The following is a 260,119-nucleotide window of genomic DNA, read 5'->3' as shown; positions in this document are numbered from 1 at the left end:
TAATTCATGCAAACGGTAATCACTTGTTAATGAATCATGATTTTGTTTTCATATAAGCCTATAAATACTAGCCTATGCAATAGTTTCCAAAAAGCTCCTTAGCATGTTCATCAAATTAACTAGCTAGCTTTAGCTATAAATAATAATAAAATAATTTTATATATATATATATATATATATATATATATATATATATATATATATATATATATATATATATATATATATATATTTTCTGAACATCCTTGCTAGCTGCTGTTGCTAATACTCTAAGTACATTATATTCACATTTAGCTACAATAAAACAACCTCTTTTTTTTTTTTTTTCCTTAATGAGGCTCCTAAGTTGCCTGCTAGTTACACCATTTGTATGAACTGAATTAAGAGCTGGTGGTATGTTCAGCTGCATCAGTAGTTAATGTTAGGTGGATAATTTAGTTACACACAGCTCTATAGAGGAAAAGTCTGGAGCATCTGTGTCCGACCTTAATGCAAGTTTAACTCACAGTGCTTTTCAAGAGTGCCAGGATCTTTGGTTGGCTGCTTCATGTGCTCCTTAGCTACTTACAAGTAGCCTAGCTAATTTAATTTCTCTGGCAGTTTGAAAGCCCACTGGTTAGGTGAGGCAAACTCTACTATTGTTATGAAAAGTGATATTTGAAAAAAACTTTCATATAGTCGCTATGAAAATACAAATTAGAAAACTTTTCAATATGGATTTGAATATTTTGATAGTATATTTACATTACGTATTTATATGCTGCTCCCTGTTTAATACCCTCAATTTGTATTGTATGTATTTTTGATTCCAATAAACATCTATTTAATTAAAAAAAACTGATTAAAACTATACATCCCTTTTAACAAATAAAGCATTAAGATGAAAGTCAGATAAGAAAAACCTTTGTTTCTCTCAGAAGCAATAGCACTGTAAATTATAAACTAAACGAGTTTGAAATGAGATAAGAAATGAAAAAGTAAGAAACACATTCCGTAATCAAACTTGTTTAAATGTGATCACTGAATGGAAGTCACAACATCTGCTCTAGTAGATGATCCTGCTCATGAGGACCCTGAATCCTTCTGCAGGATTTAAGGCTTCCATGTGTCAAACCATTCATATGGGCTCTTGTATTCCCCTGTGTCCGACAGTAAGTAATTATTTATTTGAAGAATTTTTAAACTATAGCTCTTCTCAGAAAAGAAACGGTTTTGTGATGTCATGAGCAGAAAGCTGATATGATGCGTCTGATAAATGTGTCTTCGTGGCAATATGTCTGTAACAACGTGAGGACATCGGGGGGAATAGAGCCATACAGTGGGGCAAAAAAGTATTTAGTCAGCCACCGATTGTGCAAGTTCCCCCACCTAAAATGATGACAGAGGTCAGTAATTTGCACCAGAGGTACACTTCAACTGTGAGAGACAGAATGTGAAAAAAAAATCCATGAATCCACATGGTAGGATTTGTAAAGAATTTATTCGTAAATCAGGGTGGAAAATGAGTATTTGGTCACCTCAAACAAGGAAAATCTCTGGCTCTCACAGACCTGTAACGTCTTCTGTAAGAAGCTTTTCTGTCCCCCACTCGTTACCTGTATGAATGGCACCTGTTTGAACTCATCATCTGTATAAAAGACACCTGTCCACAGCCTCAAACAGTCAGACTCCAAACTCCGCCATGGCCAAGACCAAAGAGCTTTCGAAGGACACCAGGAAAAGTATTGTAGACCTGCACCAGACTGGGAAGAGTGAATCTACAATAGGCAAGCAGCTTGGTGTGAAAAAATCAACTGTGGGAGCAATCATCAGAAAATGGAAGACATACAAGACCACTGATAATCTCCCTCGATCTGGGGCTCCACGCAAGATCTCATCCCGTGGGGTCAAAATGATCATGAGAACGGTGAGCAAAGATCCCAGAACCACACGGGGGGACCTGGTGAATGACCTGCAGAGAGCTGGGACCAAAGTAACAAAGGTCACCATCAGTAACACACTACAACGGCAGGGAATCAAATCCCGCAGTGCCAGACGTGTTCCGCTGCTGAAGCCAGTGCATGTCCAGGCCCGTCTGAAGTTTGCCAGAGAGCACATGGATGATACAGCAGAGGATTGGGAGAATGTCATGTGGTCAGATGAAACCAAAGTAGAACTTTTTGGTATAAACTCAACTCGTCGTGTTTGGAGGAAGGAGAATACTGAGTTGCATCCCAAGAACACCATACCTACTGTGAAGCATGGGGGTGGAAACATCATGCTATGGGGCTGTTTTCCTGCCAAGGGGACAGGACGACTGATCCGTGTTAAGGACAGAATGAATGGGGCCATGTATCGTGAGATTTTGAGCCAAAACCTCCTTCCATCAGTGAGAACTTTGAAGATGAAACGAGGCTGGGTCTTCCAACATGACAATGATCCAAAACACACCGCCCGGGCAACAAAGGAGTGGCACCGTAAGAAGCATTTGAAAGTCCTGGAGTGGCCTAGCCAGTCTCCAGACCTCAACCCCATAGAAAATCTGTGGCGGGAGTTGAAAGTCCGTGCTGCTCAGCGACAGCCCCAAAACATCACTGCTCTCGAGAAGATCTGCATGGAGGAATGGGCCAAAATACCAGCTACTGTGTGTGCAAACCTGGTAAAGACCTATAGTAAACGTTATTGCCAACAAAGGTTATGTTACAAAGTATTGGGTTGTATTTTTGTTATTGACCAAATACTTATTTTCCACCCTGATTTACGAATAAATTCTTTACAAATCCCACCATGTGGATTCATGGATTTTATTTTCACATTCTGTCTCTCACAGTTGAAGTGTACCTCTGGTGCAAATTACTGACCTCTGTCATCATTTTAGGTGGGGGAACTTGCACAATCGGTGGCTGACTAAATACTTTTTTGCCCCACTGTATATCAAACAGTTTCATTCAGTGGCTTTCTCCTCAGAGCTGTGAGACCACCGCTCACAGCTGTGATAGGATTTGGGAAGGAGGATTGTGAGGCCAGGTTGCAGCTCAAGCTGTGAGTAACAATGACATATGATTCACCCTCTCATCTGAACGGCTGCTATTTGTCAATGTCATCGCTTATGCAACGCAGTTAGGCTGCTTTTTTCTTAGATGCAGCCTAAATTAGACACAAATTTTGAGCTCGTTGTCTCTTTTTAATATAACAAATGTGTTTCATAAAGATACAAATTAGTGGGATGTGGAGGGTGCAGCTGTCGCCGAATTTCCTAAAATTGGCCCTCCAGGGACATAAAACAAAAGTGCGCAGTCTGGTTTATGCATACATGCTTTGGTGTATATTCAGGGCTGTGTATGAGAGACCTTTGTGTCTGCATCTCATGGATACTCTTCTCTGATGAAAGAAGACCCAATGGGGGGGCATTATGCTGGAGAGAGAGAAATAGAGGGAGAGAGGGAATTGGTGGGGGCGTTAAAGGAGAAAGGTGGCGTGTGTAGGGCTTGAATAAGAGGTTTAAAATCTGGGGGCTGTAGCTGTCTCCAGGTTTCATTGGGTTAAAAACTTCAGCACTGTTCAAAGATGCACTTGAAAGGGCGATCCATGATTTATTCATCAATGCAGCATCTCGTGGATAGAAGTCGAGATGCTCAATATGCTCTCAATTACTTGTCTGTCGAGGTACGGTGTGTACGTGAATCTGCTGACATAAAACAATGCTGGAATAAAAAAAAGGTTTTACAAAGGTGCAGCAGAGTATTTCAAGCAGACAAGTGTCGTGAGGGGGAAAAAAGACACCCATTCAGTGACATCTGTTTATATGCAGACATTTGGTTGTCATTTGGCAGAGAATAACAACAGAATACAGCACAACATCTGTGCTGAGAAAAAGTGAGACACATCACAGCAGCAGTTGGAGGAATAGCGAGGCGAGGAGGAAAGTGTGTAACACACTGGAAACCGCATCCACTCTAATAGTGACTAGATGTAAAGTGTAGTCCCTGCTGTCTTTGCTCATGTTAGTGATGAGTCAAAATGATGCTTTAAAGCAGGGTTTCCATCCATTCCCAATCTCCACCTCGGGCTGAGTTGTCCTCAGCGTGTAGTATTCCCTGGTAGAGCTCTGAGGTTGTGCAGCAGAGCTGTGATACACTGCCCTCATCTGGTTGGATGCAGTAAACATCCAGCCCTAGCCCACCCCTCCACCCCCTCCCCACCCAATGAATGGGAATTTCCATTTCATGTTAGCAGAGGGCAAACTGCTGTGTCACGTACTGGCATATTCTACCACTGCAAGGCCATGTCATAAACTTTACACTTATATTATATCACAGCGGAGGAAGGATCGAACAGATCCTTAACTGAAAGGGTCACATAACAGCAGCATGTCATAGGATTCTGCAGCGAGGCCAGATGAGAAATTTTGCTGGAGGTGAACAAAAAGGAATTCTAAAGTCACAGCAAAGCATGGGAGTATCACCGTTCTCTGCATTGTGTGTCACAGGCTGGGTCTCTGACCCAGCGCTCTGAGTTCATGTTTGTATTTGTCTCATTTTGTTATGTGATTTAGTTTGTGTTATTTCCTATCTGCCTTTAGTTTAGGCAGTTATTGTTCCTGGGTTTTCTATGTTTTGGGGTTTTGTATTTATTCATCACATATTAGGTCTGTTAAGTTGTGTTGTCATGTTTTAGTATTTCCTGTTTTATTCTGACAATGTCATGTGTTCTTTGTTTATTGTATTTAGCTTTCCTCTCCTGGTCCTGTCATTAGGTTTATGTCTGTCAGCTGTTTTCCCCCATGTGTCGCCACTTCCCCTGATCACCTCATGTCTGTATTTAAGCCTTTTGTTTTCTTCATGCCATTGTCAGGTCGTCTGCTCATCCATGTCTCATCTCCAGGTACCCATGTCAGTTCACTATGGTTAAGGTTTTTCATGTTTTGTTATTAGTTCACCCAGTTTAGGTTATTGTTTAGTTTTCACCGATGCCCTATTATTTTGTACCCTCGTTGCCAACCTCAAACGGCTTGTTTTGTTAATCCACACCACATTTTGGTCTGCGTTTGAGTCCTCCTCTGCAACACATACGGTCTGCCCCAGTCAGACCGTGACAGTACGACCTGACCACTATGGACTCAGCAGACCGCGAGCTTTACGAGCGTCGGGAGGCAGCCTTCGCCCAGCTGGAGGAGGAGCTCCGCTGGAAGCCGTGGCGTACCCCCGACTACGAGCGCATTTTCCACGGGACTCGGCTAGCTCTCGGAGGTCCCAAGAGCTGCCGAAAGTCCCCGCCTGTTGCGCTGCCTGCATCTAAGCCTCGCTCGCTTCAGGTGGGAGTCCTCCGTGTGGCTTCAGGCGCTCACGCTCCAGCCTCGGTGTCACCATTCTGTGCACCAGGGGCTCAGTCGCTCGCTCCGCCAGCTTCCTCTGTTCGCAGGAAGCGGCGCGCACGCCGCCATAAACCGGACATCGCTGAGCAGCTCACGGTGGTGAGTGAAAATGACTTTTATTCTCACGTCCCGTCTGACATTAACAACAATCGGCTCACTTCCGATCCATGGGGAATTTCCCTTATGGATGACGACGTGGACTGGGAGGATCCGTTTTGTTTTACTCCCTCTACGCAGGGAGGGATGAAAGACAATTCCCGCTCGCTTAAGTCTGCACATGCGGTTAAAGGAAAAACTGTTAACACTTCTACCAGGTCTACAACACTCAGTTCAGGTTTTGTTAAGTCTGGTTCAATCATCCCCAAGTCAGCTCACTCTAAGACCGTTAACCCAAGGACTGCTAATACTAAGACTGCTAAACATGAAGTGGACGGCGGATTCATTTTTGCTTGGTCTGTTTTTGTCGACCCAATACATATTAACCCTAAGCCTGCCGTTTCTAAGACTGTTTTTTCTGAGCCTGCTCCTTTGCCTGTTCGTGTTTCTGCTGCCAGGGCAGCTCGGGCCCAGCGTACCCCTGCACCCGTACCAGTTCCTCGGGTGAGGGAGTCTGAGGCCCAGCTGGTCCCTGCTCTGGTTTCCAGGCCAGCTGAGGCTCTGTCCGTTTCTGCACCCGTACCAGCTCCTCGGGTGGGAAGGGCAGTTGCCCAGCCGTTGCCGGTGCCTGTTCCGGCTTCCGGGGTGAGGGGGGCTGTGAACCAGTCCACCCCTGCACCCATGCCGGTCCCCAGGGTGAGGTCAGCCAGGATACAGCCCGTCTCCGCACCCGTACCTACTCCTCGGGTGGGAGTGGCTAGTGTCCAGCAGGTGCCTGCACCCGTTCCTGTTTCTACTGAAGGCTCAGGAGAATTCAGTCCGCAACCAACACCACCATCACTACTGCATGCTTTTCAGTCTATAGCTCAGTCATTAGCTCTGTTAGCAGCCCAGTCAATAGTTCATTTTCCTGTGTTTCCGTTAGCTCAGCCCTTAGCCCACTGTGCAGCTCAGCCAGCTCCCCATTGTTCAGCTCAGTTATTTGCTCAATCACCTGCTCAGCCTTTTGTTCAGCCAGTAGTCTCGGCACCTACTGGTCCTGCCACTGCTTCTGCTGGAGGGCCCGAGGAGCCCGTCCAGCCTCAAGCCTCGTCTGCTGGGGGGCCCGAGGAGCCCGTCCAGCCTCAAGCCTCGTCTGCTGGGGGGCCCGAGGAGCCCGTCCAGCCTCAAGCCACGTCAGCTGAAGGGCCCGAGGAGCCCGTCCAGCCACCTTCAGATTCTGCTTCTGTTTCGCCTGCTGCAGCTCCAGCCTGTGCTTCGCCTGCTGCAGCTCCAGCCTGTGCTTCGCCTGCTGCAGCTCCAGCCTGTGCTTCGCCTGGTGCGGCTTCGTCAGAGCCTTCGTCTTCGCCTGGTGCGGCTTCGTCAGAGCCTTCGTCTTCGCCTGGTGCGGCTTCGTCAGAGCCTTCGTCTACGCCTGGTCCGGCCTCTGCTCCTGCCTCGCCTGGTTCGGCCTCATCCGAGTCTTCCTCGGCTTCTGCTTCTGCCTCGCCTGGTCCGGCCTCTGCTACGCCTGGTCCAGCCTCTGCTTCAGCGTCGCCTGGTCCTACGGCTGTTATGCCGCCGCCCAAGCCTCGCTCTGCACCTGGGAATCTTCGGCCACCTGCTGGACGTCACCGCCGTCGAGGTCGGCCGCCTGAACTGTTTCTACGCCGTTGCCGTCCGCACGGACGGCCCCCGGAACTGTTCGACCATGGACTTCTGTGCCGTCGGCCTCCGGGCCGGCCCCCTGATCACTTGAACTATGATTTTCTGGACCGTCACCCTCCGGGTCGGCCCCCTGAGGAGTCATGAACTGTTCCCTGCGCTCCTGTGATTTTTGATGGACATTTTGGTTTTTTTTTTGTTTTTTTGGCCTTGTTTCTGGCCCTCCGTCCTGGACCCCCACCGCCCGCCCTTGGTGGGTTGTTTTTGGTTTTGTTTTTCGTGGTTTTGGGCGTCTGGAATCCGCCCTTGAGGGGGGGGCTCTGTCACAGGCTGGGTCTCTGACCCAGCGCTCTGAGTTCATGTTTGTATTTGTCTCATTTTGTTATGTGATTTAGTTTGTGTTATTTCCTATCTGCCTTTAGTTTAGGCAGTTATTGTTCCTGGGTTTTCTATGTTTTGGGGTTTTGTATTTATTCATCACATATTAGGTCTGTTAAGTTGTGTTGTCATGTTTTAGTATTTCCTGTTTTATTCTGACAATGTCATGTGTTCTTTGTTTATTGTATTTAGCTTTCCTCTCCTGGTCCTGTCATTAGGTTTATGTCTGTCAGCTGTTTTCCCCCATGTGTCGCCACTTCCCCTGATCACCTCATGTCTGTATTTAAGCCTTTTGTTTTCTTCATGCCATTGTCAGGTCGTCTGCTCATCCATGTCTCATCTCCAGGTACCCATGTCAGTTCACTATGGTTAAGGTTTTTCATGTTTTGTTATTAGTTCACCCAGTTTAGGTTATTGTTTAGTTTTCACCGATGCCCTATTATTTTGTACCCTCGTTGCCAACCTCAAACGGCTTGTTTTGTTAATCCACACCACATTTTGGTCTGCGTTTGAGTCCTCCTCTGCAACACATACGGTCTGCCCCAGTCAGACCATGACATTGTGCTTCCAAATGAAACAGAATATGTGGGTCAGTTATGGTTAGGAGAGGGATCTCAATCAAATCCTTTAAATCTCACTTAAAGACACACACACGTACACAAAAACAAACGCTTCGCTTATCTGTGGTTTGAGATCAGGGCTTGAAGGACAAAGGATAAATAAATAAATTACACCCGATACTCGTTTTTGAAATTTGAATATACTCAAACGTAAAGAGCCAAATATGTACCTCTGACCCAGGACATTTCACTATCAGCCGACCCTAATCCATAGTTCACTGTATACATTTTAGCATGTGACGTCGAGTTCAGTATCACTGTGACCCTTACAGAAAGAGCAAACAGACAAGAATGATGGTGTTAAACACACAGAAGACAAAGATAATCTGTCACTTTCAAAATATTCTAACACTTCTTCATTTATCTGTCAGTAATATCCCAGCCTATCCGGATCTTATCTTGGGTCGCATAATACAAACCCTTTTCTAAACATGTTCTAAACATCTGTAACATGTAAATAAAAACAGAGTGCAATGATTTGCAAATCTCATAAACCCGTTCCTCACAATGGAACACATAAAACGTATCAAAAGTAAATTGAGGAAATGTAACTTTTTCAGAAAAATATTAGCTCGTTTTGAATGAACAACACATCTCTGAAAAGTTGGGACAGGGCCTGGTTTACACTGCGGAGCATCTGTTTTTTCTTAAACATCTGGGAACTGAGGAGACCACTTTCTGGATTTTTGGGAGAGGAATGTTTGTCTGATATAAGATTCTAGCTACTCAACAGTCCTGGGCCTTATTGGTTGTATATATATATTTTTTATTTTAAATGATTAATTTATTTGTTTGCTTTATGATGGGCCAAATGTATTCAGTATGGACCGCAAGTGGGTCAGTTCAGCACCCAGCCTCTTCCACTTTGTAGCTGCAGTATGCAGATTGGCATCGTCTTGCTGAAATATGCAAGACCTTGCTTGAAAATGCCATTATCTGAGAGCATATGTTGCTCTCTTTGAGTATTGATGATGGCTTTCCAGATGTGCAAGCTGCCAGTTCCATATGTACTAAGGTACTGCCAGACCATCAAAGATGCAGGCTTTTAAACTGAGCCCTGATAACAAGCTGGATGGTCCCACTGTGAATGATGTGCAGTCCATGTTTTCCAAAAGGAATTTCATATTTTGATTTGTCGGACAACACAGAAGTTTTCCCCTTTGCCATCTAGTACTGATTCTGAGCCGTGTCCCTTGCACACAGAGATTTCTCTGCACGCATTATACCCTAGATCAGGGGTGCCCAATCCCGGTCCTCGAGAGCTACCGTCCTGCAGCTTTTAGATGCATCCTTGTTCCCACACACCTGAATCAAATGAATGGCTTGTTATCAGGCCTTTGCCAAACATGATGGCATGCTGAAGAGATCAAACCATTTGATTCAGCTGTGTTGGAGTAGGGATGCATCTAAAAGCTGCAGGATAGTAGCTCTCGAGGACCGGGATTGGGCACCCCTGCCCTAGATGAACATTTATTTAGTCTTTGGTGAGGAACATTATTCTGAAATTGTTAAAATGTTTCAATGCAGTCTTTTCAAGATTGGTGAACTTCTGCCTGTTTTCACTTCTCTCTAAGACGCTCTTTTTTTACCCAGTCATGATGCCGACCTGTTACAGGTTAACTTAATTATCTGCAAAATGTGCCTGCAGCTGTTTCTTTTCAGTAACACTTACTTTTCTTGCCTTTTGTAGCCCTCGTCCCAACTTTTGTGAGACACATTGTTTGCATCAAATTCAAAATGACCTTTTCTTAAAATATTAAAATGGCTGACTTTAAACATGAGTAATTACATTTTACACTTTTTGGAATTGGGTTGGTAAATAACATAGGATGGGGGGTGCTTAAAACTATTCAAGAGAAGAAAATCGCTGACTAGGGCGCAACTGTCAATTTATGTTTAATTTAACATACTGGGAGATATCAGTTAGGGAAAACTCATCTCAAAAGGGCCCTCGTTTTTTTTTTGTTTGTTTTTTTTAAAGTAGTATTATTGTATAAAATATGAATTTGAAAATCACATGAGGTTCAGATAGGAAAGACTTGCCATGACACCATTTCATCTAGAGTGTTTTGGTACAGATTTTGGATAACAACATTAGGACAAAGTGAATCATTAGTACTGTTCCAGTTCTGATTTGTGGAGATGAGATGGCAGGATGCCTGTGAGTGTAGGTGTCGATTTCAGGGGAAATCATGAATACTGCTTCATAGGAATAAGTCTTTTTTTTTTTACTTCCAAAATATAAACACAAACTCATACTGGTTTGTGGTAAATGTAATTACCGTAACCATAGAGGAACTGGAAGAAAAATGGAGCTTATTCAAAGAAAATGATATCTGTCCTTCTTTTCGTGAAGCCTCAGTTACATAAAATGTCACGAACAGCTCACCGTCCAGACAAGGAAAGAAGGCTGGGCAGACATTTCTGAATATAAATAAATCCACCAATATTTTTTATGAAATAAAACGTACACTGGAGAGCTGTGGATCAGGGACACAATCCACAAGTATTCACTCAGTCATCCAAATGATTGAATTCAAGTGTTCCCATCACTTCCATGGCCACATGTGTATAAAATCAATCACCTATGCATCCAGACTGCTTCTACAAACATTTGTGAAAGAATGGGTGGCTCAGTTAATTCTAGTGCAACAAGTTTAGTTGTGAAATTTCCTCACTGCTAAATATTCTACAGTCAACTGTTAGTGGTATACCAAAGTGCAAGTGATTGGGAACAACAGCAGCTCTGCCGCAAAGTTGTAGGCTGTGTAAAATCACGGCATGGGGTCAGCGTATGCCTAGATGCATAGTGCACAGAGGTCACCAACTTTCTGCAGAGCCAATCGCTACAGACCTCCAAACTTCATATGGCCTTCAGATTAGATGAAGAACAGTGTGTAGAGAGCTATGGGATGGGTTACCGATCCCAGCAGCTGCATTCAGTTCTCAGATCATCAAGAGCAATGCAAAGCTTCAGATGCAGTGATGTAAAGCAAGTCACCACCGGACTCTACAGCGATGCAGATGTTTCCTAAAGTGATTAATCACACTTCTCCATCTGGAAGGGTCTCGGTTTGGTGGTTGCCAGGAGAGCAGCACTTGTCTGACTGCATTGCACCAAGTGTAAAGTTGGGTGGTGGGGGGATTATGGAGCAATAAGGTTGTTTTTCAGGAGTTGGGCTCAGCTCCTTAGTTTACGATACCAAGATATTTTATTCTCCCAACTTTGTGGGAACAGTTTGGGGATGGCCCCTTCCTGTTCTGCACACCAGTGCACAAAGCTAGGTCCATAAAAACATGTATTAGCGAGTTTGGTGTGGAACAACTTGACTGGCCTGCACAGAGTCGAAGCCTCATCCTGTTAGAACACCTTTCAGATGAATTAGAGCGGGGTCTATGAGCCAGGCCTTCTGTCCAACTTCAGTGTCTGACCTCAAACATGTACTAGTGGAAGAATGGTCAGAAATTTTCAGAAACACTCCTTGTGGAAAGCCTTCCCAGACAAGTCCAAGCTGTTAAAGCTGCAAAGGCTCATATTAATCATATTTAAACCTATGGATTAAGAATGGGATGGAACTCAAGTTCATATGCATGTGACAAGCAAATACTTTTGGCAATAAAGTGTATATTAGACAAGTACTGAAAGTATGGCTACATGTACTGTAAATGGATCCATACAGTACCTTCTCGCTAGCAGTCCTCTTCAAAAAAGGGTGAAGAAATTACAGGAGGTCTAAGATCTGAGCACATGCAGTGAGTGGCATGAACAAGAAGACACGATGAAAGAGGAGAGGCTTGAAGAGAGGAGTGAATAAGTCTGGCATTTTGTTGATCTGCAGTAAACTTCCATTAAAGTAAGAAGATTTCTTACCTGTCTGAAATGTAGGTGAGAAGAAGTAGTCACTTAAATAAGCTAAACACTGCCTGAATGACACTATTTAAGTAATTAGATTATGTCCACTCCTGCTATCACCGCAGCGTTTTTACAAGTGCACTTTACGGTTTGACTCTCATCTATTTTTAGTGTTTCCCAGAGGAAAACATTTGAGTTGACCTTCACAGCAATGACTCTGCTTGAAACAACTGATTCCACAGCAGCCAGTTGCTAAATGGGCTCACATACAGATTGAGAGGGAGTGTTAAACAGCTGGCTGTATGGAGACAGCTTAACATCAGCGTCATTCCACCAGAGGCTACACTCTGCTTTGTCAGGGTTCCTGCTGTTACAACACTTCATTTTGTCTGATTCCTGTCTTTCTTGCGTTTACGCCTGAAGAGGAACAAAAAAAGGGGGGGTAGACAGTGAGCCAGTGAACTATTAGCAGGAACATGGAGGATCACTTTTAAGACCGGAGAGTGGATAACAGCATGAGCTGAGCTCTTTGGCTTTCTGTTTCATGGCTCTACTGATCTGTTAATGTCACACGCCAAAAAAGCTGAAAAGAATATCGATTGGACAGGACGCCTAAAGGGCTCCACCGTCCTTTTTCCAGACATCTTTGAGGTCTTAGATGTATTAAAACAGCCAAGATTTAACACCATGCCAGAATAGGAGGTAGGTGAGACCTTCACTTGAATAAATTTCTGCCAGGATGCTCGCGTTGGGGTTTAACCGTTTATTGCAACTCACTCTCAATCACTCTTTTTGGCTCTGCTCCTGATGTTCTCCAGGAGCAAATTATAAAAGGTCCTCTCTGAGTTCAAAGCCCCTCGGGCTGAGCCCAAAGCATTCATAGGAACAGGAATCGACAGAGGAAATACATCCTAGAAAAAATACATACACGAATCTAAATGCTAATGCAGGACAAGAGAGTATCAGGTGGTACAGCTGCATGGCCCAGGAGTGTGTGCAGAGGAAATTACTTTAACCAGAAGGCTGTGGTCATATATGCCTGTACACAAAGTGCTCAGCAAGATTAGTTCCTTCCCGTTTGTAACATTGTGTTTTTTCTTAGTGCAAATAACAAGGAAATATTGACATTAGCAACTATTTTTATTGTGATTTTAATAAACAAAATGCACTTTATTGTTTTTTTTTTTAATTTACTGTTTGTTTGTTTTTTGCTGTAAGCTCATCCACAAATCTTAAACTGCTGCCTTTTTTTCTGAATGATTACAACTCGACCAGCATTATGTCACTTAATGTTGACATGCTATGCTCATTTCCAACTTGGTATTTTTTGGGAAGATCTCTCTTAGGCTAGCTTTCAACATACCGAATAATCCTTATTTTTTTTATTAATTTTTGTTAATCCTTATTGTCTGCCCCCATTTATTTATCTGTTAGCCTCTTTGCTATTAGGTCAGTCCCCTTTTTCATCTTCTTCTGGCCGTATTAATTAAATGCAGTCATGTGAATTTAGTCCTGTGAAAAAGTACACTCTTAATTTTCCATAGGAATTAAGTCAGTCATTAAGAAGTCAGGTGCAGTTGATTAACTGGTTATCAGCAAGTGAGACCACCTCTATAAATGCAGACATTTTGGCAGTCAAACTGCAATAAACCCAGATATGTAAATGCATTGACAAAAGTGACATCTACCCATAAGTGTATCGGGTCACTGTCAAATGCCTGGCATACCAGATTATCAGTCCAGTCCAGCCACAACAGCTAAAGCTTGAAGAAGACAATGGTACCGTGAAGGCCTGGGTGTTTGAAGGTTCCTACATGCACTCTTCTGGACAAAGACCTGTGCCTGGAATCTGCTGGAGCCGCTCTTTCACTTTGTGTGTGTTAGAAATGAAAGGATGCCATATGATTTGAGTGAAATTAAAATGATCAACCAACAGCTTGCTGAATTCAAAGACAGTGAAAATGAAAGTGAAAAAGATGATGCAGCAGGCTAGTAAACTATTCCAAAATTTCCTTGGAGCAACTCCAAATGGTAATCTGCTTGTATGCCTGACATACATCAGGCATGCTCCTAATGAGACCACAGATGGTCTCCTAGGGGAGCTCCTCCTAGATCTGGACCAGCGCATCACTGAGCTCCTGGAAAGTCTGAAATGAAACCTGGTGTTGTCGAATGGAACAAAACATATTGTCCCAGAAGTGTTCTATTGGATTTAGGTCAGATGAACTTTGGGGCCAGTCATTGGTATCATTTCCTTCATCCTCCAGGAATTCCCTGCATGTTCCTGTCTCAAAGGCCGGGCATTGCCAGTAACCAGGACCCACTGCACCAGTGTAGGATCTGAAAGTGGGTTTCAACCCGATACTTAATAGTGGGAATGGTGCCATTGCCTAGCCTGTAGAGGTATATCTGACCCACCACCAAACCAGTCATGCTGAACAATGTTACAGGCAGCATAATATTATCTACGGCTTCTCCAGGCGCTTTCATGTCTGTCACATGTGCTCAGGCTGAACCTGCTTACATCTGTGAAAAGCACAGGGCACCAGTGGTGGACCTGACAATTCTGGCATTCTATGGCAAATGCCAATCAGGCTCCACAGTGCTAAGGAGTGAGCACAGGGCCCACTAGAGGAGGTCGGGCCCTTGGGCCACCGTCATGAAGTCTGTTTCTGATTGTTTGATCAGAGACATTCACACTAGTGTCCTGCTGGAGGTCATTTTGTAGCACTGGGAGTGCTCATCCTGTTCCTCCTTGCACAAAGGAGCAGATACCAGTCCTGCTAATGGGTTAAGGATCTTCTACAGTTCTGATAAGTTCTCCTAGAGTAACTACCTGTCTTCTAAAATCTCTTCCATGCCATTGAGATGGAGGAGACACAGCAAAACTTCTGGCGATGGAATGTATTGATGTGCCGTCGTGGAAGAGTTGGACTACATGTGCAACCTCTGTAGGGCTCAGGTATCCCCTCATGCTACCAGGGGTCACCCTGACCCTAGCCAAAAGCAAAACTAGTGAAAAACAGCCCCTCTGGTGCACCTGTTGTTAATCCATTAACGCCAAAGCAGCTGAAACTGAAACAACCCCCTCTGATACTTAACTGACCAGTTCAATGCCCCACAAGTTTAACAGATTAATGCTGTGCTCTGATTAAAAGCGTTTCTTTCACGTGTATATGGATATACACTGAGAACATGATAGGTCACCTTCAGAGCTGATGATTGTCCAAATGTATTTTCATGAAGGTTTTCTTGTTAAGAAATACTGAATCGATTAAGTTCTCTCCCAGAAAAACAAGGTAACACGTCTTCATACAGGCTAATAACATATATTGTTCAAAGTGACACATTCAACAGGCAGGGCACAGAAAACCTCTGCAGTACTGCGAAATTAGAAAAAGTGTCATGGGATGCACAAACCCTCAAGGCCCCCTTTCAGTCTTTATGTAACAAAAAAGCCACCTAATGACAAATCTATTGATTTTTGGGCAAACATTAGCCGCATCCTCTCAAAGAGGTTCAATAATACTGCTGAGTAAATCTCTAGTCCTTGCGTTTTATATCAGCTGAGTTCAGCGACAGAAGGAGTGCAGGCTTTTTCACTTGACCAAACAGCAGCCAGACTGAAACGGCCTCCACACCACAAGTGACTGCAGATTTACCGTCCCGTGGATCGATTGGCCGTATTCAGGAGCCAGCAGATGGTCACACGTTAAAGTCTTGTTTTTATAGAAGTTGTTATTATTGATTGGATAATTCAGGTGTTAAACCAGATAAACAGCTTGCCATCTGAGATTAAATACAGCCCATACAAAAATAAGGTTTTTCTTTATGATTTATCTTACAGAGACATTTCATCGCTTCTCTCCATCTGTGTTTGTTGTCTTTTTTGGAGATCAACATATTCTGAAAGTTAACGGCCACATTGGCAGGAAATCTGTTGTGTACATCCACACTCCCACCCAGAGTCAGCATCACCAGGCTGCACACTGGGTACCCTTAAATATATTAGTATGATAACATAGTCATACGGCCAACTGTGAAACCTATTAGACATTAGTTACATCAGCAGTTACATCATACAAAAAATCAATGTGTCTAATTAGACACCATCTATGGTGTCTAATAGAGTCATATAAAATTCTGTTATTATTAAAGCAGGATATATGAAAATGTGCGGATTAAGATCATCATTAAAAACATTTGTGGACACGAGAGAAAAATATTTATCAACATAAATTACATTAACAAAGATATTGTAAAGTTCCACTACAAAAAACAAAAATCCTGTAATTGAATCACAATGGCAGATTACAAATTTATACAATTTTCACCAGCATCACAAACTGGCTGGATAAAAAGACAACCATCTCTTTATCCAGGTTCAGCTACTTAAGTTACACGTTAATAAGTACTCTCTGCCCGTAATCGTTTTAAAAAGTCAATTCAGGCTGTGTTCAAGCATCAGCTTTATGGCCAGGGAGACGAAAGCATAGGATCTGCATGCACGTGTTTAAGGCTAAGAACTTAAGGGTTACATAACCCAAGCACAGTCTGTTTGATTCAACAGCATGCTTTTGAAACAGCTGAAGTGGAAGAGTGGGCAAATGTTTGCACATTAAATCTATAGCTGTGTGTGCAGGAGGCGTCGCAGCACTTGCTGCTCATTCTAATGATCGCCCTGTCTACCTTACAAGGGAGATTACTACTTTTGCAGTATTAGTAAAAATTTAGTTAGTTCTGTTTTCTTGGATAACATTTGTTAACACCTGAAGTGCAAAGGCTGGCTGGTTCCATCATCAATATTCTCTGCATAGCATAAGGCATGAAATATTTCAGTGAATGACACTGTGAGTGACCAGGAATACTCATATATCCACTGGCATGAGCCTCATTATTACAAATGAATGAACAGCCACTTCTAATTAAAACATTCAACATTATTCTTGTTTTTTTTAATGTGGCAAAGACATACCCAATAAATTTGATACTAAAGACATTTAAAATGATTAGTCTGAGCACATCATTCTCTCTACATTTTCAACCTCAAATGAATAGAAGATTTTGAAGTTATTAAATTGTAAAAATTCTGAGATTGAATGAAATGAATCTAATCAAAGACAAAGTCATAAAGAAAACCAGTATTCTTAAGAATCTGGTTACTAGTGAGCAGCTTAGTCAAGCATACCTGCAGATCCTTACTCACTCAGTCATTAATTTTCTTCGCCCATCTGTTCCCTCTCTGGGGCTGGTGGGGAGGGGGCTGGAATCTCCCCCAGCTTGGGAGGAAAGCATGACCAGAAAAGAGTCCTGTTAGCAGAAAATAATCTTAAGAAAAAGCAGCCAGTTCATTTTGACTCGATTGTGGGAACAAACATTATTCTTATCACATCAGGCTAAACATTAAATTATGAATGAAGCCTTGTTAATGCAGTTTGACTCTCTGCGGATCTGGAGATGAATTCTGAGCATGGAAATTAAGTAGCACAGAGATGAAAACTCAATTTGGTGTATAAATGCCAAATGAAAGCTATTTACTCTATTTCACTAAACAGAGCAGCTGCAGTGGGTCTCTTGACACAGTGAGACTTTTGATCTAGACAGCAGCTGTCACAAAGGCAGCTTACACTTGCAAATGTTGTCATTTACAGCATGGAGAGTTTTATGAATAATGCGCCTTTATAATGGAAATACTCAAGTACGAGTATCACAAAAATATGCTGAGTGATATTTCTGTACTCTGTAGCCATCTGTAGCCTTTCTGCACAGAAACCGGCTGAATACTGTTGTTGTACTGCTGTTTGAGTAATTCGGTTAAGTCAGCGAGTGCCTTTACAAATAATATCTTTAAAGATAGTAATTGAAAAGAGCAAACAAACGAACAAACAGACGTGAAGTAAAATGCTTACAATTATAAAGTTGTGGCAAAAGATCATTCTGTGTCATTACTCGAGTTTAAAGGTTTAAAAATTAGACAACAAACAATAAAAACAAATGAGATTCAGTTACCTTTTTACTTAAACATGTAGTCTAGACTGTCCAGCCTCTAATATATCTCTGGACAGTTTGTCACAAAAGAATGGTCTGCTGGCGTTGTAATACAGTGTGCATGTCTTTAAAATGCACTGATTTTTGCCCACTAGGTGGCAGGACTACTCCAAAGCAAAGTGACACATGAAGGGCACCTGATTCATCTGAGAGGTGGGTTAGTGCATAAACACCCTCGCCCCCACTCTGAATACTCTGGTCGTCTTAAATGGGTAAATACTGATCGCTTAAAATGCCTGGAAAAGATGCTTTTAGGAAAATGCTCTTAAAAACGCTGTGTTATGATTCCTGTTGATTGATGATGCAGAGGCAATCTCTTAAAATGAATGTAATGATTAAAACAATAGGTGAATGTGAGCTGTACTTACCTATCAAAATGATGATGAAAAAACTTTCATGTTATGTAGTTTGAGAGTAAAAAAAAAACCCTGAAATATTCCCTGAAGATGCAAAACCTTCAAAGGCAGCAGAGTAGACAAAGACAATACAAAAGACGGCACAGAACATCACATGCACGCCAAGAAATACGTTCAAAATGAAACAGGAAACTAAAAAATAAACGAATTTTCACTGTTATCCAAAGCAGACATCATGGCATCAGTGTGCTACAAACAGAGAACAGAGGGATAAAGCTGCAGACTTTGGTGATCATTTTTGAGTTTTATTCTACAAGCACACTATATGCAGTTTATTATCAGTATTAACAACATACACTGCATGCTTCAACTGGATATTCATGTCTAGCCTGTAGATATGTGTGGTTTGTTGATGGGGTGCTTTTGAATTAGAAATCTTTGAGGTCAGCTGAATGGCACTGGATCATTTTATTAAGAGAGAAGCTCAGTGAAGCCTTGCCAGGCTCGCTGGTTACACCATAATACCAATGTGACATGTTTTTTTGAAAATGGTATTCGGTGCAATCTGCTGGACACATCACTAATTTGGTCCTCATCCTCCATTAGAGATGAACCTGCGGTCCTCTATTCCTGTATGAGCCGGAACAAAAAGAAATAACATTACAGATACAATAGCACTGTGCACCACAAAGCTGGAGGTTACAAACGGAATGCTTGCACATACTCGCCATCATGGCTATCACTATATTTGGGGATATCCACGTCCCTACTGGGGTCAGTAAGGTGTGAGTTTTACTTATAATAGAAAACAATGAACCAAACCTTTTTTTCCACCCCTCAGATCTGCAGGCGGTAGATTTCTCTAACTATGACACATAATAAATCCATATAGCAGTGCCAGCTGTGGGAGCCATCTGGAGATGTTAAAATGTACAAAATCAGTGGTTTTTTCACTTTTACTGCTAAAACAGGCTATTTATCTTTGGCTATGAAAAAAAAAGCTGATGAAAATGAAACCTTGTACATCACAGTGGAACAGATGATAGAAGCACATTTGCCCATTTAACAAAATTAGTTTCTGAAACATGCAACACTTTACAAGTTCAAAGTCGTGGCAACCCTTATTTTTTCTGCAGGCCAAGCTGAGAGAGAATGGCTAACAGTGTAACAGAGCTGCCATTCTGCAAGTATGCTGTGTGCATTCTTCAGAATTTTAAATCACTTTAGTCTACAAATCTTTTCACGAGTTCAGAAATCTGCCATTCGCTTACAAAAAAGTTCAAACAGAGCTCATCGCACCAAAGACCCAACTGTCTACTTCTAAATTACTTCACTCAAGTGGAAATAAAGGTCTCGGAACAAGCTCGTATACACTGAGAGTGGATTTTTCTCACCATTTTTCTCAGGGGTGTTTTAGGCTTTAATCAGGATTAATGATTTATGAAGGTGAAGATTTATATGCAGCTCACTTCCCAGCTTTTCTGAGGAACGTCAAAAGGTTAGAGGATTGGTAGTTTGGCACGCAATATATCACCCCTGTTTCAGGATATTTTTTATTTTTAAATAAGCAGGGTACTCGAAACTCTGCCTGAGCTTTTTTTGTTTGTTTGTTTGTTTGTTTGTGGGGTTTTGTCGTTCGAAACAGCTGGACCTTATGATATCTTGTAGTAAATGCACGGGTTGAACGTGGAGTCACTAATCGATCACAGGCTCCAAGTCAAATTACTTTTCAATAACCAGCGGGCAGCACAACAAACAGAGGAGGAATTGTTCTCTTAGGCTTTGTGCAAGTGACAAATGTCCTCTCCTTTTTATTTTAAGTCTTTGACTTTAGAAAGCGAGGGAAGAAAGAGAGGAATTTTGAAAAAAAAGAATCACTGAAGTGTCTTAACAATGACAACAAAAGACCAAAATCTATCTAAAGTTTTATATAACCTTTTTTTTTTTTCAGTTATTCAAAGATTGCCTTTCTCAAGGACACTCTTTTGAGGGAAGAGTTCATATTTCAGCTTAATTCAAAATGTTTTCAGCACAAGGGTTTTGTGAAATGAATCAGGATAATTACTTCTTACCTTGGAACTTATGTAAAAACACAAAAATAAGCTAATTAATTCTTCCTGGATTGTGTGCATCTGTATATGTTATCTGTGTGTCTCTGTACCTGTGACTAATCCTCTATTTAATTGTAGTCATAAATAGGATGCTGTACTAATTGCAAGTTAGAGGGCATGGATGAGTACCAGATCGGATGATTTATGTCAGTGTCCTCAAATGTACAAAAACGCTTATAGGTGTTGCTAGTGGTATCAAAACAGAACCGTGTCTTCTTTATTGTCAGACCAAAAGGGAGTACATTTCAGAAATGACAGATAGCATATGACAGCAGAAGAAAAAGGTGAAGCTGAAAGAGTGGCAAAGAGAATTCATCATTAAATGATAGGATTCCTGCATCCTTGAATTATAGTTCCATTGAATTGACACCAAGTCAAAACAACAGTCACCTCAAGGAGTCTCATATTGTAAAGTAAAGACCCTGCAATAATAGAGAGAAAAACAACAACAATCAGATGACCCCTGTAAACAAGCACTTGGTGACAGTGGGAAGGAACAACTCCCTTTTAACATAAAGTGACCTACAGAAGGTAGAACGGTAGCACAGCGTTACCTCACAGCAAGAAGGTTCTGGGTTCAAATCCCAATCTGCTGTGTTTGAGTTTGCATGTTCTCTCTGGGTGCTCTGGCTTTTTTCCATAGCTCAGAGACTTGCAGTCAGTGGGGTTAGCTTAACTGGTGACTCTAAATTGCCCATAATTGTGAGTGTGAATTGTTGTCTGTCTCTCTGTGTTAGCCCTGTCATAGATTAGGGACCTCTCCAGGGTGTATCTTGCTGGAGTAGGCACTAGCCCCGAATTAGATAAGCAGAAGAAAATGAATGGATGGATGGAGGAATAGATTTGTTTCTAATGGGGACACAGAGTGCATTAGAGTATGTGATTCTATTAACAACATCTGAATCTATTGAGGGAGGGTAAAGCCTAAATAAATGGTTACACTTCTCAAAAATCCAAAAATAACCACAGCAGTTTGTAAAGAAAATGATTGTAAAAAAAAAGTTGTTGCTTTTTAAAATAAAAATATAGAATACAGATTAAATTCTGAGTCTGCAGCAGGTTTTCTAACAAGATGCCTTGAATTGACTCTAGCTGGTTGACAGTGTCATACAGCTTCTGATTCCTTCCAGCTGTAATGTGTTTGCTTTTGACCCTCAGAAGTCACGATGACTATTTTTCAGCAAATGCCAGAATTTTGTCTGTGTTGAGTGACATTTTTATAAAGGGGCATTTTGTTGCCCTGAAGGCTGCAGGAATGAACGTGAGGTGTCTAAAACAGAAATGTGTTTATCCTCTAGGGACCATCCAATTGTATAATACGATACTCCCTAGAGCATCAATGTGTAACATTCTTGAGGGGGAAACTGTTGACATATGTCATTACAGGCTAAAGCTTTGGGTGGAGGTAGTTTTTCACCTGATAGTGTTAAAAATGAAAGGTTACTAAGAATCATCTGCTGGGGAAATATCATTTTCCAGTAAATGAAAATATTACCTGGGAGTTCTAAAGACCCCTTGAAATGACTTTACAAATATTAAGGTAAACTATCCAGTGGGGTCTGGGATAGGATGACTGGCCTACTATGTTACTGAAGGAAATAGGGTTCATGAAAGATTAAGCCTCATCCTCTGGGAGCCATTGAAAATATAGATTTATCAAAAGAAAATAAATTATGTATGTATCTACTGTGCACTAGAGGGGCAACAATGAGACAACTAAAACAAGAATGTTTTTACAGGTGGGGGACACTGACATTTTCCCTCTTCATTTTTATGGCTGTTTTTCACTAGTTTTGCATCTGGCCAGGGTCAGTGTCACTGATGGTAACATGAGGTGTGTTGAGAAATCAGTTTTACCCCGGTTCTTTTTATTCCTCGAGCATCCAGAGATGGCACCGGACTCAGTAGTCATTTTCACAAAACTTTTATTCATCTTTACTCATCTTCATTTACTCATCTTCATTTAAGCATGCACTTCTAGAAGGGAAGACGAGGCCGGTGTCCCTCTGCAAAAATCTTCACCCCTTTGTTAGTTACAGCCAGCTTTATAGAAGTGACCCCATCATAAAACCCCCACGGTGTGCTGCAAACTCTGTCTGTGTCTATGCGAGTGCTCGTGTGAGTGTGGATGTGTGTGCGTGACAGTTAAAATACTGTGGGTGTAGGTAACTCCCTAGAGGTCATAAAACCCCTCTCCCTTCCAAACCACAGGTATCCAGTTACAATGTTGAGACCCCCACCCATACATCCTCTGGGGAATTTCCACTCAGCATTAACTCTTCTCTGTTTTACTTTCACAGCTCAAGTGGGGGAGGGGTCTCCTACAATCTAAGTTCACGACACAATCAGCCTTTATTATATTGAGGGCAGTGTCAGTGTCTCTACAACAGTTCTACATTCTATGATAACACATTTCTAAACTCTAAATCAGCTAAATATTCTACAAGTCCCCCTTTTTTATCTGCTCTATGGCAGATAAAACTAAACTAAATCCCTCACCATAATGTTTTCATACTGTGACTCCCCATTTCCCAAAAGTGCCATCATGGTGTCGGCCTTTGTATCAGATTCTCCCACAGCACGATTGATGAGTCTTACAATCAAAGCTCTGATACAAGGCACACAACAACACCCACATGTCACTAATACTGCAATAAAACAAACAAAGAAACCATAATTGACATAATGAAACCTTTCCATTGCCCAAAGACAGAGGTCATCCACGCTTCCAGCAGGCCATCTAATCCCGAATGCCCATACATTGCGGTGGACGTCTTTAGGCCTTCCAGAACTCGGGTCACAGAGCCATGGGGAACTGTGTTATTTGGAATGAAAGTACAATACATATCCCCAAACATCGCGCAAACGCCCCCTTTTTCTCCCAACAACATATCTAATGCCATCCGTTTTTAGTACTGCCATTAAAGACGTTGGACTCAACTGTTCAGCAAGCCCTTGCATTTAATGACAGCACAAAGATCAAATGTATACGAGATTGTGGACCCTTTAACGTAGTCCAACTCTATACCGCCATAATAATCAAAACACTCATCTGATTTACCTGTTTCACTACGTTTGGTTCGCTTCACCGTGGCCTGTGATGGTGGAGTCGCTGGAATGGATTCAGGTCTGTCTCTGGGCAATTCACTTGTAAGAAAAATCACAGTTACAATAACAACAGTCACACCTAACACCACCGTGTCTCTCCAATTCCCCCTCAACCAGCCTAAAAAAGTTGACATGATTTAAATGTAGATAAAAGGCTCGTCTGTTTACATCTCTCCCTCGCAGAAGGCTTCTCTGCAGAGCATCAAATCTGCATGGCAGAGTGACACACTTTAGGTGATCTTCATCCTTGGGAAAAGTGGTGTCAACTGTTTCCCAGTCTCCTAGTATTTGTGCCTCACACAGAATCACAATTCCATCGCTGGACTTCCTCTGCGCTGTCACTTTTAGAGCTTGGCACGCTCTCTCCATCCCTCAGGTTCTCATGTTCCAACGCTGCTGAAGATTTAAGGCAGAGCACGTCGTACACCTTAGTTGTCTTCCTTAACGTCAACGTCGAAACTCTTTCATCTTATTTAAGATCTTGCTGTGGGAAGTCTCCTCTTGATCTCCTGGAAGCTCAGTAGCACAGCTCTCTGTGTGATGTCTGCTGTGCTGAAGATGATCTCTGATCCTCCTGAAGCCTCTCTCCTGGCCTCAGCTCCCATCTTGTGGACGATCCTCTCAGCCACTCCTTCTCGTCATGGCACCTCACGACATCTACAAATTCAACAATGACACTCCTCTTGCCACACGGCTTTCGCCACGTGTCAACTCCCCAATGAGACATGCACAAGAATATTGCACAGTCTCCCTAAAACAATCTCCAGGGTTTCCCACTTGGAGCAGCCATACTCCAACCTGTAACCCTGTGTAAAAACATTAATCAGCAGTTACATGTTAAGCTTGTTTAACTCCCAGCTCCACCTGGAGCCTGTAACCTGGAAGACAAATCTGTTAAATCCAACTTCACATTTGCAACCAACTATAGATCATGAGAGTGATAAAGTACTCAGCATAACAGACAAGTATCATGTGCAGGTTTTCTCCAATCATTAAATCACTATTATTACCATAATTTGTCCCAAATCATGAATCATCCCAATTTATTCCACAATTTAATCTGTAACTTTCCTTAAACAATGTCACTCCACCCATTTTATCACTATGAGCTCAATAGCCCATCTTCAACTATTCCATAAACACTGCATCCCTTATTTGTTTTTCTCATGTCACTTGTCCGCTTCTGCTGAATCCTCCACATGAACTCTTAAAGAAAGCAAACATTAATAACACACATGGATCGTGTGCTGGGCAGGCGTCGGCCATCCACATTCCAGAGGTGCCATAAAAACACCATAAAGTTAGCCATCCATAGCTGTGGAAAGAAGTGACACTAGTTTTCAACACAGAAAATTTCTCACATGTTATTCACATCGTTAAAGTAACCTTCAACATTTTCCCAACAACACAGTGTAACAGCATCACCAACTCATAACCTGCAGTAGAGAAACAAACATCCACCAATTGTTCTGTTAGAAATCACATCATCAAATCACATGAAGAACTGTAATGCTGTAGAAAAGAGAATGCAAATGTTAGCGCTGCGCAGGTGTGTACACACTTTCTCACAGTAACTTCTGTGAGCAACACAAGCCCATGAATAACACACCCCTGATAGATTCACAAACACAGAAAATAGCATTTAAAACGTTAAACCATCACGCAACCTCGGATGTTGCTGTCATCTTTCTGCTCCTGTAAAAGGAAACACATAAATTCATCTGCACCTTTGTCAGGTGGGGTTAACTTCGCACAGTCGTGTTACATCAGTAAAGTCTTGTCAGCTTTTACCAGTCAGTCAGTTTGTTTTTATTTCCATTCATTCATTCATTCATTCATTCATTCATTCTTTCTTTCTTTGCTGATAGTGGAACCTGTCGTCGCATTTAGTTTCCACTCTCAGCAAAATGACGTAATTTCAAAAGAAAAAGAAGAACTTTAGATCGGATTACCTCGCTGAATCCTTTTTAGGCTGGGACTCTTACTTTCTAATTGTCCCAAATAAGTGGCTTTCTCCTGAGCCCATTTTAATGTGGAGAAACTCACTTGCAACAATTTTCTCAACGACGTGTAGCGCTTTTAATTCCCAACGTGCAGATCTGCTTAAAGAAAAGAAATTCACAAACAAAAATCAGTGCACTGTTCAAAAAAAATAAAATAAAATAAAAAATGACAAATAAAACTGAAAAACAAAAGAAAAAGAAAAAATACAGAAGCCCGGTCTTAGGACTTGTCACAAAATATTCTCTCTCTTATAGGTGAGAAAACACCCATACTTCAGAAACAAAAACAAAACAAAAAACAAAACAAAACAAAACAAAACAAAAATCTGCTAGTTTCACTCATTTAAACTCTGGCTGCAGGATTCTGTTCACCCCTGCTATCATGTTCTCCAAAATAATACTAATTCAGTCGACTATGTATCAGTTCTCAACCCACTCAATAAACCAGACAGGATGATGGTAACAGTATTGCCTACTTAAAATTGTGTTTGATTTTCATTACGTGTGTGTGTGTTAGTCGGGTTAATACATATCCTTTTATGTACCTTCCCCCTTTTTTCTGAAACAAAACTCCGTTCACTCCAAATTTTGTTTCAGAAACATCTAAATGAAAAACTCTGTCATAGTCAGGCACAGCTAAACCCCAAATGCTTGCAGGTTACCATAGGCAACCACACTGAGTGTTGTTAACCCCTTCTACAAATGCCCTCTTTTAATGTGTAACACTTTGTGTATGATTTTTGTTATCTCTGGTGCATATTATGTGCGTGTGTGGTGTCACCTTCCCATTTTTTAACAGTACACTTGCACACCTCAGTGCTTGTCTTCCTCCCCCTTTTGTGGTGGTCTGGACACTGTGTCAATCCTGCACTTCCAGGCAGTCGTTTGTCTCCCCGGATTCCTTAACCTAATTTGATTCCCCACACTAAAACAGCCGCCTCAGCCCTCTTCTGCTCCTTTTCTTCTCTCCCACTTGTCAGTCCAATGGCAGTCAGTTCTCTTCAGCTTTGTCCCGTGTATCTCTTTGTCCCACTGTCTCTTTCATTGCCATCTCGCTCCAAACATGGCAAATGTCATGCTCAGACAGTCTTCTCAAAAGTCCTTCACACACAGTGAGGTTGCAGCTTGCTGGAAACGCATCTCCATCCATCCAATCTAGATGGTGGTTCTTCTCTTTCTGATGCCGTTTGCCCACAGTGCTGCTGGACCTCTCTGCTCCGAACTCTGGTATTGTCTCTTGGACTGCTGTCCACTGTTGATGTTCATGCTCGTGCTTCTGGAACTGCACTCGGTGTCTTCAGGGAGAGATTAGCTTCCTTGGAGCTTACTTGTTCAGGACGAGGACGAGAAGCTGCAAAACAATTCAGCCAAAAAATTCTGGCTGGGTGTTTCTATTTTTTTCTAAGGATTTTAACCTATAATTTCCTTCCGACTGCTGCCCATGGAGAATTGATCCAGGTCCGTTCACCACCTGTAAACGACAGACTGAGAGACTTTCATTATTCACTGTGACTGCATATGTTTTCATCACTCCGAAAGCAACACATCTCTACTTATTTTGTTTTGACCTCTACTGACTTTAAACCCCAAAAATGAAAATTTTATTTTGTCTTAACCGCAAACACAAAAATCTTCTTGATGTTGTTGTTAATTATTTTCATCCACCACACTCCAAATTATGTTGTCTTTTGTGTCCAGCAGGGGAAGAAGGTGACCTGTAGCATCACTGCTTCCCCCAGTTGGAGACAATTTCCCACTCACACTTCCCCACTTTTTATTTTCTTTGTTTTCATGATTTTTCTTTCTCTTTTTTTTATTACCCCATTGTTTTACACCCACACATTAACCTGTTAACTCACTCCTCCAACCTCATCTTCCTTTCACCCCAACAGCTCTCATACAGTCAGCAATCAAATTCTCCATTCATCCTTGAGTACTTGATCACCTTTACATGTCACTGTTAATTTTATCAATTTATTTATCATTAGTTTAACACTAATCCACTGTTTATTTTTTAATTACTTTAGTTCATTTTCTCCTATTTGATCACTACGATTTCTTGACTATTTATTATTTCACAAAAAATCAACTAATCTACTTTGTCTCCCTCTTTGTCATCAAGGAATTCACACACACACTCACAGGCTGGTCACTCGCCCCCACCTTTTCTTTCTCTCTCACACACACGCACATTTTACTCTTCGTTCGTTCCACCTGTGAACCCGCCCCTCGAGGCTGGCTCACACACACCTCATGCTTCTCGCAGTCCCATTCAAACTTTCTGCGAGACACTTCTGCTGATTCAGGACAACGCCCTAATCAGCACACAGAGCGGGTGCCGTCCGCTCTCGTACACTTCACAAATCATTCAAACTGCGCCACAGACTCGATACCGCGGCTACTCTTCCCCAAAAAATATAAAACCAAATTAAACCCCCAAATGACTTCACAGCTTGCAATAATTCGCGACACGGCCTCCTGCCGCGATTTCTACACACCACAAACACACACTTTTAGACACGAATTCTTTTTGTTACTTTAATTGACTCCCGTACTTCAGACGAGACGCCGACTCTAACGGCGCTTTCACACACACTACACCGTCCTCCTTCTGCATCAGGCACTGGTTCAACTCAGCTCGGAATCTAACCGGCGAAAGCAACCGATCCTGCTTTTATGCATACTTCAGACTGTGACAGGGACCTCTCCCCGACTTAGTTATTTAAGGAGCCACGAATCCCCAGGTCACCACCCTGGATCTCCTGCCCTCACAGGTCCTAGCCCCGCGTCCGAGACTAGGTGGGGTAACCAAACCGGTGACACGCGCAGCGCTCAGCTGGCAACAAAGCCTTTGAGCCCCGCTTTCTAACTAATAGTAACACGTTTCCTGCTTTAACGCACGAGGACGGATCACCGCCACTTTTTCCTAATAACTAAGACGGATCAAACACCGCCGAGGATGAAACACCGATTCTATTAATCCGTAACAAACATCTCCTGCTTTAACGCACTGAGATTTTCTTACGGGGCGCTAAACATCAACTTGGAGTTCTTAAAAAAGTCTCTTGCTTTAACGCACTGAGACGGACGCTAGCCGCCTTTTTTTCTACTGAGTGAATTTACACTGCGATACGTTCAACTTAGCGAACAGATAATTTAGGCTTTAAACAATATGCACGGTTCGAAAATAAACAGGTCGTGCTTACCTTTTAATCATGTGAGCTAGCTCTCTGTTCGCCTCGTTTCACGATCTCAGCTCTGCCAATTCATCTCTGCGCCTCGAGCGAATCCGGGTCACGGCACCAAAACTGTTGAGAAATCAGTTTTACCCCGGTTCTTTTTATTCCTCGAGCATCCAGAGATGGCACCGGACTCAGTAGTCATTTTCACAAAACTTTTATTCATCTTTACTCATCTTCATTTACTCATCTTCATTTAAGCATGCACTTCTAGAAGGGAAGACGAGGCCGGTGTCCCTCTGCAAAAATCTTCACCCCTTTGTTAGTTACAGCCAGCTTTATAGAAGTGACCCCATCATAAAACCCCCACGGTGTGCTGCAAACTCTGTCTGTGTCTATGCGAGTGCTCGTGTGAGTGTGGATGTGTGTGCGTGACAGTTAAAATACTGTGGGTGTAGGTAACTCCCTAGAGGTCATAAAACCCCTCTCCCTTCCAAACCACAGGTATCCAGTTACAATGTTGAGACCCCCACCCATACATCCTCTGGGGAATTTCCACTCAGCATTAACTCTTCTCTGTTTTATTTTCACAGCTCAAGTGGGGGAGGGGTCTCCTACAATCTAAGTTCACAACACAATCAGCCTTTATTATATTGAGGGCAGTGTCAGTGTCTCTACAACAGTTCTACATTCTATGATAACACATTTCTAAACTCTAAATCAGCTAAATATTCTACAGGTGATACCTGGATCCTACAGAGGTTGCACAGGTAGTCCAACTCTTCCACAATGCACATCAATATATGCCATTGCCAGAAGGTTTGCTGTGTCTCCTCCATCTTAAGGGTATGGACAACATTTCAGGAGATGTGCAGTTACTCTAGGAGAGCTGGATTTTAGTTGTAGTCTCAATAATTTCATTTTACAGAGTTTATAAGCAGTGATTATCTTGTTAAAATTGTTTGCTAAATTTCAAAAGGAAGAGATTTTAGTATTCAGGTAATGTACTTTTGAGTTATTTTTGTATCTTTTAACATTTCACAAAGTAAACTTGTTTTGTATTATGAACACATGTTTTTGTTGGCTGGTTTGAGTTGCATGGATCACAGACATATCAGTTTTTTGTGAATATAAGCTGCTGTCGGATGAGCAGAATTTTCAGCTTGGAACATTAGTGCTCATCAGTTAATCGTGAAACACATTTAGTGCTTCTAACAATGTTTCCTCAATCAGTATATTGTTATCTATCCATTATGACTGTGTCTGTACATGTCAGTCATTAAATGCTTCTAAAATTCAATTAACACAGTTACACAGTTCTCACCCTGTTGTACATAGTGGGAATCAAATGGAAATTGTATCAATCATTTGTCCATTGTGTGAATTCAACAGGTGGTTGCTGATAAAAGTCTTCTGTGTCGTTGAAGGACACATCCACAGATTGTCCATTCATAACTGTCACCACTGGACTAATGTGTATTTCTCAAATGCCTGTTGATAGACTCTATAGACTATGTGTCACGATCTGTGTGCAGGCAGGAAAGGACCCAAACGCAGACTCATACACGGAGGCGAAACCAAAACTCAAAAAGCAGCTTTATTGCTGGACACTAGGAAAAACTTCACTAAACTTGAAGATACAAAATAAACAAGGCAGGCTTGGCAGGCAGAACACACAGACAGGTATGAGGGAGATCGCAACGCCGGACAGAAGAAAGCAAAAGACTTAAATACACAGGGAATGACGAGGGAACAGGAAACTCATGGGGAACACAGCTGGGGGCAAATTACACACAACGAGACAGAGGATGCAAAGCTAAACATAACCGATGAGACAAGGTACCTTCAAAGTAAGAGAAGCAAAGCAAAACATAGCACACACAGACAGGAGACTACCAAAGTAAAACAGGAAGTAATGGAAACACGGGCACACAGAGGTGCAGACAGACACACAGAGACATGACTGAGGAAACATGGATAACATGACAGGCAGGGAGGAACAGAATGAAATACAAGGGAGGCGAGACACAAGAACTCACAACAAAGATAACCACAGCCACAAAGAGGAAGACACAGACGGCAGATCTAAAATTCAAAAAGCTAAACAGAATAACCTAGGTAATATAGGACAAATCCTTAGGATCACAAAGTGGACTTCAATATAAATCACAATGCAAAATGATATCAAAACACAAGAAACTCAAAATGCTGGGTCAAATGACTCAGGATTGTGACACTATGACTATACAAAACATGGCCAACAGTTTGTTGGAGATATTCTCACTGTTGATACGTCTTGTGAAAGAATCTATCATCACAAGGAGGCCATTTACATGAAAAGGGAAAGACCATCTGTGAATCGAGGAGGAGGCCTAAGGGTACATCTTTCACCATCTTACGATGCTGTGATTGCAGCCATTCCCCAACTCTCTGTGAATGGGACTCATGGCCATTGATCAGTGGTCTTTGATCAGTGGGTTTTGGTCAGTGGTTGTTGATCAATGGTCATGAGAATTTGCATAATTAAGATTAAGGAACTGACCTTCCAGCCCATTGTTCCTTCAGTGGGCTGGTTTCAGTCATTATGCAAATATGCTGTTTATAAGATTGGGGAAACCTGCAGTCAGCTGAGACTGAAGAAGTCACTTGGATGAGAGACGAAACGTTTCTCCCATAAAACGCTACGTCCAGATGAACCGAATCAACTTTTTGGAGAATCTATCATCACTGTTGACGAGGATGATTAAGTAATCAGTGGTGTACTAACTGTAGAAGCTATAATGGAAAGTAATGTCTTTGTCAGACATTGATGCAAACACAGAAAATATAAATTTTGATCACTGATTTGGGGGATTAAAAATTGGAAATGGAACTTATACTGTCTTTGAAAACAGTGTAACATAGATTATATGAAGATGGATTAACATCAGTTCATTGGTGTATTCTCTTTTCTTTTTTAATAGGAAATGGCAGCTCGGACTACTCGTCCTACTTCATGTCCATACCTCCCAAGACATTGTGAAAAATGACGTTATCTTCACATCCACAGTTAGTGGATGAGTTGTGTCAGAAGCAAGTGTAATTTTGGGAACATTTTCTTCATACCAAATAAAATATTCCCAGAAACATTTGACTGCAAGCACAACAGATGTCTATTGTGCTGTTCATAAGAGATATGTTTTCTGCAAAAGGGACATTATAAACTTAATATTATTATCATTAAAAATATTAAAATGTAATATTCAACGGGCGCTGCTGCTCACTCAGTGGAGGCAGCATCAACAATTATCAATGAGATCGTAACAGTTGGGGATTTTGATCACAGATGTATATGACAACTCAGGTTTGTGGCATTAAATTTGTATTCTAATTTTAAAAATGTAATACATATACATATAATACAATTTATAATAGACACCTTTCAAAACATAGCCTACACCTGATTCTTATACCTGCATTAGTTTACTGATAATGTTGAAATTGTGGGGGGAAAAGCAGATCAGCAAATCTGTAGCTGCCAGCTCCCCTCTAGGCTTCACCTCTGCAAAAGCTGTGTCTCTGAACTGGACCTCAACAGTGTTTGTGGTCTCATAAGGTCTACTGTCAATTTTAGTTTGCATACTTGGATTGTTCAAATATATTATGCTAAATATAGACAGATTTTTCCACAATGGATATGATAGTAAGAGTTAGTAAACCTCTATTAAAGTCTCCCTCTGCAGCCTGTTGTTTCTTAGATTCAGCAATGAAACAAAACATAGATGACATTCTGTCGCCTCGGCAACCACCAAGATCCCACTTCCTACAGACATTCAGTAACTCTCATTGGATAGTGTCAATAAATATCTTTCACTAAATATGAAAGTTTTCTACTTGTCCTTGTTTAAATTATGAAAGAAGTTATTATGTGTGAGAATCTGTTGAATGTCGAATACGTTTCCACTAAACAGTTGTCTTTTACTTTGGTTAGGTTTTTTTTTAACAACCATTTAAAAAACATATTTTGCTTTTGTTTTATTTTTTACTGCAATTCCTGTAGAGTAGCTTTTATAGTGTTAATTCAGAATGTGCTACAAAATAAAAGCCTTTTCTTTTACCGTAGGTTTGTGGGTATTTTATTTTGAATTGTTCCAATCATGGCACTTCAAAAGAACAGCCTGTGATGTCGTAGTGCACATTCTACTGGAAAAACCCTTAAATAGGGGAGACATTCAAACAACTTTAGTGGATCTCGGATGGCAGAAACACAAAAAAACCTGGTTGTTATAACAAAGACAAGGCAGACGCAGAGAAACGCAGACGCAAACGCTGACGCATCTATAATGGCAGAAGCAAAATTAGAAATGGTCATCACACCTGAGCTTGAAAAAGCCGCACAACCAAATCCTGAAAAGTCTCCTGTGGCACAACCACAAAAGGAAATGGTTGTGAAACCAAAGAAACAAAAAAAGCAAAAACAGAAAAGAGTGGCTGAAGAACCAAGAAGACCAATTACTCGGGCATATGCTCGGGCTCTTCTTGAAGCTCAAAACAGCCCGAAAAATCAAGAAATGCAAGAAAACACTGAAGCTGCTTCTGAAAGGGAAAAAGCTGAATCCCTCCCCATTTCAAATGTAAAGGTGGACATGGAGAGAGAGGGAAATGTGAAGAACCCCAGCAGACCAAACCCTGGGCCTAATGGAGGGACTTGGCAATATCAACCCAATCCCACATTTAGACCCCATCAGGGCAGTGTCCAGTTTAATCCCTGGCACGAGATTGCTGCTCTCAGACAGCAACTGGAAGCCTCCCAATACCATCAGAACTACCTTTACGGGAAAATGGTAGGTGCAAACAAGAGGGCCTCTTATCACCAGTTTCAGGTGAACAAACTTCATGAACAAATGCACGAGAACAAGAGAAATCATGAGGAAACAATTAAAGACCTCATAGAGCAGCTAGAGGAGGCTTCTGGTAATAAGCCCAATGACATCAGTGAGACAGAGGCTCTCACAAATGCCAATGAAGCTATTGTCATACTGGATGAAGTGATGGTTACCCTGCAGGACCAAATCAGCCACCCTACCACAGAGCAGTGTGTGGAGTCTGCCACTCCAACCACAGAGGCTTCACACACTGACTCTGTAGGACTGATGTCCTCTAAGGAGGCTGAATTTGAGGTCCAATGTAGGATTCAGCAAGAGCAGATTGAGATGCTCCAGAAACAGCTCCTAGCAGCTCAAAATCAGCTGGAAGAGCAGGCCGTTAAACATAGGCAGGAGCAGGAGACACTCAACCTGGAAATCAGTGACCTGAAATCCCAGCTCTGCTCCAACAAGGCCCTTCATGATTTGAAGGTTGAGGAGCCAGAAGAACAAAATTCCACCAATGCAAATGAAATGCATAATTGTGAGCCTCTGAAAGAAAACCAGACTGGAGAACAGGAGAAGATGGAAAAAGAGGACTCACTGCCATCCACTGCAATGTCTCTGCAGGAGCCTCAGAAAGAAAAAGACACCACAGAACAACAGAAGATAGAAAAAGAGGACTCGCCTGCATTGTCTGTGCAGGAATCTTTGCAAAGTCTACCTGAAAAACAGAAAATGCTCACTGTGAAGGTGGCTGACCTCGAGACTGAAGTTAAGAGCCTGCCAGAGGTTCCGCTGAGTGAGAAGAAGAAGAAGAAGAAGAAGAAGAAGAAGAAGAAGAAGAAGAAGAAGAAGAAGAAGAAGAAGAAGAAGAAGAAGCGGAACTGTCTGCATCCCCAATTTCACATAATTGGTCTCAACATCACATCCTAAAAAATCATATTTATATACAACTAAATTGTCAGTGAACATTTGAACCCCACTCGGTCAAGACAGAAGGCCACCCCTTCCTGAGCCCGGTTCTGTCAGAGGTTTCTCCCCCATTAAGAGGGAGTTTTTCCTCATCACTGTCGCCAAGTGCTTGCTCATGGGGGATTTGGGGGCTTTTTAAACACCAACCACTGATAAGCTCACTGACATCAAATTTAAGACTCAGCAAATATATAAATGGATGAGGAATCATCCATTTAAAACATGTTTGCTGAGTCATATTTAGTTGTATATAAATATGATTTCTGGGACACTAAGGCCAATCACAGACTAATTTGGATAATTGGTAAAAAGAAAAATTGGAAAAATTAAAAAAAAAATTGATGTGTCATTGTTTCATATAGATTTCAAATAACATGCCATTTGATGTCAAAAATGTTTTTGTTACATATGCAGTGCTTGTGGTCTTATATTCTTATAATTCTGTTCATTTGATGAGTAAATCCTTCTGCCTTGCTTCACATATTTACTGCTGCTTGGCTAGCTTTAGTCATGCTAGCATCAGCACAGGTAGAAACAGATACACATCAGAGACATCACATGTAGCTTGTGTTCATGTTCAGAGTGCCATCTGATAAAAGCAGGGAGCAAAGCACTGAGCAGCATATCAGTCAGCACAGAAAACAAATGCCATAAATGTCAACAATTAGGCTGGAATAATTTGCTTGCAGTGGGTTGTATTGTAAGTGCTTTACATTTCAGCATGACATCCTGTGTCCTACACTGAGGACATTCTAAGAAAAGCTGGTCATTTTCTTAGAACGGAGCTAAAGATAAAAACAAAACAAAACCAAACTTTCATAAGAAATCTTTATTCTGCAGTAAGGGACATTAAAACCCTAAAAATGTTATCATTAAAAATATTAAAATATGAAGTAATCATAATTTTTGCACAAAATCAAAAGAATCTGTTTATGCAATACCAGGTGCTGTAACCTTTTCCACTCTGTTATGCTCAATCGCTGCATCTTCATGTAAGACACGTTTGTTTGTGTGATCTTTAAAGCAGTTCTTCTAAAAAGTTATGAAATCTAGGATTTGGAATGCTGATTTCTTCAAGCTGAAGCAAAATGTATGTTTGATACATTCAGTCATGAGTACTTTATACTGTTATTATTCCTGTTAAGAGTATCTGGAATATGCACTTCTTACAGTGGCCATGTTACACAGTACCCTGCTCAAATGTAGGTAATGTTAGACATGAGTCTCCTGGAATTAGACCTCAGTACTGTTAAAGTTGAGTTACTGACCTGTTGCTGTGTCAATAAAAGTGCAAAAAATAAGAGTGCTTCTGGTGTCTTGCTTTAAGATAAAGTCCCATGTTTTTTGTAGCTTTTTGAACAGATGGTGTCTTATTCTCAGCAATTTTTTCTAATTATTGTTCTCAGTTGAGATTTAATTCTTATATTTAACTCAATCAAGAAAGAAACAATTTAGTCTCTTTCCTTGTAATAAGTCAAATTTTCTTCAATTAAGCATAAATTTTAGACAGTTTTGTCTAAGGCATAGATTCATTTGCTAGTTTTAACTATTCTATTCAAGCAACTTTTGCTCACCCCATTTTTTCTCAAAACAAGAAACTATTGTCAGATTTAAGACTATTTGGCTTGTTTCAGGTATAACTATACCTGAACGATCCCAAATGGCATTTGTGGGATCCTGAAACGCTGGTCTGCCCTCAAAATGAGTCACAGGTGAAAATGCTGGAGCAGACGTATAGCCTTTCATTCATTTTTATGTGACTGTGATTACTTGGTCAAGTGATGTCCTGGGTCAGTTCTTCAGGATTTACGACCTCCGGGTTTTTTCCCTTATTTCTTGATGCCTAAAAAGTAGCACAACGCTTGTGTTAATATGTATCCAGAGTAAGTCATTATTTATTATTTTCTTTCACTGAAGGAGCAAGTTGAAATCCATGTGGGACATGCTGCTGTCCTCTGGTCTCCGTCCTATCTGCCAGTCTTGTCATTACATGCTGTATGCTGCTTTAAAAGCACAGCATGGGAGAATAACACAAACCTAAACATCATGTGACTGCAGATCCTTTAATATGTTTAGATTTTTGCCCTAAAAATGTAAGACTTGATATCTTTATGATTTAGTTGATCCCTCATTTAGGATCAACTAAACCTCACATAAGTGAAAGATTTTGTACACCTGCGACATGCATGTGTTTTTTTTCTTTTTGTAAGTATTGATCCATCAAAGAGATGAGATCACATGATTGTGATTATGTTTGATAGCCAACTTTTAACTGCGTCCAGATTTATTTCTCAGCCTCAGTTTCTCTCAGTTTGACGATCCTGACATTGCTGACATGCCACTCGAGCTCCTCTCAGTAAATGGAAATTCAGCAGATGCCACATTCTTCTGCCCAGAGAGGACAGCAGTTGTAGTTGAGGGTAACATCGTCATTAATCTCCCCACACTGTCTGAAGCATTTGCATTGCTTTTTGCATTGATTTATGCGCTGCGTCTTAGTTACCCAAAGCCGGCCGACACGTTTGACACATTTGTCCAAAACATCATCGTGGGTCTGGAGTAGGGATGGGTATCGAAAACCGGTTCTTGTTGAGAACCGGTTCCCACTGTTTCAATTCCTTGGAATTGTTTGCCATTTTTACAAACGATTCCCTTATCGATTCCAGTCGCCCCGAATGACGTCACCACGTTGCGGAGCGTCATTTACCTGGCCTAAGCGGCTCAAACGCTCAAAAGTTTGGTTATACTTTACGAGAACGGATGACAACAGGACAACTTGCAATACTTGAAAAGTAGATATTTCATTTAAGGGAGGAAACACTACGAATATGCAAAAGCATTTGCTCACAAAACACGTGATAACCTTAAATGAATGTCGTGTTTTTAATTCCGCTCCGGACTCGTGAATCTCAACCCAGCAGCAGCGATAACGTTTGCACGTCCTCTCCCGTTAATGCGGCAGGTAAATAATCAACTAACAGTGCATATTATGTTAGCTGCCTTATTACAAAACCTGCTATTACTGTGCATTTAGGTGACCATGATGAGAGAGACAGAGTCTGGCTCAGATGCTGGCAGTTGTCGCTGCAGTCTACCGGTAGCGTCTCCTTTCAGGCCAGGATAGACGAATGTCACCGAGCAGTGACTAAGTTTGTGGTCAAAGGCTTGCACCCATTTGCCACAGCAGATGATTTTCGGTAAGTGAATGTGTTTAATTGTAGGCAGGGACATTACTGGATATTCTTGTGTAATTGCTACAGAATAATTTATGTTATACTTTGTTATTGCTACAGAAGAATATTTATTTTATTATTTTACATTTACAATTTTTTTTCCTGGGGACCCTGTGACACCCCATCGAAGAGCCGTAGGCTGTGGATCTCTTAAAATCTCTCTGCTGGGTTTTGTAAGGCCATGTTACTCCTAAATTTCTATCTTGTTCAAAGAGAAGATATAAAACAAAGTTCTAAGCTAATCGACCTTAGTGTTCTCCTTTTTTTAAAAGAATCGATAAGAGAATCGATAAAGAATCGAATCGTTAAACAGAATCGAAAATGGAATCGGAATCGTGAAAATCTTATCAATACCCATCCCTAGTCTGGAGGATGGGAAATTGAGGCCCAGCGGGTTGAGTCTCTTGGCAGTTGAACCTCTGTCAGAAGTAGGGATCTGTCATGGTCCTGGGTCATTTGACCCAGCATTTTGAGTTTTCTTGTATTTTGATGTCATTTTGTATTATGGTTTATTTTTAAGTTCATTTTGTTAGTCTTGAGTTTATTCTATATTACCTAGGTTGTCCTGTTTAGCTCCTTGGTAATTAGGATATTAGTGTATGGTGTCTTTGTGTGTTCTTTCCCTTTTCTGCACTGGAGTACACAGATTAGTCCTTGCAACACATGTTAGGCTATTGAAATGGTGCTCATGCTCAATTTTGAAATAATGATTAGAAATGAAAAAAAAAAACCTAATAAATAAACATGTGATAATTAGGGATTTAAAACATTTCATTTCTAGTGGACCATTTGGAATTCACCCAAGGATCCTGAGTGTTCCCCTTTCACCACTTTCAGAGGAAACACTTTTAAGTATCCACTTTCAAATGATTTATTGTCGCCCTAATTATGGACCAATAGCTCCGTTTTGATTCATCGGTGCCATCTCTTCTTTTAAAGTCTCCGCGAGCCCATTAAGGATTTCCTCCTTCCATGCCCTTAATTTCATTGACAGCCATGTCTTCCCATCCTTCAAGGCAGCTATCAAAAAAGCAGCTGTGGTCTATATTTTCCACCTCTGCATCAGCAGGGGACTGAAGAAAGCGATCAAAAGGAAAGGACTCAAGACAGCTGGGTTATAAAACCCACTGAGTCTGTAAGTCTGTAAAATTTATTAAATTGTTATCTTGAGACCAAATGCGGTATTGTTTCTCATTCGTAAGCTCAGGCTTTTTGTGATGAAGTCTCTCATAGGAGTTTATCTTGACCTCTTGTAGCTGCTACTCGATGGGGAATTGGGCCTAATAATAGAGAATGGGAAAATGCAATTATTGTGCCCTGGAGTTGGAGAAAAGCGAATGGAATACAAACAGCTATGAGAAAAGCTGCCAACCCCAAAATCTATTGTGCATGCAGTGGAAACACTTCATTTTTTCATTATCGATGCATTAAGCACCTTCTTAGAGACACGCCTTTAGAGTCAAAGTGATATTTTTGTTCCAAGACGAAGTCAGCAATTTATTTGATTTGTTTCAATTTTCACTTTTTGATCTTCAGCACACGCACCCTGAAAAATGGGAGGAAGCTTTTCTCTTGCAGGGAGAGCAGTCTTTCGGCATGCCGCGGTTTATGTTATTTGGCACCACGTCTTTTGTCTGATTGCTAAAGAAAGCAGGCGGACACAGGCTGGGAGTAGAGCAGACTGATGGACAGCGGATGAAAGAGGATGCTCACTGACCTGGAGGCATTCCAGGCAAGATGTCAGGGAGACATAATAACCCCTGGTGTGCACAGAAATCAGTGAGTGATGGTGGAAAGCACTGTATACAGTCTATACGATGAAAGTGCACAAAGCCCAACTCTATGAAGATAGAGGACATCTAATACACCGGAGCAGTTTGGTTGTTGTTGTAATATGGAAAGACTAGAGGATAAAGCGAGTAATACCCCAGTAAGTATTTTAATAATATTGAGAAAATCTGATTCACTTTTGGAAAACTTGTGTGTAGCTGAAGATTATAGCAGTCTGTCACTGCCTTCTTGCTTAAGCCACATTTAATCAGGATGCTGTAAAAACAAAAGAAATCGTTATTGAAAGATTTAAAGGACTGTCGTCGAAATGAAAACCAACGTCAAGAAGCACTTCTGTTATAAAGGCTGGAATGAAATGGCAATAAAGTTTCACACTGTCATATAGTCTCCATGTCTTTTCAAGCAGCACTAACTCTGACTCTAACTACTAAGATGAAATGGGGTAAAATATACGCCCAAGTCAAGTTTAGGGCTCACATGTAAACATATTTGGAAGAGCAATGATACAGTTTGTGTGAAATGGAGAGGTTGTTTCTACCCACTGGGTTTTTAGATGAAAATGCCCATTTATGAGAGCATTAGCATGCCATTTGTTGAGTAGTCTGGTGGGATGAGCCGGAAGCTCTAATGGTGTTAAGACTTCAGGCTGAGCCAATAATAAAGCCACAGCGTTATGTAACTTGTGGAAGGAAAAGCTTTTTAAACCTTAAACTGGGACAAAGTCTGCGAACAAGTGTTTCTCTTCGATCAGATTTAACTTGCTGCAGTGATGATCTTTTTATTAATTTCTTTATTTATTGAAATGCCAAGGGTTTTTTTTTTTTTGGTTTGTTTCTTTAGTTTATATTTCTTACACATTACACATTTTATTACCTCAGTCGAGCAGGTTATGTAGCGTTTGCCTGCCCGTGTGTCATTCTGTCTGTTAACAAAACAGCTCCGAAAGTTTCCACTGAATTCTGATAAAGCTGTGGAGCAGTGTAGAGTGACAGTAATCAAGGTCTTCAAGGCCAGTCTAATGATTTATTGATCAAGCTTTATAATTTAGAAGCTATGATTCTTACACTTGTGGTGTGTATTGTTTGATCATACCATAAAAAGACTCATAATATCATTTTTTCTTTCAAGTTGACCCCAAATTGGGTTCTACCTTTGATGCACTGTCAACATAAAGAGAACGAGCTGTCTAGTAGTAAGTAAGTTAAATAATATTATTTAATAAACTCCAGTCATTCATATGCAGTTATTTGCAGATCAATACCTATTACCTAGTCCTATATACTGTTTGTGTAATCAAAGTAAACATCTGGCATGCTACTCTTATCTGATTTTTACTGCACTACAAGCTTAAAAAGATCAAAGAAAAGAAAATGAATATCTAGAAAATACAATACCATCCCCTTAAAAGTAAATGCTACCCAGAAGGTGAGCTGCTTCTTCTTGTTCTTTATTTTACTTACACAATACACATTTATTTCAATAACATATTCGACTCAGTCAAATGACTGTTCTGTTTAGAACTAAATGTGTGAATGCACATCCATCTATCAATCTATCAATGAATCGATCATGATACTGGGTCTGTGATACAGTGTTTCTAAGTTTCTGGACATTATACTGTTTATTTTTGAATATTCTGTGATTCTTAGACTTGTGGTTATTTTTATGTCTTATATTTAGTATTTTTCGGTTTTGGTTCTTTGTGATTTTTGAGTTTTTCCTCCCCCAGTGTCTAGTCTTCTCCTGTGTTTAATCAGTCTTGTTTTCATGTTAGTCTTAGTCTTCATCTCTGTGTTTATCACACTTCCTGTTTTGTTTTGACAGTCTCTTGTCCTCTGTACAGTTTGTTCAGTATTGCTTTTCCTGTCCTGTTGGTCTGTATTACTTCCTGCTGTGTTCCCACCTGTTGCCCATTCTCTGGTCATCTGGTGTTAGTATTTAAGTCCTCAGTTTCCCTGTGTTCCATGTTGAGGATGATGTGTCCTTATTTGTTGTGTTTCCTAGTTCCTAGTTCCCTGGCGTCCACCAGGCATGGGTTTTTTGTCTTTATCTTTTAGTTCTGAGTATTTTGTTACAGCGATAAAGCTGCCTCTTTCAGTTCATCCCTTTGTGTTTGGGTCCTGCCTTACCTACCACACAGCCATACATGACTGTCTATCTCTCTGTCTGTCATGTTGTGACTCTTTTCTTATTCTCTTAGTCACCTTTCTCACTCACTATGTGTTAGTAGACCTGTCTGGACTGAATCATATTTGTTATTAACCTCTGTCTCTCTTCCACAGCATGTCTTTTATCCTGTCTTCCTTCTCTCACCCCAACCAGTCGCAGCAGATGGCCACGCCCCTCCCTGAGCCTGGTTCTGCCGGAGGTTTCTTCCTGTTAAAAGGGAGTTTTTCCTTCCTACTGTCATCAAAGCACTTGCTCATAGGGGTTCATATGATTTTTTTTTTCTGCATGTATTATTGTAGGGTCTGCCTTACAATATAAAGCGCCTTGAGGCGACTGCTCTTGTGATTTGGCGCTGTATAAATGAAATTGAATTGAATTGAAATGAATATTCATTTGAATAGCGGTTTCAGCATATCTGCCTAAATAAATACCCAAAGGCGGCTCCTGAGAGTCAAGAATTGTTTCTAGAAGGACTTAAAATGTTTAAAAATGGGGCTATTTTTTGATTATTCCTGTGGGATTTTGAACAAAGCAAAGAACAATTAAACAAACTGACAGAATCAAAGGAAGAAATGCTAAAATGGCTACATTTTACACTGAGCCTGTTATTATGTTCGAGTATTTTGGTTTTCATGATCAGATCCAGAAAAAGCTTTTTTCTTTCTTAAATTCCACAAAGCACACAAAGCTGCTTTGTAAGAAAACCATGTACTCAAAGTAGCGTTCTCACAGAATTCCCTTGTATGTGTTGGATTTGGAATAAACATAACCTTGTTCGCTGATGTGTTTTTTAGGAAGAACGTGTTCCTATTACATTAGATTTTAAAGAAAGACGGTGAAACGTGCACAGTGTTCTTTCAGTCAGCAGCAAGAGCAGGATTCGTTTCCCCACAAAACTTTGGCATTTCTTGAGTGGCTTGATTTTATGAACTTTTACCTTTAGTTACCTTGAGTTCAGAGACTGCTGCGCCGTAAGCTTAAAGATGCAAACAGCAAATAGTGGTCTAAAAACAGAAAGCAAACCCACAAATTCTTCTAATTGCAATTATGAAGTAAATCCCCGCAAAACAGCCTTCCTCAAAATGATCTCGCAGCTATAATCCCTGCCCTCGCATTTGATTTGATTAATGCAATAAGTCATTTAAATAGATATTCACTCAAATTTTAATTTAGTATATCGGTAAGGCAAAGACATTCTGGAGCCTAAAACTCCTGCTGTGTTAATCTCCCAACACGAAGGTCTCATTCCTCCTGTAAGCTTTTACACTTCGAGGTTTGTGTGAGATTTTTCTCTCTCTTTTTTTTTTTTCTCAAATTCCAAGGACAAGCTGGTCAGGAAGAGTGCAGAATTTTAATCGACTGCAAGTGTGAATATGAATGATAGTCTGCAGAAGTGAGTTGGCCCTGTAATGAGCAGATGATCTGTGAAGGGTGTTCCCTCTGTGGATTGTGGAATATGCATCAGAAAAGACCAGAATGAATAAAAGCAATGCTCGTTATTCCAGCAGGTGGCAGCAGACACAAACCAAAGCACGCATGCTGTACCTCACAGAGCTGGCTGAGCATGTTTGTGTCAGACTGGTTTGAGATGTTTTTGGTCTCAGTCAGACTCTGTGGTTGTTCCAGCATCATCCTCTACATTTATACAACATGGTAGATTAGAGATGTTTCATGAATGTAGCCTGTCTGACCTTATGCTTGTTGTTTTGCTGATGATTCACAGTGTCATGTTTTGATCATTCATATTCTGATTTCTTATGTGTGAGCAGGGTTTGTTTGGCCCCCTTGGACCTTTTCAATCCCGCAGACAATTGCTGTGTGATCAGTTACAGTAAAGTTCAATTCTGAAAGACTTCTAGCGACTTCAGCGAGCATAAACATCACGCAAGCCGGGGAGTAAGTAGCTCAGTCGTATGGCTTCAGTCACGAACTGGAAGAGCTGATGCACAATATGTAGCAGCATAAATCAGAGTAAAGGAAAACGATTTTAGCAAGTGTAAAGCAGCTTGATGGTTAATTGAAAGGAAACTGAATCTTAAGGATTAGTGAAGCACGTGATTAAAATAAATCTTTCACTTAGGAAGCGGGTTTTACTTGATCACTCTATTTTTTTTTAAAAACCTGCACAATTCCTTGTAAATATTTAAAATATTATATTACTGCATCGTACTGTATATCGTAATGTAATTGATAACAAGTAATCCTATGAGCAGAAACACTGACTACAGCAGTCCACGAGAAGAAAAGTAAAACTGACAAGTCAGCAAAAACCAAAATAAGTGCAGGTCTTGGAAGAAATAGAGAATTAGCTGTAAAACAAGTGAAGTAATAGGCAGTGTGTTACTTTACCAGCAGCAGGGAGGGCTTGACTCCAGGCAGCTTTATTTCCTGCTCTACATTATTAAAGCATCTGGGCATAAATGAGTCCAGATAAAAAGGAGGAGTAGATTTTTAGGCAGAAAATAAACAGGAAATATGGACAGTAATATGGGGAAGAAAGCTGAATTTTTTCTAAGTCACTCGGTCGCTTGCTAAAGATGTGATGTCTGGACTGTACCCCGCACTACATATATATCAATTGACTGTGCAACTTGTGTACTGTGTGTACTTAGATGGGCAGATGTGTTTATTTAGCCGAGGTCCAGTGCTGCCTCGCAAAAATTCTCTCAGACGACAAGGGATTTATTAATGGCCACACACACCGCTTGAGAGTCTGTTGGTATTTAGCGAGCGGGCAGTGGCCTAACACTGGATCTGCCGTTTGTGCAGCCTTCAGCTCTTAGACTTGCTCCATGATCTATGTAGGACAATAAAAGGCACAGCTGATGAGAATAAATCCCCGTGAACATTTCACCAAAGGCATAACATCCACCCCCTCAACTTATTATTCTGCTCACTTCATTGAACAATTAACCAATCTGACACAAAGGGCCAATGAACGTACTTAACTCTCTCTCTCTCTCTCTCTCTCCGTCTCTGTGTTTGTGTGTCTGTAATTGGTTATCTTGTTCTCCATTTTTTCTTTTTGCTAATGATCAGCTGCGTAAACAGAGTCTGTCACCTCCCATAACACAGGCACACACACACACACACACACCCATCCACAGATTCCTCTCCTGAATCTTCAGCCACCGTGACAACATTACTGCAGATATGATCACCCCTGCTTGAAGCAGTCAACCAGCACAGCTCCCAGGAAACTGTGCGGAGCAGATAAATAAAACCAAGGTCCAGACACTATCTGCTGTCCTCACCATTTAGAAATATTCTGTGGTCGTGTGTATCTGTATGTCCTCTGCAAATAAAGAAGCGCCTGGACAACTAGACAAATGATCTACCCCACAGGGACATATACAGTCTCACTCGGGCTATGTGTGGCTGTGCTCCTTTGCTGTGGACTTCCTGTCACAGGATTAGATCCTGGGCAAGTCCAGCTCGTCTGCTTTCCCTCAGGCAAAATCTCTCTTCCTCAGCTCATTGCTCGCAGAAAGGGGGGCTGCACAGGTGATTTTGATGGTTTCAGATAGGATGTGGCTAACTACAACAGAACTACAGCACAATCCCCCTCCCCCAAAAACACAACAATTACCAACAAAGTTAAAAGGAAGCGCTTAACAAGAAAGGCAACTTCCCCACTTTCATTTTAGGAACATAATGCTTGTTTTAATTGCGCTCCGACATTATTGTTTCATTTACTAACCAATCCGCGACACGCAGCCCCTGAATAGGGTGCTGTAGTATGTAAATGTGGATAAGAGAGACTGCGTGCTTAGCAGTGTCTTTGAATGATTACTGTCTGGTATTAGGGAAATGCTCTCCTGCTTATGGAAGCATGATAAGGGATTATGCCACCTCAAGTTACAGCATGTCACCAAAAAACAAGACAAGACACAATTCAATTGAAGATTTCTGACTAACAGTGCCCTCCCTATACCCCTCTGCCTCCAAGCCTCCGAGTGCTATTGAGCGCTAGTTCACCAGCTTTGCAGAATCAAGAACTGCACCTTTACCACAGCACACATCTGGGACTATCATCGCACTGTCCACCATCAACCAGCAGGTCGCTTTAATTATCCATCCACCCCTCCTGTAAAGTGTAAATACCTCTCGCGTAATTTACCCTGAAGTTCCCATTCACTAATTACCCCCCACAAAAGCACCCCTCAATCCTCCCCACCGCCACTGTTTTACTGAAACCAACTCTAGCTCCAGGTCTTTCCCGCGTTGCACTATAGATTCTCTGTCGCCTCACTATGGGGAGATCGAACTCTAATTAAGATTGTTAATGAAGATTTAATTTTCCACTTCAAATGAGCCACTGAACTCTGTGAGCGTTCCGAGCAGAACGGATGAGCAACGAGAGCAGGAGGGGAAAAAGAAACGCGCGCACGCACTCATAAAAAAAGAAAAACGGAGGGACAGGTGGAGTTAAAAGCTACTTGTTAGACATTTAACTGCAGGGTAATGTGTTGTCGAGTCCAAAAAGTTGCACTGCCTTGTCGAAAGACTCTGCAGTCTCTTGCACTCTGGATGCTGCCTTTTAAAGCACACTTGAAATGCAAAGATGCACAAGTGCAGAAGCGCGTGCACACATACACACACAAGCGTGCACACTGTGCTGAATAGCCAGAGGGATTGTGAGTGTCAGTAAGGTTCAAACAGAATGAGGAATCTCAATGTACTTGACTACACACACCAGCACACACTAACTTGTGAGTTTTGTGACGCAATCATGCAGCACTTTGAGTTTGCACCACTCCAGCACATACAGTGCTTAGTGGTTCCCAGGTGTATGCCTTTAACAGGGTCCATTTTATCTCCAGCTCTGCTATTATGCCACGATCAATTATGCATGCTGTAATTATTGACAGTGCAATGACAGTGCATCTCACCTAGCATACTGCATTGCGGTGTTGATGCTGGAGGGAGACTGATATATATTTATATAGGACTTGTAAATCGATAAGGGTGCTGTGTTAGTTACATGTTGATGTGTTTTATCAGTTTTGTGGAGGGGGGTTAAAGCGAGTCAAAGCTCTGTTTTGCCTCCAACTGATTTCACATCCTCTTTAGATACAGGGTGCTGCTTCCGCAGGGAGTGAGTCAGCCTTGTGAGTCTCATAATTATGGGAAGGAAGGCAAGGACTTTTTCTTTAGCAGGCAGCGGAATAATCTCTAACCCAATCAAAAATGCAATTTTATGTAATGCAACAGACTTGCATATTAACCGTTAATATGGTTCGCTCCATCCCTTCTCTCTCCCTCTGCTTCTCTCCCTTTCCTGACTTGAGGCGGGTATTATCATTGTAATCAAGCGAGGACCCGGCTAACACGATCATTCTCTAAACCATCATGTAGAAATAATCCCCTCCTTCATATTTGATTATTGTAATAAATCTTTTTAACCAGCAATTCAGTCACACGGCAATGGCGCACATCTCCCCGATCCATCATTCAGCAGGACAAACGCAGAATTCAGAAGAGCTGCAAAGGTTGGCTAAGGGGCCCGCATTATTTGGTCGCAGCTGTCAGGTCTGCTCTATTTGCTACAGCTCCTGAGTTCAAAATGCGCTTTTTTCTCTCTCTTTCCTTTCACCAACAAACAGAGAACTCTCCCCCTCTGTCTGATAGTGTGATTACTCTGCAGAACTCTCCGTCTGTCCTCTATTACTGACCTCACATCCCCCCATCGGGGTGGATCAAACCAGACAAGGTGTTCCTTCATCCTGCAGTCAGACGCACACGTATCCCCAGAAAAAAAAAACACACACGCACACACATTGTCTGTGGTTTGGAAATTTCAAGGGGCCAATTTGACAAGGCACACCCACCTACTCACAACAAGACACATGCTCACAAGGTGTGCACACATTTGTATGCACTGCACAGCTCGTCTCTCAATAGCTCTCTCCTTCTGTCTCGTTCTCCCTTAGACACACTTTTACGCACACACACACACACACACACATATACAAACACCACACACACACACAAACAGAAAGCACACCCATCAACAGAAGTCTGATTATCCTGAAATTCTGGAAAGTGCAGAAAGGAGCACAGAGCAGGTCTGACTCATCTGTTTGAAATAGTTCCTTTTTTATTCAAATTTACAAAAAGAAAAAGTACAACAGAAATAAATACACTTTGTTCAGCACGCAATTGTGGAATTGTATCAACATCGTGCAGGAGCAATGAAGTCACGGGGGGAAGGTGGGTGCAGAACCAGTGAGGGTCGATCTGTTTAGAGTCAGAGGCCAGAGGTCATGACCTTTACTCTGCATCTTTGAGCTACATACATTAACTAGATACTAAGGTATCTGTGCCCGTCCTTTAAGTGGAGCTTCACTGTCCTAAGTATCGAGGCTCATTCAGGGGAAGATGTGATAAATGGACCGCTTTCCTCTGTTGGTGCACCTAAGCTGGCTAAAAGAGTGAAAAAAAGAGCCACGCAGTGCTGTGGAGACTTCAGGCTTTTATTCTATTTAAAACAACTGATTCAACTAATCACGCTTTTGATTGAACCAATTTGCCGGGCTCAGGAGGTGGGATAATCAGCTCTGTCAAGTGGTTTAGTCGGCACAGCACTCCAGAACTCTGAAATAAGACAAATCAGGAGAATCATCACTTTGATTTTGACCAATCAGCCAAAGCAAAGCTTTGAATCAGCAGAGATGAGACACCTGGAGCCAATCAAGACAGAGGAATAGACCATATAATTAGAACGGTGCACAGGGTCACTTATTGGTATAGCATGCTAATTGCTTATAAAATGTCTGCCTAAAACGATACTGCTCTGAAAATATGGCGACTGTTAATACATGTGTTCTGGGGAAAAGCGGCTCAGAAAGTTTGCACATTAGAGATAAATGCTAGGGAGAACACAGCGCATATAATTTAGTAATTCTCATTCCTAAACTGGTTCAAGTCATTTTAGGTGCACCGGAGAAATAATCATTCGAGACTTTTTATTCCGCCCGAATGATAAATAAAGGATATCTCTGGTTTTGTTTGTTTTAGAAATGGCTGTTGTAAATTGTAACTGTAATTTTGACCATTATTTCAGCTCACTGTGCTCACCTAACATGCAACGAAGTCAAAACCAGCAGGTTAGGAAGATTAGTTGAAGGCAAATCGGAAAGGAATGCGTGCTTTTGATTGAATCAGTTCTCATTTCCACTTCTACACCCAAAAAGATTCGACCTCATAAAAGAAGCAATCATTTTGAGTAAAATGCAACTGAAATATATAAAATCGAATATGTATTTCCTTATTCAGATAATTAATTATTAAGGAAGATATGCTTAGTATAAACTGAATATATGCCAATCAGGCAGATTTCATCTGACTAGACTTGATTAAATTTAACATTTTACATTATACTCCCTCCTCCTTATGTAATCAAATTACACTGGAAGGAATACATGTAATCAAATTACTTAAAGTCGGTGTTTTGGGTATAAACGGAATGTGTGTTTTTGTATTCATTGGCTAAATGCAAATCAGATCCATCCTACTGCACCTTACAGAGGACTGTAATGCACTTGAAGCTGCTTAGTCACCTCCAAAAATGAGTCAGAAGAACATTAGTGCTTCGTTCACACGGCTCGCTAGGATACGATAAACAAAGTGAAGTTCTTTCACCCACATTGATCTTTCAAAATACAAACAGAACAGTGAGCCTTCTTTACGTTTGAGTTCAAATTACTAGAGAAGCCTCTCTGTGTTATTTTGATGCAACATGTTTGTCAAGAGGCCCTCTTGAGAGCTTCTCAGATGCATTAACTCTTAATTAATATAAATGACGTGAATGACTGAAGAAACTGGCAAGGTTCAGTGTTTTTAGCAAAAACTTTCCACCTCCTAGGTCTTTGAAACTAACTTACTACCTGAAGAACAGATATTACTGATGATATAGCAGAAATGAAGACATGTTGTAAAAAACACAACTCAGTCCTCTGAGTGTCTAAAAGTCCAAATATGTTTTGCTAAAATAGCAGGTGAAAGTTTTTGGAGGTACAGTTCATCATCCAAATGAATCCCAAATCAGCTCTCCCTGAGGTTCTGCACCCCCCTCCCTGTCTTCTCTGGTCATTGTGCAGTATATTGGTCCCCACACTGTCCAGTCTGCACAGTGGCACTGTATGGAAAAGTCTGTGGCTCGGGTAAAGGGTAGAGAGACACATATGGATTTTGTTTCATGTCACCGGCTTCTCGACCGGTTAACAAAATGCTGCAGAAGACCTTGACAACAAGATTATGGTGGACCAAACTGGCGGACACTAGCGAAGCTGGCAGCCTGGTGTGACTTTACAAAGAATGAAACAATGACACTTCTGTGATGGTGCGCCAAAGACGTCCATACATTCAAGTTGTGGCTATATTCCTCTCTGGACTAAAGTAACTTTTAGGCTTAGTCTATGGTGGCCCTGAAAGCCCAAACGCACTGCAACTTGAGGAAACACAAGCAGATAGAAAAATGACACAAAAGCACACAAAACAGAATGGAAGTGAATAAAACAGAAATTTAAAAAACATTATGAAAGGTTAAGAAATTAAAAAAACCTCCAAAATAAAAAGACGTAACTCACAAAAGACAATGTCAGTGTTTTTGGGGAGACAATGTCATGACAGAACAGCTAACGTGACAAGCTAACAGTAAACGGCTACTAGCAAACCTGAATCTACGGTATTATGTGAATCTTCTGCTTCTTTTAAACGTGTCTTACTTCATCAGCAGCTGTTTCGTTACGTTGCTGTCGCCCCAAAAACACTTGTTTTTTTCTGGGGTTTTTTTTTTGTTTTTTTTTTACTTTTCTTGTCATTTGTGAATTTTTGTAGAGTTTTTCTACTTGCTGGTGTTTCCTTAAGTTGCAGCACATCTGACCTCTCAGGGCCACCGTAGCAATAAATACATTATAGAGCTAAGTTGTTCTTTCACGCAAGAAAATTTGCTTATGTAGACCATAATGCATCAGTAATTTGGCATTTGAATTGCATTGCCTGAAATGCACACAAGACACTTTTCCTTAATGTAGTGTTTGTCATATTTTTCAAGAGAAGCAACTATCTATAAAACCTCCACATCTCTCAGGCAGTGTAAAATTTATTATAAATTCTAGATTATTCCACTTTTGCAGGCTATTAATTCAGATTTTAGGGAACACTGACTTTTTTAAATTTTGTTTTGTATACCCATTAGGGGGATTTCTCCTCACTTCACTGGATTTTCATCAAATGGATCTTCACTGGAACAGGTTAGCTCACAGGCTTCCTGTAACTAATATTTTGCACAACAAACTTCTGCCAGAGGCCACATGTATAATTGAATCCTTGGCTTGTCCATCTCAGACAAAGAGCTAGCACACAGCAAACCCAAACACAGATGTTGAATACATGGTGTTGTTTTGAGTCCAGGAGGCAGTCCAGCGCAGTTAATCCATTTCTAATCTACAGTACATACAGGTAATCCCAACAGTGCTCCATTTTCAACATCTAAGTTCTGTTCTAGACATTTTTTATTTTATTTTTTTTTACACATTTTAAATTTTATATACTCTCTTTTAGCAGTAATACTTAGTGGTATTTACAAATGTTTTTTTTTTACATACAGTCAAACATGATATCTTCGTTTAGCTGACATCTTATAAAAGAACTGTAATTTTCGACATGATTCGTTATCTATTATTGAACATCACACAGTATAAAAGTGCATTCCAGCTGAAATCTCCAGCACATTTGCATCCTGACCTTTTAACAAGAAATAAAATGAAAACGAAAAAGCCTGTCTCTGTGGTTGTGTTTCACTACAATTTCATTAGAGATCTGTGGAAATGTTCCATTGGGCCGTACAAGCGTTTGGAGTGGAAACTGATTTTGTGGGGTTTTTTTTATTGTTGTTGTTGTAAAATCATGCATGTGAGACTGGGGAAGTGGGGTGGGCAAATTAGAAAAAAGCAGACTTCTTTCATAAAAAAGACACATTTATGCCATCAATAACAGAGTCCTCAGAATACTCATGGATTATGTAATTTACTGTAGTACAATCAAAGCCTTGTGGTGTTAATCAGTTCTTTTGTGTCGCCGCGTGTTTGTGTGTGAATCTTTGTAAACATACCAACACTCAACTACAAAATAGCTGGGGGGGATGGGAGGGGGGGGCGAAGAACTGAGAGGGTTCGGGGGAGGGGGGGGGGGGATCATATCCCTAAACCATTTAAATTTTTCACAATGTCTGTTTTTCCTCGTGGGCTGAGAGGAGGAAGAATCTTTTGCAGGATTTAAATGATTCATCATTTTCATTTGGAATGGAGTAGCAAGCTGAATAATTCACTTTTTCTGCCACTGCAGATGGAATAAAAAGCAACAGTTTCTGTACAATCATCTCACTTCCAAGACCATTTCTCTCTCTATACATCCTTGCCGCCCATTCCCTTTATAGTCAAACATCACTTTCTCCCCCTCCCCTGTGTCTTATCCTACTTTCTAAACTTCGTTGTTAAGTGTTTTTCCCTGCCTCGTCGTCCTGAAAGCTAATGTTGCGGCATTACGCAGCATTAGTCATCAGTCTCATCTCAAAAATTGTCTCTGGGTATTTCGATTTCCCCCTGCCACTCTCTTTTGCTCCATCTCTGTTAAATATGCACGCGTACGGCACGCGCTCGGTTGCGCACGTGTTCTCACGCACTTTTCACTGACTTTTCTCGCACACAAACACGCAGACACTGGGATCAGATCGGCGCACCAGACGTCTTCCTTCTCGCCTCCTGCTGTTTCTCATTCCATACGTGAGAGCTGAATTTAATCGAGTCTTGGATGTTTGAGTTGTTTTTCTCTGTCCAAAGCGTTTAACAAATTGTTGCTGCCCCGAGCAGAAGCAGGCTCTGCATTGTCTCAGTATCTGTGCTCAACCATATCAGCGTTTCAACACTTATTGCTATAAATTACATCAATCACTCCCTCCCCTGCCCTCGCATTCTCCATCCTCCCTAGGCTCATTTTTCTCTGTCTCTTTTTATTACTTTGCCTCTTCATCTTTCTCCCCTTTAACTTCTCTTCACATTATTCGAACTCAAGTTGCCTTTTCATCATCCTTCTTTTCCTCCCCTCTCTCTTACCCCCTTTTGCCCCTATTTGTTTCATTTATATCCTTCCTCAATCTTTCCCCTCTTCTCCAGCCCGCACTCCATCTTTTTTCACTTTCTTCTCAGGCTCCTCATTCATTTCTTTCTCTTTTTTGGCACCCTCGTCAACCTTTTCCTTATCTTCCCTCTCTTTCTCCCTGTCTTTGAAGAGCTGGGCTAATTTCTGGAATTGGGGACCCCACTCTTCCAGCCCTGCCCCCCAATCCTCCTTCTCTGAATCCTTCTCCCCTTCGCTCTCCAGTGAGCTGAGGGATCCAGCCCTGGACCCTGTTCCCTCCAGCCCATACACCTGCACAGAGTCGTATGGCGGCTGTGAGGGATCAAAGGTGACCTGGGCAAGGCGCAGACGTAGGAACTCACCCACTCGCAGTGCCAAGGAGGGACCCCCGTGCCCTGGTCCCCCTCTGGCTGCCTCCATTCCTGGAACCCAGTTGGCCCCAAAGCCCATCACACTGCCATATGTTGCCCGAGGCTGCCCGGGGAAGGGCAAAAGCTGAGGGGTCATATCCCTCCTGCCCAAAACATACCCTCCCATACCTACTCGATCGCGCCAGTCCCCAATAAAGCCAGGTGCTTCTGGGTAGACAGATGGAGTCCCGGTCAGTGATACTCCTCCACTTTCTCTGTCTGGCCTTGCCACCACAAAGTTGCTTCCCATCTCCAGTCCTCCTCTCCCCAGAGTGCCAGCGTAGTCCCTCTGCCCAGATACTTCCCCCTGCAGGACAGTGGCATAGTTGCGTCCACTGGCAGGTGGTTGTTGTTGTCCATCAGTGGAGGTGGTCCCATTTCCATTTCCACCTCCACCTCCTCCTCCACTCCCCCCTCCTCCTCCTCCTCCTCCTCCTCCACCAGAGTCAGATTCAGCCAGACTGCCACATGTGCGTTTGGGGGACATGCCGGTACGAGAGGCCCTGCGTCCTGCCATGGGGAGGGTAGCCGAGTCACACACCCAGCCTCCTACGCCGTGACCCTGACCAATCAGGGAGCCGGATCGGGTCATGACAAGGTTGTGCTCCCTGGGCAATGTCTCCGACTGCACCTGGAGGGAATGTAGGCGAGCACGAGTGGTTTCAGTTCGGGGCTGGGGTTGGGTGTTAGGTTTGGTTACAGTAACATAAAATGGGATGAGACAATTTGCCCAAGGAGGAAGGGGAAATTTAATAACAGGTATATTAAACGTAGAAAGATAAGGAAAAGTGATGACATATTGCCCACGTGAAGGAAAAAAACAGGAGATGATGATGATGATAAAAAGTGATTCACGTGAAGGAGAGACAGACAGACAGACAGTGAGCAGAGGAGAGCGGAGGGAAAGCAGAGTTGGAAGAAGACATAGACATTAATTGATCACTAGAATGAGCTAACAGTGCACTGTGATAGGGAGATGGAAAGGGAAGAGATAGAGAGATAAAATATTTGAAAATTAAATAAAGCTAGGGCCAAGGAGCCGTGCCATGGCCCTAATAAATGAAAGCATAAGAACAAAAAGTAAGAATAAAGCAGGATATGATGTGCTGATAATGTCTTTATTGTCATCATCCCCCAACAACGTCCAGGACATTTCTGTGACTGTGCAGAGACTAAAAGTGTGGCAGTGCTTTAATCACTGCAGTAGTTCAGTATATTAGTTTGATTTCAAAACCTTATAATGATTTTATATTTGCTTAATGACTTTCTCACGTTTTCGTTTGCGTATTTAATTGAATAATTAAGTCATTGATTCAGCTTTAATGATGTCTTCAATGTGGCCATCTACTGCTAATTGACTAATTTATTCAGTTATAATTAACGATTCACGGCAACGGCTACCGCTTTTTACATCTTATTGAAATATTTATTCCCCCATCAATCTATGTTTTAAGCTGTGTTGCAGAATGAGTTCCTGTGCTGCATTCAACACAAATATGCAAGTGTGCGTTTGAATGATGTAGATGTAAGGACATCAAAATTCTACCAAACAGGAATCTTGGGTTCTCTGGGCATCACTGCTAAATAGTGGCATTATGTTTGAGACCCTAGTGTCCTTCATCGTCTCTCCGTTTCTCTTGCACATTTATTTAAGCTCATGTGTGTTTAGCATGCGTTTAGTGTGAAGCTCACTGTCATCCTTACCCAGTCCACATTTTGACTGAGGTTAACTTTGTCCTCACTGCTCCCTTCTGTACAGTTGCTTGCGGTTCCTGTTCCTCCTCCTCTGTCGTGGCTGTCGCTGGTTCTCGGTGTCCCTCCATCGGACGTGCTCACCCCGCTCTGGGGTGCGGTCCCGTCGCGGCTTTCCGTCCGACTCCCCGTTCGACTTCCTGTGCTGAGATCCGTTGGAGCTATGTACACCGCCCCAGACTCCATCGGCCCGACCACGGCCCCTTGGTTCTGGATAACCAGGGAATGGTCTGGCTGGCCTCCAGGAAAGCGGTACGCCAGCTCCGCCAAGCCTGGCTCGAACGTTCCTCCTGGGGCGCGACGGAGAATGGGTAACGTGTGACTGCTGTAGCAGAGACGACCGTAAAGGGGTCCTGCTGGTCCTGAGTAGTTGTGATCCACACCTGGATTCTGAGCCCAGCTATAAGTGCGAGATTTGTCTTGAGCACGATGTGAGTAACGACTGCAAGACAAAAAAAGGGCATATGATTGGGCTAAATCTGAACATGTTATGCCTGTTTTTGAATACTGCTTGCTGCTCAGGAAATATCTTTGGTCATTTTTTAAACAGTTTTTTCTTTTAAACCACGACTTGTGGTTTTGTGTTGCACTCTATATTCACACTGCAAGATATTCTGCTGAGACATTTGTCCACCTTGGGGTGGGAAAAAATAACCAGGTGAGAAATATGAAGGGTGTACTGTGTGATTTTGTTTGGACTGAAAACTTGTGATTCCATGGATGGAATTTCAAAAGAAAAAAAAAAAGTGATCCAGTGCAGCTACAGCCAAAATAACCTCTGTTTTAATACAACGTTTCTTTCATAATGAACGCTCCAAATCTTACAGTTCACTCCAAGAAGAACAAGCTACAGCAGCGCTCGACTCAACTATGCGCTCCTTTGTTACATGGCGCCAACAGAAATTAGAAATTAAAAGTCTCACAGAGGTAGTTAATATTGCAGGAATATTGCACTGGATTGCATTAGATTTAGACAGTTTTTCATGTTGCTGTCCCCACCTCCAAAAACTGTGAGAAGCAATTTTCGATCAACTAAAAGCAGCCTTTGTACTTGTTTATGGCCTCTCCATATGGCTTGCATGAATCCGGGAGCTAATTATTAGTCCAAAGCCAATAACAATGTTTCACAGGAACATCAAAGTGGGTGCAAACAACTCTCTGATGTAGCAGAACATAAATGAGTTTTAGCAAAATGAGCACAACAAAGTGGCCTCCTAGGACTGCCAGGCTTGATAGCCTTCTGTTTGAGTGTTTTGATTGGTGGCTGATTATGACCTGGGAGTTGTGGCTTAAACAGTTACTTAAGTGGATCAGTTAAGAGCTGGACTGCGACGAATGGTTTCACTCTGAAGGCGTAAATAATATTTTCTTTTCAGCATGTAATGAAAGGTCCGCTGTGATGGTTTGATTAAATTAAAAACAGACCCATTTATATATATATGCATCACCACATGCAAACAAACCCTCCCACACACCCCTCCGCCTGCTTACACGTTCCTGCTGTCCAGCGTGCGATAGCCGCGTGAGCGCGAGCTGTGCGGGGCACTCTGCAGGGCGGCAATGTCGAAGGCAGCTGTGTCGGCCTCGCCTCCGCCCTCGTCGTCATACGTTATGATGTTCTCGCGTACGTCGTCCTCCTCCAGCGGTGACAGCGAGTCGCGCTTCTGACGCCGCAGCGACAATGACAGGGCACTCACCGCTGCCGAGGGGTGGCAACGGGAATAACGGATATTGAGGCATAGGAGAGAAATTGGAAAAAGAGTGATGAACAAGGGAGAAGGGGAGGGGGCAGAAGTCACAGGGGAAATAAAGGAAAGGAGGAAGAGATGTGTGTGTGTGAGCAAGGGAGAAAAACTCAAGCAGACAAAGAGGTGAAACACACAGAGACAAAACGAATACAGAGAGTCCTTGGGTTAGAGGGCTGGTATATCATATCAGCAGACTGTATGCCTCCACTAGGTAATTGACTTTGAGCTCCAGCCAGCCAAATGGATGCTTTATTGTCCCATGACTCCATGACTCTTATTGCATATTCCCAATATCGAGAGCTAAATTTCACCCTGGACTGTGGCAACGAACCAAATGATGCCTTTGTGACTTTTAACAGGTTTGCAAACACAACATTAGCATTGGGCAGTAGAATCAGCCTTCCCATACCCACTGACATCAAACTCTGGGAACAGTGGCTTTTTTTTTTTTTTTTCATTTCAATTTTCCAGGGGAAAGGCACAGACGCAGGTCTAGATTAGGTTCCTGCACTAGGATCGAGTTGGTAGAAAAACAGATATTGGACACCTATGATAATAGCTTTAGTATGCTTATTAAGTGGGGGAAATCCTATTCTTGCATGTGCTGAACTTTCTGGATGCAAATAGGGAGAAAATGAGAACCAAGCTGAAAAGTAAATTTAAAAAAAAGTGCATAAATATTCAGGAAGGCACCCGATCCAAATAAGACCTCAGTCAGAAATCAGAGACAAGAAGAATTGAGCATCCGGTTAAAGTTGCTGCTGGTACACCTGTGGAAGGTGACACCTTTACCAATAATTTCTCTCATTATTGGCTTTCCAGTTCATTTGTACATTTCAAGGATGCAATTTTTTTTTCCACTCCAATGTAGAATTTCTGAGTGGACAAGTTGATCAACTCTCTGAATTTGGACCCTCACAGGTTACGAGAAGGCTAGTTAGTTGATCGACTGACATTGCCCATATTTTTTTCTTAATATATTCCACTCACTCGCTCTTAGACAGCTCTCCCTATCATTTGGACAAACTGCTTTGGTATTTATAGAAATCCAAACCGTGCTGAATCTGCTCGGGTGCTTATTTATATTTGCAGTGTATGATTTGATTTAACAAACACTAATGTGCTTGTGTTTCCATACGGCTGTATCGCAGGAGGTTAAGCTGCCGCGGTAAGTAAATCTACAGCCTTAATATAGTTGGAGGCCACATTATTTGATTTCTATGGAACTAATTCAATGATCCCTAAATGGAGTGGGAAAACTCTAACCTTTTATAACGGTTTGAGGAATAACCTTTATAGCGTGGTGTGTGTATATTTATCTGTTAAAGACAGCCTCTATCCACAGGGCAAAGTTGCCAAATGGCTCAATGGCTACCTCGTGTAAACCCCGCTCCTTTTTAATAACTGATGGAGGTGATGACAGAGGTTCTTTAAGGACGTTTGGCATTCTGTGGAAGGCCCTGTTATTATAGTGTTTAGAAATAGAAAAAGCAGAATTATACTCCCGCCCACGATCATGCCATTATCACTTAGCGAACTAAATTCTTAACTCCACTAAATCCACTGAGCACGATCACCTTCACGCCATGTCGCGTCTCCCACTTGATTGAACTGGCCCCTTCCAGAATGATAATGCCTTTATCAACAAGGCACGAGTGATTTCAACAGACTCAATAGAAATGACAATGATGCTGGCTATCAGCCAGTCTCCTCAGCAACTAGGCATTATCCAATTGAGCATTTGAGTTTCTGCAAAGGTGGCTGTGACATTTTATTATGCTGCTATCAAAAACCGAAGGGCCCAGATAATCACTCAAAATTGTTATTTTAGCTGTGATTAGAGCTGACCTTGCCAAGGGAAATAACTGGACCAAAATTGCGAGGAAAAGCAAACCTGTATCGAGCAGCTGTGACTAAGAGAAATATTTACGCTGCTGCTTTCATTATTTTCATATGCAGATTAAGCATCCAGGGATGTAGTTGAAGGTACACAAGCCCTAAACGCTATTTACTCAACTTTCTATTTGTAGAATGGCATTAAATGCATTTCTAGGGAGTAAATATTTATGATATAACTTCATATTATATCATAATGTACATAACACTAAGTGCTGTTATAAAAGCCATCATGTAAGTTATATAAACAAGGGCCTTTCACCATTTTACTTTTGCTTTTGGCATTATCTTAAGCCAAGCCCAGATTTAATCTCTCTCAAGCTTTATGAGCTATTAAGTATTTACCCAGTAATGTAGCAACACAAGCCAGGATAGCCAGCAAGGCAGCTGTACTGAGCCCAGGGGAGGGCAGTGTGGACTGCTGAGGAAGACACACCGCTTCTTTCTCCCAGTCCCATTCGCCCTCGGTCTGTTTGTCCTTGTCTTTCTCCCCAGCTCGTGCCCCTCCTTTCAGGCAGGGACAGACGGACACAGTGACCGTCCCAGTGCTGGTGAGGCCAGACGTCCCATCCCTCAGGACGAGCGGCACGTAGAGGGTCAAGGTGGAGGATGAGGAACGGGACAGTGGCTGGATCTGGGACAGCAACACCAAGCTGGCTGTGGGGCCTGAAGGAGAGTTGACAGATAGGAAGAAACTTTGAGTCCACTGTTAACCGCATGCTACAGTGTTGTTTGCAGAATGGAGGCAGGACGTTCCAATTTGGAAATTATGCCCAGAAATGAATGTCCTCATGTTTGCAAATGTGCGACTGCAGTCAGCTGGTGACGGGTTTGTACCACAAAGGAATTGAGCAGGAAAAAATATTTAGCCTCTCTTTTATTTTTACTATTTTCGTTCACTTCCCTTCTAATTTGAGCTACAGCGTTCCACAGCAGAATAACAGTGATACTAATTTTACAGGATGAATCTACTAGAGTGTTACAAATTGGACAGACAGTATATTTTTCGCTGCCGCAGCCAGACGCTTCATGATTTATGACTCCAGATAGGCTGTAAAACTTAAACATAAATTCTAATATACTTTCATGTTTAAAATTATTGTTTGAATAATGTGGTGCCATTAGATCCATCTGTATGATCCTTTTCAAAGACTCCCACACTTGTCCTGGTTAATGACACAACAAAGTATGTACAGAAGAAAGCCTGTACATCCAAAGCACTGACTTTTAGAACACACTTGTATGAAAGGAATACATCACAAGCCCTTTTTTTTTTTTAAAGATATTATAATGGACATCAGTGATGAGAGGCTCACATACAGCAATTTAAAAGGACAGAGAGCAGCAATAACAAAAGAGGTAACGGCCTGTATTGATCTGACTCTCACTTTTGAGAAAAAGAACTGCGGAGGATCTGTGTGGGAGACGTTTTTAGAATTACACACACAAGGCCACAAAAATATAGCCGCTGACACGAAAGCAGGTTTTCATTAGCATGAATGGCACTGGGAATGAAAACATGACAAACGCGATTATCAAAAAGATCTTCAGCGATCCAAAAGATAGATCAAATCATTGTCTTTTTAAACAAAGAAAGTAATGTAGCATTTTGTCAGACAAGCTGTCCACACGGGAGCTGAGGATGCTCTTATTGTCTCTCTGTTCTACTGTTGGATGACACATCAAAGAGGTCTTTGATTTCACATGTCACTGAGTTTATAATACTCATCCATGATCTGGCGAGTTAACTTGGTTTTGTCTGGTTTAGGAAGAGTTGGGAGTTTGGTCACCAGTTTGGTAGTAAAATTAGTCAAAGAGTAATTTTATCTTCAGCTGCTGACGAATGTAAGCACATATCTTCATCTGGCAGGGGTGGGGAACTCCAGGCCTCAAGGGCCGGTGTCCTGCAGGTTTTAGATATCACCCATACCAGGCCTCTGGAGAACTTCAAGACATGTTGAGGAGGTAATTTAGCAACACAGCTGATTTATCAGCTGTGTTGCTAGATGCGTCCTTGATCCAACACAGCTGATAAATCAGCTGTGTTGGATCAAGGACGCATCTAAGACCTGCAGGACTCTTAGATGCGTGTTAGGACGCATCTAAGGAATCTAAATACACTGACTGGAGGTGGTGTTAGGAAGCTGAAGTTCCCCCACCCCTGTCTTAAGTTCTATATTTAGCATATTTTAGCTAATACAGCTAACTTAGTAGACAATCAAAGCATTTTGCAGCTAAAATGCAGTTTTTTTGGTCAGAATTAATGGAGAACAAAACAAAGTACTATGACGTAAAATGAGAGTAAATGTTATCCTGTGTTTGCTGGATTTTCAATTGGATGTTTTCAAATTCCCCGTATTTGCCATATTGTGTTTACTGATGAAGTCAAGGCTGAGAAATTTGTTGCCAAGCTACACTCACAGACCACTCGATTAGTTACATCATGCTACCTTTCCCTCCAGAACTGCCTTTATTCTTCATGGCATAGATTCAACGAGGTGCTGGAAGCATTTCCACCGAGATTTTGTTCCATATTAAAATGACAGCAGCAAACAGCTGCTGCACATTTGTCAGCTGCACCCACGATGTGAATCTCCTGTTCCATCGCATCCCAGAAGTGCTCTTTTTGATTTAGATTTGGTGACTTTCATGTTGTTTACGCCAAATTTTTACCCGACTACCTGGATTTTGCAGCAGAACTTGAGACTCATCACACTAAGCAAAGTTTTCTTTTTAATCTTTTATTGCCCAATTTTGTAGAGTCTGTGAAAGCTGTAGTCTCAGTTTCTTGTTCTTAGCTGACAGGAGAGGCACCTGGGTTGGTGTGGTAGCCCATCTGCTTCAAGGCTGACCGTGTTGTGCATTCAGAGACGCTCTTCTGCATACCTTGGTTTTAACAGTGCTTGGGAGTTACTGTTGCTTTCCAATCATCTTGAAGGAGTCTGGCCTTTCTTCTAAGGCCTCAACAAAGCAACCCTCACTATTTTCTCTTTTTCAGGTGGGGGGATTCAGATTTTGTTGCATTATTTCAGTACATCAGAGTTCTCTGCCGCATTCAAAGTTACTTAAATCACCTTTTTTCCCCATTTTGACACTCGGTTTGAATTTCATGTCAACACTGAATGTTGCATGATCATCAGAATACATGATCATGCTGATCATGTATTCTGATCAGCATGAGGCTGATCAGAATACATGTGTGTTAATGAGCACTTGAACAGGTATACCTACAACTAGTACACATGTTCATATGTCCAAGGCGTGCACATGGAATACTATATTATACACTTCAATATGCTACTGACATCTTTAGCTAATATGACGCACAAATCAAACTTTCAAGTGGAGAGAGATGAGCTGTGTGCAGAATGCATAAGCACACATGAAAGTATTCTGTGGAGTTTTTATCCGCTAGTGGTGCAATGTTTTGATTTGCATTACTGTCCTCAACTGCAACCGTGCAGCACATACCAACTGAAGAGCTTCATGCTGTTCCACAACAGTTATTGTGTCAAAGGAAAAAAATGTAGCAATGCAGAAGCAAAGACGTGAAAAGAAAAAAGAATGCCAGCTGATGTAATCAGGCCTGCACTCTTCAAAATATTGAAAAATGTCACTTTTGCAAATGTTTTATCTTTTATTCAGCACGCCGTTAAGGCTTCAAGGAAGCAAACACTGTGTTTTTGCACTGACTCAAAGTATGTGTTTACACGAAAACTCCACAGGTGACACATAATTGCAAAAAAATGTATTTGTGAGCCAATTAACTTGTTTTTGTGTAGAGAAATGTAAATGTGAGCTAAGACAAAAAAATTCTTGTGGATCCAATTTTAGGAGACTACATATTTGCTCAAGGATGCAAAAATATCCCCACACATACACAGCTTGATGTGAACAGTTACACAGAACCGGCAGCACATTGCATCCCTGAATTAAAATAGTCATGTAAAGTGTAGAAGTAAATTTAAATCTATTTTGATATACAAAGAGGTGTTTACAAAGGTTATAAAGCTAGTTATGTAGCTATTTGGTGGTTACGTGTTTTGATATTTACATGTTTACATGTTTGAATGTTTAGACATGCATGTTCAAACCAGTAATAAGTATGTGTTATATCTACCTGGTTGTTTTCCCTGTTTTGATCTGAGTATAAGATTTCCTGGCTTCTGAGAGGCCAGTGAAGTATTCATGAGGGCGGCACACAGGAAGTGTGGGTTGTTGTTGCAAGGTGCTAAAAGTAAAGAGGCTGCTAAAAAGTTATCCGTCTCCGTCTTGCTGTTCCTAATTATTCAGAGAGATTCCAAACCATCTAGTGAACCCTCACGTTACATCTGGTGGCAGCGGTGGGATTTATTTTCTTGATGGATCTGTGTATTTGGTGAGTTTTACTCCCAAGCTGCGGATAAGATCGTTTTTTTTCCCCGCTGGGATTTATCCCTCTCTGTGAACAGCTGATGAACTGAAAATAATAATAGTAATAATTTTTGGAGATAGGAAGGATTGTTGCAGCTTTTCTCTCTGTTTTTGTGATTTTTTTTTTTTTTTGAGCTGGATATTTGTTGGGAACATGTCGGCTGACGAGAGTGAATCTATGCATGAGCTGCGCTCTTCTCCTGTGCCACATTCGAGGTCAGTGGATGCAATGCGGACTGTTGCTGCTCCCGCCCACCATACCGTTTCCAGTGCCCTGACAATAGATCTTCCACCTGTTTTTAAAGGAGATGGGACTGAATCTTTTACTAGTTGGTCTCGTCGCTTTGAAGTGGCAGTGCAAGCTATGACTCCACCTGAGGTAGATTTGCCAACTGTGATGTCCTCTGTTCTGCCTACTCGTCTAGCAGATGCTGCATTTTTGTACTGGGACAGTTTGCCTTCATCAGCCCAGAAAGACTATGATCTAGTGAAGGATAAGCTGAAAGAGGTTTTCGGTCCAAAATATTCTCTGCCATTCTTCCAGACACATGTGAATGCTCGCCCCCGGAAACCAGGTGAAAGTTTAGATGTGTACAGCGCGGATATTACCCGTCTTGTGCTTGAAGCTTTCCCTAACTATGACTACAATGCCTTGGAAGGTGAAAAATTTCGCCGTTTTGTTGCTGGGTTGGACCCCACCTTGCAATCTAAGATTCATGAGATGGGTGCAGAGGATCTCGACGGAGCCCTGCGCATTGCCAGCCGTTGTGAGAGAGCACGGGCAGCATTGCAACTTACAGCTGCAGGATCCTCTCATATTCCGTCTTCAGAACAGGTTGCTATGATACGTCCTCAGCCTACTGATGCTAAACTTCTTCAAGCGGTTGAGGAGCTCACGCTTACTGTAACCAGCCTGAAACATGAAGTACAGCAGTTACGGGAGAAACAGAGTTACCTTGCCCAACGTTTGGACTCCAGTCGTGATAGATCCTCCTCTTCCAATGTTCAGTACAGCACCCGCAGTGCGTCCCCGTCGCCTTATCATGCCAGACAACATTCCAGAGACTATTGCTCGCCTGAGAGGCGTTATCATCGTGATCCAGAGTCTCACCGTGAACGTCCTTCTTCCCCTGTTCCCCAGAGGTTCAATGAGTGGGACAAATGTGAGAAACACGATCAACGCACATACCCTTCCCAACAGCCCCCCCAGTATTCCAGGTACAATTACCCTGACAATAACAGATACCGACGCAGTCCCAGTCCTGCTCCACGTAGAGTTAGAGATGCTGCGTCCTACAGTAGGACCGGTGTTCGTTTCCAGTCCCCGGAAAGGCCTGCACATTTCACCTCCGGCCCACAGGGAAACTTTCATTAGCTGCTGTTGAGGGGCAAACATCAGCTACAGTATCAGGGCCCCAAAACCACATCCCCCAGTTCCCCTCAGAATCTGATGGATCAGTCTCCTCTAACGTCTTGGCTATTGTCGAGGGCATTGAAGTGTGTGCTCTAATTGACTCTGGTTCCTTTGTCTCCCTTGTGAGTGAAGATTTTCGAAACGCTCATCCAGCTTTGAAAAAACGGCCTATGGTAGCATCCTCTGTGCCAGCTCGTTCGGTCAATGGAGAACGTCTGGAAATCTTAGGCAAGTTAACCGTTGGTATTAGGCTTGGGACTCAGGTATGGCAGCAGGACTTTGAAGTCCTCAGAGGTGCTTACCAGCCAGTCATTCTAGGTTGGGATTTTCTGCAGAGGCACCATGCTCTTCTCGACCTCAAAAACAAAGTGCTGCAACTGTGGGACATGAAAATTCCCCTGTTGCCCAAAGGACATGAGGTGGCTGCCTGCTGTAATGTTTCCGTGTTAGCGCCAACCAAAATTCCAGCTATGAGCGAAACTCTGATCACAGCCTGTGTGTCAGCAGCCACACCGGCTTCTCCTGTTCCAACAGACTACTATGGTGTCTTGATCCCTAATCCAACATGTGACATTGTTGTGGCTCACACTCTCAGTGAAGTTCAGAATGGTACTACAGTGGTTCGAATGCTTAATCCCTCCAGTGATGAAATCGAACTGTACCCTGGACAGCATCTTGGTGAGTTTCATTCAGGCTCATCTGTTGATATCATTCCACTGGAGCAGACATGTTGTGCTACTTCACCTGTGTATGATTCGACTCTGCCGGTAGAAATAGATGAAACAAACTTGTCACACTCCCAGGTTCAGTCCCTGAAATCACTTCTCCAGAAGTATTCAGGAATCTTCAGTAAGCACTCAGAGGACAGAGGTCACACAGGCATAATTAAGCATCATATTCACACAGGTGATGCTACACCGATTAAACAAAGAGCCTATAGAGTGACACCTGAACAGAGAGCTGAAATACAGACTCAAGTTGACAACCTTTTAAAGGCAGGTGTCATTGAAGAAAGCTACAGCCCATGGGCCGCCCCAGTTGTTCTGGTGCGAAAGAAAAATGGTACGTGGCGTTTCTGTCTCGACTATAGGAAACTCAATGCAGTGACAATCAAAGACTCTCATCCTCTTCCAAGGGTTGATGATGCACTGGATGCGCTGTCAGGTTCTGCCTGGTTCTCCACAATGGACCTTCAACATGGCTATTGGCAGGTTGAACTGGAAGAGAAGGATCGTGAGAAAACTGCTTTCACAACCGGCAGTGGACTTTACCACTTCACTGTTATGCCCATGGGACTCACAAACGCTCCAGCCACATGTCAGCGGTTAATGGAGATGGTACTTCGTGGCCTTCCCTGGAAAACCTGCTTAGTGTATTTGGATGATGTCCTCATTTACAGCCGCTCTTTCGCAGAACATCTCCAGCATCTGGAAGAAATTTTCGGCAGATTCCAGGCAAGTGGCTTGAAGCTAAACCCCTCAAAATGCTGTTTTGCCAAAGATCAGGTACAATTTCTGGGCCACATTGTATCAAAACATGGCATCCAGCCTGACCCCAGAAATGTGAACAGTGTGCAAGCCTGGCCTATTCCACAAACAGCGACAGAAGTAAGGTCATTCCTTGGACTTTGTTCATATTATCGCAAGTTTATTCAAAACTTTGCGCACCACAGTGTCCCCCTACATGCTCTCACTGAGAAGCATGCAACTTTTCAATGGACTTCTCAGTGCCAGGATGCATTCATGTATCTGAAACATGCCCTCTCAAACCCTCCAGTGGTTTCATTCCCTGACTTCACATTGCCATTTTCTCTGTATACTGATGCTTCTAGCACAGCTATTGGCAGTGTACTGGCTCAAAAACAGGGACAGCAAGAGAAAGTCATTGCCTATGCTAGCCATGCGCTTACAAAGGCAGAAAGAAAGTGGTCGACTTATGATCGAGAACTCTGGGCCATTGTTTGGGCAGTTAGACATTTTCGGCACTACCTCTACAAGCAGCCATTTGTTATTGTCACGGATCACAAGCCCCTCCTGGGTCTTCGGAAAATACCCATTGACAGTGATAGAACTGGTCGCCGTGCTCGCTGGGCTCTTGAACTTGATCCTTTTGAGTGGACTGTGATTCATAAAGATGGCCACCGCCACCTCAATGCGGACGCACTGTCACGTCGCCCTGTCACTGGTGAAACCGTAGAGCAGGACACAGTCTGCACTGCTTCTGCTACCTTGAAACCTGAAGAGAGGTGCGTGGGTCCTGCAGGCCCGCCCAACCATAGTCCCTGCAGTACTGACCAAAAACACATTCCATGCAATGACCTTCCTGATCCACGACTGCAGTGTGCAGCGCTATCTGTTTCATCCACATTTGTGCTTGAGCTGCCTGAAGATGATCTCAAAAGTGAACAACAAAAAGATCCTGTACTGTCAGAAGTCATTGGCTGGAAAGCTAAGGGTCAGAAACCACCCTACTGGCGTATGAAAAAATGCCCACCTCAGGAAAAAGTGCTATGGCATGAGTACTCTAGACTTACCTTTCACAATGGCTTACTCTGTCGTAAAGCTTTCAACCCGTCCCAAAAGTCAGTGTTGCATCAGTTGGTTGTTCCTGAATCTTTAAAAGACACTGTCCTACAGCTGCTGCATGGCAACCCAGTGTCCGGTCACCTATCAGCAGATAAGGTCCTGAAACGTGCTCAGCAGCTATATTACTGGCCATTCATGTCACGTGACATCAGAATATGGTGCACACAATGCACTCCATGTGATGCCAGACGGAATCCCACACCTCATCACAGAGCTCCAATGAAAACAATTGTTGCTGCAGAGCCATTTCAAAAGGTGGCAGCTGACATACTTGAACTCCCCATTACGAGTCGTGGCAACAGGTACGTGCTCGTTGTTCAAGACTATTTCTCGAAATATGTCAATCTCTATGCTATCGCAGACCAACGTGCCACAACAGTTGCAAAATGCCTGTTTGACAACTTCATCTGTCAGCACGGCGTCCCTGAAATGCTACACACGGACCAAGGACGTCAGTTTGAATCTGACCTGGTGAAACATCTGTGTCAGCTGCTAGGCATCCAGAAGACACGGACCAGCCCATATCACCCTCAATGCGACGGGATGGTCGAGAGGTTCAATCGAACACTTATTGACCAGTTAGCTAAGTTACTCCTTCAGCAGCCTGGCGAATGGGATGACTGCCTCAATCAAGTTGCTTTGGCTTACAACACCAGTCCTCACTCTACCACGGGGTTTACGCCATTTTTTCTCACACATGGACATGAGGCACGGATGCCTGCTAATATGCTGTTGCCTACCAACATGTCAGCATCATCTACTTCTGTTTCTCCTGCTGACTACGTCACCCAGTTGACTCAGAGACTTCAGTCTGCCTTCAGCACTGCTGCATGGAACAGAGATTGTGCCCACAACCAGCAGAAACAATTGTACGATAGGGGCATCAAACACACTCCTTATGTTCCGGGTGACTTGGTGTGGTTAAATGACCCCACTACAGCAAAGCAGAAACTTGCTCCACATTGGAAGGGCCCCTTTGAGATATTGGAGTGCCTTGGAACAGATGGAGAAAACCCTGGTGTCACGTACAGGATTCGCTACCTCCTGGACCAATCAGACAAGACTCAAATTGTTCACTACAATCGTCTCAGGCCGTACAAAGCACCTGTTCCTAAAGGTGGAACCAACTCACCTGCTGGTGACATACCTGTACAGCCCCAGATTCCACAGTTGACTGCATTATCAGGTGCGTTGCCCTTCACAGCTTCAAAATCTGCAGCTGAAGGGAGCTGGAATGTTCAGGGCCGCAGCCCTGCAACCTCATCAGACCCTCAGGTTTGTCAGCCACCACCTCTAAACCAGTCACGACCCCATTCCCACTCTCCTTTGTCCCCTTCTCCTCGGTCTGAGACTGTAACGACTTCTCCCTCTGGCCATGTGGTGATACACCAATCAGACATTGTCCCTTCAACTCCTCATCGAGTATCTGGTGTTTCACGGTGATGTGGGAGACGTCAAGTTGTGCCTCCCAGATACCTCAAGGACTATGTTTTGAACTGAACTTGTTTTTGGTTTTGCTGTTGTGTTATTGTTGTCCCCTTTGCTTGCAGCATGTTGGGGGGTTTTTTTCTCTTCCTTTTCTGTAGGGAAACGGGGACGTTTCTTATGTGAGGGGGGGAGGAAAATGTAAAGTGTAGAAGTAAATTTAAATCTATTTTGATATACAAAGAGGTGTTTACAAAGGTTATAAAGCTAGTTATGTAGCTATTTGGTGGTTACGTGTTTTGATATTTACATGTTTACATGTTTGAATGTTTAGACATGCATGTTCAAACCAGTAATAAGTATGTGTTATATCTACCTGGTTGTTTTCCCTGTTTTGATCTGAGTATAAGATTTCCTGGCTTCTGAGAGGCCAGTGAAGTATTCATGAGGGCGGCACACAGGAAGTGTGGGTTGTTGTTGCAGGGTGCTAAAAGTAAAGAGGCTGCTAAAAAGTTATCCGTCTCCGTCTTGCTGTTCCTAATTATTCAGAGAGATTCCCAACCATCTAGTGAACCCTCACGTTACAGTCATATCAAATTTATGTTTGCATGATATTAAAGGACTATACGTGTGTAATTGTGCAAAACAAAGAGCGAGGACACGAAGTGTTCAGGGGGAAAAATGCACAGAAAACAAACAAGTAGCTAAATTAGATTCAGTTGACGCTAATTAAACGAAGCAGCTTTGATTTCTTCAAAAGCTTCTCAGTGGAAATACTAAGTTTACATGGTCGTGGGGAAGAAGATGGATGTAGAGGATACAACAAGAGGGACGATACAAAAGAGGGGAGGATAACAAAGCAAAACAATGGGGCCACCAGACATGGGAGATGGATGGTAGGAGACAGAGGGAGGGACAGAAAAAGGGAAGGCGACTCAGAGAGGGAGTGGTTTTGAGAGGAACGGGAAAGAGAGAATAGAAGGAAAGATGAAGATGGGAAGAGAAAGGCAGAAAAAAAAATATATGTGGGATTAAGGGCCTTAGAAAAGTGGGGGGAGAAACAGTCTATCTGCCAAGGGAGGAGCAGACAAACAAGAATTAAGAGAACTACACAGAGAAGGAAAGATTGAGTGCCTACCACCGCTGTCCCTGACGCTGAAGTTGAGGGCAGCGCTGGACTCTGGAGGGATGCTGAAATACACGGTGCTGTCATTCCCACCCTCATCTCTATCAATCGCCCGCAACACCTGCACCACCTGAAACACAGAGATAGAGAGCAAGGGAGACCGGGTGAGGGGAGGGCGTGAATGAATGTGTGTGAGTGCGTGTGTGTTTGTGTGTTTTGAGGAAAAGCATAGAGAGAGAACAGAAAAGGAGGAAGAAAAAACACTTACACAGAGAGAGCTTTTAGCTACATAAACAAAAAAACATTAGCCGACACTGGCAGAATGAAAACAAGTCAAACAATTAGCATAGTGACATAAGTGAACTGTGTTTGATACTCACACCAAAAATATAACCGTGTGTGTGTGTGTGTGTGTGTGTGTGTGTGTGTGTGTGTGTGTGTGTGTGCGAATCCCCTTTTTTGTAAATACAGTGCCGTGCAGCTTTCGGTGTTGTAAAGGCATGTACGCAAGTCCTCATTGGCAATCTTAACTAAATTAATCTTAAAGAAATCTCCCGCAGACTGAGCTGATGGGTAATTTCTTTTTAATGAAACTCTCTGTTCGTCATTATGCAGGGCGCTCTTTCAGGAACGCTTTCGAGTGCTCGATACGAGACTCAATGCGGGGATGAAGGGTGCAGCGTGCTCTTTGAGTTAGTCGATGTCTGTAGGCCTTGAGAAGATTTGCTAAGAACAGTTGCATTATGTTATCCGATGCTGTGGGTGAATATTCAAACAGGCTTTGCCTAATGGCGTGTCATACAGAGATGTGCATATACTATCCCAAACACACTGGGAAGACATCATAGCCTTTCTTTAATGAACTGCGTGCCGCTCACTCAAATTGCAGCATGCACAAACATGAACATCACAGGCAAAAACAAATCAACGTCGTTGCCATAGAATCACAGATTTCGTGGTGACACAACAAAGGCATGAGCAGAGCAATGAAAGCACCAGTGGAAACAAAAAAAAAAAAAAAACCCACACACAACAGATGGGCCACGACACCAAAATGATAGTGACAGAGCCAGCATGGAAAACGGAATATGGAGGCAAAGAAAGGAGAGCTAAGCAGGGTTTCCAAGGGGAGGCTGAAGAGCAAAGGGATGATTTCTATAATTGAGATAGGATCGAGTGAGAAAAACATGATGCAGAGAAACAGACAAGAACACAAATAAAGCAGGAAGGAGGGAGGCAGCCTGAGAGGAGGCTCGAGTTTAATTACAATGCAAATAACTGCTGCGTTCTGATAACAGGCCATGGAGGATTCACCTGGCTCCATGGTGAATGAGTATGCTGTAGCTACATGTGGCCATATCTGAAGGGACACAGCTTTGTTCTGCCACACTCTATATGCTCCAAGCTGAATACTCGTTGACTGTTTGTGTTGTAATTATATGACTGTACATGAACATTAAATACAAAGTTTGCATATGTTTTGCATATGACATAGTAACACTAATTTATTATGAATATGTGTATAATTAGTGCAAAATGTGGCGTGTAGTGGGCTGTATGGCTCAAGGAAGGCTTCAGCCAATATAAAGAAGAGCGCAAGGTAACGTTAACATTTACTGAAATAGTGTAGCAATCGAGCTAAGTGACACATTGTCAAGATAGTTATTTAATGGGAAGCTAACTAACCAGGTTTTGTGTTTATGGTATGAAATTTGGGGCTTTGAATGCAAACCTAAAAATTGTAACTTCTAAAATATGTATGTAAAGTAAGCATTATTTATTATTTTATTAATTATTATTAATTATTACATTGATTATCAATATTGTTTGATTTTTGGATGATTAAAGTTCATCCAGCCACAGCTTCTCAGGCTTCAGATAAAACTGGTTTTGAAGCTTCTGCTCATATGTATACATAAAAAAGTCAGTCTTATCTTATCTTATCTTATCTTATCTTATCTTATCTTATCTTATCTTAATATAAAATAAAAAGGTGAAAACAATGAATATGCTGAAAATGTTAGCTTCTTAAGGTTAATAACGCTAGCAGTTTGGCCACAAACCAATGGCCACTGGTTAGTGACTGTAACCATGTGATCAGTTATGTGACTTTATTCAAACCAACGATATGTCAAATTTGACTGAAACATGTGAGACTATAGTATTAGCAGTGTGTCTAAAAAGCGTTTTCAGTCATGCATTTTGCATGTCTGACAGAACAGCTTCTTTTTCAGTCAGTCCAGATGTCTACTCTGGCTTTTACATTCTGATTGCGTTATACCCCTGCCACTCTATTTGTAAGCTTTTACCCATGCAACTGCAGTGATTGTGTGTTGGGCTCTGACACCTCGAAAAACCACGAGTGCCACACATGTAGACACAAAGACAACACAGCTGCTGCTGCTGCTGTGTAGTCATCACTTAAAGTCTTTTCACATCTTCTTGAAAAATTACAGTCTTTAGCACTGCTGGCAGTCCAAGTACCTAAACTGAGAAATGTGTAGTGCCAGAATGTAGTTCCAGTAATAACCCGGGCTTGTTTCCTTAACATGTGTTTTAGTGTCTTTCCATGTCTTTAAAATGAACATTTTATATACACTGGAATGGAAATAAAGACCTCAAGTAGTTTAAACACATACTGACCTGTCCGATGGAGGAGGAGTCACACATGGCTGTGTTGTACTGCCTGTCCAGCTCAGGTGCATTGTCATTCAGATCTAAGGTCTCTATTGCAACTAGAACTCTGGAGACTTGGCTGGGATTGTCTGAAAGAGCCAGAGAAAAGCATATTAGAACGTAGCCTCCAAAAACACGCGCACACACAGCTGTATAAACTAAATAATATGAAGACAATGTTAAAACGGCAAAAGACACTATTGAGTACAATACAAATACAGTGGTGCAAGTCATCGGTCCATTAATCCCATGCAGTCGTCCTCATAGGCATAATCAAGTATTTCAAGACTTTGTCCAAAAACTTCACATTACATCACATTAGTGAGCGTACAATTGGCTAAATAAACAGCAGTGCATTTGGTTTCATTTGGCTTGTGTTACAGCTCGCAGGCTCCCAGCTGGAGTATGACTGATGCTTCCATATCAGTTAAAATTTTCCTCATCAAACTGTTCTTTTCATAGCCAGCACTTCTCGCAGCATAAAGTGTGTGTGTGTGTTTGTGTTTTCTCAATAAAGAGAGAGAAAAGGCAGAAGAGGGGTGCAGAAGGCAGCGAATCTGCATGCAGTTACACAAGAGCGCAGTTTAAATGGATTGGCATAAGGTCCCCTACACCCCATTCACTCGGCTATACGCACACTTGAACATGAAGTTCTCACAAGCCGCGCTCGAAACACATGAAGTTAGCATTCTGAACACTCATCATTACATTTTAGGCAGCTATGACACAACCCAGGCTCACCAGCACACATCCTTTATCTAGGCAGGCAACCGTGAAACACATTGGACTACACTTTCTGTAAACCGAGCCACACACACACACACACACACACACACACACACACACACACACACACACACACACACACACACACACACACACACACACACACACACTCACAACAATCCCACACCATGTTTTTTTAAACCAACAGCAGTAACACTGTGTCATGGATGACAGCAACTGGTTCCCATCGCTGAAAAGCTGAAAATGAGCTCTTGCTGTAATGCCACAGGGTGAGCTGGCCTGCCTGTGGCCATGGCAGGGCTCCTACTGTGCTTTATGTCAACACAGTCTCCAACAGTCTGTTTATTAGATAGAGCTCATTATTCAAGACAGGCACTCAGTGTGCTGCCGCCACAGTCCTACCAACACATTGCTGCCACAAGGAACCCTGAGTAGATTTTAAGTAAAGATTAAGTTTGTCCAGAACAAAACTTGGCAGCAAAACAACTTCTTTTTCCTTGAGCACAGCAGACATTGGATGGAATTCTCCAACAATACTTCTACTTATAAACAAACCAGTTGGATTATTTTTGAGTGCTTTTATGACTTGTCATCTGCCAGACACAGCTACTGGAGCAAAGCCAGGATTTAACAGGATGCTGGTATTAATTGTAATACGTCCGTCCAGCAAACTGAACAAGAAAACAGGTTGTCACTGACTTCTAAAAATACATAAATGTAGAGAGAGAAAAAGTCAAATCAGTGACATCAAAGAAAAGAAAGAAATGCTTGCATAATTACATTAAATTATCCAGTCCTTAATGCATTTGGTTTGTCCAAAACACAAGACGTTGTGTTGTTTTTTTCCACTAACAAAATATCTTCGCAAGTGCATCCCCACAACATGCAATATTGTGCTCAGCTTGCTCTTTTTGGGAGCTGTGACACCAAGAGTGCAATGGGCTGCGTAAATAAAGATATGTGTTCAGAGTGATACTCTGAGTTAAAGAAGTATGAAGTTGCCCTCTCTACAGTAATTAATAGATGAAAAAAGCATTTATAGATTAATAGATGAAAAAAAAATGAGTGAATTTGTTTAAATTAGGTAGCTATATTAAAATACTTAATTAAAAGTAGAATTTTACTATAATACACAAAATCTCAATGTCTTGGTTTGTCTGCAAATGTGAACAGAAGTTGAACAACCAAAGTTGGCATACAGATACAACTTAAACCCATAAAGGTTCTTCTCTATATCATTTATTATGTTATCATGTTGCCTAACAGCTGAACACTAACCAAAAATACCCTTTTTTTTTAACATTTATGCATCTATAACACTTTATAAAAGCATCATATTGTTTTCATTTCACAACAATATGATTTAATTTATTCTAGATTATTAAATATATTGTGATGATTACAGTATCAATGTGATTATATGATTTGACAAGCCAAATTTACTGTAAAATGGATATGTTCCAGTTACAATAATGTGTTACAAAGTTTATTGAATTATACCCTCAAATGGAAATTCATTCTTCTCATCAATATTATGTTTAAGGTTAATGTCTGGATTCATTTAAAACTGATAAATATTTGGGTTACAATAAAATAACTTTATTGTAGAGTTTGTCATATACATTAAAATCAGAAAATGTCACAACACTACTTCATTTGGTGCTTCTAATAGACATATTTCTCAGGGTCATAGTTTGTGAAGCCGAAAGCTTAAGTAAGCTTTAAAATAAATTATTTACATTTAAATAAGCTGCGAAGGCTGTGCCATCCATTAACTAACCTGGCTGAAGAGCATTTTAAGAAAAGCTGATGTGGTGTTATTTACTATTTTTCTTGTCAAGAAATCGAATGAAAAAATAACATATTCTTTAACGATGTATCCTTGTACTAAAATAAGAATAAAAAAATAATAAATTAACTGCAAGTTTGGAACTGGATGATATGTTCCGTCATGGCAGTGAAGGCTGTCACATACACACAGTGATAAATACTATACTGCATGTATATTAATACATACACAATAAAAGCCAGCTAATGCATTCCTATTTACTCCTGTTTGAGTATGTTTGAGTCTCCCTCCATAAAGGGATGGAGAGGTCAGTAACAATACTCAGTTAGCTGTGGCATTTAAACGATGCTCAGTTGAGTGATCTAAAGCGTAGAGTGTAAAGAAAATAACCTCCACACCTGCTTACAGTTGATAAAAGGTAGGATGGATTTGTTGAGCCTGTGTGAATTGCAGCCACAGTTTCCTGTTCTTTGCTGACAGGAGTGGAGGCCTGTGTGATCGTCTGCTGCTGAAGCCCATCTGCTTCAAGGTTTGACCTGTTATGCATTCAGAAATGTTCTTCTGTGTACTTTGGTCGTAGTGAGTGGTTACAACCAAAGTCTGCCATTCTCCTCAGACCTCTGATGTCAACAAGGCATATTCTCCACGAAAACTGCTACTCGCTGGATATTTTCTCTTTTTCTAATAAAGCTGTTCTCACTAGAGAAGGTTGTATAGCAAAGTCTGAGTTTCTGAAAAGCTCAGTCTAGACCAACAACCATGTCACATTCAAATTTACTTAAACCACCTTTTTCTTGCCAGTGTCTCAGTTTGAATTTCAGCAGGTTTTCTTGATATCTCCATGTCTGAATGCACTGCTGTCATATGATTGGGTGATTAATAAGTGTTGGAGCTGGTGTACCTACTGAAGTGGCTGGTATCCTGCTACCTGATGGATGAACACGTATCTTTAACACATTTATATCTGACAGCAATTTTAAGCTAGATGTTCTGGAACATCTGTTATTGTTGCCAAGCCTCCACGTGAGCAAGCAACGAGACTTAAAGTGTGTTATTAGAGGATGTAGGGGCTGAGCTGTAATTGGGCCTACTGGACTATAATTGGCTTTACTTCTGCCGATGTGAATACATTTATGAAAGAATCAACAGCACATTAAATATATACTCATTAAATCAAAATTCATTATTAATTAAATTGCACAAATGACAAGAGACAGTTAGATAACCTTAATCATGACTGAAAGCTTGAGAGCAGCTACTAGTGGAACCTACTGATGATCTTGCCCCTGGCATTTTCTATTTATCATTTTTTTACTGAGGGAACATGTATAACTTGAACTTAACTGTCTTGTTGCTTGACATCCTACATACTTGGAAACAGAAAGATATTTACCGATCCCCTGTGCTATCATGTTCTGTCGGCAAATCAAGGCCTGAGTTCGATTTGTTGCTTTAATTCAGTGTTTCCAGTTGAATCCTTACGAGAACAGATCTATTGCGGCATCAGATAACTTGCACAATACGGATCAATTGATTCTCTGACGCGCTGTAACAAACTGTTCATGGCGCCAAACAGCATTTCTCTCATGGTTTGATGACTTGAGAGCTAAGCCGCTTAGTAAACTGCATCATACAGTGGATACTGTGCCTTTCAGATAGCGTAAAAAACACAGTTTCTAGTCTCTTAAACCTCTTACTCATCAGTGGTTAAGGTGTCAGAGGTGGGGAAAATGCTAGCTTCGTTGTCAAGGGTTAGCTCTAATAAAATAAATAATCCAATGAACGACTTCTAACGATGTCTCCGGATTAAGTGTTGTAAGAAGAGTGACCTCTGACCTCTCTGGGTGGCGATGACTGTAATGTTGTGCCAGTGCTCACGCTCCCGGTCCAGCTCCATCGCTGTGGTGATGAGACCGGTCTCTGGTGTGATACGAAACAGAGCCTCTGGGTCTGACTGAGGATCAATGGAGAACCTGAAGAAGAGAAAGTTGGGTTTGAGGATATAGACGGGTGAAATGAGGAGAGGGCAGGGAGAAATATCGAAAGAATGAGTGAAAGGAAGATGCAAGCGGGGAAGGCAGTGGGGTGCGGAGCGAAAGAAGCAGACAGGGCAAGTGTGTGAGGGAGCGATAAGGAAGTCGGCATTCAAATGGCCAAAGAATTAATATAGTGAGATTATCACAGCTGATAAGAGTTCTTTTGAAGTGCTACCGATTATCTAAATATCTCCATGAATATACCAGCTATCATTCCTCCCCACATACTCGCTTTTAGCACTTCTGCTTTTAATTGGGACACGGTTTTCTGTGGTTTTTACAGACAAATCGCTTGCTTCCCTCCTCATACTATTTGAGACAAAACCCACCGCAAACACAAGCGAAGCACTGGAAGCTGCAAGCGTCTGTGGTTTCTGTCTGGCTCGTGGGAACACTGTGTGGGCATTTGGTTGGCTTATTTTTATTTGGTTAGCTCTTATTGTTGTGTCTTGTTTCTTTTAGCTGAAGAGCCTGCTGTGAATTTAATTCAAAAAGCCTGGCTATCCCTTGCTTGTGGCTGGACAGTAAAACAAATGAAGATATATATAAGTCCCAGCACCATTAAATGCTTGATTTGTCTTTCAGCAATAAAACTCCTGTAAAGCTGTTTTGTTATGAGTTCATAAACAGCAAATACTGAGAGGAACATTTTGAGAAATGGGCTTATTTGCTTTCTTCCTGGGTGGCAGATGATAAAACTGATACCAGTGTCATGTTTTACACCAAAGATTAAGTTACAGCTACTATCTCAGCATGAAAACTGGAAAGACTAGCTTTTAAAAAAAATAAATAAAAAAAAACCTGTTCAAAAGGAGCCCAGGTAGGCTGTTTGCTATCTCAACAGTGAAAAGTAACAACCTAAATGTATAGGAAGACTACATGTCCTGCTGAAATGCAGAGGCTTTGTACTCTACCTGATATTATTGGTCAGACCAGTATCGGGGTCTACTGCACTGACTCGGCCCACTGTGCAGGCCGGCGGGCAGTTCTCTGAAACATCCATGTGATATCTGGCCCGAGAGAACCTCGGTGGCTCGTCCGCATCCAGGACTGCAACTCGGATTGAAGCCCGATCTTTAAAGGGGCCTCGACGTAGGAAGCGGGGGTCCACTATCGGGTTAAGGACCTCAACAGAGAAGGAATAGGAGCTCCGACTCTCATAGTCTACGGCCTGTGGAGGAGAGAAGAACGAGGTAAGCTTTACAGTTGTGTAAAATGAAAGGGTTTTTCTGCGTAGTATAATCATCTAAGGTTTATGCATTTACATATTTTGAAATGAGCAATAGAGACATTTTTTAAAAGCGAGAAATTATGCAAATGTAACTGTTACAAACATCAGATCCAAAAGCCTTTTTTTTAACGTGCCTTCATTTGGTCTATTTCTCACACTAAATTTTCCACAAATGTCTGCTAAATTACATATCTAAAGCCGAGAGATGGAAAATAATGAATTCTTCCAACAGATAAGAGCTCGCGCAGGCTAGAGAACGGTCACATCCTAAAGCATCTAAGAATAATTTAGAGTGAATAATATTCTGGTTACCTTACATGTTGTGACGTTTGGATTTTTTGAAGCGATATTTTGAAGGATGTTGTGGGTGGATGCTTAGATGGTGGGTTTTGTGTGAAGTTGGAAAAGACATTCATGAGGCGTTGATGTTACAGCATTGCCAATGAGACTCCGGATGCTCAAAAAAAGTTGAAAGGCTTCTTCACAGCTTCAACACCGAGGTAACTACTTGTTTGGATGTTGGTTTGGCATTTCTGGAGTTGATGTTTGGATAATGTTGACATGCTAAGAATGGATGATGTATATCTGTAGAGTTTGAATACTGTGTTGGTGAGACTTAAAAGTAAAAATACAGAATATTTTGTATTGCAATGTAGTGTTTTTTTGGTGAATAAAGCTAAATACTTTACCCTACTTTAAGTAAAAAAATCTGTATTAACAGCAAACTGAAGCCCTTTTGGTTTAATCCAGCAATTTTACTTGGGACTCACAGAAATGTAAATGGTCTGCTTCCAAGGTTTTAGGTAGCTTTAAATAGTTGTATAAGCCAAACTATGTCAACAAGTGTGATAGCAATGGAACAATTATTATACAATAAATCTTCAATTCTGTACAGCACAGAAAGATTTTTTACAGTACACGAATAATTACAGTGGGCACACTGTAAAAATTGTCTTCATTTATTCTATTTTAAAAAGTACATTTGTTACAGTGTAGTGTTGCTATGTGCATGCAGACTCGTGCTACACTGAGTAGTTGCTATGACCATTTTATCTAGCTCATATGGTACTGCAGTGTTAGCAAAAACAGTGGGAAGTGTGTTGGTGGGTACCTGGCAGGTTGTATATTGTGTTACAATGTTGCAAACATGCTGGTTGGCATAGTTTCAGACCCTGTAAAGTGTATGAAACTTGCTTTTGTGCGCATATGTTCATTAGGAGTACAAATGGTTTGGGCTGTATGGCTCTATAAAGAATATATTTTCATGATAAGACCCCCCCTCCCTCACATTTTTCATAAAAATGCTTCCATTGTTTTGAACGCCATCTCTTTATCACTATAGCGACTCTGCTATCACCATGGAGACTCGTACCTGACTCGGGGGAGCATTAAAAATTCCTTTGTATCCTTGCATCTACACAGGTGCGAGAGATTTCATTTGGGATAGGGGCTCAGGCCCCAGTGATTGTTTGTTACAGAGAAGTTATGAAGCCTATTTGTCTGAGGTGTCTTTGTGATTGCGCGTCGCTCTCCCGCCAGCGTGGCGCCTCTGAAGCGAAGAGATAGCCTCTGATCTGGTTTGCTGAGATGATTGTTAGTGAGGGCACGGGCACACACAAGCAATCACATACATCCACTGTCTCACACACGCACCCTGACATACACCTGCTGTTGATTAAATTTCAGAAAACGAACACGTTTGGGTCTAGTTCAAAATACCTGTTTGAGGTAATGGCAGGTGTGTGTGTGTGGACTTGTGCGTGGAAGTACAAGTGGTTCTTTGAGCCTGTGTATCCTCAGATCCTCTGTGAGTATCTGAGTGTCCTTAAAAGCAAGTACGCATATAATTCATCTCAGTGTGATTGGCACGGGGAACTATGTTGGACAGGGGATAAATGGGCTCTCCAGCTATGCAGAATTTTCGCTGTCAGATTCAAACAGGAGCTGAGAAGAAAATCATTGTGAGGATCCCACCGGCAGTGGGAATATTGATATCCTCCCTCTCCTTCCTTTCTGATCTCTCGTTTGCTATTTTTCCTTCGCTTTTCTTCTCGCTCTCTGAGCTGTAAACCAGCGTAAACTGCTTGACAATCAGCGGTCTCAGAACGAGGTGCAGATTGATTAAAAATTATGCAGAGAATGGGGGGAATTGAAATGCACAGAAATGTAGCCAATTTGTGGACATATCTGGGCAGATAGAAGAAAATAAATACAGAAGAAAAATTGTTACAGAGTGTGTGAGAGAGAGAGAGACATGGGAATGGTGACAAAGTGTGTGTGCAGAAGGGGGGTAGATGGAGGGAAAAGGTTCTCTAACGGGGTCCCCATTACAGGGAGAGAGAGACAATCTGTCTGAGGAGGAGAGGTGTCACTTACACTGTGAGCACACACTCATCACCCTCCGCCCTCCCTCCACCCAGCACTCCATCACTCCGCTCCCCCTCCTCTGCTGCCTCACACACTCCATCACCTAGTCCCCGACTTACCCGCCCACACCTATCTTTTTTCCCTCCCTGGTGTGCGCGCGACAGGGCACCGGCTCTGACAAACCACAACACACACTCATCCTTCTCCTTCCTACACCCTTACAGTAAGGACACAGCGACCCCACTGTTCGTCTACCTTTTTACTTTTTGACATCATAAAAAAAAAAAATCCTCACTCATGTATTCACATCTACTTGTAAGACACTTGTACACATACATACACATGTCATGTTGGAGGACCTGTGAGGTTCCACATGCAGTTGTTGCAAATGTCCTCTCACAAGGAACAAAGGTTCAAATTCTGGTCTATTTCAAGCCAAAGAAAGCTCATATTTAAAATGGTTTTCCTGAAATTTGACAGAGCATTTTTGCTGTGGATTGCTGACATTAGCTACATAAGCAGCGTAGCCACCAACTGATTGCATGTCACTTGCACAAACCCCAGGCGTCTTCCTTACGCGCCGAATAAAAAAGCAGTAACGCTGACTTCATTTACCCTTGGCTCACCACCTTCACTGAAGGCTGAGACTGTGATTTAGAGCAGCTTGAACTCTTAGCTTAACATTAATTTAAGAAGGCTGTTGCAGAGGTAGTGGAGACCAAAAGAAGAGGAGATGGGGCTGAGTGATACACTGTAACAAATTTCCCTGTAAAATTACAGTAAAGTACTGTCAGCCAGATTAGCTAGCATGAAACTGTGATTATACAGTGGACCTACAGCAATCTAGAGAGTTTCTTACTGCAAAAAAAATCTTATAGTGCAGTGCTGGATAGAATATGAGCATTACAGCATAATACTGCCAGCCGTTTGGTTGCCATTATACTGTTGTTTTAGTGAGCTTAATGTAAAAGTAAAATACTGTACATCTAAGGCTGAACCAGGTCTTAATCTTCATATTCTGGTCCATGAATTCAGTTTCTTACCTTTCTTGAACCGCTGACAAGATATCACATTTTGTCACGATCCCCCTGCAGCTTGTACTTCACGGTAATGGCAATCTTGCTGCATTTAACAATTTCACTGTATGCTAAATGAGTTAGTGGGACTTCACACAATGTGAATTTTCTCAATAAGGTATGGGCAGACTGCAGTAACAGAGGGAAAATCAAGTCTGACTTGATGAAGAGAAAGAAAAAATACTACTTGCACATTGCAATCCATCCATTCCTCCATCGGTCATCAGTCTTTTGGAAGGCCAGCACAGAGAGACAGACAACCATTCACACTCACATTCACACCTACTGGCTGGTAATCTAATATGTATGTCTTTAGACTGTGGGAGCAAGTCCATGCAAGCACAGGAAGAACATCCCCACACAGACGGCACCAGCCTTCAGGTGGTTCGGACCAGGAATCATCTTATTATGATGAGGTGCTAAACCACTGTTACTAATACTTTCTTCCTTAAAAGTGTCAACATTTAAAGCGGGGATGTCAAACTCATATTTGTGGTCTCATTAGAGGTTAAATCCCCGATATATCCTAATATTAGAGAAAAAAGTGCAATGTAAAAAATAAAAATTTCTATAGCAGATAATAAAGTAATACTCTTTCTGTCATTTAATTGTTTATCTATTACTTACTTAGATGTAGTATGAATGTTTTAAGGAGGTCTTTATCAGTAAAAAAAAAAAAAAAAAGCTTAAAAAACAAATGAAAATACAGTTACAAGTCCAAAATTTGTGCTCTTAACATTTTCCAAAGCCATCCCATGGGCCATACTGGAGTGTTTTCAGGGTCAATTCTGGCCCCCGAGCCTTATGTTGTTTAATTCTACTTCCTGCCTGCACCTTTGAGAGCTGCTTACTGCATGAAATACAGAATTTTAAAAAAGAAAAGGTTTGGATACCTTTGAAATAATGCCATAAAGTTGCCTTTTCTTACAGAATGCAAACCAAATGAATATTTAATGTGACCACCCTTTGCCCTGAGAAAAGCACCGGTCCTCTGGATGCCCATGCACAGGTTTTGCTTGGCAGGTAGGCTGTTGGAAGCATGTCAGAGAAGGTGCCACAGTTCTCCTGTGACCTTAGGCTTTCTCGGTGTCTTCTGTCTCTTCATGTAATCCTAGACAGACTCCATAATGTTGACACCAGGGCTGCGGGCTCTACCATCTGTTCTTGTCACTGTAGATAGTTCTTTATGACTCTGGCTGCATGTTTGGGGTTGTTGCACTGCTGCAGAATGAATTTAGGACCAATCAAATGCCTTTTTTTCCCCAGTAGATTTCCTTCATTTTATATCACTGAAAATTGACGAATCTCTCCGTCCTACACTGTTTAAATAAAACAAGCAGTTTCAAAACTCAATACTAGGCTTGATTTCCTGACCTTTACAGATATTCACCCAGAAAAGTCAACAAACTGAAAATAATCATTAAATCAGCATCACACACATACATACTTTCTCACTCCTAGTTAGCACTCCCCTCTGCTTCCCCGCCCACACGCTCTACAAGTGTAACCTCGTGTCCTGTGATGCGGCGCTCCAATGGTCTGTTTTGAAATTCAAATTCTATACCTTTTAAAATTTGCTTCACAGTTAGCAGAAATTAATTAGCTAACCTGCATGCAAGACTGGCAATACATAATACATCTCTCCTCAAAGAGGCCGAGCCATAGGCCTGCACGCTTGACTGAGAAAGTGCGCGGTAGTGTGCACGCGCACATTGAGCGTACTGTACAATAACTGCACATTAATGGGCGGCTGAGGCTTCTAATCCCTGAGGAGGTGATTCTCCCTGCCTTCACCGTAGTAGATGTTAAATAAAAAAAGGTTATGGAAGCCTGTGTGATTCAGGGTGAACACACATGCGAGTGGGTGTACGCAGCACAGTGTGTATATATATGGTCTCAGCACCCCGCTGTCCTTGGCAGATTGAGTTCCTTTTTGATTTTGTGCATTCTAAATCAAGATCATACATCACATTTGTCTGATGACAAACTCAGCTTTGGACATTTCTGCCAACAAGCACTACTGCAGAGTTGAGAGAACAAAGACTCTCCTAAATCTCCCTTTTGACTTTGTTCTTCCTCTGCTGCCTCCCCATCCCTCTGTCACTTGTCTCGTCTTCTGTCTTATTTCACTCTCAGAGGTCTCGTGTCTTCCCTTTTTCAATTTTTTCTTTTTGTTAAGAAAACTTACAAGCAATACACTGGTCTCTCTTCTTCTTTTCTTTTCCTCCATCTCTCTTTCCCTCTCTCTCTCTTTCCCTGTGAGGAGATTAACACAATCTCTCCTCCGCGTGAGAAAACAAACACAGATAATCCTGGGCACGCTGCTGGCGTGTGACCGAGGATTAGCCAGCCGTTTTAAGTGAGAGCATATGGAAATAATAACTGCAAACTGACACACGCGTGAGCTTGCTTGTCCCCCAGGTAAGGAGGAAATGAAAAGCGCGCAAATAGCAGGCTTACACAGCTCACAGCACCCCCCCGTAAACATACCTCAAAAGGAACCTCCTGAATTGGGATGCCGCCAGATTCTTCTTAATGATGTTGTGACATGTTTAGTGTTGCGTCAAGTGATCCCACTTTGTTATACAGATGCTGCTTAATTCAGTATATGTGTAATGAGGTATTTTGAAAACGGGCTATTATGTTATGTTTGTGTTCAGAGTCTCTGGTTTTTTAATGTGTGACCTCAGCTTGCCAGACACACTAGACCCTTTATCACCTGTCTGATTTGCATGTAAAGCACCTCTGCCTATTAGCTGAGTCTTTCTCTTTTCTACTTCTTGCTCCAGTTAATTTCATTCTGATTAGTGGATTGAAAATTCAAGGAAGCTTTAACCAGCAGGCGACCCCCCCGTGAATGTTATCCGCTAGCCATTAGGGGGCACTGCTGCAGAGCAATGTCAAGCAATTCCTAATTCTGAAATTACCTGCTCCTTAGTCTGTGGCCTCACTCGCATGCTGTATCAAAAATCTATTAGCAGGAATGTGTACGTTCATTAGAATCGATGCGTGTGTAAATAGCTGCAGCAAAGCAGTGCTGACCAGCCAGGGAGCAGAGAGGAATAGAATACAGACTATAGAAGAAGAGGAAACTGGAAAGAGGAAATTAGTTTCAAAAAGAGTGAATGGGTTGTTGATGTGTGTATTAGCCTGTGCCTGTTTGCGTCTGGAAATGTGTGTTTCCATGTGTGAATGCAAATGAGGCAGACCTAGGCTGAGTCAGAGCCACAAACAGCACACACTGTCTGACATGGCCTCCAGACACAAAACAGAGCGAGGACGAGGTGAGGGAGCAAGGCAGATATTGGGTGGGGGAGGGCGTGTGTGTGTGTTTGCATGTGAGCTTGTGTGTCTCCCGTGCACTGCATTTTCTTTGGACATGTATGGAGATCAGACGGGGAGAGTAACAAGATGCAGAAAGAGGGGGGGGGGGGGGCTGATGATGATGGGAGGAGGAAGAGGAGAGGGGCGACGGGAAGAGTGGAAATAGAGGAGGAGGGAAATCTTTTTATTGCTAGGGGGTGTCTCTGTGGGACTGACAGTAAATAAGCGATGATAAGCAGCTTCAGTCGTCACCCAGACTTACAGGCTGTTAATGACCCAGCTTTCTATGGCGTGTCCCCGCCTAACCCTCGCCCTTTCACAGGGATGTTCTCCTCCTCTCTATTCAAAGGGGCGCCATCCAGAGTCTGATTCTTTGTCCGCGTCCTTCGTTTACGCTCTCTCTCTCTCTCTCTGTCTTATTTTACACACCCCAAATCTCTTCTCCCGTCTCTTTTGACCCCGTTTCCTTCTAATCTGCTGTTAACCCTCCTGCCGCTCCGACCCACCTACCATCATTCTGAGGTAAAGACGCAGCCCTCCCCACCCTCAGATAAGCGATCATTTCTCTGTGTAGCTCTTTTTCTTCAATCTCCAAAGTTTAAACAGGGAGCTGCGAGGTCAAGTGTGTAATATTGATGCATGCCTGTATATCTATATATATGTGTGTGGTTTATTGGTGCTTGTGCAGATGTGCGTGTTCGTTTCTCCGTATCTCTGCCTGTGAGAGAATGCACGCCGTAGATCAGCGGTTAAAGAGATTCAGCCCACAGCAGCGAGATGACCAGCGAGGTCAAGGCCGGCTCTGTGGCAACACAAATTGTTCCACTTGGAAATCCTTCCTTCTCCGGAGGCGCACAGATCATCTCACTCCTCTGTTTAAATTCTTCACACTGTGAAAGCCTTATGACTCTGGGAAACGGACAGCAGGGCATATGAGTCATTATTAACGCAACCCAAACATACGCACGCTTGAAAACACACACACACACACACACACACACACACACACACACACACATTTTGTTTTATTTATTTTTGTTTGTTTCATGAAGTATAAACTGAGGGGGAGCTTAGCGCTAATTTTATGCTTTGTTTGTTTAATTCTATTAATCGTAGCCAATCATACATGATTTCCATTAGTTATGCATGAATTCCCTGAAAGGCTAAATCCTTTTAACCTACTGAAGTCAGATTATTTTAAATTCACATACAGTTTGTGTAACACACCCACCTTTACCCCCCACCTAAATCCCAATACTGCTGGGGCTACAGCTTGTTGTAAATACTCAGGAAATTGTGCCTTGCAGCATCTGTAAATATTCAATATATGTTCCACTTTGTAAGCATTCAGAATTGATCCACATGTAACCTGTGATTATCCAGTTTTATTTAACTGGAACAGCAAGCCTGCTCTAATCTATTCTAAACTTCTTAATAGCAATGAACTGGTCTGCATTGGTGCATCATATCTTTATTCTCTTCCCCCTCCTGCCCCCCCCCCTCTTTCTTAAATAGATAACTATCATATCTGATATCATGTCTCACAGTACAATAATATTGAATGGGTTGCATTGTTGTATTTTGTCATGTTTCTCAGGTCTTTGTCTGAATTTCTACGAACATTATTGCTAAGGATTGTCTTATTGCATTGGAGTCACACTGGGTTAAATATGTACACTTGGGTTTTAAGGGGTATTTATTATTTTCTTCTTTTTTTTGGGTTGTATGGAAGCCCCAAACGCAATTTCATTGTTCTTGACAATGACAATAAATAAATAAATACTAATCTATTTCTCTGGTGCCTTTGCAGAGAGAGTAAAGCAGCGCAGAGGAGGCCATGTTGAAATATTAATTGTACTTTTTTTGCCTTGCGTCTGTGGCTGAATCCAGCGCAGCTAATGCTGGAGGTGGGAGGTCTTTAGTGTAATTGTTTACATGTGATTTTCACCATTCACCACATGCTGATGCTCACCTATTCTCCCCAACTCTTCTTCAGTCTGTCTTATTGTCGCCATGCTGTCTCCCCCTCTCCTAATAACTGTACCTCTCTTTTTTATTATTTATTTTTTTCAGCTTTTTTTGTCTGCTTGTCTCTCCGGATGGGTATTTCTAACCTCCTGTGCTTCGCAGCCTATAGCTGAGCTAATTTCTCCATGGCTGTCACTGTGTCTCTCTCCCTGTCTCTTTGCGCATCTCTCTCGGTCGCTTCTTACTCTAACCCCCTTGTTATACCGCACTCTCTGCTGTCACCGCCTCGCAGGACCTCAATTTAACATTCCTCCTTCAGCTCTCCCATCGTTTCTTTCCTTCTTCACCCGCACTCTTTCGCCTTGTTCCCAGGTCCTTGGCTTAGATTTCTTTCTCTTGCACCTCTCACCGTATCCAGTCCTTGCTCTACCTCGGCGCGTCTCTTCAAAGGAACTTGGAAATCCTGCTCTACACGCCACCTCTGGGTGCGGATTGTTTTTAACGAATCCTGCAAACCCAAGGCTGAGAACTGACACAATGATAAATTCACAGAAATTTCAAGTGTTTACATGCGCATGCATACACCGGTATGCACACCTGCATGGCTTCCAGTACACCAACCAAAGCATTTGTGCAGTCAGGCACTCACCAGCAAAAATAAAAACAACATCAATTTTTGAATACAAATAGCTTTTTTTTCTGTTTTGTTGTTGTTTTTTCTGCAGATTTAGCCAGATTTCAGTTTGCATTTCCCAAAAACGACGTGAAAAGGTTTCAGAAGCTTCGTGTGCATTTGCAAAGATTTTTCATGGAATTTAATGGCACAAAGTGTGCAGACTTTTACATCCAGTTATCTAAAATATAAAAATTCTAATTTACTCCCAGCAAATACAAACCAAGCTCCCATAAGGGAACTTCCCAAAGGGATACAGTGGAATAACTGGCCAAGTATTATGAGCCCACTCTCACGCATCCTCCAATATCCTCGAGAGGATTAAAAGTTGGTCCAGCAATTCACGACCAGAAAGAAAACCGCATTGTCCAGCTAAAAGATGGATTCTCCTCTCCAGCACTCTGGCATAGAACTCACCAGGTTGGCTGAGGAGTGTGACAAATTTTGAAGAAATAGCTTTAGCGCTACCATAAAGTCAAACATGCTACAACCAAACAAAAACCTCATCCTGGTGACGGGGGTTCTCACAGACCCCAGAGGCAAAATGTCTGTCACATCTTAGAAATGCTTTGATCTATTGCTCCAGTTTGTCACTATTTGGCCAATCAGTTTGTGACTCATTGTTTCCTGCTATCTGCTGTGACTAGTGCTTTTTTAAACATTCAAATGTACTGGGGTCCTGGGGGATCGCAGTCAAAAGCACCCATTTCTGCCTATGCAGTTTTAATAGATGGAACTAATTGAGCCCTATTTAGTGTAGAAGTGCTCTGTCAGTCATTCTGAAAGAGAGACACACAGACAGTCTGAGCATACAATGAGCCATAGCATGTACTATAGCTGCCTGTATATGGCATTTGTTTTGCATTATGTACAATTAAAAAGAGCATTGCTGTTTGTATTATTATTAGTAGTAATTTAATTTCTTTACTAAATAGTAAACTACTGAGATCATCTTCTGCGTACCTTGGTTATTTGAGTTACTGATGCCTTCCTATCAGCTTGAAGCAGTCTGGCCATTCGCCTCTGGCCTCTCTCTCACTGGATCAGCAGTTACTCAGACACGCTGATATATCAGCAGAAGTGAGCTGTTTGTTGATATATCTGTGTCAGCCTTTTTAATGGACAGTAAATAAAAATTTTAAGACAGATGGGAGAAACACCCTTCAACCATGTGGTAGTGTTGATGTTGAATAGTGCCAGAGGGAACTGCAACCGTCCCAGTTGCCAATACATGCTTGGAAATCCATAAACACAGGACAATAAAAAGTATATTTTTAAAATGCATATGGCAAGTTGCTGCCACATGATTGGCTTATTAGAGTGCCGTGAGAAATGATCAGATGTGATGTAGAAGATTGTCTGGTTCCACCTGATCAGTACTCTAAGCGACCAGCCTGAGTAACGGGCAGAACAATTACATTGTCTTCCACTAGAGGGCAGTACAACTACCTGCTCTAATTAAATGGGTTGCCAACTGCTAGTAAAACAGAAGAAGATGAAAAAGAAATTACATAATAGTCTGAAAAAGTAGTCAATCTGACCTGAGTCCTGTAGAAACTTCGGACGCAGATGAAGGCCCTAGCATGAGTAGTGCTCAGAAGAAAGCAGGAAAGGTATACTGGGGACAAACCGAGCCAATTCTGCTGTATCTGGTCCGCTGGGAAAAATAATCAATATGCTGTTTGTGACATTTTTGTTTGGTGGTGTGCTGTGCGATTTTTCTAATGTGAAATATGTGACGTGGCTCCAAAGGGTTGGGAAACACTGGCTTATTAGATTTCTAAATTAATGAGCAGTTGTACAGGTGTGTTCCAGCAAGGTGGCTGGAAATATTCCATATTTTTCTCTGTATTGCCAGTAAATTCAATTGGACTAATATGTTAGTCCAAATCTCAATGCTTTCTATGGAGGGTGTGTATTTTGTAGGTCCAGGGTTAGCTCCTAATAAAAAAATGTATAAAAGTAAATGAAAAACAAAAAGAATTTTCGCATTAGTACACTCATTATTGTAAACAGACTAACTAATGTCCTGAAGTTTTCGCTGAATTCCCAGCAGCAGATCTGGTGTGCTAGCTGTGGTATTTTTCATTTTTGCATCAGGACTTTGTATGTGGGCTTGTGTGAAAGAACGTCTACAATATGTGCTTGTTTTTGCGAGTGGACACATGGCCTTGTGCGGTGTGCCGCTCATTGATACGATTTTAATACTCATCGTGCGCAATCGAGCTCAATCGCAGAGGAAGAATGTGTTACGCTGGTAACACAGGTGATTGATCATATTACATGTGATCACGAGCACACGCAAAATTATGCTTTCTCTTTTGTTGCAGCTTCATGGGTATGACACCTGGCAGTATAACACAGGTGGCACAACACGTGCTGAAGCACACGCTCTCTGACTGAGTGACTGATATCACACGTCAGACAAACGGCTAACAACAATAAAGGCGACTCATATGTGTTTCGACACTTCTGAAGAGCTCATTTAAAATCAAAGCACCATAGCTCATATTAGCCTCCCACAGCCCTGCTCATATGCACACTACACATGAGCATGAGTGATTCCTCTCCTCATACGGATACAAGGCACACTGGCAGTCATCACTTCCACAATGCCCATACACCTGTGCAAAAAGGTGATCAGTCAGCATGGCAGGCAGCTTGGGGAATGACAGAAACCAAAAATTCTAGCTTTACACTAAAGGGATATATCCATCTGCAGCCTGCATTAAAAAAAAACATCTGGGAAGGATTCTTGCTGGGGTTAAAAAGGAGACTGTATATAAAGAATAGATGTAACAACTGCAACCTCTCATTTTAAAGCCTCAACTTGAGCATTTTTGGCTGTTGCAATCCCATTTTTATTAAAGCAGACATGAACCATGAATCCCTGAGTGAGAGATGGTTCTGACTGATAAACCAAAGACAGCATGTTCATACAGTGATGTCTAGACAATCACAAGCTAACCATCCGCTAAGGCAAACCCTGCTTTATTATCTAATTTATTCTGTAAATAAGACCATCATTTACAAAAATGAACACCAGCATCAACTTAAGTTGATGAATGGCGTCTATGTAGACAACTGGGTTCCTTTTTGTTAATAAAATTAAATATCTCTTTTTTCAAATGTATCTGTGGCATCGCTGTGGCTTAATTTCATGTAACCAATCAAAAATCAGATGTGGTAGGATTCACGCTGGTTACACGACTCATCACCCTGATAACCAAGAAAATGAAGGAGAGGCTTGTGCTGTGATATGCAGTTAATACAGCTATTTTAACACAAACCATGATTTTTTATAGTATATCACAATATACATCCATCCATTCTCTTCCGATTATCCAGTTTTAGGGTCGGCGGTGGGCTGGAGCACATCCCAGCTGTCACAGGGCAAGATATTTAAATGACATCCATATAGACTGCATTTGCATGGCTAATGATCTGTTCTATCATTTGTGCATGATAGCATTTTTCCAACTGAACTCAAAATAGAAAGCCAGAGCCTTATTGATTCTCTTGTACATGCAAATGCTCTGCAATTCATGCAAGGATGTGCTAAAAGGCCGGAGACAAACCGCCTCGAAAAAATGACACTCAACTCTGCCACTGCAAGCATTTGCATTTGGATGTGTCACGCTTTGGATTGAGTTTTGCGGAGATATTTCATTATGTTTGCTTTAAACAGATGGACGTGCTGATAAAAAGAGGCTGATTCGCAGTGAGTGGAATCAAGCTGGAGATTCATTTGTCAAAAAACCCAACAATACACTCTTCCTCGACGGGAGACAAATAAGGAAAACAGGTAAGAAGAATGCAGCTCAGCTGTATTAAAGTCCTCGCTGAAAGGGCTGTTCAGTGATGAATTGTGTGAGTTTATATAGCATTATTGTTTAGTTCCCGGTAATTCCAGGTTAATAGGCTTAGGCAGCATGTTGTTAGCTGTGCTTCGACTCATAGGCAAAACAAAACTGTTCTCCACAGACCGGCCTACACTACCCGTGTCATCGTCTGTCCTCCCCCTCATCATCTGTTTCCTGTCTCCTTTGCTGCCTTTTACCTTTACAAAATGACTCCATATGTGCGCTCTTTTACTGCTCATTCTTCTAGCTCTGGTTTTCTCCTCCTCAGCCACTATCTGTGGTAACCTTTACGAAACCCTTCCCTCCTCTCCTGCCCACTCTTTCATCAATATCTCCCTCCATCTGTCCACCCCTCATTCTCTGTCATCCTTCATTCACCTTGTTGAGCGTGATGACCGCCTCTTGGTTCAGTCCGGTGATATTGAACGTGTCCCCGCTCTCCCCCTCCAGGATGGTATATTCCAGCTTGGCGTTCTCACCCAGGTCAGCGTCCATTGCGGAGATGCGTCCTATCTCAGCGCCCGGGATGGCCAGCTCGGAAACGGAGAAGGACCACATACCTGGGGAGAGACACGCAACGGCACATATTAGAGGAGCACTGTCATTTCATTAGCTCTGATACGCTTCATTTGTCAGTTAAACATTTAATTTTGTCTTTTGAAGTGTATTCAAATTGCTGTTCCCCACCTGCGCTGAGCCAATATTTACAACATTTTGCTGCGATAAGGCAGCGTTTAAATTAAAAGAAGTGAGAGAATGAAGGAGAGAGATAAAAGCAGAGTGTGCATTTGAGCGCTCCGCACAGATATTATTAAAAGACAGGTAGAATATGGCCAGAAAACCTACTGTTAAAAAAAAACTAAATTAAAAGAGCCTAAGATTTAAAAAAACAGAAGGGTTTAAGGAGATAAAGAAAAAGAAAAGATTAAGAGACGGTTAAGAGAAGCTGCTCTGGCTCTCCGAGTTGTCCATTCATTCCTTCTGCTGAGACATATTAATCAAGATAACAGGCTCGTTCATGTGTGCTGGTTTATGTTTAGCTGTCAGCCCATTAAAGCAGTACATTATCAGTCCTTTTGCTGGCTTTGCAGTTTACATAATATGTTCCTCTTCTCATCCATCGGGCACACCTACCGGTATGTGATAAAAGCATGGAGGACCCAAAAAACTGATATTTCTATAGAAAAAGCAGACGCACATGCACTTAAATTCAAATAGCACCTTTGTCCTAGCACGCACACAGTGGCCACCGACAAGAATAAGTGAGGTAGGGGAGATAGAAAGTGAGTGAAGGGAAAAGGTAAGATATCACCATTTGGCACACAACAGAGCTGTTATCAGCTCAGCTAAAGCTAAAGGAATCAGATAGACCTGTAAATGTGAGCGAGAACAACATCACACAAACACACCGGCTGACGGAATAAAAGATAGCCCACCCCTGACAAGTGTCTGGTCCCACAACACGCAATCTGAAGAATTCGGCAAATTTGACAACATCACAGTGAGACAAACTTGTGAGGTTATGTGACTTTGTGGATCGGGATTACAGACATCAAAGTCTTTTATCCATGGAAACCAACGTTATTTCTCACCGTGTTTGTTGTCTTTCCAAGTCTCTTAATATCAAATCTGTAATGTGGGCTTCCGTACTAGTAATTGCAGTACTCTCCCTCCAACAAGTCCTCCAAGTTAAAGTCAGATAAAACAGGCTTGTGAAACCTCAACAACAAAGCTTCTCTGAGATAAGTTGATGCAAATATAACAAGGTTTAAGTTGGTTTTATAACAACAGCAACAACAACAAACTTTATTCATATAGCACATTTAAAACCAATGGTGTACCAAAGTGCTTAATAATAATGATGGATTGGATTTATATAGCGCTTTTCAAGGCACCCAAAGCGCTTTACAATGCCACTATTCATTCACTCTCAGATTCACACACTGGTGGAAGCAGCTACAGTTGTAGCCACAGCTGCCCTGGGGCAGACTGACAGAAGCGAGGTTGCCATATCGCGCCATCGTCCCCTCTGGCCAACACCAGTAGGCGGTAGGGTAAAGTGTCTTGCCCAAGGACACAACAACCAGGACAGAGAGCCCAGGGATCGAACCGGCGACCTTCCGGTTACAGATACGCTTCCCAACCCCCTGAGCCACGGTCGCCCCATAGCCACAGTCGCCCCTTAACATGTAAGAGGGTAAGATGAAGTAAGAGGGAAGGCTGAGGGCTACGGCAAGGTACCAAAACATGCTAGCAGGTTAGATGGCATTAAAAAACAAAAGCAAAAGAAATGCATATAAAAGCATAAAAGAGCAATAAGTGTAAGGGATAAAACAGTCAAAAATTTTAAAATGATTAAAAATAATTAAGAATAAACCAAAGATAAGAATAAGCATTAAGCTAACTAACAAGCAAGCTTTAACTGGTAGAAAAGGCGAGGCTAAATAAGTGGGTTTTTAACCGCGATTTGAAGGATTGAATGGAATCGGACTTGCGTATAGCGATGGGGAGGTTATTCCATAGATCGGGTGCAGCCAAGGCAAACGTGCGGTCACCTCTAGTCTTCAGCCGGGGTCTCGGCAGTACCAAGAGTGACTGGGAAGATGATCTTAGTGCTCTAGTAGGGGTGTATAGTAGCTCAATGAGGTAGCTTGGCGCTATATTGTTAATAATTCAGAAGGTGAGCAGCAGGATTTTGAATTGAATGCGATACTTAACGGGAAGCCAATGCAGATCAGCAAGGACAGGGGTAATAGAGACACGCCGCTCAGTAAGGAGACGAGCAGCTGCATTCATTATCAATCCTAAGACACTCTTAAAATATTTAATTTTATATATATATATATATATATATATATATATATATATATATATATATATATATATATATATATATATATATATATATATATTACTTGTTCAGTTATTCAGGTTTTCCCAAGGCAATTTCAAGACACTGTTACAGAAACAGCAATCTTAAATCTGAAGGTACACTGTGTTTTCAGAACATTTCAGTTAACACCATGATGTTGCTAATTTAATAACAGATTAACATTGTCATTTTTGAAGAAACTAGTTTTGGCAGGAGATGATATGACAAATGCTACTGAAACAGCAGACAGATGCATTATGTGCTGCATGTGCGGCCTCTAAATGTTTGCTTTACTTTTCTTCTGTAAAGATATCGTAGAGCTATTCTCACATCAACTGTTCTCACAGTACAAACCAATTTGAACTAATGGTATCAAGCTGAGAGAACATTTATTCAAGACTTCGCACAAGTTTTTTGCAAAATGCAGAGATTTCCATCCAGTGTTCATGCTTTGTTAGTTCTTAGTCGCCCTCAGAATGCTTCTATTCTTCCAGCATTGGGATTTACTGCCCATGGAAGAAGAGGTAGGGATGGCACAGGCATACCCTCAGAAAGACAACAAGAAACATCACAAGACACTCGTGGACCTGGAGCCCACAAGAATTTGTCACTGGCCTATGCTGCAAGGAGGGCAAAGGGCCCTGAGAGCTACATGAAACATGTAGCTTGTCACCTTTTTCAGGTAACACAAATCTTAAGACCTCCTGGGAGGCATTGAGAGGAAAACACATTCTTTCGCTGCCACAAGCCTGATTCAAGGATTCAAATTTTTGAGCAGCATTAGAAAAAAAATGATGCAATTCTTAAATTCTTAAAATGTTTTGAACTGCACATTGTTACAGAAGCACAGGATATTTTTATTCCTATATGTATCCTGTATCTGAGTAACTGATGCATGAGAAGGATAGCTAATTTGTCCTTCCGTGGGCTTTACAGTAGGTAAAAAAAACCAATTCATCACAAATAGTTCTCATTTTCTTTACTTGTATTTTATTTTTCATGGGTTTATGATTATCACCTTGGGGTACACCACAGGCTGGGTCTTGATGGTGCTTTGATAAGGTTTACACCCTCAAATGTTTTGGAAGGGCCGAGCAAAGCCACAGGCTGAAGCATTTCTGTCTCGCTGTGCCGCTATGAAACATTAAAAGCAATAAATAGTTAATTGCGAGTGCTTATGGTTTCATTCAACTATAAGCACGGCGGTTAGCACACGTCACACTTTTTTTAAGTATAATTTTTTCACTTCATTCAAGCACATTTTCATTTACTGACCCTTTTGAATTTGAACATTTGCAAGAGAAAGCACATTTTTAAGAGAGCTGTCATGTAGCTGTGGCTGCATCATGTATGTAAGCTCCTTGGCTCTGACTACTAACTTTCGTTGCCTTTGTTGTGGTGCAACTGGTGCATTTGTCTAGGTTATGTTTTCTTTTCTTTTTAACTTAGTTAGGCCCCCAGTCACACAGACATAGGGATAAGTTGGAAACCACCTGGCAACAACTGGTTGTCAAGGAAAAATGAGTATCCCCTTGCTTGTTAGTCAGGGGTTGCAAGAGGTTGCTTGCTGTCACTAGGTGAAACTAGCCATTGTGACATATGCGGTGCTGCACTGAGAGCCTCCTATGGCTGCTAGCATAGCCTCAGTTGTGCCTGTTTTTTAAGGAACACACAAACTTGTCTGCAAGCACTATTTGCCAAGTGGTAGTGAAACTGTCAAGAGTGGGATGGAAAACCACACACCACTCATCTACAAAGTAAAAGCTGTGTCCTTTAAAACATGTTAGTGGTAAGGCACAACTTTTACTTTGAAGGTGAACATTCCCCATCTCCAGTTTGTGTTGCATTTTTTTTTTTGAGTGGTTATTTAGTGAGTGTTTGCAGACAAGTCAGTTTTTTCTATGCAAACCACGGGCAACTATGCGCAGTACTGCCAATTTTGGTACTGATCCGATACCAAGTAAATAGAGGTCCAGTATACAGACACCAATTACATTACATAGGTAGCATATAATTGGAAATCAGTGTGTCATCATTTATAAGAAACATGAAAATCAATATAAGTTTGCATATTCTGAACACATTTTAATGACCGCTAAATCACTGTGATTTTACTTTTGACAATAATTAGTTAACACAATAAAAAAGGACCAGTTTTTCTTGTGTTTTGAAACTGTGTGTGTTCTTGAAGCCCCGGACTATAACTGTACCTATCTCTAAAGCACTTTTAAGTGCTATGAGATATTAAAAAATAGATGTGACGGTCGATACTATCTGTCAACACTGACATTTTTCATAGTGTATGTCTGTGGTGTATTTTCATCAAAAAACAAAACAGAAGACAGAAACAAAGTATTGATCCTATTGAGGTTGTATCAGTCCCACAACAGTACCAGCATTGGTATTAGTACTATCGATATTTCGATCAATCCACCCTCCTCTCAACCAACCAAGTTACAGTTACACTGAGGTTTTTGGTGCCCCACCCTCTTTATTATTCACTTCACCCAGAGCAACGAACACTGCATTATTTCCTTAGTGATTGAAGTTCGCAGGAAGTTATTCTTTCACTGTCATTGTGAAAAACACACAATAAAATTATTTGCTGTCCCAGTCAGTGCAAAGAAAGCAATCTAACTATTCTGGAAAAAATACAAATAAAAAGAATTACCTGTAAACGCAGTACAAACAGTACAAAAATATAAACAAATAGATATGTACAGCTATCTATCTGTGTGTGTGTGTGTGTGTGTGTGTGCGCGTGCTTGAACCATTACTAAATGCACAAGCTGAAGATTGTACAGGTTAGTGAAAAGGTGACATACCAATGTCATCTATTGTTTATTATGAATTATTGCAACAGCCCTGGGATATCTGCTGTTCTTCAGTCTGTTTGTTTTAGTGTTTGTTGTTCTGTACCACCTTCCTGAGGGCAACATCTGGAACAGGCGCCATGCTGGGTGGGATGCGTCCTTCACATCACCTGTTCCAGCTGTCACCCTCAGGAACGCAGTAAGGGACTGCAAAAGCTCAAAACTGAGGCTGTAATTGTTGCTTTTTTTCTTTGTATTTGTGGTCCTTTGTATTTATTTAGGTCCACACTCAGAACATTATTACTGTTGCAACAACAATATAGGTAAAAAGTAAAAACTATCCAAATGCTTGTCCAGCAGTAATGCATGCAATATATTTTCATCACTTAAATGTGGATGATTTACTAAATAACTGAAGTTGTGTGGATTTATAACAGTTGGTTCATATACAAAATGCCTTTGACTAATTTCCTTTTTGTCTTGACGTTGCTCCCACTTCACTACTTTGTTGTCTGAAGGGACAGATGGAAACTCTTTTCTGCATAAAATGAACAGCGCTGCAAATTAGCAGTGACAGAACAAGAAGTCACCCTCTCTGTGTCATCTATCTGCGAGATAAGTTATTCAGGGCTGTTTCAGACTCAACTCAATCAGTCAGGGGAAATGTAACCTTAGATCACATATTAAAATATTTAAAGCTACAGATTCGGCAGGGGTAAAATAAAAAAATTAAATTAATGACCCTGTCATTTGACAAAGAGTTGTCAAATTAAGACTCAACATTGTAAAGCCACAGTAACACAGAGAGGAAAGAAATTCTCTAAAAACACAGCAGCCAAGATGGATTTGATGAGATTAGAGCAAACTCTTTCTTGATCAAGATGAAACCACAGTGAATCAAACACTTTCCCATTTTTCACTGAGCTGCCTTTCAAAGTAATATATTTTTTTCTTAGCTATGATCTCCACACCTACCTGGTTAGACCGTGTTAATTCCTTTTCACTGTCTGATTGGAATCCTGCACCTCGACGGCACTCGTTTAATATTAGCTTATTTGCGCAGTTCTTCTGCGCCCGCTGCTGTAATGGTCTGGGAGATTCTCAGTGGAGATTATATAACGGCACAAATGAAACAGCTTCACAGAAATTCAAAAGGAAGTTGGTTTTTTTTCATGGTTAAATAGTGGTTAGCTGTTAGCTAGCACCACAGACTTTTCTCTGCACACATAACAAGCAGTAAATGTGACAGACGCATTAAGCTCACTGCTGGCCTTATGGCTCTAAAGGGCCATGAACTGGCCCCATTGCCATATGCTGCTCTCCAAGCTGCTCTTTACCCACTTTTATACTTTCCTTCATTTACCTCCCGGTGAACAATTGCTTCCTCTGCCTCTCTCTCTCCATCTTCCAGAGTTTACTCAAGATTCTTTCAAGGAGTGCTTCACACAGCTGATATCTGTGATATACCTGATGTGATAGCTCTTTCCAATGTACTTACTATAATATATAGACTAACAGCTTTGTTATAGAAAAAATAAATAGTCGATTGATTTAAGATCAATTTAAAGTGCTAAAAAGAACTCCCAGTTACATGACCTCCCACAGTGTCTTAATACGCATCACTCTTTACATACCAGAATGTAACTATGTCTACATGACTACGCAGTCATTTTTCTCTCCCAAATTCCCTACATTATTTTATTTTGAAAATTAAATGGATCTTCATTGTCGAAAGCAATGAAGTGCAAACGATTCAAATCATGTAAAAGGAAACTTTTCTCGCAACTCCGTCTCATCAAAATGACATTTACACTCTGAATGGAAAGAGCAAACATGTTCTGAGAGGGGAAAACGCAGTTCTGCCCTTATTTTGTTTCATCAACATAACTGAGAGACACTGTTAATTAGTATTTCCGCCTCAAAAAGTCTCAAAATGCTGAAACATGTTTCTCTTTCATTTATTGCTTTTGTGTTGATTATATTTGTCACAGTTGCACAAACAGCCTGTTTAGGTTTAGGGAAAGATCGTTGTTGTGGTTTGTTACTGAAAAAGTCAACAGTGACATATGAAGCGTGAAACAGGGTGTTGTTCGATGTTCTGATAATGAGCATTTGATTAGCATACATATATATATATATACATATTATTAGAAAGGAACAAAAAACCTGTGAAAGAAGTAGCTTGTTCTGAGGAACCTCCTGCATCTCTGCATGCAGAGATTTTAGCCTCTGTTTACTGTAATTTTACTGTAATTTTACTGCTTTGGTTCACTCTTACTGCTCTCACTGTTCCTTTTTAGGAGTTAAAATATAAAAAAGTAAAATCATTACCTGTGTTGGCAAGGACAAAGAGTCAAACTGCTGACCTTGGCATCAAAAAAAAAAGAAGTGTTTTCCAGCCCAGGCCACCATCGCTAATGCAATTTCTGCTCTCTGTGTTGGCAAATTAAGGTTATTTTCGAGATGTGGACCAAAAGTGTTACATGACAAGTAGGTAGCTTAAAATGCATTGACGTGACAGGCAGGCAAAACGTCCCTTCAAGCGGTGCGCGATGATTTAAACGTCAAGCTTCCTGTTGCTTAATAACACAAAAACGAAACGGCGGGCCAATAATTCAACAAATTCAAATTGGAGCTGTCCTCTCCTATGATGAAGAAGAAAGAACGTGATCAGGTTAACGTTTTTACAAAAAAGATTTATCTTGGATTTTAAAAACCCAACTCATTTCAAATTTAAGTGCCTATGTCGTTTTGGAGTTAAATCACCACCCTGCAGCAACCACGTCACTATTTGTGGAGGAATGTTATGAATTTCTCTTTTAAATCTGTGAGTTTCTGGCTGGACTCTCACTGTGAGTACTTTATGTGTATTTCTGTGTATATATTTGGAATGTCATCAGAAATAGGTTGCATGTAATTGCCAATTTGACTCCTTCAATCACAAACTGATGGCAGACCGACTCTGTCTTGTTGCTGTTTTGTCATCTTAATGCACCAAAGTCTCTTTGAAGATGGTGGCTGACCGTGAGTAGTTGCAAACCTGGTCCCCATCTTCAAAGGAGCCATTCAGAGGTAACAAGACTGCAAGAAGTAGCTGAGGTCAGGACTCTTTCCCATCAACCTGTGAAGATTCTTTCTGTATAGACCCCCCTTTGTGCACGAGGGCACTGATGTGTTGAAACAAGAAACATGGAGCCTTCCCAAAATGTTGCAAGAAAGTTGGATTCAGAAAAAAAACCCTGCACACAACAAACCTGTAGTCGCAGTAATTTTGGCAGTGTCCAACCATTGTTTTTACCTGTTTTTACCTACTGTGGTTGAAGCATTAGGCTGTTAATCAAAGTTTGAGCTAGGTAGGTTTCCTTAACAAAGCAAGTTTTCATATCACATCATAACTAGGGATGGGTACCGGTATCCGGTGCCAGACATAAACGGTAGTAACCAGACCGAAAACCAGCGCACATTTCGGTGCTTTATTTCGGTGCTTTTTTTCCTGAAATGTCATACACTTTAGATTCTAGCCAATCATTTTACCTTTCCAAGGATAGTAGGCGGGCCCAGGTACGTACGTTCTTTTAGAGCAGAGCTACAGATTAAAAATGCCCAAGGCAAAGCGGTCAAATCTGGCTGTACTTCACAGCAAAAGATGCAAACTCAGCAGCCTGTAACAAGTGCTTTAAGGTGAAACGGTGCAAAAGAGGTAACTCCTCGAATCTGATGAAACACCTGGCGACGTATAGCATTTTGTTAAAAGCCGAGAAATGCGCTGTGTTTGATAGCTTGCTGCAAGACCTCACACCAGGCACATCTACTGCGGGTGGGTTGCCTGTTATCGGACCCGGAGTTAGCAACACCCCCCAATAACCCGAAGAGTAGAGTCCTGGCCCCTAGCCCTGCCAGTGTAGCAGAAATGATGAGGATGATGATGGCAGCAGCAGCCGTTCTTTTCTGCGTGAGTAGCTTAATGTTGTCCGTGTGTAATTTACGTTGAGTAGGCTAACCACGTTATTAAATTAATGCATGTAAGGTGAACTAGCAAACACCGTCGTAGTCACATGCGGCTGTCTTCTTGTTTGATGGCAGATGCTCCCTTCACCCTGGGCAAAAAGGCTAAAATGACCAAAGAAAAAGTGGAAAACAGTTAAACATGAGAGGTTTTTGGACAAAGTTTGTGTTTTTTCCATTGTTTAAGCACTGCTTCCAGCCAAGAGTGATACCATATATTCCCTATAGCTGCAGAAAAGGCTAACATTGTTATCTTTTTACAAAAAAACAGCTGAACATGAGAGGTTTTTGGACCAATTTTGTGTTCTCCATTCTTTAAGCACTGGTTCGAGCACCGTTTAAGCACCGGCACCGTTTCAAAAGTACAGATTTGGTACTGGTATCGGATAAAACCTAAACAATACCCATCCCTAATCATAACATACTATTTTTGCAACAGTTTGAGAAAGCTCCATGTTTCTCCTTTCAATGCAGAGGTGCCTTTCTGCACAGGCAGGTCCATAAAGAAAGAATTTTCCCAGGTTGATGGGAAAGAGTCCTGACCTCAGCACCTTCCAGCATAGGATGAATTAGAGCACTGACTGTGGGTCAGGCCTTATCAAAAACCATCAGTGCCTGACCTCACTAATGCAGTTGTGGCTGAATGGGAGCAATTTCCTGCAGCCAGGTTCCTCAGTTTGGCTGAAAGCCTTGCTTGAGGAGCGGAGGATGTTACAGCAGGGTGATAAAGCTCGCACATACTGTACAGTTGTTCTATTAGGTGTTTACTTGTTGAATAACCTGCAACAGTGAAACATTCCCGAGCCCTAACGTGTGCATATTAAACTAGGAAACAGCGATTTAAAAAAAAAAAAAATCTGCCGTTAACAGAGTAAGGCTACTCCCACGTGGCCCTGCAGGGGTCTGCCCACTAAAAGGGACAGCGTGTGCCAATGAATCAATGCTAAATGCCAGTTTATGTGGTGTGACTACCATGCCTACCATCTGGGACTGACACCAGAAGGCTGAGACGAAGACAACTCGAACATAAACAGGCCTGTTGCTAATGAGACAGCAAATTAGGGAAGTTATTTACAAGTCAGAGACGGTCTTTTCTATTGATCGGGTTTTTGTACAGCAAAGCTGTGTACGGCAGTCCCTTTTGCACACATACACACCAGCAGTCCCCCAGCCTTGCTCTTTCTCATGCACACTTGTCACACACAGGGAGCGCTCCAGAGGAGAGTGACAAAAGGGGTGTGATGCCAGTAAAGTAGGCTAGACCAAGTCATTATCAGCTTTCTGCTCACACAGGAGAGCATCTGGCAACACTAGTCATACATCATTTCCACCTGTGATGGACTGGGAGAAAAGAAAGAAAGAGGCGATTCAGCAGGGGAGAGGGAGAAGAAAGAAATGGTGAGTGGCAGGGAGAGATTCCCAGCTCATTCCTCACATAAAGAACCTCAAAAAGCAGCACAGGTTTCCTGATAAAAATCACACGTCGGATCGAAATGGAGAGGGGCTGTGCCCCGTCCTCTGCCTTTGTTCGCGCAGGTAAAGTCATTAGAGTGGGCTGCGAGCAAACAGCGTGGTCACGCCGGTTCAATGCATCATGTCTCACTAATATAGATGCGTCCCACTGAGCTGGCCATAATTGTGCCTGGGAGAGAAGGATCGAAAGCCCTCCTGTGCTGTATTTTGGGCACTCCTTCACAGATAAGACCACACTCTTTTCACATCTCTTTCTCACCTACGCGGCTGCTCTGTTTCCCCATGACTGCTGTCAAACGGGAGTTCGGTGAGAGATGTTACAGTCGTCTGGGGACTGCCACTTTTTTTGCAGCTGATTGGATGAATTAGGATCATGCTGGCATGGGGGATTATGTGGAAATGAAGCAAAATGACAGGCGGTGAGAGTTAATTAGAGTGGTTGTAGTTTAATATAGGTTTAAAGGTGCAGGAAAAGTGCTTAAATTGACGTACCGCTGGATGGTGAGAGGAGGGGGAAGGGGAAGAGCTGGTGACTGTAAGGAGGACAGGCACACATGAAATGGAAGATGCAACACGAGAGGGACAGAGGGGGTGGGAAGAGAGGGGAATGAAGAGGGTGAAAACCCAGCAGGGAAGCACTTTTTGAAGACAAGCGCGGATCGGGGGCCTGTGCTGGAAAAGCACAGAGGGGAGAGTGAAGGAGCCAGGGGGTTGAGTGGGAATAAAAAATAAGAGGATGTGACTCCACCGCATCTTATCTAAAGCAGAGGGTTGTTTCTTGTGGTGGAGGTGGTGGTGGTGGTGCAAAGAGTCGAGTTAGGGGAGTCATTAAAAAAATGTCTAGCTGGCTAAACTGCATGGACTGGTTTTGGAAATAGCCTGAATAAAATCTGCATCCATTTAAGGGGGTGGAGGGAGTCCATCATGCAGGCACTTATACCCAAGAGGGCTTAAGGCAAAAAGGCCAAAGAGAGACGGAAGGCAGGATCAAGGCACGCAGAGGGTAATTTAAGCGCGATCACGACACGTGATAGCTCACGCAGGGATGAAGAGACGAAAACAGAGCCGCATCTGCTGCCTAGGCAAAAATTTTTATTCTTTCCGATCCACTAGGGGGTTAAATTAAACTGCAAGTGGCAGCGGAGAAAGTGAAAGTGGCACCTTCTATCTCAGTGCTAATGGGGTTAATAATGAAACGGATCTCTTTGGTTACAGGCTGCAGGGGTATAAGCGCGGCATGTTGCTGCTTAACTTGCCTTGCGCAGAGAGGTAGGCCATTAGCCATTACTGAGCTCTGTTCGAATGCCATATGCAGCAGGAGGAAAAGGCAGGGTGTGCCTGAGCGTGTGTCCATTAATCCATTAGTATGTGAATGCCTGTGCTTCCATGCCAGCGTGGGCGCACCCAGGTGCCTAAGTGCATTCACTGCTAAACAATGTTGACTCCCAGCACCTTGCATCAATCCCACAATGATGCCTTTTTTATGTTGACGCAGGAAGAAGCCATACGAACAATTCACCAAGTGTTCTGCAGCAACTTTCTTTAAGTATTGCTCAAAGTCACCTGCTCTGTATTCATTTTAAATGAATTCCACTTTGAAGGTTATAAAGAGAAAGCAAGCGCCAGCTGCGGCCCAGCCAGGATATCAGGTGGCTAAAAAGCTTTACATTGACTCTTGAGCGCCACTGACAAAATGATAAAACGACAAAGTGCAAGCAGGCTCTCTAGTTGGTTGGCTGGATGAATGAACGATGTGACTGAGAGATGGGAAAGTAGAGTGTGCAGTTAGACTCACTGCTGACATTTGCCGCCACCTACAAGATACTGTGAGAGACGGGAGATACCGGAAAATGTACGGCAAGAGCTAAAGCGAAGGAAAAAAACAGAGTGAAAGGAAACAAAGGAGGGCTGCGAGTGAGGAGGTGAAAAAGAGAGAGAGACAAAGATAGAGAGGGAGAGAGATGTGACTGAGAGCTATGTTTCCAGCAGTGATTTTACTGTCTATTGAAGCAGAAAGCACTGAACTTTAGATGAAATATTAATACAGAGCAAAAGAAATAGAGGGATAGAGAAAATAAAAGGATAAAAAGCACGCTGGTATTAGCCACCTCCATTTTAATTAGTTTCTCCTTTCATTTCATTTCCTCCGTCTCTTATTTTAGGCTCTGAAGATGTAAAACTTAATTAGGGACTAACAATTATTGGAAATTATTGCCTATTACCTAATTGTTTATGTTATCGGTGCAATCATTATTACTCTTCTGCAAATACAAGCGCGCATTAGAGCTACGAAATTAGTTAAAGTTGTTGGGGGTTTTTCAGTCGTGATATACCAGTGAAGAGCAGGCAAATGCAGAGGTCAGCTTTAATGAATACACAGTGTTGTCCCAGCCTGGAGGCAGGCTGCAGGCTGGACATAGATTTGCTTAGATGAGAAATGCTTCCTCTTGAGACAAGAAGCATCCATTTGTGAGTCCGCGGAGAAGAAGACCCACAAAACAGCTGTCAGCACCTAAATTAAACACTGTAGATTATTGTTTCTGCAAATTAATTTACTGTGATTGAATGCATTAAGTAATGTCAGCAGGGCTGGGAAATGCACGTAACTTATTTGTTATGCACGTAACGACGAAGAAACGGGACTTCCTTACACCTCTTGTGAGAGGCACTTATGATGATTATTGGCCTGAGAGGCAACCTGGTTCCTGGCATAAGCACAAAGACAGACAACCATCCATCCAGGGTTACATTTTGTAAACTGCTTATCTAATTCTGGGTCACAGGTTGGTGGCAGTTGACCCTGGGTGAGAGGATGGATGCACCTTGGACAGTATGCCAGTTCATCACAGGGCTAACACATGCCTTTGCTTGCATCAGTTCTAGAGCTATAATCACCACAGTTTTCTCTGTGACTAAGAGGACGGTCCCCCCAAAAAAGGTTCTCTCATTTCAATTGGGAATAGCACATCTTCTAAAAGGTTTAAACTGTAAATTTGGCAGTATGTGCTATTTTAATACTTTAATCATGTGATGAAGCACATGATAAATAGTGGACCAATGGCCACCCCCAAAGGGATTAAAGACCTGGGACCCCCTAAGCTTTTGTTTGCAGAACTGAAGAAGCTTCCAGAAACTTAAATAAGTCCAGTCACCTTCTCTCTAAAGCTCTTAAGGCAACCATGATCTGGATGACTGAGAACCTAACACAGACGTTACTGTAAATGGTAAATGGCCTGCATTTGTATAGCGCTTTTCTAGTCCATAGGACCCCAAAGCGCTTTACACTACATTCAGTCATTCACCCATTCACACACACATTCACACACTGGCGATAGCAAGCTACATGTACAACAACATCTGCTCATCTTTCTTATATAAGGACCTGTACAAACAATTACAGACTATTTTCCAATTAAAAAGTTGGCTATGGCATTCTCATAGTGTTGCCCAGTTACATTTGGCCACTTGCCATCAAGCTGCAACGTTTGCATTTCTGTGGAAGAAATATGTGTTTGCTTTTGTATCCTGCAAAATTAAAAAATGAGAAATATTTAACACAACTTGCAATCTTTAGAATCTTAACATCATTAACAAATATCTCTGATTCCACTGTACACGTGTACATATGTCTGTCTAGACACCATCAGCAAGTACCTCCTAATACAAAGAGAAGAGAAGCAGACGGTGAATTCCACCTGGTGTTTTTATCGTAATTATCATTGTTTTACACTTATTAATAATGGTGCTGGCAGATGTTGCCTCAATTAAAATAAATGTGTATACTGAGAACAAAAAAAAAAACTGTCATTCACAACAATATAGAAAATATGTTTTTAAAGAGTTTATGAGACTACTTTTGAGAAATATTTTCCCTCCTGTTTAGCACACTCTATGAAAAGCAGTTTACTCTGCACTGTTGCAAAATGAGCCTGATGAGAATTGAACCCTTAATTGCAAGTGCAGCAGTTACAACACACGGGCTAAACCACACGGGAGTTCTCGTACAGTTGTGCAATAACTATGACTGCGCAGATGCACAGCTTCAACGATGTCTGGCACAAATTAACCGACAAATGTACGGTTAACTGCCAATACATTTGGAAATGTCAAACTTAAAGTTTTACACATCCAGTTGAAGAAGAGTTTAATTTGGGAATGGGTTTAATTGTCCATCTGACAGGGCTGTGGGGGTATGTTGGATGAAAAAGGTTGGGAACCACTGATGTACATCAAACAATAAGAAACTCCTATCTATCTGTAACCCATTCAAACAGCGGGAAGCTGCAGATTTCAGCAAGGCCCCGCAGGGTCCATCTTGGCATCACGTCTGTCTCCTGCATCCTACAAAGTTTACTTTGTATCCCTTCTGCTCACAGACTGATCATCTGTTTACCCAATATGGCGAGGTATATTTATGATTTATAAGAATGCCGTAAACCGTCTCGGGAGAGCTTAGTTTGGCCTTGCCTGCCTTTATGTATAAGGGATGAGAATGCAGGACTGAGGCGATTCGTTTTGCACCCCTGAGGCAGAGTAGTTTACCCACCGCCGTTTTTCTGACACAGACCGTATAGTAGATGGAGCCACTTATCATATCTTGGGGGAGATGACTTGCTGGCCCATTTCCAGCTGTGTTTTTGAGGATCCCAGGGAGAATAGGGTCAAGAGTGTGGTGAGGGCAGGAGAGGGTGGCAAAAAAAAAAAACCTCAGGGAGCATGTTCACTTGGCTGCTCAGGGATCCTCAAAGGGTTAGGGTGGGGATTGTAAATGTTCAGCCAAGTGGACATCAATGTAGTTCTGCAGTAGCGGGGGAAAAGGGATTTTAAGAGACTGTGGAAGAGTGCTCTTATCTGTCCAATTCATTTCCAAGAATCCATTTTTATGGCCTAGAGTTTGAGGCAGGATTTGCCCATGTATACCACAGGAGGCAGGGTAAATGAAAGAAAAAAACAAAGAGAAACACACACACACTCGCATTAATGTGAGATAGCTAGCAATGGCCTGCCACACCCTGTTGAGGATGTAGCACTCACAGTCCAGCGACTCCATTCATCAAGCTCGACAGAGAGAAAAAGAGTGCTGCAGAGGGAACGAAGAAAGAAGTAAACAGGGACTGGGAGGTGAAAGGTACCTTTGCAAGACACAACGACTGAGCGCACAGGAACGACAGCAGGTAAAGCCAGGTAAGCACAAAGCAGACGGCAAGCGAGGAAGCACTGATGGAAGGAAAGGAAAGAAGGGAAAGGTTTAGACGCTGCTGAGAAGGTTCCCATTAACATGGAAATCACTTCCTCTTCTCCGGCTCTCCATGGCTCACTGATGGCTCGGCAAAAAGAGAATGGCTTTAGCTCCTATTATTCTGCGTGAGGGGGCACACTGCCAGGTCAGATGAAAAAGTAATGCAGAAAATAAAAAAATAAAAAAAACTGTCAAGGCAGTCTCTTTGCGTCCTGTCGCCTTGCATTTTTTGTGCTTTCCCTGCGAGCAAAGGGCCCGGGAGTTGCTGGAAAAGGTGTGATGGATTCACCTAATTTCCACAGAAGCCAGAGCTGATACACAAACTAACAAAAAGGAAGCAGGGACAGGAAAAGGCCCTGTTTGGGGAGTTTAATTAAGTTTTAAATTTCCAAGTTTCTCCTCTTGCGATGGCAGGAAAAGTGTGGAGAATGTAAGAGCCTCTCGGGCCGGATTGCCTACATGTAGGTCTTTTGGAAACCTCGTGTTGTATAGGATGATTACTGCGCAATGAATCTCTGCTCAGAGGCTCTGTTGGCTGCACGGGATTGCTTCAGAAAAGCTCATCAGGGGGAAGCTCTGCCTGCTGATTCCTCACAGGAGCAGCCAATTTGATGTGGTTCTAATGTCAGCGTAAAGCCTCATTTGCTGTGCATGTATATGTGAGGAAGAACAAGAGAGTGCAAGAGAGGGGAAAAAAGGGGGGTAAAATGAAAAAAAAGAAAGCCACTACCAACAAGGCCAGCTGACCCTGATACTTTAACGCTCACGCAAACTGCTGGGCGCATGGCACGCACACGCATGAACACGTAACGTGCAGGCGATGCGGTTAGTGGGCTGCAGCAGAATTCATACCCACGCAGGGTGAAAGCCTAGAGGAATCTATCCAAGCAGAGCTCTGTACTGTGCCACCATTGACTCCAGGGCACTGCAATGGCAGGCCTAATTGTGCGTTGTGATATGAGGGAGCCATTTCAGGAAAAGGCTTTTCATGTCTCGGCGCTATCTCACGCCTCTGAGCTGGCTGCATATACGGAGTGTTTTTTCTTTTTTTTTTTGCTTAAGCGCTGCACTGCATGTGCCATTGTACGTGTTAGTGAGCAAGTGCGTACGTGTGAATTCTCCAAGAAGGTCTTAAAACACATATAATCAGCTAAAAACAGGGTTCCCCCTCGTATCTTCCACCCAAATCCAGCTGAATCAGGCGCCTCGCAGCTCGAGGACAGCGAAGCCTCCAGAGGACAAGAAACAACGGAGAAAAAAAAGATGCTGAGAGCTTCTTGTGCAAACAGACTAATGTTTCATCACTGCTCTTTATATCAGTCCATGGGCACACAATAGTATTTCCAACTTAGTCTCAACAATTAAAAGCTGTGAGTTAAAGGCCGCTTCAGTACGCACAGCTTTCAACAAAATCCAGTAATCCAGCCCTAAACTCGTCATATAAACTGCAGAGAAACGCACATGTGTACGTTAACAGCTGCAGGCACATCTGTGTGTCTGCATCGCAGCTCCTAAACACATCAGTGAAAACCTGCTTCATTTCATTTCCCAGCATCGCTTCTGCTCTGCGTGAGCTGAAGGGATTTTTAGTTAGCCTGATTATCACTGTCGCCACAAAACCATTTGCTTTTACGCCCCTCTTTCCTCTCCCCGTCTCCATCCCTCCGTTCTGTCGTCTCCCTCCTCCCTCCTTCACGCTTTGGTGAACTTGCCCCCAGGACTTGCTTTCATGCATTCTAAAGAGTGGCGGCTTCGTGTCTTTATCGTCCCAGTCCAAACAATGGGAGACGTCAGCACGTGGGTGGCGATCATTGGACAGTGCGACGGGGACGGGGGCGGCCGCGTTGGACCGGATTGGCCTGCGCGTGTGTCCCCTAACTCTGATGAGCCCATTACTAGTCCACAAAATGCACATTAGTCATGGCATTTAACTAAATTCATTATCGATGCCCTATTGAAGGGGACGTGTGTTATTTTCGATATGCATTAGATTGCGCTGAATGTGATTGGACTGCTAAGAAGATAAGAAGAGAAAATGATGTTGGCTCATGCCAGCTGGTTTCACTGTTACATACAAATCACAAATTCTAACCTGCACCACCCTCCCTCATGTTCTCCTTATGTTATTTTTTAAAGATTAATACTGCGCGAATAATTCTTCATGATTAAACTTTGATGACCAACATTAACCCCAGGCGAGGAATTTATTGCTTGGTGGGGACGGCAAATGTTCATTAACAGTAGCCACAGTACCGGTAGTTTACGGTGGGACTGTGAAAGTGAATGGTTTGACGAGTGGGATTTCTCAGCACAGACACTTTCTGCCACAATGACTAAAAATGATTGTGCGCTGAGGGTGTTTTAAAACAGGAACAGATGGGAGAGTGTGTGATAAGGGACACAAGGGTACCGGGTGTGTGAAGAGCACACACTGAGAGCGAGTGGGAGTCAGGAGTGTGTCCGTATGCGTGCGCGCGTGCGCCTGTGTGTGTCTGCGTGCGCTGGCAGGCAGGGATGTGTGCACGTCTCTGGGTCTGACAGGAGATGACAACGTCTGTCACTTGTGTGCGATCCCGTCTCCTAACCTCTGACTGATCGCGCAAGCGCGTGGGCGCGTGCACAAACACGAGCGCAGGTATCAGAGGCCGAAAAGCATTAACAACTGCAGGAGGAGCTCGAGCCACAGATAAAGAACACACGCACAGGTTAAGCCATTGTGTCAATCTGTGTGTACACGTTTAGCTCGCCCACTCATCCCCCTTTGTTGTCCTTACGCCTCTTTTTTGGTTTTTGCGCGTCTCATTCTCACTAAAGGACATAATACCCTTTTTAATGCCTACCGATTCCCTCCATTTCAATTACACCCCCGCGCCCGTACTTGCACATTTGTCTCCTTGTCTCCTCAGCCTCTCTGTGGTTTCCTCTACATTCTCTGAGCCATTTCTCACCCACTCCCCGTTCGCTCCCTCCTGTTGTCTCACTCCTTTGACAACTTTATCGCACCTTCCTCAGCGTCTCCATCTTTCTCTTTTTCTCCTCTCTTTCAGGAAAAAAAGGGTGCTCTTGAACATATACACACACCGAGTTTTGTATTCACTCGCACACACACACCTCCCTGTTCTCTCTTTCTGTCTCCTCCCATTCACACTCTCTCTATTACATCCGAGCTCTCCAGGGAAATGAATTAGTAATATTTATGATGAAGCCTTCTCCGAACTACTCCCTCTATCGCTCCTTCTCCCTCTGTCTCTTCTCCCCGGTGCATAAAATGACACTGATCTTATTGGCGCTACCTATGTAGTCATCTGTCAGCTCATCTATCTTTCCATCCATCAAACTGCTGGGAGAGTGATGGCTCCCTCAACGTTTTTATGTGGCACCGTTGGCAAGCCAAGGTTGTTTGGAAACCACATAAAAACAGGAAAGCGGCACCTGAGCCTCCGTCTGTGGAGTTGTCACCGTGCAGAGTTGTAGCTGCTCATGCCCAGTACATTTCAGCAAGCACAAGTTATGCGTCTCCGGACGCATTTGGGAATTCTATGAGTCTGCTGCTCCAACCGTTACAAGATTCTGAATCAATGTTTTGCCCTTTGACAGCCGACAGACGTATTCGAGGTGGTAGAATTGGTGTACAGATAGGATTGGGCCAGATCAAATGAAATGCTGACATTTCACCGAGAAGACGCATACACAGAGTGACATTTCACTTTCAGTTTTTTTAAGTGGTCCTGATTTCAAATGTGGTTTTGAATCATTTTTGATGTCGATCACTTAATAAAGTAGATTTTGATTATTTGCCCCACTCTTTGACATGCTTTAATTGTTCTCAATCTGCTTTTAAAGCCCTGGCTCTGAAATGCAAGCCCCTTTCTTTTAGCCCACAGTGCTATACGCACATTTTAAAGTGTTTATCTATTCAATAGCTTTAGCACTACGTTTGCATGAAATGTTATAGTACGGCGTAACATAATTACAACAGCTAGGACCAATAAGGACTACGACAGAGTTTCTTATCGTGATCTCATAATTCTAAATTAGTATGATGAGGACAAATTAAAGCAATGTGAGGAAAGCGATTAGGCTTTGTGAAAAGCCCGAGGACTTTACTGAATGTATTTCATTAACAAGAAATGCGCAGACCCAAGAGGAACCTTCCTATGTTATGTTTGAGGATGTTTTTTAAAAAGAGTTTAAAAAAAAGTTAAGAGGTGACCAATCAAACCTTTTTTTTTTAAACAGTACAGTATTCATTAGTTAAGATTTCTCTAAAGCAAGGTCTCTTACTGGCTTTCACAATATGTTTCCACTATACTGTTTAATGTTTTATCACAGGGCTCAGCTTTTTATTCATATTCTCTCCTTTTTGATTTCTTTATCGATATATATAACTGGAGTAAAAAATGTAGTCAATTCCATCTGCTGGCAAGGATTTTGTGATTAATTGTTGAAGCCTCCTGAAGAGCTTTTAGTAAATTCAGGATGGGGGGGTGAGAGATTTCTCAAATGACTTTATCCAAGGTCAAAAATGAGATCTCAAGCTTAAACTCAACCCAGCACAAGTGAGACATCCAGACGCTTGCAAGTGGACCTTGAATTGTGTATATATTGTCAATATATCCTATATAATTCCATAAATAATCACAGGGAACCTGAGGCTACCTTCCACTTCCATTTCAAATACACAAGTTAGTTGATAAAAATTTAGCAGGTGAGATCAAAGTGCAGAGCTCCCAAAGCTGCATTTGTGCCGGGAAGATAAACGTTACATCTTATACAGTGTAATGTGCACCTATAAATACTTTACGCACATACATGACCAAGTTACATGAATACAGTAAAACAGTGTCCTCAGCTAACATTATGGCAGAAGTCTGATCTGTCAAAAGCACAAAGGCCGTGTTAGTGTATAACACTCTGATCTTAACTGGGTCGCTGCTAATATTAAGTCCATCAATATGTGATTATTATAATGAAATGAAATGATCCCCGTTTTCCATCTAACATTCATCTCTGTGTTTTCTAATACACTGCAGTTTTCTAATGCAACAGGCAGAACTGGGTCATGTTTATTTTTGGGTTCTTGAGATGTCAGGTGTTTGCACATCTTTGCTTTCCTTTTCTTTGTTCTGTCTTTTATGTGTCATTTTCTCAGGTGTAGAAAATGCTACAGGGCGATATTAGCATTTAATTTTGATAGCGTGTGTGAAAGGTTTTTTAAAACAAAATGAGGTTGAAAAGGTAAAGGTTGGATGATTTTGATAAAGTTTTAAAAGTTTAATATTTTTTTTAAAGGCTTTAAGAAAAAAAAGGGCATCTTAAAATTTTAACCATGTTTCCCTCCCTTATCGAGCGGTAGGACTTAATATGTGTTACGTGTTAATAAATAAAGTGGTCATCTTATTTTTAGGTACTCTTCCAGCCGTTGAGCTAGCCTCTTTTTCAATTTATCCTAGGGAGAATTCAGCTTGGAGTACACACAGCCATAAATTATTCAGCTATAGTAAACATGGGAAAACATGTCTGAATAAATGACTACATGGAAACAAGGGTATGAAATTTCAAATCAGCCCTCAAACAACACCACTATGGTCCTGCTACAAATTATATGAAGCTGTGAAAGCCCTATCGTCTTTGCCGGATTTCCAGAAGAGTAGAAAGTCATTTACTATAGCAGTCCTGATGCGGGGTGACAGATAGTTAATTATTTGCGTTTGATACCCAGTACCCATGTTTACTTTCACACAATTACTCATCCATGTATTCCACTTTGCACCGGCATAATTAACAGCTTAATCAGGAAAGCTCTTTTCCTGATTAAGCTGTTAATTATGCCGGAATGTGAAATGAGACAGTAACAGACAGCCGTCTGGCTTGTTAACGACGCGTCGCTGAAAACAAACATTTTTCAGTTTACTTGTGTCATAAAAAGCAGACCCGCTGAGAAGCGGGTATTCCCAGTATTAACACTTCTAAGTGGAATCATGTTTCTGGGATAAAACTTCTATAACTCTGAATTTGTGTCAGGAGGCTACAGAAAACGATTTCTCGCTGCTTTTGCGTTGTTGCCGTACACAGCTGTTCAAAAAGCGCTTTTTCTTTAACAATTTGATATGGATGGGTCTAAAATTAAAAGCCTTCCCTGCACCAAAGAACTAAAATCTAACAGAAACAAGGTCCTGTCCAAATACATTTGGAGCACAATGCATGCCATTTGATAAAGAGTGTTTAGAGCGTTATGTTTGCCAGTGAAGCATCTGAAAATATCCCACAATCTCCACTAATCATTTAGACAAAAAACCTCCAATCTGCACCGTAGCCTACTTTCCCTTTGCTATACTGCCTCCTCCGGGCACAAGAAATCCCCCGATGGCTTTCAAAACTGAACACACAACAAACCCACTTAGTTCCTAAAATCATGTTTTGGATAGTGAGAAATTCAAGGGCTCTGTGAAGAGACGAGCCCACAAAGCAGGCTGGTTTTTTTCCTTCTTGTTAAGGCTATAATGTACAGCCAATACCTGGTTCATACGTACCAGTGTAATCCTCTCCCTTTGCTAAATGCCACAAGGAATAAGCAGTGTTGACCTTGGGAGACGCGGGAGCTGGATTTGAGGGTGTCTTTTTAAAAGCCTGGGTGTGTAATTGAGTAGAGCGGCGGGGTGGCAGGCTTTGATGGTGTTCGCGCAAGCACAAGAGAGCATGAGTGCGTGAGGGGGAAGAAAAAAAAGGCAAGCAGAGGCTCAGGGATACACAGAGACATACAGAAAAACGTAGGAATATGTGGACTGTTTGCACACCGAGACACACACACAAATTCTCTAGGTTACGTGTAGGTTAACATCAGTGCATTCAGCAAAGCAAACTCATACAGGGAGTCATCAGAAGAACATGAGGAGGTAACAGCCAACAGATTTTGGTGTACGGTGAAGGTTTAAAGGCACTACCAGCACCGTGAGACTCCTCATCACCCACAAAGATCAAAACAGGGCCCAGCTTTCCTCCAAGAAGCCCTCCAGGCCTCAGGTCCAAAACACCATCCTTGATGGAGGTTCAGCTCAGTTAGCAAATCTGCTACTCCAGTACATCATTACCCCAATTTTGGCAAAGCTTTTATCAAATAGCACATCACCCTGTGCAAGTAATGCATGTGGAACGTAGACTGATCCAACAGTTGCACAGGTTGTGGGAGTAGTGCTGCAGTTTGTTTCTATTGTTTTAACTTGCTGCTTACCCTTGGTTTCATTCACCGGTTAGATTCAGCCACTAAAAACTAACTGATTAACTTCGAAACAGGTCGTTGTTTAGGTTAAAACATGTCTTTGTACACTGAAAAATTGCATTTACCAAATGGGTTTGGATGTGAGACCAAGGAGTACTTTAAAGTGTTCATATTTGATGAGATATTTGATGGCTGTCACAAAAGAGAAGTATTTGAGACTCCAGCAGGGAGACCTGGCTAAAGGGACAGGTGCGTGTCACTGCTCTACATTCACTAAGAACATATTGTGGATTTACTCACTGCTCATTAAAAAAAGAAGACCAGGTGGTGCTATAACAGAGGCTGTTACACAGCTTAGAACGTGCTACTTGGGAAGCATATGAGTAAGCCATCAGTTATTCTACATTACCTCAAATGACACTGAAGCTAACGTAGCAAGCTAAGCTACAAAAGCCTTTCAAAAATATTACATTTTAAGCTACGTTTAAAACAAATTACTTTAAATGAACCAAATTGGTGAATAAAAGTATCAGTGAAACAGATCTGCAGTTCATTTAAATTCTGAATTTAACAAGAGGTGCTCTCACAGCTCCAAAACCTTGGCAATTTGGCAACAAAAACAATGAAACTCATGAATTTTTCAAAGCACAGTCATGGCACAGACCAAGTCTCAAGCTCCTGAGTCTGTTTTCCTTTGCTCCCGTGTTAGACCTCATTCCAAGAATTGGTACATGATGTCACTGTCAAATGGAAGCGGTTCTGTCGGCTTTACCTGCATAACCGTATTCGGTGATGGAGTCATGCATGCATCTCGAGTTTTCCATCAGATTTTAGCTGAAAGCTTCCCTGTGCTTGAGCATCGGAAATGCTCTACAGCTCCTGTGGTTTCTGATACACTACAGCACTTTCACCCCATGCTGTTTGATTTAGAAAACAGTGACTTTTTCAGCACAGCACAGAGAAATGCAAACTAGTTATACTGCTACTAAGATTGTAACTCCATCTAAACTCTAAACACACTGTTATGATCAGCATACATATCGACAGCTGTTATTGATAAATAAAATGTCTAAATATTACCAGGAAATATTAAAATCCCACTACCATGTGAGCTAAAATCCTTATTCTGACAACGAAATTATATGAAATCCGTTTAATTATAAGTTTCTGACTCAGTGACTTGTATGAAAACTGGGAGAAGCTCAACAACAAGCAATTGCTGTATCTTTCAAACTTAATGTCTGAGTACGCTTGGTTCAGTCACACATTTAAAATGACTTTGCCTTGAATTTCATTTATAGAAAAGAATTTCAAATTGTAGTCGCGCCTATTTTACAACAGCCTTCAGATCACACCAAAGCTCCAAAGTTCTAATGAAAAGAAAAAACGTGTAAGAATGCAATTGCTATGCCACAGATGCTTTATGCTGTTATTTTTTATCTATCTATCTATCTATCTATCTATCTATCTATCTATCTATCTATCTATCTATCTATCTATCTATCTATCTATCTATCTATCTATTGCTAAGAAAATGGGAAATATGGATCAACCGAAGGCCAAGATGCATCTCTCAGTCCTTGTTTCAGGTCTTTGCTGAATTTTTTAATACCTCTTAAGGACATGACTGTCACATACAGTTGATCTGTTTTAGATCGATTCTTTTGTCCTCCACTTGAGCAGTTCCTTCTGATTTTTTTATTTACATAATGCACACTATGCTGAGATACGCCAAGTATTCAGCTAATAGTTCGTGTTACCAAAATACTGCTTTATATTTGTCAAACTATGATAGATTCTTGGTACATTTTTATAGATGCAACTGAAGAAACTGTTACACATTAAATGCTTTTATTAGAGGCTAAGAGTAACAGAGTGCCTAAAGATCCATCATCTATCCTACAGATACAATTTAAAATGGGTTCTTTGCCAAGTTGTCTTTGATGTATAGACAGAAAACTGGCTCACTACTTGAGTGATGTTTCTTTTTTCAGGCTTTGATGATTCATATCTCAGCATTATAAGTGATAGCACATATTATTAAATAAATACATAAACCTTCTAAAAATGGTCAGTATAAGGACTGGACTGAAAATGAGTGGAAATCAGCAAATATCCAAAGAAAAACTTTGAAAGACCCTCAGAAAGCTGAAGGGCTACTGATCAAGACCATTTTAAAAAATTGTAAGAAAGTCAAAGTCCTTGGAAGTAAACTATGCATAGTACTGTATGGTTCCTACCAGCTCCTCTACAGCAGTCATACAAAAGTGATTTCCCAACTCCTGTCCTCGTCACTTTAATTGGAAGAAGGTCAGCAATTAAACTGGAGGAGACGGAGCTGCTTAGAGGAGAAATGGCAGAAAGGACGACCTTAAGTAAAATACAAGGAGAACCCTGGCGACCAAGGCCACATGATTCTCTTGATCATTCACAGGAGGCCTAACTAGCTTGTCCTTTCGAGGGTATGAAAGAACACACCTACCATTCTTTTGGTGACATACCAAAGAAGAGAATTAATTAATCCCAGCCTGTCTTATTCACATCAGTCTAGTACATGAAGAAGAAGATCTGCCTCCTATTTGGAAGAATGATTAACATTATAATCGCCAACAGGACAATATCTAATAATCCGTCTTGATTACATCATCTTCACCATTATGCCAACCGCTAATTTGGTTTATATTTTGTTTAATCCACAAGAGTAAATTTTAATTTGATTTCATTTATCAAAAACATATTTCATAGACTGCAAGTGCGAAAGACCTATCACATCTATGATTTTTACTAAAACGATGTCATGATTGCAAACAGTGTAATTCAATTAACCATATTCAAAGTTATTAGGAAGCCAATTAGGGTTTCCTACATTGACGTGCTGTCAGATATAATCTGACAGTGTAGCTGCTGTTGGAAATAGCAGCCGATCTATCATAGCAGAGGCAAGCTAAATCCATGGCTGAATGTTTGATGAGGTACTTTGCAGCCCTGCAGGAATCTCCTCTGCCTGACTGCTGCTGTGAAAATCCTGACAGGACCTGCAGGTCAGAAAGGTCCAACAACTCTTCTGCCTTCTGGTGCAAAACAAACATGGTGTTTATGCTGTTATGCAGCTCAGTGTTTGTTTTCTCTTCATCCCTTCCCTATATCGGAAGCTAGAAACTTTACACAGGCATAACAAAATGGTTAAAAGTACACACAGTTATTTTACACTGGCTGATGGCTCCACTGTTCTTGCACGGCGTGTGCTCTCGTGAGCAGTGGGCAGTATGTACAGTTAGCGTGCATGTATGTGGGATGTGATGCACTCTCTGCAGCAGTAATTTTCCCCAGACTGCTGCCTCTCTATTCCTGTTCTATATTTTATTTGGTAGCGGTATAAGCTGCTGAGTTACTCACTCTGTGTGAAGCGTGGTGGGTTGTCATTAACATCGGTAAGCCTGACGGTTACAGTGGTGGTCCCAGATAATCCTCCTAGGTGCCCCCCCATGTCTTTAGCCTGAAGCACCACCAGGTACTGGTCATGGGTCTCCCTGTCCATATCGGGTACAGCTGTTCGTAGAATACCTGGAGAAAACACACACATAGGGTAGCATCACAAGGACCATGAACCTTGGTTTCTACCACTTGGCAACAAATGATCACAATACATCTGCGTGAGACTGAAACTCTTTTGTGATCAATATTTATAACTTTATGATTAACTGAACTTTCTGGCTTTAAAAATATACTTTCTGGCCTGCGCTCTGTTTTGGAAGAAAATCTCTCTGCACAGCAGGACCTCATCCTGCTCTCTTCACATCTATAACTTCCTTACAATCTTCTTACTCTCAGATAAAATATTGCAGTCACACCTTTGGTATGTGGATCTATCTGTTACACATTTGAAGGTACCACTTTCTAATTAGGCACAGCTTTCCGAGTTTACAGTTAATTTGACTGTTTGCAGTAAAATCCACATGCTGTGATCAGTCTTTAAGAATTGCATTAATGTAATAAGTCTTTATTGACGACTGAGTCAGAACCGCCAATAGATCTGACAAGAACTAAATGTCCTATGAAGTGGTAAATTAATAAACAGACACCGTAACCTTTTATTAATGACTTATTAACATTTATAACAACAGATCTGACTTCCCGTTATGAACTGAGAAAGTCATGACCCTTTATTAAAGACTTCATCAGCACCGCAGTTACACATGTGAGGAAGTCATTAATGAAAGGTCATTCTTGATTTCCAGTATGCCATTTAGCCTTCAGGTATAAATGTTAACAAGTTGTTATATAACACAGTTTGGTCCTGATGGTCTGCAACCCTTATTTATAAATCTAAGTACTGGTTATTCCATTAGAGTCACATAAAAACTAATTAGCAGTGTTGCCAGTTTTGAAAAGTACACATTCCCGCAAACTTAAACAATGTACATGCAAAATGAAACAAATGTATCACAAAAAGGTCACAAGCCAGCAGAAAAATACCACTCAGTTGATTTTATTGCAAAAGAATGTCCACTTGTTAACAGGTCATACATAACACCCAAAAATAAAACAACCCACTTTTTATGTGAAAGGGCAAGAATGTCAGCTCTGGCTTTCTATAAAATGCTTGGTCACAGTGATGTATTCCTCAGGCTCAGATATGTGAGATTTATCCATGATGACGTCGCCCTGTGAGCACGACACAACCACAGTCCTGTTGCACGAGCACTGAAAAAAATGTCAAGTGTGTGCCGCCTGAGGAATGCACTGCCTGTATATTCCTTCACAGCAGTCAAGATGAAATAAAATGGGTTGGGAATTGTCAAATGTTGCTCACTTGTAGCAGAGAATGACAAAATCAACACTCACTTTCTTCCTTTACAGCCGCTAATCATTTGTAGTTTTATGTAGTTAGCTATAAAAAATAGTATTACAGTAAATGGACCGCTTGAATCCCCCATGCAAATATTAATGCAGGCAAACTACCATCAGGCCTCTGCAAAATATAGGTAACGTGCTAGATTAATTACTAATTTCTGAATTATTCATGCACCCTCTGTAAATCAGGTGGGCTAACCCGTGCAAGTTTATTTTGTATATTTTGCAGATAAATACAGTCATGTGAAAACAATGTTTTCATAGGACTCTATGCAGTCCTGTGAAAAACATCATCAGAGCTTCCATAGAAATTAAGAGGGTAAGTAACAGCTTGGTGCTGCTAATCAAATGAACATTGGTAACTAATCATTGGCACCTCTGTAACTGTTTTGGCAGTTTGCTGGTCTGGAGCATTGAGCTTAATGCAATGCTACAATCTTCCCAGGAGTGTCTGCTGGACAGATGAGATCAAAGCAGAGCCTTTTGGCCAAGACACACAGGACTGCACTTGGAGCAAACCAAGCATTGCATATCAACACAAACACTTGTTAAGCATGGTGGTGGAGGGTTGATGATTTGGGCTTGTTTTCCAACCACAGGACCTGGGCACCTTTTGGTCATTGAGTTAACCATGAACTACTCTTTATATCAAAGTATTCTGGAGCCAAATGTTGTCCAAAACTGGGTCATGCAATCAGGCAATGATCCCAAGCGAAGCAGTAAATCTAAAACAGAATAGCATTAAGGTGTTGCAATGAGCCGGTCAAAGTTTGGATCTTAATCTGACTGAAATGTTGCAGTGGGACTTTAAGCTGTGCATAAACAAATAATGCTGCAAAGAGGAGTGGGCCAAAATGTCTCCACAATGATCTGTGAGACAGATAAAATCATCCAGCTGTTTTACAAACTATTGAATCACAAGCCGTATTTAATTTCTCACAGGACTGCACAGAGCCCTATGAAAACATTCTTTTCACTTGACTGTATGTGTAACTATTCTCATAAATGATTAATTTAAAAGTCCTGACATCCACCAATCAAGTTACTTTTACAATGCACTGAAATCAATTGGGTAAGGTTCTGTTATGTGTGTAGAAGGTTTAGACACCAACAAGTGAGCTTTAAAACAAATAAGGTAAAAAAAACAAAACAATAAAAAAGTAGAGGAAAGCACAAAGAACAACCTGGGAACATGAGGAGAAGTGGAGGGCAAACAGATGGACGGACAACTGACCGAGGGAGAGAGAAAACTGTCAAGCGCACAAAAAAGTAAAAGATATCAAAGCAAAACAAACAAAAAAAAACTATGAAAGTACGAAAAACTAACACGGAGACAAACAGGAGGGCAGAGACAGAGGAGCATGGCCGACACGGTGAAAGGAAAACATCAGGAAACACAAGAAATGATATCAAATTCATTCAAACTTTACACAAACAGCATGGCAGCACCTTCAACAAATAAACTTGCTTTAATTTTAGATGGTGGCATCTCTGTTGGTACGGTGGTTTACTCATCCTTCCCATGACAACAGAACTGTAATTTTACTGGTGTACTTAAACAACAGACCAGTTTATGGCGTATAAAATTCAGCTTACGACACAATAAACTGTAAAGTTACCACTTATAGCAGTTGTTTTATCATTTCCAAAGCAATCCTCAATTTGTTTCTGTGTTAAAAGCCCGTAATTTGAGTTTAATCGGAGTGTTTTTAAAGTTCTGCTTTGCCCTTTCACAGCCTATTGGACGATATCGACGTGCGCCGTCACCGAGCTGCTTTTCCTGACAATGTGGCAGTTTTTCTGACATTTTGGAGACACTCACTTTCCATTTGACAGCTACAATATATAACTTAATGTCCCGTTGAAGGCGCACAGAAACACACGTACATAAACAGATATGTGAAAAGGGGGCTCATCTGGAAAAGACAAATCACCACGCTGCAGCAGATAGACATGCTGACAGAGCATAAAATCACGTTCTGTGTCTCATGCTCTTTAGCGGCACACAAAGACGAATCATTTACTCGTGTTCGACATCGATCACCTCCCCCGTGCAAATGACCTCATTCTGCTACATGTGATTGGATGTTGCACATCAAATTCTGCCCGCTCTCGCCAAGCATCAACCAAAAAACACCGGCCTGGATGACTTGGCAGCTCAAGGTGAATCACATTCAGCCTGGGCTGCTTTTGAATGCTAACGAACGAACAGGCAGAAATATGTCGAGCTTTCTGAGCAGAATTCATAAACAAACAAAGTAAATGTATGAGCGAACACGCTCGCCTCCGAGTGCACATTCTGAAAAAGACCCTCGGTGATGGAACCGACGAGAAATGGGGGGTGATTGAAAAGAGGGAGATAGGGAGTCGAGAAGAGGAGAGCGGACATGTTCGGAATGCTGAAGCTCTTCTGAAAGCACAGTGTCACGGCTAATACACACTGTGTGGAATTAGGCTTATATTTCAAAGAGTCCTGCAGCTCCCTTTGGTTATTTGAGAGGTCCTCACGTGCCGAGGCAATCAATTACCAGGCATTGACATTCAATGAGCAAAACACGAGTGCTGGCCACCTGTGACTGTGTGGGCAAAATAAACGCTCACATGGAGGCTCTCACTTCTACAGGCAGACAGAAAACAAAAATCTGAAAAAGTTAATAGATATGGAGTTTTACTGTGAAACTTAATGTCTCTTCAATGCGCGCTGCCTATCAAAACAGCACCTACAACATCAAGACAGTCAGTGCTCCATTTCTGACTAAACAGAGCTAAAAGTCCCCTCCAAGGTAGACTGCTAAAAAAGTAATCATCATAAAGTTAAATAAATAAATTAATAAATAAAGCGCCCTCCTCCGCCCTCAACCCCTAAACGCTCGACAATAAAACTTTTTGCCCTCAGGTGACGTGTGCGAGACTCCGACACGGTGACAACAGGCACGCCAGACGCCTTCTTGAAGCCCTTTTGTAATCTGCCCTGCATCAGAGATCATAAGCCTTCGCTGACGTGTGTCTTTAAACGTGTCTTTTTCGCTTTTGCTTCACCCAGAAATAATAATATTAGGCTGTTGTTCGGCACACGCAGCCTGGCAGCGTGAATACATTTCTGCCAGCTCATGCTGGAGCGAACCGCAGAGGGGGAAAGAGGTGGAGGTGGGGGGAGGGGGGGTGTGCTTGAAAGAGCAAGTGTGTATGTGTTTGATGGGGCACAAGTGGGAAAAGGGGAAGAGAGAAAGATGGATGACTAAGTGTGACAAGAGAATGGGAGTTGCACTGGGGGGGAAGTGTTGCTTTCAGTGTGTGTGTGTGTGAGAAAGTCAGAGACATGTTTCTGTACTCATGCATGCAGGTCCACGGGTTCCCCAGTGTTTCACTCCACCTGTGTCTCACACACACGTGTGCGTCTCCTTAGGCCGTCACACAGCACAGACATGTCGGGTACTGTGAAGACCGAGCTCAGCTGTTCGCTCCTGAACATCTTGCACGTATGTCGCTTTCCTGCTGCATGCGTGCGTGTTTGCCTTCTGAGATCTGCGCATCTTTTACATTCGTCCGCCCACGTGTGTTACACGCAAACGCACATAAGCACGCTCACCTGTCTGGGGATCGACAGAGAAGTACTGCTGGCCCTGCACCAGTGTGTACACGAGCTTGGCGCTGTTCCCATACGTCGGGTCATCAGCATCTGTCGCCGTCACCTGGATTATAGACGTGCCTGCGGGGAGGGCAGACGAGGAAGGAAGGACAAAAGGGAAATAAAGAAAAGGAGGAAAAAAAGAAGAAGAGAAAGGAAATAAGCAACAAAACAAGCCAGAGCTGGAGCTAAGTAGACAGACTACAGCGGTACTTTAAGAGCATAAGAAAGCATTATATCAAGACAACCTCCACTCTTCTCTCCCACTCCTTCTTTTTCAATCTCTCTCCGTCAGCAGCGTGACAAATAGTTTATCCTTCCCCCCCACCCACCCACACACACACACACACACACACACACACACACCCACCCACACACACACACACACACACTCTCTCTCCTTCATCTCTCTTGTCGCTCACCTTCCCCCCCCCCCCCCAATTCCCTCTGTCTCACTTCATTTCTCTTCATCTCTGTCTCCAATTCCCGTTTGCTTCCTCTCTCAATCGGACTGTCTGTCCCTTCAACAGGCCTCTCTCCCTCTCTCACCCTCTCCTAAATCTTCTTTCTACGGCTGTTGCTGAGTCAATTTGCCAGGAAATTTTTTGTGGGGTATATTTTCAACAAAAAATGAAACTATATGAATATATGAAGCGTAAACACTTTTCATATATCATGTATTTGTATGGTGCATGTCTGTATTTATACAGAAGTGTATGGGGAATGACTTCTTCCAACGGTACTCAGAGGCAGATGAGATGGAGGAGGAAGACGTGGATTTGAGGGAGCAGCTTCTATTCTATATTTGATCAAAGCCTTGAGAGAATCACTATGGAAGAAAAAAAAACAAAAGCCAACCACCACCACCAACAGCAACAACAACAAACGTGCAGTTTAAAGTACGCGTGTGCTTGCGTAGGGAGAGCAGAAAGGGGGCATGAGATCAACCGGTTACTGATCCATTGTGGGTAGTTAAGAATCAGAGCGGTTATTGACAGAAAGCAGATGTAAAGCACGTAAGCGCTGCACCTCAGAGAGCCAAAGACTGATGGGAGAGAGGTTTTGTTTGTTTCAAAGAAGACTTGGTGTGGATTCAGTTCGTCATGCAGTCGCACATGTAAAAACAAAAGATCATTTTAGTTTGTTACAACTAGGATCTCATTTTATAGCTCTTTTCATCTATAGTAGAAAGCAACGAAGTACATGTACATTTGACATATTTTACTGATGCTTATGCTTTGTCATATTAGCAAAGCTCAAGCTTGGCTGGATGTGTCTTACTTTCTACTTGACTGAACTGGTTTCACAGCAAGAAAATAACATAACATGAGCTTTGAACATACTGCCACAGCATCTCGTGTTTATGGACTTTATAGTTTTGCTTTATTTTGAGTATTTTCTGGTGATTGTATTACTTACTTTCCTGGTTATAGTTCTGTTCATATTGCTGGTTTGTTCCATTTTCAGTTCCTGTTTCTTTAGAGTTTATTTTTCATCCTCTTGTGTCAGTAAATTCGTGTTTGTTTTTCAATTCAGTTATCATGTTTCACTTCCTTCTTTATTTTGATAGTTATTTGTTCTTTGTGCCTTCTTTGAGGTTTCCCCTAGTCTCATTTTCCCTGACTTTACGCACCTGTGTGTCCAACCTGGTGTTTAAGTCTGACATAATTAGCCATTTCTGGGTCCAAACTCCGCTTTAAAGTTAAACAAACACTGCGGCATCACCGAGAGTTAAAAACTGTCTAAATCCTTTCATCTTTAATAAAATGATCAGCGTTGCTGCTTTACCAGGTGTAACAATTAAGTTTAACATCCAGGCATCCATGAAAAGAGGATTTATGAAATTTAACAGAGTTAGAAGTTAGCAGGAAGTTAACTTGCTAGCTTCCATCTAAAGATGACACACCATGTTCTGACTGAGAGATTTCTGAAAAATTAAAACGTACAGCTCTGCTATCACTTCCAAAATAAATGAAGACAGAAAACTAAACAGCAGCGATGTTTGTAGTGCTACTGATGTTGGGCTAGCTGGTATATAACGATGTGCTACGTGGTGGCGGGCTACAGAGCTATGGTTAGCATAATATAAACACAGTGAACAATTGAGATAATTCATCCACAATATGAAGTTAGTCATTAATATACTGCTGCATGGGCTGGGCTGTAGTTACATTGTAAGGTTTTAAAAACAGAGCTTTAAATTGAACAGTGGTAATAAAAACCAAGAGAGCCCAACAGTGATCATTGCCTTTTTTTCATGGGATGTGTTCAGATTAAATAGAACAAGATACCGAGCATTATAATATGTTAAAATCCCAGTAGCCTTAATAAATGCAGAGTAGTTTGGACCCGGAAGCAGGGTTCATACGTTATCACTTAAAGACCAGATTCCCATTATTTTCTTTCTTTAGGATTATTTCTACAGACTAGCATTAAAGGTTCGCTTGAGTTGTGCCCCCCACCCGCCAGAATTTGAGAACCACTGGGCTCAAGTGGAAGCTTCTGGAGGTAAATAAACAAACACGCTTTCAAAGGGCTTCAGACAAAGTTTCGAGTGCATTGATTCAAAAGATTCAAGACCGTTGTTGCCCTCCACAGAAGAGATCACAGCAAGAGCAAGGTATAGTGTGGGAGGTCAGTGATTATGCAAAGGTAGCCTGTAACCAGCTAAAGGTCTTTCTCACATTGGCTAATGTTCATATTCATGAGTTCAAGAGAGCACTGAAATCTGAATCTGTGCATAGCTTGGCTGCAGTGAGAAAGATTCTGCTCTCAAAAAGAGAAGCTGCTGCCTGTCTGTTGTTTTCCAAAGATCACGAGAACAAACCTGAAGGCTTTTGGAATAATGCAACAAATTTTGGTTTAAATAAGACACTTCATGTTTGGAGAAAGAAAGACACAATAATCCAGCATAAGAACCTTATCCCACCTGCAGTTACTGTCATCTGTATCAGTATGATGGTTTAGGTCTGTTTTTCTCCATTTGTGCCAGGTTAGCTTACCTTCAAAAGGGGAAGCAATGAATTCTGAATTCCACCAGCGATTTCTTAAAGAAAATGTCAGGACATTTCCCTGCGAACTGAATTTCAAGAGAAAGTGAGTCATGCAGTAAGACCATGACCCACAGCCAAAGATTAGTGAAAGAAGAATAAAGCCAATGGTTTGGAACGACCAAGTCAAAGTCCTGACCTTAATCCTATAGAAATGTTTTGGAATGAGCTGAAGGAAGCAGGAAACCCGCCAACATCAAACGCTGAAGCTTTTGTTAGAGGAGACGAAATCTCCTCTAAGTACTGATCGATAGTTACCAGAAACATTTAGTGGCGACTACAATTTCTACACAAGGGGTTCACACAAAGATGCTTTTACTTATCACAAATATATCTTATTGTATCATTTTTAGCAAAAAACTAAAAGACAACTGGTTCGTCTCAATGCATTTTTAAATTTTAAAGGGGTTTGAAGTGAAGCCACACATTACAACCACAATAATAACATAAACTGCTCAGAAAATGAAACAAACAAAGGGAACAGCTTTTATCAGCATCAAGTCATTTAAACTTGTGGGATATTGATCTGGTCAGTTAAGTATCAGAGGGGGGTTGTTAACAAGTTTCATCTGCTTTCGTGTTAATGACATTAACAACAAGTGCACTAGAGGGGCAACAATGAGACAAGCCCCAAAACAGGAATGTTTGTACAGGTAGAGGACACTGACATTTTCCCTCCTGATATTTTTGGGCTGTTTTTCACTAGTTTTGCATTTGGCTAGAGTCAGTGTCACTACTGGTAGCATGAGGTGATACCTGGACCCTACAGAGGTTGCACAGGTAGTCCAACTTCTCCAGGATAGCACATGAATACGTGCCATAGCCAACAGGTTTGCTATGTCTCCCGCACAGTCTCAAAAACATGGAGGAGATTACAGGACCGGTATCTGCTCCTTTGTGCAGGGAGGAACAGGATGAGCGCTGCCTGAGCTACAAAATGACCTCCAGCAGGACACTGGTGTGAATGTCTCTGATCAAACAATCAGGAACAGACTTCATGAGGGTGGCCTGAGGGCCTGACATCCTGACTGCTTCTAACATATCGTTTTTGTACTCTCTAGCTTGCCACATCATTATTTTCACTTTGATTTTCTGTGTTTCTGTGAATTCAGCCCTCTGTATGTTGATTTCATTTCCAGTCATCAGTATCCAGCACGACTGTCTTTTCTCACTGAAATCTGATGTGTTTCCAAAGTGTTCCTTTGATTTTTTTTTGACCAGTGCACAAAAATACCAAAAACATCATTTACAGGAACACATTTTATGCTGAATGAGTAGTTTTCTCTGACAAATAGATGTCATTAGATTTTATTTGCAAGCAAACAATCAATAATGTCACTCACAAACCTTCACCGAGTCAGTCGAATGGATTAACGATGTTTACAAGAGACGCTTCCGCTAAATACATTTGACAGTTCTGATGTGTTTGTCTAATCAGCTGGACCACTTTTTCCTCTTTCTCCATCTCATCTGGACAGTTATCTTGACAAGTATAATTTTACAGTAAACAGAAATGACTGTGAAGCCGGCAAAAATAACAACCGAGATTAAAGAAACTGGAGTTATACCCGAGAGTTGGCGCGCATTCTAGCAAATGCTTGATTTTTGAGTGTGTTATTTATGTGCTCTACTGTCTTACAATGCAATGCCCAAAGGAAATGAAGTGGCTGCTCAGAGCGGCAAAACATTAAACAAACTGCGCGGAAGTCTGATCTTGGAAATAAGAAAAAAAATGAATTAAATGAAAACCCAACTGTATTTATTTATTTATCCATCTCAGAGTACGGCTCACCCTGCTGTGGCATTTCAAACTCTGTGGGTTGTGATTGACGCCTGCTGGCGGGTGCAGTGCAACTACATGGTAAATATATCTATATATCTATGGTTTACCTACATCTGCTTTTAGTTTTAGTAAAAAGCCTGTAGTGTGTGTATTTTATTTGAGGGACTGAGACACAGTAAAAGAGCAGAACAGGAGAGGAATATTTTTCTGGACCCATGTTTTCAGATGTTTGGCCATTAATTTAATCCATTCTCAGTTTTGATTTCTCTCTCCACTTCTCCCATCTTCCTGCGAGCTTGAACGTAAATTATTACAGCGCTATGTGCACTTTATGTTTCAGTTCAAAGCACTCTACTATTGCAGCTTCGCTCCCAGACTACAAAGTATCTGCGTCTGAATGTCTTTATGTTTTTGGCTTTCTTTTTTCATATAGATATTGCAGATAAATGCAGAAGCACATAAGGAGCTAAGTAGACCAAAATGTTTCTTTTGACAGCAGTAAAATAAAAAATAAAAAACTAATCAAACTCAGGGATCAAACAATATACTTCTGAGGTTGATGCAACAAGTGCTAGGCGGAGGCGAAGCTATTGGCATGCACCCTTCCAACCGTGCTCCATGTATACAGCCACACTCCACAAGGATCCAATATTCACAGTGCTGTGCATCCAGCTAAAAGGAGCAGACCTACAGTAGTGTAAGACATCTGTCCTCTGGGGCAACAGGAACAAGACTCATTCCCCCAGCTATATATGTCTAAGAATATTGTTTTTTAAAATATTTATACTGAAGGTTAAACTTTAAATGTGAGTCATTCTCTTGCAATGCTGATACACATCTGACAAGATGTGTGTAACCAGTCGAGTGAATCCGACACAAAACGGGAACACGTTTCGAGCAGCGGATCAGGCTCGGTTCCAGCACACCTTGCATCAGCGTCTCGTTGCAATAGATGAGACATCCTCCATCCTCTCCTCCTCCCTCCCAATCTCACCCTTAAATGCGTGATGTAACGAGTGTTTGATAGGATCCTCGCCGCTGCATTCCTCAGTCACGCGTGCTGCAAAGCGCCTCGGTAAATATTGAATCGTCAAGTAAATATTGAATCTGTGATTGACTTCGATGCTTGTTTCCTGAAGGGGCAGCACGGCGGGTCTGTGTGCCGCGCTGGAATGGTAGCGCTGTGCAGGGTGGCTGCTGTGTTCGCTTCGGATTACTCCTCAACCCCCACCCACCCCTGTGGCTTGTCATGTCTTCACAATGTTGTGCTGTGGACATTTATGTGCTTCTTGTGCAGAGGAGTTTTTTTGTTTCCTGTTCTCATGCTGTCCTACCATGGAAGCATAGCATGAGTAGGGGTCTCTTTTTTTCCTCTTGTACTTTCCCCAGTGTAGTGTACATTTCAATGTTTTTTTCTGATTCTACCAATCTCTGACCTGTATCCCCATGTAATGTTTGTGCTATATGTGTAAGGTCGGGGGGGGGGGGTCCTATTTCACTGCAGGGCAACCTGCATGTGACGAATAAAGCTTTGATTGATTGATTGATTGATTGATTGACTGAACAACTCAATCTGAAGACGGAGCTGCTGTGCTGTGCCGGCAGGATGCTGGCGGGGTCATTATTCTAATCTGAATTAAACAATTCAGCGCAAGAGGGACCTTGATGTTTTGGAAAACCCTCTAAGAGGCAGATGGTGAGGACATCAGGCCAAATTTGCAGAACTTTTCTAAACAAACCAGTTTAGGGGTGAATTATTTCAAATAATACCCACTTTTCTGGCAAATTCTAAAGTTTTCCTGAAAGTAATTCTGCTCACTTTAAGAGGGAAGAGTGCCCCTTAAAGTAGAATTCATTTTCAAGGGTCTGAGCAGAGTTTAAATGGAGATTAGAGTACTTTTTGTACATACAAACTATTTCCTACAAGCCCTCTGCAGTCATGCTTTGAATTACAATCTTAGACACTTATTGTCACTCTGAGATCTCACTGCAATATGAGCGCAAAAATCCCCGACCGCCCCTCCTAATCTCTGCCCTCTCCTCGTATTTCATTCCTATTCCACGCATCCCAATCACCTTACATCTTTTTCGGCGGTCACAGAAATGTTATCGGGTCGCCGTGGCTGTGACATGAACTCTATCACCATGTTTCAAGTGAAAATGAAATAATTTTTTGGAATGAGGCAGATCAGGTTAGAACGTATTTTCATTTTCTGGATTTCCAGTTTCATTTAAATGTCGGTTTCGGGGCTTTAAAAAAAACCCTCCTCTCTATCCTCATGAATTCAGATGAAGTGTGCTGTTTTTTTTCCTGAGATAAACAGTGTCCCTCACATGGATGAAAAAGAAACAAAAACAGGAATTTCAAAATTGTGCTTTTAGATTGCGCAGCTGGTCCCCGCCGGCTGAGGTATTCGCGATTGATTTCTAATGGATTTAAAGGTGTTTGCCACGGAAACCTACTTTTTATTGCCTTTCCACGAATGGCTGCATGTATTCATTTTTGGGAGAAATCCATCCATCCTTTATGTCACAGCAAAAGCATTTCACAACACTTTGCTTCACAAACTGGGGCTCAATTTTCCCAAAAACCTCGTGCGAGTGCAATCACAGGGTACGAGCCCGGGTGGGTGTGACCAAGTAATTCTTGCCATTTTGATTCACAGTGCAGTGTGGGGAAAGAGGCTGGAGCAGTATGCATACATAATTAAGAGGCGGAATAGATTATTCACAGTTGGAGTCGAGACATGGTTTCAGTTATGGACAGTCACATCAGCTCATCATCCCGTTTTAAAGTGGATGTCAGTTTCCAAATGAGCTGAGAGGAAAGTTCAGGCTGGTAGAAAACTGAGTCCCAAAGCAGCAGCGCAGAATACGCGACTCGAGTATGAATAGACGGCCTCCCTAATAGGCAGATTATCCTCCTTTTTTTTATGTTGCTCCCTAAAATGTGTTTCTATTTGTACATTTGCTCGAGCGATTAAATGCTCTGTATTCAGTTACATACGGCATATTTGGTCCACATTTATATGCACACAATCAAGACCCAGCTGCATATGCTAAAACAAAAACAAGTCTGTTTAAGTCATTTACATGATTGCATAAGCTGGAGCTCCCATAATAATAATAACAGCTGTATGATCTTTCTAATAGCCCACACGGTTTGACCTTTGCATAATTATATGCTGCACATCTTTTAAATCAGCAAAGACGAAACATATGTAGTGTCTCAGTCCTGCCGCTGTGTGATGGCCACAGGTATTTAATCAACAAAAGGGAAAGGCCTCATACATCCTGCAAGCAGCTCTGGTGACAGTGTCATTAAAAATCAGCTATTAATCTAACTTATTACAGATTCTGCAAGCTTCCCATTTAAAATGAGTTCGTATTTGCATCTGACTTTTTAGATTTTGAAGAGGTTTGTGTGACTCTGTGTGTGTGTGTGTGTGTGTGTGTGTGTGTGTGTGTGTGTGTGTGTGTGTGTGTGTGTGTGTGTGTGTGTGTGTGTGTGTGTGTGCGCGCGTGTGCATATCTACTGGCTGCAGCCATGAAAATTTCTGTGTCTGGTGTGAGCAGGCAGAAACAGAGATGCAATTTCATGCCAAAAAGAGTAATAAAATTGAACAGCATCAGTTGACCTGTTCACTCCTGATAGAAAAAACTGGGAGCGAACGTGAGCACTTAACAGAAAAGTTTCACAAAAATCAAATCGAGTACTTTAAAACCACGACTTCGTGTTTTATATATTCTAGTTCCACTTCATGCATTATTGAAAACTCCGTTAAAGAAAGGTAAAGCCTCTATGTCCCATATGCTTTAATGGGATTTTAGCAGGACAAACGCCCTTCATCGCCTGGCCCTCGAGAAACTAGATCTAGGTGTTAGAATCTGAGAAGGGCACCAGTGAGTCCCCGGATCTTTGTATCCGGCTACATGAATACAAAGCTCTGCTGGAACAGCACAGAGAATATTCTCCTCCCAGCGGTCAATCAGGAGAGCAGATTTATAACACAAGTACATGTTTGTGCTGCTGTTTTAACAGTGCTTTTTGACTTTGAAGAGGTATAAAGCAATGATAGACACCCCATTAACATGTCATATGCATCACTGAGTTGAACATTCATTAGAAACAGAACAGGTTGTTTTTACTTAATTATTTTTCAGTCTTTTAAGTGTGATAATTTGTCATTTGCTTGAGGCTTAATTCGCTGCCAGTTCTGAATAGAATATCAGTTCGAGTGCACAAAAAGAAACTGTCAGGACTAATATTTAAATCATCTGACTATTCAAACCTTCATACCAAACCTCCAGTCCTCTGACGTTTAAAGAGCATGCAGGACCCAAGCTTTGACCACAAGACTGGACTTGTTTTCTGATGACTTTCACTTTGCCTTGAGATGTGCAGCTTGGTCTGTTGCTGATTATTATTTTCAGTCGCCAATTCCGATTTGTCTAACTTTCTTTACTCTGCAATTGCCCCTCCCTCCAAAATGCTGGCAGTAAGACGTCTGCGCTGCAGTGTTGAATCGCTTTGATTTCTTTCAACAAATTGTGACTGAAACTGAGTCGTGTTGGAGCTGGAGCTAATATTGAACAACAGCTACTTTTACTGAAATTACTGCAATCCAAAAAAAAAGAGAGAAGCTGTTGGAATCGGCTGTCTGTACGTGGCTTAGCACAGCTATGAAAATGGGGAAATGGGAGATGGATAGTTGGATACAATGACAACTTACCACTTTTTGTTTCAGAAAGGCAATGTGCAAATCAATAACCAGTCACAGTGGCTGTCATCTGCATCAAAATGCAGCCTGTTTAGATTTCTGTGCATGGCTGTCTTGTAGGCTAATTTGATGGGGACAGAATTGGATATCTCAATATCTCTTCATATTTCTGGTGATATCTATGTGTTGCTGATTTTAGGCACAAACACTACTTGGTTTGAGTTAACCGTGAAAATTTATTGGTTAGGGTTAGAAATAAACCCACCATGGTTTGACTTTCATGATGGTACCAGGGTCCAGAGTTCCCCTAAATCTAGAGGTGATGACACCAGGACAGATTTGATGTGCATTTATTCAAACAGCTTCTAGAGGTTGCTTAACTTTAAAATACAAGGGTAGGTCATTACAAGAGCTTGCGCAAACAACTAATGGAGTCGCTTCTTTGGGAAAGGGCAGTCTCTCTGAATTTTACTGTATGCAAACCAGCCTGAATGTGTGTCCCTTTAATTTCACAGAAGAAACTTCACCCTGTGCATAACTTAACCTTGAAGACAAGCCGGGGTGCTCTTAATGAAAATGTGCTTGGTGCTTTATTCTTAGCAATCTTTACAACTGTGATAATTTACCTTGAAACCCAGCACATGAAATGTAATTTCTAGCACTTGACATGAGTGTTAATGTATCTATTTATGCAGCACTGGTGCATTCACAAACATAGCTTCAATATCTCTCTATGCTCAGTGTAGTTATATATTATTTGGGCTTTTGATTCAAATCTGGTTCAAGCAGAATTAACCGGCAGCACCCAAAGACGCCATAAATGTTCAGTGCTCGTGATCAAAAATCCCCCCGACGTGAAACAGGTTTGGCAGAAATCTCATCGTGTGGGACTCGAGGGCATTTTTAAGGACCTTTTCTGTTTTGAATTTGAATCTGATCACGGAAATAAATGTTTTTATGCACATTTATTAAGAAGTAGTCCAATAATTGTGGCCTGGCAAGAAGAGCAGGTCCATTTTTGCGAGAGACAAAAAAAACACACTCTGATAAAACATTATGCAAATGTGGACCAGTGACATCAGCATGCAGATTTCTGCTTTCTTCTTGTGGACACAGTCAGGTGATATGCAGTGCGTATTAAAAAAAACAACAGCTTTCCAGATTCTTTTTAGAAGCTTTACTAAGCTGCATTTAATGTAAAGGCATTAAATGCAGGATTCAGACTGTGTCCTCAGTTGTAAATAAATCCTGAGCCCGCTTACTTTACTAAAAACTATCCACACACTGAACGTGTGCATTTAACCACAGCAGGTTTTCTCACAAACAATACCCATTTGAGACTTCATCGTGATGAAGGCTAAAAGGTCTGTGCACAAAACGGTGATTCAAAGTGAACAGCATCCCTGCAGGCACTAATGTTGTGGCCGCTGAACTGTATAAAGACTGTATGGCTGCAGCTGTCAAAATCCTCAAAAAGACTCCTCTGGCTACATTAATATGCTTATTATATTTCAATTATTAGCTCATGCTCACAAGGAAGTGATTTTCATAATTGGTGTTTATAATACATTGGATCTAACAGAGGTTTTAAATTTCGGTCTTTAGTGTTCAATTTAAAGACAATAACTGATAAAATCTCACTTTTTCATTGCATAATTGGCATATCTTTGCAGGGCCATACACACCACAAATTCTAGGCTGTTGACTAAAATTCCTTCCGACGATTCAGCCCCGGGAGATACAACTAATAAAACATACTGTCTAGCTTTGGTCAAGTGGGACATCCATCATTTAAGAGCCTGACAGCAGTCACTGGCTGCTACAATATTCTGATTAAACAGTAAACCAATAAAATGCTTCAGCCTCTGTTTGTATACAGAATGTAAGTTCAATAGCCCGATCTATCAAGTTTTATCTTATTCCTGCTCTTGATATTATTTATGATTTCATATTTGCTATTATTACTCCATCAGTCTGGAGAAAGGACATGAAAGACGAGAAAAAGGAATATGTGTGACGCGATGAAGTTTCCAGATACAATTTAAACCTGTGGAAATCAATATATGTTACCTCATGTTTGCAACGAGGTTCGCCTGTTAAACTAACAACTGCATAGGGTCCGTGCTGTCTTGTAGATAGTCAGCGGATTGCAGGCGGCTACTGAGCAAACCAAAGACATCAGAGAGTTGAGGTAATGAAATTAGAGGGCAGTTTTGAGCAGCTTTCCTTGTCTGTGAACACAAAAACTATGAGGAGCTGGTGAATAAGAGCAACAACAAGTAGCTACTAGGGGTGCAACGATACTCGTATCGATATTGAACAGTGCTTTCGGTTCGGTACGCATATGTATCGAACAATACAAAATTTTTAATTTATTTTATCAACTTTCCTTCTGACGATGCTGTCTGTGTTGAGCGCTCAGTGGATCTGCGCTCGACAGTGCAGCCTAGGCGGAGTAGTCGAACACAGATTCACTGAGCGCAGGGGGGCAAGCTAGCGAGACAGAAGTTAAGCTCTCCTTGCAACATGGCAAATTGAACCTCGCCCACCCTAATTCAGATCTGGCGTTTGGAACTATTTTGGTTTTCATGTGACGTATGACCCTGAAGGTAAGCACGTCATGGACAAAAGTAAAACGGTATGTCGGTTGTGCCACGCAATGCTCAATTACATTGGTGGGAACTAGTATGTTAGCACAGTTAGCTCGTTAACGTGTTGGCCGTCCAGCCCCACGCACAGGGCGATCCGCGGTAGCTCGTTAACGGAGATTTGCCGTGTTGTGACGTTAACGTCATTTCAGATTAACGCTGACAGCACTAGTGGGAACACAACGAATATGACTGCACATTTACTCCGACATCATCCTAGTGCAAAGACAAGTGGAAGCACACAAAAACAACAAGCACGCATGCTACAAACTTTACCCGAGTCATTTAGACAGCCGTTAGCACATGATTCTCCTTACGGGGACCTGATATGTTTAATATGCTGCTGAGAATATAGCCCAGAAGAAGCGAATAGTATAGCTTTTAGTTTGGAAAGAGCCATTTTTCTGTAATAAACTCTCTTTTCCAAAGATGAGTGATTTCTCGATCAGATAGATTTATTTTTTTATTACTTTGTTATTTCAGCAACATTAAATTTAAAAACTGTACTTTTGAGTTAAAATATATATTTATAATTTTAATAAATGACAAATTAAAAAGGCATGAACATTTTTTTTGTATCGAAAAACTATCGAACCGAACCGTGAATTTTGTGTATCGTTGCACCCCTAGTAGCTACATGTGGCAACAGTACTTTTAGACCGAGCACAGCTGGTGACAACAACATTATCATGAAAAGTATTGTGAGTTACAAAGTTTTGTATTAGTTTTACTAGTTAATTAATGTTAATTAATTGGGGCGACCGTGGCTTAGGGGGCTGGGAAGCGCATCTGTAACCGGAAGGTCGCCAGTTTGATTCCCGGGGTCTCTGTCCTGGTCGTTGTGTCCTTGGGCAAGACACTTGCCCAAGGACACAACGACCGCCTACTGGTGTTGGTCAGAGAGGCCGATGGCGCAATATGGCAGCCTCGCTTCTGTCAGTCTGCCCCAGGGCAGCTGTGGCTACAACTGTAGCTTGCCTCCAGCAGTGTGTGAATGTGAGAGTGAATGAATAGTGGCATTGTAAAGCACTTTGAGTGCCTTATAGCGCTATATAAATCCAATCCATTATTATTATTATTAATTGGTTCATATATTTTGTTACATGCTTTTGGACCAGAGCAACTTTTCCAAAGTTCTAGATTCTTCTCCTTGTTTGTGCGCTGGCACGCCCGATCTGATATCCCCGTGTTAGTGTTTTTAATAATGAAGTTGTCTGAGCATTCACCTAGCATTACCCAAGAAGTTAGCTAATGCTTTTAAAAAGGATCACTAGCAAACAAACATGAGTTACCTAAATTTGGCTACTGTAACAGCAGACCTTTAACTTGATAAAAATAGTTATTATATTGTATAAATTAATAATAGAAAGAAAAGCGCTTGAAATGCTTACAGTTTGTTCCAGAAGAGTTTGCATAAAGGTATTTCTTTCCCCCACACTGCAAAGCTATGACAATGCAACAATATGATTGGTCAGTTGCAATGGACCAACACTATTATGCTACTGCAGGAACAAGACAGACACGGGATATCAGATACACCTACTACAGGATCCTTGTTGAAAGATCAAAGTTAATAGAACGTGCTTTCTGGGGTAAGTTTTAGCTTGAGTGACAGTATTGTGACTTTAAAAAGTCTGTGTAAACAATAGCAGAGGAACTATAGAAAGACGTTAGTGGCATAAATTATAGACTGCTTCAAAAATGAAACAAAACAGTGGTAAATGAGCCGACAGCAGAGTTGTCAAAAAAATGTATAGCAAAAAAAAAATAAAAAATGAAAGATTATGTACTCATTTGCTACAGTACTTTTAGCAGTTATCTGATAGCCACATTAAATGTCTATTGTTATCTTTGAGGTGCTATAGCTAATAATAAGATGGTGATATTAATGTTGTTATCATTGCTACTGTGTGTAACATTAACAGACGGCGTTAATTCATCAGGATAACACAACTATTTGTGTCTTAAAAGCATTATCTTGATAAAAGTCTACCAGCAGCTACACAGAAGCTGTGGCAGCTTACCCTACCAACTCTATTTCATGGGCCATGTCAGCAGTAGCACACCATTACTTGAGACGACCTAAAAATATTCTTTTGTTTGCTTGTTGCACAGTTGTCTCTATAGTTGTCTATTATAGGTTTTTTACTCAATGGCAGATCTGCAACGCAATTCTAATTTGTTAAAGCTAGCTGCTAGCTTTTCCCCTAAACTTGCTACCTGGTCATACGGACACCATAAATGAAAGATAATATAAAAAAGCCAAAAGAGGATTGCATTAACATTAAAGTACCACATATTGGGTCTGAATTGGTGTGGTTTATTGGAAGCTATCCTTGGTCACAGAACAGCATTTGCTGCTAATGAGGGCACAAAGGATTAGTTAGTCTGACTTTTAGCTATCATTACCACCACCAGGAGCTGTAGTCTGCCAGAGAAAGCCTCTCTGGATGCTTTGTGTCTCCTTGCATACTTAATATAAAAACAATAATATCTGGTAATGTTACATTTTATAACTTAAAAGACCACAAAATGGGTTTTCTCAACTACACATCTCCCTTATAACTGCATTATTATTGCAAAACCCACTTCACACAATATGACACACACTGCTTTGATTAAGGTGTTTCGAACTGACTGCCAACTGGCATCATCTTACTGTTCCTATTGGCTTTGTGAAATAGAAAAAAAGCCATTAAAGGTAAGTAACCCCCTTGGGTAGTTACCCTCAATGAGTCACTAAAACTGTTTGGTCAAAGGCACCTGTTCATTTATTTATCTCATATCATTCACTGTGAAGCACAGCACACTGTTTAATCCTTACCCCCAAACTAACTCTAAACTAACCCTCCACCCGCCCAGTACCTATATTTGCCATCTCAGGTACGGTGGCGCTGTAGGGGCCTTCATCAAAGACAGGCGGGTTGTCGTTGATGTCCTGCACCCGAATTATGAACTGTGACGAGGGCTCCAGAGCACGGTCGGTCTGCCTGTCGGTGGCCGTGGCGATGAGACGATACTCGTCCTTCTCCTCACGGTCCAGCGGCTTGGTGACATGGATGTTACCCGTTTTCTCGTCTATCACAAAGACCGAGCCTGCCCCTTCGCCTCGCAGGACATACTTTGTGCGTCCATCATTCCTGTCCATGTCAGTGTGGAGCTGAGTGAGGACGGACAGAAATGGGAAAAAAGAAAGACAGGGAAAAATGGAAGCAAAGAGGAAGGAAACGGGTGGAAATGGTAAGGAAACAGTGGGGAAGAAAGACAAGAGTAAACACCAGTTAAAAATTAAGTTTGTTTTTTTGAGCCAGTCAGTGAAGACAAAAAACAAGCAGATTATCTTCTGCATGCCTCTAGGATATAATGAATTTGAAAAGAAGCAGACAAAAGAAATAGGCACAATACCCCCCTCTCTCACACAGACACACTTTCCTGCCATTGTGCTGTGTCTCATCTTTCTATTCCTGCAGTATGAGCAGTTATGAACCTGGATCTCCTTAATCTTAAAGCTATCCAGAACACATGCTCAAGTACTCACGCTTAAAGCCCCCATTCAGTTCCCAGCAGCTGTGGAAGAGGAGAGTTTACTAGTCTGTGCACATGCAACGCCTTGGCTATTTAATGAAAGCACCAAATCAAAGGAATAATAAACAGTAGGCCTATCAATTATTCTGTAACTAATAGGTGTGTATAAGTGAGGGTGGAGTTTGTGTGGCAATGGGACACGCAGTATCGATCGCAGCCCTGTTTTGAGGTTTATTGGATCAGCGCCTAGCGGGATGGCAGAGCAGCAGAGCGACCGGCATCCTCTCATGCAGGGAGAGGTAATATCAGGGAAGGCTCCACACTGTCCTCCGCGACTGACGAGAGACAAGCCAGCGGGATGTGGTGAGCACATCAAGATTCAATCTCATTACCCCCAAACCTACGTGGATCGAATAGAAACTGTGACCAAAAAAAGGAGCGCTAAAGTAGGCCCCGCTCGCAAGAAAGTGTGACATTGTGACTTTAGATGGAAAGGAGAGAGCAGAGAGGCGACTGGGGAGGGGATGGGTGGGTTTAGCTCAGGAAAGCATTGTTGCGTGGCAACAGCTAAGCACATTTGCTAAATGAAATGAGAATGGATACTGCGAATCGAAATGTTCATCTACTTTAAGGCTTGCTATTTTTCAAGTGGGGGGGGGGGGGGGGGGGGGGGGGGAATGGCGTGGATGTGCCAGCTTCATGGGGGGTAAACGATAAGCACGTGACAAGGCTTATTCATAAATAAGATGGCAGTCATAAGTCTAGACTGTCAGTTAAAAGTTAAAGCTAATTAAACAGCATGGCACAAAGTTAAACAGCACTTCACCTTCAGAAGATCTGTGTATTTTAATGACAACGTAAATTGGAAAATCTAAAGGCACACCCACCAACATGAGAGAGTGTTGCGTGAGCAGAATGCACAAGCTAGACATAGATGCACTGCTCTCCTGAATGTTTTTCTTTTCATGGACCTATAAATGAAAATGCAAGGCCTTCAATAACTAGCTTAAAAATCTTCATGTTAGCTTAGTTCCTCTAAGCTACTTTAGTTATCACATAGGAGACGTGCTCCTTTATGTATGACCCTCTCTGCACGTTGATCGCCTTGGGCAAACGGATTGACAGACAAGACAGATCAACATTCACGTCTGTCACATTTGCATGTCCAGCTGACTATTTATGTTCAGAGTTTATAATTGTCTTCATTGTCTCTGGGGGCCCAGCACATTTTCTCCTTCTACCTCCAGTCAAATGCCTGGTTGACTGGAAACATGTATATGTATGGGTTCTTGCAACTCTTTGAAATTGGATGACCAGTCATTTGTGACAGGACATGATGGAAAAGGATCACTTCCGACATATTTCTCTCATATGTCCTTGTTGGGGTTTAGAATTTACATTACAAATAACATGTAGCCCCTGTAGCCAAGACCACCTTGGCAAGTAATCTGAGTAATTTTGATGCAATTGTCCAAGAGACCAAGTGTAAGGAGTGGCAGCTGCTCAGGCTGAGAAAAGAAACAAAAAAACCCCAAACTGAACATAGCATTAGCTGAAGCACACTATGAAGAAACATCAGCTGACCTCAGTGCTAGACTACATGATCTGATACCAACTGATACCATTCAGTTGGCAGGCTTTATTTAAGCTGCTTTAACCTGTCTATAGGTGATGAACATCTGCAAGCTGCTTTGCAACCCACCTCTACATTTCAGTTCCATGTTGTGTATGATTTGATTTGGTCATATTACTGCCATATCTGTTGTCAAGGATCCCTGCTTCCATTTGTCATGGCCTCTTACCAATGCCTCCCTACTTTTGGCTTTCTGTCTGTGCACGTGGATGAGTAGGGTCCCAAAACAGAGACATTTAGGAGGCAAGTTGATTATGATGCAACTCGCTGCTGACATTTTCCACTGCAAAAATTTAGTGAGTGTTTAATATTCTTAACATCTCAATAATGAATCATCATGTTACTTTTATTAATTAGTTTCTCTTTTACCCACTTTCACTTCCCACCACTAACCTTCATTGAATGGGCCTCTTTCACAGCAGACTCTGAGTAGTCACAGCATGAAAAGCTCAAGAGCTGCTAATATCTAGTATCTCAATGAGTTACAGTATGAAGGAAGCCACAGTCTCACGACTCTGAAAAAAAGGTGTTAAAATGAATCAGGCCATAATTAATGCTTTTTTATATATATATTTTTTTACACCTTTTACTACACCTATACTATTGTGAAGAAAGCTGTTCCCAAGTTATATGACTAGCCTGTCACTCCCCCTAATCAGTTCAGCCACTCCTTATCTCTACCTGCCCATAAGCACAAACTCTTTACCAGTCTTTCACTACAATGCTTGTCCCTGGGCTACCGCCTGATTTTACCTTTGCTTTAGAACCTGGTTCCTCACTGCCTGTCTGCTTTTGAGCTCACAAAACACCTACATAAACTCTGACAAGGCACATTATTTACAACCCAATTAGGACCTGACCGTGCAAATTCAATTATGGCATGTCTCATTTCTGTCGAACACACTCCATACATGGCATCCATATGGATGAACTTCCAGCCACCACTTGAGATCAGATTTCCCAACTCAAATATATGTTATTGCACCACCTATAGTAATAAAGCAGATAAATGGTCTCTCCATGTACCTCATACCCTCGGTACAATATAGCAACCCTATTAGAGGCAGTGTTGTAAACATTCAGGCAAACTGGTGCACACCTCACTTTCAGTGTATTTCAAAATGACACGCGGAAATTGTGCAAAGCACCAATGAGGCAAAAAATTTATTAGAAAGACACTTTACTAATCACTGTCTTTTAAAAAAATCTGCATCCACACAGCTGACAATGGGCCAAGACATTGTTGTGGCACTGGTTTATATGCAAACTAATTTTCTCTTCACTTGTTTTCCAGATCTAATTATTTGTTTTAGTCCATCACCAGTGCAAATTTGCAGGTTCAAAAGGTTTTGATATTTGAACAAATTAAGTATTTTTGCAGTCAGGGTCTCAAAAGTTCATTAAAAAGTATTTAAATTATGACCTACACAGTATTTAGGTTTCCTCTCATCTTCTAAGCAGGCCAACTGGGGCCAATTGGCCAAAACACCCGGCTGGTCGGGACCACCACGGGAGCCCGGTTCCTCACTCCCCTTAACGAAGAGCCATTAACAATCAAAGTCTTAACGGCCCTGCAGCTTAACGAGGGGACTTAACGAGCTTCTTAATGAAGCCCCAGCCATCATTACCACAGTGAGTGGTGGCAGCACTGATTGAAAGCACTGCTCAGAGTCATTCTGAAGCAGGAGAGACCAGCCTAAGGAAACCAAATCCATTTAAGGCTGACCTCTCACCCTTATCTGTTCTTCCAAGATTAATAGGAAAGTATAATAAGGGAATGCATTTAACCACATAATGGCTATGGGTAATTTATGGCTACAGAAACGTGTGAAAATAACCAAACAATTTTATATATAACACAACTGGCTATCACCATATTTCACATCAGAATGATATGACATCTCATAACTCGTACATTTCATATCCCTCTGATATACCATCAAATATATCAAGAGCCAAACAATATGAAGCCACTGGCCACAAAAGCCAAATTTACTGTTGTGTCACCTCTGCTTGCAGAATGATTTCAGCCTGATAAGCTGCCATTCCCATTTTCTTCACCGCCTCTTGTGTATGCAACACCCAGCCTCCCCAGACTCCTAAATCTCTTCAATTACTTATATTATCATAAGGTAATATGCTTATACTCATATACTCAATTTCACATTTTTGCAATAACCATAAATCATGAAGCGAGGAGGAAAAGTACTCTCTGCCAACCTCTAAATCACTTAAATAACTAATATCTCGTATACACAATTTCACATTTCTGCTGCACAATAAATCATAAAAACACCAGGAAAATGTGTTTTTTCCACAGCTGTGCATTAGCCTAATGAATGTGGATGTTATTCCCTACAACTTCAGTGTGTGTGTGTGCGTCTGATGTGCTTGTGTGCTTTGAGGCTAAGATGGTGGTTAGGTTACAGTAATAGAAAAAAAAAAAGATAAAGTGCGGTAAATCAGGTGGCGGCTCACGTGAAATGCCGATAGGCGTACACCACCGAGCCCTGTGATTGGCAGTGGGGTTTGTTAGATTTGTATTGTTGATTGTCATTTATGCTTAGAAATATTTACTTATATATGCTTAGAGTTTTGTAATTAGTTGTAGATTGGTAGAGGTTTTGATCCTTGATAGTCTGCAAACTTTGTGTGTATTAGACAGCACTTTGGGAGCATGAGAGGTCATACCGTGTCTTATTGTTTTATGGTAGGATTAACGTAGTTGCGTCACCATCATTTTAAACACGGGGGCCCCGCAGGGATGTGTGCTGAGCCCCCTCCTCTTCACTCTGCTGACCCATGACTGCACTCCATCACACAGCTCCAACCTCTTCATCAAGTTTGCGGACGACACAACGGTGGTGGGTCTCATTAGCAACAGGGATGAGACCGACTACAGAAGTGAGGTGAGACGCCTGGCCACGTGGTGTGCTGACAACAATCTCTCTCTGAATGTGGAGAAGACGAAGGAGATTGTTGTGGACTTCAGGAGAATGCACACCCAACATGCTCCTCTGACCATTGACGGAGCGTCTGTGGAGAGAGTGAGCAGCACCAAGTTCTTGGGTGTGCACATCACAGAGGATCTCTCCTGGACGTACAACACCACAGCACTGGCCAAGAAATCACAGCAGCGTCTCTTCTTTCTCCGCAAACTAAGAAGAGCAGGAGCTCCAGCCCCCATCATGTACACTTTCTACAGAGGCACCATCGAGAGCATCCTGTCGAGCTGCATCACTGTGTGGTTTGGAGCCTGCAATGCGTCCTGCCATAGAACCCTCCAACGCATAGTGAGAGCTGCAGAGAGGATCATTGGTGTCTCTCTCCCCTCCCTCCAGGACATTTACAGCACCCGTCTCACTAAAAAAGCCCTTTGCATAGCGGCTGATCCCACGCACCCAATGCAAAGCTTCTTCAAGCTGCTGCCGTCAGGGAGGAGACTGCGGAGTCTCCAGGCCAGGACCAGCAGACTGAAGGACAGCTTCATCCATCAGGCTGTCAGGAAGCTAAACTCCCTCCCGATTCTGCCCCCCTCTCCCCTCTTCTCCACCACGGTCTCACTGAACTCTGTCACACACACACACACACTCACTCTCTGACGCACTCACTGGCCTGCTCCAGTCACTTTGTGGAGCATTGGACTGCTTAAGCATTGGACCTCATAAGACTTTGTTGTTACACTATCTCTTACCGTACACTACTAAATCCCCATTTGCACTATTTGCCTATTTTGCACCACTATGCCTTCTTACTTGAATATTGTATATTGTATATTGCATAGCTTTTTTTTGTTATACGTAAAATTGTATTGTATTTATTTAAATTTTTACTTTTTAATTATTTTATTTGCATTTTTCTAATCACTAGGGTTTGAGAGTAACGCAATTTCTATTCTGTGTATGTCCTGTACATGTGGCAGAATTGACAAATAAAGTTGACTTGACTTGACTTGACTTGACTAGTCTAAGTGCTCTTTGTTTAGATGAACTGCAGGACTTCCTCACCGTGTTATCTAGGATGAACCATCTAGGGGGAGGGGGAGGCTACCCTCTTCCTGACCAAGGATGTTTGACCCTTTGATCAGCAGTCCACACACACACACACACACACACACACACACACACACACACACACACACACACACACACACACACACAGGCAAGGTACTCTTTGTGTGTATGTAGACGTCATATGTTAATGAACTTATGCATATTCATGTAACCTCAATAAAAGAACAGTGGTACGGGAGAACGGACGAGAGCAACTGGGGTCAAGCGAAGGAACGGTGCCTGTCCGGTTCTCTCCCATGCACGAGAAACATGAAGAAGCTTGCCTACTTGTGTCTTGCTTTGCAGTGTAATTATATTGCCTTCAACGTTCCAGCGGATGGGTTCAAGCTACAAACCTATCAGGGTTCAATTCCCAAACACATCAGGAAACGTCTGCAAGGTCACGCAGGCAGGTGTGAGAATACCGACCCGTCTCCTGTTGAAGCTGTAAGAGGGGAAGCTATTCATCTTGTGCATGGTGACTTCAAGAGAGCCAGAGGTCTATGGGACCACCACCAGCTCCAGCAGTCAAATTCTGCAGCAAGGCTGGGTGAGGGTAAAAAGGGAGGGGTTACCGTTGGTGGGTGAGTGGGGAGGGGGGCAGCTGAGGCTGAGCCAGCTCCGTCATATCAGCCGGGGAGTGTCAAGCAGGGCAGAGGGTAGAGGGTCAGCCAATCGATTTGGAGCAGGCCCACCGATTCGGAGAGATGTCTAAAGAAACGGGCCGATCAGGGAAAACGTCAGGAAAATTAATTTGGGACAGAGCCCACATGAGTTCAGAGAGCCCGTTTGAAATGAAACTATGCCTTGTGGCCAGCTTACCTACCACCGCAATATCATTAGTTTTGCTTGAGGGTATGTGTAAGCATTTATGTGTGCACGCAACTGTGCATGTGTGTCTTACTATACGTGACCGTTTTAACAACAGGCCTTCCAGGTGAGTATGTGAGTGTGCCGGCCCCAGTAACTTTAAAGAAAGAGGTGTAATGACTGCGAGTCTCCTTGTGCCCTGGCTGAACCTCCACTTGGCACAGTTCTAGCACAGAGTGGACAGCGAGCCAAGGCTTGACTGAGAAAATGTGTGTGTGTGTGTGTGTGTGTGTGTGTCTGAGTCTGTGTTTGTGTGCCACTGAGAGCCTGTGGTGACTGACCTGGAGAGAGAAGAAACCATTGAGGGAAGGCCAGGAAGTGTGGGAAGGTTACTAAAGCACAGCGCAGGGCTAAGGCCAGCATCTGCAAAGCACTAATAACTAAAATCAGTAAGCGTTGATGGCTCTGCCATCATCAGGTGTCTTAGCTGTCAGTCCCAAGAGGAGAGGAATGCAACTCCATCTCTGCTTGTGAGACGACAAAGGAGAGCAAAGCCTAAGTAAACCAAAACAATAAAATACATTCAGAGCACAAACTGCATGTGAACACCTGGCCTGGTCTGTCCTATTCAATCCTCTGTGATACACAGAAAAATAAAAATTAGCCTTTGAGTTATTTATATAGGTAATATTATTCTTTAAAAGCTCTCTTTAATATGAATGCTTCTGTTTTGCGTAATTGCCCACTAGTCTGCAGCATCGGTGTGCAGAACTCTCTTAAAACTCCTTGAGCTGCAGGATATTTGGTATTTAAATCTGTAAAGTATTGACCGGACCAGCCCATAACACCACATTTTTTTCTTTTTGAGCCTTGTCTTGGTGCAGTTACTTGTGCATTTTGGATCATTATCCCATTGAAAGGTTCCACTTCTTGCTCGGCTTCAACTTTCAGACAGATGGCCTCACATAATCTTCAGGCGCTCAATCATATGATGGAGAATTCATAGTAGGATCAATGACTGCAAGCTGCCCAGTCCCGGAGGCAGCAAAGCAACCCCCAAAACCATCCCATTTCCACCATCATGCTTCACAGTTGGCACGAGCCGCTTCTCCTGAAAAGCTGTCTTTGATCTGTGCCAGACATGTCTTCTGTTACTGTGGCCAAACAGCTCAATTTTGAATGTGGCCATCCAGAGCGCTTTATACCAAAAGGCCTGGTCTTTGCTTTAATGTTCACTGGCAAACATTTTGTTTAGCTTTCTTCTGGCGCACCTCCCATGCAGGTTAAATTATGTGCGATAGGGTTCGTGCAAACTACAGTGTGCTCGTGTGTTGAATCTGAATCAAGAATCCACATTTCCAATTTGATTCAAATTTAACAGATCTGAAGATGTATTATGTGGGACACACTAGGCCATGTTTTTTTAATCTATTTAAAGTTGCAGTAAATAGAAATTTAAGGAAGGGAAGCAAAACACCAAAAAGAAAATTGAAAATGGATAGCCCTACTTCTGCAGCTGCCCCCTCTAACGTGTTTGTTCTAAGCCCCACCACATATGGGCATGTTTGTCTTTGCTTTATACGTGCTAAAGTATGTCAGCGCTTACAGCTGGTGTGCAGGAAGTCTTTTTCTGTTTTTTTGTACAGTGACATCAAACAATCATGTGGCCTACACCGGCTTTAATTTATGAAAATGTAATTTTTATGTGTAATCTGATGACTGCACCACTGAGGACCAAGTAAGGATAAGTGGCAATGTATTTAATGACTCTGAATTTATGAATAATTCCAAGTTTTGTGAGGGAAATCCTTAGGGGGTATCTTTACGATTGATTGGTTCAACCAATTTCATTTAATAAAAGCCTCTAAATTCAGGACCGTGTTGTCTCTTGTTGTTGACGTCTAAATTATTGTGGGTTTTTCCTGCTAATCCATAATAAAATAAGCCATCACCACATCATCACCCACTAAAATGTGTTTTTACACCAGCAGCATTTAAATGCACAGTTGTTACCAGCGTCACACACAGACAAATCAGATTCAAAATGATAAACATAAGAATGAATTATGTCAGATTATGTTGTCCCTGATCAGATTAGATCAGGCTACAACAGATCAGATATGCAGTATAGCGTCATAACTAGCTAAACAAACACATGATGCCCTAGTTGTATAACTGGGCATTAGTGGATTCAAACGGGATGTAATAATTCCTTAATAATCCCTAATAAATCACTGACCGTATTAAAATAAACCAAATAGACATTTCTGTGTTATATTTAAGTTAATAATAACACTGTATTGTAAATGCAGGCACGTAGAAGGTGCCAGAGGAAGGAACACAACTATCACCTAGTCCACATGCCTCACAGTGGATTGAGGGGGGATTATTACCAAACTGGGGGGGATTACATAATCTGGCAAAAAATGCTTTTTTATTGTAATTCGGTCATATCACCTGACAAGACAACTGCTTGTGCCTTGCCCCGTCACATTTGCAGCAATTATTTTGTGAGTCTTAACCAAACAATAACAAAAATAAGACAAGTTAATTATCCATAACTGTAAGCCAGAATCCCCACAAAGCCAATAATTGTCATGATGAGAAAACACCCGCTACTAGTCTCAAGCAAACCATTAGAACAGCATAAAACAACCGCAGCCACAACAAGAACGCAGGCAGTGTTTCACCCGGTGGGCCTCGCACACACACACACGCGCGTGCATGCCGATTTACACAGCGCTCTTTCGGCTGTCCTGCTCTCCACTCTAATCAATGCAGACACACATAAGAACACCTTCCAATTATGCAGAGGCACTCAAACACAAGACCCAGCCCGCTCCCCAGAAATGTGAGCAGCATACAGCGAGACCCTCAGGAGCACTTGCGACTTCAGAAGGCGAAACCTTCGCATGGAGACGGGTTTGAAATTCCGGCTGAACTTTCAATCAAATCCGTGGAAATTCTCCATTTTTTGTTCGACGCTCTAAGGAAACATGTCAGACGGTATTGAAACGAGTCCCCTCTGGCTCCCTGTCTGTTTGTCTTGCGCCGAAATGAGGTTCAAACACGTCATGAGAAGCCGCAGTTAATTGTTTAGCATCGATCCGCCATCGATTGTGCATAGAAGTTTGGTTAGTGTCAGTCGGCGCGTTAATTCGGTTGTGGTGTGGACACGCTGTCCTGTTCCCGTTTGATCTAATATAATCTGTCTCTGGAGGGCATGCTGTGTGGCCTCGAAGAACGCAAAACAGTCCTCTGTCACACACACACACTTCCTCCTGCTCGCACACTTCCTAACAGAGCATTTATTATTCATCATTATTAGACTTTTCCTTTAGCACGATAAGCTCCTCAATGCATCTCGCCACTGTTGTCTTCCTCCGCAATACATTATTCAGGACAAAACTGTGCTTTTAGCCTCGGAGTATGCAAATCCCACTTTTGATTATCATAATCAGCTGATGTATGAGAGCGAGAGTGTGTGTATGTGAGTGTGTGTGGCGGCTAGTCAGATGATTGTTTGTGTTTTATTGCTTCAGTGCTCCACTCTAGTGTTGTATACTTCACATCATATTTTTTAGCCGAGGGAGACGAGCTTGGAAAAGGCCACTGGAGGCTTAACTCACTGCTGTACATTTAAAGGGCAAATCGCCCACATATATGCCACCGCGTGCCACTGCCAAGAGGAATGGCTTTTACCAACTTGGAACCAAGGAGCCTGCGTGCATTTGTGTGTGCGTAAAGTGGGCAATAATGAAGGGAATTTTCAAGCTCTGTTTATCATCCTGTTTGTTGCAGTTACTGGTGTCGAGCTGAAGGATTGCCTGAGGAATGGCTGACAACGTCTTACATGTCAATAGAGAATATATTACAAGAAAACTTGAATAAGTTGAATCATAGTTTTACTATATTGATAGCTCCCTGCGTTTTTCTCTGAGATACAGATGGTGTATCTACACCACGAGAATCAGGTGTTAGTCAAGTGTTAGTTTACTCAATATACATAGAAAGCATAATTTCTTTCAAGAATAATACATGATGTTCTCACAATTGCTCTTAAGATATACCAGTAACAGAAACAGGAGATACAATATAGCTTCTAAAGTGTATGTGTTGTTTGGGATGTAACCAGCTAGTTGACCAGTTAGATTAAAAGGTTTCCAGTTCAAAGGCGTACTGGCATATTTTAAGACATCTAAGAAGTCAAATCACCAGTTAACCTAACCCCACTAGCTGCATGTCTTTAGGGAAGACCTGGGGGAGAAAATGCCCGTTTGTTCAGGCTTGCTACTCAGGATGCATTAAAAAAAAAAGTAACATGAGTGCCCCTGTGTGATTCTATCCTCATCCTCGTTCACCTCTGTTCCCCTCTCCCATCTGTGGCCAGCTCCAACCAGCTCCCTCTGCCCTCCCTCCCACGGCCTCCTGCGTATCTCACGCCGACCTTAATCTCATCTCCTGACGTGCCCTCGCCATGCACCCCCTCACCTTTGTAACCGAGCCTTTTGCCTGCCTCACAGCCTTTTCACACCAGCTGTGCGTCAATAAAGAGGAAGTATTCAAAGAAATGCACATGGAGATCTGTTTTTTGTTTGCTCACAAATCACATAAATACAGTTTTTATCATAAATTTTAGTTTTCAAGCCTTAAATTAACTGAATCTTAGTTGTTTGTGTAGGTTCTCAGTCACTGAGGTCATGGTAATCTAAGGTAATCTTTCCAAACACGTTAGACAAATCTTAATTGCTATTACCTACAATTCTCTGTGTAGCTATAAGAAAATCTTGTTTTGAAGTCTCAAAGTTCAGCATTTCTGCCACTGCCACAATGTCTTTTGAAAGACATTAGGTCACAAGTGATGTGTGGATTCAACTAAATAAATTAAGTCACAATTGAACCATGCAGCAGAGAAACCACACCCCACAGTGTAACCTTTTTATGTTTTATGTTTTTCTCTAAAACTGACTATACTTTCCAAAAACAAGCATCATGCTTTATTAAAAAGACCTGGAACTAGCAATTTAGACCATAAATTTATTAGGAGTGAGCTTACTGAGATGGAAAAATCAATTTCCCAGAATTTCTTGGGAATTTTTTTCTTGTTGTTTTTTGTCCAATGTTAGTCATTAAAGCTCATACATGTTTAACCTCCTAAGACCCGAACTCTTCCACGGCATGCATTTTCAATTTCTCTTTGATATTTGGGCTGATTGGGGCCCGATGTTTGTAAAAACAAAGAATTACCAGATTATTTTTTTACCTTATTTTTGTTTTTAAGAAAAATAAGAGCCACATATGAGGATATTTGTTTAAAATTTTGATAGAACAGTAGCAGTATAATGTCCTCGTAAGTGGATATCAGGCCCATGTGGGGCAAAATTGAGTATTTTGGTCTAAATAACCCAAAATGTGATGTCCACATATGTGGACGCCAGGTCCTAGGAGGTTAAAGCACTTTAAACTGGTTTGACTTTTCAGACCCAGAAGCTGCTCCCATCTTCTTTATACAGTGTATATAAGTCTTAAACATATCATGGACCCACATTTTACAACTCTTGCAGTCTATCTTCTTTACAGACCAACAGCGCTGCTTGAGTAGCTGTGGGCTTGTTTGGCACACGATAAAAGTGATTTATTTTCTTTTTAGGTCAACAAAACCTGACTGGAGTAGACTCATGTGTGGCCAGTTACTGTATATGACTGAGCAGAAATGAATGTCCTGATTATGAGGAAATGTGTAAGACATTTTGGGGATGGCAGCTTTGCTGCTTTAACAGTAACGTGGCCGTCTAGGCTAAGGAAGCTAAAATTCAGTGCTCATGCAACAACCTCATTTACAAACAGCATTAATGTTCACATGAATAGAGAAGTGCTTTTTTAATTTAATGCTTTAATATTAGTAATGTGTTAATGTTACGGGTTTACAGGTACAAAAATCAAATTTGAGCAGCCAACAGGTTCACAGCAGGATGACTTCTGTCACTGTAACTACCTCCTGTTCTTTTCTCTCACTCAGTTCCTTTCAGTCATGTGTCGTCTCCTCTTCTTTAGCCTCCTCTGCCCTCCACTGTTGCCCATGCCCTCAGCTCTCTGACTCATGGGCTCCTTCAGGGCCACGGGGAGAAGTGGAGCGCACAGTCTAGCATAAATATTAGCTCAAGGTCACGGTCACAGAGCTCACACTGGGCTATGCATAATCATGAATTCAGCTCCTGCACAGCCTTCTTCCCTTCATACTCCACCACTTAAACTCTCACTGTATTTCTCACCATTGACACCGACTAACCTTGTAGGGTTAACCTCAGGTAATGGAGCATCCCCGGCTCTAATTTTTTGCTTTATTTTAGGCCGTTACACTCCTTTACGGGTTGTTAAGGTTACACAAATGCTAGCCGATATTTCTGGGGTTACCTCCAAATGTATTTTTATATTAAGTTAAAAATGTTCTGGATGTATTCTAAAGGGGGCTCATACACTCCCTGAGATAAAATACTGCCATCTTCACATCCGGGAGAATGATGCTTTAAATTCAGATACTTGCTTTGCTGATTTGTTCGACATTATCCCGAGATGAAACAGGGGCTATAAAGGGAGCAGGGAGATTGGAAGTAAAAGAAGAGAACGGCGGGCTGTGTTTCCTTTGAATTCCATCTTTAATAGACTCCACAGCTTCTCCTCTTTTCTTCCTCTTCTTTCCCCTCGTAGCCTTGTTCCTTCCCTCCTCCTGTCTATTATTTTCTCTATGTGATCCTGCACCCACTCAGCACTGAGACACATTTAAATCTGGCCTCCACAGGGGCTTGCAATAAAATGGTATTTAACTGCATCCTCAATTCCCTCCTCTCTCTCTCCTGCTCTCTTGTATTTTCCTCGTTGTAAACCCTGCACGTCCCTGCACTGATGCCCTGCCTCTTTTCATAACCCTCTCCTCGTCTCCCCGGCCCGTCTTCCTTCCTCCGACTCGCTTCAGGCCTCGACGGGCTGCGAGGTCAGCTTCAGAGATGTGTGGTCCTTCCCCCTCCTCTCTTTTTCCTTTAACTGTCTCACACGTTCTTCCTATCTACCAATTGTCAGCCATTAACCTTTCCTCACTTTCCACCACTTACATTTTTCCCCTCCCTCCCTCTGCTCCATATATCCTCACGCCATTAACGCCGCCGTACGTCCCCCTCTCTGTAGTCTCTCTTACTTTTCCCCTGCACATCATCCCCTCTTTGTCCTGCATGGTAATCTTGCTCTGCTCTCCCTCGTTGTCTCACCCTCCCCTCTTCCCTCCCTCCCTGCACTGTAGTCACTCTCTAATTGCTGTCTCACCCCTGCTGTGCTTGGACCCGGAGGCTAAATGATTTCTACAGGGAGAGTGGAAGCACAGGAAAACACCGAGTCCTTTTTTTAATAACTATTGATGAGTGTCTTGTCAGGAGGCATGTGTGTGTGTGTGTGTGTTTACAGTTACAATTGGCCCTCCTATTGGCACCATCACACGCTCTTCTCATCTTTTGTCTGCCTCTCCATGCCTCTTTCCTCTCTCATTCCTCCAGACTCATGAGAGAGCCTTTTATCTGCACACTTTTATTTATAACTTTGAAGCATGGCTCACGAGTTTTCTGTGTGATGTGTTTCTGCAGCGACGGAGTGTGTTTTACCTATTCTTGATACAAATGTGTATTTAGAATCTACAAGTGTGCGCGTGTTTGTCTATTCCACAACTTCTATGCATGTCAGGGATGGAACGAAGTGTCTGTTTACTGCAGAAGTAGTGAAGCTTTCACTTCAGGCACACATATCACATGTGCAGTAGAGTTCATTAAGTAGGACCCAGTTGTTGACACAAAGAGAAACTTTTGTTCGACGTTGATTTAACAAAAATCAACTACTGAAATCCAAAAGCAGAGAGACAGCAGAAGGAAAACAAGGAATACAAGCCACCACAACCTGACAAAAGACCAAGACTGACACACACACACACACACACACACACACACACACACACACACACACACACACACACACACACACACAAAGCGAGGGATAACAAGGCACAGGTGAACTCATTTGAGACACGGAAAGAGAGGATTGAAGTAAAAACAGAAAACCACATGACGAAGTAAACTTTAAAAAAAAGAAGCTAACACTAACAGAGATACCGAGAATAAACTCAGACAATGTGAAATGCAGAAAAAGAGCACACAGGAGGCACACGGAGAAGAAAGACGCATAGGAGGAGCAAAATAAGAACTGAGCTTTACGATAATAAGCAAGGATCAAAAACAGACGGTGGTGAAATGCAGGAATAGTACAGTGAGAAGTATTGCGTCACATATAAAATTACAGTTAAGATTCGAACATTTCAGGCCAAATTTGATCCAATGAAATGTTTCCCATGAGTCCACGCCTACGCTACCTGAATCCATTAGCAGTAAAATACATACTATCTATATATTTGTTTGCCTTGTGTTTGTATGTAGAGCCTGTGAGATACCCAGTTACTAAAGCTGTGAAATACACTGCTGAAAAAAGATGAAAGGAACACTTTTTAATCAGAGTGTAGCATCGACTCATTTAAACTTGTGAGATATTGATCTGGTCAGTTAAGTATCAGAGGGGGTTGTTAATCAGTTTCAGCTGCTTTGATGTTAATGAAATAACAACAGGTGCACTACTACACTACTGGTAGCATGAGGTGATACCCGGACCCTACAGAGGTTGCACGGGTAGCCCAACTCCTACAGGATGGCGCATCAATACGTGCCATAGCCGGAAGGTTTGCTGTGTCTCCCAGCACTGTCTCAGGAGCATGGAGATTTCTGGAGACAGGTAGTTACTCGAGGAGTACTGGACAGGGCCGTAGAAGGTCCTTAACCAATCAGCAGGACAGGTATCTGCTCCTTTGTGCCTTTTGTAGCACTGCCAGAGCTACAAAATGACCTCCAGCAGATCACTGATGTGAATGTCTCTGACCAAGCAATCAGAAACAGACATCATGAGTGTGGCGTGAGGATCCGACATCCTCTAGTGCGCCCTGTGCTCACTGCCCAGCACCGTGGTGCCAGATTAGGATTTACAGAATACCAGAATTCTCAGCCCACCACTGGCAAACTGTGTTTTTCACAGATCAGAGCAGGTTCATGCGACAGATGTGAAAGGGTCTGGAGAAGCCAGGGAAAATGTTTTGCTGCCTGTTACTTTGTCCCTGGAGTGACACAAAGACTAGGTAGGCTAGGCAACGGCAACATGACTGCCATTAGGTATCAGAATGAGATGCATGACCCTACCCTGCCCGGCCTCATGTATGCCAGCAAATCCTGGAGGATGAAGGAACTGATACCTCGACTGGCCCCTGGTTCGGTCCGTCTAACGCCACCAGGTTGCATCTCAGACCGTCTAGGAGCTCAGTGATGCCCTGATCCAGAACTGGGACAAGATCTCCCAGGTCACCATCAGTTGTCTCGGCAAGGCCACACAAACCATTTTGAGTTGGTGCAATGCAATTTTGGTAAAATGGACTAAATTGTTTCATTTTTTCACTTGAATTCTTTTGTTTCTAACACATTACTTAGTCTATATCGGCATAGATATCCAGCATGATTGTTCTATGGAGAAATAAAGTGCTTTCAAAATGTTCCTTTCATTTTTTTGAGCAGTATAGTTTTATCATAAAAGAGAAATACTGCATGCAGCTGAATAAATGTACTTGTAGCTAATGAGGAACAAGCTTTGCAAGAGTGAAAATTAGAGAAAAAGCATGCATACTAAGAATTAACTTCGTCTGACAACCTCATTCTCACCATTGCATCACACCGAGGATTTCCTACAAGCACTTCTCCAATATCTCGTGTGCGCATGTTGCACCCAGAGGCTCAGGTCTTATCATTAGCAGGACAGTCGGTAACTAACTGTTTTATTTATATATCTTAAGATGCCCCGAGGCAGGGGGAATCTTTTAAATGCACTTTGCAGAGCAATTTTTAGTAGTGAATGTTAATGATTCAATATAATGATGAGAAATGACTGGTATTGTTCAGCATGTCAGGAGCTAAAAGTATCTAATTACTATTTCCCACTGATGCCTACATGTTATAGATTCCTGCCATGCCCTAGTGTGAGCGCCATGTATAGTACAGACAGCAATGTTAATTGCGTATTACCAGCATATTTCACTAACTATGAATTATGTATGCTCATGATGATGTAAATGATATGCTAATGAGGACGATAGCCTAAGTCCACTTCCTGTTGCGCTGGTGAATTATATATGCACGTTCACCAACACACCAGGTCTCACATATGCTTACGCTGTTATCGGGGTGAAGACGGGGCAAGAAGGAATTTCCTAACAGAGAGGAAGAAGCTGCTGTATATGTCACGTTTTCCCCCCGCATGAGGTGTTAGGGAGTTTGCATTTCAGCAGCGAGAGAGTAAGGGGAGAAGAAAAGCTAATCAGAAAAGGGGCGTTTTTTTTTTTTTTAATCCCAGCTCTGCTGAGGCGCCTTTTCTCCTCAAGAAAAATCTGTGTTTCTTTCACACAGCCTCTGCAATCACTTGAAACCCCATTACAGACCATGTGACAGCATCAATTAAATTCACAATTATCATGGGGCAGAGACACTCCACTGTGAGGAAATATAGTAACATGGCAGCGTCTGCAAGTGTGCACACGTGTTTTTGTGTGCCTGTGCATGCCCGTGTGTGTGTGTGCAGGGCTCTGCATGGGTGTAAGAGAGACATAAAGAGCGAAAGGGTGTTTGTAGAGAGCAGAAAACTGACTCAGACAGACCGCTGAAAACCTCTTGCCCTTTTAGGCAACTCTAGTGAACCTGAACAACTCTCCAAAAGCAATATGCTACAGTAAACAAAAACTTGCATCTCTGAGAGTGCAGAGATATTTCAAGCAACAGCTGATGGATAGTGGAAGGCTCAGAGACTGCTTCATTTTATATTCTCTTTAGATTGATGAACAGATTAGCACTTTTTGTGACAGAGCTTCTGAAAGTTTGAAATCAGAGGAAGTGCTCATAAATGTCCTTTCAAAACTGCGCCCAGCGCTGTGTCCACAGAGTTGCCCCCTCCACCCCCTCCACACCACCAATTCATTATCAGTTTAGCAGCAGGGCCTTTGTCTCCTATTGACATCACAGATTAGACTCTTGGCTCTAGTTTCCAGCTTTAGTAGAGATTTATTTGGAACAAACTGTCCAAGATCACACAAAAATCCAGCATGAATCAATGTCACAAGGCGTATTTTAAAACAAGCCCGCAGAAAAACACCTTCACATGACCACGATTTGCGTAAGGACAGTATAGTTGGTTTTAGGTGAGATGCGTTGTTTTGAAACAGAGGCAACAGTATTTGCAGCTGACTGAGCCTGATTTTGGACTGGGCTAGGTCTGGCAGGTGGAGCTGTTTTGGCCTGCACAGTCAATTTCTTCACACTTCTCCATTAAAACACAATCAGGCCCTCAATAGGGTAAAAAAAAACACAAAAAAACCCCCGACAAGCGCGCATTGATCTCTCTACCTATAGAGCTGGCCTACACTGGGCCAGAGCGGGAGATTAAAAATTCATAAGCGTATTAAGATCTATAAGAGCATTATACATGTGTGCCGCCACTTGTCTCATACAGTAGGGAACTAATCATACGCATCTCTAACCCAGTACACACAGATACACAGTCACAATAGTGCTCTGGGTGTACTCCAAGTGTCAGCACTATCATATGGGCGTGTGTGTGTGTGTGTGTGTGTGTGTGTGTGTGTGTGTGTGTGTGTGTGTGTGTGTGTGTGTGTGTGTGTGTGTGTGTGTGTGTGTGTGTGTGTGTGTGTGGCCTGGCGTTGTTCCCTCCTTGAGTGCCATACAATGTGCTGGCATAAATACCTGCTTGACACAGCAGATTGGCACTAATGGCTTTACACGCAGTGCCATCTGTAAGCTGGACCATTGGCTCTTACATCTTCTCCAGTGCTTCCCAGCATTCCACTCAGACCTTCATCAGTCACAGCACAAAGCAAAAGGAGCCACATTAAATATTAGCTAAACATCAGGGAGGCTTGCGCACAAAGCCCGCGAGGTCCTGCCCATCTGCCTGCACCTGGATATTAAAACCTAAAGATGCAATGTGATGTGGGTCTTTTCAGTTCAACGCACCTCCCACTGAGCTGAAGCTCTGAACTTGAAGCGCTCACACACACAAACACGCACACCGGCTTCTCACAGCCTACAGCAGTCACACGGGGATCATTACTATTCATTTGCTCAGCAAACTGGCCACACAGGCTTATAAATTAGCTCATCTACCGCAGCTGGGTACTGAGACAGTTGGCGCATGCTGAGGACTGAGAGCGCAGCCATTACAGTGCAGGGCTCCGAGACACCTTCTGTCCACTCGACGTGACCTCTTCCACGCTCGTCTGCTCACTCTTTAAAAAAAGGGAGAGGGGAGGTGTGTGTGTGTGTACTGGGCAAGACACAGTCAGTCAGTGATCTAAATAAATTGCAGACCTGAGCAATAGGACTGTGCTGAGGGCGAATGCGGTGATAAATCCTGTCAAAGCAAGTATAAATCAGTCTGAATGAAATAGCATTAGGAGGATCTTGCAGGCCTGAGACCAAGAGCGAGGATAGCTGACAGGACTGACCTACAGGGAAATGAGGGAACACTTGGACTACTCTCTTGCTCTCTGCCTTCCGGGGAGGATCAATGGTGGAAGGAAAAAGTAAAGCTATTAATTCGCCTGGATATGTCAATTCCCATTGGCTGCTGTAGATTGGTTGTGATCATGACGAGCCCCCTGGGCTCACCGGATCGGGGGCTTTTGTCCCGCCTCGGTACTTCATAGATTCATTGGCGTTTTTACAGCTACCTGGAAGGTACCATATTGGAGGAAAGTAAATCAATTCCAATTGCGAGATTATAACGATGCACAAAAAAAAAAAAAAAAAAAAAAAAAACTTGGAGCGTGACTATGGGGCTAAAGTATGCTAATGATTTCTTGTATGAGATGTGTAACTGAAACGAGGACCTTGGGTTAAATAAGCCATGTAAGAGACTTGTAACAGTGTCTTAAATATCCATAAAACATTCATAAAACAGTTCACAGCCCTTGTAAATGATGAATGAAGTTTTTTCCTTACCCGGCCAATGAGCACAGGTTCCGGCCCGGCGTATTCTTCAATCACAAAGAACTGGTTCCAGATCCAGCTCCTCCTGCTGCGAGACCGTGACCCCTTCACCTCCATGCGATCGCGCTCCTCCTCTTCCACCTCTGACTCTGCTTCTTCAAATACGAGGCCCTTTGCGTTTTTGGGATCCGCGCCGTGCATCTTGGCATCTTCCCCGACGCGGCTCCATTCGTGAGCAGGGTGGAGCCTCAGGACATGACTGCTGTTGACAAGTTTGTTGTCTTCATCTGCGGAGTACTGAGCTGTGCTGAGATCTGTTTGAGCAGTGTGAGCTGACTCTGTTAATGGGTCTCCACGGGACTCTGCTGCTCTGTTCCCCGGTCTCACTCCCAGGGGTTGCATTGTCAGCACAGATGGAGGAGACTCATTTGTTTCAGAGGGAACGTACAGCGGGAGATGTTTTGTCGATGTGAATGGCCGTTCTGTTTGGCTGATCATTACTTCCTTCTCAGGGCTCAAACTGACCTCGCTGCGAGGTGTTGACAGGAAACGAGCAAAGTGTTTGCTCTTGCTATCGCCGCTATCTGAACCCTGTTTTCCCAAGTTGTCCTGCCCTTTACTTAAAGCTGGCTTGACTTCACTTAGCGGATTAATACGAGTGTCAGGGCCCCGGTCCCGATTAAGATCTGTAGTGGCGACTGGGCTGGCATAAGGAAATGCAGTCTGATTATCATATCCCACATGAGACTGAGTGACAGCTATATCTTGTCTCGGCACTTTCTGAGGCTCTAGCTGTCCGTGATTAACGTCAATCAAATCTCGCTTCCTGCTCCGACTGCCCTTGCTCGGAAAGCTCAAGCTGGGAACGCTCTGCATTTGGGAATTGACAATCCTAACCAGGTTGTCTTTTGAGAGCAGCTTCAGCACCCCGTAACTGCCAGTGAGGTTCAGCTTTCGGCTCGAGTCTATGCTGAAACCTTTCCCTGGCACGCCCGTAGTATGGACGCTGAAATCAGGCCTGCCTTTGGACCTGGAGCCAGATTTAAACTTGGTTTTATTAGAGTGAATATCTGGCTTATGATGAACTGTGAAAGTTTTCTCTGACCTCCCTGTTTTGGAAGAGTCAGCATTCTTGGTGTTGTTTTTGACTTTCTTCCCATCCTGGGTAAACTCCTTGCTAGCGGCCAATGTGCGCGGGGCCACAGAGTCAACCTCGCGCTTGGGCTTGAAAGTTTGTCTCTCCTTATTAGCTACAGATGGGGCAGGATGATTCTGCAACATCTTGGAGTAAGAAAAAGATCTGGCGTCGCTCGCCTGCTCGTGGCTAATCAGGTTTCGAAGAGTAACCACGGGCATTGCATTCGAATCCACGTTCGCGTCCATAGAAAGGCTCTCCCCCAGCTTCACCACGTGCGATCCGCCCACTCCTCTCCTCCGTAAAATTTTACTGGCTGAGGCACCTCTCGCAAGCCCCTCCCACAGACACAAGGACACCAAGAAGAGAAAATTTCTCGTAATCATCTTGTCTTGTGGTGAGATGTCCTAATTGGAGACAGGTTTGCTTTGAGGCAGGCCTTGTTTTCCGGTTGTCTTCATTCTCTCCTCTCCTTTCCCTCTCCTCATGCCCTTCCTCTCACTCTCCCATTATATGCCCTTCACACCGAGCTGGAGGGCAGGTGTCAGTCACTCCTCTCCTTTTTGTTTTTTTTTCCAGCTGCCTGATATCTCCCTCTATCTCACCAAGTTTCTCTCCGCTGCTTTTTTTCCCTCCACTCCTCTCGTCAAGTGTCTCATTCAGTTTCCCGCCGAGGGTTGAACACCCTGAGAGAAAAGATAAAGATAATTAAGTTAAAACTTTAATCATTGCACTGTGTTAATTAAAAGTGGAGAGGCACAGACAGGTAAAAGAAGTCACTGACAGGCAGGACAGACCTTTTAACAGTGCAGCAATCACAATTTCACAAAGGCCTTTTTTAGGGCAAGAACGCAATTCAATTTATAGCTTCATAATCACTGAAATGTTTTACGCGAGACAGACAGGGACAAAGCTATCACCGCGGTATTGTATATGGAAAGGTGATAGAGTAACTCTTATTAGATATTGCTCTGGGCATTTATTAATGGGAACAACTGTCAAGGATTTCAGATTGCACTGGAAGGAGACCAGCTATGACATGAAGTTAGATTCATGTTATATTAAAGTGTGATTAATTACCCCGATTGATACTGTCTTTTGATCAGTCAGTTAACATTTCAATTCAGATGCAAGCCGTAGACGTGGATGCACTTTGTTGCATGTCGGGCCCCGAGCGATCTAAAAGGTTGGTAAACATCTGAATCTCAGCATGTCTCTCAAGCACTCAAGCCTCAAATGGAAATCCTACGCCAAATCAAAATGTCAGATATCAATCAGTGTGCTTGTTTAAAGATAAGAGCAGGAGCCCTTCAGTAGTGTTTCAGTAACATCAGCCCACACATCTGACAAGTCAATAATGTGACTATTTCCCAGATTGCATTAACATAAAAACCTTTTTATTGCTACTACGCGTGCAAAGGCAGACGACCATGTGTACGGTGTAATTCAACTCCAAATGCCAGTGATTCGCTAAAACACTTTCAAGATGTTGGAGAAATCGCGTGAGATAGAATAACGGTCAAAACCAAAGCAGCGGGGAGCGATGTAACATTTTAGTTGCTGGTATGCCGCTCTGACACAGCAATTCAGTCGTGTCAATTCAATAGGCATCTTTGATTAATAAATCCCATAGACTGTAGATAAAAGATCGGCGCAGTTGTGTCACTTTAGCATTATTATTGTTTGATTGTCTTTTTGTTTTGTGTGTGTGTGTGTGTGTGTGTGTGTGTGTGTGTGTGGGGGGGGGGGGGGGGGGGTATTAGTTATTAGCCAATGTTAGGAAGATTAGCAAGCTGGATCCATAAATCCATATTTGATTCACACAAACACAAACAAATTATTAAAACACTTCTAAATATTTGACTTTCTCTAACCAATAATTGGAGCTAAAACTTCTATCACTTTATAACTGGATTAATTATACATTAACAATAACAGACAAAGAGGCATAAACAGAGCGAATTGGTCCAACTCGGACATTAAAGACAGGGCTACAAAGACCAAGACTGCATTAAAGAATGGACGTTTGAACATGTGAGTCTATGGGGACACCCCACGTGGACATCACGGCCACATTTCACGGCTTCTTGGTAAAATTCTCACATCTTTCAAACACTTGATCCCAAGTTCTTAACATCATTCTCGAGGTCATTTTCTTTCTTCGGGATCATGGAAGACAAACTACAACAATTTTAAATCATGAATAGTAATCTCAGTAAACACGGAACAGACTGTGGAAAGCGTGTCCTTTGCAGTGATGTTGTCCTGTGGGCTAATCCAGCAAATGCTACAAAACTGCATTTAAAGCTTACACATGCTGTGTATGCTGTGTGTTGTGGATTAAGCAGTGGCAGTTTCCTCTTGCCCTGTGCAGTGTGTTGTGGTGTGTCTGCGTGTATGACACTTGCTCCGCTGTGGCACAGACAGACCCTGTCAGCACATTCACTGGGGCATGACTGAAGTTGGGATGTTCCTCCTGGAATAGTTTTCACCCTTTTCCTCTCTCATCTTCCTCTCAGCTTCCTGTCTCCCAGCACTCTCTTTCTCTAAGTAAACCTTTTTGATGAACTGTAGAGAGCACCCTCCCCCCCATCCCCCACCCACCCACCCAGTCCTCTGCTTTTTTCCCACCTCTCCCACTCGCCACCTGTCTCTTCTACGGCCTATCTGTAAATCTCCCTCTATCCACTCTCTTAACCTGCTATTGTTTTAGTATCCCGTCCTCTCCTCGCTCCCTTCCATCATCTCCTCCTCTCTCTCATTTGTGTCAATCACAGTGCTGTCACTGTGTCCCTCACCCTCACTGCACTCAGGCTTCAATCATTCAGCCAATCTCATTCTTGGGCCTTGCAACATTGGAAGTGACAGGTGTCTCGCCGGATACCATGTTGATGACAGGCTACAACACCGTAATTGTGCATATAAATCCTGTCAACAAATTATCAAATGCAGCGAATAATATACATCCCGCACTTACACAAAGTAGCTGCAAAATGCTGGGGGGATTTTTACAGAATAATTCATATATAAAGCGCTCGTTACCAAGGATGCGAGGCCGGGTATGGCCGAGCGTTATCTCAAATGTACAGCATGAGGAGGTGATCAGGGGTGAATTCAATGACAGAGCTCCGCTTCTCCCAGAGGAACTTATCAGCTGGGAGTTTGATGGCCAGGCAATCATTGCCACGGGCACCTTGTTAACAAGCCCGGGGCAGGTGGCGGGATGAGGGGCAGAATATCAACATGGCGCTCGCCAGCTGAGCACAAATTTAAAACATTTTCGCGTGGGAGGTTCTGTCAATGTGACGTTTTCCTTTGAAGCACCACTTTCATTCTTTCATTCTTTTATCTTTTTACAGCATTTTCAGAAGGAGAGAATTCCCCAGAACCGAGTCGACGCACTGATATAATGTATTGATCTATGTCACAGCCTTTCACATTGTGCTGAGCACCTTGGGGAGAGCTTCTGTTATGCCATTAACCTGGGTGTATCAGCCTGTGCAGCTGTAAGTAAGGATAATTGGGTGCTGCAGTTTGAATCACAAGGGAGCTCATATTTCCTCATTAGAGTTTTATAATGTAATATGGCGAAACTGCTGTTTTCATCCTTGTGAAACCAGCATGGATCAGGACGGGGATCTCAACCATAGCCTCTACTAGGATTTCAGGAGTAAATAAGGATGATAAGGTCATACTGCTCGCTGCTTCAGGGAGCTCTGGCTTCCTAATTAGAGTTTTAGAAAATATATAGTTGAGGTACATTCTCAGAGTTTCCAACTGTACTGTATTCCTGCAGCAAGTTTCTCAGTGAACTGATTAATTGAGGCCATAAATATCTTAATTATTTTCCCTCTACTGGTCCCAGCCCACCTAAAACTCCAATGATCTTTTAGTTCGTTAGTATTGGAGGCAGATTCTTGCCATCGATTGCAAGCTGTCACCAACTTAACAAGACTGAAAATTTTAATTACAATTCCCCCTCTTGCTTTCTGTCTATCCTCTTTTTCTCCCAGTAGCCCCTGGAGAGGTAGAACACCACCACAGGAGCAACACGGCCATCAAGCCTTCTCCACAACCATGAGCAAACCCAGACATGCCAAGCCCTATTGACTAAACATTCTTTTTAAAAAACTTACTCATTTACATGCACGCACAAACCTCACAAAGCCTTATTCATCCACACTGAATTCTCCCTGAAAACACAGTATATATCTGGGCAAGTGTGAAAAATAAAGAAAGCTCTGGGGACTCCCTGTCTGGACACAATAAAGTCAAAGAGAAGAAAGGGAGCGCTCTTTCACCAGGAGGGAAGAGAAAACGCACCCATCCCCAAAAGAATTATGCATAGAGTAACAAAGGCTAACTCTAGGGGGAGGAGGGCAAAAATGAAGGAAAAATAGGAATGTTTGGTGGAATGGTGGAGCGCGTGTAAGCATCTGCGTGAGAAGAGGATGCGAGGTGCTGATGGGTGGCTGCTGCAGGGAAGCGGGGCCCTCCTTGGAAGACTAACCAGGTAGTTTTGAAGTGCAAAGCGCCATAAAGCAGCTCTGTCCTCGCCTTGAGCTTTGGCAGATAAAAGCAGACCTGTCAGAGTGTGAGGAGGTGAAAAGCAACAGAAGCTTTCATCTGTTAATGTATGAATATCTTTTTCGCTTGTGTCCCCAGCCTTGTCTCTATCGCACCCTTACTGATATACTGACAGCAGGTGCTAACCTCTCATGGGGGGTGTACAGCACGAGCCTACGGACACAAAAACGCTCCAGAGGCTATTTTATGGAGTGCAAAGAAGGAAACAAGTGCAAGGCAAACAATGTGACAACCCTATTTTTTTGTTTTCTTTTTGTTCCTTTTTTTGCAATAAAAAGCAATGCTATGAATTTACAGTTTTGCATGGCTTCAAGAGCTGTGAAATTCAGTCCACTTAGGGGTGGCTGTTTGCCTGTTGGTGAGATTAAGACTAAAAATACTCAGTATAAGAGAGCGGCAGCAGGGGTTTTTGGATTTGCTAGGCTTTCAGCTAGATCAATGGGGTTACAATGAAAGGCAAGAGTCAGAGCTTGTAGAACATAAAGCAAGAATGCGGCTATTTAAAATACAGAACATGCAGCGAAAACAGCAAACACGAGACGTGAGCGTTCGCTCGTGTTGAATTATCTTTACAATAATGCACAGAAACGTCTGGAAGCAGCTTCTCATAAATCCATCTGTGATTCGTGCTTAGTAACTGGGTCCACTTGTCACCTTGGCACTTTGTATGTCGCTGTTCTCGCTTGCACACACTTGTTCCCTGAGAAGGCAAATACGAAAAGCACAATTCTAACCTGTAATCCAGGAGCGGTGTGCAAACCAAATACTGTATTTGCACAGTGTACCAATTCAGGAGGTGGAGAACACAAAAAGAAATTTGTTTTCACAGGAGGTAGAGAAACTCCACCCCCACCCCACCTCCAAAAAAAAAACAACAAAAAGAAAAAAATTAAAGATCCAAACTGCTGCTGCATTACAGGTAAGTATTGTACTGCAGTCTTGTGCTGAGAAGGAGCTGACATTAAGAGCACTGAGGTCAGCTACCAGCGATGTGGCCCGCTGTGTTTGAAGGAAGAGAAAAGTTGAGTATGACCTAAAGAAGGACAGAGGTGGAAACATTATTCTTTGTGGCACAGGGTACAGGAAATCTTTGAACCTCCATCTTTCAGACAGAACACTGATGTGGATTGTGGATGGAGCTTCCAGCATGACAATGACCCAAAACATACCGCCAAGTCAAGAAAGGAATGGCCAAAGAAGAAGCACATTAAAGTCATGGAGTCTGTCTCCAGACCTCAGTCCTATAGAAAATCTGTGGAGGGATCTGAAGCTTTGAGTTGTCAAAGGATTTAGAGTAAAGAGAAGTGGGCTAAAATCCCTCCTGAGATGTGTGCAAACTTGGTGACCAATTACAAAAAACATCTTACTGCTGTGCTTGCCAACAAGGGTTGAAAAATAGTGCCAAAGTAAATGTTATATCCACATCAGGAAACTTTATCTAGCTGCCCTGGAAGTCTTTTTTTCTCCATCAGATCACAGTGATGTTGGGTTAGGGAAACACCACTGTTGTTTCAGAAGTGGGAGTTTTGCTGTTTTGCTGGAATAAGTTTGATTTTAAACCCCCACACATGAACTGTAAAGCAATTTTACTCCAAACTGCAACTTTCATCATGTGATGCGCACAAGTATTTCATATATAATTAATCATTGCAAAAATAGCAGCTGCAAAATGATCTTTCATGCTCTGTGGAACCAAAAACAAGGAAGTGAGAGGAATCCAGGGTAAGCTTTAGCAACTTTAATAGGATTGTATGGAGCAGCATCTTTAGACATATATTATTCAATTTTCATCCTTTACATCTGCATTTAATTTAGCTATACAACAGTTAAGGCAGCCGGCATCTTTGTGCGAATATTCAATATTCTCTACACAAATACTGCAACCAGTTTCAATTTAGAGATGTAAATATTTACACGGGTACAAACAGATCGAGCTCTACTGAGCACAGAAAATGTGAGGCCCGCTGCTGCTATTGCTGCTGCTGCTTTATCTTAAGCTACAGTATATAAACTGTGAGAGGTGCAATAAAGATCAAATAAATCTTGACAGGAGACAGTCCAGAGAATCACAGTGCCAGGAGACGTGCCAGTAGGGTCATGACAGGGACAACATTTGTGGCCTATATTTTACTGCTTTGGCAATGGTTCAAGTAGTTCTAAGTCTGATTTGTCTGGCCATAAGGTAAAGTGCTGGCTAAGAGCTTGTGGATATACCAACAGTGACAGCACTGACCCACTGAAGGACTCTGATTTACTGCTAAATTCTGCTCACCGTTCAGGCCTTTTAAAACTATAAATTATGCATAAAAAGCAGACTGTGTGCATTATTGCTAAAAAGGCCAAAATTAACACTGTGCCAAATGCTTTATTTTATTCGCGTCTCTCCCAGCTCTTTGAAAAACGTTGACACCCATCCATTCCATACCCCCACACCCCACCCGACCCCACCACTCTATGGCCTTAATGCGGACGTACTTGTGACTGTCATGTCTAGATTCTGCATGTGCATACTACTGCATACTTCCTAATGCTTCCTCTGTGTGTGTGTGCATGTTAGGTGTTTTATAATTCATCTAAAGTTAGCTGGTAATATAGTTAAAGTTAGTTAGTGACAATTATTTTCTGGTTTATGAATCAGCACCAAAGTAAAACCTTAACTAACATATTCAGCTCTTGTCAGGGTGGGTGATACTGCTGTCCGCATCATATGGCTGCAACAAATTATTATTGTGTCACTGGACTATAACAGCATCTGACATCTACCTTTAGGCCTTTCCGCTGTTTCGCTGCTGAGTAGTTGAAGGTGCAGATCAGCTCCAATGATCTTCATGCACAAAGGTCAGGGGATGTTTTGGGTTTTTGTGTGTGTGTGTGTGTGTGTGTGTGTGTGTGTGTGTGTGTGTGTGTGTGTGTGTGTGTGTGTGTGTGTGTGTGTGTGTGTGTGTCAGGCAGCTCATCTGACTTCAGCCAATCTCTCTTTAGGTTGGTGCTCTGTCTGCGTCTTCTGAATGGTGAGTCATCAGCTGCCAAAGCAGTTACCAAAATTACACCTGATGCCTATCAGCCCTGTCTCTCGTCCTCTTCTGCCTGACTGCATGCGCAACATCAAAAAGCTATCTGATCCTTTCAACACACTGGCACTGACATTTCAGCAGAAGTCCTCGGGAATTGCAGATGGACTTTATCTCCCCAAAGTTGCGTGCATGTGCAAACAGTATGTGCATTAAGATGTGTGTGTGTGTGTGTGTGTGTGTGGGTGTGTGTGTGTGCGTGTGAGAATTTTGAAAAAAGCGACACGTTTGCAGGCTTTTAGAGAAAAAGGTGGATGAAAATTACCCACTGAAAGAGCTGATTTGCATTGACTCTGTTTATTCCCACCTGTCATCTTTGTGAGCTGCAGAGCATGATAGCTTAGGTCAATAAAGGTAGTCATCATTAGAAACGTAGCTGCTTCACTGCAAAGTGCTTGAAGACGTTTACGGCCAGGTTTAATTCACAACATCTTTTTCTCATTCCGTCTGCCGTTCGCCTTTCAAGGGTGTTCCTTTCAGAAGGCTTAGAGGTTGGACAAGGCAGCGTAGAGGACACGGTAAGGTGGGAGAGGGTCGTTTCAGAGATTAATAAGCACAACACGTGCAAGGTTGTCTGTGATTATATGTGATGCATTGGAAAGGTGATGGCACATTTTAGAAGAGCACCAAGGCTACCGACCAATGAGGCGAGTGAATAATGACACTCCATCTTCCACCTTAATCGGCACAAATCTCTTTTCAGCTTACAGTTAAAGATCGTTTTCATGTTTATCTCCCACCCAGGCGGGGAGAGAGTGAAAAGAGGAAAGATCGAGCAGCCTTACTTTTAATGTCCTCTGATGCAATCAATAAGCTTCTGCTGCGCACTGAAATTTTTTTCTTTGAGTGTGTTCTCCACAGGTGTTCAGGGTTTTGGCTTCCACTAATATTCTCTGGTGGGGCTTGCTGGAGAAACAGGTGTGTAATATTTTGATGATGAAAGAGTGTTTGTTCAGTTTGTAATGGCCCCTCTGGGATGATTCTCAATCACAGAACATGTTTGCTTTAGATTTCGTGTTAATGCCTACATGCTGTGGGGTTTTTGGGGGGAAGGTGGTATAGTTCTGAAATTTATACTTTGACTGACTACAAATGAATATCTGTTTGCAGCTGCAAATATGTAAAAAGTCTAGAGCCACAGTAATTCCGTGCTTAAGGCATCACAACGCTTTAGTGCTTATTAGCTTGTCAACCAGTGTCTGAAAGTGTCATGGTCCCCGTGCCTGCCCAGCCGGCCTCACAAGGCTACACTTGTGTTTTTTTTCTCTTTCTCCCCCTATCTCTCTGCCTGGGCGGAGCTCACAGCTGGCTCCCGCCCTTGGCTCTCACAGCTGTTGGCGATCAGCTGATTATCCGTCTTCTATTTGAGGCTGGGTCACAGATCCTCTCATCGCGGGATGATTGCGCTACTGACGTTAGTCTACCTTTCCAGCTCCCATGGTCTTACACCTTTATGCCTTCGTGATTTGTGAGTGATGTCTCCCTTTCCCTGTTCCAGCTTATCTTCCCGGACCTGTGACCTCCCCGCGGTACGAACGTGTGTGAGGACGTGAGCGAGCGTGAGAGAGAGAGAGCCTTCCCCTAATCCCCTGGAACCCTGAATTTCCCGTCACTGTATATATTATTGCACGGGTGTGTAAATAAATCGTGTTCTGAGACATCAACCTGCTCTGCGCTTGAGTCCCTGCTTTCAGCTCGTGACAGAAAGCACCCACACTTTTTAACACTGGAATTTTGGGTGGGTTGTAAATGATATTTTTTTTTGTTTGCAAACTGACAAAAACGTCCCCTTCATGTAGCACATATTTGTTACTTAGCACTTAACACTAAGTATAGCTGACACTAATAGGAATAACTATTTCTGCAGGTTTAGTCATGGACAGATTAGAATTTCCACTAAATTCTATGTGCAGAACATAAATGTCAATGCCAAATTTGAAAGCAGTTCATTCAATAGAGGGTAAATATGTCAACCTGCAGCTGGTAATATAGTAAATTCTACCATATCATAAAAATATGTCGATATTGCTGCAGCCTTTGTTATTATGTTATAGTTACATCAGTCGCATTTGAGCAGGCTGTGGTTGCCACTATCTCTGGCAGATAGTAATGTGGAGCCAATTTGGAAAGAGCCACAAACACTGCACAAAATGTGATCATGAAATCATCATCTATCAGTGACCTGGAAAAGAAATCACATTTATTAAATTATTTATAAAAAATTAACTTATGGTAAATCGATCAGTTTAAAGAACCAGAAGTTTGGGCCCAGAAATCCAAGAATACACTGAAAGCTCGAGTGTTCCCAAAGGATAAACCATCAGATGAAACTCAGTAGGGAAATCACTAGGACAGGTGTTCTGCTCCAAAAGTCAATGCACGCCATGAAAGTCAATGGTTCATTCTCAGGAGGCAATGTATGTCTATTCCAATTTTCATGCTTATTCATCAGTTACTTGTCAAAATACGTTATTGTGGAGGCAAACATACAGACTACACCCCTCGAGAAGTAACTGACAGCAGCAGTGACCTCCAGTACGGGAACTGGGGAAAACTTGAGATATCTCAAATGTGTTTTGATGCATTTACTGTGACTGAAATGTGAGTCGCAAATAGCCGAGATGTAATGACACTGCTGCCTGTGACTGCCACATCCAACTATAATTTTTACGGATATCCCTGGTTCCAACTTTAAGACCCTGGAAGCACCTGTCCCGGATTGACCGCTTTACCAAATCAACAACACAACGTGGTACTAATCTTTCTGATATCTATTCAGCACCGACTTGTATCTGCATTTTGTCAGAACCATCTATCCCAAGGATGTTGTTGTGTCCTGCTCCCTTATCGTAGCCTGCTGCATTCACGCCTCGGCTCCGCTGGTTGAACAGGCCTGGAAGCTTGTTCTGTCACAGCTTCTAATCCTCCCTCGTTGAAGTCAATAAGTCCCAGCCTCATTAGCATATATCTCCCTCCCCTCCTCTCCGTGTATGACTTTCATGCTCCCTAGGTCTTTTCCTGCTATATTTTTGTAATTCTAATGACATCGAGCCAATCTCAGATTCATTTCGCTTTTGTCGCTCTCCATTTGGGTCAGTTCGCTGTTGTGTTTACTTTCGAGCGGCTCAGGGAGACAAAGCAGATTGCGACACGTTTAAGTCGGTATCTCTGGCAGGTTATAATGCGGGGCCACCTTGGGTGAGGATCGGATAAAGGATGTGAAAATTAAAACTGCAGAGTGCTTTGTGCAGCAAGATGTTGCACAGCATCCAGCGAAGCATCAGCGATGCGGCGGTTGTTTCGCTCTCCTGCAAGGCAGTCGTCAGCCTCTGCTATGTGGGCACACTAACCCCTTTTTACTTTCCAATATTTGTGGCAGCATTGTATTTATTGGGACCTTTCTCTGTGCTAGTTCAAAGAAGTACAACAAGGCTGTGGGTGTATGTTGAGGGAAGATTTCCAAGCTGCGTTTGCCCGTTTCAGTGGTGTGTAGCAGGGCGATGGAGGAGATCAAAGTTTGGCAGAGTTGTATTTTCAGGGCGATTTTTTCCCTGCGGGGCGCATTCATGCTGTGTAATGTTTGGAATGATGTTCTGGCATCATTCCAGCACAGCAACTATAAATTCTGTTTAAGATGTGAGGGGCAGATCTCTCTCAAACACACACGAGACACATGCAAGGAAAAAATATTTCTTCAAATGCATAAGATCACCTCCTACCAATCCCAGCTTCAAAGAGGAACAAAGCTATGAGCCTTTTGTCACATTCCAAGGTCACTTCTGCCTCAGGATAGGTGCAGTAACAATCACACCTCCAGTGCGTGAGGGCACAGAGGTGAGAATCAAGGTCACTCCTAAGCTGTTCCCTGGAAATCCCACAGTGCATCAAGGATGCTCAATCAGTCCTCAGAGATAGCAGCCATCAGGCAGCAAAGATCGCAGGGGAGGAAGAAGCCTCATGGCCCTCCTCCACCCTCTGCTTTTGTTTCTAATATGAAGCAAGGATAGGAGGGCCTACTGCATTTAGAAAAGCCTTGTGTTTCTTCCATAAAACCGTATCTATGGCCGTGGAGAAGCTTACACTGTAATCCTGCATGACGGATTGAGTCTGCCACTGCAGCACTCTCCCTCTCTTTTCCCCTCTCTTTCCTTGCTTCCTCATTTCCTACAGAAAACTTCTGTGGCAGCAGGCATGTGTTCCAGCATGAGGACACACACATTTGTCAACCACAACATAAGATATATACACACACACACACACACACACACACACACATTTATATATATGCGCGTGCGTGCATGTGTGCAAGCACATATACATCCACGCACCTGTGTCTACCCATGTGTTATGCATTCGCCCCATCACCCCTTTCCTCCTGAAAACATGCATGGCAGCCTATAGCTGTTCAAATTTTTGCACCAACAGTCAAGAGAGAGAATAAATAGATGTCAGTGGCAGGGAATGGAAAATAGGCTTCCCTTTTTGCAAGTAAAAGAGAACAGAGTGTAAAAGATACCGCCACACAGACCGGCTCAGTACAGGAGAATGAATCCCAATGGGAAGACTCAGTGAACGCGAATGCTGGAGAGGTATATAGATGACCTGGATTTTGCATCTACACTCCCATGACATGAATTAGAACACACTCCTAGAAACGGACTCGGCTATAAAGACATTTATAATATCAGGGATCACGACTGTTAGGACCCCTCTGAGCCTGATTTGCTTCCGTCTTTATCTATCGGTTCTCTTGTCACTCTGGCTTTTTGTCTTTCTCTCTTCCCCAGCTCATTCACTTTGTATGTTGTTTTTTTACCTCTTATTATGTTTCATAATCTCCCCGTCTCACACACTCTTTTTCTGTCGCTCTCTCTCTCTCTGGGTATTAGGCATTCAAAGATCTTTCTGTGGCATGTGGTAGAAGTTATCACCCCATCTTTCTCCCTACCTCACTCTATCTCTCTAATCTTCCTTAATCTTCCAGCCCAGAGTGAAGTGAGAATTAGTTTCTCACTCTCCCTCATCAATCTCTTGCACCTCCCTCTTCTTCAGCTTCCACCTCCTTTCTCTCTTATTTCTCTCTTTCTTTCTCTCTCTCCTTCTCTCCTCCCAGACTCTCCTCTGGATCATCCTCACCAGCTGCTTTCTTAATCCTCCTTGCTCAGTTTGTCTCCCTTCTTTTCCCTCATCTCTCCTCTTATTCTGCTTCATGTCATCAACAGAACTGCAGAGGTCATTTCTGCTTCGCCCTCACAGCTCTCCCTCCATCTCCTTCTCTTTCCATTTCCACCTCTCACACTCAGATATTTTTTTCTCGCTCTCTCTTCAAAGGGCTCTTGGGACTTTTGCATTCAACCCAGCCCGTTAACCCTGAGCAGTGTCCTTACCTGCTCGCCGCACTCCGTGGGTACAAACTCACCATAACACTTCCAGTCTGACACATCCAAACACTTCAAGAAATCGGTAAGCACATTAAAAAAAGAAACACAGCCTCATGAAAGGATTACACCTAAATGTGCATTTTTGCACCTTGTTTTTCAAAAGCAGTTTTCAAATTTTTACCTTTTCAGAGTTTGCGATTTGATGACTTTTGCTAGTTGTACTGGATTACACTCATTCTCCCTCTCTGCCCTTCAGGGTTCTGAAAGCACTTATCACAACCATCAACAGAATCAAAAGTGTAGACTGTTGGCTGGCAAAAGCACCACAGAGAGGAATTAATAAATTGAAAAGCTAAAGTGGAAACCCTAACCTCTGACTCAACACCTTGAAAATACATAAAGAAAATAATAAAATAATGCTATTTTCATCTCAGCTTCTTTTGGTCAAATGCAGCACAAAAGCATGTTATGATAGGAAATATATTATGTTCGTGGTGGTGTGTGTGTGTGTGTGTGTGTGTGGTGTGTGTGGGGGGGTGCACTTGTCTTGTCCAATGCACACCTGATGGTTATTTTCAACTTCAAAACCCCAGCGTAGCATTTGAGTTAAAAGCACAGGCTGAGCTGAGGAGAAGTACAGCAACAAACGCAATGCATGAGCAACCAGCAGTATAATTAGGTGCACTTTTAAAAATCCAAATATGTTCCTTTTTGTCCAAGTTGTGCCAATAAAAGTCATTTGTGACTCAGAGAAAAAAAAAAGAAAATCTCCCCCACTTAATTAGCAAAAGCCTTGGCCACAAGCGCTACGATGGGAAAATAACATCCCTGCGCACTAAATGCTCTTCATGTTGGATCTCTGCAGTTTTCCAGTCTTCTAGATTTCACTGTTAACTACACTGCTACACTTAACAACTACAAAGGCCATGTTCAGCTAAATATACAGTTGACTAACTCACTTTGTTTCAAAGAAGTGTCGCACGAGGTCTCCTTGAATCACACTTTGATTCCACTGAAACACAGTAAAGCCTTCCCATTTACATTTTAGGCTCCCAGCGGATGGGGAGGGACAATGAATGTTAATTCCACTGTGTTTCATTATCGGGGCGGCGTAATCATGATGAATGTTGTACTGCGTCAAGTGAGCCTTCGAATGAGAAAAACAAAACACAATACAGTAGCTCCCGGTGGAAAAACTACCTTTAGAAATATGTACACATGCACAGAAAAAGCGAGGGACGAAACGCTCCTTTTCTCTTCTGACACAAACTCTAAAAAAAGGCGTTTTACTCAGACACACACCGACAGCTGCGGACAACAGGAACACATGGCTGCTCTAATTACACTACTTTCTAGTCTACTTGGTTGAAGCAGTTATCCCTGTGTGCGTGTGTGTGTCTGTGTGTATTGATGTGTTTGTTAAACTTTATTTTTAACTAACAACGTAACAGAGGAATTTTCCCTACTATGAGAGAAATCTTATTTTATGTTGTGTCCACTTAATAGATATAAGATCTTAATTTTCAAAACTTTTAGATTACTAATATTAAACTTTAATTCTAGTGGCGTCTAAGAGTACAGATGGTACATTATGTTATGGGTTGCTGGTCTCAAACTGCTTAAGAACCCTTCTCCTTGTGAATGTGCAGATATTACAGTGAGACTGACTGCTCTACTTTGAGCTTTAAGATTATTATAAGACTGAGAGGACCTATGCAAATATAATCTCTATTCCCAATGAGTTTGGATGTACAATGCAAATAAAAACACAATGCAATGATAAGCAAATCTCATAAACCTGTATTTTAGTCACAAAAGAACACAAAAACACACACAAAATGTTTAAAGTGAGATGTTTTACTATGTCCTGAATAATATTAGCTCATTTCGAATTTGATAGGAGAAAAACATTTCAAATAAGTTAGGGGAACAAAAAGCTGGAACCATTTGTGGTACTAAAGAGAAACAGCTGCGGGAACATTTAGCAACTAATTAGATTACCTGCAAACAGGTCAGAAACATGATAGGCCATAAAAAGAACATGTTAGAAAGCCAGAGTTCACCAATCTGCAAAAAAGTCCATCTATGAAGTCCAGAACAATTTCTAAACAGTGTTCCTCAATTACTAAACAATGTTTCATTAGCAATGCATGATATCATTAAAAGATTCAGAGAATCTGGAGAAGGTGTGCACAAGGAACAAGGCCAAAAATCAATGCCGAATTCCTGTGATCACAAACAGGCATGATCCTGGAAATCACTGCAGGGCTTCACTTTCAGAAATCTATGTCCAATCACAAATGCAGGCTAAAGTTCTATCACAGAAACAAGGAATCGTATGTGAAACACTACTATCTGCTTTGGGCTAAAGCTCAAGTGCAAAACTGTTCTGCGGTCGAGCAGAAATTTTATATTCTTTTCAGTCTCCTCTTTATTACTACTATTAGTATTAGAATTATTTATCCCTGTGAAATTGGCAGTGTGCACATCTAGAAATGCAACATCAGTGATGACAAGTGTTAGAGCTACATGCTCCCATCCAGGTGACTCATTTCATAGAAGGCCTAGCATAGTTCAAGAAGACAAAGCTAAACCAAATGCTGCATCTATAACAGCAGCATGGCTCTGCAGTGGAAGAAAGAAAGAAGTCATGAAATAATAAAAGATGACAAAGAAGACGTGATCAGATCAGATCAGAGAAGAATGGGACACCATTCCTCTCCACAAAGTTCAACTCATTACTAGTCAGTTAGGGGGCTGTAAGCATCTGTGCACAATTTCACTACAATCTATGTGAAATTTGATATTTTATTTAAAAATAATAATAACAAAAACATAGGGATGGTGCTAAAAATATAGCATGGGCATAAGAGGTTGCAGCTATAGCAGAACAGGCTGCTTGGTTTCTTGAATACATATATAGTGCAATAATCTCCTCACAATAATAGCACATGTCCCTCTACTCAGATAAACATTCCAAATCCTGTTTGTGTAATAAAATTGTCCCCAGAGACCTTAATACTTGATGCCGCCATAAACTACTAGCCAAAATGCATCTCTTAGTTTCTATGCACTCAGTCTACTGCATAAAGAACTTGCTTTATGTAGAACTGAAGAGAAACCTTGAGCAAAACCAAGGTACACGAGAGTGGGAGACATTAAGAGTCAGATAAAGGCAACAAAAGGCATTAATGCGGAGAGCACGGGATAGAAGCGGGTAAAAAAGGAAAAAAAAATGAAGATTAGCGAGAGTGGGATAAACAGATAAGGAGAGCGCCCACGTGATGAGATGAGAAGCAACAAAGTTAAAAAGGTGGAGGGATGAGGGGAGAGATTGACGTATGGTAATCCCAGCTCCTCCTCCTCTTTTCTGCTGTTTGAAATCGGGGGTGGGGGGTTAAGGGAAGAGAGAAAGACGGATGAAAGATGAGAATCACACTGAGCTAAAATTGATAAGCGCTGATTCCAGTGTAGATGAATGCTGGGTCAGGTTGTTGTCTTAATCAGCAGTGGATTTGCCGGCTGCACTGCATGTATTAATACAGTGCAGCTCGAGGAGTTAATTCGGTGCCAGATGAGTGTTTCGAGGGAGAGCTGTGGAGAGTTTGCGCTGCTGAAATGAGAAGCGAGCTGGGGCGCTCGTCATTAGCATGCATGCAACAAAGCATGAGAAATCACATTAATCGCGGGGAATGCTAATGACAGTGATTGGCGTAATCACAGCAACACGGGCGGAAGGGGTGAGACAACAGGAGGTCAGCCATTTCTCTAGTTCTATTCTTTCATGTTATTCCACCCCTGATGATGAGGCTCCTCAAAAAAACAAAAAAACAGCAGCTCTTTGTCTCACATCCCGCTGCTTCTGATGGAAGTTATACCGCCAACCCATTAATCCTGGTGATTGGCAAATATTGTGCTCTTATATTCTAATTTTAACAACTTCATCGGTATTTGAATCAGCCGACGGCATCATGAGTCAACATCCCATGTCACTGCTGCTTCTCAGCTGCTACTACTTTTCAGTCACCCCCCCTATTTATGTAAGAACTACACTGCCAAAAGAGGCGTGCGCCAACAGGCACGACTGTTAACAGCTACCGCAATAACAAAGGAACTGCAGGCTGCACTCCCAGTGGTATGGTGGGGCTATATCCACAATCGAGGCAATTAACCTGTATATGTCTGCTGGGATCTCCAGCTGTGGGTGGGGGAGATGGAGTTTAACACTGTAACCTACCAAAGTTTAGTTGGTAGAGGGCATCTGTTCGACAAATCAGCAAAGCTACAGTATGTAATCACTTTTCACGCCATGCTAATCACTTCAGCCTAATTTATCACTGCTATGAAAACAATCTTATGCGCTATTAGGGGAGAACAGATGAGGAGGAAGGGAGATGGAGAGGCAAAGGGAGGAGAAGCTGGCGAGGCTGTAAGAGGATGAGACGGAAAGAGAAGGGTGGAAAATGGAGGAGGCAACGTTGCGAACATGTCCAAAAGGGTTCTGATTCGTCTAAAGCTCTTTAATTCAATCTTGGAAATCCGATGGAGTGACTGAGCCATCCCCCCTTGCCCCCGCCACCACCTCCACCGCCCTACCTCCAACCCACTCCCGCTTCTCCTTCCCACCCAGGCCTCATCTTTACCATTTGAGAGCAGAGCGCTCAAAGTCCCTAATCCGGCTTCTGATAGCAACACCCCGTAAGACGGGCAGAAATCAACACCATGCAGGGGTGGAGTGAGAGCAAAATGAGTGGCAGAAGATGGAGGGCTGCAAAACCGAGGAGAAGATGAGCAGATAGACGACAACGGCCAGGGGAGAATAACGGGGGATTGTGCGGCAACTGAACTCAGTCTGTTGGTCGCATCAAATTCCTCTTTAATTAAAAGTCTAAATCCTTCTCACTTTTAAAGCCCCTACTTTATAATTAACACTCTGATCTTGACACCCCACCCCCCACCCCCACCCCCCTCCTTCCACCAGTGGAAAAGAAAAACAATTAAAAACTTTTGCGATTTTTACTTCAAAAGCCATTAATTAAAAATGGCCAATGAACAATGGTGCAATATTGAGGCAGACCCCCGCTTTGCTCATTAGCCGCTGGTTAATTGATCCTAACGGCAATGTTTACCAAAGGGATGCTAAAGACGAAAACATTATCATTTTACCTCGTCTAATTGCTCCTTTTAAACGTGAGGGGGGAGGGGGTGCATGTGGGAATTTGAATGTTTGAGATCCTAGGGAAAGTCGATCTCAGAGGCTCCTGTGTGGTTTTGCAGTTGTTTTATAGAACTTATAAAAGGTTATGGGGTATTCAATATTGCACACCTAAACAATTTAGCGAGAGGATTAAACATGTTGGCTGTAGACCACCAGAAGCAGGGGATGCTGCAATATCTGATGGCGAGAAATCAGTGGGTGAAATCAGTGGTACTTGCCCTCAATTCAGACCCCGGGACCGGCCAGACACCGCGCATCCATCAAAACTCCATTACCCAAAATCCATCAGAACAGCTCCCAAGAACAGCCAAAAATGGGACGCTTTTATTTTTCAGAAGACCATAAATACACTTGCAGCTTTCCCTTTCTTTTTGGCCCCCTTTCTCAAAACAATTTCAACTCTTATTTCCTCCTGACTTCATCTGGCCACTGCTCTCACCTCGGGTTGGAAGAAGGCTAATGAAAGACTGCTCTCAGAGGAACATGGGTGAGGCATATCATGCTGTCTCTCTCAGCTATCTCGCCATGAAGCCGACTATAAAAAATTCAGGCCAGCTACTGCTGCTACCACCAGAGAGCTTCCCTTTGTCATTAAGCCATTTCACAGGTGCAGCCTGATGTGCCTGCCTTTCTTTTTCGGCTGCTCTTGTTTGGTGTCCCATTCTGTATTCTCAGACATTATCGCTATGTTATCAATATTAAGACCCCGGCGTCTGGTCTCTCCTCAGCTCCCTGTATCAGAGCTCTATTGTACTTACTCTCCTACCTTTCCCTTTTTCCCCCCCACTTGCCTTTTTTTCTTTTTTCTTAAGCAGAGTGTGATTTGACCGTGATTACTGTATTAATGTATTCCTTCTCCCACAACGAAGTAGAAACAAGGTACAAATGCAAAAATTGATTTTCCCTCAGTTGTTTTCCCCCCCGATCTTTTTAATGCTGTCAGAAAGAGAAAGGGCATTTGAAAAGCCTGTGGCATTATTAATATGAGTGATGATGTTATTACCCTCACCCGTGGACCTGTCTCACCACATTGTTAGCATGTTTGTGGGGTGCTGTGACAGTTTGATTAGCAGGTTTGGATATGGAGCCGTAGCACTACCAAATCTGTCAGAGAGGCCAAAGCACAGATTGAGTGTCATCTCATGCTGAGTCACAAAGTCACGGTGATAAAAACAGAGCCATTAGCTGCGTGACACCAACACATAAGCTACCTGCAAAAACAAGTACTGAATGTGCTCTGATCAGAGTATGAAATTTTCCTTCAACAAAAAAAACACACTGGGTACTGTGGGTACTGTGACAACACCCAGTTGCTTGTGGACTAACATCAAAACCTTGACTTCAGGGTGGTTAATTTCCTTGTTTGCTTGCTTTTTTTGTTTTGTTGGTAGCGCTTCATAATAATGTCACACTATTAAGCCTTATTAAGGTGTTAGTAAGGTATTAGAAAGCGCTTAATTCATCATTTATATAGCATTACTACTCCATTTATAAATACCGATATATTATTATGACTGTTATTATAAAGAGCAGCATTGTAGTAGCAGTGATAGCTGTACATGTAACAGATGAATAAACATATCTGTATTTTTAAATTACATACTAAGGAGGAGTAATGGTACATAAATGATGAATTAAGCCCTTATTAATACCTTACTAATGTATAATAATGCTAGTGTGACATTATTATCGAGCGTTATTTGTTTTGTTTTGGTTTTTTTGTTGCTGGTTAATTTGGTGGAGACAAAAGTTATCAATTATTGCTTAGTAGGGATTTCTTCTTCAGCGGTAAATCTACAGCATAACCTCCGGCATAACCCCAGATCCCTCAGAACCCTACACCGTAACTGACAATGTGGACCAGCCTGCAATAAATGGGTTGTTCAGAACCATCGATTCCTCCTGTGCATTTTGGCTGCAGTTTTTAAATTAATCAGTAGTGATGTGCAGATCGATACTGAAATATCGATTCCTCCGATACCAGTCATTTATGTTCTAGAATCGATTCTGAGATTAAAATGTCGATATTTTAGTAATTTAGGGTAAATTTGTAAGTTTATCATCTACAGGAACACAGTGGAAAGAAACTAGATCATTTGGATTGGCTACATTGGCAACATTGTTGTGGCAACACTACTAAACTCCTGAAGCACCTCAGAGTAAATCATATCACAGAATATGACGAACTTATGTTGAGGGGAACTGAAGAGGAGGAGAGGAGAGGGACAGGCGTCTCTCACGGAGTCCTTTAGTGCTGTAGGCAGGCAAGGTGTTCAAATAGCGCACAACTTCAGTTTTTTTTTTTCTATATGATAATTGTGCATTATTAAGCGATACAAACAAGTAATCTGATGCCCTGTAATCATTATGAAGCTATAATTTGAGATACAATAAAAGATACAATAAATAAAATAGGTTTTTCTACAAAGTATCGGTATCGGGTCAGTATCGTCGATACCACCCTGAATTTTACTTGGTATCGGAAAGGAAATCAGTGGTATCACATCACTATTAATCAGTAAGAGAATAACAATCATCATATCAATATAAGGAATAATAATTGTAGCATCGATAGAGTCAGCAAATTCCTGAAGAGAGATCTTTGGAACTATCGGAATGTGAGGGAATATACAAAGTGGAAAAACACGGGTGCAAACATGTGACTGCCCTAAAATACACTGATCAGAAGAAACTTTGGGGACCCAGGAGGAAAAAGCCCCAGTATTTTATTTCTTTGTATTGGATTGCATCGATACAAAACCGGAATACAACCACATGCTGTATAAGACATAACGTCCATGTATAAATACCAGCAACAACATTGGCCATTTATGAAGATTACATCAGGTTACATGATATTCTCATGTTGGTATTGTTGTTAATAATGTTGGTTCAACATCAGCATCGCAACTGACCAGTTAGGTTGTCTGCCAAAAATTAGCTAATGGGTTTAAAAGCTATCACTAGCAAACCAACATGAGTGACCTATGTTTGCCTAACAGCAAACCTAATAATAAATTGATCATATTCTACAAATGAGTAAAGAAAATTATTGAAATGCTTACTTTTTGTTTTGAGTTTTATCTGAACCAAGGCATGTTGTCCCCCACATTGCAATTCTATGACATCACAACAACACAATTGGTCAGTTGCAATCTTGATCCTGGAAAAAATTTTTTATGATGACGCAACAACACCAACACACAGATATCAGATACACCTCTGCCAAGACTCACTGCAGAAGTTTGAATCAGGGCTTTGAAGCTTTTAAGTAAAATGCATTCATACTTTATATTGTATGGGTGCATCATACAGACAGACACAGACATCAGATGCCGATCCATATTATCACAGTAGTAAAACGTCAGAATTTAATTCCCCACAACCGACCGAAACATCAGTAACGGAAAAACCGATGAAAGATTTTGTTCAGTGGCTCAAATATGCTAGGTCACGCTTCGCAGTGTAAGATGAGTCACCTGTGTTGGTATCCACCTGTCACTTAAAGTGACCACAACCCTAATAATAAAAATAATGCAAACTTTAAACCTTACACTGACAATAGAGACCAAAATGGTTTTTGCCTATATGTAAACATGTGGCCAACTGAGGAACTGCACTGTTTAAACGTTTTGGAACTCCAGAGGTTTTATCTTGTTTATACACTATAAATACATCTTAAAATTAAACATGTTATTAGTGATCATGTGGTTATATGTTTGATGGTGTTTCCACCCCACTGTTAACCCAGAAAATGTGACTTTCTTTGGGTAAACAATGAATAAAAAAGGAACTTTAAAAAATGGTGTAATATATGTTTGTGCCAGCGCAACCCCATGAGCTTCCTAATGTATATCATAATCCTTTTAGAAATGCTTACATGGCTCATTAAATACTTTATGCATCAAATCGCTTGGGGATTGGGACAGGAACAGCATCCGGTATAAAAATGTGCCAAAACAAACATGGGGAGCTACCCGCTGTGGTGACCCCTTGTGAATATGGGAGCAGCTGAAAAAGGCTACAAAACAAAGAACTGATGTGATCATTTAGTCACTGTGTGTGTGTGTGTGTGTGTGTGTGTGTGTGTGTGTGTGTGTGTGTGTGTGTGTGTGTGTGTGTGTGTGTGTGTTGTCCAGTACACACAGTGTTCTTGAACAGTAGTTTAAGCATATGTTTTTTGCTGATTTTCCTTGTAAAAAATAAATAAAAAGTTCTGTTATGACATATCGCCTTTATAAATGTCCAAGCTACAAAGTTTTCATTTATCAGACTTCATTAACTCTTCACTTTCCCTTTTCTAAAATTAAGCAAAATTCTTTCTTAGCTTTGGTTTTGTGAGCCAAGGTTTTGATATTTCTTTTGCCTTCACTGCAGCACAATGGATGATAATTGAGTTGTGTTCACGGTGCTCACAGCAACGTGCCTCCCTCTGTCCTTGTTTGACGCCCTAATCCACAGACATCACTGTGAACTGTTCCTCTTCGTACATAAAATAATAATAATTCTGATGAAAATGTTTTTTTCACCTGGGTTTTGTGGATTATAACAAGCAAAGCCCATCCCCCATTTCAAATTTTGCACCAGTTGCAGCATTTTCCACAATCGGCTGCAAGTAAATCTGGATATATTTAGTCTGTTATTCAACTTTCGTGAAGTTTGACACGTGAACTGCTGACCAATATCTGTCTTGACAGCATTGACCTCAGAAGTGGAGAGCCAGAGAGTTCAAAATGTGCCAAGCTCATTAGAAGTGTTTTTCCATCAGTTTTTATTCAGCCCTCCACTGCCTGAGTATAAACTGCTCTGCTAAACATAAGTGGTTTGTATACAGTTAATGTGACAAGAGTCAAAGGTAAAAACATGTTTTCTGGATAAACTGGGTGAAATTAGTATGCAGTTAAGGTGCAAAGCCTACACAAAAAGAAGAAAGAGAACTTCTATCTTCTCTTTCACCTCACCCTCGAACTGGCCACAGCAGATGGTTGCCCCTCCTAGAGCCTGGTTCTGCCAGCAATCTCTTGTTACAAGTGCTAGCTCACAGGGACTTGTTAGACAGTTGGAGTTCCAGGAATCCTGCTCCATTTAAAAAAATCAAAACTAGTGCTTTTATGATTTCAGTAAATTAAAAAAAAAACAAGCCTCAACAATGTTTTGGTGAACAAGCCATATTAGAGAAATAAGTCCAATAATCCCAACGCAATTTTGATGCTTTACGTCCCCACGCCGCATTTTGATTTTAGCTTACCATTAGTTATTTTATATTTGAGTAACATTCAAGTCCTTAAAGGCCAACTGCTGCTAAATACCTACATCAATGAATGTGTGTAATAATGAAAGGTTTTTACAAGGCTGAGCAAGTGATTTTTAAACTGACAACTTTTAAAACTGATTTTCTCTTAGAATGTATTTAATAGGTTATTTAATTTACTTTTCTTTATATTATGTTCAGACTTTTTAATGACCTGGGAAACCTGGTTTCTCTCTCTTGTAAGATGTAGGATGCTTCCATGACAACACGGTGCTCCATGAGTTACTTTGAACTGTTTCTGCATAAATAAAATTAAGCTACGTTGATTAGCACAAGCCCTGTGCTAGACTGGTGACTAGCACAGGGACTGGTCTACCCCAACCTAACTCCCACTTCACCTTACCTCACAGCGGGGATAGGCTCCAGCACCATGAACTCCATAAGCAGTTAAGAAAATGCAACAACTATTAGCATTAGAATGCTATCATGTTAGCTATCACGTTTAGCGACCATGCTAGCTACACACTTGCTGTGTTATCACGTTTGTTAGCTAGTGGCACCACATAGTGACTCTTCTGTAACTCTTCCGTGCTTTCTGGTGTGACAGGTCCTCATATATGTCACTTTTTTCAAATTTTCCAACAATATCTTTTTTTTCAAAAATGTTTCCTATCATATTTTTGCCCTCGAAGAACTACTTACCACACGATTCACTTTCAAAAGATTTGAAATAAACAGTTGCATTTTTAATGCTATGTGAACACAAAAATCCAGTTCTATCCATTTCCACATATGTGGTGCACAAATTATAAAAAACCTTCAAGCCAAAGAGAAAATGTGACCAACCCTTTAAAATCAATATCATTTCAGTCAATAGTTTCTCCCTTTTCCTATGTTTACCTCTACTCTTCCCTCTCCTCTCATGTTCCTTCTGTGCTTTATAACCTTCGCTTTTCTCTTCTTCCCCACTCAAACAGACTGTGGTCAATTATTTATTCATTTCTCTGCTCAATAAAAGTGTCCTAATTGTCCACGCTTCTCTCACATCGCTCGTCACGCTTCTTCCCGAGCACTCTCCTGGCTGCTGCCTTTCACACTTTCCACTTCACCTCATGTATCTCAGCTTTATTCCTCCTCTGAGTTGCGCTTCTGTGCCTGTTTCCCTCTTTTCTTTTTCCACTCTGCCACTGTCTTTCTTCCCGTCTACCTCACCATCACCTCAGCCCCATCTTTGTCCATCTCTTTCTTTCTCAACTCTCCCACCCACCTCCAGATTATAATGCTGACTGCCACGGGCTTTTTTCATTCAATTAAGACCACAGCATTGCTGTTATTGTTACCAGTACTGCTAATAATGAAGCCTCTACGTCTAGCTTGCTGCCAGGCTGTCACAGGCACGATCATCAATAGGCGACATCCCTCATCTCCATCTCCGGCAATCACCGGCCTTATTACTATCATCTGAGAAGAGAGGAGGGCACACGCGCACTGGGAAACAAATATAGGCAGTGGTGTGTGTGTGAGCGTGTGTGTGTTCAGACAGTATGAGACAAGAAGGGGGTGGATGGATGGATGGAGAGCCTGAGGAGAAAAGAGTGAGAGAAATGGAATTGGAAGACAGCGGAGGGAAGTGACAGAGGAGGTGTGTGTGTGTGTGTGTGTGTGTGTGTGTGTGTGTGTGTGTGTGTGTGTGTGTGTGTGTGTGTGTGTGTGTGTGTGTGTGAGTGGATGCTGGGTGGGAATGCGTGTGGCTGGCTGGTAGGTGCGTGTGCGCGTTAGTGTGTGCGTGAGTGGCAAAAACAGACAAAGCTAGAGGGAGTGATGAGATTATTATGTGCACGAGTGTGATATTCGCATACTATGTTTGTCTATGCGTGTGTGTGTGTGTGTGTACGTGTGAGAAAGAGAGCGTGTGTGTGAAGAATGCTGGAGTGGCAGGGATGTTGAGCGTGTACCAGGAGAGTGAAGGCCCCTCGAGGCTATTGTTGCATTTTGAATCCAGGACGCACGCTGACATGAATGTAATTGGTGGAAACTAGCTCGGTTTGTGGTTCCGTGGAAATGGAGACATGGTAGCCCCCTTAGTCTTTGTCGCTCCCGCCTCATCCATGCATCACCTTCCATCCCACTTTACTTCCATCCCCTTTCTGGCTTTTTATTCTACTCTTCCCTCTTGTTGATTTTGCTTTATATTTTACTCATGTGTAAGACAAATTCCCTTTGGAGCAATTAGCGTACTTTTTACTCGCTCCCTTATTCGCAGCTCCGCCTCCTTTCCTCTCTTTTCCCTTCTTTTTTTCAACCTAACCTTCTTTTCTGTTTTGGTCCTTGTGGTCTTGAATATTTTCATAGCTTAAAACGAGGCAAATATGAATTCTAATACCTTCCCTTTAACCTGAGGCCTACTATGTATAAGGGCTGAACGATATATCGCATTTGCGATAATATCGCGACATGATCAAGTGCAATTTTCTAACCGCAAAGGCTGCGATTATACTCTGGACATGTCCAAATTCATGGGCTGCATCCTCCTGAGGCCGCATTTGTAGACCGATTACGTCACAGCGACGCGCCGAAGGCTGTCCAAATTACTACCATATCCCAGAATTCATAGCGCGGCCCAGCCAAACTCCAGTTTCCAGCAATGGCGGCCGCTACTAAGTTTTAAAATTACTCATACTAATCTTTCTGGGTCACAAAATAAACTTTTAACATATTTTCAGGCGAGAAAGTAGTTGTGTAAACATCAAATATCTGCTCGGTTTATCAAGATATCCCATATTTGCAAAAGTGCTTCGACGTTTTCAGAGGCGTCTGCTACCCACCAGCTCGACAGCTAGCCGGGAGCTCGAGGGTTACTGATGCGGCCGAGAACGGCACAACTCCCGGCACATCATTTTCAGATCACCGCGGAGTTTCGCTGCTCGGGTTAAACGTAATATATAAGTCACTTAGACAACCTAAAAATGTTATTGTTGGGCTTTTTTCAGTGTTTTGTTTGTTCGTGAGTAAATCGGTTTGGCTGAGATTAAAGTTATTAGATTAGATAAAATAAAACTTTATTAATCCCCCGGGTGGGTTCCTCCTTGGTTTTCACACAGCTGACTAAACGTCAAACAGAAAACTTATTAAACAGAAGTATGAGACAGTCGAGAATTTACACCAGTGTCTGGTTATATTTTAGATAGCAAGAAGCAGACGGCCGAGTTTATTAAACTCCACCGAGACAGCGGTGACGCTAATCAGAACTAGCCTTCTGATTCAGAAGGCTAGACCGTCCAGTTTCACGCCTTTAAATTTTAAAGGCGTGTTTGTGTGTGTGTTTATACAATTGCTATTATGTTTGCACTTTATGTGTAATGTTACTGACTGCAGAGATCAGTAAGATGTGTGTATTTTTTATTTATTAGTTTTATTTATTTAATTTATTTTTTTAATTGAATGACTGTCTAGTAGTTCACAGATGTCGAAAAACTGAGTGTGGTAAAGCCACTGATTTTTTTTATGTATATTTCTGCAATCTGCACATTGTACTGACTTTCATTTTAATGTTTACACCAGGGTTCCTTGTCAGCACTTTATGCTCAGATGTTTGTAAGCTAAAAATAAACTATTGTGTATGTTCAAATATACTGTTGTGATTGAAGAAGTTAAATAAAAATGTCAGTCATCAATTCATGCATCACCTCATGTCATCATAACAGAGGTCTGTCTTCCAGGAAAGAACAGTTTAAAATTAATGTAATATAGTATTGGCCATACTATATGATGTATTGCTTGTCTTTGTTTAATAATACAGAAGACAAAGACCTTAAAAAATAATCGCATATCGCATCGCAATCGCAATATTGGGGCAAAAAATCGCAATTAGATTATTTTCCATAATCGTTCAGCCCTACTATGTATGCTTTACTCCTTTGGCAGGTCCATGTGATCTTGACCTGCCTCATCAGTACACTCTGAAAGGAAAAGAGTGGCACGGGCTTTCGGTTCGTCTCCATTGGGACAACCATTCACACTCCCTGCACAACCGTCTTTCGTGAATAAAAATAAATATAAAGAGATTTGGAGGGAAAAAAGAAGAAGAGCTGAAATGCTTACAGAATACTGAAAAGATCCTGACCTTAACATGTTAAATCTATATCTGCTTTTCCCCTGTCAGATTCAATGCTGTAATAAAAATAAAAAAACAGCTGAAAAATGAATTTCAAGTCAAGTCTGCTGCACCAAATGTCAGCCTGCTGGATCATCATGGACAAGACGAGATTAAATCCAACATCTGTGCTTTTTTTCCTGTTTTGTTTTGGGTTTTGTTTTGTTTTTTTGTATTTTCACATCTCCTCACTGCTGCCTGACTTCTTCAAAATAATGAAATCTCCCTACAACAGTGAAATATGCAGGGAAAAAACAACAAACCCCAATGAAGAGTTGGTGCCATTTTCTGTTGTTTTCAGAAAAGAACTCGAGTAAGCACCCAGTTGGCTTCCTAACTGTGGGTAATAAGACAGCTCCATTGCTCACGCAGGAAGGTGCTGAGTTTTTTTGTGCTCCCCACCTGTCAGTCACGATAAATAGCAATGAACTGAGTCGAACTATCACTCACAGGCCCCAAACTCAAAATATTTCTAGACCTGCAAAAAAAGCCCCAAAACCTCTTCTTGCCTCGTACAGTAGCCTGGCCTCTTTGCCACATCTTGGCTGAGAGAGCAGCAGTGCAAGGGTTAATCCCTGTGCTAAACTGTGCACTGTTGCTTCTACATTCAATTACCTCTGGTTAATACCTCTGCTCAACCCTCCATGTGAGTGTGAGGAGGGAAGCCATTTCCCTCTTAATTCTGTTCAAAGGAGTGTGTCTTTCGAGGAGAGCCAGGTATAAAAGGCTCGACAGATTTCGGAGACCGGTGGGGCAATAGAAAATTATTTCGTTTCATAAACATGTTACGCACAGCGGATTCACCCTGATTGGTGTCAAGCTGATTGATGGAGTGGGAGGGCAAGTTAATATATGGAGCCAAAAGAAGGCATGCTGCGAAGAGCACAAATTGCATAAAAAGCTGCAGCGTGAGGGTGTCTACTATTTGAACGTTTTGAATGTTTTTGTGGGTATGTGTGCGCACACGCGCGAGCACGCAAACACGGGCGATGTAAACTGTGTGTGCCCCTTACAACAATGCATGCATGCATTTGCATCTCTAGTTCAAATAATCTATCTTTCTCTCTTTCTGTCACACACATACACAAAAACACTACAACTTGCCACTTCTGTGTGTTTGCGGGCTGTGTCTCTGTGAAAAGCGATAGGTCCCTGTCTAAGCCCGAATGAGCCCAGAGATATAAATACACGCCGGGAAATATATCCCAGAAATAAAGCGCCGATACGGAGGCAAGTGAAACTGTGCAACACTTCCATTTATTGCTAAACTTCCTTTCAGTGTTTACGCTGCCAGGCCACAGGATCTCAGAACCCTCTTTAAAGTCATTCACTTGTTGGAAAAGAAGTCAGTGCCCGCCTGGGAAGGATAACAGGCTGTCTGGCGGCTGACCGCATGACCTATCAATAGATTCTGATTTTATACGACACAATCTGGAGCGATGACAACAGCTTCTGACCCTCTTTTATTTATCCAGGCTGGGTTTTTTGCTGAGCGTGCATGCTCTTTTTTAGTAATGCCCTGCTTCACATTCATACAATTCCATATATTCACGCCTGAAAGCTGCCCAGCACAACCACAGACATTCACTGTTGGCCACTCAGCAGCTTCACCGGAGAATTACTCATTCACTCGCCCTTCTTTGCTGGCTCACCAATAGGCTTTCATTCACTACGGATTTCTCTATTTCAAAAACCATCTTGTTCACATTCAAAACTTGTGAGGCAGTCATACATCAAGTGGGTGCACTGGCTTATTGGGCCAATTGCGCATTGCGGCTTCACAGAGTCGCTGTGTATCACAACGGCAGTTCCATTAATTGGAAAAGTGTCTCCTATTCGAGGGCATGATTAAAATGTGGTGTGCTGTGTTTTTGCGATAAAGACTCAGTGAGATGGAGAGATATAAGGGGAGCGCGCTCAGAGGAAGGAATAGAGAGGAGAAGCCCGGAGGCCAGGCTTGCTGGGTGACAATCCTGCATCTGCGGGGGGTCACCGGCAGGAGGCGGAGCATCATCTGGCTGCATAAAAGCCTGTTTTTGAGTTTTGTTTCTCGGGCCTGTGAGAAACAGGACCACAAAATCAGTATGGAGAAGGTGGCTTGCAAATTTAGCCTATAGTTAAAGGATTGGCATTTCCAGCTACACTGGAGCAAATGTTCTGACACTGATATCCTGTTTCACAGCAGTGAGGACATAAAAACAAAAATCTCAGCTGCTCCTTTGAGATCTTTCGCTGCTTCTCCTCCACGCCGCCGCTCACCAGATGATGAATATTTATACTGTTCACACTTTAACATAGTCTAATCCCAGCTTTGCCATTTTACTGCTGCTGATACTCCACATGTGAACAAGAGAATAAAGTTATGGAGATGGAACGAAAGAGTGTGTGGGGGTTTTTGTACTCTCCCAACTTCCTGTCCTTGATTCCATGGTTTGATGGTGTGACAGGCCTTGGGGTATATAGTGCCGGTGTGAAAACAGGCTTGGCTGACTGTGCTGGCTCTACTCCCTATTCCATACCTCCAGGGGGCTATTGCTCCCCCTCTCCCATGCTACTCATTTCACCTCGAGGTGGGCTTTAGCCCTGGATAGTTATCCATCTATGCTTTACAGCTCCCGGGTCCCTCAAAGCCAGGCTGGCTACACAGTGGGGCCAAGCCCAAGCTGCTTCGGGGAGGGAAGAAGCAGAGCCGTGCTGGAGGTCCTCCCCTGGGATGCTCAGCAGGAGTGGAAATGGAGCTACGTGGTGTGGATAGATCACTGGTAACCACAGGGTTGGTTAGAGACACACAAGCTTCAGGCAGAGCACAGCCAGACATCCCTGCATGTCTTCCTCATCTTCAGCTCTGTGCAATCAGCTGCACACCTCAGCTGCCATTGTCAAAATAAAAATGGGTTCTATTTTCGCTGTAACTTTGTTCAGGAGCAGTGAGCTGAACAGAAGAGGTAGAGTAATTATAGGAGCCACAATGTGTACTCTGATTGCAAAGTAATGTTTCAGGGAAACAATTTATAGCAATAAGTAACAGCAGGAAAGAGAAAGGCACTGTGGGAACTTTCTTGGCAAAAAAAGAGAAGCAAATTTAGAGATTTTGTCTTCTTTATAACTGTAAATGTTGTCTTAAGTAATTAACATAAGTCTTATAAGTATTTCTAGAACTATGAATTTTCATGAGGCTGTCTCTTTACTGTTCCCTGTCTGTGTATGTGTTTCCTTTTATCTCTACAGTCTTGTGCGAGCTCCAAACCCTCACACGCACTAAAACAGCCCCCCCCCCTGGTTTAAGAGCACCAACAGAAACAGATTAGACATGTCCCATCTACAGCGACATGAGGATCATGTGGTGGCAACAAATCGAAAAGCATCTTCACCTACTGTGTTTGACTTCAACTCCCATGTCTGGAGACGCAAGACACACAGTACCTCAACGCTGCTTTCCACCAGCCATCGATCTGAGGCTCTGAGACTCGGCCAAAGAGCTATCAACCTTTTAAAGTGTCACTTTCAGAGGGAAATGGATTGCCGCGGTGGGATTGGAAAGGGGAGAGAGGCAGACGGACAGGTTAGGGGTAAAATATCGGAGGACAAATCACCAGCGTAATCAAATCACTCCTATTTGAAGCTCATCATTCATGACTAAACAGCTCACTTTAGTGTATCATTATCTTGTACAGATGTGTGCTTATGATCACAAGACATGAGTTCTATCATTAGTTTAATAATACACTGCATGTGTGTTTAATTGTGACCTGCCAAGGGACTGCAGATAAAAATTAGCATTGCGCTAAGGCTGGCACATTGAATTACAACAGCTGTATTCAGAGGAATAGTTTCATCAGTAAGTGATGTGATTATTGCTTTCATTCCTAGAGTGACAAAAGATTTCTGATTGATGCCAGTCAAGGGTGATAACTGGCATCAATTTAGCCTAGTTTAGCAGATTAAGCTAGGCTACACAGCGTTCCTCACATATTCCCCATGCACATGCATGTGAACACTCTTGTGTCCATGTCTATGTCTCTGTACAAGAACATGAATATCGCAAAGCAAATAATTTATTTACAAAGTGGGCTACTTTATGACAAATCAAGCCTCAAAAGAGTCTCTCATCCTGTGAAATTATACATTTTGAACTGTAGCTGGCGATGCTAATCCTTCTTCTATTGTAAAGCCTTGTGAACTCTGTGTATTAGCACATAAACCAGTTCTTTACCTACTGCGTGGTTCTGGTTAGAGTGACCCTTCAGCTAACAGTGGATCTGTAGAGTGGAAGTAACACTACCATTAAACTACCAGTAGTCCAACACACTCAAGTTAAAGGCAGGATTTTTGGGGGAGGTGAGTAGCTGGGTGACATCAAGGACTGCCAAAAATAACACCATAAACATTGATGTTACAGAAACACAAGGTTGGAAGGACCAGGGCTAGCGAGCTAGCAGTCTATAAACTTTCAAAATAAGGTGTTTGAGTGAAAAAAATGACAATTTCTCTGAATGAAATCCAACAGCAGAGTTTATCTAGCCAATTAATGTATTACACATTACACCTTATTTTTCTTATAAGTACTGCAGTACATTACTTAATTACTTGCGAGAGAAAGTAATTTCTCCCACTACTCATTATATTGCTTTCTTGTTACTCTGTAAAATGACCTAAAATACATTCACATAATTGCCAGTGAACAATATGAACTATAGTTCCACACACCAACACAAATCCATGCCTTTGTTACCTGTTAAAGTTCATGGTCTGGCTGCTGGGCTGGTCGGCATTCACTCAGTTTTAACATTGCCCTGGGTACCCAGTTAGCTTTGTGTTAGCATGCTGTGGGTGCGGATGCTCGGATAATGTTGTACTGTTAGCAGCATAACGTTTTCATTCTGAAGGCAGTTTGCATTTCACCATAAATGTCCATATCTTCACTTCTGAAAAGCTGCAGACCGCTGACTGTAGCACAACTGCACATTAAGAAAAAGGCATGTTTATTTTTGTTTGTTTGATTCATTTGATAACTTTCTATTCACCAGGCATGCAGATAATTGAGCCTTTGTAATGCAAGTAATGCAACTGACATAATAGTACAGTAACGCGTTACATGACTGCATTACTGAAAAATGTACACCAACACCTTACTTTGCAATGGTTTACATTCAACACTAGTGATAGTAAGCATTTCTACAGTTTTCAACAATACAAAAAAATGTCAGAAAATTCTGAAATTTACCCTCAGTCTTGCAAGTGAAGCACTACAAAAGTACTTTTAAAAAAAAAGAAAGAAGAAGCTTTAAATGAAGTGTGATGGCCTTGATAAAATAATTCTGGCAAAACTTTTTTTGACATCATGCAAAAAAAACATGTGCATTTGCACAAAAAACCCTCAAAAAAACCTCGTTTGCATCTGAAAGATGACAAAGATGCATAAAAGTATGATTTGTTTAAAAGAAGTTGGTTTGTCTGTTTTTTATTTTTTCTAAATTTTTTTACAAAATTCTCCAGCATCTGAAAACGTTCTTAAGGCAGTGAGTACCTGAACCCAATTAAGCAAAAACAACTTTTCATTGCAGAGCACTTGATGTTTCCCCCAAACACAAAGACAGACATGAAATCTAAATGCATGAAGCGACACATCACCATATACTGTAGCTAACAGGAGGCGTATGAGTACGTGGAAGTGCATGTAGGAGTCGGAGTAACAATGCAAAATAACTCATTATCACTTTCTTTATTATCAGTGACTCGAATGTGACCCCCAAAACTAATTTATGATGGAAACTTGAAGATTTGCCTCCGTGAGTTTCCTGCATATATGAAGCTTTGTTTATTCTTTGAATGCATGAAAGCACAGCCCGAAGACCTGTCCTTAACATTTTCATTCTAATCAGAAGCAAAGAGTCACACTTTTTGTCACGGACCCAGCTCTGGAGGACTCGGGGTCCGTGAGCAGTTTTGACTGTTGATATTGTTGTTATTATTATTTTGGTGATGTGTGTGTTTTTCTGCACTGTGCTGTGTTAGTCTGTGTCCCACTCATATGTATAGGCAGGGTATGGGTGTGTATGTCTGCGGGTGTGGCTGGAGGATGGAGCTCAGCCACCTGCAGGCCTGAGGGGTGTGGCCCTGCGGAAGGACTGGCCACACCTGAAGTTCATGCCACACCTGTTGGTGATCAGGGCTCGTCGGGGGAGCTACTTAGGAGAGAGTTGGAGCTCCCACCGGCGCGGGATCATTAAGCTAAGACTCCAAGTCAGTGTGTAGCATTAGGAAGTGCGGATCATGTGTGTGCGCGCGGGTTCAGTGTTAACGGCTGCTTCTGTATTGTCCTGCAGGTGAAACGAGGGACCAGAAGGGCAGCACGCACAGGGTGTGCAATAACACAACAGCGGGGAGCACGAGCACGAGCACAGACGTCGGAGGGAAGCACGCACACGGGGTTCGAGGGAGCAACGGGGAGTTATTGTGTTTACAGCTTTCCACTGTAAATAAAGAGCACTGTTTGCATCGCAGAGTCTGCGTTTTGGGTCCTCCTTTCCCCACATCCCCACGGTCTGCCAGCGAGACCGTGACAGAATGATCCCGCCAACCACCATGGACCCAGCAAACTCAGGAGTTGCCACGGAGGAGAGATTGCTCGCGCAGTTATGGGATTACTGCCGGAGCGTAATCCAGGCTGTAGACCCACACAAGAGACACCTACAGGTAGTGTTCCTTGACAATTACCTCACATCCACTACCCTCACCATGAACATTTTGGACATTAACAAACTTAGGCAATTGGTCACTAGTTTAAGGGAGAGCTCGAGTTTTGAATTATTTGGCTTGGGTGGCCCGAGCACGGACAGTTCGGCTGCTCTCCTAGAGACTCTAGCCGCTTGGTTTTTCACGCGTCGGCGGAGGGCTTTCCCGTCGATGCTCGCGGCACAATCGTTTGATCCGCCATTACAGAAGGCATGCCGCACTCTCCACCACCATTCCATTACGCCGCAACCCACTCCTGCGGTTTCAGCCCGGTCAGCTGGCAACGGACCGACAGCGCTCATTACCGCAGTGAGTAAACCAGACTCAATTGTTTCAATAATAAACCCTGTCATTGACAATCAAAACACAGATGAACAGCGGATTTCCATGCACACGGCCCCGCCTTCACGGAGGAGAAGGCGTCCTCGCAAGCAGCGTTCAACCACATCCACACTCACTCCTGTGCTGGTCGAAGACTCAGGACCAGCGGCTCTGGACGCCACAGTGAGTAAAATGGACTCTGCCGGTGTTATAAATTCCCTTCCTGTAAACACGAAAATAGAAACTGTTTGCTGTACCTCCAAAGACTCAGAAAATGTTCCCTCTGAGACTGTAAGCTGGGAGCTGGGGAGTTCCGAGCATACAGACCCAAATGACTTTTTGGCTCAGTCTGACCGTATGGAGACGGAGGTTCTCCCCAGGGCTTCCCCAGAGGCCAAACTGGAGGTCTCAGTTGCCTCTGGACCCCTGGAATTTGTTGAGCCAGCTGTAACATTTTCATCCTCTCCACCCTTCATAATAGCCATCTCACCCTCACCTCAGCCTGCTGCCCAGCTGGTAGCTCAGTCTTCAGTCCAGTCAGCCTCTCACCTTCATCCTCAGTTGGAGGTCGATATGCCGGCTGGACCACCTCTGCCATCATTTCACCCATCTGTCCCTGCATCGCTGTCCAGTCTACCGGGAGTAGCTGCCACACCCGCACGGCCAGCTGTGGAGCCCTGCGAGCCGGCGCAGGAGCCCGGAGAGCGGGAGGAGCAGCTCAGCGAGGCGGAGCAGGAGCTCAGAGAGCGGGAGGTGCCCGCACGGCCAGCCGTGGAGCCCTGCGAGCCGGAGCAGGAGCCCGGAGAGCGGGAGGAGCTGCTCAGCGAGGCGGAGCAGGAGCTCAGAGAGCGGGAGGTGCCCGCACGGCCAGCCGTGGAGCCCTGCGAGCCGGAGCAGGAGCCCGGAGAGCGGGAGGAGCTGCTCAGCGAGGCAGAGCAGGAGCTCAGAGAGCGGGAGGTGCCCGCACGACCAGCCGTGGAGCCCTACGAGCCGGAGGAGCATGCACCGCCAGCGGAGCCCACACCGCCAGCTGAGGAGCTCAGCGAGCCGGAGGAGCCCGCACCGCCAGCTGCGGAGCCCAGCGAGCCGGAGGAGGAGCAGCTCAGCGTGCCGGAGGAGCTAGGCGAGCCGGAGGAGCCCGCACCGCCAGCTGCGGAGCCCTGCGAGCCGGAGCTGGAGCAGCTCAGCGAGCCGGAGATATGTGAGCGGGAGGAGCTCAGCGAGCCTGTGGAGCCCGCGCTGCCACCGAAGGAGCTCGGAGGTCCGGAGAGACCCGCTCAGCCTGAACTGGAGGTCAGCGAGTCAGATGGACCATCACGTCTAGCGCGCCCTCCACGCCAGCTACGCCCAGCGCGTCTGCGTCAGCGACCGGCGCGTCATCGACCGGCATGTCATTGGCCATGTACCACACCTCGCTGTTGTTCACCGGAGCTGCGCTGCCGCCTGGGGAGCAGCAGCGCCGCCACCGGATCCCGGGCAGGCCGCCTGGGGAGCAGCAGCGCCGCCACCGCCACTGGATCCCGGGCAGGCCGCCTGGAGAGGAGCGCCGCCGCCGTCGGACCCGGGGCAGGCCGCCGGAGGTGCAGCAGCACCGCCACCGCCACTGGATCCCGGGCAGGCCGCCTGAGGAGCAGCAGCGCCGCTACCGCCACTGGATCCCGGGCAGGCCGCCTGGGGAGCAGCGCCGCCGCTACTGGGCCCGGGGCTCGCCACCAGAGGGGCAGCAGTGCCGCCGCCACTGGAGCAGTGGCAGGCCCCCAGAACTGTTTTGCTGCTGCTGCCGGACCCGTGGCCGTCTGCCGGAGCTGCACCAGCGCCGCCGCTACTTGACCCGGGGCCCGCCACCGGAGGGACAGCAGTGCCGCCGCCACTGGAGCAGTGGCAGGCCCCCAGAACTGTTTTGCTGCTGCTGCCGGACCCGTGGCCGTCCGCCGGAGCTGCAACGTTGCCGCCATTGGACTCGAGGTAGGCCCCCTGAACTCTTTTTGTAATGATGGGCCGCCTGAGACTGTTTTGATATTATTAAAGCCGGGCTGCACTGTTTCAAAGGCTCAACTTGTCTCTTTGTTGTGAGAGAAAGAAAAGACCCTCTGGCCCTGGGAACCAGTAAATGACCTGACAAACACCTACTCATGCACGCACGCACACACACACACTATCTGCTTTGAAACACAGGCTCATGCCCCAACTTACACCCTGCCTGCGCTGCATGAACACACACTGTATATCTCTGGAGGTAAGACAGAAATCCAAAGACCTGCCAAGAAAAGTCAAAGGGATCCAGTACCTTGAGGCAGCAGAGGTGGAGGGGGGGTGAGGATGAGACGAGGGACCAGAGGAGTGAAGGATGAAGGAAAGAGAAATATTCACGGGGGATAGAGAGAGTGACACCAAACCAGATGAAAAGAGATGGAGAGGCGGAAATTGGTGAGGGGCGGGCGGATAAAGTGGGGGCGGTGTGGGAGGAGTGATGCGAAATAACGGGAGAGGAGAGAAGCAGAGAACAGAGAGGTGGAAGCGTGAGGAATGAGCAAGTGTGGGAGGAGTGGGAAAGTCATGAGCAGCAAGTGTAAAAAATAAAGGAGAGAAAACGGCTAACGTGGAGATGGAGGTACTAAGTGAGTCCAAGGAGTACGGCTTGGGAGAAGAAAGAGCGATGTGTTTTGTATGCACCCCAGATGAGAGCCAAAGAGACAGGGAGATAAACTGTCAAGAGAAGCCAGTGAATCCAGAGCGACAGAGAGGGGAGCGTGTATGCATTTAGATGTTAGCCTCGCATGTGCAGAAGGCCTGAGCGCGGCTAAAATATCCAGCGAGAGATGTTTGGAAGAGTGAGAGAGAGGCAAAAGAGGGACAAAGCGAGTGAGAGAGATGGTGGCAGCGATTCGTTGATGCTATCTGGGCACAGGGAGATGTGTGTGACACAATCTCAAATTGGAAATCGCTGTTTCAATCTCGCCTCACTCCGTGGCTACCCGCTCCACTGATAACAAGAGCAGCCTAATTCTATTAAAAATATCCCGTGAGTGCAGCGGCAGCTGAGACGAAGACAGAGAGCAAGAGGAAATTGGGGGGGGAGAGCCAGGACGAAGAGGAGGAGGAGGAGAGGGTGAGTGACGGGAAGGAGACAGAGGCCAAATGAGGGAGAGAGAATAGAGAGAAAGCTGACTGACTGGCGAAGCAAACTCCAAAAAACAACAGTGAGACTTTAAAGTGCTTGCATGGGGAGAAAGTTTCGCCTGTCTTCTAGCATATCTCCTTACCCCATCTGCCCATCATCTCTCCCAACCTCTCCATCTCAGCAAATCAGCCCCCTCCATCTATCTTACTACCCATCTGTCTATTTATCTCTCTATCCATCTGCCAGCTCTTATCACTCCCCACAGGTTACTGTTCTCATTTAGGACAGTGCTCCCTTTCTCTGCATTCCTTTTTTTTCATCGTACCCTCCACTCCATCTACTCTGGTTCTTTTTTTTGACTCCTCAAATCTATTTGCTCTGCATGTTTTCATTTGCCAAGCTAGCAAACCTCGGAAAGCGCGTCTGATAGGCACTTGTTCTTTCATCTCACTCTTCAAACTCCTCGGCCAAATGGAGTGCCCTAAAAAGTACTTTGTTTCCCGAGGTTTAACTGAAGATAGAATTAAGTGCCTGGCTAATCACCAATCAGCCAGTGGATCAATCTGAATTCACAGAGTGCTGTAAGGGAATAGGTCCTAGTTGCGGGACTAGATCCTCGGCCAAGTAAGACTTTAAAAGTCTCCATAGCTGTTGGCCAGCTGAGAGCAGAGATTGTCAGTAAGACAAAGGATTTGATGAAGATGGGAGAGAGAAAAAAAAAGCTAGACTCTGAAAGCCAGCCAAAGAGCGCTCCAGGACAGTATCCTCTTGCTACGGTGAGCTCCAAACATCATCACTTTTGCTATTATTTCTTAGGCTGTGGAGACAAAGTGGGACGAGAGCAAGAGAGAAAAAGAGAAAAAGCTAGAGTGCTGTGGGTGGAGTGTGTACGTGAGGTTGGTCTAAATATATATAAGAAATAAACAGCTCGGACTCCAGCAGTATAGTGTCGGCTAATGAATTAATCAGACAGCTACTGGCCACTTTTTCCCCCTCTCTTCCTTTACAGACGGAGAGAACAGAGCAAGCTGGGAGCGAATGCTCATTCAGCTGTGAAAAAGCGTGTGTGTGTTCACCCGCTGCCTGCGTCGCTTTATGCGGATCTATGGACGCTGGCATTAAACTTTTTATCTTCTGCTGATGATCGCCTGTCACACCAATAAACTCAATCTGAAGCCTTAAATGTGAAAAGAGGGTTAGAGCAGAGACAGGGTGGTGCAGAGAGCACAAAGGCAAAGTCGAGGAAGCAGAGGTGGGGAGCAAAGGAGAAAGAGAGAGACAAGAGAGCAAAAGAAAGAAATAGACAGTTGGGAGACAGTCAAAGCTGGGAGATAAGATCCTTGGATTAGTGAAGAGAGAGCTAGAGAGTGAGAGATGAAGAGGTTAAGATACGGAGAAGGGCAGTTGTGTAATCTTGGCTTTTAAAATGAGTTGGCCACTGCTGTGGTCAGAGGGAAGAGCTCTACATTGAGATTATACCAGATGGAGGGATTGTGGGCGAAATAGGTAGCGATACGGAGACACTAACAAAGATAAAGGAATCCGTGAGTCGGGGATCAAGACAATAGCTGTTTATGAATCTGTATGCCAGCTGATACTTAATCCCCCTTCAAATATCACTTCATTTAGCTCAAGCGGAACAAGCCATAGACGAGACACAGAGTAAATAAAAACTCTTTGTCTCCCTCTTTAGCTGCCTTTGTACAAACACAGTCTTAGGGCTGTAACCTGTATTACTTACTCCGGTAAATGGCACACATTACACAGACTGTTTCCACGATGTATGCAAATAGAACAGAAATGGAGAAAAGAGTCTACTCTTCCCAAAACAGCAAAACAAGCGAGACAGAATAATGAAATTAAACTGTCGTGGGTTCACCGCCGCAGAGACGATTATTTAAACAAAAGACCAGCCACTTAACAGCGAGCCTTTGAGGTCTGACCAATAACGCTTGCTTTAGCCAGAGCTCTCACAAACAATCAATACACTAATAACAAAGTATATGGAGGCGGTTGAAGGCACATAAATGAGGTTCACTAAGGTTATATTAGTAGCATAGAGGAGAGACACCTTTAAGACCGACTCGTGTTCCAGTTGCTTGTCAGTCACTCTCTGTTGGAAGCTACATGAACAAAGTCCACTCGGACAACTGTAGTCAAGTTCTTTTAGTCTGTAACAGGGAGAAGAAAAACTGTTACATTATTGCCTTTTAGATAGCGCAGATTGTGTTCACACATACTTATTACAAACAAGCCAAGAGCTATTTATGTACTCTGATGGTCACAAAGAGCTCACAGACAAACAACTGATTATAAGCATTATTAGTCAAGTCTGTATTTGGAGGTTGAGCTGAAGAAGGCAGATGCAGTCTCTGGAATAAAGCAGGCAAGAGCTCATCCAATAGTACTTGTTGAAAGTGCATATGCGCTCACAGTCCTATGCAATTTTATCTTCTTGATGTAAACAAGCTGCTGCAGTTCACCGAGGAGCGTTGGTCCAATTGTTGAGTCTGCACCAAAGTTTGACTGACAACTTTCACGCCAGCCCAGGTGGAAATTGGTAAATGGACTGTTCATGTAGCACTATCGACAAACAACTCAAAGTGCTTTAAAACCTCACTAATTGGGCACCAGAGTTTGATTTGAAAGACTGCTGTGAAAGCTCAAGGTCAATACCAGAGCAAACTAAAGAACGAGACAAAGACCACCTGACAAGATGAGTCACGGTCAACTTCAAAGGTGATTTGGAGTTTGTTTTTGGAGTAGAAGTTAAAAGGGACAGCTACGGGCATTTTGCTTTAGCAGATACATCCTTTTAGCAAGAATTCAAAAGTCAAACACATCACTGAACGCTTATCTGTATAGGTGGGCCATTTAAACTGCATCTTTCGATTTTTTGCGCGCATAAATACATTCACATGCTGATGAATAAGCCAGATAATCAAGTAAACAGGTAATAAAAGCATTACTAAGTTCGCTGCCTCAACTTGCAGTAAATGCTATTAAAATGCTTCACTTCCATGTAGCTCATGTACTCGCAGTTTATGTGTAATGAGCCAATATTGAATAAGCTTAAACAAACTGAGACAGACAATCATCCAGCCGAGCATTAATAAATGTTGAAAATGACAGCTTGCTGTTTCTGATCAATGGGCAGACCAGAAAAGGGAGGATGATTGGCATTTGTCATGGATTTGATCTATCTGGTCATCTCCACACCTCTCCCCCTGTCACTGTGCTGCAAAGAAAAAAAAAAGATCAATACATCTGATCAATGGCTTCAAAGATTTAGCCTAAGCTCAGCTCCATTCTTAACAGGCTGTCATTCACCACTGGCTACCCAGACATGTCTTATTCCAACAGGAGACAGCTATTCGCTTCCTGACTTTCAACTGTCTGCAGAAAGTACAGCACTCAGTCTTGTCCATTTTGAAGGATTGTGACAAGAGGCGATGCTGTGTTTTCGGGCAGCTGAGCGTAAGGATCGGAGCTCACGCTCGACGAGGAAGAAAAGGCGGTCGGGAGTGGTACTGTGGAGAGGCCTGCCTGCAAAAACAGGCGATTGCAAAGGCTGCGCTCAGGAAATCATCAAACAGCAGTTGGTTAAGGGTCTCTCTTGTTCCACCGCAGTAAAGGGGCCCTGATGATGTGACACCAGGCTGAGCCGATGAATGTGACTTTTGGCTCTGGTTATAGATAGTCCCATTTTATTCTACGCGGGCCGCCTTTCTTCCACTGGCAGCAAGCTGAATGGGGGCTTGGCATTTGAAAGGAAGCCGAGAGATTTGCTGGCGGATTAATCCTTTCATTAGGGAAAGTGAGAAGTTAATTGCGGCAACAGCTGCATCTCTCATGTTTACACGACTGATGGTTTAAACGCCATCCCTTTAAACGGAAAAAAGCAATTATCAATAAATGCAGGGCAATCTTGCCATGATGAATTGAGCTCAAATTAGGCTTTCTTCTTCTCCGCACCGCATATTCGGGGGCGCAAAAAAGCCGTGTTGGCTGGCGGCGCGTGGTCTTTGCAGAGCTGAATTGTCACACAACAAAGATAAAACACTTGACTTTGTGCGATGAAGAGTTCCCAGGGAGAGCGATCAAAGGTGAGTCGGAGTCGTGATTTCCAGCTGATGAGGCGAGAGGAGGGATAAGGAGAGAGAGCAGGGAGGCGAAGACTGAAAAGAGCTTATAGAGTCTGTGGGAGAAGAGGAATCGGGTGTGTTGATACACTGCAGAACAACAACTTCAACACAGAAGAGCTTGCCAAAAAACTCAAAGTCGAGTTATGTTGGCAATTGAGAAACCGAGAGGGCGCGGAGGTCTGCATCTGTAAAGTTTGGCTTGGAAAACTGGGGCCGAGAAAAGCAGGCCTGAAAAAGGGGGATAAATTTAAATAAGGGTGAGAAAGCTATGAGGGAAGCGGGGCAGGCTCAGAGGTTGAGAGACGAAAGCTAGAAGACAGGCAATGGTAACAGGATGACTGAAAACAAGGGAGGCAGGGAGTCCCGCAGCAAGAAGTGAGGGCAAATGACACAGGAGGCAGTGAGAGGAGCACTGAAGCACTGAGGAAGGCACGGTAACATTCACCGTTAGAGCCGATCAATTTCCCGTCCCCTCAATAATTGATGTGACGAGCACGGCGGGCTGTTATCTGTCAGGCTTGACTGACCGAAATACAAACCCCAGTGGGAGCCCATGCACACACACACACACACACACACACACACACACACACACACACACACACACACACACACACACACACACACACACACACACACACAAACTATGCAAGTCCAAAAAATGTCTGATCCAAAAACACAAATGTTCAAACCTAAGAGCTAACCTTGAGGTACATGGTACTAAAAGAAAGTGAGAAATATAATTCAGAAAGAAAAAATGGAGATCACATGCGCTTCCTGATGCCTTCATTGTCATGGTCACACTGTTCTGATGTTGCTGAAGCTCTCATTCATCATCTGAACTTTCTGTCCCTTACACATGCAGAGGCATAAAGCAGCACTTTCTTCTCCTTCTGCTGTGTCCTTTTAATCTCACATCCTCCATCTTTCACGTTTCCCAATGTAACGTCACACGCAATTCCGTGGCCGCACCGACGCTTCCGCTTTTAATCACAGGCCAGTATCATTGCATGTATACGGACACACACACTGGCATCAGGTTACCTAACAGCTAACAGAAGCATCAGGCAGACAGAGGGGGAAAAGGCAGGCATGTGGAAGGAGGCTCAGCATGACAGAGCACAACAGGAACAGGCTCTCACTCAGCCCATATCTGTCAGGACCCCTCGTGTCGCTCTACCCAGATGTGCCGCACCAGAACACCCACGCAATCCCTACACACTTGCTTTATTTCCAGCTGTCCCCCCCATGCACAAGTACATACACTTCAGGCTTGGTTCGTATATTTGCGTGTGCACCTACAGATCGCGGGACTAACTGATCATACGCCCCTTTTGTCTTTGCTGACATTTGCCATATTGCCATGTGTCACAGCATATTTGTGCAGGCGCACATAAAGAGAGAGTGACAAAAGTAGAACAGTGGAATATGTTAGTGTGTATGTTGCAGGAACAGATGAACAACTGAAAACATGTCAGCCCGACATACTCCAAATGCATGAAGCACAGTCGAGAAGCAGAAGAGCGGAGCCGATGCAGTGTATTAAATCCGATATTGGGTGGTGGTGGTGGTGGGGGTCTTATTATGCAGAGAAAAATTATTATTAGGTGTTCATACGCATTTCAAACTGGCCCGATCAAGAACAAAACACTTCCATCTGCAAAGTGTTAAGACATAAATAGCCATAAAATTTATGAGTCAGTTTGTGGGAGTCAGATGAACGTTGGCAGTGTAGTCATCTTCACAGCCTGTGATCATAGATGACAAACACGTGGACACAAGGCAGAGTGCATGCTTCCACACAAAAAAACAAAACAAAACACCACAACATACATGGCTGCCAACAGGTGAGCAAAAAGCTCAGTCGCTGAGAGCGTGCTAACATGTTATCATAGGTGTTTGGATGCATCTGTGGCTTATTTACCCAAGGATAAGGATATATGCCAAGCGGCTATAGGAACAATCTGCCCCTGTAATGCCATATGTCATTTTCTGTTTGCTGCAGGCTTTTAAATGATGTGTCACTCATGGTTTTAAAGAGAGGGGATGCAGTTCTTCAGAAAAATGGCTGCACTGTGGAGGCCTTTTCAACAACAACAACAACAGCCAAAAAAAAAAAAAAAGTATACGTCTGGATGCTTCGCTAATTGCAATTCAAAGCCATCATTTAAGAATATTCTTAAACGTGATTTGCATTGTGTGACCTTTGCAACAAGATGAAATATATTATCACCATCTAGCATGTGGCAATATGCAGTCAACCTCTCTGCTGCCAGAAATCGATCTGTCACTGTACATTAAGTTTTAACTCAGCTGATGTGGCGTTGAATAATAACGATGATATTCAGCTGTTTTTGCACAACAGCAGTGGCTTTAACAGACCCACGCAGGTGTTTTTACTGGGAGTTATGGGAGTCGGACTGGGCTTTGAGGAGAGCAAACTCAACTGTCTCCCCCCGTCGAGCTCTAAGGCGTAACAGGGGGGGATGAGACCTGCAAGCAGAACAACTGAATCAAATATGAATATCAGATATTTTTGGTTAGGGGAGACTGTTAGCATGGAAATGAGAACTGAATTACCATTTTGTTTGACTTTATTCATTCGGCGCATTTATGTTGAATAAAGCTATTTTTTCAGCTATTTCAATGTCATTCATTTTTACAAATGCAGAAAACACAGAAAGCATATAAGATGGATGTAGTGCCTTATAGCTGCAGTACGTTTACTGACATAGACACTATAAAACAAGTGTGAAAGTGCCTAAAAACGTGCATTAAGGCTACTAGATGGTGATTCAAAATAAGACTTGCTGTCGTGTGCACGTCGACGGGAAAATACTTTATAGCCCTTATTTATCTAGCTAAAAGTCTCATTGAGATTAAAATCTCTTTTCAAGACAGACCTGTCTAAGACCTGGCTAAGAAGAAAAAAATACAACACATAGCAATATAAGAAGTAAAGAAACAAATACAGTTCGTATCCAGTACAGACAAGCGAACACAAACATGTGAATCATATGCAATAACAGCGTGATATTAAAAGCAGTCACACTGACCAAAAGAGCTATTCTCTCGCTCTTTTAAAATGGACTTCCACTCCCACTTCATCACCAGTTCTGACAATTTCAGCGCCTGCTGGAGATTATTCCAGGAAACAGGGGCAGCGTATTTAAGAGCCTTTTTTTTTTCCTAATTCGGTTCTGACTCTGGGGACAAACATTTGTATAATATTGTGAGAGCGTAGGCTATACTGGCTGCAGTTTTTACACACATACACACAGATAAGAAGGAACCGACCAAGCATAGATTTATAGATAAAAACAAACCAATGGAAAAGTCTGTGGATATCCAGAGACAGCCACTCAGCAGCAACATACAGAGAACAGTGATGTACACGATGTCCAAAGCCAACCATAAAATGCAAAGTACAATGATGGGCACCATTAAAAAAGATTAAGTTCTTCCTCACTTGGAGAGAAAAACAGGATTTAGTCCTAAAAAAACAAAAACAAATCTATTTGAACTTTCAGCTTGGACACAGGCCTTTCAATGTGAGCTTCAAATGACAAATTGTGATCTATAATGATACCTGGAAACTAGATGCTACCTAGGTACCTAAAAATTGTGGCTTATAAGATGTAACATTTCAATTCCAGCCCATTGAATGGTTTTGATCTTAGGAAGCGAAGACAACAACTCTGTCCCATGATAATAACATGAACTTAGATGTGTCTGGACTTAAAACCAACTTCAGTTGAGTTAAGCAGGACTGAACAAGATCAAAGGCAGACTGAAGAAAATTCAAGGGTTTTCACTACTGAAGGAGATGAACTTACAGACCTGTCCATGGACATTTTCCTACTAAGTTTATGTGACGAGTCACACATTTTGGGTCATATTCAAGGCCCTGAGAGGTAAAACACTGCAACCTTTTCAAGTGTTTGACCTCTAATGGCCACCGTGCATACTGAATTAAAAAATGACGTCTGTTTTGTAAATCATGTTTCAATATGGAATTGTGAGATATTTGGTATGAATCTGCACACTCATAGGCTAACGAGTTGTAAATTAGAACTGTGTGGTTTCACAATCAGACCCACACCCTCCTCATCCTTAATTTCACACTGACACTGAATAAAATGACTTGACAGCAGCACGCTGTTCTCAGTCTCTGTACTTAGGTCCACAGATTTGCCCCTCGATCACTACATCCAGGAACACTGAAAACACTCTGCTTAAGGCTTCAAATTTAAACTTACTTACAACAGGTGATGTCACTGTGACTATGTCCATCCAGCTACATGGAGTAGCTAACAAAAAAAAGATTCCTACACCTACTTAGATAGCTAGCTGGCTAGTTAACTAGAAAACATGCCCCTCGTCTTACGTTAGTAAACTAGAATAGAATAGTCATGTACATGTTCTACACAATTGTGGAACTAGTGCTGAGTACAACAGCAAACATGCTTTGAGGTCTGGAAGGAGGCTTCTGTTAAGGACTGGAGTGGTGCCATGTCTAATAAACCACTTAAGTAAATACACCTGTGTGGGTTTACCATAGATTAGCTGGGGCTGTGATGCAGTCGTGCAGATATTTCACACTCTGTCTTTCTCTTTTTAGCTGTCTTTATCCATTGTTATCTATATTCTGTACTTTTATTATGTGAAATTCCAAGAAATTAAATTTAAATTAGATTTTCAGTGTTTCATAGTTCAAACCCATAGTTCAAATGTGTTTTTCCCATGTCTATCTGTTGTCTGTGTCTGTGCTCATCATGCAATAACACTGGCAACCTGCCCAGGATATTTCCTTCCTTCTGCCCAGTGCGCGCTGGGATAGAATCTGTTGGCCTCGTGATCCTGGAAAGGGATAAATTGGTGTGTTAAATAGCTGTGGTAGCTTGGTAAAATCCTTTGTGATACTCCCTAATGGGATCACTGCAGTATTTTATTATAAGTACACAACAGAATTACAAAAACATGCAAAAAAAAATGTCATAATAAATCTATTATACGTCATTTACTGAAAACTCCTTTAATTTGCCACTTCCTCTTTCATGTACCATTTCCATTTTTCAGACCGGCATTACTCAGACTTTTATTAATAGTCTTGCAGTGTGTGTAAAAATAGCTGGAATCAGTGTACAGATACACTATGCTGGGGGAAAAAGTATTATGATAATAAAAAAAAGTACCAAGGCATTTCTAGGACAGAACCATGAGAGGAAGCCAGCCTTCCAAGAACTGAGTGTGACTCCCATGTGAAGAGGAAAAAAAGGAACAGGAAAAAAAATACAGTCCACTTGAAGAGAGACAAATGACAAGATTGTAAAGAACAAACAACCTTTCTGCCTAACACCTTGTACAACGCACGGTAGAACAGATTCTCCATCCAAAGCGTGCTCTGTCAAGCTCAAAACATGATTCCAGCATTGTAGTGCTGTGAAGTCCCTGCCATGTAGGCCAAGCCAAAACAAATGTGATGTCAATGCAATAATAAACGAGCTTTGTGTTTGAGTGCGACCATGATAATTAGTCTCAAGATGGTATGTTAGTAGAGGAGGCTCATAAAATATAGAGGCCATTTGGCGTGCACTCAAGAACAAATCTGTATTCTAGGAGCGTGGGCTGTTACACTAATGTTCTACACAGTTTAAATCTGGCAGAGGCACAGTCAGAAAACTTTGTTTGGAGGAAAGATGCTGACGGTTCCAGGCAGCAGGCAAGAAAGATTACTGAGTCAGCGCACGTACATAGATGCGCACCCTCTCCCTGACACACATGCCGCCACACCACACACTAAACTCTAAAGGGGGAAAAAAATCCCTTTTTTGTTGACTCGATTGCCCGTGTGCCCGAGAGACTGCGCGCATCACCATTCAAGGTTCCTGACAAAATTGGGGTCGCCGCTGAACAGCACAGCAACTCAAGGTCGGGGAGATGATAATGATGTTTATGAAGTCTAAATCCACAAAATAAGATTCCCTCTGTATCTCCCCAAGTGCCTACCTGCCAAGCAAGCTTCCTTTGTGACAGAGTGTGAAAGGTCCGCTTCGCAATTTCAGCTTGAAGCCACGTCACATTGTGGTGGTAGTGGAGCTGAGGTACGAGGCTGAAGAAAGTTCGTCCGAGCCCGAGACTCCCGAGGGCGCGTAATGTATGTGCCATTTGCAGGCAGACGGGTATGAGCGACGTGTTCCAGCAGTCTCAGGCGGGGAATCACAAGATTATTATCCCAGTCCCCCCAACATCAGCAGAGGATGGCATTTTGACAGCACTAATCACCCCATTGTGAACCTCTTCTGTTTGCTTGAGGAAGCGAAGAAATCTCCAGCTGCTGAGACCCAGGGAAACATAAAAATAAAAGGGGTAGCAAAGACCTTTAATGCCCGTTGGGTGGTCGAAAAGCTCCTGGTGGGCTCTTTGGTTTGAGACGCTAGCTGCTTGCTCAGACTGTTACACGGTGTGTTTTCACAGCTTCAGTTCAAACAACCGCCTCTCCCAACCGCATCACCCCCTCTGAGGAAATGGCAAATACATCGTGGCCATCTCCTGAGGAACTGGCAAACAAAGAAGAAAAGAGACTTTGTATTTCTTTGGATGTTTTAAGGCTGGTTTTCTCTCTCGTCTTTCTTTTTCTGTAGCATTAATTATGCATATAAAATTGGACTTTTTGAGTAGAGCATCAAAAACAGAGCAACAAAGTTTAAGCATGGATTTTATTTTATTTTTTTGGAAGCAAAACTTGTCTGATTAAAGAGTTCTTTAATAGCAGTCAGACTCAAAAAAAATCAGCAACAATGAGACTCAATTAGTGTTTTGGGGGGAGGGTTTGCAAGCGTGCCCACAGCTGGGCTGCCGAAATAATCTTCTAATAGATCAACAAAGATGATGTGGATAGAGGAATAAAGACAAACACACAAACCCAGAAAATTACATATAATGTTTCGGAAAAGCAGCCATGTGCATCAGAGTATGACTGGGGCTGACCGCCATTACCGCAAAAGTGCTCTGCCGCACTCTTTGCAGAGACACATACGCAGGCACAGTCTCGACCTCAAGTCCTGCTACACACCCAATTACAATTAAACGCGGAGCTTGGTGCTCCTCCGGGCCAGGGTATCGATGATTCATTTTGTGTTTTATCAAAGAAAAAGGAGTGCCATTAAAAAGAGATCAGTCAGCCACCAGGCATGAGGAGTCTGCTTCTAATTGGCCATTCATCAAAAAGCCTTCTCAAGTAGATCGGAGCCCTGAAATATCACGCATGACAACTGAACTGCACTACATTAATTACACTACTGATGACCCTCATGCTCTACGGCCCGCTCCACGCCTTCCTAGAGGGCTGGAAAGCGCACGGATGCACGCGCACCCGAATGCACGCGCACGCATGCCAGGATACACTCGGTCTCGATCCGTTACACAGTCAGAGATGGCAGATTACGCTGACATGGAACAGGATGGAGTACATCACACCTAGCCAAAAAAAACGCCATATTATGGTATCTATCAGTGCAATTTGACACAGAGATAACCATGACTGCATATTTCCTTTACCTCTGTATTTTTAGCTTCAAAAATCCCTCCCCAAGGTGCTGCCATTTCATCTGCTCAATATCATCAGTCAATCTTTAAAAGATGCTTTCAACCATTTCACTTCACAGCATGTCCGACATGTTTTCACACAGACACACTAGTTTGGAAATATAGCATTGTTGCTGCCTTTGTTCAACTTAGCAGCTATCAGGACACACACGGATGAAGCATTTCGAGCTCTGGCTCTTTCCTCTCACCACGTGAAGGGAATTCTCCTTTTCATCCATTTCCTGATGCACTCTAACTAGACAGTTTTCGGTCATGTCCCAGAATTGCGCGAGCTAGCTCTCTAGCTTTCCAAATACACACGTGCGAGCCTGAACAGCTGCACATCCGCTGACAATTCATCCATCTCTGAATCTCTCATTTTCTCATTTGAGCATTTTGGTGCTTTTCTCTCCCCCCACCACCACTTCTGAGCTGCTAGATCAGCTGGGGCTGGGTTCATCACTAAGCAGCAGCCCAGAGGCCAAGAAACAGAGAGACAACCTCTGCTACAGAGTTACCGAGCAGCTACGAGGTTAAAACAAGCATGAAAAAGCCACATGTAAGCTCGTCTGCATATATGCATGCATGCTCACACACAAACACACACACATTTATCTGTTGTGTCTGCTTTAGGCAAAGGGCTGATGAGGAAGGAATCTTCAAAGTAAGGGAGTGAAAGCCAGATGGTGTTTGATGTGTGGATAATGATTTAGGTAAGGCTACGCAACACTTTCTCCACATCCAAGCTCAACAGAAGCCTGAAACTGTTGCATAGACTTGAGCATGAAAACCAGAAATTGGGAGCTTTGCAAGATGTAGGAAAATGTAGCTCTGAAGTCTTGGATGTGCATATTGTTCCTAAACTAGCCTGTCTGTGTAACTGCCTTTCATAGATCAAGCAGCTGGAGCCATATAGGCTTTTTTCAAAAAGGAGCACCCCATAGGAATGGAACCTGTGCCCTTGCAGACTCTTGTTCGTGTCTGTCCCTGCATAGCAGCTCTGGGCTGTGCACGGCAGCTATCAGTTCATCATTGTCATACAGTAATTCAGTATGTAATGTGCCTCTAAGTCCCTAAGAAGCAGAGGAACAGACACACTGTCTACATGGAGCATGCTAAGCCCAGTCAGTGTCCTGTAGGACCGGCTATTTAACACAGGAATAAGCCAATTATCTTCATGGAGTAGGCAAATTTACAATAGGATTTGCTCAATTCCTACAGGACTTCTATGTCAGGGGTGGCTGCTTATGCTGTAGGTTTCATTCTGTCGTGGCCCCCCCCGAACACACACACACACGTCTGCAGCTGTTGTGATACCACGCAGCCATGCAGATGCACATTACCACCAGCCCGAGCAGACACCTACACAGTCACTCCTACCTCAGGCACGCACAGCATTTTATACCAGAATTACTGGCAGCCTTGATAAAGATGAGCCCAAACACAGAAGTGATAAATAGCACAATAACACACGCACACACAAAAAATGAGCTACCTCCTGTGGAAGCAGTTTTTCCCCCAATTCAAAAGCAACTGTCGAGAAAAATAGTTAATTTTCAGAGTATGATAAATTTAATTCCAAAGCGACGGTTACAGTCATTGGCACCTTTTGTTGCAAGGCTTATTAAAGTCTTTCTAAATTGTGTTAAACCATGGTGAAATTATTTAAGTAGCTTGAGTTAGTGCCTTCAATTTCATATGTGCTTATGACTTATGGCGTGAGAAATAAGGACACGCAAATGGAAATCCAGGGAAAGCTGTAAAATTGAAAACCGCTATTCAGTCACATGCTTTAAAACTAATCACTTCAATGTGATGTCTAAATAGAGAGACTCTAATTTAATGTTCAATTTCCTGATTTCAGATTCCATGTGCTAAAGCACTAATTGTTTCCTCTTTCATTTCAGTGCAGCTCAGTGAGATTTGATCCCCCTCATGGATTCCACCCTCATTATCCTTGTACACGGAAGTAATGCAAGCTGGGCTGTGTGACTGATATGGCTGTTCTTTGATCTGTTCCTCACTTGTACACCTAAGACCTCCCAGCGCCGTGACTCGTGATTTAAAAGAATCTTATGTGCACAGTAATTTTCCTGACGTATGCTCTCACAGTGCTCAAAATAATCACACTAAATAAAATAAAGCCTTTTATTTTTAAATGGGAAAAAAAAGCTGTCTTGTCTAAACAGACTTTTTCCGTACCTGGGCAAAGTTTGAGTATTAGCATTTTCCACATTACAGCACTATCGTCGGTACATAAACCCAACAGAGAGCTGGAGTTGCCAGAAGCACAGAAGCAAGCCTGTAAGAGGTTATGAATGAGAGGTACCAACTACGAAGACTTAATCCTGCTTCCACAAACATTCTGAGGTTGCAGTTCTTGCTTCTAGCTGTTTGTAGGAGTCTTTCCTCTGAGCTTATTAAATAGCCTACAATGCTGCACCTTAGAGTTACAGAGTCCATATGAGTGTGCTCAGAGCAAGAAAGTTACCAAATTTACAAATGTGGCACAACAGCAATAATACTCACAGCTTTTAATATTCCTCACACACAAAGAGTGTTCAGGACCTAACGATAAATCAAAATCTGTAATTTTCCCCAACCTCAGACAGGTGAGCTGTCATACACAGAATCATAATTTTCCGTCTAGTTGTTCAACAGTCTCATTCTAGAAAAGTCTGTTCACTAGACTTAATTGTTTTTTGCAAAGATTACTGTTCTCTTCTTTTTCTTTAAATTTATAGTCGGGATTTGCAGTAGTATAGTTTACTGTTATAAAGGTGGATACCTAAGGTAGCTTCTGTGACCTCTCGATCATTTAAGTATGAAAACACGGCATAAGGAAGCCTGGTAATAATGCAAACGCATTTTGTGGCACAATATGTTTGCTGTAGTTGAAGAAATTATCATAGCAAATCAAGATAATTTTAGTCATTCCAAGTATAATTAATGATATATAAGCGAAAAACTGACTTATAGGACAGATGTGGGCTGATAGTTGTTAAATTATTTAGCATACTGTTGCATCATGGGACTTTAGGCTTTACACAAGTTGGGGGGCTTTTTCAGCTCAAATCCACCGTGGCACTCTCCCCCTGGGATATTTAAAGGACATGTTCACCCAAATTACCATTTTCCCAAAGACTTCTGGTGGCAGACAGACTATTAATAAAGTTAACACACCAACTGACTGTTGAAAATTAGCCACACTGGTGTTGTACATAGAAAACATACATTATTCATTACATATAACTCACTGAACGTTCAGAGAAACTGTGGGAGAAACAGAAAACAAGACATGTATGGTTTAACAAGTAGCCAGCCTACGGTTATGACATAATTGCAGACTGTTACCCTTCATGTTAGCTTTGCCCCAGAGACTTACTGAAGCTAAGCTAACATATGCTAACTAAATACTTGCCTTTAACCAAACGCAGGGAACCCATGCAGGGGAGGCCAGCTGGCTACTGAGACACAGTAAGACCAGGTATATGATTTCTTTCTCATTTCCTATGCAAGCTAACCCCCCAAAAATCAGAGTGAAGAAAGTGATATTATAGTCAGCAGTCAACCCTTGATCCAAACCTGATAAAGTAATACAGCATAGGTGTGATTACTAACTGTAGTGTAATTCGTCAGTTCCATAATGTAATCTTTTATTAACACAGCTTGAAATAAATAAATAAGTCATATATACTGGATTTGTCTAGTTTCTTTCTCCCAATTTAATCCAACGTCAGGGACTCTGGGAGTCTTACTATTACCACCATTTTTTTTCTTTGGCATGCTTATTTAACATCTGTGCACCTGCGTGAAAAAACTGAAGCCGTTCCAAATAGATTTAGAAAAAAAATATGTAAGAAAATGCCCAGTATCATATTTCATTTTGGCTCAAATTCAAATTTCCATCTGAAATAACTAGAGAAAGGATTCTTTTTAGCTCACAACTCCAATACTTCAGCCAGTGGCAGCAGGTCTATAACCAACACACACACTGACACACACACACACACCTATAACCAACAGTCATACGGGCTTTCTCTTTCTGTCAGTGTCCAACTCCCTTGCCCTCTCTCTATCTCATTTCTGCACAGTGGGGTATAAATGTAAATACACAGTTACACACACACATATATACACACACGCCTCCACACACAGCCTGGAGCAGCCTCCTGTCTTTCTGTATAATAATGTCTCCAGTGGAGCGAGTTGCTGTACTTTTTTCACGGGAGTCCGCCTTCATCCCACCCATTCAAAAAGCCATCCACCACCGAGCTGGGGGTTGCCTCCACCAATCTGACATCGAGCTCAGAAATTCAGTTCTGCCCGGTGGTAACGCAGACCCACTGCTGGCAGCAGACAGACAACGCACCTCCACGCTTGCACAAGGGGAAAATTTTAAAGTTCACAATAAAATATGGTTGGAAATTATGCTCATTTGACAACTTATGCAAGGTGTGCGCCACTGCTTGAGTAGGTGCGTGCATATCTATTGTCACGTGCACACGAGTAAACAGCAGTGTTGATCTGGGAGCAATCAGACCGTGACAGACTCTGCAGCACCATCCCACAGGCCTATAGTGAGGAAAAAGACTGCACTGCTAGGCATAGCCATTTCCTCTAAATGACCGTCTCTCTCCCCTCCCTTCCTCACATCACCACCGGGGGAGAGACTGACTCCATGTCTCGACACAGCACTGCTAAAGCTGGGGTCAGCCTGTCCTGCTCTAACCTCAGTCTTGGAACGCTGGGGACACATCACAGTATTGGAGGAGGGAGGCTGGGGAGGACGGAGAAAAGCGTGAAGGATGTTGAACCTAAATTCAACACTTTCCCTGAGAGATGCTTGCTGTGAATCCATTGGCGTTTTTCCATTCTTAAAAAGTTTGCATCAGCAACCATGTGTCTTTCCCCTCCTTTGATGCCCAATCACCATCAAAGGGCACCGAGGCAATGAACTGTTCGCCCTCCGCATCCAGCTGGAGTTTAAAGGGAACATCACGTATGGGTGAAAAATGGCTCGCCAGTCTCTTGCCTTGAGTAGGTAATTGGAGATGATATAGTTGAGATTTAGTTCTGGGCAAAGTCACTTCAGAGTCGCAGACGTTTCACTTCCCCTTTCAAAGACTGACACCAGAGGAATAGTACTCTGCCGAAGGTTTTACACAGCTCATTTCCCCAATCCCAAAAAAGCAAGGAGAAGAGAGCACGAGCAGAATCTGAGGCGATCTTAGATCCTAGAAGCTCCTTGCTCCCTTTTCCGTTTATAACAATCGGAAAGGAAAAAGGAATTCTGCAATTGCATTACCTCTCTGCGTGAGGGCCCTGGGGAACGTTCATGTCTTGAACACTAAGCATTCATTTCCTTGTTCTCCACAAGGATCCCTGGGAGGCCATGTTGTCTGATTCATTTCACTGAATTGTCAGCTAATGAATGGTACGCGTCCATCGACTGCCACACACTTTCTCGGAATAGAAAAGCCCCCACGGGTGCTCATCTTGGGGGTTCTCCTATTCTCATTAGGAGGGAATCAAACGGAAACAGAGGCTCACTGATCATTTCTCATGTCCTCTGTGTGTGTGTGTGTTCCATGAAGTGGGGGTGTGGCTCCATGCGAAGGCGTCTTTCTCTCTTTGACTTGGTGATCACCGTTTTTGGACGTTTGCATCTTTGAGGGCATGTTATTGACCGCTTTTGATTGAGCCTTTAAACAAAGACGACTAGCGGACTCTCTGGGACAGTATTAGTAAGTGATCTGTCTTGCTGGCAAAGCATTACAAGCCACTTCAGGCATGAGAGGCAACAAGGTTATGTAAGATTGACAGGTGAGAATTGTTAAAGAAAATCTTCACTCGAGACCTGAATTCAAATATCGTTCTCCTGCAGCCTCCTCAGCTGTTGTTCCTCTCCTTTTATAAGTCCTCTGTGCCTTTTTCTGTCTCTCTGAGTTGTGCCATCCTGCATCCTCCTCAGTAACTCACCATCTACACCAACCCTTTCTTCTTCCTCTGCTGGTGTCCACAACACCCAGTAATGTCCGCTAATGGGATTTTCCGTGTCCCTCCCGTGTCACAACAACAGCACCTTTCTCTTTCTTTCTTTTCTTCAGGCAGTTTTATCGTCAGCATAAGTCACTGACTCACTGCAACCTGTCTCTTTCCACTGTTACCACCCTCTCCCTCTTCTTCTCCATCTTCCACCCACCGTCCACTCGTTTCCCACTCTTCCCTCTAATCTCACCTCATGTTCTACCTGTTCACATTTCATCCACTCCCTCTTCCTCCATACTAACCCCCTCCAATCCATTGATTTCTCCTAGCCTCCCCCTCTTCCTCATCCTTCTCTGCCCTCCTTTTACATCCCCTTTCCCCTTGTTACTCCCCACCTGTGCAAAGGCTATTTGGTGTGAACAGTTAATAACGGAATCATAGTGGGTTCTTTATCTTAGCCACATTACAAGATAAGGTATTGATATTGAGACTAGTATTTGTAGAAGCAATCATATTTTTTCCCACAGAAGAGCCATGTAATATCACAGCTGGTCCAGGGAAAAATGCCCAAATGTGCTCACGTGATCAAATGTACACTCAAAGATAAACGCATTCACATTCATCACAGATGTACATAAACACATTTGCAGCTATTGTATTCACAGACATTGAGCTGATTGCACCCAAACACCCCGGTGCAACAACAATGTATAATACATGAGCTTTCCACATACATAAACATGTCTCGCACTGATCAGAGTCATTATAGTCGCTTAAGACCCATCATGTGTGTTTGTGCATGTGTGTGCGTGTGTGTGAGGGAGTCATTCATGTATCACATTAGTTTTTATGTATATGTTCAACAGGGGGCCATCATGGCAGAGATTTTCCTCTTGAGAATTGACCCAGCTGCATCAAAAGCTTGCTGTGCACCCTACAACATGAAGAAATTATATATAGACGTGGCAGACCCACTTTTCTTGCTCTTACAAAAATAAAGCACGGCAGTAGGCTGCCATAATCGATATAACCTGAGAAGGCAGGTCATAAATCTAAGCAAATGTATTTCCCAGTAGAGCAAAGGATGCTTAAGGTCTCACACAAATGAGAGAACATAATATATATTATATATATATATATACATATATTAGAGTTGTGCAAAAACAGAACACTTTGCAAAGGCACAGGCACGTCACCAGACACCCGTGGATATGAAGCCAAATACTGATTATCACCGACTTATAGGGTCGCGTAATAAATGGACGCAATTAAGCTGGGTTTTTGAAGCGACTCGCAGCCGATCACCCTCATTAGGGACGCGCTGAACCGCAGACAAATTTCCACATACGGACGGCGCGCAGGTAAAATATTTGCCGCGGGGTGTCGGTGCTCCGTATAGTGACAGTCTGTCAGTAGCAGTGCACTCCGTCTGTTGGGAATCGGCTCGCACGCGTAAAAACACTGCGCCCGTCCGGCTTGCATTGAAAGTGGCATCCTCTTCGTTCTGTGATCAGAGGAATAGACACCCGACTGAATCAATGAAAGAACGACCAATAAGATAATCAATCGGTATGCACAACAGTAAGTATGTTGTGAAATTCCCCAACATACAAGCACACTGGACAAGTCCTCAGTCTCTGACCACAGGCTCCCAATTAGGACTCCACGTTCACTGTCGGCCATTATGAATGTGATAGCTCTATAATAATTTTTACAACAACAGTCCGTCCTTAAATTTTCCACTGAGATTCGAGGGATATACTTTTACAACGACTAAAACCCAGTAGACCCTCCGGAGTGTCGGAAATACGCGCGGAGTCGGACCGCCGCGAGAATTAACCACATCCATCTGTTTCGCTGAAATAGTACAGAGGGAACACGGATCGATATGTGGGTATTTTACGCGTCACGTGCCGTAATTTCAGTTTTAAAAAACGGTGAATGTCAAGCAGTGTCGCCTGATAGCAGACGGGGAGAAACGCAATTCCCAAATACCAACAGAGGGGAAAACTGGGTCTGATCTCCAGCCAACCTGACCGAGGTAATAATAAAAAAACAAAACAGAAACAGTGCTTTCAAAGACAGGATTATCTGGGCTAGGACATTTTTGAATTTACCTCAGGATGTCGGTGGGATTGCCTCAAGTTTCTTCGTCCGTCAGCCGGTCACAAAACTGAGTCCAAGAAGGGCAAACACTGTTATCGCGCCGTCTCTCCTCTCTCCCTCTCTCTCTCTCCCCCACTCTCTCTCTCGCTCTGTCTTTTCAAACAACGTCACTCCCGAAAATCCGTGCACGTTTTTTTTTTCCCCACCTCCTAATTTCCACGGTTTTCTCTCTCTTTGTCCCGTCTTTTGAATTCTTAATCATCGCCTTTTTTCCTCGGGAGTGATTAATATCAGTATTATGTCCATCATCACTCATAATTATATCCACCACCTCCGCCACCGGCGTGATCATCGTGATCATCATTCATCACGTATCAATACATCACTCTCATCTGCCTTATGTGCTGGAGTTTCCTGTGCACAAGAATTTTTCCAGTACAATTGCACTCACAACCTACGCTGTTTCTTTGTTATAAGAGTTCAGTAATACTTTTATTTTCCTAAAAGGTATTTTTCCAGAGTTTATGTGTTCTAAACCCTTAATTGGAACTTAATAGATAATATACTTAAGCTTCACATAGTACTTCTAAGATATTACTAAGATCAAAAACACATTATTGAGCTTTGGGTCGCCAGGCTATTTAGAAAATTAAAGCATTATCTCACTCCATTAGTGTGGAGGAGAGGTTGACTAAGGCACCGTAGGCTATGCCACAAGTCACTTTAGAAACATTAATCATATTAAAGGGAAAATTTTAAAAGGATTTTTGGTACAACTTTTAATAATATTGGTTTTTAAGAAAGACTAATGTTTCAAGCCATTGTTAATAAATCTACTAATCCACTAATATATTTGGGTTGCCAGACATATTTGGGGGGGGGGAGCAAAAAAGACCAATGCATATGTTATTGTCGGTTATAAGAAAAATATTATTTATGCAATATAATGTTGGTTGTCCCAACTGTTATTGGGTTAGAGGCAGGGTGGACCTCGGATAGGCCCCCAGTCTATTACAGGGCTAACACAGAGAGAACGACAACCATTCACACTCACATTCACACCTACAGCCAATTTAAAATCACCAGTTAAGTTAAAACTGCCTGTTAAAGAAAGCCAGAGAGAAGTACCACACATACAAAGAGAACATGCAAACTCCAAACAGAAAGGCCCCGACCAGCTGCTGGATTCGAACCCAGGACCTTCTTGCTTTGAAGTGACAGTGCTAAAGGTGCCTCCCATGATCTGAGGCAACAAAAACCTTCATAAACGTTATTTAAAAAAATGATACTAAATTTTATTTCCTAAAGTTTTCTGTAACATCGTGTTACAGTTAATCATGCAGAGACATTCACTGCTTTACTTTATGCTTCTAATACAAAGAAGAAGAAGAAAGTATAAAGTCTTTATAAACCCTGCCTCCGTAGAAAGTGATGCCAAAAGTTTTTTGTTTTAAAGTTTCATCGATCTATTGGTTTTAATCATGATAATCACTATGAGTCACTTTTAGTAAAGGAGCCTTTTTCAGCACTCTCAATCCCTGTCTTTATTCTATTGGAGCATTATTAAAGCTGACCTTTTGACACTGGTAACACAGATACAGAGCATCAAATGTTATTGTTTCGTCAAAGATACCAGTATGTCAGAGATGACTGCTCTCAGACCCAGCTTGTGAGATATCAACTCTTTGTCACGACCAATGACTGTTTTCTACAATCGTTGATCACGACTGTGTAGCATCACATTTTAACCCACTGAGGGCTCTTAATATTCATCGTACCTCATGGATTGTCAGCTTGAATAGCGTCCAGCCCACCATCCCACAGCAACCCTAGTTGGAAGTGGGTATGATGGATGGATGGATGGATGGAAGGAAGGAAGGATGGATGGATGGATGGATGGATGGATGGATGGATGGATGGATGGAAGGAATGAAGGATGGATGGATGGATGGATGGATGGATGGATGGATGGAGTACAGTGAATCAAGAGACCAGGCGGAAAAAAAACCCCATAGAGCAAGTCAAAAGACTTGAGACAAAGTGCAAAACATAAAAGCTCCCAGACAACTCATGGATTGCTTTTTCCAGGTTAAAAATCTTGTGATTTACATCCCAACTCCCGCTGATTTCTTATCTCAACTTCAACACAGTCTGAAACAGAACCTTTTGCTGTCACCATCCAAGATTTCCAGTGGGTTGCTGTATTAACATCAAAAGGACATCTCTGTGGGTATCCCTGTGAGGCCAGCAGCTCTGACAAAATGAGAATATTTGGGATGTGGCTGAGTTTCTTAGTACTCTGCTAATTGACAGGTGATGACATTCAAAGTGAAAATAGAAATGAACTCAGTTTATAATGTGCACATTTCTTGTAGCTCAAGTATACTCACTGCATTTCATGAGTATACAAACTATACAAATATCTTGTGTTTCCATCCATGCATCCAAATATGCTTACCGTATAAATAAAACGGTGCATTTACTGTTGTCATAATAGCATTTGAAATGTCCCTTTTTCTATAATATACCACTTTCTTAACAGGGCCATCATTAACAGCATCATTATCGCCAACAAATCATCACCCGATTACCGCCCAGTGATAACATTATTACATTCATGTTAATCAGACCACCTTTATCATCACCACGGTCCTATTTTCAAAAAGCTATTACCTCAGCCTTATCACTTAAGAACAAATTATACCTCGTCATCTTCGCACACATGCCAAAGCATGCGCACACCCACATTTCATTAGGCTGATATACCCTCCTCAGTCATTACACGTGTGCAAAGGCCAGTATCTTCACTGTGCACTGTACCTGTAGATTGACTCCACCTGAAAGTCTTTGAAGAACACAGAGAGAGTGGGAGGGAGGAGTGGGGTGCATGTGTGACCATTAGAATAGTAAGAGACGGAGACTGCTCTCTCTGTGTTATAGAAACACAGTATAAGAGGGCCAGCCAGACGGCAGAGCATGAAAGGACTGATTTATCCCCTTGGGAGAGACTCTGTGTGTGTGTGTGTGTGTGTGTGTAAGAGAGAAAGTAAAGACAGGAGCAGTATAATAATAATAATAATGGATACTTTATTGATCCCCATGGGGAAATTACTTGTTTTTCTCTGCATTTGACCCATTCACTCAGTGAAGCAGTGGGCAGCCCACTAAGCAGGCGCCCGGGGAGCAGTGTGTAGGGAAGGTACCTTGCTCAGGGGTACCTCAGGGTAGCCGTTAAGTGGATTCGAACCGCCGACCTTCCGATCATGGGGCGACCACTTTACCTACTGAGCTATCCCTGCCCCCTATCCCAGTATGTACATGCCTGTTTTGCTCTCTCTATTATTGAACTATAGAGTGGGTGATTACATGATTAAATTAAACAGATGCATTTGTGTGTGCTGGTTCTTCTCTTCCACAGGCCAGGGTGCGCGTCTGCCTGGATGCGCTTCACTTTTACTGCAGCCTGGAGAGTCAGTTTTGCCATACATATGTTTGGCAGGCACACTCAGTTGGCCAGGCAGCAGAATCAGGCTGGATATATTGTACCCAGTACCAGAAAATACGCTTTTAGGCTTTTTAGACACTGTGTAAAGAAACAACTTGTACCACAAAAGCGAGCGCATTTACTGTGTTCTCAGACATCACAGATTTAGCCGGGGTATCAGTTCTTTCTCAGCTTTACGGTTTATGATCAAGTAAAAACCATGCGAGTTTCAAGTTAAAAGGCTCAGTTAGCCCAAATTACATAAACACACTTTCACACGTAGCTCTTCTACTCGTGCAAACAGCTTTGGTTTTATCTGAAAAGTGCTCTCTGTGATTTCTGCCCCTATCTTAATACAATGGCCAAGAAAATGGAAATTTAGTTTGGGCTGCTCATCACCGTGAAAAATTACGTTTTATTAAATGTAAGAATGCCTCTTTTTCAGAAATAGCACAACAGTTCAATAGGCTCTGCATAATCCCCAGACCTCACTGAAGCAGATCACAATCTAAGACCGTCCACTGTTTCTGTCCTGATCGATCAATTCTAATGAATTCAGTAATCCCATGGTCTATTATCTAGTGACTTCATCTAGTCAAAACTTTAATGGATGTAATTCTTTTTACCTAATAACCTTTCTGACACTAAGGGCTGAGCACAAGAGAATGTTAGCAAGCTGAGCTATAATATTTATGATAAAGTGAGGCATACTCTGGCTGGATCGCAGCAATCTGTAAGGTAACTGGTGGGTCATGAGAACCACAGAGATTGGTCTATTGTTGGTAACTAATCAGTTTGTTTGGTTTTTATGTCTTTAGGTTTTTTTAGCCAACAGAGTAGTTAAGCTAACAAAAAGTAGTGCAAGAACAAGACAGAAACTAGAGCAAGGCCTTTTCCCATAAATCTGAAAACATGAGTGTGTGTGGATGTATCCTGAGCGAAAGACCTTCAACAGCTTTGTTCAGAAAAAGAAAGAGAAGGGGGTGAGCCATTGTACTCAGCGGATGACAAACATCCATCCATCCATCTATTTTTTAAACCACTTTGTCTGTAGTTTTTTGTATGTACACTGTGTTCTCATACTTTTATTTTTCATGGTCATATTGTGTTCCTTCTCTGAACCATACCAGACATTGTGAAGTTTGTTCATTTCATTTTTAGGTTTTAGTTTTATTTGTCTTTTTTTTAGTTTAGTTTTGTATAGCTAGCAAGGCAGTAAAATAGATGATAGCGAATTAGCTTGCTAGCATGCTAACCGTATTAGATGATACTTTAGATGATGTTTTCATACTTTGACAAGTAGTATTTTTTCCAGTGCTTGGATGTGCTCAATACTGAGGTACAGCATACACGTATTTGAAGGAAAGCTGCTCTAAGTCAAAAGATTTTTTTTATAGAGCGCAGTCTTCTGCATTACCAATAATGGCTACTAGATATACACTACAAATTAGCCCAGCTGTTTTCCCACTTAATTAATTTTTGAATTAACATTATCTGGTGATAAGTTTGTTTCATTTGGTCTTTTTCCCATTTTTTTAGCCTTACCCTATGGGCCCTTCTGTGTCAAGTTGGGGTCTTATCAACTTGACAGCTTCCTGTTTGATTTTGATAGTGTGGTGTCTCTCATGCCTTGCCTTTAGTTTCACTTCCACTGAGCGCCTCAGCCTTGATTAGTTTCACCTGTTGTTTTTTGTTTGTTTGTTTTGCTTCCATCCAGCTGTTTGCGCTCCACTCATTTACCCTCAGTTCAGTCCTAGTATAAACAGTTATGTTTGTTCTGTACTGCTGTCTGCTTCACCTGGATTTAGGTTCTATGACTTCATTTTGGAATAATCTTTTGAACTTTTATCAGCCTAATAAAAAGTCCCCTTTCCCCTGATCTGCATCTGTACATTTGAGTTCCTACCTCAGAACAATATGACAGTAGTCTGTGATCTAACATAATGACATGCTCATTTTTGTTTTTCCATAAGCACACACTTTAAGTAGTTTCCTACAGGAAAACCTACCAGGAAATGTAAAAGCCTTAATGATCTAGTTATCAGTATTAGAGTAACCTATCAAAGCTCTCCTATCACCCCAAACGGGTTGGGGCAGATGGCTGCCCCTCCCTGGTTCTGCCAGAGGTTTCTCCCTGTTAAAAGGGAGTTTTTCCTTTCCACTGTCACCAAGTTCTTGCTCATAGGGGGCTACCTAATTGGTTTTCTCTGTGTTATTGTGGGCTCTTTGCCTTACAATATAAAGTACCTTGAGGCAACCGTTGCTGTGATTTGCCATATATAAGGCTTGGGCGTAGAAAACTGAATTGTTATTTAATAAGTTTTTGTTAGTTTTGTATTCAGATGAGGCCGTGAGTATGTATGTGCGCTTTATACGTGTACAAGCTGACAGCGTACATGTTTTGAAGGCCACTGTCATGAGCTGAGAAGTTGGGAGGTGGGGCCGGGGAAGAGGGCGCTCCCTGCAGCAACTGCAGAGCTTTGATCCCAGTATATCTGTCACCATATAAGATTCACAGAAGCGGATCGTGGTGGCATATGCAGAGGGTAAACAGAAAACCTGTGATGGTATGCAGAGTGACAGGAAAGCGGCATAGCTACGGGTGCGTCAAATAGACAAGCAGGTGGGCAGATAGATGCAAAGTGTGCTCACTGCAATGGGGACATGCTGCTTTGCTTCAGTGACAGACAGACACAAGGACAGACAGGCAGATTGACAGACAGCATGAGGATAACAGACGGCCGGACAGATGCACGATGGTACTCGGGATATGTGGTGAGACACTGGACAGGTATGGCGTCTAATGGCACACCTCTCAGACACACACACGGACAGCTGCCGCATGCTACAGTCCGAGCCGAGCAGAGACAGACAGATGCCCTTCTCTCAGCTGGAAAGATGCTGCACCCCTGCACGCATACACAAAAAAATACACACACACACACACACATGCACACGCACTCAGTGCTCTGCTCGTCCCCTTCTATTCTCCACCTGTCTGCTCCTTGCTGTCAGAGAGCCAGACAGGAGGTGATGTTTGTTCCCTCAGGCACTGTCATCTTCTCTTTTTCTCCCCTCCTCACTCATGTCTCCTTCCTTCTCCTCTTCTCTCCTCTCCTCTCTTTTCCTTTGCATTTTTGTGTGGCATTTACTGTTAAAAAAAATGCTACCGGACTAGAAATACAACCAGTGAGAGACAGGAGTGGATTGTGGAGTGGCCTGTATATTTGTGAGTCTGTTTGTGGCGAGAGTCCAGGTATGAATATGACAAGGGCTTTGTGCCAGAGAGGGTACTCGAGCAATTGTTCGAATGCTAATGACCATATATGAATGCATTGTTATTTAGCTTTTCTATCTCACTCCTATTCTTCCTCTGTTGCTCATCCAGCTGGCCGAGATTCTTTCAGCAAATTATTCCAGCCTTTGAATGGCTGTTGACGATCAGTGAAGGAAAGGCAGGTGGGAAAGGGAGGGGTGAAAAGGGGATAGCTGCTCTCCTACTTTAAATCTGAACATTATGTCAAACATGAGCCCACTGGAAAACATTCCTAGAACAGCATGTCAGTGTGTCTGATAGAGCTGGGGTTTAGCAGCTCGGCCGCTCACATTGTATATAATGGGGCTGTAAAGTCCAGATGGCAATTGTATTTTTCTCTATACTTTGAATTTGTGCATTTATGCATTAAGAAAAAAAGTGCATTAGTTAGGACTGACGCAATGTCTTACAGGCAGTATTTGTCATTTCAACAAGTGACAGCAGTAGCACAAGAGATTCAATAAAGCATTATTCAGCCTTTGGGGAAAGACTCACTGAAAGCAATGTAATGCCCGCACATGCTTCCTACAGTATGTGGCAAAAGCGAATTGCTTTGCAAAGCATTGTGGGATTCCTCGTGACATGGGACTGACCAGCAATGCACAGAAAAAATGAAAGGACTGAAATCTTTCTTTCAGCTTTATTCAAATTTGATCAAAGTTCAATTGGTGGTTACGAATTGCAAATAAATAACAAAAACAACTCTGTAGTGCAGTGGTGTGTCAGGAGGCTTGCTCTTTGCTGCAGTGCAAGATCACTGTTGCACTTACAGAGACCTCTCTTTTCCATCTCCCTGGCATCATGTGCTAATTGGCACTGCATCACATAAACTGCTGGAGAAGGATGCTTATTTATACAATGTGTATTTAATGTTGTTGACTTTATCACTTCTGGGTTGTTTTCTCCATCAGGCGTGACATTTCTTAAACTGATGTTCACTTTTAAGCTGAAGACACTGATTTATTGTGCTCTGAAGTGCCTAACATTAGCAGGCGCCTGAGCATTTACACATCAGGAAAAGATCTGGCAGTCCATTTTCACTCCCAACACATCACACAGTCCCATTTGGTCAGAAAAGCCCTTCTTGGTATACTTGTTTTTCGGAGGCACAGGGATACCCGAGCATCAATTTTCAGCATGAGTGAGAACAAAAAAAAACAAAGAAACTACAAATGTCTGGATGAAGGCTGGCATAATCACACAACCTTCAACCAGAAGACAAGCGTTTGAATACTGTGTAGCACCCGGTTTATACACTTCATTTCCCTGTTGCTTTGGACTCTTGGTTAGATTTGAACAGTAAATTACGAGGTTCGGTCTAGGCACTGAAAGTGTGGGGAGCTCATGCTTGTGGTTAAAATACACTCTAACGGTGTAATGCACACATTAAAAAAATACAATTCTTCCATTTGCAACAAACTTTGGGTAACATTTGGCACACTTGGTAACCAACAGTGACAACACCAGCAGAGCCCTTTTTGCCTGCAGTCTTGTGTCGATTTCAGAAATTCTATTGCATTGCACTGTGTGCATGTTGAAAAATGACAAAGGTGTACCCAGTGCATCATGATGTAAAGCACATAAGACGTGGCCAAGCCTGTGTGTGTGTGGTAGAAGCAATTCAGTATTCATCTCCTTTTTTAGTCCTTCTTCCTGAGGCAAGCACTGCTGTGTCATTTGAAAGTATTGCACTGAAGCACAGCAGTAAAGTTGCACAGTGTAAAAGCAAAACCATAAGCTAAAAGATGCAAAGAAGCTAAGATAAAATTGATATATCAGAACATATTTGTCACGGACCTGAGTCAATTGACAGAGTGGTTTTAATTGTTTGCATTTTTAAGTTTTGTTGGTTTTCTTATTTTTTTATATTGTTTTACGTATTTTTTCCCTTCAGTGTTTTCAGCCCTGTTCTTAGTTCCTAGTTACTTTGGAGTTTGATTTTTCCCTCAGTGTTCCATGTTTTTGTGTCAATTTCTGAAGTTCATTCATGTGTCTGTGTTTATCTCCGTTTACTTATCTCACTTCCTGCTTCAGTCTGAGAGTTAGCTGTTCCTTGTGCCTAGCTTTTACTTTTCCTTCCCTGGTCTCATCCTCTGTGCTTTAGTCCAGCTGTGTCTTGTCTCCCCCAGCTGTCTCCACTTCCCTGATTGCCACTCTTTATGTATATGTATAATGCTGTTCTCCCATCAGTCCTCTATCAGAGCATCTGTTCATCTTGCTCCAGTGTTTCTTAGCCCCAGTGTGTTTTCAAGCTTTATGTTTCAGTAGTTTATAGTTTTCAGTTCCTTTGTGGACCTTGTCCTTTTGCCTTTTTGGATTCCTTGCCAATAGCCTAAATAACCTAAATACCTTTTGTTAATTCTTGCCTGCATTTGGGTCCTCCACACTACACTGAGTCAGCATAATATGCAAACTATGACAATATTATTTATTTGCTGATATATCAGCATTAACATTTGTAGAAATAAAATTCATATAAATGAAAAATGTTAAAAATGTAACACCCTTCAACCACGTTGCATAGTTCGTCCAGCTCTGCAGATTCCCTGTTGGCAACACGTGTTTGATACGCCACGAACACAAACATCTGAGCCAGGTCGGATGATAATAAGCAAGTTTATTTTTACACTGCATTGTTATATTATCTTAGTATGAACTCATAAATAACTACATACAAGAAATGTGTTAGACATCCATTTGTGTTTACTTTGTTAGAAACAAAATGTCAAGCAATATATCAGATTCTTAAATATATCACTATGGGCCTTATGTATAACTCCTATATCCCTAGGGCACTAAGATAAATACAACTATTATCAAATTTACCTCTTTCAAAATGTAAACAGCTTAAAACCAATCTGTATTTGTTAATAAATTAAAAATAACTCTTTGCTATAGTAAATGTGTATTATATGTATTATATTATATTATGTATTATAATACATAGTTTATCTCTGCTCTGATTAAAGCAGATATATTTAGTTAAAAGCAGAAGTACCATCCTATAACACAATCCTGAAATCAAGTCCGGCCTTGAGTTGTTGACATTGAACAAGACTGCAAAGTAATGACTGCTTTCCAGTGAAGCAATCAGCTGATCACACAGCATCGACACAGTTCAGCATCTTACAAAATTGTCTAATATTTGTCAAGTCACGTTTATTTGCAGAGCCCAAAAACAACCAGAGGAGGTGACCCAGAGTGCTTTCCAAGTCCTGATTTGAAATGATAAGATAATAGGATTTTGGATCAAGCATGAAAAATAAGAATAGACAGACAACAAAATTTGATCAGTGCTGCTCATTTCATTTTCAGTTTGTAACTACCGTCTCAGAAAACAGGTAGGTCGCACGCATGTCAACGAAAACTTTCAGTTATTTTCACTTTTGTTATTCAGAAGGTTTAAAGCAAAATTTGATCACAGATGAAAGCCAAAGAGATTTGGATTCAGTACAGAGTCACGGGGCGAGATTTGGATTTGATAGTATTAAGCCCCCAACTCTGATTATACACTCATCGTGTATTAGAAAATAAAAATAAAGAATTTTCTGTCTTGTAAATAATTAAAGCATTGTGTGAAGTTTGGTTCTCCTTTGAGGAGCGGCAGATATTTAATGAATGCCAAATGCAAGCTCAGCAATTCAACCTTTCATGGCCAGTGACTAACTTCTTTCTACAGAACTGAACATGATAGATTAATGAAAGCAAAACAGCATAAAATGTGATTGATTTACTACTTAATTTGTTCTTGCTAGTTATCCTAATAAAAGGAGAAATGAATTGACTAATCTCTTGATATTTTGTAAAATGTAGAATTTTATTTTGGGAGTGTAGTTCCTGCTTAGAATTTATAATTAATAATTTCGCTGGGACAAAATTGCCTTGTTGATGTCCGAGGTCAGGGGAGAATGGATTGCTATGAGCTGATAGGAGGGCAACATTAAAGCAAATAAATGCTTGCTACAAACAAGGTATGCAAAAGAGCATCTGAACCCACAATGTACGAGAACTTGGAGCAGATGGACTACAGCAGCAGAAGACCACACCAGGTACCACTTCTGTCAGCTAAGAACAGGAAACTGAGGCAGTTTACACTGACTCACCAGACCGGAAAAAAAAAACCATCGCCTGGTCTGCTGCATCTCAATTTTTATCTACAACATTCAGATGGTAGGGTCAGAATTTGGCGTGAGCGGCACAAAAGCATAGATCCATCCTGCCTTACAGTAGCAGCTCAAACTGCTGCTGGAGGCGTAATGGTGCAGGGGACTTTTTTGCACACATCATGCCCCATAGTACCAAACAACACAGCCGACCTGAGTATTGTTGCTAATAGTGTCCATTTCCTTACTGCAGTGTATGCATTTTTTATGGCTGCTTTCAGTGGGATAATGTGTGAAGTCAAAAAGCTCAAATCATCTTGAACTAGTTCCTTGACCATGACAGCGAGTTCTCTGCACTCAAATGGCCTCATCAGCAGTGTTGGGTAAGTTACTTTAAAATAGTAACTTAGTTACATTACTAGTTACTTCTCTCAAAAGTAACTCAGTTACTTCAAGTTACTCGTTACTTTCAAAGTAACTAGTTACTAGGGAAAGTAACTTTGGTTTTACTCAGAATTCTCTTGTTAATGTGTTGCTTCCATAACTTTGCCAGTCTTCTAGCTTGCTTACTTGCCACAAGTACACTGTGCCACCTACCAATAGAAAGGAAAAAATAATGTGCCCATTTCCACGAGAGAAATCCCACGCCTGGACCGTCATTGACTACTGCCATGATTCTAGCCTACGTCACAGTGTCATGTGCGCCTTTTACATCCAACACAAAAACTGAAAATACTAAAAGTATTTCTTTGTGCCCCCCTTTCCCTTTTAATGCCCTACATGGACCCCTGGCAACACTTTGCTAGATCCGCACCTGCACAGTTACCAGCTGTCAGCTACTTAGAAAAGGATCCTGGTGTTATTTGTCTCTCAGAAACAGTTCATAACTTCCCTTCAACTCGTTCATGTAACCTAAAAGGTAAACCTGTTTCTCCATCACAGCTCTGATGATCCAGTAAGGACATCTCCTGGTTTCATCTTCATGTTTCCCTCTCACCAGATAACCAAACCATATCATGACCAGCAGCTTTTTTGCAGCTGTGGCTCCAGCAAACATCAGCTGATACTAGAAATTAATATTAAATAAATTCTAACAACAGCTGATCAAGCTTAAACTGCTGCTGTTGTTTAGCGCGACATCCGCTGGTTTCCTCAAAGTGAGCGATAAACAAACAAGAGAGAAAAGCCGATCAGCTGATCACTGATCAGTTTCATGATTGAAGTAGAAACGGGAGAGGGAGGGGGGAGAATGAGAGAAGAAGAGGCAGCTGTGCAGCGTAAACACAGAATAACTCCAGCTTTGTGTCTTTTTCATTGTAGCTGAATTACGGGACAAACTGTTCCTTTTCACCTCAATAAGAAACGCGTAATATTTTCTCTGAATACCAGACGGGACGGTTGGCAACTCTAATAACTTATGAACAAAATAAAGTTAAACATCATTAACATCATAGCACCCACCCAGCTGTATAGAAACTCCGTCATGCTAGCTAGCACGCAGTACGGAAAAAGTCAGAATAACGAAAATAAACTCCAACTAAACTTGGTTTATATCTGACCCAGAGAGACTGCAGGTCATAACTTCTTACCTGAACTTGGACCGGCGGCCGCCTCAGGTCTCTTTTCCTTCTGCGTCCCTTTTCCTTCATCCACCTGCTGGCTTCCACCACTAGCTAATGTTACTGAATCTGTGGAAGCTCCGCGATAGCCACCACACGAAGTAACGAGTAACTACCCTATCTAAATCACAGTAACGACTAACGCGTTCCTGATTTTGGCATAATAACTAGTTACCGTGCTCGTTACCACAGTAATAACGTAGTTACTGTAACGCGTTACTTAATAACGCGTTAGTCCCAACACTGCTCATCAGTGACCAGATCTCAATCCAATAGAGCAGCGACCGTGTGATGCTAACATGTCATTAAGGGCCAAAATCACAGATTCAACAAGTTGCTGGGAACAATCCTCAGAGATTAGGCTACTTTTTATGCTTCTCGCAAGTAAACAAAGCATCTGGTTTTGCTGGTTCTGATACAATCAAACCACTTCAAAACAACTAAACAGACAAACTGATGTGAAAGGAAGGTCGCTTTGTAGACCTACATGGTATTCACACATTCTGTCAACTTCTCATATTGTTTGAAAAACATTAAAATGAGGGTTTAAAAAATACTCACTGGTGTGCCGCTTTAATAAAACAATCGTGCTCATTTTAAAACATTCTTCTAAATGTAATTTAGCTGTAAATCATGTTGGGTTTATTTATTTATTTTGTAAGAGAAAAGTATGTTAACAAGGACAAACAAGGCTCTGGGCTGGTTGTGGTACTGTGCCCCAAATCTTGGCCCCGTGATAGAAAAAATTGTTTGCCCGCTACAAAAAAAACAAAAACAAACTTTATTTGTATGCTCTCCCCATGGCTATTTTCACCAGTTAAAATTAATGTAAGTTTAAATTTGTGTTCATTTAAATTTTTAATGGCAGACGAAATAATCACTACATCTTGAAATTAATGGTTAGATCTAAAAATTATCCTTTCATTCAAAATTTCAGCCAAGGTTTCCTGTGCCCTTTGAGAAAAGGGGTCATACAGAGGGTGTTACAATTGCCCCCTCATCTCCACTACATATTTATAAAATCATACCGTTGCTTATTAGGATGCGTTTGGAAACATGTGTTGTGTGTCAATTAAGCAGGACCTTGGTGCAGTATTTGATATGCTACCTCACAACCTGCAATGGAAGGTCCCCACGACTACACAGCATATTTATAAGTAGTCTAGGAACACTGCCTCAGCATTATTTCAGTGTAAAAGCAAACATCTATTTCGACACAGATTACCTCTTTTTATCTGAGCTGCAAAAAGCACAAATGCTATTTTCATTTTTGTCTTTGTGTTTTTTCACACCTACAACCTGCACAGAAGTACATTTTATAATCATAGCTGTCTGTGGTAATTACTCAAAAAAGCTAAAACAAACAAATGATATGTAAGCTTTAGAAAAGGTTGTCAGAGGTGTGGGAAGATAAATGTGGCGCATATTGTATTAAAGTGTCTAGGCATGCTTCTGGATCAGGACTGTTTCATATATTTATGAATGTGTATACATACAGTGCTTTGCAAACACAGCCTACTGTCACGGTCTGGCTGGTAGACCGTGGGGATGTGGGGAAGGAGGACCCAGGCGCGGAGCTCAAAGTTCAAGCAGTGCGTTTATTTACAGAGGGTGATATCAAACAACAATAAATCCCCGTGTTTTTCCCCAGACTCCCGTGTCGTGTCCTCCAAGTGCTCTCTGCTCCCGTGTCTGCACTCCCGGTGCTCGCTGCTCCTTAAGCCTTCCACGCTCCTCCTGCGGGAAACAATAGCGGCAGTAGTCAGGACACTGAACAATGGCAGGCATACACTACACGACCAAAACCTAAACTGGGTAACTAACGTGGAGTCCCAAGCAATGATCCCGCGTCGGTGGGAGCTCCAAGACTCTCTTAAGTAGCTCCCCCGACGAGGCCTGATCAGCAGCAGGTGTGTGGCTTCGGGTGTGGCCAGTCCCCTTGCAGGGCCACACCCTCCAGGCCTGACGCCGCCTATAAACAAGTGCTCAGCCACCCACACACACATATACACAAGCACAGGGAAGGGGGAGCAACACCAAAATACACAACAATAATAATAATAATAGTATAATACATGACTGCTCAGGGATCCTGGGTCGCCCAGTCCCAGGACCCTGACACCTACTGGCTGTAACGCAAACTCATTGGCACTACACAACATTTTACCAGCATCAGATAAAAGCACACAAATGCACACAAGGAAGATGACACACAATTATCTAAACCAGACTTGTCGAAAGTAAGCAGCGGCATAATTAATCATACCTGGGTGCAGCTTTTACATTATGTTATGTTAAAGCAGGGAAGCTATTGCCTACTTGGTCATTACATTACACAGAAAACAACATGATGAAGATTAGCAGTGTCAGTGAGCATATGAAACAGTAGCGAGAATGCTACAGAGCAAATAAGCCGAAACACCCAGATGCTAGTTGTCTACCAGCTGGATAGCTGCTAAATAACCAAACAAAAGTCACACAAAGCCTACAAGCAGAAGGTCTCACCATCAGCATAAAGCTAGTTCAGCAGAGCACACACACACACACACACACACACACACACACACACACACACACACACACACACACACACACACACACAAAAGCTAAACTGGCAAAACACACCAGGTACCTGTGGCAGGTTTGATAGCTTCTTTCATCACTCATGCATGGAATAAATCTAATCCATCAAAATCTTCTTTGTGCGTATAATCAAGACTTCGACCTGGATGTGTTGTGTGCAGCCTAGACTGAAAATGTATGGGGGGGTCCACATTGACTCCGGGCCTGAGACCCAGACTCTGCTAAGGTTGTTCTGTTTCTGTGTGTGATGCTTGAAAGTTTGTGTTTCCTATATTTCTGCATAAATAGGACCTTACAGATCATCAGGTTGTATCTCAAACCCTAAATGTGAATATAAGAATCACATAATTGTAAAGTATACATTATTATTATAACTGTAATCATGCCAGCTTTTGATAAGCATCAGTTGTATAGCAAGTAATTTATTTGTTTTTTATTGGATTTGATAATGTTTCATATGTTCAAGCATGAAAAGTATGCTAACTTTTCAGTATCTGGTGCAGCTTTAACTCACAAACAGCTCGCTTCAGGCAGCATTCCTGGTGGATTAAGGTCAGGATTTTAAGTTGACTGTTGCAACACATTAATGTTCATCTCTAGCTGTTCTTGGGTAGAACATCCTATTTTTAAATTTTCCTTTGAAATCAGTGGTAGATTTTTAGAATTGATTCCCCCATCAGCAATGGCAAGCCATGCTGGTGAGACGCAGCACAACAGTCCCAAATCATAGCCCTACCACCATGTTTCACAGATGGGAAATTTGAAAAGTGGGAGATTATTATGCTGGAATGTATTTTTTTCTTTTTTCCTGCTTCCCATGTAACAAAAAAGTTCTGTTTTGGTCTCATCTGTTCATTAAACAATCTTCCAACCACAGGTGTGTTCCAACTCTGTGACAGAGCCTGGGGCAGAAGTTTTTTGGTCTCTTTCTGCCACTTGGTACCAAGCAAACATAGTGACACACACACTCAGAGAAAGAGAGATACACAGTAATAGTATATATCAGTAATCAATAGAACAGTAATCAGTAATTTCAGCAGCGCCATTTCAACTTTTGATCAGCACCATGGACAGCAACCAGAGCCTGAGGTCAGGGGAAAGGACACATGTATCTAAGCTTATGCTATAAACTCACACAACCTTCTTCAACAAGCCTACCACAGGTCTGAAACAGATTTATTCTGGCTAAAGTAACACAAAGGCAACATTAATGTCTGTAAGCAAGGAGCAAAAGAGAGAAGCCCATTAACCACAGGTCCTCACAGACTGGACAGGGTCACCATATAACAAGCCTCATTCAACAATTATTTCCAATCCACCAGTTTCTAGATATATCGCACAGTTTATTACATTATGAGTGCATATCTTCAACATGTTTCAGTCCTTTACAAAAACACAAATACAATCTATTCACCCATCAGAACTTCATCTTTCAGGCCTTGCTCTCACCAAAGCCATTGACAGAACTGTTCAAATCCAAAGTCCTGGTGCTATACTCACCCCGCTCTCTCCCCTCCTTCCTTTTTCTGAGCACCACCTTTTTTTTTCTTGTTTTCTTCTTCTTTTGCTTGCTTAATATAATTTATAATGCAGGCTGTGCCGATGAAGTGCTCTAACACACTCACCGGTAACCAAACATTGCTTAGGTCAACAGGTTTGTGTATTTTCTAAATCAGTGCTTGACAGAGGGCAAGGTGAAGAGCTACAAGCAACATATTTTCCCAGCATGCCTCCCTCCCTTTCATCAAAACCTTTCAGAAAAGGCATCCATTTTTAATTAAGTGTAAAATAATTGAGTAAATATTTGTAGCTAAAACTCAATTCATAAGGAAAATATATACTGAATTTAAAACGTTAGGCTGTGGGTGACATGATAGAGCCATGACTTTAACATTTAGTAACAATTTCATGATCTGTCAGACTTTTTAGGCGATAGAGGTTAACTGGGTTCCCCATATTCTCTGGGCCCTGGAGCAGCACCCCATCCACGTGGAAGCAGTGCTCTTTTTGGAGAACAGTGTCTTCTTCCTTGTTGCCCTTTAGATGCTTTCAAGTTACCCAAGTTTTATTTTGTGACCTCCTAAGCTGTCTATCTTTATTGATGAACAATTCCTGGAGGACACTGATCAAGATCTTCTTCCATTTATATGCAGTCTGGATTTGGAATCCTAAATTTGTATTAATGCTGTGCGATACTGCAGATTTGGTATCGATCCAATGCCAAGATTTTTTGCCAGTTCTGACACCAATACTTTTAACTTGTAAAGGCAGCTTATACAGAGGAGAGTGTGTGTCATGAGTTGTCATGACATGAATCATCATCAGTTTTGAAATTCTGAAAATGTTTTAATGACCATGAATTTTGCTAAAGTACTTTGGGCCAACATCTGTTGTATAAATATTTTCTGGGCTATAAATAAAATAGACATTGCTATTATTACTTTTTTTTAATAGTGCATGTTGCAGGTATATTGCAGTGATGTGGACGCTGTACTGGTCCATCATGGTGAAGAGATAGAAGAGTGTAAAAGCTGGCTTGGGAAGGTGTCCCCAAGCCAGCTTTTATGTCGGGGAGAGGGAGGGCTGAGCTTTTCTGCTTGGGCTGCTGTCCCCGTGAAGAAGATGGATGGATTGATGATCCTATTGTGCTAATATCAATCCAATACCAATATCAGTGTTGGTATCAATGCAGTTGATATTTGGATTTATCTCCCCACCTCTACATTTTAGATGCCCACTTACATCTCATGGTCATCCTACTGACTGCAATTCCACCTTCAAATAAATGTTTGTTTGTTTTTTACCATAGTTTTTTAACTGCGAAAACATAATGCTGAATTCTATATTTATAATATTGCAGTCCCATTTGGTTTTCTAGATTCTGTCTAAATTTAGAACCCGTGTAAAATAAACAAATAAATAAAAAATCTGCTGTTTTAGGTCGAATTTATGCAGAAATATAGGACGCTTGAAGGGGTTCATAAGCTTTCAAGCAACTCTTGAATTTCTAATTATTGCCGCTGATACATTTTACGCAGTATCAGCTCATGAACACATCAGCTCGGAAAAGCCGAGTTTCAAGACTGTGCCATGTTCAACAAAAACAAACGTGGTGAATGTTTTTTAATGAAGTGTTTAGCAGTGTGAAACAAGTGTTGGTGTAATGTATGTTGTACTACTGATTCACCTGCGAGGCATGCAAGGTCTACCCTCCAATCACAGTGTAATCACAGCAGTCTGGTGTTATATATAGGCCACACAAACACATGCAAAGTTTTCAGCTTACTGTTAGTGTGGAGCCTGAGAAAAAAAAACACTTGATTTGAACTTTAACAAATATACAACCAGACATACTGATATACTAAGGGAATTGCTCATTCTTAACAATGCAGCTTTAACCCAAGGCTTATTCATCCAATCTTATTTAGTGTTTTGTAAAGCAGCAGGTTTGACAGTCATGTTGGAAAAAAGCCTATTGTTCCTAACACCCTACTTCCAGCAGTTACTAAATGAGATGTTGCTGTAGCTCGATTTGGTGCAATTTCTGAAGCCTTGTTTTTAAACTCACCTCGTGAATAATCATCCCAAGTTGTGAAATGCATTTTCAGATACCGAATAAATGCTTCTTGTCAAATATGTGCCAAACCCTGGCGCCGATGTCATTTCACAGTTGCTGGTTTGCTCTGAAGACCACCTGTCCTGTATCTTCCAGCAGCTCCAGGCCAGTGCCTGTGCAGAAGACATGCCAGCAACTGTGGCTTCTGGTGCCTCAGTTCTGGCCAGCTCACACAAAACCAGCTTCCATGGTGGGGAAACCTTCACAGCCTGGCCTCCAGGACAGTGCAACACAAAGAACGTGACAGGTTCCCTCCCCAGGCCTGTGGAGATGCAGCTGTGTATTTTTGTGGCCTGAGGGCTGAAGAGGTGAGGATGGCAAACTTTTAACTTGCTCCCTATTTATTTTTAAGGTTCAACACACAGCAGGTAAGTATTTGGGGGTAATATGCACAGTAATGCTGCTGTGACTCCAAAAGAAGTATACTTGTGAAAGTGGTAGGAGGACTGGGTCTTTTAATTTTAATGCTCTGTTATCATGATCAGGATTTTAAACTTCTGATTAACTTCCACAACAACATAAGGCTTGCTAAAAACAGAGCAAGAAGGCTGCTACACCATCCTCTATAGGTGCAATGAATAAGAGGATGTTTAAATGCAACCCCATCATAGTAAATCTCATAAGAATCTGGAGGCAGTTTTCTTTTAATCGCAGTTCCATTTCTCTAGCATTACCTGTCACTAAGAACCCAATTTTGTTCCCTCAAATCTCAACGGAGCCTTTTCCATGTAGAGTAGATTAGATATGCAATACCTAGGTGACTTTTACTGACTGGGCCTTTCCTTCTTTTAAGCAGTTACAAAGGCAATATGGACTGCAACATTATAGTTTTGTCTGCTACCTGCAGGAGTAGGATTAAAGACTATAATAGAGTCAAACACCGACGAACCTTTGGGAAAACTCTGTTGAAAACATACAACTGTTCCAGCAACGCTCAGCATTGGCTATGGGAATATGAACAGAGGTGTCACCTGTGATAAATGCTGCACGTCAGTGGCTACTCTGCTCCACAGTTTTGTACTGTGCCCCAAAATCCAACTGTGCCCCAAAGACTGATGGGGTCTTATTATTCTTGGTGTTTCTGTGACATGTACAGATATGCATGTCACTGGGACATATATATCTGTCACAATGACTCATCTCAAACTGCCAGTTTGATAGGCACCAATGCACACTCATGCCATCAGATGAGACGAGATTTCGAACTTGAGCGCTGACAACAAACCAAATGGTCACTCTAATATTTATTTAATGTGGCGTCATGCTTTCCAAAAAGGATTTTAAATTTTCATTTGTCTCACCAGTTTTCCACTTTGCCTCCATTTTAAATGAAATGTGACCCAGAAAACATGGTGGCATTTCTGGATCATTTTCACAGATGACGTCTTTGCATGATTGAACTTGAACCTGCATTTGTGCACGACACGGTGAACTGTTCACAGATTACAGATTTCTGGAAGAGTTCCTGCAGTGATTTCCACAACAGGGTCATACCTGCAGAGTGCCCGGAGGCCCAGAAGATCACGGGCATCCGATATTGATTTTTGGCTTTATCCTTTGCGCACAGAGATTTCTCCAGATTCTCTGAATCTTTTGATAATATTATTTTCTATGCATGATGAAATATTCAAAATATTTGCAATTTCATGTTAAGGACATTTTTCTGAAATTGTTTTGCATTTTTTAAATGATTTTGTAGATGAACTTCTGCTCATCTTTGTTTCTCAGAAATTCTAAGATCTTTTTTTTACCGAGTCATGTTCCTGACACGCTGCCAGTTAGCCCAGTTAGTTACAAAGCATTCCCCCAGTTGTTTCCTTCTAGTACTACTTCTAGTCCGCCTTCTATTAACCCATCCCAACTTTTTTGAGATGTGTTGCTACAATCCAATTCAAACAATGCTAATGTTATTCATAAAATAGTATAGGTTTGTAAATCATTGCACTCTGTTTTTATTTATAACTTGCACAACTTTTTCAGAATCGTGTTTGTATTTACTGTTATTGTCGTACATGCTCATATTAAAAATGGTCAAATGCATCATATAATACAGCATATGTGCAGTAACTGTGAACCAAAAGTTAAGCTTCAGTCTGCTCTAAATTTTTATTTATCTAACATTTTTGTCCTCTTGCTGCTCCTATTTTTTTTTTCTCATTTATCTCCTTACAGAAAAGTTTGGGACGTTATCTAAATATACTTTTTTAATTGTGAAGGAAAGTTTTTTAAAGAAGACAAAAAAAATTTCCGTCTTTTGTCTGCACAGCCGCAGCATGAAGCAAGACATTTATGCAGCCTAAAAGAGACACGTTCTATAATATAAAGGGCAACGGTGAGGAGTCAGAAGCGAAAGCTGAAAGAAACTTTATATCAGTGAGATGTGCATTGACAATTAGAGCAGATGGTTTCACTTCAGGCACTGGGCATGTTTGTAATGTAGCTAAGCTGCTTTTTATAATTCTACTGACTTTGGCAAGCTGTTTTTATATTTGTAAAAAGCTGTTCTAAACAACAGCGCTGGGAGATACTGTTCAGTCACTTAGTGACAAAAGAAAAACATTTACTCATTACGTTATTTGAGGCATTCTAGCTGCAGACGTTTTACACTTAGGTTGGCACTTTATCGCACTTCCCACATGCACACCTTCTAACAAGGGCATATATAGGCAGTGTTTTACAGCTCTCGGGATTGAAAGACTCAATCCGCTGCTATGTCAAACAATAAGAAGGTAATGAGCGTAATATTTACTCAACCTTTGCACAGGCAAGCGAGAAAATGGTGCCGACAAACCAGATGAATCAATGAACTGAGGGCTACATGGGTCAGTATAAGATATATTATGATTATTTTGAACTGTGAATCATGCATAGCTATTCTAGCAGGATTTCTTTTTAAATGATAAAGATAAAATGGAAATGAGCATTTTATTTTATATCATTTCCATTAAATCTTTAAGTTCCCTCTAAAAAACAAAAGTCTCTGCTTTTTTTTCTCCCCTGGCCACAGTTTGATACTTAAGATTGTAATTAAATGATGATGCAGTTTGTATATTCTCTTTACGAGATAGTTCATCAGCCTTGCACACTCTTCATTTTCTCAGCCAGCTTCAAAAATTCATCACTTGGATATTTTCCTGAATTCTTAAAAGTTCTTCGAGACGCTGATTGCTTCTCTGTGCTTTTCTTTCACCTGAGAGTTCTCTCGATTGGTTTTAGAAAGCTGACTGTTATTTGGTTAAACCATCCTTGGCTCATTGTCCTGTTTAAGAAAGAAAACCAACAAATTATGACTCCACAGTGCTCAAACCTGACAGAATGCTTTGGCTGCACTAATCACACATGCAGAAACCATCCAATCACCTTCTCTTATCTATCAAACACGTAGTCGCTGGAATCTTAGACCTCATCATTTGCCCCCTCAGACCAAAGCACAGACTTTCACTGACTTGATGTCTAATTTCTTGTGTTTTTAATGGCCCAAGCTCTCTCTACATACTGGTCTCCCCCACAGGCTTTCTTTGTGGCGAGTCGTCCATGAAGCTCTGATTCCTGCAGTGTCCTCCCAGCAGTTGTTGAGATGTCTGTGCTCCTTGAACTCAGCAAAACATTAATGCAGACTCTAATCTAAGAGGCCCTTAATTGGTGATTTCTGAAGTTTGTAAGTCTAATGAACTTATCCTCTGCACCAGAATTAACTCTTGGTCTTTCTTTCCCGGGGCGGGCCACATGAGAGACAGCTTCAACACAACTTTTGATACTTTCTTTGCAAATGGACTTGGAGAAACTTTGAGAATTCTTGAAATTGTCCAAGCTAACTGCCCATCATGTCTCAAACTAATGATGAGCAGTCTGTCCTCTTTATTTATTTGAGCAGATTTGGTAGTAGTTCAATATTTTGTCCTTTCATTAAGAAAGCAAGAAATACTTCAAATAAACGTTTAACAAGGCTCACCTCTGAACAGAAGGCTTAAAACGATCTCATGAAGCTGTGATCGGGGCAAAAGGCTGCTACTTTAATCTACACTACACTGTACACTTAGCTTCATTTTCACCAAGTTTTCTATATTTCTTTCACTATTAAAACTTGTCATATAATATCTAGCCTTAACATCAGGATGTCCACCTGGCGGGCATTAGTGTAACCCACCTACATCTATGTACCCAACCAAGCCTCAGGGCAAAACATGAAATAGTAACTGAGGTATAATCTATTTGTTTGTTTACATTGTTGAGCAACTTTTTTAGTTACAGTGAGAATGACATTAACATCTGTTTAACTCTTTTTTTCTCATTTTAACCAGATAGGGGTTTCTGTCCAAATCTGTGCAAACAGTGAACGAAAATGTGACTTTAGAGCAACAGCAGAAGAAATAGGTTTTGTTGTTTGTGTTTTAATAAGCTCTGTGTGAGACTTGAAACCACTCTCAATTGGAATTTGTACTCTCTTTAAATCTAAGGGCAAGTACTTGTGTACACACATAATTCAATAGATTTATCAGCAGGCTGATTTAAAAAGAATGTAAATGAAAAATAAAAACATGGCATACAGGGGACAGTATGTGGGGATTCTAAATATCAGGTTACTCCTCTGACCTTCATAACAGTTCAAATACTATTTAAATGCATCTGCAATGTTACTGAACTTTGGGAGAACCACTTAAAATATTTAAAGGAATTTTACTAAACAATGGATTAAATGCTACACATGTGCTATAGCCAGATAAATAACCAAAAATATAAAATAATCACACTCAAAATTATGTCAAGTGCATTAAACTGAGTTTCAGCAGTGCAAATAACAAAAGCCTGCACTTTACACTTGTTGTTAATGCACCACAGAGTTCTTAAATGTGCATTTAAAAAGAACCAAGACAATAAAAATGAGTGTATATATGAAACACAATATTATTCCTTTAAAAGGAAATGCTGCCCAGAGAGCGAGCTGCCATGGTGGAGGTTTGTGCTCGCGGAGTGCTGCTTGTTTTGGTGTGTGACAATGGCTAATGGTAACAGTGAGAAAATCCTTAAAAATACATATTACATGCTCAGGCCCCGCAGGAGGCCAAATTAGCTCCTTTGGGCTGCTGATCTTACTAATCTTGTTTTGAAGAAGTTGGTAAATCTTGGTTGTTACAAGCTAAATTACTGTCATAGCTGCTGTTTGATACCACACTGTATGTTTAATGACCATTTTAAACTGTCATTACGTGCTTGAAGATTAGCGCCAACAGCTAAATAATGATGCTTGGCAATTGTTGAGTCTGATTATTATTTCTAGATAGCGGTTTTGTGTCAACATCAACACATTCATTTACAAATTCAGCAACAAATCATATGTGTCAGCTGCATTTGACTCACCACACTCCTTCCAAAACCTTACCCAGTAGGGTTAATCATTCCTCCATTCTTTTAAGATCGATTACATCATCAAGGTTATGTTTTGTCAAAACATGAGCACTGTTTTCAGAATGATTGGATGGCTTCTCAGCATCACTCACACTGCCTGAGTGAGATTCATTATGGCAGCTTCGCGAGCTCGAAGAAATCTTTTCTAACCCTGATTCTCATGAAGCTGATGTTCAAAAGCCCAAAGACAAGTACGTTCTCATTTCTCTTGTTCTTTATCAGAGACCTCTCACTGGTCTGTTTGTTACAAGAATAAGAGAGGATTGAGGGGGGGAATAATAAAAATAAGGCACTTTACTGTCACTGCATGTGGTTTCCATCAGTTCCCCTCAACTTCTCTAATCTTTGCTGTTATGTATCAATTTGTCACTTTGTAGACAGGTCCCATCTCTGCTCGAGTACAAAAACTGAGCACCGAGTGCCCATTTCACTTTGACAGCTTTAAAGAAAAAAAAAAGGCCACTCGTGGTTCGCAAGTGACTTCAAGAAGACCACTGCTTTTACTCCAATCTCACGCACACGTCTGTGTAAGCAGAGCAGCTGTGGCTCAGATGGTGGAGCAGGTAGTTCTCTAATTGCAGGGTTTGCAGTCTGATACCCAAAACCCTACACAGGCCAAAGTGCCTGTGGGCACAATGCTCCACTGTTGGAGGCATTTAAATGGCTGAATGAGAACAATGTAGAGCGCTTTGCAGAACCAGGATCTTGTTCAGTAACTCAGCTGTTTGATTCACAGTTGTAATTATATTAGCAGTCCGTAAATGTGCTCGCTTCAAATCTGTATCGTCCCAAGCCGGGTGTTCACTTATGAATACAGCTATTTTTTTTAAGGGAAGGTCATTTGAAATGTACTTTACTTTAATGTAAACGTTTCCATATAGAAAGAATTCCAGTGGGCTCTAAAACAAAAGAGACCACAGATACATGTATATATTATAAACTTTAACAAAAACAAGAAAAGTGAATACCTCCAGAGCAACGCTTTCATCCATTATAAATAAATGAAGAGTTCAGACTTTCAAACTGAATTTTGTAGTATTGTCTCACTATGCATTGTTAATGCAAGGAAATATACCCAGTGTGTGATTTGAATATATGCGTGTGCGCGCGTGTGCGTGAGGTGTCATCTTTCATCTTCAAGAGCACAGGCTCAATGTCAAGCTGGTAGAGGATATTTTGCGCGATCCCCTCCCTTTCTAGTCTACGTTCCCAAAGTAAAGATTGCACCTTTAAAGGAAACAAAAAAACAAAAAAACTGAGACAACAAAGGGTAAACATGCCTGTATGAATATCATAAGGGTTCTATTAGGAGGGAGGAAAAAAACGAAACTACAATACATCTGCACAATCAGTTGGGACAAGAAGGGAAGCAAAGGATGCTGGCGAACAACAAACACAACAAGAGCCAAGTGAGTGATAATCACAGTAATGATGATAATCACCAACCATCCAAGCAGAGAGAAAATAAAGTTTGAACAAATTATATGCTGGTTAATTTTACCCCTACCCGGCACACACAGAGAATTGAGTTGGCTATGGCTGAGCGGCTAACAATGATAAATTGCCCATACCTGCGATCATATTAACAATAATTAGTGTATTTCACTCAGTGATACCGAGTGGACTCCATGAGCAGAATACAAAGCTGAATGTGGAATGTGAGGGTGGAATCTTTGTCATCCCTCCATGTAAAGTCATTTCCCCATCGTGTTCGCTCTCTCTTTCATCAGGGCCCGCTGTATTGTTTCGGCACTGCTTCAGCTGACAGAGTGTAATTTACAGGTGGAGTCGGGCTTCCTGCCATCTACAATAAATTGGTCTCCATTCTCTGACATCCAGGCTTTTGGAAGTCAGAATTCTTTGATCTTTTCAGGCCTACCAGACGTTTTCTGGTATTCCATTTTACATCATCACCTTTTATGCCTCCTTCTCTCTTTCTTCTTGTCACGCCTATCTCTCTTTCTGTATCATCAAACCATCTGCTTCCCCTATTTTCTCCCAAGCCTGTCACCCATCTTTTCTTCATCACTTGTCTTAGTTATCTCCCAGTTTCATCTGCTTTCACTTTTTTCTGCTGTGCTGCTGTCATTAACTGTAACATGCCGTGTCATGCCATTGGCTTTATCTTCGTAACCACCACAGGCTTTGTGTATTTTGTCACTCAACATCTTCGTGTGTTTCATTGTGTATATGTTTTTCTCTCTATAAATAACTATGCATTGGTGAGTTTGCTACGTGCAGCCTTTGTTTCAATTCATATTAACCATCATCAAGATTCTGATGGTTCTTTAAGTTTTAAACGAGAAGGAAACTGGTCACCCGAAAAGTGTTTTACCAGGAGTTTCATTACAGAGTTGAACTTTATTTGTTTTACTACAAGATGAGATAAATTCCCTCCAGTAATTTGGAAGTCTCAAGCCACCCCTCACTTCTTTTTGGCTGCACTGTTATGCCAGTAGCCAGACTTTCTTTTGTTGTTTGTTTGTTTGTTTGTTTGTTTTCAATGATTCATTCAACCATAAATAAGGCACCAAACTCAAGGGATGAACCAGTTTTGTGCTAATTGCTATTTGATTCCCAAAGAAGTACAAGCTGGAAATTTGGCATATCTCAGCATGGTGCGCAGTGTGTACTTAAAAAATTTAAGGAAACTAGACAAATGGACGACAAAAAGGAGTGGCAGGCATTAAAAAAAAACTATCTACAGTAGATAAACAGGAAACAGGATCTGAGAGATGCATCTGGCCCTTCAGTTGATCCATCTACTGTTCACCAAAATCTCATCAGAAATAGTCTCAGTGGAAAGGCGGCTGTCAAGAAGTCATTATTAAGGAAGAGAAACGGCAAGAAAAGGCTGAGATATGGCAAATTACACAAGAACTGAAGTGAAAGCTATTGTCGATATGTCTCCTAGAGCAATAAATCTAAATTTGACATTTCTGGTTCAAATTGTTGGCAATATGTATGGAAGCCATCGGGAGAGCGCTACAACAGTGAGTGTTTATAGGCATCTTTAAAACATGGTGGGCCCTCTGTCATGGTTTGGGACTGCATTTCAGCCAGTGGTGTTGCATATCTTGGCAGATATGATGGAACTGTGAATGCAGACAAGTACGGTCACGTTTTGATCCACGATGCAATACCATCTGATTGGCAGCAGCTTCAATTTTCACCATGACATTGATCCGAAACATACTACCAATGCAGTAAGAGCATACCTGGATACAAAAACACTATCAGTCATGGATTGGTCTCCCCAAAGGCTGGACCCCAACATTACTGAAGCAGAGCAGACCAAAAGGCAGCCAACATCCAAAGAAGAGCTTTGAATGTCCTTCAACAAGCCTGGAGAACTATTCCTGAAGACTACGCCAAGAAATTACAAGAAAGCTGCCTCAGAGAGGTCAGGCTGTGTTGAAGAATAGAGGTATTTGTGCCAAATATCCACTTTGAAGCTTGTTAGAATTTTTAATATACTGTATTTCCATATATGTTTGCATGTTTCAGTAAACTTGCTGCACCTATTTCCCCATTTTCCTAGCAAAATGTATTGGTATTATTTTTGCTCTCTCTCTGTGTGTGTGTGTGTGTGTGTGTGTGTGTGTGTGTGTGTGTGTGTGTGTGTGTGTGTGTGTGTGTGTGTGTGTGTGTGTGTGTTTTTCCTGGTAACACCCACTTTAGCGAGAAGTACCACAAGAGTGAACCTGAATAGTTTGGCAGGTGTTTATATGCAGAGGTTAAGCTGGGCCCGGTCTGTCTGGAGCTGAGCCCAGACGCATTCACTTCTCAAAGTCACAGAGAGACAGTCAGGCTCACTACATCCATCTTCAAAAATGTAATATTTTTACAGTTTTCTGTCTAAATTTAAAAAATGACTGATGTCCGTGCCCACGCTTACCATTTAATGGTAATGGATCTAAGTCAGATATTAGATTTTTTCTCAAAAGCCACCTTGCAGATCAACAGCCTGTTTTGTCCGACCAAACAGATGACAAGGATAAATGGGTGGTAAAGTACAGAGAGAAAAATAGGATAAAAAATAAGTGTAAAGTCATCTGAAATTTTTACAAAAAGCCTTTTAACTCTGAACTTTTGGTTCCTTTCAAGGAACTCGTGACATAGGTAAGAATGGAGCCATTTGGAGCTGCAACCAATCATGTAATATATATAGGGTTAAAAAAAAAGAGGCAATTTTCATGTTGGACAGGCAAGGCTGAAGCAATATGTTGAGCTCAGTTTTAGAGCTTTTGCAGAAATTTGAGTAAAATACCTTTGTGTAAGCAAATAGACACAATCCCTACATTTTGATTTCACTTATCAAACAAGCAGCAGCAGAGGATTTCTAGAAGCAGCCATGTTATAGCAGTCACCTTCAGCAGCCACAGCTACCCCACGTGTATGTGTTTTAACTCCTAACATCTGTCTTAGTGTTGCCATGTCTATATGGGATAGCAAAGCACCTTTTATCCCTGGTCCACCTGTTTCACATAACGAGATAATGCTCTGCATTTTGATTGGCTCTAGTATCCAAAAGTCAACACTGCAGTACAGACACTTTTACAAAGTCTGGCTTTCATCCAGTGGCTGTGAAGAAAGGTGGGAAGACTCATCATGGGTCAAGTGCAGCTTAACAAGTCGCCCTCTTTGCTGCTTACCTTGTACTCAACAGGGAAAATTGCGAGTCAGTCATCACAAGCTATTCAGTTTCTGTGTAATGTGATGGAAAATACCATGGCTGAAAAAAAATGCAACAGCAAAGGCTAAAAAACTGTTTGCAAGAGGCTGAAGCTGGTGCAAGGCAAATCCCTGATTTATACTTTTATATATTTTTTGAATGTATTTAACCTTTACTATTTACTTACTATATTTCTGTTTTGCATGGGAGAAAGTGATGATATGACAGTATATACAAGTCTCACCAGAAAGACTCAGCCATTCATATTATTGAATTGAGGTGTTCCAATTATTTCCATGGCCACAGGTGTATTAAATCAAGCACCTAGTTTCTACAAATGTTTGTGAAAGAGGTCACCTGAAGGGTCGCTCTCAGGTTGCACACTGAATTCCAGTGTGGTACTGTGATAGGATGTCCCCTGTGCAACAAGTTCAGCCATAAAATTTCTTCAGTAATTAATTTTTCGCTACAATATATACTATACCACTAACAGTCAATTGTTAGTGGTATAGTAACAAAGCTCAACCAATTGGGAATAACAGTAACACCACCACAGAGTGGTGGGGCATGTAAAATCACAATGCTGCAGGGGTGGATCTACAAGGGGGCAACTGTCCTCCTGCTGTGGAACCTTGCCCCACCCTCCCTTCCCGACCAGCTGCCTCCCCAACTTTTGTGTCCATCAGTCCTGTGCAGTAATTTAAGTTCTTTTTCTGTATTTATTTATTTCTGTATTTATTTTGGGGGAACTTTTTTTTGTCTCATTTATACCAAAAAACTTTTCTTTGTTTTCTTGGAAGAGACAATGATATAATAAACAGTTTTAAAGTGTTTTTGTGGGTATTTTATTGACTCCATTTACATATAGGGTATTTTCACATACTTTACTGAAAAGGTATGTGCCACCTTGCTTAGACCTCTTGCCCCTCCTTTGCCCCCCATGTAAAATTTTCTACATACACCACTGCCTAGTGGGGTCAGCAGATCCTGAGGTGCACCGTGCAGAGTTGATCGCTACAGACCTTTCCTGGATGAGGTGAAGCTGTTATAAGTGCAAAAGGTGAACCAACATCATATCCTTATGGATTAAGAATGGGATGTCACTCAAGTTCATATGCATGTGAAGGCATATGAGTGAATATTTCTGGCAGTCCATCCATAGACACATAGTGAATGTGCCAATCTATAGATGGATCCTTACCAAAAAAATGAAGTGTGGACTTCATCTGATCTAAACAGTTTGAACTCTTACTGGGATAGAAAAGTGGAATAAATATGTGTGTAAGTACTACAGGCCAAACATCAGCTTCCTTTTAAGCTTATTATGTTTAAATAGAGAGTGTGATGTTAATGTTGCATTCAAATAAAATGCAATGTCTGTACCCATTACTGTGGCCTGTGTTTGTGAAGATGTGATTTAACACTCTGCAATTAGCAGTTCATGAATTCATACACGATTTTCATACACAGTTCAACATTTTCAGAAGCTCAAAGTAATTGCTCAAAAGTAATTGCCTCCGACAACCAGCCACCTTCAGTGTCTATTTGTTTGCTTTGACTTTGGGTTGTTTTTGCAATATGCTTTGGGTCGTTATCCATTTGTACTGTGAAGTTCTGTCCGATCAGTTTTGAAGCATTTTGGCTGGTTTCATGCAGAGATTATAGCCCTGTACACTTAACAATTCCTCCTGCTGCTTCTATCAGCAGCCAGATCATGAATAAACACTAGTGACCCAATTCCACTGCAAGCAATGCCCATTGCCTCCAACATCTTTGACAGAAAATGTTGTATGCTTTGGATCAGGTGCTGTTTCTCTCCTCCATACTTTTCCCTTATTTATCATTGTAGTACAAGGTAATCTTGGTTTCAGCTGTCCAGATATTTTTTCTGCAGGTTCTTTTAGTTTTCTGTCAATCTAACCTCACCTTCCTGTTTTTAAGTGTAACCAGTGGTTTGCACCTCATCATAATTTCTCTATACATTCATGAAAGAGTCTCTTGATTGTAGTCTTTGACAATGATCCTACATCTTCGAGTGCTCTTGACAGCCTTGTTTTATGTGGTGAAGTTGTTTATCCTAACCAAGGAAATAATCCTGTCTCATGCACTTTAGTCTTCCCTCTCTTCTGCCTTTTTGGTGTTGCTGAGCTGGCCAGTGCATTCTTCCTTTATAACATTGTTGATTTGGCCACTCTTAAATTTTGTGCTGTCATTCTGATTTATGTTTCATTAAGTTATTTTGGATGTTTCAGCCTAATGATGGCCTCTTACATGTGCATTGCCATCTGTTTGTAGCTCATTAAGAGTTTAAGTGAACAGCTTCCAAATGCAAGTCCAACAAATGGACTTTCAGGATCTTTCATCTGCTTAAATTGTCATGGAATAACGAGAGAACAGACCTCATCTGGCTGTAAACCTCTAACAGTAAATGGTCCAACAACTTTTGAGCGTTTGAAAGTTGGGGCACGTATACAAATATCTGCCATTCCTAAACATTTTACACAAAAGACCTGTGCAACCTCTTTTATTAAGCTAAAAGTCTGAACTTCAATCACATCTTGATTATTTGATTAAAAATCCACAGTGGTGGTTTACAGAGGCAAAATTAGTCAATTAATATTGTCTTTGTCCAAAAACCTTTGGACCTTACTGTTGTTTAACTGTTGCATTTTATGAGCAAAATCAAATACAAATTGATTTTTTTTTCATTAAACTTCTAATCTAACCCATGTTGAATACTATATTTGCAAAAATTAAACAAGGTTTTTTTTTGTTATTTGTTGCAAGAGTAAATAATGTAGCCATTTAGCTCAATTCACTCCCATTCATGGAGTATTCATCTCTAAAGCAGTAGCAAATAGTTAAAGTGAAATGACATACAGTTAAAAAGCTCTCTATACTGCTGCTACTACATACTACTGACAAAACTAGGCAGTAGTGCGATAGCATGCTAGCATGGCTTGTGTAGCCTATGCTATTTGCATATAAAACCTGGACATAGCCACTGAGACCCACTAGTTCGTGGACTACCTTTTTGAAGCCCTGAGTTTTACATTCAGGTGACTACCATCTTGTTTGTTGCTTTTTGTTCATTTTACCATATTTGGGCGAGAGGGAATAGAGTTGTGGAGCTAGCGACAGCTAGCTAGTATGATTAGCAGGGTGCATTGTATCGTGTTTTGAGGCATAAGGGTTCAAGCTACACTTTGTAGAGCAACTCAGACTCGTACTTTATTGTCAAAATCCCCGCAAACCATTTCTCTCTTTTTTAGCAAGCTGCTGGTCCACCATCGTTCACTTCCTGTTAAATCTTTCACAATAAAACAGGTTACAACAGATTATCTAGGAAAAAACAAATGCTCTGACAACTCAGACAAATGGAGGAAATTTAAGTCAAACCACTATGAGCTATTTATGAGTGTCATGTTTGCTTTTTATTTCTGTCATTTCTGCATATATCAATGGTTCACAGGGTCATATATTTATACATAACAAATATAAATGAGGTTTGGTTGTTTTAAAAAAAAAAGTCATTTTGATTTGTTATCAGCCTTCACAACAATTCAGAATATCTTTCCCCTGGGTTGAATTTGCAAGTCTGATAAAACTGCCACAGTAAGGCTATTAAGCTCTTACAAATTGAGAAAACAGGACCAGCTGTGTTACAATAACTAAATAGCAGCAGTTGCGAGGGTGGAAGAAAGAAGAAAAAAACTTTACAATAAAATAAAGCATAGCTGGTGGGCAATGCTTAGAAAAAAATATTCATTATTATAATAACAAACTAATAGGTTTTATTTCAGTTGCAGGAGGAGTAAGGTCTCCAGTATGCTATTACACAGCAATGCTTGGCCCATTTATTGGATCTGAAAAGTCAGGGCTTTTGCTATATTCATTGACAGTTAGAGGTTTGCTTTTTATGAAAGAATATGTCTTGATTTTGCTAGGGTAGTAAATGTTATCAGGGGCAGTAAATGCATTTGGTCTTTTCATTGTGAGTCTCTTAGAGTCTTTCAACACAGTTAATTCCATAGACTATTTATAAAAGATGGACATAGCTTTTTGGGTATAAAAAGTGATAAAGTACCATAAACCTGCATTCTTTCTAGTGGCCAATAGGGGGCAAATCCTGTGGTTGCAATATGGGTGTGATTTATGAACACCGTAAAAGCTGTGCTAAAGACTTTTTATTTAACATAGTGACATGGTGTTCATTTTGTAAGATAAAATCCCACTCTGAGAAACAGAGACAATAAAGTTGGTGCTTTGCAAGAGTGCAGTGTTTCTCAGCCAGATCTTTACCTCAGCTGATGAATCCATATTGAAAGCACCAAGAATGTGATGGCCAAAATGTTCAGCCCCAGGCTTCAAAACCTAGCTAAATTATCAATGGGCAACATCATGGTGGTTACGTCTATTTTCAAATATAGTCAGTGGTTAGTATCTTTTAAACCTAGAGGAGTTTTGAAGGCTTGGGTATTGTGTTTCCACTTGAGAAATAAATTAATGATGATTGAAAATCAGTTAACTGGCAACATGTCCAGTGCTTGCCTATTCCTCATTGTAGGCTGGCATTCACGCCAGCCTCAATGCAATGCTGAATTGGATAAGCAATTATCCATTTCAAGAAAAATATAAAGACAGATGAATGAAAATCAGTTCTTCTCATCTTATGAAGTTGTTACTGTCACAATGAAGCAATTAGAATGTTTATCAAACAGCCAAGGATTAACCTGATCTCAGTTCATAGTTCATATTTCACTGAGAATGTGATTTATGCATATTCCTCAGTAAACTGAAAAATTTAATGAAACTGATTAATTCAATACATCATCCTGGCATAATATAAAGTAAGAAAGCTATAAGGTTTCAGCATTTATATGTCAACCAGCAATTCTGGTTCAGGAGAATTTGGAGAGGAGTGACTTATTAATGCCTGAGCAAAAACTTTGTAAATTTGCTAAATTAATAAACTCACCTTGCATGAGTTTTCTCATCAGTTCCACATGGCTGTGTGACGCTATCGCAAGAGTTTCCCTCGTACACTGCTGCTCAAGTGAGACGCAGGTTTAAGGTCTGAAAAGAATGAACAATGAATTTAGCTTTGTTACAAATAAGACGTCTATAAAAGCTGAAATACTTGTCATTGCTCAGATTGCTTTTGGGAACAACAGAGTTACAGTCTCTTGAGCATAAAGCCACATTAACCTTACCGAACCACAGCCAAGAGCTGAATTAATAATGCAAGCCTCTTTAAGTTTTCAAGAAGAAATAACATACTTATTCACAGTACATGACGCTGTAATGTGGGTGGTATACTATAATGTGTGGTTTTATCATCAGCCACCATGTCAGGTAAATAGAACTAAATAGTGCTTTGGTTGGGAGCTATTTCTCTTAGAATTTATATTTTTGGTGCTCTAAAGAGTATTTCTGTTTGCTGCCTGACGTATGTAGGACTGAGTAATAATAGGCAACTGTTGCATTGGTCGTGCTCGTAAAGAACATGTCACCAGCTGCAGCAGTGTAACTCATTGCTGTGTTCTGATGGCTTTTTGCTTAATGGAGCTATCTGTTAGAAAAAGAAGATATAACAGGTTCTGACTCCATATCGGCTGCAAATAGAATTAATGGTTAAGAATTGCTGCATGGCTATGTGAAGAAGTTATAACAGCCGATACTAGATCATGTGCATATTGTTATTAGTAAGAAATCATGTGTGTCACCACTAGGCCCCAATATACTGTCTGTGTGTGACATAACTGTTCGGCCTACCAGAGTGACTCAGAGCGCTGTCCACTGGCACCTGAGTCTCGGCTGACCAGCCCTGCTGCACACATTAAAAGTCCCGCACAAACGCAACACACTCACTCCTACGCCATTCGCACACACACATAGATATTTCTTATGAACTCCCCACCCCAGCACACATCTCTCCAAGTCTCTCTCTCTTTTTCTCTCCCTCGCTTTTCCTCCATTCACCAGATGGCTGACCCATCTGCTCCCTCTCTCTTTCCCTCGCTCTCCACCTCCATCCATCTCTCTATCGCTCTCTCTCCCGCTCTCTTCCCCACTGCTCTGTGCTTCATGTGGTAGACATCCAAGTTCTGTACACACAGGACCCTCAGTTCCCTCTGACGCTTGTGTGCTCAACGGGGGTGACTCGCTCCCCTCTTGCAATGATTGCGTGTTTGTGCGCATCTGTTCGGTTGACAGATTCTCTGTGCCTATGCCCATGTTTTGAAACCATTTCTGATGCCGGTTCTTCTTCAAACTCATGTGTTTTCCTTGTGTCTGTGTGTTGGTGTTTGAGTACACATCTGCTTAGGTAGCCAAATTGGTGTGTGTGTGTGTGTGTGTGTGTGTGTGTGTGTGTGTGTGTGTGTGTGTGTGTGTGTGTGTGTGTGTGTGTGTGTGTGTGTGTGTGTGTGTGTGTGTGTGTGAGTGTACTCAGCACACCCACCATCTGTTACAGTATTTCGCCGTTTGGTGGTGGTTTGTCTGATTATAGACTGAAATGTGCCTTGCCTTAGTGCAAAGTGTACGTGTGATGTTTCTGTTAGCATTGATTCATATTTCTATGCAGCTATTGTTTCCTTGACCATTGCTCAAATTAGTCGTTTGACATATTGTGAAATATGCATATTGCCTTCCCTGCCAAGCAGTGGATCAGGTGATGAACACCACTCCCACGCTGTAAAATGAATATGAGGTGCAATCAAACTGTAGTGAAGTCAACACATAAGTGTGAACCTAACCGATTTATATTTGGCTGATTCCCCTTCAACCTTTCTCCTTGTGCACATCTGGACTGCTTCCAGCACTTCTGCTATATCTGACTCATTCACCAAGAATCCCCACTAGAAGAGCAAAGTGTTCACGCCTGAAAGCTAGACATCAGATGAGGAGCTTTTTTTTCTATATTGTACATCAAGAATTCATCCCCAGGGCTGGACTCTCAGTAGGGACTTGTACTGTAACCCCCCTGAGATAATATTCAGACACCAGCCACCTGTACAGTGGTGTATGCTGCCATGCCATTGTGATATGCAGTGCCAGCACGCACAGCATTGAAAACAATGCAGCTTTTTGGCCAAAAAAAACATAATCATCGCTCATCAGCTACACTACTTGCCGTATCTGGCTCTCTGTCCTCTTCCCATTAAAACAATTCCAAGGGTCACTGTTTTAACATAAGGAGAGGTAGCTTGCCAGGGAACAACTAGCAGAAATGCTGAAAGTGATCCAGAGGTGACTATATTTAAATCATGTTTTTCTTTGTTCTCTAGTGTTCATGAGCAAATACATAAAACCAGTACCCTTTATAGGTCAGCATAGCGTAGCATAGAGACTCATATCTATGTTCAGACACAGGGTAATTAACAGTGTTGAAGGGAAAACATGGGAAAAGGGTATATAACCATAAGACAGAGTTGAACTACAGACCTCCTGCCTGTTTCTCATCCTACTGAGCTAACTGACTGCTAATTACCTGCATCACCGGTTTATAGTGCATTGTGGTCAGACAAGCGATAGTTGTGACCATTTGCATATGTTCATTTCAACATGTAACACATAAGACATCATTTAGATGGAGAGAAACATAAATGGCTTAAAAGTGCTACAAAGAAAATAAAACAGAAGAGACTCCTGCAATCTGGTCTTTAACTCTGACGTCATTAGCCGTGTCCGGGTCCAAACTCCGCTTCTGGTCCCAAAGTCAAACGAACACTGCGGCATCACTGAGAGTTACAAACTGTCTAAGGCTACGTTCACATTGCAGGCGAAAGCGCATCAAATCAGATTTTTTTGACCCTATGCAACCCATATCCAATCATGGTATGACAGTGTGAACGGCACAAATCCGATATTTTCAAATCCGATCACATACTTTCGTATGTGGTACTGAATCCGATACATATCCAATGTTTTAGAAAGCAACTGCTGTTTGAATGGTCAGGTCGCATTAAATCCGTCTTTTACGTCACTGACACAAGACAGATGCTAATTATCAGCGCCGGAGAAGACATCGCGAATGATAATTAATAAGGATTAGGATAATTATTAGGTTATTTACATTATTATGTAAATAACAAAATAACTTAAAGCAAAAATTGGGAAACATAAAGTCCGAAGTTTTTATATTAAGGGCCATCAGTCAAACAATATTGTTTGGTCTGGGTCTAAACAGAGCGAGTTGTGTGTGACGTCTTCTTTTGCGCATGTGGGCCGCTTTGAGCGTTCACACTAGAGCGCGTTTGCTGTTGCATTTTATTTGTAGTGTGAACAAGCAGACAAAAAAATCGGAATTGAGCATTAACACCTGCAGTGTGAACGTAGCCTAACAATTAACAACTAACTGTGTAATTAAGGTTAACATCAGAATTTATGAAATTTAGCTGGGAGTTAGCGCGCTAGTTTCCATCTAAAGATAACACACCATGTTCTGACTGAGGAATTTCTGAAAAATTAAAATGTACAGCTCTTCTATCACTTCCAAAATAAATAAAGACAGAAAACTAAACGGTAGTAACGTTTGTAGGGTTACTGAAGTTGGGCTAGCTGGTATATAATGATGTGCTATGTGGTGGTGGGCTACAGAGCTATGGTTAGCATAATATAAACACATTAGCACAGTGAAGCTGGAGAATGAACGCTAACTTTTTTCCACTCAATAAAAGTTAACGTGACGGCTCCAGATGTTTAGGGACAAATGCAATCGCATGGTATGATGCTGTAAATGGACCAAACTTCAAACTGAGATAATCCATCCACATTATGAGGTTAGTCATTAATATACTGCTGCATGGGCTGGGCTGTAGTTACATCGTAAGGTTTTAAAAACTGAGCTTTAAAATGAATAGTGGTAATAAAAACCAAGAGAGGTCGACGGTGATCACTGACTTTTTTAGGGGATTGTGTTAAATAGAATAAGATACAAAGCATTAAAGCATGTTAAAAACACAACAGCCTTAATAAACGCAGAGTAGTTTGGACCCAGATGCAGGTTTCATATGTCATCACTTAATAACCGGATAGTAGTATGTGTACTACTGTGGATTAGATGTTAAGCGGTTGTCTGCTGGGATGGCCTGACTGGGCATCTGTAAAACAATGGAACAGCTTGAATGTCTGTCTTTGGTAAAGTATTTGGGATCATACTGAACCACGACCAGTTTTCATGGTCACATATAAAGTTAAGGTAGTTTACCAGCTGTCAACATTAACGTTTTCAATATCAAATCTGAGGAAGCATCAATTATCCAGAAATCTGCTTTTGTTGCACACAGGTAAGGATTTCCTTGAGCATGCATGAATATACCTGTTTAACAGTCTTCTGCATTATTACTCAGTCTAAAACATTTTTTAATGCTACACATATCTTATACAGCAGTGTATGTGCAAAGGCTTCAAGAACAGAATTTTCTATTACTTTACAAATAATATGTTTCAATTTAACATCCAGTTTCAGAGCTTTATAATCAGTCATTTCAGTTGGCAGCAATCCTTTATTATGCTGGCAAAATGATGGATTCTTACACCCGGCATTGTGGGTAATATTTTAACACTTGGGCTGATTTTCTCTTCCAAATAACTTTTTTTATTTTCACATTTTTCCATCAGATCCTTCTACTGCTGCTTGTGTTGCTTGCCCTTTAAGGCTTCTTCTATCAGTAAAAAGAATGAAGCGCACTGTGCTGGTGCCTTGAAGGCTCGGGGGTTGCTCTACCTGCTTCTGCGTGCCTGAGTCACCATGACCTTGTCTTTACACATAGCTAATACCCAGCTGAGAGACGTCTGACTGACAGGTGAGCTCTCTGAAGCTCTGAAGCCTCAGACAAACACACAGATTGACGTGCAAACAAGCGGATGCGCACATATACTAAGCCAACAGGTGAATGGACAGGCACAAAGAAAAAAAACTATGTAAGCACACACAGGAGGAGCCATGAGACAAATTCAGGCACAGAGGGAGATAAACGGCATAAGCCCGAGGAGGGGACTGATTGCTCCAGACACAGTATACGAGAAGAATAACGGGAGGGTGGGGGTTGTGGCAAAGCTGACAGGGATGCTGGACGGTCATACAGATGCACAGATGGGCAAAATGACTGACAGGCAGGCAGACCGATATTTGCTATGCAAGCCACCCTGACATGACTATCTGAGCAGAAAGCACAGAGAGGATGTAAAAGAAAAACAAACAGAATTTTGACATTTAAAAAAATAAATCACAGACACCTACATAACCTTCAACAGAACAAAGCCTGGATGTTTCAGATGTGGAGACAGTGATATTTGGTTTGGAGATAGAGGAGTTATGTCACAAATGTGATCAGAGCCCTCTGAGGGAGAGGAGAGGGAATACAGAGTGTGGTGACGGGACTCTCTTTCAGATGTTCTTCTTGTTCAAATATTCAATAAAGGACAGAAAACACTGTGAGACACAGGCCCGGGATAAGAATCGTTCACTGTTACTCGTGTAGATACGCAGCTTTGCGGACAGTAGACAGACCCAAGGCTTTGTGTGCATCTGCAAGTTTCTCGGTTGGTGTTACAGGCACCGTCTGCCTCGGAGATCTCAGGTGTGGTGGATGAAAGGGAGAGAAACAAGGAGGTCAGGAGGGTTGCCACAGGCACCAAGCCAAGTGTATTCAAGTGGAAGACCATTCCCCGACGGACGAGATGAAACCACATGGAAAATGGGAAACTGTGGCCTTGATGCCATCCGTTTGTGCCCGAGCAGCATGCACAGATGCTACCCCGCACGCTCAGATATTCGCACATCTACCAGACACAAACAAATTAGAGAAACCACCACAGGCGAAGTCGAGCGAGCAAAAGTGCAACCCACATGTCGACAAGCATCGTAATGCTCCACCGTGTTCCTCCCCCACCTCACCCCTACAAACGCCACTGTCTCCTCTTGGCTACTGCCCCGGGTCTTGGCAACAGACAGGAGAGGATAGAGGAGCAGTTGGGTTACACGGACCTCCTGCCTCCCCTCTCCTCTCATCTGCTGCGATAACCCTCCATTAATCCCACACGGTGTATTTTAACCCCTCGTCGTGCGCGCTTGCTGAGCTCTGGAGCATCTCCCTCCTGAAATTCCCCGCAGAGGCCATCAGAAGCAATTAGGCAGGATGAAAGCCAGCTCCAGAGCAGGGCCATCAGTTCACAGGCTCAGAGTGGAGATTATGAAGACTCAGGTGAGAAGAAAGACAAGCAAACAAACAAATTAAATTTAGAGTCTCGCATTATTGTGATATCAAATGCAGATTGAGGGGAGGGATAGAAAATTAGAAGTGGAGTAAGTCAGACACATCTTTGTGTGTGTGTCTGCTTTTTGTTTTTTCCTTAACTGATTTTTTTCAGAGAGCTTTCCTTTATTTACAGGAACAAGACAGGCTGCAACAACAATCTAAAGGTTAGGATAAAGAAGTAGATAATAAAAGGGTTTATATCTGTCTGACAATAGATAATGGGCCTTGAAATAAGATATATTTATGAGTGGAAAGGGGATATGAAGAAAAACAAAGCATGCTGCAATTCCGAGAGGTGAGAAAAACACTTTAATGTTTTATGTTCTGGGACAGCAGTGGCACGGCTTACTGTGGAAGAGACACTGTATAAATATACCTGAGCAGTTTTACAAGGTTGAGTTGAAGAACAACAATACGCAGCAGATGCTGTAGTAAATATCCACAACAAGCATCAGTCCCCCGGTAGACCCTCCCAAAAGCAATAAGAAACCCACGTGTGAATAGGTAGATGGCGGGTGTTGTAGTTAGAAGCACTGCCAGGATTAGAGGCAAAGGCAGTGGAATGACTCGGCTTATTCTGATATGTTTTAAGATGAGAAAAAAAAAAGAACAAAGTACCAAAGCTGGCTTGACACAGCAAGAAATTTTAGATTCTGTTAAAGACTGTGATAAACTGTGAAGGAAAAGTACCCAATTAGACAGCTACAGTTTGAGTTGTGTCTATCGAGGCTGCTGTTGGTGGAGTAATTGGTATCTTTGGGTCTCCTGTGATAGGATTGTACCTGTGTAATAGCTACATGTCAGTGTAAAACAGTGAGCCCCAACAGATGCAAAAACTCTGATTCTGAGGGACTGACATCAAAATTGTGTTTTTACTTTCACTGATACAGATTTGCTGTTTGTGGGTTTTTTTTTCCTACTTCTTATCCAGCTTTGGCCACTTTTCAGCAGAAGCAAGAAAAACAGGAGGACGTTTGCAAACAGGCTCTTTTTGTCACTGCAAATATCCCGACTTGTCAGAGCAGCAGAAACACAGGTGGAACTAATCACATTAATGATGGCTCTGTTCCACTGAAGTGTCCCAGTAAGTTACTGGCAGCGAGTCAGCACGCACAATATCAGCGCCCTGGAACTGGCACGCCTGAATGGTTATTAATGTTATTAGTCACACCTGTGCTTCCCCTGCTTTGACATGTCAGAATATTGGCCTACAGAACCCTTCTCGCAGTGGGCTCTTTAAAGTGTCACACACAGCCACCGCTGCTAACTTTAATGACAGCTGCATGCCACTTGGGTGTTCCAGGGCTCTGCGGTTGTGCGTGTTGGCTCTCTCGTGGTATACTGATGTGTCTAAATAGGACAGAGATATTAATTATGTTATTACTTTTACCTGTGCTGCATCTCTCAGGATCAGCCAATATCATTCGCTATCCTCATGCAGTCATGTAATACCATAAGCTGTATATAAAAGATGGAGGTGGCTGCCATCACATCACCCACTGGGTAGTGAGAATCAGAATCAGAGAGTTTTTGACATTGTCATCTTGGTGTTTTGAACCCAGTGAGGACCGCAGTACTGTAGTAATGGCAGTAAGTCACAAAACGAGCTTAATGTTGTGTAAATGGTAATTGGCCTGCATTTTCCTAATTCCTGAAACCAGCAACTGATCCCATAAATGATCCAATAAATGACCAAGAGCCATTAGTTTTCCATAGACTTCTAAATAGCAAGAAATTTGTTTGCAACCAGAGAAGCTGACCCTGCTGGCAATTAAAAAGAATGCCTTTATTACCTTGGGGTAATAAGATGGGGACTAGGTCTGCAATAACTCATACTCAGTTGCCATCTTCAAAGCAACTTCGGTGCACGCCAGTAGTCTGCTATCAATTTGCGACGAATTTGTCATGGTCTGCGGTGGGTGGCTGGAATTTCCATAAGGCTCCTGAACTGACCTGGGATCCGCCCCTGGGCAGGGCCAACTCCAGCTCCTGCACACCTGGAGCCTATTGCAGGCAATCAAGCCAGAGGGATTTAAACCACACGTTGATGGTCATTCACTGCCAGTTCGTCATCAACACATGTTGGTAACAGGCCTTATACTTCAAGTTCTTGCTGTGAGCTATCTTGTTAACACGACTCTCTTGTGCTGCAGTTGCTGTATTCACCTTGGCTCACGCTCCACCTCCGGACTCAGGATACCAAGCAATCATTCTGAAAATCTCTCTGTGCCTCACCTGCCTGCCCTCCTGCCATCACACTCCATCTGAAGCCCCGGATCTCAGGCCAGCCTTTCCACGCCACTCAGCCTCCCCTGGATTCTCATCACCCCCCTCTCAACACTCCATGTCCCCTACTGCAAGTAAGAATTGCTACTCTGGT

The 260,119-nt window shown here is 42.2% G+C and overlaps 2 protein-coding genes across 4 annotated transcripts; one reads left to right on the top strand and one right to left on the bottom strand.

Moving 5' to 3' along the window:
- Positions 1 to 47,862: 47,862 nt before the first annotated feature.
- On the bottom strand, positions 47,863 to 217,797 carry cdh24b (cadherin 24, type 2b). Of its 3 annotated transcripts, none has more exons than XM_085388332.1 (14): positions 217,685 to 217,797; positions 158,884 to 160,692; positions 138,593 to 138,887; positions 123,487 to 123,606; positions 118,440 to 118,607; positions 91,801 to 91,982; positions 77,835 to 78,091; positions 76,721 to 76,857; positions 72,316 to 72,437; positions 69,685 to 69,802; positions 59,055 to 59,375; positions 56,557 to 56,764; positions 55,018 to 55,507; positions 47,863 to 53,944 (listed from the first exon to the last, which is right to left on the bottom strand). In XM_085388332.1, the coding sequence occupies exons 2-14, from the start codon at positions 160,390 to 160,392 to the stop codon at positions 52,916 to 52,918; spliced, it is 4,956 nt and encodes a 1,651-aa protein (XP_085244458.1). In that variant the 5' UTR covers positions 160,393 to 160,692; positions 217,685 to 217,797; the 3' UTR covers positions 47,863 to 52,915. The 3 variants fall into 3 exon arrangements, with proteins under 3 accessions (XP_085244458.1, XP_085244459.1, XP_085244460.1); XM_085388333.1 differs by lacking the exon at positions 217,685 to 217,797 and adding an exon at positions 207,999 to 208,125; XM_085388334.1 differs by lacking the exon at positions 123,487 to 123,606.
- Positions 194,154 to 196,714, top strand: LOC146648658 (uncharacterized). Its single transcript, XM_085390279.1, has 4 exons — positions 194,154 to 196,156; positions 196,225 to 196,303; positions 196,352 to 196,434; positions 196,522 to 196,714. Exons 1-4 carry the CDS (start codon positions 194,235 to 194,237, stop codon positions 196,712 to 196,714), a joined length of 2,277 nt encoding a protein of 758 aa, XP_085246405.1. The 5' UTR covers positions 194,154 to 194,234.
- Positions 217,798 to 260,119: the final 42,322 nt, after the last annotated feature.

Source organism: Rhamphochromis longiceps, linkage group LG18 (genome assembly GCF_057381845.1).
Source record: "Rhamphochromis longiceps isolate RC_006_pf linkage group LG18, R_longiceps_female_GT1.1, whole genome shotgun sequence".
Lineage (NCBI taxonomy): Eukaryota > Metazoa > Chordata > Actinopteri > Cichliformes > Cichlidae > Rhamphochromis > Rhamphochromis longiceps.
The sequence above is the reverse complement of the archived record's forward strand: the minus strand, read 5'-3'. Positions and strand labels throughout refer to the sequence as shown.

Excerpts from the sequence above, each read along its gene's own strand:
- cdh24b (XM_085388332.1), bottom strand. The coding sequence starts at position 160,392 with ATGATTACGAGAAATTTTCTCTTCTTGGTGTCCTTGTGTCTGTGGGAG. Across the intron at positions 118,608-123,486 it reads CTCTGTCGATCCCCAGACAG|GTATTCTACGAACAGCTGTA; the intron begins GTGAGCGTGCTT and ends TGTTTTCTCCAG. Across the intron at positions 76,858-77,834 it reads GGTCTGACCAATAATATCAG|GTTCTCCATTGATCCTCAGT; the intron begins GTAGAGTACAAA and ends TCTCTTCTTCAG.
- LOC146648658 (XM_085390279.1), top strand. The coding sequence starts at position 194,235 with ATGATCCCGCCAACCACCATGGACCCAGCAAACTCAGGAGTTGCCACG. Across the intron at positions 196,304-196,351 it reads CCCGGGGCAGGCCGCCGGAG|GAGCAGCAGCGCCGCTACCG; the intron begins GTGCAGCAGCAC and ends AGGCCGCCTGAG. Across the intron at positions 196,435-196,521 it reads TACTGGGCCCGGGGCTCGCC|GCCGGAGCTGCACCAGCGCC; the intron begins ACCAGAGGGGCA and ends CCGTGGCCGTCT.